The 243,793-nt window shown below is 46.5% G+C and overlaps 1 protein-coding gene across 3 annotated transcripts; it reads left to right on the top strand.

Annotated features, from left to right (window-relative positions):
* Nucleotides 1–17,034: 17,034 nt before the first annotated feature.
* LOC146863775 (CMRF35-like molecule 9) lies at nt 17,035–213,389 on the top strand. Of its 3 annotated transcripts, none has more exons than XM_085627993.1 (8): nt 17,035–17,991; nt 90,353–90,673; nt 107,381–107,486; nt 162,885–163,000; nt 192,132–192,175; nt 200,483–200,614; nt 206,868–206,987; nt 209,840–213,389. In XM_085627993.1, exons 1-8 carry the CDS (start codon nt 17,880–17,882, stop codon nt 210,026–210,028), a joined length of 1,140 nt encoding a protein of 379 aa, XP_085484119.1. In that variant the 5' UTR covers nt 17,035–17,879; the 3' UTR covers nt 210,029–213,389. The 3 variants fall into 3 exon arrangements, with proteins under 3 accessions (XP_085484119.1, XP_085484117.1, XP_085484123.1); XM_085627991.1 differs by lacking the exon at nt 17,035–17,991 and adding an exon at nt 88,378–88,634; XM_085627997.1 differs by lacking the exons at nt 17,035–17,991; nt 90,353–90,673 and adding an exon at nt 88,378–88,634.
* Nucleotides 213,390–243,793: the final 30,404 nt, after the last annotated feature.

Genomic DNA, 243,793 nt, shown 5'->3' with positions numbered 1-243,793 from the left:
TGCTCAAGACTATGCTAAGTCCACAGCCAACAGACGTAAGGCCTTTCTTGATATGAGACCTACTCTTCGTACCATGGGAGCACGTTATGGTCTTTTTCACCCCTGCCTCTTTAAGGTCACGTTTAATAACAAGACAACATCCTATGAAGATCCGCAGCAGCTACAGAGTTTCATAAATTCTCACAGGACGGACATCATGGAAGCTTCGGGACCCTCGTCGTCAAATATTACTTGATGTTCTGATGATTCTTCTTATGGTTCTTTCACTTATTGTTTCTCTTTATCACTGTCCCTCATGTATTCTTTGATGTTCTTTGTAGTCTGGATAGTCTTCTTAGTCTAATTGGAGTTGGTACCTAATCGTTTTGCTCTTTTTGAATCCCCTATCCCTCATCGCTTACTGTGCTAAATGGTTCTGAACGTTTTTGTTTTTTGTTCCCTCTCGCATCCGTAGATATCCCATTTTTATTGGCGTTTTCCCCCTCGTCCTCCGTCTGGTCAGCCTGGATGGGCTGTCTGTCTCGTGTGGCTTCTTCCCCTCCCCCTTGTTCTCTTGGATCTTCTTCATGTAAGTATGCCTTTTGTTCACATTTTACTTCTATGCTTTCTGTGCTGTTCTCTATCACTGTTTCTCTTCTCCTCTTTTTCTTTTTCTCTTCTCCTTTTCTTTTCCTCCCGCTTCCACCTCCCTCATTCCACCCCCTTCTCCCCTTCTTTGGTCATTTGCAATTCCATATTCCTTGCTTCTGTTCCTTATCCCTCATTGAATTTCTTAATGCCATTGTTTTCGATCTCTCCCCCTCTTATCTCCTTCTTTCTACACTTCTGAGCTCTCACTTCTCTACTTTTTTCAATTTCAACCCTATTTATCGCATTGTATGTTCATGGTTTCTGAATTCAATCTCATCCAGCCAAGTTCAGAGTTGTCACATGGAATGTTAAAGGACTGAACAATCCCATTAAAAGACAACGAGTTCTTTCCCACTTGGCAAAGTTAAAAACTGATGTTGCTTTCCTTCAGGAAACTCACCTTCCTGAGGCTGAGGCGGCTAAATTAAAAAGATGTTGGGTAGGTAATGTGTTTTCTTCTCCAGCTTTAGGTAAGAAAAATGGTGTTCTTATTCTCACTCATAAAAAGTTTAATGTATTGGTGATTTCTCAGGAAACTGATTCTGAAGGTCGTTGGTTAATTGTTAAATTACTTATTGACAAAATACCAGTGGTTTTCTTCAACGTTTATGCTCCAGTTTCAGTTGACAATGTTTTTTGGTTGCATATTTCTGATAAGTTGCTCTCCCTTACAGATGATTATATTGTTTTTGGGGGTGATTGTAATCAAGTTTCTGACCCCGTTTTCGATAGGAATTCCCCAGTCAGATTTGTAAACAACAAAATGCACTCACAATTTGCTTCCACCATCCGTCAAAAGTCTTTAGTTGACATCTGGAGACTATGTCACCCTGAACTCCGTGAATATAGCTTTTTCTCCCCCCCACACAAATCACAATCCCGCATTGACTACCTCTTTTTAAGTAAACCTCTAACGCAATACGTACTTCATTCAGAAATAGGGTCCATTTTAATTTCAGACCACGCACCGGTTTCTGTTGATTTTGACCTTCTTCCTCACACCCCAGGCGCTGGACGTTGGCGTTTTAATAATTCATTACTTACAGATCCTAATTTTTCCAGCCAGTTCAGTTCTTTTGCGTCGGAATTCTTTATCATAAACACTACCCATGATTCCTCCCCTGCTATGATTTGGGATTCTTTTAAAGCAGCTGCCAGGGGCTTTATTATTAATTTTGTTTCTCGGAAGAAAAAAGTTTTTGAGAAACAAGCGGCTCAATTGCTTGCCAAAATTAAAAAATTAGAATACGCATACTACCACTCGTACTCTGAAGCTTCTTTGAAAGATCTTATCACTGCCAAAATTACCTTCAACAAAGCATCCACGGAAGCGGCTTCGTCTTATCTCCTGAAATGTAGTACTCGTTATTATGGTGGTCAGAATAAAATGGGGAAATTACTGGCCAACTATCTAAAATCTCGGCGAGATAGAACCAGGATAGAGTCTCTGAAAAGTTCCAATGGTGACACGCTTCTCAAGGATGACGATATCTTAAATGAGTTTGTCTCCTTTTATAAAACTCTCTACACCCCGGAGACCCAACCTCTTCAATCTGACCTTTCCTCCTACTTTCAATCTATCCCTTCTCCTCCCTCGCAACATGTTGATTTTGACTCTCTGCAGTCAGATATCTCGCTAGCAGAAATTTCTCATGCAGTATCGGTTTTGAGACGAGGGAAGACCCCTGGTCCGGACGGTTTCACCATTGAATTCTACGAACACTTTTCGAAACTCCTCCTTCCACAACTTCTTCTTTTGTTTACTTCTTTTATCGCAGGCGGATCATCTCAAGGTACCTTCCAAGATGCTATGATTTGCCTAATCCCCAAAGAGGGCAAGGATTCCTCTTTCTGTAAAAACTATCGCCCGATATCTTTAGTGAACACGGATTATAAAATTTTTGCTAAAATTCTTGCCTTACGTATTGACCCAATCTTACCTGAGCTTCTTGGCCCAGAACAATCGGGCTTTGTAAAAGGGCGCTTATCCTCTGATAACTCCAGAGTCTTTTTTAACATCCTTGGCGAGGCCTCCACCTTGGATTATCCGCTTGCTGCCATAGCTTTAGACGCCGAAAAGGCTTTCGATAGGATTGGCTGGGACTTTATGTTCCGCGCTCTTCAATGGATAGGGTTTCCCCCTAAGTTAATTTCCTTTATTTCTCTCTTATACTCTGGTCCTAAAGCGTCTATTTTTGCTAATGGCAAAGTCTCCGATTATTTTTCTCTTTCAAGAGGTGTACGGCAGGGTTGCCCCCTATCCCCTCTCCTATTTGTAGTGGCACTAGAGCCTTTCCTTACCAAAATTAGGCAGGACCCCCTAATTACAGGATTCCATCTAGGCTCCCAACAAGTCAAAATGTCTGTTTATGCAGACGATATTCTGTTATACTGCTCTAATCCCGATACTTCCCTTCCTCCCTTCCTTTCCCAAGTAGATGCGTTCTCTAAACTCTCAGGATACCGCCTAAATCGTGATAAATGTGAAGTCTTACCCCTCAATGTTCTGTGTCTTAAACACTTTTTTGATCATACCGGTTTTTCCTGGCAATCCTCTAAATTAAAATATTTAGGATTATGGTTTTCCCCGTCTATCTCCGAAACCCTCAAACACAATTTTGACTACATCGCTAAGAAGCTAAAGGACTCTATTACTAAGTGGCACCCTCTTTTCCTCTCCTGGTGGGGTAGGTTAGACTCCATTAAGATGATGCTTGCTCCCGTCATTTTATATTCTCTCTCAATGATCCCTGTACACATCCCAGATTATTACTTTAAGACATTAGACCGCACTTTATTAAAATTCCTCTGGAAAGGTAAACCCCCTCGGATAGCCTTATCTACTCTCAAAAAAGATAAATTAAATGGTGGGCTTAAGTTTCCTGACTTTAAATCTTATCACCACGCATTTTCCCTAAAACAAGCCTCTTCGTGGCTTTCTTCGGACCTTCCTACCTATCCTCCAATTTGGCTTCGCATCGAGGAGTTTTTTACTTCCCCTTTCGCCTTCTTGGAATCCCTTGCCTTCTCTGCGCACACTTCTTCTTTGCGTCATCCTGTTATCTCTCACACGCGAAAACTTCTATCTCCTCTCTTACCACCCTCTTATCCCTCACGCGATTCGCTCTCTCAACAACCTATTTGGCATAACAAGTTACTACGTATTAAAAATCGTGCTTTTTACTGGAAGATATGGCACTCCAAGGGCTTGGAATGGATTTCCCAACTCTTAATGGATGGTACACCTCTTCCTTTCTCAGCTCTCAAATCTGACTTTGCCCTTCCTAATTCATGTAAAAAGCAATATGACCTTCTGCTTCCCTCTCTTCACCAATACCTCTCATCGCTCCCACCTTCTCCAAATCTTCCTACGACCTGCTCTACTTTGTTCCCTTTAATAAACGCCTCCCCCTCTGCATCTTCCCTCTACAATGGTCTCTTATCTCTGGCAACGCGGTCCAAAACAAAGACTGAACTGGCATGGGAAAAAGATTTATTACATTCCTGGCCTGTCCCCTTGTGGGACAGACTGTGGTTAAAGATTCATAAAACTTCACGGGCGGCCAACACCACTCAGACTCTTTATTTTGTATATCACCGAGCGTTGTACTCACCCGCACAGTTGGCTTCCTTTTCTTCCACCACTTCATCACACTGCTGGTCCTGCCCTTGTTTAACGGCTGACTTAAAACACATGCTATTTGATTGCCCTAACATTGCTAAATTCTGGCTTTTAGTTTGGTCTCAAATTAACAAATTATTTAACACTAAAGTTCCTTTTTCCCTTTCAAATATATTTCTCGGTTCCCTATCCCCCTCATGGCCTCATCCTTCACCACATTGTCAATTAATAGATTTGCTAATCGCTATAGCCTTACATCTAATCACCTTGAATTGGAAACACGCGGATAAAGTCACTTACAGAGCCTGGTGGAACGCCATCTGTTTTAACCACAGACTTGATACCAACTATGTTACCCCTATATCACTAGCAATTAAAAGGGATTTATTATGGCTCCCTCTCACTACATATTTATCTGCTTCCTCCCCTCCGAGTACTGCCGCTATTGTCATTGTGAGAACATCGGACGATGTCCGCAAACCGCCTTGATTTAATTTCGTTGTCTTTTGTTTGAATAATTTATAATTGTTCTTGCATACTGTACTTATTCCATTATATCATTATATGCGTTTTAGAGTTTCACAATACATGCAATGTAATGCTTCATTTTACCTCTTTTGCTACCCTTGATTGCTCTGTACTCTCCCCAATGAAATTCTTTTTACCTCCTCCCTTCTTCCCCCTCTTCTCTTTTTCCCTCCCCCTTTCTCTTTTCTAGGTCACCATGTTTATTGTACCCTTTATGCTTAATATCCTTTATTGTTTATATCATAAGTACTTATGTTCTCTGATCGGATTTTCATTGTGTATTGTATTTTCTTATTGGGCTCAATAAACTTAAACTTAAAAAAAAAAAAAAAAAGAGTATATGGTATGACGATATCTGGAAACAGTAGAAGGAAGTTGTTCCGACCACTGCCGACAGGCACAGCTCATGCCAGAGCACCATCTCACATGGAACCAAGCACTCTGCCTTCAGGATTGTTAAGGCCTGCCATAGGAGTGACTTATAGGTTACCAGGTGTCCCATTTAAGGTTAGGTATAGGTATACTACACCTAAGTAAGAGGTGGTTACACCAACTTACCCCAGCTGAGTGATCAGCCAGTTGTGTAAAATTTGTTAGGCCAAGCCAGGGGTGGCACAATACATGCTTCAGCCCCTGGTAGGCCTTGGGTACACCTATGCCCTGGGTACCTATGGTACACTGTACAGGGGCTGATAAGGTGATCCCTCCCAATTGGGTATGTACCTAGGGTACATGGAGTCCATTTTACAGAGAGAGCAGATAGCCTGAGAGCCTGAATGGCAGGATCTCAGGCCAACTAAGTCGAAAAACCAGCTAGACACTAGGCAAAAATTTGGGGGTAACCATAGTCAGATATCCACCTTCCTACACAACCCCCCCCAAACGAAGGGAGATAAGGCTGACCTTGACCAGGTAAGCCTATATTGCCCAAGTGGCCGTATAAGGAGGAACCAGCACTGGCATGGTTACCCCCTGTCTCATGGTCCACTAAGCAATCCCTCACCCTAAGGGTATCAGAGGGTCTCCCCCATAGGGAATCTCTACCTTTGGTGTGTCTTGGCAAAGTAAAAGGCTGGTGTTGAGATGGAGTACTGAAGTGAGTGTCCTCAAAGTGAGGCCTCAGCTTCCTCCAATCATCCTCCACCATGGATGCCTTTCTTTCCTTAACTGAGTTGCACTGTGCTCTCTGGGTCAGCCTCTGGCTACCTAAAGCTGGAGGCTGGGTCCCTTTTGTGGGCTTACTGGAGGGACAGGTCAGGTCTGGGGCCCTAAGGTCCCATGTTTGCCTGTGCCCAACAGAATCCCTCTGGGGGAGGTCCCTAACTACCTGTAAAGGAGATCCCTCAGGAATGTTTTTAACCATCACCTGACTAGGGCTACTAGCCAGGCAATCCTCATTCTTTTGATGGGGGGGTTCTTGTGAACAGGGGCCCTCTTGGGGTCCACTGGCCTCCCTGACCTCTGCAACCCTGGGCTGACTGAGGCAGGGTAGAGAGAGGCAGGCTACCTGCACCAGACTGGGTCCCACCTTGGAAGGGGCCACTGACATCAGAGGCTCTGCCAGGCCAGGTCTGGCTACCTCTGGGGCAGTTCCTTCACAAGGGGTGAGGTCAGCTCCCTGAGGAGGCTGACTTTTTCCTAATGTCTGGGGAGAGGGAGACTTTTCCTCCTCCCCACTACTCTCTGTTTGTGTGGAGTGATCCATAGTTTCAGGCTTCACTACACCTATGTCAGTCTGAGTATAGGCTGAGACCATTACAGCCTTGCCAACCTTTTCAGGGGGGCACTCAGTTTGTGTTTGAGCTGTGACTGTCACAGCTCTGCCAGTCTCTACAGGGAAGTCTGTCTGTGCCTGGGCTGTGGCTACCACTGCCCTTCCAACCTTTCCAGGGAGGAAATCTATTTGGACAGGGGTTGTGAATGGCACAACCCCACTACCCTTTTGTGAAAGGCCTACCATTTTAGAATGGGTGTCTTGTTCAACTCTAGCCCAAGCTGAGAGTTCTAAGTCATTCCCCAGTAAGCAAGCAGTCTACAGGCAAGGTTGGGGACACTGCCACCCTTTTAGGGCAGGTGACCCCTCCCCAGCTGAGACACACCTCTGCCATGGGATGACTGTTCTGGTTGCCATCAATGTTAGTTACCTGGTAGGAGAAACCAGGCAAAAGCTGCTCAGAGGGAACTAGCCAATGGGCCACCATAGTGATGCTAGCTCCAGTGTCTCTGTAGGCCTCAGCTTTTGTACCATTGATGTAGGGCTCCTGTCTATACCTACCCAAAGTGTTGGGACAGGCAGTGAAGTTGGCAAACCCCATTCCACCATCACAGACAAGAGTAGTTGCTGTAGGGGAATTGGCTAAGCCAGGGTCCCCCTGTGTTCCCCAAGTAAACCCACCCAGATTTCTGGGGGCACTCCCACCACCTGTGGGATTACTGCTGACAGTAATAGGTGGTGTGACAGGAGTAATTGGAGGAACAGTTTTGTTTTAAGCCCTTGGGCAACTGCTGTCAGTTTTCCAATGCCCAGGAGTTTGACACTCATGGCAGTAGGGCTTTTTAGCTGTGGTAGAGGAGGGAGCTTGGGACCCACCACCCTGTGTGGAGTTTTGGGGCCCTGAGGAAGAGTTCTCTTTTGCTTTATCCCCACCCTTCTCTTGAGGCTTGGTGGTATCTTTCTTTTGGTCACCACCCTGGTTTTTAGGCCTGATCCTGGTCCTGACCCATTTATCTGCCCTCTTTCCCAATTCTTGGGGAGAGGTCAAATCTGAGTCTACCAGGTGTTGATGGAGAAGCTGGTTTTGACAATTACTTAAAATCTGCTCTCTCATCATCAAATTGTACAATCCTGTATAATCAGACACCTTACTTCCCAGCAACCAACCCTCCAAAGCCTTAGTTGCACATTCCACATATTCAGACCAGTCCTGAGTCTGTGTCTTCTGGGTGTCTCTGAACATTAACCTGTACTGTTCAGTGGTTAAGCCTAACCCATCAACTAGGACACTCTTCAGGACTCTGTAATTTCTGACATCCTCTTCTCTAACAGTGAGGAGTCTGTCTCTGCCTCTTCCTTCAAAGGAGAGCCAGAGGATTGCTGCCCACTGGTCTTCAGGAACCTGCTGCACTTTGCAGGCTCTCTCAAGAGCAGTCATCCATTTGTGGATGTCATCCCCACTTTTGTAGGGGGGCACAACCTTAGACAGGTTCCTATTATCAAAGACCCTATCTTTGTCCCTAGGGACAATGCTGCCACCAGTGGGTATAGACCCACTCTCTTTATGCTGCCTAGCCTTGCTCAGTTTCTCTTCCATCAGGGCTCCTTCTAGCTCCTGCTTCCTGATCCTCAGCTAGCTGGGCTTCCTGCATTCTGGCCTCATGTTCCCTCCTCTGAGGGGTGGTCATCCTTTTCCTGGAGTGACCTTGAGAGCCTCTAGAGCCATGGGAAGCATTGGATTCACCTGAGCGATTCCTTTGCCTCCCAAGCCCTGTGTTAAGTCCACTGGGGAGATCCAATGGGGTAAACCCACTGTCAGTCCCCAATAGCCTTAGTTTAGCTGGGCCAAGTATAACACTTGGCACTGGGCTAGTTCTCCCTTCATCCTCACTCACATCTGTATCCCCCTCACTTTCCTCCTCTGTAGTATGGTGTTCATCTAAGGGATGGCTATTGGAAAGGGGTACCTCAGTGGCATCTTCAGAAGGGGGGGCTCCTGTTCCTGTCCCTAAGGGGGCTAACTGGGAAGCTTTCTTGAGCTCTCTTTGATTTTCATCATTTTGCAAGAGTTCTCTGAGCTCAGCAGAGGTAGGGTTCTTGGGCTGTTTAAGGCCTCTAAGAGTTGCCAAATGCCTGAGCTCATTCTGATTTAGGGTAGCAAAGATGGATGGTGCCCTCTTGGGGTCACTCTCAACAGAGATGGACCCCTCTGCCCCAGCCATTGCTCTTAAGTGTGGGTGGATGTGTTGCAATCTACCTACACTTGGGTTTACCTACTAAACCTATCTAGTAGTTGTAGTCAGGGTGTGCTACTCCCTTTGCTCTACAACAACTAAGTTCAGTAGAACTTATGTATATCTAATCTTGTTTGATATGTACCTACAGGTACCTATGTGATCTTTCAATTGGTAACCAAGAGATTACAATGGTAAAACACAGCAAGCTCAAATCCAACCGCTGCTCACCAATGTGAGAAGTTGGCCTGGTATATGATGTTCACTAGTTAAAGTGACCACCTTGTACCATGCCAAGCAACCCTTATGGTGTGGTTGTAAGTCAACCTTTTCGGACTAGCTGCCCTAGTGGTAGCGTAGGCTAAGCAGTCTTTGAGGCTAAACTCGTGAAGCGTGTTAAGCAGGCTGTTTTACCAAATGTAACCCCCTTTTATACCAATGAAAGGACACCACACAGATATATATTCAAAATATATATGTATTTATTTCTCAAAGTAACCCCTAGTCTCTTTATGAGCACAGGAGCACAAATCGTCAAACAAGATTATAACAGAATACACAGAAGTTGCACTTTATATGGATAGGCCCTGGTGGCCGCTCAAACCATATACTAAAATAGTGGTATAAGTACCACGAACAGAAAAGGGAAAAGGCCTAGGGCCTCTAGTATCGCTGGGCCTACAAGGAGCTAACTTCAGTTAGTGACCAGGAGGTCCACGGGTTGCGTGTGCAGAGCAAATAGTCACACGCGAGCTCCCATAGGTTTCAATGGGTGCGTAAAAAGTACAAAGTTACTGCAAAAGGAATCTTCCGGATGGGCTAGGAACTTAAGATTGGAAACACAGACACTAGAGATGATTCTCTACACTTGGGCACCGGAGTGCCAGCTTTACCTCACCCACAGGAAGCGGGTGCATAGGCGTCGAAGTGCGTCGGGTTTCTTCTATCTGTTCAATGGAGCCTGTAGATAAAGATGCTGCAGGCGGTCGCCCCGGAAGAGATGCGGTGGATCCAAGAGTGGATCGGTGATGTTGAAGACCTGTAAGCAGAGGGGACAGTGTTCACAGTCACTAGCCAGTGACCAGCGTGGCACCAGGTGGGTACCAGGCGATGTCGGGTGCAAATAGGAAGAAAGGTGTAGCTTGTCTCTGCAGCCACGTGGTCCTTGAAGGTCGACGACGTCCAGGAGTCGAGTCACGAGCTGTCCCACGCAGGCTCTCGCTGTCGGCGGTGTCGGCGACTTGATCGAATCAAACAAGCCTTGGCAAAAGCAATTGTTGTAGGAGATGAAATAAGCTGATGGTTCTGACCAGCAAGGTCAGAGGAACTGCTCCTTTGGAGGGGAGCAAGGGCCAGTCTGGAGCAACCAGACCAGCAGTGTATTTTGTAAAGTTCGTCGCCAAGATGGCCACTAGCCAGCGGGCCAGCAACCGGTTAGGCGCGTCGAGTGGCAAAATGCAGAAGGGCCCCACGCAGATCGTGGAGATGCTGGAGGGCTCACCTTTGGTGCAGATGCTGCTCGGGTGTTGGGCTTCTCAGATCCCAAAGCACAACTCGGAGGGAGCCTCGGTTGTCGCGCTTGCAGCTTGTCGTGGTCTTTTCAAGATGGCTGGCTCCACGTGTCTCGGTGCCTCCACGGGTCTCCTCTTTTCAGGGACTGTGGATCGGGCGGTGAGAGGTCTGGAGGTCCAGGTCTTGTCAGTCTCTGGGCTCGGGCTCCGGCGGGAGGCGGCGGCAAAGCAGACGTTGATTCGCTGGATGGTGCTTGCGTTAGCAAGGTGGTCACTCCCTGACCACAGGGGAGATTGGCTTCAGTCCTCTGTGCGGCAGAGCGTCGAAGTTCCCGTCTTCTTCTTAGTTTCAAGTTGATTCCAGGATGTCTGAAGTCTTGGGACACAGCTCCTACCTTTAAGCGGATTCTAGGGGCCGGACTACCTGCTAGGTCCCTCCCTAAGGGTGGGACCAGGAAGGGGGGTGGTTACACCCCCAATCCTTTGTCCAGCTCGCCCCAGGCCCGGGACTGGTGTGCCCCAGGACCGGTTTGGACTGGCATATGCACCGAGGCTCCTTGTGAGCCTCAGGCATGTCTGGTTTCTTTCAAGCCCTACCTGACCAATACACAAAATCCTGTCTGGGGTGGTGCACGCACCTCCCCTGGCAGGAAACCCTTTGTCCACACCTCCCAAGCTGGAAGGACTCCCAGCAGCAGGAGGGCAGACTTGTGTCTGTGGTGGCAGCATCCATTTTGTGGAGCTGAGGCTATGTCTGATTTTACCCGGGTTTCAGGTACTGTACATGTCGTGTCCCTCTAGAAGGGTGGAATGCTAACCCCGTCGCCAGAATTGGCGAGGGGTTAGTATTCCAATTCGTATGACACCTTACTCGACATGTTTTGATAAAGCCAAACCAAAGTTAGCATTTAACCGCGAGGTTCATAATGCACTTAAGAGTATATGGTATGACGATATCTGGAAACAGTAGAAGGAAGTTGTTCCGACCAATGCCGACAGGCTCAGCTCATGCCAGAGCACCATCTCACATGGAACGAAGCACTCTGCCTTCAGGATTGTTAAGGGCTGCCATAGGAGTGACTTATAGGTTACCAGGTGTCCCATTTAAGGTTAGGTATAGGTATACTACACCTAAGTAAGAGGTGGTTACACCAACTTACCCCAGCTGAGTGATCAGCCAGTTGTGTCAAATTTGTTAGGCCAAGCCAGGGGTGGCACAATACATGCTTCAGCCCCTGGTAGGCCTTGGGTACACCTATGCCCTGGGTACCTATGGTACACTGTACAGGGGCTGATAAGGTGATCCCTCCCAATTGGGTATGTACCTAGTGTACATGGAGTCCATTTTACAGAGAGAGCAGATAGCCTGAGAGCCTGAATGGCAGGATCTCAGGCCAACTAAGTCGAAAAACCAGCTAGACACTAGGCAAAAATTTGGGGGTAACCATAGTCAGATATCCACCTTCCTACACAGGGCTTCTATGGGAATTCACAAGGGCATATTATCAAGCCCTTTAGCGCCGCTTTAGCGGCAGTTTCCTGCCGCTAAAGCGGCGATAATGTTATAGCCGTTCCTTGATAATATGGCCCTTAGCTCTCAGTCCCTCACTGCCATGACCCATGTCCCACTTCACCAGTGGTCACCATCTATTGCGGAGCAGGGCCGTCTCAGTAAAGTTCTTTCGATGTCCATCCTGATAAGGTGGTCACCGAACGTTTAAAGAAACGTCACTATTGTTGTTAGTAGAGGATCCTTGCGATGTGGGTGTAAAGTATAAGGGGAAATAGAGAGATGTGCGAGGGCACAGGAACTGGCAAATACACAAAGGCATTTGTGAGAGGAGACAGACGTCCGATTACAGTGGAAATGTCTACGTTTAGATCGACCAGGATTCCGCAAAGGGTCTACTTGCTGATGTGAATCATTTTACTAGTGAGGATTTTTTTAGCCAGGATTGTACTAATAAATACCAAACAAGAGAAGAGGAAAAATGACTCCAAGATTTGATGGGAGTGCAACAGAAATGCTTTCTCCGAGTCTACATGAAAAAAATGTTCTTCTACAGAGAAAAAAAGATGAAAAGTGCATTTGCACGACCGACATATGGGAGTATGTCATATGACATGCAGTGATACGTCAGAAAGCTTGTCTGGCTCAGTTTTATTTATCTGAGAGCTTTATATAGCGCTTGCTAGACCTGAAGGTGTCAGAGCGCTTTACAACAGAGCAAGTCTACATCTGCGTCAGAGCGCCCACAACAGCAAACCAGGGCCTGCGCTAGGCATGGGCAGCGTGGGCAGCTGCCCAGTGCCCCGTGCCTGCTTTCAGTCATGGGGCCTCACACTTTTAAAGACTCCAGACTATTAAGGCGCAGGGGGCCCCCTAGGAGTTTATGGGGCAGATTTACAAGCCCCTTGCGCCACTTCTGCGTCACATTTCCTATGTTAAAAGTGACGCAAAAGTGGCGCAAGGGGCTTGTAAATCTGTCCCTATATGTTTTCTTTGTTTCAACAATTTCCCCTGCAGGCCTGTCTCTGTGGGCCTAATGGCTGCATCTCCATGTCGATGACAGTTTATTGAAGTGTCCTTGCTGTGAGGTGGCCCTGCCCTGTATCAATGAAAAGCAGAATATCCTGCTGGGCGAAGAGCAAAAGATAGAACGGGGCATCACAATGGAAACTGCTCACCTAGGACAAGTGGGAAGGGAGCAGAGAGGGGGATTAAAGAGGTAAGACACACTGAATAGAGTGAGGGGGAGCAGATAGGTGTGTGTACCGCAGTGAGACAAGAGGTGCAGGCAGAGGAGGAGAATCAGAGTGTAAAAGGGGGCGGAGCAGGTTTAAAGTGTGCTGGGTCACTCAAGTCTCAGACCCGGTAGTGAATTAAAATCGACATTCAACAGGGGCCCTAGATTCATGTCCTTAGGTTTACCTGCAAAAACATTGATCCAGTGTCTGCAGGATGAATGAAAGTTCTGAAAAGCAGGTGATGAGACGGGCCCGCTCTCCATTTTTGCCCTCACCCTCAGAGTGAAAAAACAAATCTTAACTCTGCAGCAGTGCCCCCTCCCTTCGCTACCTTCAATGAAACTTGAAAGAGACTCTTTATAATTCTTTCCCAGTCTCATCATGTCAGAACTGGAGCATTCAATATTCTATACAAGGAGGCTGTAGACGTTGCTTATTCATCTTAGGCAACTAATAACCACTGACAAAGCCAATAGTCCTAGCTTGTTGTAGGTGTAATTTCACTTGTTGCAATATTTTTCTGGAGGCAATGACAGAGGCAGCAAAATACCAGTCAGGCGGCAGACTATGCTAAGCACAGATTTATAGCCACACCCTTAATTACATCAGCAGCTCCCCTTTGAAAGACACCCCCAGTTTTGTTTCATCCCACTTAAAGGCCTGCTGTGGGGTAAGTATGTAGGCTGTTTTTTTGGCTAGTTGTTCACCTGCTTTATGGTCAGGTGAGCCGGATTTTACTATTGATTTTTATGATATTAAAGCAAACATTGCCTGCACCAAACTCAAATCGGTGCAGTCTTCCATACCTCACAAAAAATGTACACAGCATATCTTTACAAGTTTAAAACTGCCCTAGTTTGCAAACATTGGACACCTTTCTAGCTAATTAACTCACTAATGGGGGCCCCTTTTATTTTGGTACTGGGCCTATTTTCTGTCCCAGTCTGATGCTGCATGTTAGGCAGGGCCACTGGAATTATGCGATTGTGCGGTGGCGGCGATTTCTGCAGAATTTTGCATTTGATGTATTTGCCACATAATCGCTCATCTGCTGCATAATCTACAGATTTTAACAACAAAATTGCTTTTTATCTCAAACGGTTCAAAAGTTACTAAAAATGCCGTGACACATCTTGCCGCATGTGGGAAGGCCCTTTGAAAAGCTGGAATAGTCAACTCTCTGTTTCCCGCTGCTAAATTTGGGTGTTAAATTGGTACTAATGGGGTGCAACCAGTGCCCAAACACTGTTACCAAGTTTAATAATGGCAAAAAAAATGAAGTAATACTAGTTCAAAATGTGCAGGATTATGCCGCATAATTTGCCTGTTTCTGTATTTCATCTCACAGCATATTACTCTTGGGTGATGCTCCCTTTGTACTGAGTCGCCTCCAGGTGTTTATAACAGGCTACAGTTGAGCACCTTGGAGTTGAGGCTGCAGGCAGTAGAAATTTCACACTGTGCCTGTCTGTGGGTCAAAAAGGTGTTCAGATCACATGATCATTCAAAATATGGCCTCTCTGCAGAGCACAAAGAGCAATGGTCATGCATTCCAGTTGTGATTCTATGCAAATGTGTATGAAGGAGCTACTTGTTGGTCAAAACAACAAGGGGAAAGGAAAATAATTTATTGTTGTTACTCATTTAGCTTAAACAGCTAACAACTATTGACAAAACCCAGTCGCGGCAAGCATGAGTCGCGGGTGTGCAGGGTCGCGGGGGGGTTGGTTTAATTTTAATTCTAAAAAAAACTTTCCTTAGCAGGCCCGATGCGATTCCACGTCGTCTCTGCTTAGGGGCCTCACATGCTCCTATTCTGCCCGGGGCCCCACTTATCCTAGGACCGGCCCTGCAGCAAACACTCACAGCAGAGAAAGACTCGAGGTTCTCTTTCTTACAAGGGCAGAGTTACTATTTCATTTGTGACTTGGCCCCTTCGGTTCACACCCGTTTAGGGGCTGCTTTAAGATCTCGTGAGTTAAGGGAAGTATGTCTTAATGTGATGAATATCAATTATCTTGCAAGATGATCCCCTCGATGCTGACAGCGGGGGGGGGGGGGGGGAGGGGGGTCATCTTGAGTTCCGATCCTTCCTGTCTGTGCTCCTTGGTGTACTTCTGAGCAGTGGGCGTGGCCTCACACCCAGCACTGCACAGGAAAAAGGCCTGGATGACGTCTCTGGTGTGAGTCACAACGCCATATTTGTGTTTGCAAACATCAAAATTATTTAAACTATTTGCGCTGAAATGTCCTTGTGTTATGCAATTCTCTGCATATTAATTACAGCCGGCTCTGAATACAGGGCGTGTGCGGGTTTCACCACTGGAGACATTCCCTTTAAGATGCTGCTAACTGAGCGGAAACTGCTGCTCTTGTGAAATGTTAGCAGGATGCTGTCATCTGCTGGGTGGAACCTTACATTGCATAATTAAAGCACAAATTGCAGGGCCTCATGCATGAGGGATTGACTGGTTGTCCTGCTGTGCTGCCCTACGCCAGGATGAAAGGGTAGGAATGCACCGTATTTTTGAAATACGGTGCCTTCCCGTACTTTCCACCTGCGCTGGTGCACAATTTTTCTGCCTAGTGCCAGTGTAGGCACCCTTGCACCATGATGCAAGGGTGCGTCGGTGCAGGGGTGCATGGCGCAGAAGGCAGCCCACATGGAAAAAGATAAAAAACGAGGAGAAATTAAAAATATTTCTCAGAGTTCATAGAGTACAATTTGCTTTTACTTGCTCAGCGGGTAGTTATTGGCGTTAGCTTCTTCATTCCAGGTACAGGTTCACGGCACAGGACACATGCTATCACTGAAAATGTAGGTGTCAGGCTTACGTCACTGCTGATAAAGAAAGTATTGATAACACTCATCAAATAATAACACTAGAGGAGGTTCAGATTTTTAGGTATTTCAGACGAAGATGTAGAATTGCGGGCCCCAGCATTGGGGGGGCTGGTTGCCAATCGGTCTGACTTTAGTGCACAAATGCATGTCCGCACAGCCAGTGGGGCGCGTTCGCGCGCACAGCCAGTGGGGCGCGTTTTAGCACGCACAGCCGGTGGGGCGCGTGAGCACGCACAGCCGGTGGGGCGCCGGAGGACCCACAGCCGGTGGGGCGCGTGAGGACGCACAGCCGGTGGAGCGCGTTGGCACGCACAGCCGGTGGGGCGCATTGGAACGCACAGCCGGTGGGGCGCGTTAGCACGCACAGCCGGTGGGGCGCGTTAGGACGCACAGCCGGTGGGGCGCGTTAGGAAGCACAGCCGGTGGGGCGCGTGAGCACGCACAGCCGGTGGGGCGCGTGAGGACCCACAGCCGGTGGGGCGCGTGAGGACGCACAGCCGGTGGAGCGCGTTGGCACGCACAGCCGGTCGGGCGCATTGGAACGCACAGCCGGTGGGGCGCGTTAGGACGCACAGCCGGTGGGGCGCGTTAGGAAGCACAGCCGGTGAAGCGCGTTGGCACGCACAGCCGGTGGGGCGCGTTAGGACGCACAGCCGGTGGGGCGCGTTGGCACGCACAGCCGGTGGGGCGCGTTGGAACGCACAGCTGGTGGGGCACGCGTTATCACGCACAGCCGGTGAAGCGCGTTGGCACGCACAGCCGGTGGGGCACGCGTTGGAACGCACAGCCAGTGGGGCGCGCGTTAGCACGCACAGCCGGTGGGGCACGCGTTAGCAGGCACAGTCAGCGCTACACCCATGCTCTGCGCGTGAGGTGATCCTAATGAGGTTTTCTGTAGGGAATGTGAATGTTTGAGCTCATGTTTCAATAGGTGAACATTTACATTACCCGAAAAACCCACCACTGGGTCACCCCGATTAGTTTATTTATTTATTCCTAATACAATGACTTCCAGAACATTGTTGGTTTTTTTAGCCAGAGGTAATTATGTTTGGGATTTTCCCTGCTTACACACCAGCACTGATGTCTTAGGCGAACCGATACAGCGGCAGTAGACACGATTTCACAACTGCTGACAGCGCCAAGACGCTGCTGACACGGACTCTGGTCATACTGAGACTGTGAAGAAGGAAGTGGAGAAAAGATTCACCACAGACAGAAAGGAGAATAAGGAACTTGGAAGAACAGAAAGCACGTGGGTAAGGTATCGGATTCAGCCCTATCGCAGCTCCTAACTCATCGCTGGCTCTGCAGCAAACCAGTCTCTCTAAGAAAGGAGCCAGCGCCGAGGGACTGGCTCTGGGCAGTGGACGAGAGGAACCCCCCGTGTATGCTCCCCACAGCCGGCTCCTGGAGGACGAGGAGAAGCACACACCTGTAACTGGAAAGGGAGAAGCAGTGGTTACAAAACACAGCTGGTCTGCGGTGGGGGCAGTGTATCCAGTGCGGGCAGTGCAACCAGTGCGGGCACTGTGCACAGTGGGGGCAGTGTGTCCAGAGGAGGAAGTGTACCCAGTGGGGGCAGTGTAGACAGTGGGGGCAGTGTACACAGTGGGGGCAGTGTACACAGTAGAGGCAGTGTATTTAGTGGGGGCAGTGTGCATAGTGGGGGCAGGGTATCCAGTGAAGGCAGTGTAACCAGTGGGGGAAGGTTATCTCGTGGGGGCAGTGCATCCAGTGAGGGCAGTTCATCCAGCAGTTGCAGTGTATCCAGTGGGGGCAGTGTATCCAGACGTGGTATCTCAGCTACAGTCCCGCACTTGGTCAAGCTGTGGACACACAGAGTGATTTGTGACACATGTAGAGGCTCTCCCTCCTGAGCACTCTGAGGGCAGCGTCTTCTCGGATCCTTTCCATGAAGCGGGATTGAATAGTGTTTACTGAGCCCGCGCCAGGGCAGCATGATTACTCAGGACTAGATACTTTCAGTCAGACACAGAAACTGACCTGCTGAACGGTGGATCCCACATAGGTCCTTTAATGACCTATGGACAAGATGAGCCCCTCTACCCCACCCGAGGAGTCCAGGCAACCCGTGAGCCCACCCGGGATCCACCGAATGCACCTTTTGGGGGTTTGGCTGCTTCTTGTTTCACCAGGTGAGAGTCGGATCAGATTTGATTTCATATATGTTTGTAGTTAACATGTTTGTGTTGGATATCTGTCACGGGAGACTTTCAGGGTAGATCCCAGATCTAACTTTCATAAGCAAGATTTATGTCTGCTGATCTTTAATGCTCTGGAAGGACCTCTCTTAACTTGACTTGATTTGAATTCTTGTATAGCACAATCAAATGCCCTGAGGCGTCTTGACACTGAGCCACAGGGAAGGGAAAACACAGCCAATAATTCCTATAGAGCCAAGTCTTTAAGGCCTCATGAAACCTCATAAGAGAGGGACCGGTTTTTCTTTCAAGGGGGAGCATATTCCAATTTTGTGTGGTACCAACCACAAAGCTCCTGCCTCCCCGAGCGGAACGTTTATAAGATGCCACCACCAGATGTCTGGCTCAGTGTCTTCTCTGGGACATACCTTCTGAGTTTCCCTCTCAGATAAGCCAGACTTAATCTCTGAAGTGCTTTGTATGTAATACATAGAGCTTTGAGCACTATCCCCTTTTGAATAGGGAGCCAATGTAGCTCAATAGGGCCTCAGAGGCAGACTGAAATCTCTGAATCTTCATCTGAATTCTGGAGAATCTGAAGTTTGTTCGGGGCAACGTTTGTCAAATTTTGATACAGGCCATTACAATAGTCCATTCTGGACACTACAAAGGCCAGAACAACTGTCTGCAGCAAATTAGGTGGAAGAAACTGTGCATTATTCCTGATAACACCGAGCGAATAAAAAGCGGTGGAAATCACCTTAATTACTTGATCCTTGTAAGTGAGTCTGTCGTCAATCAATATTCCCAGATTTGTTACTGATGCTGGAAGCGAAGCCAATTTATCTGGCCACAAAGATGGGTTCCGGAAAGAGATATTATTTATGAAAAGGATAACTACTTCTGTTTTTGAGGAGTTCAGATCCTTACTCCCCCTCACACAGCTATTGAAGGTATCGGTCAAGTTTGGGCCTTTGCTGGAAAGTGAAACCATGATCTGGGTGTTGCCGGCATATGAGACTAGTGACAGCCAGAAAGATTTTACAAGAGCCACCAGAGGAGTGACATAGATGTTAAAGAGGGTTGGACTTAACACTGAGCCCTGGGGAACACCACACGGTAAAGACAAGGCTTGAGATGGAAATTCCTCCAGGGTCACCGTTTGCATTCGATCTGTCAATAAAGATCTAAATAAGGACGGAGTCATAGAATCAATCCAAATACATTCTAACCGGTCACTCAGAAGGTCATGGTTGACCGTGTCAAATGCTGCAGTCAAGTCGAATAGGATAAGCGCTGCATTGCCCCCATTATCTACTATAGACCTAAACAGCTCAGTGGCCACAATACGAGCTGATTCCATAGAATGTCCTTTGAGGATGATGGAAAAGCCAGCCCGACCAATAGAAAACCCAGAGACCCCACTGCTCAGGTGTATTCCATTTTTCATGAAGGTTTTTTTTTTCTTAGTGTACATTGATCGCGTGGATCTGTGTGGACTGTGGTGTGCGGGTGATACATAAATAATGTTTGTAGTGCATTTTCGAGATACGTGACCGACTGTCACTGGTAAGTCATTTTTAAACTGTGGTCAGATTTTTTAGGTGTTCTGTTATATTTTCTCAAAATTGCGGCGATGATTCAAAGTGTCAGAAAAAAGTTATTAATTCCTTAGCATGCTCATAAATTATAAACCTTTAAATAAAATCAGAGGAATATGCAGGGAATACAAGTATATAATGTAGAACTTGCACAAGTGCCACATCCTCATTTACTGTGGGACTTGTGTTGTTCTCGTTTCCTGAATAGACGGCACTCCTTCCTAGAAGTAACCTGGTGCTGTGGTGAGCAGGTGTAGTACATGAACAAATGTGTGTAAGTGTGTGTAATGTCAATAATGTTAATGATGTCACAGAAAACAGAAAAAAAATGCTTTACCCATCGCGCTCCTCTGACAACACCAGAAAGGATTTTTCATGCAGCGAATGTTGATTTACATATGTGCTTCATACATGCTTTACATACATGTATATAGCAACGTTTTGATGCAAATTTTTGAGTTACATCTGGGAAATTCTTTGTCATTGGCATTACCAATACAACTTTCTGAAAAACAAAGAATCTAAGGGGCTTATTTACAAGCCCCTTGAACCGCCGGTACGTCACCTGCTGGCCAATATTTACAAGGACACATAAATCCACCCCGCTTGGCTGTAAGCGTGCTTGTAAACATCGCCCCTTCTCATGCAATACTTTGCGTGTAAGGAGCGTGACATGGGTGTTGCTATGGGTGTTCCCACGCAACATCCATGTATTCTGATGCATTTCCAGATTTACGAGAAATTGTAAACCTGGAAATGCGTCAGAATGCCACACCACCCGCAAGGCGCAACAAAGAGAAATGTTTACATTTCTCCTAGTTTTTTCCTCTTTCAATGTGTGCTGCATTATACAGCACACATGGAAAGAGGGAATCACCTCAATTGATTGTTTTTGTACATGAAGGTCTCCCTTTCTGCACAAAAACAATCTCCCCTAAAACACAGACACCCTTGCACCATGGCGCAAGGGTGCCTGAGCCAGCACATGGCTGTTGGTTGGGCACCAGCACAGGGGAAAGCACAGGGATGCGACATATTGTTGTAAATAGGTCACATCCGTGTGCTTTGAAAGTGACTCAGTGAGGAGCAGCCAAATGGCTTGCGGCACACTCTGAGTCACTTTCATTGTAAATATGGCTCTATGATTTTTGCACTATGAAGTCCCCAAACTGACAAGAAATCTCTGCCAGCACTTTCCACTATTTTGGTCTGACCAACAAATGTAAATCTGCTGTGCACAACATTAGTTCCAAGGTCCACTACAGTGGATTTAAGGGTAGCTACACTGGATCCTAGGTCATCTACACTGGATCCAAGGTCAGCCACACTGGATCCAAAGGTCACCTACACAGTATCCAAGGTCAGCTACACTGGATCCAAGTACAGCTACACTGGATCCAAGGTCAGCTACACTGCATCCAAGGCCAGCTACACAAGATCCAAGGTCAGCTACACTGCCCCCAAGGTCAGCCACACTGGATCCAAAGGTCACCTACACTGGATCCAAGGTCATCTATACTGGATCCAAGGTCATCTACAGTGGATCCAAGCTCATATATACTGGATCCAAGGTCAGCTACACTGGATCCAAGGTCAGCTACACTGCATCCAAGGTCAGCTACACTGGATCCAAGGTCAGCTACACAGCATCCAAGGTCAGCTACACTGCATCCAAGGTCAGCCACACTGGATCCAAAGGTCATCTATACTGGATCCAAGGTCATCTATACTGGATCCAAGGCCAGCCACACTGGATCCAAAGGTCACCTACACTGGATCCAAGGTCATATATACTGGATCCAAGGTCAGTTACCCTAGGTCCAAGGTCAGCTGCAATTGGTCCAAGATCAGCCACACAGTATCCAAGGTCAGCTACACTGGATCCAAGGTCAGCTACACTGGATCCAAGGTCAGTCACACTGGATCCAAGGTCAGTCACACTGGATCCAAGGTTAGCTACACTGGATCCAAGGTCAGTCACACTGGATCCAAGGTTAGCTATACTGGATCCAAGGTCAGTCACACTAGATCCAAGGTCAGTCAAACTGGATCCAAGGTTAGCTACCTTCCTGTGCCTGAAATTCCAGATGTGTTTAATGAAACTATATGTATATTGTGTTTACTACACACCCTACTATATGTAACCTCTCATTCCTTGGCTTCCTGGTTTGTGTAGTCTGATGTAATACTGGTATGAAGATGAGGTCCATGTAAACATATTAAGACAAACCACAAACTACTCGCTGCAGAGTAGGGGTCATGGAGAGTATGATGACTGTTCTTGCATAGGCAATCATTTTTAGGTCGAAATCTACCAGACAGCATAGCTGTCTAATATGCTAATGACATCTTAGGGACTTTCGGAAAGCTTCCCTGGGAATGCATTCCACCCATTGCTTACCATTGGCTTTGTGGCTTGTAACTCACAATTTCTTGCTTTCTATTTGCTGGCTTTAGTTGTTTCAGGCTGTGCTACTTGAATATACACTTCCCTTGCCCAAACCCTATTCACTGTATTTCTCCACCAGTACTGAATTTCTGTGAAAAGGCCTTTAAATCTTGTTCTTATCTTGCCACATTTTCTGTGCATTCAAAGGCAGAGGTCAGATGTCAGGCTCTGTCTTCCAGGATACTTAGGGGCTCCTTAGGATGGCAAGCGGATTTGATCCGTCCGCCACTGTAGCGGTGATTCGGTCCGACTGCCATACGTTCGGCGGTCCCGCCCATTCAATTACGATGGGACCGCCACCGCTGCGGTCGTATTCCGCACCCTTAACATTGTGACGGTGGCTGCTGACAGCAGCATTGCTGCTATGTTAAAAAGAGCATGTTGTGCATTTCACTGCACTAGGTGGCAGGCACTACACTGTTCCTGCCACTTGGTGCAGTGAAATGTAGGGGTGTACCATGGGTACCCCCCCAGTGCACCCACACATCCCCTCAACACAGGGGGGCCCGCAACAGGCCCTGGAAGACATTCTCCGCCAGCCTTTCAATGGCAGTTCAACCGCCACAGAAAGGCTTGCTTCCGCTGGCATCATAAATGTGCCGGCAGAGCCTGCTTGGCTCAGCTGCCATTGTGAGCATGCTGACCGCTCCGCCGGGCAATCGTGACGATTGCTACCAGCAGAAAAGCGGCGGCCGGACTTTGCGTCCGCCGCGATACCCACCGCCATCCTAATATGGCGGTGGGTAATTCCCATTTCAATGGCGGAACGATCCGGCGGTGGCGATCGTAACACCATCTTAAAGTTCAAAAGGTTTTTATTGGATAAGTAAAGGTGTCAATACATGAGAAAAAAGAAAATACAAACATATCTTCAATTAGAGGAGAAAGTAAAACATGGTAATGAAAATATACAATTAATCAGAGGATAACAGAAGTTTTAAGGCTGAGTAACAAAAATCAGCACTGGTACTAATGAGCAATAAAGTAGCTTATATAAATAGAATAGTACAAATGAAAATCAATGTCAATCAGGGGGGCTTAGGGACCTCTTGCTGAATAGGTGAGAGATGAGAGGAACGTTTAGCACAGGTATCTAGATACAAGGTTACAGGAAGCCATAAATCATGTCGTTTAGCAGCTAGACTAAGGGGGTGTACAAAAGCAGTATCTAGCCTGTGATTATAGCAAACATTGTACCACCATGCTTTAAAAGAAATATTCGTAAAGTCTTTCCAGTTGACGGTGATTTGCTGGAAAGCAACAGCTAATAGCAAGTCAACAATTTGCGTGTTAAGGTCAATATTATCCCAACAAGGTGAGAGGCTTCCTAAAAAAATATTGACAAGAGAGAAGGGGAATGTGGTGTGGAATATGGCATTGATTTGGGTCCAAACTAGTGTCCAGAAATTTTGCGTGAAAGTGCAAGAGAAAAGCATGTGGAAAAGAGTGGCCTTAGGAGCAGAACAGGACCAACAAAGATCTGGTGTAGAAGAGAATCTCTTGTTCAACACCTGGGGAGAAAAGAGAAGCCTGTTATATATGAAAAAGAGGGTTTGTGTAAGAGAAGCAGCTCTAGATGTCTTGCGAAGTTTGGTCCATAGTTTATCCCAAAGGGAGGTGGGCCAAGAGATGGCAAGGTCAGACTCCCATTGTTCCTCAACTTTGGACTTTGGCCTAGGTGTGGGAGTCGTGTGAAATGAGTGGTATATTGAGGAGGCTGTAGGGTGAGTGCGCAAGAAGGAGTGAAGCTGTGAGGTATGATTTGGGGGATGGGCATGCGTGAGGGGGTTAGAAAGGAGAGCATAAGTGGACATAACTGCATTTTTAAGCACAAGGTACTTGCAGGCAAAAGAACGAGGGAGATGGAAGTGCTGGCTGAGAGCGGAGAAGGATAAGAAATCAGAATTAGAGAAGAGTTGAGAAACCCAGAGTAGACCCCTCTGTCTCCAGGTTTTCCAATAAAAGGGCTTGCGATTAATGGTAATACTATTATTGTGCCAGATAGTGGAATTGAGGAACTCTGCTGTGGAGGAAGGGGGGTCTGGAGAGGTGGAAAGAAGCAACTTGGCTGTGAACTTGTGGATAGGAATGGAGGAAAAGTGAGGTTTACGAGAGAATGAGAGATATTCAGCAAAAGTGAAAGGGGCTAATGAAAGCCGCTCAGTGGTAACCCATAAGGGGGACGGCTCAGCAGGGTCTTGCAGCCAATGGGAAGCTTGCCGCAAAAGGAATGCTTTGTGGTAAGCAGGGAAATTCGGGAAATTAACTCCACCCTCGGATTTGGGGAGTTGCAATCTAAGCAGGGACATGCGTGCTTTTTTGCCGGACCAGAGAAAGGAGGAGAGAATGGTGTTAATTTTCTTAAAGAACTTAGCAGGGATAGGAATTGGGATGTTGGAGATGGTGTAGAGGACTAACGGGGAAAGCATCATTTTAATCGTATCAAGACGACCCCACCAGGAAAGGTATAATGGGTGCCATCTGGAAGTGAGGTCGGATAATTTCTGGGTGCATTTGGTGAGACACAGCGAGACAGTGTCGGAGAGGGAGGGAGTTATGTGTAGACCTAGGTATTTGATGTGTGAGGGGCTCCAAGTAAAGTTGGATGCCATAAAGTCCGGTTTAAAAGTGAACTTAGTGAGGGGTAGAATCTCACACTTGTCATTGTTTAGCTTATAACCTGAAATCTGGGAGTATTCGTGGACTTCAGCTAAGAATGCGGGGATGGAAGTTGCGGGATTAGACACGAATAATAGAATATCGTCTGCGTAGGCAGCAAGTTTAATGTTAGTGTGGGAGATTTGGAAACCGTGTAAGTTGGGGTTTTGACGAAGTTTTGAAAGAAAAGGTTCCAGGGCCAAATTAAAAAGAAAAGGGGAGAGAGGACATCCCTGACGAACACCCCTACCAAGGTTAAAAAAAGAGGAGACTAGACCATTGGCGCAAACCGCCGCTCTAGGACTGGAATAAAGGAAGGAGATAAAAGAAATAAAACGTGGACCAAATCCAAACCATTTGAGGGCGGAGAAAAGGAAAGTCCACTCCACCCTATCAAACGCTTTTTCTGCGTCTAGGGCAATGGCTGTTAATGAGTCTTGGAACTGTGGAGATTTGGAAAGGACATTAAACAACAGTCTGGTGTTATCAGTGATGAAGCGACCCTTAACGAAGCCAGACTGTTCAGGACCTAGCAGTTCGGGAAGGTAAGGGTCTAATCGAATGGCGAGAGATTTGGCATACAATTTATAATCAATGTTGACTAAAGAAATTGGTCTGTAATTCTTACAATACTGGGTGTCTTTGCCTTCTTTGGGTATAATGCAAATGTGGGCGTCTGAGAATGTACCTGAGGAAGAACCGTTTAATATGAAGGAATCAATAAGGGAGTGGAGTCTGGGCAGCAACAATTTGGAGAAATGTAAATAAAATTCTACTGTGAATCCGTCTGGCCCAGGGGCCTTATCCTTCTTGAGTGACTGAAGCGCTGTGAGTAATTCATCACCAAAAATTGGTGATTCAAGGGCAGATAAATCAACAGGGAAATTAGGAGGCGGTTGGATGGTGGCAAAAAAAGCAGCAAGAGATTGAGCAGTGGGGTGCGTCTCAGAAGAATAGAGTTTGGAATAAAACTGGGAAAATTGTTCTAAAATGTCAACATCTGTATGCTTTAAAACAGAATTAGCATCGTAAACAGATTCAATATTCAGTTTGTTCTGTTTGACTTTTAAATAGTTGGCTAAAACCTTCCCCGCCTTATTCTTACCACCATAAAATTTTGAACTGGATTTCAACAAGTACAATGAAGCATCCTCAGTGGATTGTTTATTAAATTGCATCTTAGCAGCAATGAGGGCGGTCAGACTTTCTTGCGAATGGGATGTATAGAAAGAGTGCTCTAGCTTTTTAATCGTACAGAGGAGATCATTGATGCGTTTGCGAGCATTCTTGCGTTTGGTGGCCACAAAACTGATAATGAAACCTCTAGCTGCTGCTTTATAGGCATCCCAAACAACGTGGTTAGGCACAGTGGGTGTATCATTAATGGTGAAAAATTCTGTGGTGAAATCTACAAAGGAGGCGGAGAATTTGGGGTCAAGGAGTAAAGTGTTATTGAAACGCCATCTCTTTGGTCCGGTGGACTTGGGTAAAATGTCAATGTTTACAAAAACGGGGGCATGATCAGAAAATAAGATGGGGCCTATATCAGCGTGGGTTAGGGATTGGGACAAATGGTGGGAGAGGAAGATATAGTCAATACGTGACTGAGAGTGGTGAGTTGGGGAGTAGAAGGTGAATTCTTTAGAGGTGGGATTGCAGAGACGCCAAGCATCAATGAGTTTGTGTTGGGATATCGCTTGGGCGAAAAGCTTGTGGGATTTATTAGGGACAAAAGGTACCTTGGAGTTCCTGTCTAAAAAAGGGTCGAAGGGAAGGTTACAATCACCTGCTAAGATAAAATTATCGTCGATATATTCGGTGATACGGGAGGCCATTGCACGCCAAAAAAACTGATCGCCACCAGTAGGGGCGTAAATATTAAGGAGGGAAAGAGGGGCGCCCTTTGAGGAGAGTTTAACGTATAACCATCTGCCATCAGGGTCTGATTCAGAGCTCAAGAGCAAGTGAGCAAAAGATTTACGAACTAATACAACCACTCCGTTCCTCTTACCATCACCCGGAGATGAGAACACAGAACCCACCCAACCTCTCTTAAGTTTGGCAGCCTCATCATCAGACAGGTGTGTTTCTTGTAAAAAGGCAACGTCTACATTCAGTTTGGCTAAGTGAGAGAGGATTTTTTGTCTCTTAATAGGAGAATGCAGACCTTTAACATTCCAGGAAACAATTCGGACTGACATTAAGGATTAATCAGAAAGTGGATCAGTTGAAAGGTAGGACAGTAAGGAAATACCTCGCAACGAGCAAGGGCACAAGAGAAAAAGAGAGTGAGGCGAGAATTAACGTGAATGAACAGGAGTAGAAGAAAAAGAGAGAGAGGAACCAGTGAGGCCATAGAGGTAGGAAAGAGCCAAGAAAGTAAGAAGAATGATAGGAAGACACAATAATTCTTAAAGATAATGATGAGAGAGATGAGAGGGAGAATCAAATAGGTAAAGAGAGATGAATACAAGCAAGAGAGCCAACAAACAATGAGGAAAATAAAGAGTGACGAAAGAGAAGTGTAGAAGAACCATGGAAAAGATAGTGACACCAATAAATCTGAAGGCAACAAGGGAAAAGGGGAGGTAAGGAAACATCGAACGTAAAAAAACATGATAAATAAGGAATGAAGAGTACTTACGAGGGGAAGCGTGGGAGAAATACAATCAGGAGCTGGGAACAAACGGAAACACATGTGGAGATGAGGGAAGGGAGGTAGGGCCAACTGGGAGAGGCAAGGCAGTCGGGATGAGGGGAACGTCCAACCAGAGATAACACAACGGAACGCAAAACAATGATCTGTGAAGGGAGAAAAATAACAAGGTTAGAAACTCGAACGCAACAAAGATAAAAAAGAAAACATATGACCAACTGAGGAACTAGAACAACACTATCAAACTATAAAATGAGAAATATAATCTTAACTAGAAGTCATAAAATCAGAGGAACCTGCAGAAATGAAGGCAAAAAAAGTAAACAGATTAGAGGGTCAAATTACAACTACAAAAACAAGTCATGGTGGGTGGGAAGAGGAACCAGCTATCTCCATGTCATGTTGACCACAGGAGTTCAAGAAGCTTCGAAGTCGCGCTGGATCCTCATATGTCGTTGTCTTGTTGTTGTGAGTGACCTTAAATAAACAAGGATGAAAAAGCCCATATCTGGCACCAATGGAGCGAAGGTCTGGTCTCATATCAAGGAAGGCTTTACGACGGTTTGCAGTGGCCCTGGCATAGTCCTGTGCAAAGAACAAAGTGGAGCCTGACCATGTGAGACGAGGAGATGCTTTGGCAGCTAAGAGAACTTTCAGTAAGTCTGTGTACTCTAGAAAGTACATTATTACACCTCTAGGCTTTGTTGGCGTGGAAGGAGAAGAGGGAGCTCGACCAAGCCTGTGGGCACGTTGGATGTTTAGTGAGGTATCTTCAGGGAGATGAAGAAGCTTCGGAAGAAAGGATTTGAAGAAACTAATGGGATCATTTCCCTCACAACCCTCCACCAGGCCGTAAATACGGAGATTGTTGCGTCTGTTGCGATTTTCAAGATCCTCCACCTGCTTCTGAAGGGAGGAAATCTGCGTGTGCACGTGGGAGACCTTGGTGACAGAGTCCTGAAGAGAGGACACGTCACGCTCCACCGACGAAACTCTTTCATCCATCGAAGCCCAGTTGTCAGTGAGAATCTGCAGCTTAGCATTGGTCTCTTCCATGTAAGGGCGCAAGGCCCGTATCTCTTCGAGAAGTAGCTCCATAGAAATGGGCGAAGAAGGCTTAGGAGGCGAAGGAGGGTCCTTTTTTAACCTCTTAGAGTTCGCTTTTGCTGAGGGTTGTGAGGGGGTGTCCACAGTCGACGCCATCTCAGTTGAAGCTTCCAAATGGGCTAGTGCAGTGAATAACTTGGAATTTTTAATGAAATTACGCTTTTGAACTCTACTGGAGCAATCCGCCATCAGCACACCTGTGGAGCGTGAGGTCTTAAGATATCCTATTGCTTGACTCAGAAGGGAGCAGAAAGCAGATTAATACAGAGACATGCCAGGTCAAAAAATTGGACTCGTAGGAGTTAGAAACTGAAGTCCTAAAGGTGGTCGCCCTTCATGAGGAGAGGTGAAAATTCCAGTCAGAACATGCAAGATGGTCTCAATGTTCAACTAAAAAGAACTCCAAATGACACATTAATGTATAGATGTGCCAGACAAAAAACTGTAGACGTAGCTATCTAAGGCTAAGGTCATAAAATGGCCGCCGTGGATGAGGAGAGCCAAAAAATTCCAGTCAAGACCATGAAAAAGGTCACCCTTTCAAAAGAAAAATAAAGAAAGTCACCTTAGAATATTGGTCTGCCGCATTTGTGCCTCAGAGGCTGCTGGGGTCATATGTGTGCGAACGAGGCATCCAGGAATTTCATGCGCGCTAGAACGCGCTGTTGAAGCATTCGCGGGCAAAGATAGACAAAATGGCGGCCGCGGCCGATGATAAGCCGCGACCGGAGGTAAAAAGGGCTGTTAAGTCCGAAATAGCTGTGCCTCAGGAGCGAAAGGGGGATGAAAATGAGCCTGGCATCTTCCGGTGCAAGGGGCTTCCCTTCGTTACTGGAAACGGGTGCGCGAACCGCCGGTACTCTCCGGTTCGGACGGAGCCGTCACCCGGACGCCGCCATCTCCTTCGGGCGCCTAGCCACACCCCTCGTAACACCATCTTAATGAGCCCCTTGATGTTTACTTTTCTTTCTCTGATTCCAAAATTAGAGTATTTGGGTGACAATCTTGATGGCTAAGTGGGGTGTGATGTACTATGTTATTGTTTTTTCTAGCACAAAACCAAATTTACATGTCTGTAAATGAACTGAGCAGATATTTTAGAATAGGACAAGTAAAGCACATTTTTAGTAATTCTGAAGTATGGGGGAAATAAATATTTCAATTCATCAAAACAATCAATACACTTGGTAATGACATTTCCACACATTAGTGTTTGTGAGCTGTGTACTTTTATCAGTAAAACTATATGTCTGTGCAAATGTTATGGTCATTTCAATTGCAGATGCATTGTCTGTAATTTTAGTGTGCTACCACATCACGCATATCCACTCTAACTCACTCCACTCTACTCTGCACCACTACCCACCACTGCACTCTATTCTGCAAAACTCCACACTATGCCTTTCCACACTGCATCACTGCACTCTACTTTGCACTCTACACCATGCTATTCCACTCTGTGCTATTCCATTCTACTCCATTCCACTCTATGCCACTGCAATCTACCATGCACCACTCCACGCCACTGCACTCTATGAAATGTTACTTAAACCTAATACACTCCACGCCACTTTACTCTTTGTCAGTCTAATCTGCACCACTGCACTCTTTACCACTATACATCACTCTGCAACCTTCTACTCCACACCACTCTGCTCTACACTGCTGTACTCTACACAATTGCACTTTACATCACTTTACTCTGCACCACTCTATGCCACTGCACTCTGCAGTAATGCACTCTATGCTGCCCTATTGCATTGTACACCATTGCACTTTACATCACTATACTCTGCACCACTGCATTCTATTCTAATGCCCTCAATGCCACTCTACTTCACAGCACTGCACTCTTCAACATTCTACTCTACAACACTGTACTCTCTTACACTAAACTATATGTCACTCCATTCTGTGCCTCTGTACTGTACGTCAATGCACTCTACACCTCTACATTCTACGACACTCTAATCGACTGCGCACCACTGCCCTATGACACCGTTCTATGCCTTTTCACTCTATGCTTCTCTACTCTACTCTGCACCACCCTACTCTATGCCAGTGCACTTTATCCCACTCTACTATGCACAACTACACTCTTCACCTCTGCACCATTGTACTCCGCACTACTGTACTCTGCACCACTCTACCGTATGCCACTGCAATCTAGGCCACTGCGCTCTGACACTATACTCTGCAAAATTGCACTAACTGCACTGAACTGAGCACCACTCTACTCTGCACCACTGCACGTTATGCCGCACCACTCAATTCTATGCCACTCTACTGCACTCTAGGCCAATGCACACAATGGCACTCTAATCTATTCTGCACCAGTGCACTCCACACCACTCGACTCTACACCACTCTACTCTATGCCACTGCACTCTGTGCCACTCTGCTCAACACCTCTTCACTCTAACCTGCACCACTCCACGCCACTCTACCTCACTTGACTCTGCTATGAAACAATCTACTCTGCACAACTGCACTCTATGCTACTCTACTCCACTCTGTGTCACTCCTTGTCGTTGCACTCTACACCACTACATTCTACTCTGCAGCACTCTACTCTATGTCGCTGCACTCTACACCAATGGACAATACACCATTTTACTGAAAACCAATGTACTCTGCTCCATTCTACTCTGCACCATTGTACTTTATGCCACTTCACCCTATGCCACTCTACTCCACTTGATAACACTCCACTCCCACTCCAAGCTACTCCACTCTTTCACTCTACTCATTAAACTTTACTGCACTCTAATGCTCTATTGCACTCTCTGCCACTCTACTCCTCAACAGTCTTTGTTACTCTATGCCACTTTGACACAACTCCACTCTATGACGCTGTACCCGACTCCCTCTACGCCACTCCCTTGCACTTTACTCCACTCTATTCTATGGCACAATACTCCACTCTGCTCCACTCCTCCACTCCATGTCACTCCATTCTATACCACACCACTTTGACACACTACAGCATTTTATTCCACTCCATGACAATCCACTCTCCTACACTAGTCCACTCTATTCCACTAGCCTCTACAACAGTCTACTCCACTCTATGGCACTCTACTCTACTCTACTACCCACTACTCCTCTCTATGCAACACCCTCTACGCACTCCATTAAACTCTGGGCCCATCCACCCGACAACACTCTACTCCACTCAGACACTCTACTCCACTCTATGCTACTCAACTCTACTTCAGACCCTTCTACTCTGACACTCTATTCCCTTCACTGCGCTCCACAACACTCTACTCCACACCACCCTGTGCCACTACATGACAGTTCACTCATATAGACTCTACAATACTCTTTGCCACTTCACAACTCTCTTCTCTGCTCCATAACACTCTGCTGTACTCCCATTTACGACACTCCACTCCAATCTCCTTCACCCCACAAATATCTGGGCATGCAGAACAGCAGCAACCCTGGTGTACAACATAGCTAAAAAATGATGGCAAAGCCAATAGGTGTTGCATAGGGATATTGGCTTTGCCAATGCTTGTTCTCAATACGTATTTAAGAAATAGTTTTAAAATACAATTGTGGGAGAGTTTAAGTTGACTTTCCAATTCCATATATGTGTGCCAAGTGTGTTCTTATAATTGCATTTTGCATGTATCTGTTTCACCATCACTTTAGGCAGCACTGGAGTGTTTGAGTGGGGTATCAATCAATAAAAAGAAATTAATCACTGGTGCAAAGTTTCACATGTTGTACCTAAAATACAGGTACACTTCCCTTTGGTGTCATTCATAGCTCCTTTTATCCTGTTGTTGGCATAACAAGGATTGATTTCACTTCTTAGCCTTAGTAGTTCATTTCTAAGCCAAAGATTTGGTAGTCCATCTATGTACGGGAACTGTTGTTCAATTTGCCACGAGTTAACCATAAAACACACTGATTTTTTCCCCTCAAGATGCTGTTGGTCGTGGTCTCGAGATATTTCTTTCTGTAGGGCCCTGAGTACCCTCTTAGCAACCTCAATTTTTTTATTCTGATGTCACGACTTGACTCTCATGTTCCTGCAAGCCTTTGCTACGGTTTCCCTAACCCCCTTTGCCCACTTCAATTCACTCGGCTGTATCTCATTTTTGCACCATTGTGATACTTTATGCTCCTCCCCACAGCCCTGGCGCTGCCAGAATCTTATTAGCGTGATATGTGCCATAATACCATTCCAGTCTACATTCTTACCACCTGGATCATCGAAGACCTGGGTAGGGACAGTACGTTTAAAAAAAATGTCCCCTCTTTAACGTCCCCCTGATTTGTACCATTTACGTTTAACAATCCCGCTCCATATTGGTACTAGGGTGGTATCATGGCCATATAAGCTTTCAGTGCAAGTCAAGCTGACATTTCTCCATAATCTTTACTACATTTTTTAGCACCACTTACTGAAGCAAGGGCCCTTCCCATCAATGCATCAAGATGGGTATGCCTTTTAGGGATTTCTTGAATGACATCCCTAAATACTTCTATTTATTTACCATTTCAAACTTTGTAGAGCCCAAGAACCAGCTACATTTTGTCATCTTTTTACCAAACCTCAGAAACTTAGTTTTTTTTCCATATTTACTACAAGTTTTTAGGGGCTGCAATATTTACTTAGCACATTCAACTTTCTTTTCAGACCTATCTCAGTTTGATCTACCAATATAGATCGTCTGCGTGAAGTAAGCATGCAATGTGTTTCCCATCTAGCGTAGGGCTGGCATCCCGAGCCACGCCTAAAACAAACGGTAAATCAGCTATGAATGGAGAGAAAAGTAAGGGGGCCAATACCCCCCCTTGTCTTAACCCATTTCCAATTAAAATCTGTGACAAGGTCCCCTCTATATTCAAAATAACCTAGGCCCAACTATAGCTATGTAGCTCTTGACCACAAGACCCTTAGGGATATTCCACCTGGTCAACATCTCCCACAATCGCTTTCATTCCACCAGATTGACTGCCGACCAGAAGTCGACAAAGCAGCAGAACAACCCCTGCTCCATCAACTTCTGCACAATGGACTAGAGAGAGATAACAATGATCGACTATAGAGTAGTCCTCCTTAAAACCCCCCTATTCAGACGGCACGATCTGCTTTGCTTCTGCGCATTCCTTAAGTCTTTCTAAAACTATTTTTGCAAACACCTTTTCTCCCACATCCAGAAGGTTAATACATCTATAGTTATTCAGGGCCCTTATATCTCCCTATTTATGGATAGGTCTGACAATTTCCCCTCTCCAGTTTTCGGGCATCTGCCAGAGTCGAGTATTCCGACAAACATTTGTGAGAAGAATTCTGCCCACCAATCGGGCCTGGTCTTTATAATCACTGCCGGGAGGTTATCTGGGCCAGCTGCTCGGGTCAGAGTTAATTTTGCTATAATTCGTTTGCGATTACTTGCCATAAAGAGGAAACTGATATCCTCATCAATACCTAGCTAACATGTGATTCTCTGCCTCGCTGGTTCTACATATTCCCCATTTATTTCTCCCAGGGACCCCTCACAAGAGTCTTCTGTCACCACACAGTCCAAAGACCCCTGTGTCTTACCAGAGTCATCTTGGACCAGCTTCCAAAACCATTTTATATATTTTTATTCTATTGCTGCCAATATTTCTCCCCAGAAGCTCTCTTAATGCATTCTTTTTTTTATTCCAAATAGCCATTTTATATTTTTTCCTTAGTATCTGAAGGCAATGGAACGCTTCTAAATCATACTTTAACCTCAGTCTTCTTTCCCCTTTTTCTTATACTTGCTTTTAATTTTTGGCATTTCTTATTAAACCAGTCCTTCCCTTTACTCTGGTTTCTCTTCTTCCTTCATTCTCCAAAACTGTTGCTTTTTATTTTGACCCTTAAACATTGAATCAGTTGGCTAATTGCATTTTCCAATCATTTATAATAATAATACTAGGGCTACTTCCAAATATTTGACTCTGCTGAAAGGCAGCAGTTTTTCCATATGCTCCTCTAACATGCGGGTAGTGAGCCACCTAGGGTAGTCCATTTGTGCAGGGATTACTATATCTCTTTCCAGTTTTAAGGGGAAATGATCACTTCCTAAGCTCTTACTACCTCGAAACCACTAACTAGTTCTAAATCTCATGTGTGCAGAAAAATATTATCTATGGGACATAGTTGATGGCCTAGCTTAAATTTACAATTGGCTGGCTGATCTGCACCGTCCTTCCATTTATAGAAACTAAACCCATCGGGCCCAAAAATTGTCCTAGAGCCAAATCTTGAGCTGCCAGATCACCCTTGTGGAAGCTGACAGCATTTACCTTTTATGATGGCAAAAGCTCCTTACACCATGGATCAACTCTACAGGGGTCTAGTTTGTGATTAAAATATCCCATCACAATGAGCAAATCTCTCTGATATGAATCGATCATAGCCTGTATATCTTCTTTCAACCTTTCCAGTATTTGCTTATACGCCTTATCTCTGCCCCCCTGCATATAGACATTTACTATGACTATACCATCATGCCATGGGTCAGGATCCAGCAGAAACACTCTGCAGGCTACCACCCATTTACATTTGGCTTCCAGGGAGACCCCCTTCTTAGCGATGTTTGCGGATATCAGGGTTATTTGGCCTCCAGACGGTTGTCCAAATTGACTCCCCTTAGCAGAACTATTCAGCTGCACATACCTTTCAATAATTGGGGTTTTATCACACAGCCAAGTTTCCTGTAAGCACACAATCGCATTACTGTAGATATCCTTTAAAACTTTCCAGTAATGACATTCTGCTATGACCATTAATATTCCAAGTAAATATACTCAGGCTGTGCGACAACCCTACCTCCTAGTCAGTCTCACTTAACCAGCCATTTTTCCTATTTACGGGAGATGCACAAGCATTTAATCTATTTACTGAAGCTAGTCCTTCCCTACATCCATCTATTTCATGGCATCTTATGGAAATGTCAAGATCTTGCTTGCCATAATTCCCCTGGTCAATCAGCCTGACCTGCCTTGGTCCTAACCCCGCAAGATTCTTCAGAAAAGGTTTTTCATGATTATTCCTTTTTGACAGTTCTGTCCCTTGGACAATCTGAACCTTAAGTAGCTCATGCTCTGCATTTACAAGTGCTGATTTCACCAAACATGAGTACAGCAAAACATTTGTTACATCATTCCCTATTCTATTTCCAGTAAGTCCCACTTGTCTAAGGTCTTGGTGCCTACATCTCACAGGGTTCCACATTTAGAGAAAGAAAAAAAAACAGCTGTGACTGATTTAGTGGGTTTGATTTTCTTGTTTTCTTCCCACCTTTCCCTTGATGTGTTGGGTAAAAAAATAACCACAAATCATGCCCGTTTCTACTTTCTTTTCTTGGGGGCTCCCCCTAACCTCACCCCTCCTTCTGCCATCTGTTGGTTCCATTTCTTTCCCTCTCCCCATTTGATTTTAGAAACTCTTTTTTCCCTTTGCCCAACCACCTGGTTACACTTACCATTATCACACTCATTTGTACTCATAGGATGTGTTTTATGATTTCTTTTTTTATGATGGGTTTCTCTACACTTTTTTTTCCTTCCTCCACACCTTCTTAGAGTCTCTAATATCAGTTACGCATACCGGGATGTTCTTTTTCTGATCTTTTACCAAAACGTTTACTGGGCAGTTATACCCTCTTTCTGTGACTACCTCCTCCTTTTTCTGCTGTTTTATTTATTTATTTATAAAGTTTTATATAGCGCGAACGTGACCCACGAGGGTATCAGAGCGCTTTACAGTATAAGAACAAAATTGGTTGAGGTAGTATACATACATTCAAAAGTGTCAATTCGTACAGAAGGAATATAATTAACAAACATGTAGGACGTAGAACAATATACAGTTAAAGAACCTTAGATGAGTGTGCTAGCAAACATACATATTATAACTATGATCGGATTCCAATGGATAAGAAGTATATAGATAAACCCAAGAGAGACCCACCACTAGCTAAGCTTTACACTACATACAGCAATTGAACAGTACGGGTAGTGATATTCGTCATACATAATAAGGACTCAATCATTCCACTTGAAGTCGGCAAAAGTATTCCAATATGAAAGATGACTCAGTGACATCATAGAAATCAGACTTATGGTATAGTCCTGTGAGAAGTTGGCCTGGCATATGCTGGTCACTAGTTCTAGTGGCCACCTTGCACCAGCCCAATTCGACTCCTATGATGTTAGGTTTAAAAGACAACCTTTAAAGAAAGCTATCCTAGTGGTAGCTGTGGAGAGCAGCCTTCAGGCTAAGTCTTGAAGGAGTGTTAAGCTTATTGTTTTACCATAGATAACCTCTTGAATGACCAAATGAAAGAGTAGCCCACACAGGTATATATATAAAATATATGTGTTTATTCTAAATAGAATCCCCAAGTCTCTTTATGAGGCTAAGGCAAAGTTATACATCAAACAAGCATTGATAGTTACAAAAAAATAGCACTGTTAACATTGGGCCCCAGGGGGGGACCAAACCATATACTAAAATAGTGGTATAAGAACCACGACAATTCTACAGGCAATGCCTAGGGCATTCAGGATCGCTTGCCCCTTAAATATCCACCCCAGGTGATTAGGAAGGGTACCCACGGGAGACGCGTGCAGTGCAAGAAGCTGCTATCGGGATCACAATACATGCCTATGGAGAATGTCGCGGTTGGAAATAAAACATTTAAAAATACTTCTAGCAGGAGTACAAAGTTAAAATTTACAGTTATGCTCTTAGATAGCCCACCACCGTAGTACCACTGTTACCTGCCCCAGGGAAGCCGGGTGCATAGGTCGATTCTGGTGTCGGGTCGCGGGCTGATTTCCTATGGAAAAAGAGTCAAAAGTTCTGCTAGCCAAAAGCGTCGATGATGCCGTGAGGATCAAAGATGTGAAGATTGAAGAGAAGGACCTGAAAGCAGAGGGGACAGAGTCTGGGTCACAGCCAGTGACCAGGAGGCTCAAAGCAAAGAGCCCTTCGATGTCGGGTGCTTCAGGATGAAGATGGTGTAGCTTGGATCTGCAGCCACGGACTCCGGGAGGCTTCAAGGAAGGCCAGCTTCGGGAGGGCGACTGTCCCACGTCAGGTGAGGGTCGCTGCGGTGTTAGTGTCCGGATTGGATCCACTAAGCCTTGGCAACCGCAACCCACGCAAGATAAACAAATACTACTACGGTGCAGACCAGCAAGGTCTGAGTGAGGTCTCCTTCGAGGAGACTGGAGAGCAGGCCTGGAGCAACTAGGGGAACCCTCGTTTGTGAAGATAGTCCTCCGCTAGGGCCCACAAGTCGTGTGACAAGGGACCACGGGAGGCGGCAATTTGGAGTGCGTAAAAGGGCACCCACGGAGTGGACTAGAGCGCTGTTACTTGGCACAATTGCTGGTGGATGGTTGGCTCGAAAATGAGCCAAAGCACAACTTCCCCACTGGTCAGGGTCGTGTGCTATGCAAGAGGTGGCCGGTGTCCTCAGGTATTGGGGATCTCGGCACCCACGCGGTCCACAGTGCTCAAACTTGTTGAGCATGCTCACTGGCCTCTGGGATGATCTGGAAACCCACCTCAAGGGAGCTGAAGGTCGTCGAAGTCCGTAGGAGCAGCGAAGTTCCAACTGGGTCACTTGCAGTGTTTCAGGTGCCTGCCAAGCAGGGGGATAACTCCTTTATCCCAAGGGAGATTTCTTCCGTCAGCTGGGCAGCAGCAAGTCGAAGTTCAAGAATCCAAAATTCAAGATTAATCCTAGGCTCTGGGGCCACGTTATTCACATTTATCCCCAAGATTAGGGGAGTGTCCAGAATAGTGTCCACCAATCAATGGTGAGGCGGGAAAGGGTGGCTACACCCTCTCCCCTTTGTGTGTTTCCCACCTGGGCATGGGGCAGGATGCCCTTGAACCGGTTCCAGCCAGTGTATGCAGAATGAGGCCTCTGCAGCTGCCTACGTGCAGCTCTGAAAGGACATTTGGTGCACACACCCTGTTCCAATCCACATAATCCTGTCTGGGGAGATGCTAGCACCTCCCTGCCACAGGAGCCCTATTTTCCAGCTGGCGAGGCTGGGGTTCTCCCCAGCAACAGCCAGCCAGAGTCGTGGAGGTGGCCGGTAGCATCCATTTTGTGTTACCTGTGCACGTTGAAATTGGTGTCTAAATTCTGCTGCTTTTCCCATATCGCCCCTCTAGCAGGGGGAATCGTATCCTCATGCCCAAGGCTGGACTGGGGGTATGATTCCTACATGTTTGACACCAAACACGATATGGTTCTGTGTAGCCATTCTCAAGTTATCGCGATGACGCGATTGACTTATAATGCGGTGTAGGAAGGTGGATATCTGACTATGGTTACCCCCAAATTTTTGCCTAGTGTCTAGCTGGTTTTTCGACTTAGTTGGCCTGAGATCCTGCTATTCAGGATCTCAGCCTGGCTGTCCTCTCTTTAAAATGGACTCCATGTACCCTAGGTACATACCCAATTGGTTGGATCACCCTGTCAGCCCCTGTACCAGTGTACACTAGGTACCCAGGGCATTGGTGTACCCAAGGCCTGCCAGGGGCTGAAGCATGTATTATGCCACCCCAGGCTTGGCCTAACAATTTGACACAACTGGCTGATCACTCAGCTGGGGTAAGTTGGTGTAATCACCTCTTACTAAGGTGTAGTATACCTATACCTAACCTTAAATGGGACACCTGGTAACCTATAAGTCACTCCTATGGCAGGCCTTAACAATCCTGAAGGCAGAGTGCTTGGTTCCATGTGAGATGGTGCTCTGGCATGAGCTGAGCCTGTCTGCAGTGGTCGGAACAACTTCCTTCTACTGTTTCCAGATATCGTCATACCATATACTCTTAAGTGCATTATGAACCTCGCGGTTAAATGCTATCTTTGGTTTGGCTTTATCAAAACATGTCGAGTAAGGTGTCATACGAATTGGAATACTAACCCCTCGCCAATTCTGGCGACGGGGTTAGCATTCCACCCTTCTAGAGGGAAACGACATGTACAGTACCTGAAACCCGGGTAAAATCAGACATAGCCTCAGCTCCACAAAATGGATGCTGCCACCACAGACACAAGTCTGCCCTCCTGCTGCTGGGAGTCCTTCCAGCTTGGGAGGTGTGGACAAAGGGTTTCCTGCCAGGGGAGGTGCGTGCACCACCCCAGACAGGATTTTGTGTATTGGTCAGGTAGGGCTTGAAAGAAACCAGACATGCCTGTGGCTCACAAGGAGCCTCGGTGCATATGCCAGTTCAAACCGGTCCTGGGGCACACCAGTCCCGGGCCTGGGGCGAGCTGGACAAAGGATTGGGGGTGTAACCACCCCCCTTCCTGGTCCCACCCATAGGGAGGGACCTAGCAGGTAGTCCGGCCCCTAGAATCCGCTTAAAGGTAGGAGCTGTGTCCTAAGACTTCAGACATCCTGGAATCAACTTAACACTAAGAAGAAGACGGGAACTTCGACGCTCTGCTGCACAGAGGACTGAAGCCAATCTCCCCTGTGGTCAGGGAGTGACCACCTTGCTAACGCAAGCACCATCCAGCGAATCAACGTCTGCTTTGCCGCCGCCTCCCGCCGGAGCCCGAGCCCAGAGACTGACAAGACCTGGACCTCCAGACCTCTCACCGCCCGATCCACAGTCCCTGAAAAGAAGAGACCCGTGGAGGCACCGAGACACGTGGAGCCAGCCATCTTGGAACGACTACGACAAGCTGACAAGTGCAACAACCGAGGCTCCCTCCAAGTTGTGCTTTGGGATCTGAGAAGCCCAACACCCGAGCAGCATCTGCACCAAAGGTGAGCCCTCCAGCATCTCCACGATCTGCGTGGGGCCCTTCTGCATTTTGCAACTCGACGCGCCTAACCGGTTGCTGGCCCGCTGGCTAGTAGCCATCTTGGCGACGAACTTCAAGAAATACACCGCTGGTCTGGTTGCTCCAGATAGGCCCTTGCTCCCCTCCAAAGGAGCAGTCCTTCTGACCTTGCTGGTCAGAACCATCAGCTTATTTCATTTCCTACAACGATTGCTTTTGCCAAGGCTTGTTTGCTTCGATCAAGACGCCGACACCGCCGACAGCGAGAGCCTGCGTGGGACAGCTCGTGAACCGACTCCTGGACGTCGTCGACCTCCAGGGACCACGTGGCTGCAGAGACAAGCTACACCTTTCTTCCTGTTTGCACACGACATTGCCTGGTACCCACCTGGTGCCACGCTGGTCACTGGCTAGTGACTGTGAACACTGTCCCCTCTGCTTACAGGTCTTCAACATCTCCGATCCACTCTTGGATCCACTGCATCTCTCCCGGACCGACCGCCTGCAGCCTCTTTGTCTTCAGGCTCCACGGAACAGATAGAAGAAACCCGACGCACTTCGAGGCCTATGCACCCGCTTCCTGTGGGTGAGGTAAAGCTGGCACACCTGTGCCCAAGTGTAGTATTACATCTCTAGTGCCTGTGTTCCAAGTCTTGAGTTCCTAGTCCATCCGGAAGATCCTCTTTGCAGTAACTTTGTACTTTTTACGCACCCATTGAAACCTATGGGAGCACGCGTGTGACTATTTGTTCTGCACACGCCACCCGTGGACCTCCTGGTCACTAACTGACGTTAGCTCCTTGTAGGCCCAGCGATTCTAGAGGCCCTAGGCCTTTTCCCTTTTCTGTTCGTGGTACTTATACCACTATTTTAGTATATGGTTCGAGTGGCCACCAGGGCCTATCCATATAAAGTGCAGCTTCTGTGTATTCTGTGATAATCTTGTTTGACGATTTGTGCTCCTGTGCTCATAAAGAGACTAGGGGTTACTTTGAGAAATAAATACATATATATTCTGAGTATATATCTGTGTGGTGTCCTTTCATTGGTATAAAAGGGGGTTGCATTTGGTAAAACAGCTGGCTTAACATGTTTCACGAGTTTAGCCTCAAAGACTGCTTAGCCTACGCTACCACTAGGGCAGCTAGTCCGAAAAGGTTGACTTACAACCACACCATAAGGGTTGCTTGGCATGGTACAAGGTGATCACTTTAACTAGTGAGCATCATATACCAGGCCAACTTCTCACATTGGTGAGCAGCGGTTGGATTTGAGCTTGCTGTGTTTTGCCATTATAATCTCTTGGTTACCAATTGAAAGATCACATAGGTACCTGTAGGTACATATAAAACAAGATTAGATATACTTAAGTTCTACTGAACTTAGTTGTTGTAGAGCAAAGGGAGTAGCACACCCTGACTACAACTACTAGATAGGTTTAGTAGGTAAACCCAAGTGTAGGTAGATTGCAACACATCCACCCACACTTAAGAGCAATGGCCGGGGCAGAGGAGTCCACTGTACCCATCTCTGTTGAGAGTGACCCCAGAGGGCACCATCCAGCTTTGCTACCCTTAATCAGAATGAGCTCAGGCATTTGGCAACTCTTAGAGGCCTTAAACAGCCCAAGAACCCTACCTCTGCTGAGCTCAGAGAACTCTTACAGAATGATGAGAATCAGAGAGAACTCAAGAAAGCTTCCCAGTTAGCCCCCTTAGGGTCAGGAACAGGAGGCCCCCCTTCTGAAGATGCCACAGAGGTACCCCCTTCCAATAGCCATCCCTTAGATGAGCACCATACTACAGAGGAGGAAAGTGATGGGGATACAGAAAGTGGTGAGGATGAAGGGAGAACTAGCCCAGTGCCAAGTGTTATACTTGGCCCAGCTAAACCAAGGCTATTGGGGATTGACAGTGGGTTTACCCCATTGGATCTCCCCAGTGGACTTAACACAGGGCTTGGGAGGCAAAGGAATCGCTCAGGTGACTCCAATGCTTCTCATGGCTCTAGAGGCTCTCAAGGTCACTCCAGGAAAAGGATGACCACCCCTCAGAGGAGGGAACATGAGGCCAGAATGCAGGAAGCCCAGCTGAGGATCAGGAAGCAGGAGCTAGAAGTAGCCCTGATGGAAGAAAAACTGAGGAAGGCTAGGCAACCTAGAGAGAGTGGGTCTATACCCACTGGTGGCAGCATTGTCCCTAAGGACAAAGATAGGGTCTTTGATAATAGGAACCTGTCTAAGGTTGTGCCCCCCTACAAAAGTGGGGATGACATCCACAAATGGATAACTGCTCTTGAGAGAGCCTGCAAAGTACAGCAGGTTCCTGAAGACCAGTGGGCAGCAATCCTCTGGCTCTCCTTTGAAGGAAGAGGCAGAGACAGACTCCTCACTGTTAGAGAAGAGGATGTCAGAAACTACAGAGTCCTGAAGAGTGTTCTGGTTGATGGGTTAGGCTTAACCACTGAACAGTACAGGTTAATGTTCAGAGACACCCAAAAGACACAGACTCAGGACTGGTCTGAATATGTTGAATGTGCCACTAAGGCTTTGGAGGGTTGGTTGCTGGGAAGTAAGGTATCTGATTATACAGGATTGTACAATTTGATGATGAGAGAACAGATTTTAAGTAACTGTCAAAACCAGCTCCTCCATCAACACCTGGTAGACTCAGATTTGACCTCTCCCCAAGAATTGGGAAAGAGGGCAGATAAATGGGTCAGGACCAGGATCAGGCCTAAGAATCAGGGTGGTGACCAAAAGAAAGATACCACCAAACCTCAAGAGAAGGGAGGGGATAAGGCAAAAGAGAAATCTTCCTCAGGGCCCCAAAACTCCACACAGGGTGGTGGGTCCCAAGCTCCCTCCTCTACCACAGGTAAAAAGCCTTACTGCCATGAGTGTAAAACTCCTGGGCATTGGAAAACTGACAGCAGTTGCCCAAGGGCTACAAACAAAACTGTTCCTCCAATTACTCCTGTCACACCACCTATTACTGTCAGCAGTAATCCCCCAGGTGGTGGGAGTGCCCCCAAAAATTTGGGTGGGTTTACTTGGGGAACACAGGGGGACCCTGACTTAGCCAATTCCCCTGCAGCAGATACTCTTGTCTGTGATGGTGGCATGGGGTTTGCCAACTTCACTGCCTGTCCCAACACTTTGGGTAGGTACAGACAGGAGCCCTACATCAATGGTACAAAAGCTGAGGCCTACAGAGACACTGGAGCTAGCATCACAATGGTGGCCCATTGGCTAGTTCCCTCTGAGCAGCTTTTGCCTGGTTTCTCCTACCAGGTGACCAACATTGATGGCAAACAGAACAGTCATCCCATGGCAGAGGTATGTCTCAGCTGGGGAGGTGTCACTGGCCCTAAAAGGGTGGCAGTGTCCCCAACCTTGCCTGTAGACTGCTTACTGGGGAATGACTTAGAACTCTCAGCTTGGGCTGGAGTTGAACAAGACACCCATTCTAAAATGGTAGGCCTTTCACAAAAGGGTAGTGGGGTTGTGCCATTCACAACCCCTGTCCAAATAGATTTCCTCCCTGGAAAGGTTGGAAGGGCAGTGGTAGCCACAGCCCAGGCACAGACAGACTTCCCTGTAGAGACTGGCAGAGCTGTGACAGTCACAGCTCAAACACAAACTGAGTGCCCCCCTGAAAAGGTTGGCAAGGCTGTAATGGTCTCAGCCTATACTCAGACTGACATAGGTGTAGTGAAGCCTGAAACTATGGATCACTCCACACAAACAGAGAGTAGTGGGGAGGAAGAAAAGTCTCCCTCTCCCCAGACATTAGGAAAAAGTCAGCCTCCTCAGGGAGCTGACCTCACCCCTTGTGAAGGAACTGCCCCAGAGGTAGCCAGGCCTGGCCTGGCAGAGCCTCTGATGTCAGTGGGCCCTTCCAAGGTGGGACCCAGTCTGGTGCAGGTAGCCTGCCTCTCTCTACCCTGCCTCAGTCAGCCCAGGGCTGCAGAGGTCAGGGAGGCCAGTGGACCCCAAGAGGGCCCCTGTCCACAAGATCCCCCCCATCAAAAGAATGAGGATTGCCTGGCTAGTAGCCCTAGTCAGGTGATGGGTAAAAACATTCCTGAGGGATCTCCTTTACAGGTAGTTAGGGACCTCCCCCAGAGGGATTCTGTTGGGTACAGGCAAACATGGGACCTTAGGGCCCCAGACCTGACCTGTCCCTCCAGTAAGCCCACAAAAGGGACCCAGCCTCCAGCTTTAGGTAGCCAGAGGCTGACCCCGAGAGCACAGTGCAACTCAGCTAAGGAAAGAAAGGCATCCATGGTGGAGGGGGATTGGAGGAAGGTGAGGCCTCACTTTGAGGACACTCACTTCAGTACTCCATCTCAACACCAGCCTTTTACTTTGCCAAGACACACCAAAGGTAGAGATTCCCTATGGTGGAGACCCTCTGATACCCTTAGGGTGAGGGATTGCTTAGTGGACCATGAGACAGGGGGTAACCATGCCAGTGCTGGTTCCTCCTTATATGGCCACTTGGGCAATATAGGCTTACCTGGTCAAGGTCAGCCTTATCTCCCTTCGTTTGGGGGGGGGTTGTGTAGGAAGGTGGATATCTGACTATGGTTACCCCCAAATTTTTGCCTAGTGTCTAGCTGGTTTTTCGACTTAGTTGGCCTGAGAGATCCTGCTATTCAGGATCTCAGCCTGGCTGTCCTCTCTTTAAAATGGACTCCATGTACCCTAGGTACATACTCAATTGGTTGGATCACCCTGTCAGCCCCTGTACCAGTGTACACTAGGTACCCAGGGCATTGGTGTACCCAAGGCCTGCCAGGGGCTGAAGCATGTATTATGCCACCCCAGGCTTGGCCTAACAATTTGACACAACTGGCTGATCACTCAGCTGGGGTAAGTTGGTGTAATCACCTCTTACTAAGGTGTAGTATACCTATACCTAACCTTAAATGGGACACCTGGTAACCTATAAGTCACTCCTATGGCAGGCCTTAACAATCCTGAAGGCAGAGTGCTTGGTTCCATGTGAGATGGTGCTCTGGCATGAGCTTAGCCTGTCTGCAGTGGTCGGAACAACTTCCTTCTACTGTTTCCAGATATCGTCATACCATATACTCTTAAGTGCATTATGACGCTCGCGGTTAAATGCTATCTTTGGTTTGGCTTTATCAAAACATGTCGAGTAAGGTGTCATACGAATTGGAATACTAACCCCTCGCCAATTCTGGCGACGGGGTTAGCATTCCACCCTTCTAGAGGGACACGACATGTACAGTACCTGAAACCCGGGTAAAATCAGACATAGCCTCAGCTCCACAAAATGGATGCTGCCACCACAGACACAAGTCTGCCCTCCTGCTGCTGGGAGTCCTTCCAGCTTGGGAGGTGTGGACAAAGGGTTTCCTGCCAGGGGAGGTGCGTGCACCACCCCAGACAGGATTTTGTGTATTGGTCAGGTAGGGCTTGAAAGAAACCAGACATGCCTGTGGCTCACAAGGAGCCTCGGTGCATATGCCAGTTCAAACCGGTCCTGGGGCACACCAGTCCCGGGCCTGGGGCGAGCTGGACAAAGGATCGGGGGTGTAACCACCCCCCTTCCTGGTCCCACCCATAGGGAGGGACCTAGCAGGTAGTCCGGCCCCTAGAATCCGCTTAAAGGTAGGAGCTGTGTCCTAAGACTTCAGACATCCTGGAATCAACTTAACACTAAGAAGAAGACGGGAACTTCGACGCTCTGCTGCACAGAGGACTGAAGCCAATCTCCCCTGTGGTCAGGGAGTGACCACCTTGCTAACGCAAGCACCATCCAGCGAATCAACGTCTGCTTTGCCGCCGCCTCCCGCCGGAGCCCGAGCCCAGAGACTGACAAGACCTGGACCTCCAGACCTCTCACCGCCCGATCCACAGTCCCTGAAAAGAAGAGACCCGTGGAGGCACCGAGACACGTGGAGCCAGCCATCTTGGAACGACTACGACAAGCTGACAAGTGCAACAACCGAGGCTCCCTCCAAGTTGTGCTTTGGGATCTGAGAAGCCCAACACCCGAGCAGCATCTGCACCAAAGGTGAGCCCTCCAGCATCTCCACGATCTGCGTGGGGCCCTTCTGCATTTTGCCACTCGACGCGCCTAACCGGTTGCTGGCCCGCTGGCTAGTAGCCATCTTGGCGACGAACTTCAAGAAATACACCGCTGGTCTGGTTGCTCCAGACTGGCCCTTGCTCCCCTCCAAAGGAGCAGTCCTTCTGACCTTGCTGGTCAGAACCATCAGCTTATTTCATTTCCTACAACGATTGCTTTTGCCAAGGCTTGTTTGCTTCGATCAAGACGCCGACACCGCCGACAGCGAGAGCCTGCGTGGGACAGCTCGTGAACCGACTCCTTGACGTCGTCGACCTCCAGGGACCACGTGGCTGCAGAGACAAGCTACACCTTTCTTCCTGTTTGCACCCGACATTGCCTGGTACCCACCTGGTGCCACGCTGGTCACTGGCTAGTGACTGTGAACACTGTCCCCTCTGCTTACAGGTCTTCAACATCTCCGATCCACTCTTGGATCCACTGCATCTCTCCCGGACCGACCGCCTGCAGCCTCTTTGTCTTCAGGCTCCACGGAACAGATAGAAGAAACCCGACGCACTTCGAGGCCTATGCACCCGCTTCCTGTGGGTGAGGTAAAGCTGGCACACCTGTGCCCAAGTGTAGTATTACATCTCTAGTGCCTGTGTTCCAAGTCTTGAGTTCCTAGTCCATCAGGAAGATCCTCTTTGCAGTAACTTTGTACTTTTTACGCACCCATTGAAACCTATGGGAGCACGCGTGTGACTATTTGCTCTGCACACGCCACCCGTGGACCTCCTGGTCACTAACTGACGTTAGCTCCTTGTAGGCCCAGCGATTCTAGAGGCCCTAGGCCTTTTCTCTTTTCTGTTCGTGGTACTTATACCACTATTTTAGTATATGGTTCGAGTGGCCACCAGGGCCTATCCATATAAAGTGCAGCTTCTGTGTATTCTGTGATAATCTTGTTTGACGATTTGTGCTCCTGTGCTCATAAAGAGACTAGGGGTTACTTTGAGAAATAAATACATATATATTTTGAGTATATATCTGTGTGGTGTCCTTTCATTGGTATAAAAGGGGGTTGCATTTGGTAAAACAGCTGGCTTAACACGTTTCACGAGTTTAGCCTCAAAGACTGCTTAGCCTACGCTACCACTAGGGCAGCTAGTCCGAAAAGGTTGACTTACAACCACACCATAAGGGTTGCTTGGCATGGTACAAGGTGATCACTTTAACTAGTGAGCATCATATACCAGGCCAACTTCTCACATGCGGTTAAGAGTATATGGTGTGGCTACACTACAAACAACCCAGCAATGGTTTTACGAAGGTTGCAGAGGGGTCCTACTCAGGTAGGGGTCCCCCCTCACACATATCCCAGCACCCTGCCTTGTAGGATCACCAAGGCCTCCTATAGGGGTGACCTATGAGAGTACATGTGTTGTAATGGGGTGGGATATAGGCTACCTATATCCCTGTAAGGGGTGCTAGCACCACCTTACCCAGACTACAGTAGTGGTCTGGTGGTGTCATTTTGTATGGCTGTCCCAGGGTGGCACAATAAGTGCTGCAGCCCTGGTAGGCCTACTGAGGAACCCATGCCCTGGGTACCTAGGGTACCATCTACAAGGGACTGGCAGGGTATCCTCAGCATCCAATTGGTTTGTACCTAGTGTACACACATTAGTTTTTAGGGAGAAAGCAGATAGGCTGGGGTCCTGGATAGCAGGATCCCAGCCAGACTAGTCAAAAACCGCTCAAATACCAGGCAAAAAGTTGGGGGCAACCATTAGTCAGATTCCACCTTCCTACATAACCCCCCCCCCCCCCCAAACGAAAGGAGATAAGGCTAACCTTGTCCAGATAAGCCTTTATTTCCTGAGTGGACATATAAGGAAGAACCTGCACTAGCATGGTTGCTCCCTGTCTCATGGTCCACTTGGGAAATTCTACCCCAAGGGGTTCTAGAGTTTCTCCAAAGTCTAGGGAAATTACCTGTATTGGTTTTTGGGTCAGAGGTGGGCTGGTGGGGTGTCTGAGTCTGGAAGTGAGGCCCTATTTGGGTTGGTCTCAACCTCCTCAGATCACTGGCCACTATGGAAGCCTTTCTGCCCATGACTGTGTCATACCTGGCCCTAAGGGTCAACCTCTGGCTGCCTACAGCTGGGGGTTGGATCCCTTTGGTTGGAATAGTGGAGGGCACTGGAAGGTTTGGGGCAGCTAGGCCCCAGGTTTCCCTGTGCTCAACAACATCCATTTGAGGGGCGCCTATACCTAGGGGTAAGGGGGATCCCTCAGTTTGTAGAGGAGTATTCACCTGGCTAGAACTACTCTGCTGGGTGTCCCTAATCTGCTGATGAGGGGTTTCCTCTGGACAGGGGCCCATCAAGGGTCCACTGACCTCCCTGACCTCTGCAGCCCTGGGCTGGTTGAGGCAGGGTAGAGAGGGGCAGGATACCTGCTCCAGACTGGGTACCACCTTGGAAGGATCCCCTGCCATCAGAGAGGTGACCAGGCCAGGCCTGTCCACTTCTGGGGCAGTTACTTCACAAGGGGCAGGATCAGTTCCCTTAGAAACTTGACCCTCACCCTTGGTCTGGTGGGGGGGAGGACTGTTCCTCTCCCCCTATGCTCTCTGTTTGGGTAGAGTGATCCATAGTTTCAGGCTTCACTCGTTTTACTTGCTCCTGGGGTGGAGGTGAGGCCTGTAAGGTCTCATCCACTCTCTCAGGAATTCCTACCACTTTCAAATGGGCCTTGTGGTCAACCTCAGCCCAAGCTGAGATTTCCAGACCATTCCCCAGTAGACAATCTACAGGCAAGTTTGGGGACACTGCCACTCTCTTTGGGCCAGTGACCCCTTCCCATGAGATTTACCACTGCCATGGGAAGGTCTGTCCTGATTCCATCTATATCGGTCACCTGGTAGCTAAACCCAGGTAAAAGCTGTTCTAGGGGCACTAGTCTCTTGGTCACCATGGTGACACTGGCCCCTGTGTCCTTGTAGGCCACAGCCTTCTGATCATTGATCATGGGCTCTTGTCTGTACCTGCCCAGAATACTGGGGCTCATGGTAAAGTTGGCAAACCCCATGCCACCATCACAGACTAGAGTTGCTTGTGCAGGGGACCTGGTTAGGCCAGAGTCTACCTGAGTTCCCCAAGAAAGCCCAACTAAGTTTTTGGGTGCACTCCCACCACCTGGGGGATTACTACTAGTAGCAACAGGAGGTGTTGGAGCTGTAACTGTAGGAACATTTTCTTTATTGCCATTCTTTGGACAACTGGAGTCAGTTTTCCAGTGGCCAGGCTTCTGACACACATGGCAATATGGTTTCTTTTTTGAAGAGGAAGGATTTTGGGACCCACCCCCAGCACTGGGTTTTTGTGGCTCTTCAGGGGGCTTTTCTGTTTTATTATCCCCACCTTTCTCTTTGGGTTTGGTAGAATCTTTCTTCTGGTCACCACCTTGGTTCTTGGGCCTGATCCTGGTTCTGACCCATTTGTCTTCCTTCTTTCCCAATTCTTGGGGATAGGTCAGATCAGAGTCCACCAGGTGCTGGTGTAAGAGTTGGTTATGACAATTATTAAGAATCTGCTCCCCCATTATGAGATTATACAATCCTATATAAACATTAACTTTACTGCCATTTAACCAACCTTCCAATGCCTTGGTAGCACAATCAACAAAGTCTACCCAATCCTGATCCTGTGCTTTTTGGGTATCTCTGAACTTAAGTCTGTATTGATCAGTGGTTAAGCCAAACCCATCTATTAAAGCATCTCTCAAGATATAGTAATCTTCAGCATCCTCTTCTCTTACAGAGAGGAGCTTGTCTCTACCTTTGTCTGCAAAGGAGAGCCACAGGATTGCTGCCCACTGCTCTACTGGGACCCTCTGTGCTTTACAGGCCCTCTCAAGAGCAGTGATCCATTTGTGGATATCATCCCCTGACTTATAGGGGGGCACAATCTTGTGGAGGTTCCTATTGTCAGGGACTTTCTCTCTAACTCTAGGGTTTTCATTACTGCCACCAGGGGTCTCTAGACCCCACTTTCTTGAAGCTTTCTGAGGCTCCAGGGCTTCCCTGTCCAATGCTAACTGTTCTCTCTTAAGCTGTAGCTTAACCTGCTCAAATTTGATCAGTCTGCATTTCCTCTCATGGGAGGATTCTCTTCTCTGAAAAGAGGTAGAGGTCCCATTAGATCTCACAGAGTGGTTGGATCCCACTGAGGGGGATCTGTTCCTTCTGTTTGGATCCACCATTGTCCCTTTAGGGATGGGGAGAGTGCCTCTTGGGCCATCATCTCCATATCTAGAATGGTCTTGGTCATCCAGGTCAAGTTCATCTTCCTCTTCCTGGTCCTCATCAGATTCCACCCCATGGGTGTCCTCTTCTGGGGGATGCCCACCCAATTCATCTACCCCACCAGACCCTAAAGTCTGCTTAAAATCTGCTATGAGCAGGATTTCCCTTAGGCGTTGAGTGTTGGCACCTTTGTTTGTCTTAAGTTTCCTAGAGGTGCACATCTCCCTAAGCTCTGCAAAAGAGAGATGGTCATACTTGTCGACTGGGACCCTCTGGGGTCCTTCCAGAGCCTTATGGGCACCTGAACTTAAAGACATGACTAGTGTAGTGGTACTGCTGTATCTACCTACACTATGTGTGGCCTACTGAACCCTCTCTTGAGTTGTAGTCCAGGTGTGCTTAACCCTCTACACACAACTCTAAGTTCAGTAGAACTTATTGTATTCTAAGCTTGTAATTTATATGTACCTTTGGTACCTAGTGGCTTTCACTTTAGAAATTCAATTTGTTATCTGGTAAAACAATGGCAAGCTTGAATCCAACCGCTGCACACCAATGTGAGAAGTTGGCCTGGCATATGCTGGTCACTAGTTCTAGTGGCCACCTTGCACCAGCCCAATTCGACTCCTATGATGTTAGGTTTAAAAGACAACCTTTAAAGAAAGCTATCCTAGTGGTAGCTGTGGAGAGCAGCCTTCAGGCTAAGTCTTGAAGGAGTGTTAAGCTTATTGTTTTACCATAGATAACCTCTTGAATGACCAAATGAAAGAGTAGCCCACACGGGTATATATATATAAAATATATGTGTTTATTCTAAATAGAATCCCCAAGTCTCTTTATGAGGCTAAGGCAAAGTTATACATCAAACAAGCATTGAAAGTTACAAATAAATAGCACTGTTAACATTGGGCCCCAGGGGGGGACCAAACCATATACTAAAATAGTGGTATAAGAACCACGACAATTCTACAGGCAATGCCTAGGGCATTCAGGATCGCTTGCCCCTTAAGAGTCCACCCCAGTTGATTAGGAAGGGGACCCACGGGAGACGCGTGCAGTGCAAGAAGCTGCTATCGGGATCACAATACAAGCCTATGGAGAATGTCGCGGATGGAAATAAAACATTTAAAAATACTTCTAGCAGGAGTACAAAGTTAAAACTTTACAGTTATGCTCTTAGATAGCCCACCACCTCGGGAGTACCGTAGTACCACTGTTACCTGCCTCAGGGAAGCCGGGTGCATAGGTTGATTCTGGTGTCGAGTCGCGGGCTGATTTCCTATGGAAAAAGAGTCAAAAGTTCTGCTAGCCAAAAGCATCGATGATGCCGTGAGGATCAAAGATGTGAAGATTGAAGAGAAGGACCTGAAAGCAGAGGGGACAGAGTCTGGGTCACAGCCAGTGACCAGAAGGCTCAAAGCAAAGAGCCCTTCGATGTCGGGTGCATCAGGATGAAGATGGTGTAGCTTGGATCTGCAGCCACGGACTCCGGGAGGCTTCAAGGAAGGCCAGCTTCGGGAGGGCGACTGTCCCATGTTGGATGAGGGTCGCTGCGGTGTTAGTGTCCGGATTGGATCCACTAAGCCCTGGCAACCGCAACCCACGCAAGATAAACAAATACTGCTACGGTGCAGACCAGCAAAGTCTGAGTGAGGTCTCCTTCAAGGAGACTGGAGAGCAGGCCTGGAGCAACCAGGGGAACCCTCGTTTGTGAAGATAGTCCTCTGCTAGGGCCCAGAAGTCATGTGACAAGGGACCGCGGGAGGCGGCAATTTGGAGTGCGTAAAAGGGCACCCACGGGCCACCGGAGTAGACTAGAGCGCTGTTACTTGGCACAATTGCTGGTAGATGGTTGGCTCAAAAATGAGCCAAAGCACAACTTCCCCACTGGTCAGGGTCGTGTGCTATGCAAGAGGTGGCCGGTGTCCTCGGGTATTGGGGATCTCGGCACCCACGCGGTCCACGGTGCTCAAACTTGTTGAGCACGCTCACTGGCCTCTGGGATGCTCTGGAAACCCACCTCAAGGGAGCTGAAGGTCGTCGAAGTCCGTAGGAGCAGCGAAGTTCCAACCGGGTCACTTGCAGTGTTTCAGGTGCCTGCCAAGCAGGGGGATAACTCCTTTATCCCAAGGGAGATTTCTTCCGTCAGCTGGGCAGCAGCAAGTCGAAGTTCAAGAATCCAAAGTTCAAGATTAATCTGAGGCTCTGGGGCCACGTTATTCACATTTATCCCCAAGATTAGGGGAGTGTCCAGAATAGTGTCCACCAATCAATGGTGAGGCGGGAAAGGGTGGCTACACCCTCTCCCCTTTGTGTGTTTCCCGCCTGGGCATGGGGCAGGATGCCTTTGAACCGGTTCCAGCCGGTGTATGCAGAATGAGGCCTCTGCAGCTGCCTACGTGCAGCTCTGAAAGGACATTTGGTGCACCCACCCTGTTCCAATCCACATAATCCTGTCTGGGAAGATGCTAGCACCTCCCTGCCACAGGAGCCCTATTGTCCAGCTGGTGAGGCTCAGGTTCTCCCCAGCAACAGCCAGCCAGAGTCGTGGAGGTGGCCGGTAGCATCCATTTTGTGTTACCTGTGCACGTTTAAATTGGTGTCTAAATTCTGCCGCTTTTCCCATATCGCCCCTCTAGCAGGGGGAATCGTATCCTCATGCCCAAGGCTGGACTGGGGGTATGATTCCTACATGTTTGACACCAAACGCGATATGGTTCTTTGTAGCCATTCTCAAGTTATCGCGATGACGCGATTGACTTATAATGCGGATAAGAGTATATGGTATGGCTACACTACAAACAACCCAGCAATGGTTTTACGAAGGTTGCAGAGGGGTCCTACTCAGGTAGGGGTCCCCCCTCACACATATCCCAGCACCCTGCCTTGTAGGATCACCAAGGCCTCCTATAGGGGTGACCTATGAGAGTACATGTGTTGTAATGGGGTGGGATATAGGCTACCTATATCCCTGTAAGGGGTGCTAGCACCACCTTACCCAAACTACAGTAGTGGTCTGGTGGTGTCATTTTGTATGGCTGTCCCAGGGTGGCACAATAAGTGCTGCAGCCCTGGTAGGCCTACAGAGGGACCCATGCCCTGGGTACCTAGGGTACCATCTACAAGGGACTGGCAGGGTATCCTCAGTATCCAATTGGTTTGTACCTAGGGTACACACATTAGTTTTTAGGGAGAAAGCAGATAGGCTGGGGTCCTGGATAGCAGGATCCCAGCCAGACTAGTCAAAAACCACTCAAATACCAGGCAAAAAGTTGGGGGCAACCATTAGTCAGATTCCACCTTCCTACAAGTCCCTTCCTAAAACCTCTCCTCAGTCTCTTCATCCGTGGTATATATTGCTTGCATCTCATCGTTTCTCCCTGATTCTTTCTGAGCATACGTTATAAAGATATAAATACACTTTGGAGGATATTCACAAGGACTTATCTCCGATTTATCCCCACCTTAACGCACCAAAAGTGGAGCTAGATTTACCACCCCATTCACAAGCTGGATGACTACCTGCAGCATAAAAGGGAGCCCAGCCAAGAGCCCCACCTGAAGACCCACAGTCATGCAACTCATGACACTGCCAATGGGCACGCAGCACAACTATATTCAACATGACACACAACATGCCAACCGACCAGACACCACAACACGACTCCATTGGGAATCCGGCCTTGCCATGCCCACAACCCAGCCATGGCATGGCACCACAGACACACAATAGCAGGACGTGAGGAGAGGCATGGAGCAGGCATTTGAGTGGAAAGTGACTAAGGAATGTGAACCCACCCAATGCCAGGTTTGGCGTGGTGGTGCTGGACAGACCATGGAGTGCAAACCACGGAAATGGCCATGTGGAGATCAACTGCTGCTGCATGGAGTGTAGTGGCCAGTGGACGCTACCATGTTCCCACAGGCTGTGGGGAAGAACGGGCAAATGTCGCACCTTATGTCCCTCCCTGAATGCGCGTAAGTAGTGGGTTGGATCTGCATACGCCAGGCCTGTGTAGGGGTGTGAACAAAAAAACAGTCGCACTGGAAGTGGTTCTAATTCGGAATGGACAATGCGTCTGTCAGGGCGGCGTCTCTCAGCCCGCCACAAGTCCTGCGCCGAGCGCGGGGGGGCCTGTGTCCCTGTGTGCCTGCTGCACCCTGGGACGCGGGTGCCCGGACCCGTCATGCCTGCCGCAGCGCACCGACGAGGCTCCGCTCACCTGCCTACACTGGCGTGTGTCAAAGAGGGCCCACCACGTGCCGGTGCAAGCTCCAAGCACCAGTCGTGCGACCTCTGCAGCCTCCGCAGACCATCGCTGGCCCCCCCCCGACGCTGGTCCACATTACACCTTCCTCATTTACATACTCCACCGGCGTCCTCTTTGGCCCAGTAGGTTCCACATGTGAAACTGTGTCCTGAGTCCTGAATGGCAGTGACCCCAAAGCCGGGGCAGCGGCCACAGCACCAAACTCCCTTTGATCAGTGAGGCATAGTTCCATATGGCAGGCCTGCGACACAAGGTGCCACTAACCCTGTTCGACGCAAGCCGGAGACACGTGGTCCCACTAACCCTGTTCAACACAAACCCGGCGACACGTGGATGAGGGACCAGGACTACCCTGCGAACCAGTAGGTCACACATCCAGCACCTAGTCGCGAATCACGAATGGCAGAGTCCACACCAGTGAACACACGAAGAGGAGTATGAGGAAGATGCGGCTCAGTCCAGACGAAAGCCGGATCAGAGTCACGGAGATGACCGAACACTATCAACAACTGACCTGGTGCTATCAACCCTGTTCACTGCAAGTCCGCGTCCCGTGTTGCCACTGAACCTAAAATACGCAGGCCAGTGGGGCCATCCAACCTATGCCGGCGACACTCTGTGAATGGCCCATGCTGACCGCTGCCTCAGGCCTACAATGCAGTCCAGTAGGTCACACATGTGGAACTGTGTCTTGGGTAAGATGTGGAGGAATCCACACCATTGGACACGCCTCATCGCAGGCGGCATCGCCTAACAGCTCAGGTGCCACTTACTCTGTGCGCAATGAGTCATGGGGCCTTTATGGTTGTGTTGTTTACGCTGAACACTGTTGTCGATTTCTGACTGCACAAGGCAGCCTGTAGGAGAGTAGGATCTGCTTCACATGGTTACCCCCACTTTTTGCTGCTTTAACACTGTTTTTCGACTTTAGTCTGGCTGGGGCCCTGCTATTCAGGACGCCAGCCTAGCTGCTTCCTCTATAAATTGATTCCATGTACTTTAGGTACACTCCAGATTGGATTCTGGGGTACCCTTGTGAGTCCCTAGTATACGGTATACTATGTACCCAGGGCATAGGTACCCCAGAGGCCTACCAGGGGCTGAGGCATGTATTATGCCACCGCTGGAAAGCCCTCCAAAATGACACAACAGGTCTGCTACTGCAGCCTGGGTAAGGTGGTGCATGCACCCCTTACTGAGATATAGATAGGTTCACTATATCTCACCTATCACTGCACATACAAACCTATCAGTCACCCCTATGGCAGGCCTTATCAATCCTGAAAGCAGGGTGCTGGGTTATATGTGAGAGGGTGCATGAGCTGAGCCCTCTGCAGCATTCAGAATCTATCCTCCAGGGTTGTCAGTGGTGCAGCCGACCATATAATCTTAAGTGTATTATAACCAGTAACTGGTGTGGGAGTATGATCCCACCCTTCTAGAGGGAGAGACATGATACCCGGTACCAACTTAAAAGAGCCCTGGCATCACAAAATGGATGTTGCAGCCACAGACACAAGTTTGGCCTCCTGCTGCTGACCGAAACTCCTGCAGGGGAGGCCTGGACAATAGGTTTCCTGTCACAGGGAGGTGTCACTACCTCCCAGACAGGCTGATGTGTATTGGGGCTGGGTGGGAGCACTCTCAGAGGGCTTTGAAGTCCTGCACTGGGGGCACATTTGGTGTCCCTGTGCATAGTCCAGCTCAAACTGGTTCAGGGGCTACCAGCCCCTGCTCAGGCACAAAACTGGACAAAGGAAATGGGTGTAGCCACCCCTCTTTCCAAACCCTCCCATAGGCGGGTCCCCTGAGTTAGTCCAACCCCTTTCTTAGGTATAAGTAAGGAACCCCTGGCAACCGGACTTTAGATATCCCTGGACAAAACTCTGCAACTGAATCCTGGAACTTCGACACTCAACTAACGACTAGAGGACTCAAGAAATCTCCCTTGGGGTCAAGGAGTGACTCCCCTGCTTGGCAGGCACCAACAAAGCAATTGCCGGTCTGCATCTTTAAAGCTCCCACTGGACTCAGAAGTATCTGCAGCCCAGGAAGAGGATTTCTAGACTTCTCAGATGCCGACCCGTTTCCCCAGCAAAGCTGAGACCCGCAGCCCTCGTGAGTAACGTAGAACCTGAATTCCTGGTCAACATGCACATTTACAAGTTCATTTGACTTCCTGACGTCTCTCGAAGTTGTGCTTTCGGTTTCTTGTAGCCCACGCCCCGAGCACCATCTGCACAGAAGATTGTGGGCCTACACTCCACGAGTGTTCTGTGGGCCCGTTTCTTGCATTTCCGCTTGAGGCTCCTTCGCGATCCCTGGTCTGTTGACTGGTTGGTCCCTGTGAAGGTAACTTTGATTTTCCTTGGGCTTCCCTGGTTGCTCCAGACGTGCCCAGACTCCCCACTGCATGGTGAGTCCCTCAGACCTTGCTGGTCTGCACCGAAGCATCTCTCTCCTTTCTGTGTGGGTTGCTGTTGCCAAGGCTTGTTGTGTCCAATCCAGGCACCGATACTGCAGCACTCGACATCCTTCATGGGATAGCTCGAATCCAGCTACTGGTCATCCTCGACGCCTCCTGGTCCTTGTGGCTGAAGAGTCAAACTTCACCTTCTTCACCTGAAATCACCTGACATCGGTGGGCATTCGCCTATCGTGGCCCTGGTCACTGGCTAGTGACCCAGACTCTGTCCCCTCTGCTTTCAGGTTCTTTTTGACTTCAATCCAGGCTTGGATCTCTTTGGACACTTCGCATCTTCCTGGCAGCAGCACTTCTTTGCCAGTTCCCATTGAAAACGACGACGCAACCCGACACCATTTGACACCTATGCACCCTGCTTCCCTGGGTGAGGTAACTTGAGTGCTCCGGTGCTTCCGTGGTTGCTGACCCTAGAACTTCCTAAGTCCAAAAGGGTTTGGTCCTAGTCATTTCTAAGTGTCCCTAATCTTTAAAAATCTAACCTCGACTTTCCCCATAGAAGCTAATGGGAGCTCGCGGCTGTGTTCTCACACTGCACACGGTCCCCTGTGTCACTACTTTGGGTGGTTCCTTGCGGTCCCAGCGATTCTACAGGCTCTAGGCCTTGGGTCTAGTTAAGTCGTGGTTCTAATACCACTATTTTAGTATATGGTTTGGCTCGCCCCTAGGGCCTAACGTGTATTTTTGCTATTTTACTGTAATATTTGAAGTGTAACTTATGTGTTTGGACCTCTAGCCTCATATAGGGACTAATAGGGTGTGTTTAGAAATAAATACATATATTTTATATATATACCTGGTGTGGTTGCCTTTCATTTAGCCATTCAAGAGATTATAGACTGGTAAAACAAGCTGCTTTACATTCCTTCAAGACTTAGCCTGAAGGCTGCTCTCCATAACTACCACTAGGATAGCTTTCAATAAAGGTTGTCTTTAACCTATCATCAATAAGGGGTTGTTTGGACTGGTGCAAGGTGCCCATTATAACTAGTGGACAGCATATGCCAGGCCAACTTCTCACACATCCCTTGCCGGCTGGTGTGCACACACCCCACACACATCCAACACAGGTGTCACTCTGTATGTGTGCCTGCTAATAAATGTGGCCGTGCGCACGCGCAAGTAGCCATTCACACCATCTGAGCAAGTGTGTCTGTGTGTTCATTGTGTTAGCATGACGGGCACGGGCCCTGCAACATGACAATGAGCTGTCTTTAGCGGACGTTACCATGTCACCTCAGCGTTGGCAGTGACCCTGGTCATGTAGCTTCGCATGCATTTCCCTGCATGCACAAGCGGCGTGTGCTGGTCCGGCGTACGTCAGGTCAGCGCAGGGGTGTGCTGATTCGGCAAAGGGAGCAGGGCGTGGCTCGGACCTGGCCTTGGGCAGGAAGTGCGGTAAGTGTGTCTCAGTGTTTGGGTGTTGTCGCCACCAGGGCCACTGTAGTCGATGTTGCAATGTAGCATGCTCCAGGAGGGCAGGCCCGCACGTACAGGGACATGTAGGAGCGGAAGACCGCTCGGGCTCTAGGCACATGCATGCCAAGTGTTATGTGTGTCAGTCCTGCGGATGCATGTTTCAGTTGCCTGGCCTCATTCGCATTGCGAACATAGCCAGCCACGGGCTGTGTGGGGGCTCGTGGTAGGGATTGGCAGCTGTTTGGCAACATAACACACAGTGAGGCCGCTCAAGTGCCACGTGCTGGGCATATCATCCATGATTCCTAGGGTCGCAGACATCCCACCACACCCACGACAGGCCTCTGTACATCGCCTGTATGCATGCAGATGGTGAAGTTCCTGTTGGGATGAATTGTCCTTTGTCTGAGCTATACGGCAGTAGCACATCTGCAGCTCTGAGCAGGGACTTGCTTTGGCCAGCCCACCCTGACAGATATGATAGCATTTGCTTGTGACTCCCACACTGTGCATTGCCCGACGTGAGACCAAGGTGTACACATCCCACACGCAGAAGTCCTTGGTCGTAATTGGCGTGCGTGAAATGGCCTTCACACGTACACCCACCCCATCCCAGGTCTGCACCCTTTGCACACAGACACTGCTCATTGCACCAAGCCGTGCAATTTCATCCACAGGACTGGCACAGGGCAAGGCAGTGCCGCTTCAAGGAGAGCCACTGACGCAATGGTAAACCATCCAGGACACATGCTCGACTACAGTCACGTGGAGCTGTACTGTGCACGTCTGCTGCATGTACTGGGGGCACTGCCGTTGGCAATGCTGCGGGTCAGTTAGTGGACTGGACTCCCACCTCCGGTGTGCATTGCTGCCTTCTTGTTGTTGGCGTGTTTCTGCTTGTTTGTGCCTTTCGCCTCATTTCAGAAGTTCTGGTTTTCTTCAATTGTCCTCCTCCGCTCCCAGGCTGCATTTACATTGTCCAAGATGACCTGCCGTGTACAATGTTTTGTTGCCAATGGTGCTGGTTGGGTTGTCTGCTGGCTCGGGTTGCCTCCATTGTGGTTGGCTGTTGTTTTCTGTTTGTTTGGTCTTTCTTTTTCAGGCTTTTGTTGTGCTTATTCCCGCCTGCCATGTGTTTCGCGTGCCTGGCGGTGCTTATTCCTGCTTTCCTCATCGCAAATGGGCTCATCGTACGTTTTTTGGTGTTGTGGTTTGTGTTCTTATCTCCGTCTGGGTGATTGTATCACGGACATTGGCTGCGTTTTCGGCAGACTATCGCATCCTTCCGCCGTGTTGTGAATTCCACGGTAACACAGAGTTATTTTCCTGCGATAGGCTGCGATGTGTAAAGTTGCGTTAGCATTTTTTGGTGATGTTTAGCACACGTTCTTGTGAATATACCCCTTTGTATTTCAGTCCGTGAAATGGTGCCTTCAATCTCTCCCATTCCTGCTTGGGATGATCTTCCATTTGTTGTTTTTCCCTACCAACTGGCCTAACCATAGAGGGGAAATGGTCCTTGATTTGTTTTAATTCCCCCACCATAATTTGAAGTTTGTCTTTTTGGTCTTTTAGAATGTCATTAGTCATTACTGATACCTCCAATAGGCCTTGCACAGTTTTTTGCATGATCAAAATTACTTCCAACATTGAGGCACTTGGTATTGCTGTAACCTTGAGATTGGATATGGATGGATTCGAGGAGTCGTTTACTGTACCTGGGGGCAATTCAATTCTTTCATTTGCCTCCAGTTGTTCTTCTACAGGATTACTGGGCCGCATACTGCAGTGTTTGCTGTCTACACCACTCTCCTCCTCCCTTCTGGTCCACAGTCTTCAAAGGGGGAGAAGAGCTGGGGTGATGAGGATAATCTTGGATCCAAGAGTAGTTCAGATATATCATGGTGACTTAGGCAGGGTGACTGTAAATCCAGGGATACTAGACTGGGGGATATTAGTTGCTTTTCACCGCACAGGTGGGAATCAGATAGCTGGTTCTTTTTTAAATGTTTACCCACAAATTCTGTGATCAGCTTTGTGACTGATGTTCCCCGTTTGCCCCCCTGTCTCGCTTTGGTAGAGGTTTTATTAGGAGGCAATTTTTTCTGGTTTATGCATATTTTTGTGGGGTTACTTCCCCAAGGGGACTTTTATTTCTTCTCCTTCTCCTTCTGGTTCTCTTCTCTCTCCTCTCCCCCTCTACAATATTGTTTGGCTTTACTCGGCTGCTCTCTCCTTTGCGTAATATTGCTCCCCCTGGACCCATCTCTTTCTTCCTTCTAATTCGCAAATACTCTTAGTAGGGGCTCTACTTAGTGTTCTCTTTTTTCTTGTAACCACCACTTTCCCACAAGGCTTTTTCTGGCCACTTCTGCTCAATTGATCTTTAAATAGTGTAGAAATGGTTTCCCTTTTCACCAATAAGTTTTCTGCCAAACACACTCCAGTTACCGACCTCTGCTCACCTGCTGAAAGCTGAAGCTGTGCTGCCGGTTGCCACCGCCTTCATGGTCTTTTAATTGCCATTCATTCCCCGTTTGTTGGTCCAAATCACAAACAACTATACAATCAGAGTATTCTTCCTTAGCTGTGTTGCAGCATCGAGGCTTCCTCTGACGAACGCTGAGACCCTCGCGACTCCCTGTGAGGAGCCGACACAGTTGCACGCTCAGATGACACTGCCTTCCACCTTCCACCGGTCCAATTGGAGCACACCAGCTCCAAACAGCACTCTGAACCACGCTCACCAAGAGGGGCATTTTCCCTGTCTCCTTTAACAAATTTGGCGCCCAAACCACCAAAGCTTCCACAATGTTCCAGCAACCTTTCCGATCCTCAAGCAGGGGCGGAGGATGGCAGACAGGTACGTGCACTCGTCAGGACTCATCAGCAAGTGAGCAAGCACAGCAGTGGCAGCAGTGGCAGTATAATCATCAACAACATCTCGGAGCAGAGTCTCTAACACTAGCTACATCCCTTGGTGGGGTAGGTTTGTACGGTGTTTAGAAAGGAAGTAAAATCAACTGCTCTGCATTTTTGCGGGTGTGCACTATAGTTATCACATTTTGCGCAAAAGTAATTTCACCACTAATTTGGACTAGGGCTGGGGGGAGGTGAATTCACAAATCTTTATAAAAGTGTGATGTAAGAGTGGCTGCTTTTGGACTTATGTCACATTTGCTGTACCCCTTGTTTGCTGCCTCAGGTTAAGTAATTCACATGTACCCTTAATGCCAGGCCTCCTTGCACACACCCCACTCCACTTCCAGTCCCTGGAGTTCACTCCTTGAAGGTTGGGCCACACTCTACAAACTACTTTACAGAGGAAAACATCATTCCACACTATATGTCAACAGCAGTTTGTGGAAATAAACCACGATGAGGAGGTGTGATGTGGTCAGGTCTTTAATAGCATGATGTAATTAGCATTTTTGCTCTAAGAACTGTAATGTTCATTTTCCCTATTACATTTCAGCACCAGTTAGGGCAACTATTAGAACTTGGTGGCGAGAATCATGGTTTAACATTACTTTCTTGTTGACATGTGCTCCAAGATCAGCTGTGATGTGGAGACAAAATAAGACTCACTAACTAGAAGATCCCCAGCTCTGTGGTTCACCCATAGCAGTAGTGACAGAAGTTGTGGAATGTAAAGATTTCATGTGTGGTTGAAACAAGGAACGACAAGGCACAAGCAGCCTTAGCATCTTGACTTGGTTAAACACTTGAACATCTGACAAATTTGCTTTGGCCATAAAAAAGCTCCCTTCTCAAAATAACCTTCAACACCCCAGTCACTCCAAAGACTAGATTCTAAACCTTGTAAAGTATGATCTGCACATAGTAGATTGCCTCAGTATTGTTGAAGTGGATAGGTTTGACCGTACACTAGCTAAACCTATCATTCACTAATCATCTGTGCCAAACAGAGTAAAACCCCTTCTGTGACTAAAACAACATCATCAAATATGTCCAATCATCAATCAGTGTCTATTGTTAGCTGCACTTTGAAGAAAAGAGTGTGTTATCCCCACAATAAACATGTTATATAAAAATGCTTAGCAGGTACCTGTGTAAAATTATAGGCACATTGACCAAGTTTAAATTCCGGCATAAACCATCTGCCCTTAGGCACAACGACTCTCTAAAAGTAGCAAAGTTAGCCTGTAAGAGACTTGACCGTAAATGGCGGAGCTGTTATAAGTAAATCAATAAAAAAGGTTTAAATGCCGCTCTCTGCAATTACATAATTAAGAATGCTCAAGCCAAAGCTGGGTACAACGCTAACACCATTCTTAATGCTACACATAGTTCAAAGAGGGTCTTTGATATCCTAAGCCGTCTGTCAAACCAGTTTTGTGGCAAACAGGAAGCAACCCCTTCCCAAGAGCTTTGTAATAAAACTTTCTGACTTCTATGATAAGAAGATTGATAAAATTCTTGATGACATTGGAAATTCTCCCTCTACGTCACCTCTCGACCTAGCTACTTTGAATCTTTCAGGTGACATATTAGTAACTCACGAGAAGAAAATTTGGAAAGACCCTATAGAAACTCAGGGCAATAGTTGGGATATCTTTGAACCTATCACAGAAGACGGCTTCTGCTCCTTTGAGTGTTCGATCTCATCAGGCTCCCCACCTGATCCTCTCCCTTTGAGAGTGTGGAAAGAGCAGAAAGACGAACTCATCTCACCTACTCTACTGATCTGCAACCAATCACTGGAAAGTTGAGTGGTACCACGTTCGTAGAAAAATGCAATAGTCACCTCTATAGCAAAAAACCCTGCAGTCGGCCCTATGATATTGAGTAACTGTAGGCCGATACCTTTCATTCCCTTTCTAGTGAAGGTCCCGGAGTGATATGTGAGTGGTAAGTTGTTCCAATGCTTGGAGAATTTCTATCTCCTTGAAGTTAAAACAAATTGGGTTTGGGCCTGGTCATGGCACCGAGTCAGCCTTACTCACTGCCATGGACTAGCTACAGATGAGGGTTGACAATGGTCAGCCGACAGTCTTTGTCTTGCTTGACTTGTTGTCAGCCTTTGACATGATCAACCATAAGATTCTACTCAACAGACTAGCCACAACTGGAGAGAAGGTTATAGAGCTCAAGTGGTTGGAATCATATCTCACTGTGAGATGTCAGGCAATTGCACTTCCCCCTTACTCCTCAGAATGTAAAAGCCTGGGTCAGGAAGTCCCTCAAGGCTCTGCGCTTAGCCCTATAGTATCCATCTGGCCAACTATGCAGATGACACCCAGTTGATCTTGTCTTTCAAGGGTGAGCAAAAAAGGAGAAGTAGAGGCCTTTCAGAAGTGTATGGTAGACAATTTTAAGTAGATGGACTTGAACTCCTTTAGGTTAAATGGGGATAAATCTGAATTCTGGTGTTCAGCTACAAAAATACTCATGGAACTCACCTCACACTTACAGACTCTCCCCACAGAAGATGTGATTAGTCCAACTGATGCCGTCCACAATCTTAGGGTCATTTTTGCTAACAAGTTATTCCTGGAAAATCATGTCATAAAAGTGGGTGGCACTGACTTTGAACTTCTACGGGCCTTAGGAAAGTGCTCCCTTTACTTTCAGTCCAAGATAAATCGCTTATTGTACATAGTCTTATTCTCAGTATATTGGACTACTGTAATGCTTTATTACTGGGAGCTGTGGAGTATCTGATTAACAGACCACACAGAGTTCAAGTGGCGGCTGCTAAACTTGCTCTGAATAGACCTCGCAGATCCTCGGCATCGAGTGCTCTGAGAGAACTTAATTGGCTGCCAGTCAGGCAGAGGGTTACTTTCAAAGCCATGTGTATAGTTCATAAGGCTATACATGGTAAAGGTCCAGTGCTGCTTCAACAAATGATCAAAGCCTATATCCCAAGGAGACCCCTCCGATCTATCCCAGCAAATCTGATCTGTGTGAATAAATTTCACAAAAAACAATAGGGTGGTTGCGCTTTCACAGTTCAAGCTGCCCAGATATGGAACAAACTACCTCCTTCTCTCCTATCAGTTACAGATCTACTGAAGTTTAGAAAAGCCTCAAAGACCTGGCTCTTTCCTAAGTAATTGTCTAAGATAGTGCTTGTTTTGAAGGTCCAGCAGCAGGTGTGTTCATCTCCTGTGCTATCAGCGCCAGGATCCCAGCATGGTGACAGTTTGCACTTTAGAAATGTAAAGAAGAAGAATAATATAGAACAATATTGCCAAATTGGGGTACTGGTAATATTTACATAAGATTGACCTTTAGCCTTGTGGTTTATGATGTCACCAGAACTCCAATGATAACATTAGTCCATATTATGGAGTTACCAACATAGTATTGTCTGTATATTATACATTTGCAGGCACAGTTGTCTAGCTATTGTTCAATCAGATTTCCATTGAAATGGCATTTATTTATTTGCCTTGACCTTATTACGTAGTGAATGGATTTGTATGGAATTTGGCAAACCATTACCATTTTCAGCTAAGTTATGGCTTGGCAATTTTCATGAAGATCCATGCAAGGGAAAAAAGCAGTGAGAAAGGTGATTGGCTGGAGAAGTACTCAGGATTTCCTTGTTGGCTTTCTTGAATCCCGCAAATCACGCTGACTCGCAAGTTTCATGCTGTGGACAAAATATCTGCACAGCCTTTGGGGTCGATTCTAAGAGGTGTCTGGCCCCAGGGGAGTGTAGGGGGAACCCGGAGACATGGAAAACGTGTCTAAAATACCTTGAAATTGCAGAAAAAAGTCATGACTGTTGAATCAAAAGAAGATTGTGACCACAAGTGGCATTTTAGTTAGTAGATTTGTTATCATATCCTGAAAAATCATGAATCATAAGTTTCACAAAGGTTCAAAAACAGTTTGACAGCGTGTAAGGCAGAGAGATAGGGGTGTGGGCAGTAGGGTATGGCTGACGCCAGGGTTTTGGGCACCTGGCTGGGCCTCATGCCAGGCAATAAATGTAAATGTGTTGTACTTGTATAGCGCACTGCTACCCTAGGGTGTCCTGGCGCTGTACTCATACCGCTGTGGAACCCTTCCTGGCTTTTCCATGTGAAATGTCCACTCCTGGGCACCCCCAAGGTGAAACCAGGCATCCCAGCGCTGTTGGGACCGTTGTGGAGATTAAGCAAGCTATTGCCCAGAGTTGCAGAGTGGAACCCATGATTAGAATAGGCACCGAGGCGAGAATTAACAGGTTCAAGGCGGAATTGGACCCTGGTCCCGGGCTAGACCTCTGCATCAGGGTCTGCCGGATGCCGCTCTAACCATTGAGCCACACTTCTCCATGTGCCCAAAACCTGCTGCAGGGGAGAGGTTGAGAACAGAGGGTTGTACCTAGGGCATGATCTGTGGCCAGACCATGCTCCCAATCCCTGCTGCCAATGATCCTTTTTTGCATTTGGTCCTCTTTGTAGGGTCACCCCGAACTGTTTGCCTTTATTCTCCACTTTTTGAAGAAATTTGTTTTTGTTGGCTTTAGGACTTTGTGCACTTTCTTTACCACTGCTAATAGTGCTAAAGTATCTCTGCTTTATCTTTTAAACATGGCAAAATTGGCTTATACCTGTTTTTCTTATTTAATTTTTGCTTATGTCCCTTGTAGAGTGGTATATCATAAGCCCAGGGTATGTACACTAAATGCTAATAGTGCACTTGCAGTACGTATTGTGCCACTCACTTAAGTGACCCGTAACAAATATGCCTTATGTCTGCTTTGACAATACAGCTCCCTCACCAAGCGTTAAGCTCCCCTTTTATAGCATACAATTCACTACTAAGGTAGGCTTTAGGTGGACCATCAGGCAGGGTGCATTTTAATTTAAAGGTTGGATAAGTTAATTTAGGATTAACACGTCCTGGTAGTGAATAACTCAAAAATCTGTTTTTTACTACTGTGAGGTCCTCCACTCTCATAGCATAACATTCTCGCTCATGTTTTTCCTTCTGCTATCAAGCTAAGTGTTTACCAATCTTATTCCCCGGGGAGTAGAAAAGTTGACGTAGTTTCAGGAGTGTAAGTTTCGCCCTATTGTTGTAGATGGCTCTAAGTTTCCCCTGTAGTGCGTTAAGCGTGAGTAAGGATCCTCTAATGGGGTTGTGTTTATGTTTCGTTTCCGCTAGTGCCAACTCAGCCTCCAGGTCTACTCTCTCTTTGGTCCACTATTTATTCAGGGTGGAGTTGAGTGCTATACATTTACCTCGAACAACTGTTTGAAGGCGTCACAGTTATTCAACACTTTGGTATCTGCCGGCTCGTTCATAGCAAAGAAATCTGTGATCGTGTCCCTTAGTTCAGTACAGAGTACCCTATCCCTCGTAAGTGAGGCTGGAAAGTACCATTTGAGAGTGGTGGGCGTGATATTACTCCACGTCAGACAAATCAAGACCAGGCAGTGGTCCGACACGGAGAGTGGGAAGATCTTGGCCTTCCGGAGAGTTCCCATTAAATTCTGGCTAATGAAATGGATGCGATGTACATGAGAGTAGAAAGGATAGTCTTGTGTCTGGGGATAGAGAGTACGCCAGGCATCCCTAAGGCCCATGTCATGTATTTGTTGTTTGGTCTCTGAGGAGAAGGAGCTAGTTTCTAGTCTATTGGGGTGTGTGCTGTCTAAATCTGCCTGCCAGGTCAAATTGAAATCCCCCAGCACTTCTGCAAAATCCTGTATATTCCCCATTAGCATATGTAAAAAGGCTGCCTGTCCTGTGTTGGGTGCGTATAAACGTGCAGAGTTTACCCATCAGGATACCCTTAACCATTACCAACCTTCCGTCCCAATCTAATCGGGTGTCGGTGGGTTGAAATTTCGTAGAGGTATGGAAAAGAATTGCAACACCCCGCTGTTTAGTGAGTGCGGAGGCCCTGTATATCAGCGGATATTGTTTGTGGCTGAAACAGGTTTCCTCTGCTCTAGATGGGTGTGTCTTCTGAAGGGCCACTGTATCAAGGTGATGGTCTGTAAGATATTTCCAGACTTTTTGTCATTTTTGAGGCGAGTTGAGACCCTTCACATTCCAGGAGCCTACAGTGAGTACCATCTGTCCAGTGTTGATCCCCCCGCCGTCTCTTGAACCTGTGTGTTTATCCCATGTCTCCTGTAGCAAAGGCCTTGCTTCGTGGGCTACCTAGATATATCTGCTTTGTGGAGTTCACCCTGATCAAAACATCGCTGTGCAGGAGGTATTTAAAAAGCCGCCACTAGTCCCCCAACCCTCCCCCACCCAACAAGCTTAAAAACCCAAAACACAACATTAACATCATCATCAAGTGTCGGATCAGTGGTAGCCCTCTGACAGTGGGTTGAGTAACCCAGTTGTGATCACCGTACCAGCTTAATCAGGTGCCGAGGCCAACTCTATATGTCCAAGTTCTTAAAATGGGCAGAAGAGTTCTGACCACATGCGACTCCATAGCAGAATCTTCTGCCACGTTGCAATCGAAGTTGTAACCCCCTGGGGTTATGGGCTATAGTTGGCCTTGTGCTTGGGTGTAGTCCATTGGTGCTTTCCCTCCTCAGGCTGGTGGGCTCCGGATTCACAGTCATGTAAGCACAATTGTTCCCGAGGGCAGTGTGGCCAGTCGTTCCCTCTTCTCAGGGCTTTTTATCATATCCTAGTCTTCAATGTCCCATAGCTAGGTGGTGTCGGCCCACAGCCACCCATATCTCTGGTTGTGGTTGAGACGTAACTGTACCTCTTGCTTGCATCATTTGTGGTGTCCTCGCGGGCTTGCAGACCATTGCGACATGGGGGAGCCATTGCTCTGTGCTCCTTGTGTTTTGTTTTGTCATGGCTCAGAATCTCCTGTAGAAAGACCCAACAGTTCTAGTCCCTCCCGAAGGTCTACAATGTGCCGCTGCTTGTTGTGGTAGTTGAAGCTCAAACCAAATGGGTAGGTCCATCGATATCTAATTTTCTCGTCGTGTAATTTGGTCGGAACTGCTGTCTCCGTGCCAAAGTCGCAGGTGCCAAGTATGGATAAATAGTTCAGGAGTGCCCCTGAAAGGACATATCACCCTTTTTCCGAGCCCCCAGAAGGACCACTTCTTTTACCTTATAGGAGTGGAATTTCGCGAGGACATCCCTTGTCCGCTTCCAGTCGCCGGACGATGGGCCTCCAACTCGGTGTGCTCTGTCTAGCTTGATCTTAAGTGTCTGTGGACTGATGATCTCTGTGAACAGACCCTCAGGAATGTTTCAAGGTCCGGCCCTTCTGCTCCTTCTTCCAGGTCCCGAATTCGTAGGTTCTCCCATCGTGCTCTATTTTCCAAGTCTTCTGCTTTTAACTGAGTTTGGCGTAGCTGGTCTTGGAAGGTAAGCACGCTTTCCTGCAGCTCGGTGGTGCATCTGTCAACTTACTGAGTTTGCGCTTCCAGATCTACCACTCTGGTGCACACTGAGTCCACATCGTGTTGGAGGTTAGCCATTCGGGTGTTGATGTCAGACTTCAGTTGATCGATGGAGGTCGTAATATCTTGGCTCAGTTCCCTACGCAGCTCTAGTTTAAAATCGCGCAGGGAGGCCATAAGGTCATCCTTGGTAAAAGCCATGGTGTCTGTTCCCTCGTCGCGAACTGCTGGTAGGCGTTTATTCCCCGGGGGGAAAAAATTGGAGACTTTATTCGATACTCTGGTCAACGTCTTCTTCGGCGGCATAGAGGCGGGCCCAACCTGACCCCCACCGTTATAGCAAGGGAGACCCTTTACTGCAATGTCTTTTTGTACTGTGTTCCCTGCTTGTATGTAGTTGGGGAGTATCGATGGAAACCACTGTCTGGGATACCCGCGGGTGCCGGTTACCCAGGGCAGTGCCCTCAGATTTATTGGTTATGAGTCACAACGTGGGCCTCTGCACAGCGACTGCCACCCGTGGGCCATGGGCCCCAAGAGCCTGAGGGTGTTGGGCCCCACTTGGCTCCCAAGGCTGATCCAGGTTTACTGCTGTTAAGTAGGTAGGAGGGAGATCTGCGGATCGCGTTCTGTTGCCAGTCAGGTGGCTTGCCTAGCCGCAGCAGAGGGCATGATGTTTAAGCAATCCTCTGAAGCAGTTGATGCCCCGCGTGTTTGCGCAGGCCCGCACTGCTACGCAGCGGTGTCTCCCGTCTATCATCAATCTCACCCCAGGCAACAATGTCAGTCATTTAAGATGGTTCTTCCTTCATCGGTGCGCTGGGCAATGTGAACATGGAACAGTCGGTGATAAATTCGGTTCACCTGTCGATGCCCAGTCTGGGCATGGCCGCCATCTTAGGGTCAGGCATTCCGTTCACGCATCGCATTGAAAGGTGCAAACAACACTAAAGCTCAAAATCAGGATACAGTCTGATGTTGCCACCTTGCCTCACTTGTGTGGTGCTCCATGGGTCCCCCAGCCTGTCTCTCCCTTGTGTCTGCCAGTGGCACGGGTAGCGACAGGATGATCCGCTGGCCGTCTTCCTCCATGTCCGGTCCCTCACCAAAGGTGACGAGCATACCCGCCAGTCTCCGTGGCTCGCATTTGGCTAAATTCGGTGAGGCCTCAGCTCTGTCCCAGCCCTGGGCCCACCGCTCCGGTGTTCGGCAGCCCCCCTGGCTCAGGAAACCATTTTGGCAGGCTCCGGGGCCGATGCGGGAGAGTCTCAATGTGGCTTTCAAGGGCTAGCACACACGGAAAACTCATGTTTCCCACATTCGTTGATCTTGGGGCTCTCAGGGTATAGTCTCAGCAGCTGTTGCGGTGATTGTAGGTTGCATTTAGGCATCTGGAACTCAAGCGGAGACCGGGAGCAGAGATGGATTACGTCCGCTCGGCCATCTTGTCCGGCAACGCCCCCCCTAAAATATTGCTTTTACACATTTTTTCAAAACGCAATCTAAAAATACTTTTTTTCATCACAAAGAAATAGTTTTCTCTCACAATTCTGTTTTTACTCCATCTATTCTTTGATAGTTGAGATAGTTAAAATACCATCACACGTGGTCTACCACAGTTGCTTCCATATTTTGCACACTTTATTTAGGGCTGACATAAGCATATAATGATTCTTGATAATACAACTGGTGTGCAAACCATACATAAAAATGTGTTCCCAAACACTGTTTTGTAAGTATACATTAAACTTTCTTGACATAGTTTTGTTTGCAGTGTATTGTATGCTTAATGTTTAAATTATTATTGTTTGTTTGTGATTGAGTTCATTGTGCCTTGCTAATAGCACCCTCTCTATTACCTCAGGTCAGGAGTTTGAAGATCTGTAATCTGACACTATTTGAATTGATATTCAACCTCCCTTGGAACGTGTGTGATTTGTCATCTTTACAGCCAGATTCATACCTCAGGAACATTTCCGTTTCTTTGTATCGTACGTGATTTGTAATGTTATATGTTACTTCGATAATTAGTTCATTGTTTGCCTTTTTTAATCAGTCAGATTTTATTGGCACGTATATGATTCTTTGTAACATATAACATACCTAGTTTGCTATATGTACCGTCTTATATTTCACTCCCATAGTCAATGAAATGTCTGTTTTTAATTGGTCAGTTGATCTTTACCCTCATGTTTAATATGTCATGCGTGTTGCATATGTTGTGCCATGCTAGCCTCAATATTTCTTGTATACCGTCCAGGCAGGCCAAGTCATTCCAATATGGCTGATACGCGGTCAAGCCTCGGACACAGACTCAGGCTCCTGCTTTGAACAGAGTACTTGATGGTTACACCGCTCGACTGCACGTGTGTAAATCCCCATTTAGCAGTCTCACGCTGCATGCCCGATTCACTCAGAAACTGTAGCTGGATTTAGCTGCATGAAGCGCAACACATCCACTCTTTCACAATCTGTTCAAGCAGTCCAATACACACTCATGTATGTTGTGTAAAGCAAGAGCTGTTCTTTAGTCCACTCGGTGGCAGAGTATTTCTGACCAGTATTTCTGAAGCACGCCAAGCTCAACACCTTACTCAAGAAACCCAAGGCGGATCCGAGGGTCCTCAAGAACTTCCAGCCCATCTCCCTGCTCCCGTTCCCGGTGAAGGTCATCGAGAAGACTGTCAACAGACAGCTGACCCGCTACCTTGAGGAGAACAACATTCTGGACCCGTCCCAGTCCGGGTTCCGCAGCAACCACAGTACCGAGACTGCCCTCATCGCCGCCACCGATGACATCAGGGCCCTGCTGGACAACGGTGAAACCACGGCCCTCATCCTCCTGGATCTATCAGCCGCCATCTACACTGTCTGCCTTAGCACCCTACACACATGCCTCCCCAATGCAGGGGTCCGAGACAAGGCTCTGAAATGGACCACCTCCTTCTTCTCTGGCAGAACCCAGAGCGTCCGCCTCCCCCACTTCTGTTACGAAGCTTCCGAGATCATCTGCGGCGTACTCCAAGGATCATCCCTCAGCCCGACATTGTTCAAAGTCTACATGGCACCGCTCGCCCACGTCGCCAGACTGCATGTCCTCAACATCATATCCTACGCCGACGACACCCAACTGATCCTCTCCCTCACCAAGGACCCCCTCACCGCCAAAACCAACCTCCACAAAGGAATGAAAGCTGTCGCCGAGTGGATGAAGAACAGATGTCTGAAGCTGAACTCGGACAAGACAGAGGTCCACATCCTCGGTTCCACCCCCTCAGCCTCGGACGACTCCTGGTGGCCTTCTGCACTGGGAGCAGCACCAACACCCACCGACCACGCACGCAACCTGGGGTTTATCCTCGACTCAACACTCTCCATGACCAAGCAAGACATCGCCATCACGTCCTCCTGCTTCAACACCCTTGGCATGCTCCGCAAGATCTACAGGTGGATCCCCACCGAAACAAGAAGAACGGTCACCCAGGACCTTGTCAGCAGCATGCTGGACTAAGGAAACGCCCTCTACGCAGGAGCCTCGGCCAAACTCCTGAAACAACTACAATGCATAAATAGCGCCTCTGCACGCCTGATCCTTGACATCCCTTGCCAAAGGCACATCACACCACACCTGAGAGACCTGCACTGACTTCCCGTCAACTAGAGATCACCTTCAAGCTCCTCACCCACGCACACAAGGTGCTCCACAACACCGGACCGGCATACCTCAACAGACGACTGACAGCTGACAGCTCCGCTCCGCCGACCTCGCCACCGTCCCCTGCATCCAAAGAGCAACCACCGGTGGCAGATCGTTCTCCCACCTCGCCGCCAAGACCTGGAACACCCTCCCCATCCTCTTACGGCAGACCCAGGAACTACTAACCTTCAGGAGGCTTCTCAAGATCTGGCTATTTGAGCAGTAGCAGCACCCCTCCCCCGCCCAGCGCCTTGAGACCCTCACGGGTGAGTAGTGCGCTCTACAAATGTTTGATTGATTGATCGATTGACCACACTGGGCCATTGGTGCATGGCACCAATTGCATTCTGCTGAAACATAACAGACTAACCTTTGCCCTTCAGGCAGTGCAAATGATGAGTAATGCCCAGGGGATTCCTGGGGATCTCTTTTACAGATTCCTCTTTTAGCCACTTGCCAGAAGATCAGACAAAAGGGTGGTGGTCCTCCCTTTCAGTCACATAACCTTGCCTTATGTCAGCCATTTACATTTTTAATTGGTCTGCTTTTCCAATCCATATAGTCCATAACCATAGTTTTCTTTGACATTTTAACCTATCCTTTGATTAGTTATTGTATGAAATTGTACCACAGGTTGGTTGAGGGGTATGCTGGTAAACAATAATGCACTTTAGTAGGATGAACATTGGTGTTTCTGCTATGTCTTTTTGTTTTAAATACCAAAAAACATACAAATATTTTTTATATGCCTGTCCTTGAGATTGCCCTTTTTAGTAACTTTATGGACAAATTGTCCTTTTTAGGTCTCGCATGAGCCAGCGCTTTAGCGCTGCTCTTGCGAGAGCTTTTGTAAAAGGGGGATCTGGAAGTGCAAACTAGTGCTTTTCAGGCCTCCAAATACAGTGCATGTGCGCCGGACACGAGCACCATTTGGCAGCCTGAAAAGCACTGCCTGATCACTTTTGCGGCGGCTTTGATGTCCTCAGTGAGCCGCGCGGCCACTGAGGACATCAAAGCGGCCGCGAATGTGCACACCATTTGCCACCCCCTTCCTGCTTGTTGCCCTAGTAGCCCAAATCGCTGCCTTCCACGGTCACTTAATTTATGTGTCAATCCTTACATTCTGGCCGACGCACTCAGCTTGGAAGTCTCTCACCTGGGGCTGGACATGGCTGAGTCGTTCGGCGGCTGCCAAGGAGGAGACGTAGAGGGCAGGCTGGCAGTAAACGGTCCTATCCAGCTGTTTCTGGGGTCCGTGCTGGCAGAGGTGTAGCAGATCGTAGCCCAACACCCGCTCTGCAAACACCTCACGTACTGTAGGGTACCGCAAAGCGCTCCCTCCCACCATGCCCGGGTGCTGGCTACCCTGGCCAGGGAACAGCAGCACGCAGCGGTCAGCCGGTGACTGCCTTTGCCTCTCTTGCGTCGTGGCATCCTCAGCGCCCTGCAACAACTCTCGTAACCTCTCTGGCCTCAGTCCGCGGGGGATGTTATCAGGAGCTGACCCAGAGAGACCCCTGCTCCCTGTTCTACCTGCCGTGAGCAAAGTGTGGGGCCAAACACGAACTGTAGCAGCGACAGCCATGACACCAAGCACCACACGTGCGCATGGGTGAGACTGCCTGTGAGGCAACCATACGAAGGTCAGGCATAGTCCCTTGATTTTTCGCTAAATACGACATAAATCGTCAGCCTGATCTTAAAATGGCCGCTAATGTGACTTAGGCGCTGCCTTGTCTAGTTGTTTTAGATATTTGCAGGTCTGTTCACAGCGGAGAATTGCAGTAAAAGACTAGACCGCGAATGGATCATTCGGAGTGTAAAACTGCAAGACGTCCTGCTGCTGAACAACAGCAGGTTATAATATATCACTTTCCTATGCAAAAAGTTTAATTCGTATTTCCGTATGTGCTGCTACCAATTGTCGCAAACATTTAAATCGTTTTGTATCAGTAAAACTTACTTTAAACGGTGCAATTAGTCAAAGTTTTTAGTGTGTTTAAAATAATTGCGACATCGTTGAAATTTGCGTGATTCATTCTTTACAAAAGGACGTGTAGTAGATGTTGCCAATATAGAATGCCTTCTCACCTATGTAAGTGGGGCTTTAGTTTCTATTAAAGTATATTAGTAAATGTTGGAGCCGGCCTCGTGGCGTGGTCCTGTTCCCCCTCGCTAAGCCGCACGAGGTTCCATGCACCTCGGGGCTCCTCCATTTTGGATTGTACGTGACTCTACGTAACCACCTACGTGACCCCGCTCCACCCGGCCTCGGTCCCAGCGAGGCCCGACATCGGGGCGCCAACCCCTGGCCAGGGGAATACCACGTGAACACCTCCCCACTCCCGGCGGAGGGCAGTATCGATGGGACCCCCAACCGTCCTTCCACACCTAGGTGCGATCGCCCCACAGCTCTCTGGGGCCTGGCGCCTCTCCTGCTGGGTGTCTGGCCGCTCCCGACCCGGCCTCTCCGCCCCCCCCGGGCGCAAGGGTCCGGACATCAAAGGGCTCCAGACCTATATCTGGGGTGACCCGGCAACAAGACGGCAGTTGTATCCCGGAGTCAAGAGCCCTGCTGATCGGATCGCGGCTGACTCTACGGAGAAAGACTCATCCTGAAACCACACTCTGAGCCCTGCTGACGACGTCGCCACCGTGGCCGCAACCGTCCAGCTGGAAAGGCTGGAAGAATACACCCACAAAGAACTGAAACAATTCTGCAAGGACAAAGGGATCCCAACCACAGGATTGGGCACCAAGGAAGAAATGCAGAAAGCCCTGAAAGCCTGGGCAGAATCCGAGACCACTCCACCCCGAGCCGAAGGGACCTCGGCCCGGGACGGAAACCTGTCACCGACCATAACCCCGACAGATGGGGGGCGAAGCATCCCGGAAGCCGGCCTATCCCACGAAGAGATGCAAGAACGGGAGAGGGTCCGGACACACGAAATGGACCTCGCACGACTCCGGCTGGACGGTGAACTCCTGCTGGCGGAGAAGAAACTAGCCTTGGAGCAACTACGGCTGCAGGAGGAAATCGAAGAAAAGAAACGGCATCGAGAACTAGAAGAGAAACGGCTAACCCTCGAGCACGAGAGGGGCCTCAAGGAACTCGAACTGAAATCCAAAACAGGGGAGACCAGCACCCCCGGGGCCCGGGACGCTCTGCCACTAACCGAGCCGAAGGTTCATATCCCCAAGGATGTCGTCAAGGAATACTACAAAAACGACGACATCCAGCAGTGGTTCCGAGCCTACTAGGTAGCCATGACCTCCCATCGGGTACCCCGGAAGGATTGGGGTGCCGGCCAATGGGGGAGGTTCCTCAGCGAGGGCCGGGATACCCTGCTGCAACTCCCCGACGCGGTGATGACATCATACGACCACATGAAAGAAGCCCTACTCACACGCTACGGACTATCAGCCGAGATGTACCGGCAGCGCTTCCGGGACTGCAGGAAGCTCCCCGGTACCACATGGGTCGAATACGTGGACTTCTTCAGCCGGGCCTTTGAAGGGTGGATAAAAGGGAGCAAGGTCACCTCGTACAACGAACTGTTCGACCTCATTGTCTGGGAGCACCTCGCCAACAACTGCTTTGTGGAACTAAGGCAACACCTCCTGGACAGTAAGCTGACCGAGCCCCGGAAGCTCGCCGCCGAAGCCGACCGATGGGTCAACACCCGGGTCCCCCGGAACCCCGTGGGGGACTACCAACGGAGTACCACGGGACCACCTCGCCAGCGGGGCGGAGGAGGGGGGTCCCACCGCAGTCGAGAATTCCCGGCCGGGCCGCCCAGAAGCCCGCCACGAGGCCAAGCCGCCAACCACACGTCCCCGACCCTGGTCCGAAGGGGGACCCCCATCGCCAGGCCTGGACCTCGACCAACAGTGACCTGCTTCGGCTGCCAACAGACAGGCCACTATGCGAGCGACCCTGCCTGCCCCGTGAACCGACAAATAGCCGCCGCAGCCCTGGGGGAAGGAGAGGAAGAGGAGGAAAACCGCGAGGACGGGTCCCCCGAGTGGGAACCAGCTGCCATGTCACTCGTATGCCTGGGCTACCGAGAAATGGTGCCCCGAGCTGCCATCCCAAGCAACACCCAGAAGTACCAGCAGTGGGTCACCATCAATGGACAACGGGCCGAAGCCCTCCGGGACACTGGGGCCAGTGTGAGCGCTGTCCGCTGCCACCTGGTGACCCCCGAACAAATCCTGCCGCATGTCCTATGCCCTGTCTGGACCGCGGACAACACCGAAAGCATGTGCCGGATGGCCAGGATCCCCTTCGAGTGGGGAGGAGTGTCAGGCACTCTAAAAGTAACTGTCCGCGACGACGCCTCAGTGGACTGCCTCCTGGGGAACGACCTAGAGAGCTTCCCCTGGGCCCAGGTGGAGCGCCGAGAGCATCTGGGGATGCTAGGGCTGCCCGAGTGGGCCTGCGCCACCACCCGGTCCATGACCGCCCAACCAGCCGCTGCCGCGGCCCCCGACGAGCCTACGGGTCAAGAACTGCCACCCTCCTCCGGCACGGAGGAACCTGACGATGAGGCCGGGCCATCCGAACTTTCCCCCGATGAGGCCGCCTCCCTCAGCGAGATCCCCGAGCAGGCCCAGTGGTGCCACGACGGGGGCCCCACCCGCGAACAATTCCAGCAAGAGCAGAAGGCCTGCCCGTTCCTCGAGGGGGCCCGACAGCAAGCGGCCGCCCAGGCCTCGGGGGACCCCACGGGAACACACTGGATCTATTGGGACAATGACTTATTGTATAGCGAGCAGAAAGTCGCCGAACTGGGAGCCGGCCGGGTGTTGGTGGTTCCCCTCCGATTCCGAGAGTTCCTCCTGAACCTGGCGCATGACGTGCCCCTCGCCGGACACCTCGGGCGAGACAAAACTTACAGCCGCCTAGTGACCCATTTCTATTGGCCCCGAATGCGGAGAGATGTGGACCACCACTGCCGGTCCTGCCAGACCTGCCAGGCTAGCGGAAAGACTGGGGGTCGAGTTAAGGCCCCCCTCCAACCGTTTCCAGCCGTCCACACCCCGTTCGAACGAGTAGAAATCGACATCGTGGGGCCCCTCGACCCCCGAACCGCCCTGGGACACCGCTTCATCCTGGTACTGGTCGACCACGCCACCCGATACCCCGAGGCCATCCCACTCCGCACTGTGACAGCTCCAGTGGTGGGCCGGGCCCTGATGGGCATCTTCTCCAGGGTGGGGTTCCCCCGAGAAGTGGTGAGCGACAGGGGTACGAACTTTATTTCGAAGTACATGAGATCCCTCTGGCAACAATGTGGGGTCACCTACAAATTCACCACCCCTTACCACCCCCAGGGGAACGGACTGGTCGAGCGGTTCAACAGAACCCTGAAGGGGATGATCAAGGGCCTGGAAGAGCCCCTGAGGAGGAGATGGGACGTCTTGCTGCCCTGCCTCCTGTTCGCCTATCGAGAGGTACCACAGAAATCCCTGGGCTTCAGCCCCTTCGAACTGTTGTATGGGCACCCCGTCCGAGGGCCCCTCAGCCTGGTCAAGGAGGGCTGGGAGGCGAACGTCCAAGATGCCCCCCCCGACGTCTACCGGTACCTCCTGACCCTGCGGAACCAGACTCGGAAGTTCCGGGCCCTGACAGAAGCCAACCTCGAAGCCAGCCAAGAAGACATGAAACGCTGGTATGACGAAAATGCCTCGACCATCGAGTTCGAGCCGGGCCAGCAAGTCTGGGTCATGTCGCCCGTGGACCCCTGCGCCCTGCAGGACAAGTGGACCGGGCCCTTCAAGGTGGTTGAGAGGAAGAGCCCCGTCACCTACCTGGTCGACATGGAGCCCCCGAGGAACTCCCTCCGGGTCCTACACGCCAACCGGCTCAAGCCCCACTTTGCCCGAACTGAACTAAACCTGCTGCTGGCTACCGACGAATGGGGCGAAAGCGACTTCGAGCCCCTACCAGACCTCCTGGGGTCCTCGGGCCAAGACGGCTCCTTGGAGGGCGTCCACCTCTCCGCCACCCTGACCCCAGAACAGCGCCATGACTGCCGCCCTTCGCTGCCCTCTTCTCTTTCACGCCCGGGGTGACCCCCTGGTGCGTCCACGACGTGGACACCGGGGACAACCCCCTTGTGCGACACCGCGCCTACAGAGTACCCGACCGAGTCCGAGCCTGCATACAGACCGAGGTCTCCAAGATGCTCGCCCTCGGAGTCATCGAGCCATCAGACAGCCCGTGGGCCAGCCCTGTGGTCTTGGTGCCGAAGGCCGCCGGCCCCCGGCACCCTCCCGGAACTCAGATTTTGTGTAGACTACCGGGGCCTGAACGCAGTCACCAAGACCGATGCCCACCCCCTGCCACGGGCAGACGAGCTGATCGATCGCTTAGGGGCCGCCCGCTACCTGAGCACCTTTGATCTCACCGCTGGGTACTGGCAGATCAAGCTCACCCCCGGCGCCCAGGAACGATCCGCCTTTTCCACCCCCGATGGGCACTACCACTTTCGGGTGATGCCCTTCGGTATGAAGAACGCCCCAGCGACCTTCCAGAGGCTGGTGAACAAGGTCCTAGCCGGGCTAGAAGCTTTCAGCGCGGCCTACCTCGACGACATTGCCGTCTTCAGCAACCACTGGGCCGCGCACCTAGGACACCTCGGAGAAGTCCTGGCCGCTCTCCAAAGGGCCGGGCTCACGATTAAGGCCAGCAAGTGCCAGATCGGTCAAGGATCTGTGACCTATCTGGGCCACCAGGTGGGGAGTGGCCAGGTGGCGCCCCTCCAGTTAAAGGTCGATGCCATCCAGGCGTGGGAGCCCCCGCAACCCAAACCGCTGTCTGGGCCTTCTTAGGCCTCACAGGCTACTACCGGCGATTTATTAAGGATTATGGCAGTATTGTGGGGCCCCTCACGGAGCTCACTTCCAAGAAACAGCCCAAGGCGGTCCACTTGTCGCCCCGCTGTCAGACCGCTTTTGAAGCCCTCAAGGCGGCCAAGTGTGCTGCCCCTGTGCTACTGACCCCTGACTACAGCAAGGAATTTGTGGTTCAGACCGATGCCTCGGAGTACGGGGTCGGGGCGGTCCTCTCCCAGATGGACACTGAGGGCCTCGACCGACCTGTGGCCTTCATCAGCCGCCGACTGCTGCCACGAGAACAGAGGTGGAGCACCATCGAGCGGGAAGCCTTCGCTGTGGTATGGGCTCTCAAGAAGCTCCGGCCCTACCTTTTCGGCACCCACTTCAGAGTCCAAACTGACCACCGGCCCTTGCGGTGGCTAATGCAAATGCGGGGCGAGAACCCCAAATTGTTGCGATGGTCCATCTCGCTGCAAGGGATGGACTTCACCGTGGAGCACCGGCCCGGCAACGACCACGCCAATGCCGACGGCCTGTCCAGATTCTTCCGCCTCGGCGAGGAGAACCCCGAGCAGATGGGTGACTTTCCCTGCCTTCAGCTGGGGGGGACGCGTGTTGGAGCCGGCCTCGTGGCGTGGTCCTGTTCCTCCTCGCTAAGCCGCACGAGGTCCCATGCACCTCGGGGCTCCTCCATTTTGGATTGTACGTGACTCTACGTAACCACCTACGTGACCCCGCTCCACCCGGCCTCGGTCCCAGCGAGGCCCGACATCGGGGCGCCAACCCCTGGCCAGGGGAATACCACGTGAACACCTCCCCACTCCCGGCGGAGGGCAGTATCGATGGGACCCCCAACCGTCCTTCCACACCTAGGTGCGATCGCCCCACAGCTCTCTGGGGCCTGGCGCCTCTCCTGCTGGGTGTCTGGCCGCTCCCGACCCGGCCTCTCCGCCCCCCCCGGGCGCAAGGGTCCGGACATCAAAGGGCTCCAGACCTATATCTGGGGTGACCCGGCAACAAGACGGCAGTTGTATCCCGGAGTCAAGAGCCCTGCTGATCGGATCGCGGCTGACCCTACGGAGAAAGACTCATCCTGAAACCACACTCTGAGCCCTGCTGACGACGTCGCGGCTCCATCGTGCTTAAAAGACCTTCACGAACCTTTGGGGCCCTGCTGACACTGTCGCGGCCCGACCTTGTTGAACTTACCATCAGAGCCCAGCTGACCTCGTCGCGGCTCGACCGAAGCGGACCTACCACCGGAGCCCTGCTGACTGTGTCGCGGCTCGACCCAAGCGGAACCACCACCCGAGCCCTGCAGACACCGTCACGGCTCCCCACGTCCGAGCTGCTTTGAGACCAGCACGCAAGGTCTGGCGCAGAACCTCCCCGTACCAGGCAGGTACTAAGACTGTCCCGCTACCCTACCCCCACAAAGACATTGAGACTCTTCTGGATCACTCGATCCCCCTGTAGATATATTGAATGTGCTACCATTGATAAAGTACCAAGATAAGCAACTGATACGGAGACCTGTGTAGTGGTGTTACTGGGCCTAGTACGATCACAGGAGAAGGACCTCTCCTAGGAGGCTTCTCGGCGGCGCTCGGCTGTAACTTTGCGGTAGGAAGGTGCCCCGGAGTAGTCTCCCCGACTCCCCGGTGGTCCTCCCTCCAACAGTAAATAGTATCCTTAAATCCACCGCAAAGGAAACAAGCATTTGCAATGCATTAGGTCTCGCATTTACGCGTGTTTGAGCTATTGACATTGCAAATAACAATGCCTATTGGCATTGGCATTTACAATGCCAATAGCTTTAACTCGTGTAACTGCGAGACCTATTGCATTGCAAATGCTTGTTAGTAACTTTGTGGACAAAATGTGTTGTGATTTGTAGGAATCCCTGTCATCACTGACACAAAATTCTGGACTCATACTTTGATGTGATGGACTTTGAGATAGATTAAAAATTATTGGCATAGTTTAGTTTGAACTATATGGTATGTTCAACTAACAAATGGATATATTTGTGTTATTGATTTCACAGAGCATTGCTAATAAAAATCAATTTGCCCTAAATATTTTTCACAAATGTTTCCATTGAGCGTACATTCTTATTTTAGTTTCTTAGTTTCTTGTTCCTTATGACATAACATATACAAGTTTATTAAATGTTGTTTCTTTGCAATTCTAAAAAGCAATCTAAAAATATTTGTTTTATCTATCAAAAATAGTTTTCCAGGACAATTTTTACTGCATCCACCCTGTTGGGGTGACTTTAAATGCTTTACACATGGTATACCACAGTTATTCCACCATTTTGCACACTTAGGGGCTCATTACAATGGCGGACAGACTTCAGTTTGTCCGCCATCTTCCCTGGGATGGGGACCACCCGCCGATAAGGCAACTGTCCCACACATGTAATTACGATGCGACTGCTGCCACTGCGGTCGCGTCTGCAATTTTTAACATTGCGGCGGCTGCTGCTAGCTGCAGAACCCCCCCAAGGTTAATAATGCACCTTGAATATCTCCTTGCACTACGTGCAGGCACCATGCGGTGCCTGCCACATGGTGCAGGAAAATGTAGGAGGGCACCATAGGTGCCACCCAAGTGGAAGTTCAAGGGTGCAATGGGGGCCCGCTACAGGCCCCAAAGTACATCTCTGTCTGCCTTTCCATAGCGGGGGATGGCTAGGCAGCGGGGATCCAGCATCCAAATCTGGCAGGCAGTGCCTGCTAGGCACCGCCACCATTCTGTGGATGTGGGGGGGTGGGCCCGACAGGCAATCGTAACAATTGTCTATGTCTGACCCGTGGCTTACCGGCCACCAGCACACCTCCTGCCATCACAATCTGACGGGTGATGAATGGCCTTACAATGGAGATGAACCAACCACCGGCAGCCTGCCCACCTAATTGCTCCACCACATATTATATGAGTTGCACCCTCCTGTAGCTGACTTAAGCATAAGGGAAAGATTTTAAAATGTTTCTTAATTTTTACTTTACCATGCAGAGATCTCTCCCTTTGGAAAAGTTTAGGGAACATTTTTTTTAAAGTGTTTCTCTTAAAAATAAATATAAAAAATATGTATCTTGCAGTACCAGTGGTTGGCCATGTGTAGTGCTGGACTTAATGCAAAAGTGTCAGCTACTAAAAAAGTGTCAGCTACATGTGTAAGTTACTACAAAAGTGAACTTTACCATCAAAGTGTAAGTAAATACAAAAGTGCAGTTGTGACCGAAAAGCAGCAAACTTGCTCAAAAGTGTGCGTTACATTTGTGAACCACGGCCCACTTAGTTAACTACTTCGCTGCTGGTGAGTCTTTGACTGCACTGTAAAGAGACTGCTGGGAAAAAGTGACACTGGTGGAGTCCTCTACAAATGGGACTAAATTGGCAAATTTCATAAAGCGTGCAGTGAAGCAACCAAAGTCGTTGTGCTGTGTTGCGTGAATGGGAGAATATCAGACAGTGTAATATCTATTAAGGTTCTATTACTCTGTCCCCCAGCGCGAGCACACTTTAGGCTGCATTGCACCAGGCACACATTCGTGCACCTTTCTATCTTTCAATGTGTGCTGTAAACTATAACACATGTGCAAAGTTAGAAATGTTTTGAGAAAAGAAAAATATTCCCATCCATTGTACTTGCCTCAAGTAGGCACAATTTTTTTGATCAAAGTCCTTTCCACATTTTTAGTAGCACTAGGTTATGTTTCTCCTTCATTACAAGTGCCAGCCCATACAGTAGCAGCAGCCTATAATGTATGACCATTCACTTTTGTAGGTTGCAAATTGCGTCAAATTGCGACTCGCAATTCGCAACTCGCAAAAGTGAATGTACAACATTGTCATGAGGCAAGCACAATTTGCGACCTCATAGGGAATGGCTAGCACTCGCAGGGATGGTGGCCTGTTGGGGCCAGCAGACCACCATGTCTGTGACTGATTTTTAAGTAACCATTAGAATTAATGGGGTAACCCAGTAACCCTCAGAACCTGGGTAAGTATATGAAAAAGAAAAATTGGTTCTGTTGGGAGTGAACTTGATTTGAGGGACACTGAATGTGTTCAAAAGATTATTACAAAAAGGTGTACCTAATCACAAGAAAACACACACACATACCAAACATTACTCTAACCAACGCAAAGTGATTTTCATTCTCAATATATTTAAATGTGCATAATTGTTATTGCAATATAGAACTGACCCAAAAGACAATACATAAAATCACAACACATTTAGTGATCAATAGTGTACAATAACATAAGCAATCAACATAAAATTGACATCATGAACATATACTTGGACAAAAAACACTTTAAAAGAATGATGATCCGAGGTTAGTAGCATATAGCATATGATTTTTAAGTAAAGCAGTTTTTTTTTTAATGCAGCCCGATTTCCTTAAAGGAAAACAGGATGGATTTAAAAAAGAAAAATGAAACATTTCTGTTTCATTTTTTAAGGGCTGGCAGGGGTCCCTAGGACCACTGCCTGCTCTTAAAAAATACACAAAGGAAGGGATCCCCTCTGGACCCCTTCCCGTTTGTGAGTGGTTTACCACCTACTTCAAGTAGGTGGTAAACTGTGAGTATTTTTGGTCCATGGCATTGAGAATCGCTATTAGGAAGGGACGCCCTTACCCAGCCGCGGCCCGTGGAGGGAGTTCCGTGGGGCGGTAAGGCGGGGCGGGGGAGGGGCATGGTGGGGTGTTCTAAAAACCGGAATATGGATATTTGCAGGTAAGTAAACAATTAAATAAATAAAACGAATTTCGTAGCGCGCGCTGCATCGCAAAATGCAGGTCAATGGGGCACAGAGCAGGGCACAACACAGCGAGGGGAGCTAAAAACGGGATACAGATACCCCTCCCTCCCACAGAGTGCCAGCACCGATGGAGTCCTCCTGCATTGAACGTTGGCTCTGGGCAGTGGAAGAGAGGAACCCTCAGTGGACGTTCACCGCAGCCTGCTCCTCCATCCGTGACTCTCTGGTGCCGACCGCTCCCACAGAGTGCCAGCACCGATGGAGACCTTCTGCATTGAACGTTGGCTCTGGGCAGTGGAAGAGAGGAACCCTCAGTGGATGTTCACCGCAGCCTGCTCCTCCATCGGTGACTCTCTGGTGCCGACCCCTCCCACAGAGTGCCAGCACCGATGGAGACCTTCTGCATTGAACGTTGGCTCTGGGCAGTGGAAGAGCGGAACCCACAGTGGACGTTCACCGCAGCCTGCTCCTCCATCGGTGACTCACTGGTACCGACCCCTCCCACAGAGTGCCAGCGCCGATGGAGACCTCCTGCATTGCACGTTGGCTCTGGGCAGTGGAAGAGAGGAACCCTCAGTGGACGTTCACTGCAGCCTGCTCCTCCATCGGTGACTCTCTGGTGCCGACCCTCCCACAGTGCCAGCACCGATGGAGTCCTCCTGCATTGAACATTGGCTCTGGGCAGTGGAAGAGAGGAACCCTCCGTGGACATTCTCTGCAGCCTGCTCCTCCATCGGTGACTCTCTGGTGCCGACCCCTCCCTCCCACAGAGTGCCAGCACCGATGGAGTCCTCCTGCATTGACGTTGGCTCTGGGCAGTGGAGAGAGGAACCCTCAGTGGAAGTTCACCGCAGCCTGCTCCTCCATCCGTGACTCTCTGGTTCCGACCTCTCCCACAGAGTGCCAGCACCGATGGAGTCCTCCTGCATTGAACGTTGGCTCTGGACAGTGGAAGAGAGGAACCCTCCGTGGAGGTTCACCGCAGCCTGCTCCTCCATCCGTGACTCTCTGGTGCCGACCCCTCCCACAGAGTGCCAGCACCGATGGAGACCTCCTGCATTGAACGTTGGCTCTGGGCAGTGGAAGAGAGGAACCCTCCGTGGAGGTTCACCGCAGCCTGCTCCTCCATCCGTGACTCTCTGGTTCCGACCTCTCCCACAGAGTGCCAGCACCGATGGAGTCCTCCTGCATTGACGTTGGCTCTGGGCAGTGGAGAGAGGAACCCTCAGTGGATGTTCACCGCAGCCTGCTCCTCCATCCGTGACTCTCTGGTTCCGACCTCTCCCACAGAGTGCCAGCACCGATGGAGTCCTCCTGCATTGAACGTTGGCTCTGGACAGTGGAAGAGAGGAACCCTTCGTGGAGGTTCACCGCAGCCTGCTCCTCCATCCGTGACTCTCTGGTGCCGACCCCTCCCACAGAGTGCCAGCACCGATGGAGTCCTCCTGCATTGACGTTGGCTCTGGGCAGTGGAGAGAGGAACCCTCAGTGGATGTTCACCGCAGCCTGCTCCTCCATCCGTGACTCTCTGGTTCCGACCTCTCCCACAGAGTGCCAGCACCGATGGAGTCCTCCTGCATTGACGTTGGCTCTGGGCAGTGGAGAGAGGAACCCTCAGTGGATGTTCACCACAGCCTGCTCCTCCATCGGTGACTCTCTGGTGCCGACCCTTCCCACAGAGTGCCAGCACTGATGGAGACCTCCTGCATTGAACGTTGGCTCTGGACAGTGGAAGAGAGGAACCCTCAGTGGATGTTCACCGCAGCCTGCTCCTCCATCCGTGACTCTCTGGTGCCGACCCCTCCCACAGAGTGCCAGCACCGATGGAGACCTCCTGCATTGACGTTGGCTCTGGGCAGTGGAGAGAGGAACCCTCAGTGGATGTTCACCGCAGCCTGCTCCTCCATCCGTGACTCTCTGGTGCCGACCCCTCCCACAGAGTGCCAGCACCGATGGAGACCTCCTGCATTGACGTTGGCTCTGGACAGTGGAAGAGAGGAACCCTCAGTGGATGTTCACCGCAGCCTGCTCCTCCATCCGTGACTCTCTGGTGCCGACCCCTCCCACAGAGTGCCAGCACCGATGGAGTCCTCCTGCATTGACGTTGGCTCTGGGCAGTGGAGAGAGGAACCCTCAGTGGATGTTCACCGCAGCCTGCTCCTCCATCGGTGACTCTCTGGTGCCGACCCTTCCCACAGAGTGCCAGCACCGATGGAGTCCTCCTGCATTGAACGTTGGCTCTGGACAGTGGAAGAGAGGAACCCTCAGTGGATGTTCACCGCAGCCTGCTCCTCCATGGGTGACTCTCTGGTACCGACCCCTCCCACAGACTGCCAGCACCGATGGAGTCCTCCTGCATTGAACGTTGGCTCTGGACAGTGGAAGAGAGGAACCCTCAGTGGATGTTCACCGCAGCCTGCTCCTCCATCCGTGACTCTCTGGTGCCGACCCCTCCCACAGAGTGCCAGCACCGATGGAGACCTCCTGCATTGACGTTGGCTCTGGGCAGTGGAGAGAGGAACCCTCAGTGGATGTTCACCGCAGCCTGCTCCTCCATCCGTGACTCTCTGGTGCCGACCCCTCCCACAGAGTGCCAGCACCGATGGAGACCTCCTGCATTGACGTTGGCTCTGGGCAGTGGAGAGAGGAACCCTCTGTGGAGGTTCACCGCAGCCTGCTCCTCCATGGGTGACTCTCTGGTACCGACCCCTCCCACAGACTGCCAGCACCGATGGAGACCTCCTGCATTGAACGTTGGCTCTGGGCAGTGGAGAGAGGAACCCTCAGTGGATGTTCACCGCAGCCTGCTCCTCCATCCGTGACTCTCTGGTGCCGACCCCTCCCACAGAGTGCCAGCACCGATGGAGACCTCCTGCATTGACGTTGGCTCTGGGCAGTGGAGAGAGGAACCCTCAGTGGATGTTCACCGCAGCCTGCTCCTCCATCCGTGACTCTCTGGTGCCGACCCCTCCCACAGAGTGCCAGCACCGATGGAGTCCTCCTGCATTGAACGTTGGCTCTGGGCAGTGGAAGAGAGGAACCCTCAGTGGACGTTCACCGCAACCGGCTCCTCCATCGGTGACTCACTGGTACCGACCCCTCCCACAGAGTGCCAGCGCCGATGGAGTCCTCCTGCATTGCACGTTGGCTCTGGGCAGTGGAGAGAGGAACCCTCAGTGGATGTTCACCGCAGCCTGCTCCTCCATCGGTGACTCTCTGGTGCCGACCCCTCCCACAGAGTGCCAGCACCGATGGAGTCCTCCTGCATTGAACGTTGGCTCTGGGCAGTGGAGAGAGGAACCCTCCGTGGAGGTTCACCGCAGCCTGCTCCTCCATCCGTGACTCTCTGGTGCCGACCCCTCCCACAGAGTGCCAGCACCGATGGAGACCTCCTGCATTGAACGTTGGCTCTGGGCAGTGGAAGAGAGGAACCCTCCGTGGATGTTCACCACAGCCGGCTCCTGGAGGACGAAGAGAACCACACATCAGTAACTGAAAATCTAAAACACACCTGGTCTGCAGTGGGAGCAGTGTGTCCAGAAGTGGTGGGGTGGTGTATGCAGAGGGTACAGTGTATGCAGTGGGGGCAGAGAATACTGTGGGGGCAGTGTATCCAGTGGGGCCGGATAATTCAGTGGGGCAGTGTATCCAGTGGGGGAAGTGTATCCAGTGGGGACAGTGTGCATGGTGGGGCAGTATATCCAGTAGGGGCAGTGTATCTAGTGGGGGTAGTGTGCATTGTGAGGACAGTGTACACAAGGGGGGCAGTGCATCCAGACGTGGAATCTCAGCTACAGTCCCGCACTTGGTCAAGCTGTGGACACACAGAGTGATTTGTGACACATTTAGAGGCTCTCCCTCCCGAGCACTCTGAGGGCAGCGTCTTCTCGGATCCTTTCCATGAAGCGGGATTGAATAGTGTTTACTGAGCCCGCGCCAGGGCAGCATGATTACTCAGGACTAGATACTTTCAGTCAGACACAGAAACTGACCTGCTGAACGGTGGATCCCACATAGGTCCTTTAATGACCTATGGACAAGATGAGCCCCTCTACCCCACCCGAGGAGTCCAGGCAACCCGTGAGCCCACCCGGGATCCACCGACTGCACCTTTTGGGGGTTTGGCTGCTTCTTGTTTCACCAGGTGAGAGTCGGATCAGATTTTATTTCATATATGTTTGTAGTTAAGATGTTTGTGTTGGATATCTGTCAAGGGTGCCCTGTAGAAAGACCGTTTCTTAGTAGTGACAGGGGGGCCAGCGGCCAATACGACCCCTGAGGAGACCCTACTGCTCAGGGCGGTTCATTTTTAAGGGGTATTTGTCCGTTAGTGCAGACTGATCGTGTGAATTTGTGAGGATTGTGGGGTGCTTGTGATACAGACATCATTTTTTGTAGGGCATCTTGGTGATTTGTGACCCACTGTCACTGCTATGTCATTCTTACAGTGAGATCGGATTCTTACGCTGTTTTGTGATATGTGATATCAATCACCGCGGTGTATACTAGACACAAAGGGAAAAAATAAAAGCGAAATGACAAGTGCGAAGGCTGCATTTACTGTGGAGACTTGTGCTTGTTTTTCTTTGCTAAATGGACTGAACGCCTTCCTAGGCATAGCCCAAAATCTAAGGTGGATTCCAGTTTTTTAACAGGTTGATGGCTGCTCACAGGAGTCATCCGGCTGTGAGCGCGGTGCCGCGGTCAGCAGGTGTGGTACACAGCTAGATGTGTGTACATGTCAATCACGTTAATGTTGTGTGGGAGAAAACATTCTTTGAATTGGCTCCCTCGGCGCTCCTCTTGTAATGTCGTGGGGCCCAAGGCCCCCCTGCATGAATAATGATTACACAGACACCATTCGTTACAGAGTACACCTGACCCAGGGCCCTTGCAGCCGCCCCCCTTTTATTATCAGAGTCACATGTCCTGTGACGCCTGTACTAGATGGGTCTGGGGTGGGGTGTGGGCCAGCCCTGGGGGAGTGGCTGGTATATCAAACAACACGAACAGTGACCAGCAGGTCACTACACCTCTGACAACTCCCAGGGGACGCCCACTTTTGAAAATACATGAGCATGTCAACCTGCATATGTGATTCATGCATACTTTACATACATGTGCATCGCAACTTTTATCATGAGCAAGTGTGACTAACCTCTGGGAAAATATTTGTGAATTTGCGCTACTAATACAACATTCTCGAGTAAGGCTTATCTAAGATTTTTGGACTATGAAGTCCCGGGACTGACAAGATATTAGCCCTCGTGCTCCAATTATAAATGACTTTAACCCCGCAACACATGTAAACCTGTTCAAGGCGGTCATTGGCTGCGGGCCTGGGTCACCCACCGACCAATACGTGCTCTACATCCCAGAGACTGGGGTCTTGTGCACTGGGCCCAAGGTCAACTAACATTGCAGATGTGCAAGGAAAATATGTGTATATCGTTGTGTTTACTACTGGCGGGGTTCCTGCTGCAATGAACATGTTTTCTGTGAAGCACAATGCGGCTGATTTATCAAAATGTCACGCAACGCAGCACAGCAAGACACCCTCCTGAGCGGAGACGCGCGGCAGGGAGAGGGCTGGAATGCGCCATATTTAACATTGTAGTGTGCACACCGCTCTTTGCGTTGGTGTACTATGTGCTGCCTAGCGCCCACGCAGGCGCCCCTGTGCCCTGGTGCAACGCTGCCTGCATCGCAGGTAGGATTGTTATTCGAAAGGAAGGGACAACGGCAAGTGGCACTAAGGGGACTGGAAGAAGTACCTCTTAATTGTCCCCATGCATGTGTACTATACTAATGGTGAATTCAGGACGCCGAGGAGTTTGGCTAATTTTCTCTTTTCTGTTGAAGGCAGGTCCGAGGCTCTGACTGGACCCCCAGAGGTCACCGGCCACCAGGGAGGCTCACTCACGGTCCAGTGCCAATATGAAGAAGAGTATGAGGACAACAACAAATACTGGTGTGAGGGAGGCACTCGCTTTTGCACGGTCGTGGTGTCTACACAGCAATGGCACAGGCATGGCAGATTCTCAATCCGCGACAACCCTGCCTCCCGTACGTTCACAGTGACCATGCAGAGGCTCAGCGAGGAAGATGCTGGGATGTACCAGTGTGGAATCAGCACCCCGGGATTGGACCCACTGTTCCACGTCCGAGTGAGCGTGCTCCAAGGTAAGAATCCAATGTCATCGCTCTACGAGTGAGCCTCTATTGGGCGCTCAAGAACCTGCTGAAGATTCTTCTCTGATGTCATAGCAGAGGGGATCCAAGTGGCTCTGTACTGCTCTGAAACACCGAGCAGAAGGGCCTTGCTTCCCTCCCTTCTCCCAGCCCCACTTCCCTCACGTGGTGTCCACAGTCCCACGGATCAAGGAGGCGGGATATATGGGCACCTTCTCCATAGCTCCAGATCTCTGCGATTGTCCACTCCCAAGTCTCTTTTCTGTCAATGATGTCCTTGTAGTGAGCAAGACTAATATTATTCTTATTTATTGTTTTATATACCGGGAACTTGACCCCGTAGGCGTAGGGTATCGGGGCGCTTCACAGTAAGGCCGCCAATATTCAATTTCTATGGTACATTTCGCTAGAAAGCATTTAACAACTTATAACCAATTAAAAACAGGAACAGTAACTTCACTCAGGAACATAGACCTATGCATAGACACAGAATGTAAGTCTAGCATAGCTTATTGCATACCAGTTCGTTAGCACCAAGGAATGCGAAAACCTATAAATAACAGACGAAATGGGACCTTGGCAGGAGATGTTCGCGAGTAGATCAAGCAAGAGTTTTTAGGTGAGTCTTACAAGAATGAACGGTAAAGGTTCCGGTAGAAATTTGCTCATATGTAGGTTTATAACATTTGTTTAACCCTCTCGATAGCTACTTTCTCTTAAGTGAGCTAAGAGTAAACCTCAATAAGACTAAAGTCATGATTCTGGGGAATAAAATAAAGGAGCCTGGAACCTGGGACCTGGACTGAGGTTGGGTGCTAAGGGAAGCCAGATACTAAGGAGCCTATTTACAAGATTTCCACCCAGTGCAGTGCAACACGTCACCTTGCTGTGCTGCACTGCATGACAGGGCAAGGGCAGGAATGTGCTGTATTTAAGGCAATACAACGCATTCCTGCCCCCCCGCATAGTGCCCTTTAAGCAGCTTGGAGCCAAAGAAAGCACCCTTGCACGATGGAGCACGGGTGCCTGCATTGCATGCAGGATTGTTTTTCTGCAGGAAGGGACATCTTCTAGCACACAAACAACCCTGAGAGGCATATTCCTCGTTCTCTGTGCGCTGCGGAATGCACACAAACGCAGTGCCCATGGAACGCCTTCCCAGGGCAGAGTAAGACAATGAAGCGATTTGCGCTGCGTTGCCTTACTCCAGAGTTATGGAGCCACTCAGGGCCTTTCAAAGTAGACATGCGTGGCTTCATAAATCACATGTAAGGTTTAAGTCTCTCTTGCACCAAGTTGCTAGGTGCAAGAGTGATGCAAGCCAGCTCATGCGTGGGCCTGGTCACCCATAACTGAGGCTCTCTCTTACCCCACAAATGATACATGAAAAATACAGCCTTGTCCCTGTGTTTTTCAATCATTACGCCCTACAAACAATTATCAGGCCCCACATTGGCTGCAATGCTAAAGTAATCCTGGGGATATAGCTACCTACGCTTGCCTACAGTACGGATGCCCAGTGGGGAGCGAGGCAACATTGCTTGACCATAAACTACAATGACTTACAGAAGGGAATGTTCACCCTCCGCAACATGGCTCACGGACAATACTTCGATTAGAATTTGGCTTAAATACGCAATCTATCACTAGCAAAGCAGCGTTCTTGAAGTTGTGCATTGAACTCCACCAGGCTCAGATGGCTTCACTCAATCATTTGATCTGGTGCAAAAATCAGATCTCAAGAGACGAAATGCCTATAAATCAATCACTACCTCCAGCATCCACAAGCAGATTGGTTTCCGCAGGATTATACGTTCAGTGTCACTGCTGAAGACGAGCAGGAAATATCAAAAAGCATGCGTGACCTGTTATTAACAGCTATTCCATCCTCACCAGTCAACTTTATTTGGAACCACCTCTAGGAAAACTACAAAGCATAAGCGTTTGTTATACAGTCTGAGAGGACTTCCAACTCTAGTCCCAGCACCAAAATGGGGTAACCTAAATGCTTCAGTTATTTCAGGGAAACTATAGAGCACATTCTGCGTGCCTGTCCCGCACTGGCTCCAGTGAGGAGAGCATGGCTAAAACAACAGTTCAGTTAGATGAGGCTCTGCTAATGCAGGCATACAGTGGTGGCCTCAATTCAAGTTGTGAAGTATAAAAATAAGAACGTCAGACCCACTCGTAGTTTCACTCCTGGACCTGCAGAGGGCACTCAGAAGGCCAGTCCTGCACTTAAATGGACTGCCCTGCTGCTTGAGCCCTGCTTTGTACTTCAAAGAACATAACTTCTGCTTCCAGAGGATTGCCCTGCTACTTGAGGCCTCCCTTGTTCTTCAGAGGAATTCCCTGCAGCTTAAGGTCTGCCTTGTCTTTCAGAGGACTTCCTGCTGCTTGAGGCCTTCCTTGCTGCTTGAAGTTTAGTGCATCATCTCTTTGAGCTCAAGGCTACTAGGGCACTCCAAGGGTCAGTTGGCTGACCTCCTGTCCTGAGGTACATGGCAAGAAAAAGCTGCAGAGGCCTTCCTGCAACTGCCCAGTAACCTGCAAATGGCCCTGCCTGGACCTGCCAAAGCTCTGCTAGCCTCTGTTGGTGTGAGATCAACAGGGGCCTCTCTAGGTTCTAGATGCTTGGCTGGCATCATTTGAGTTCCTCCTTGAAATCCTTAAGTTTCAAACTCTGTGTGCAGGACAGTGAGAAGGTAACATTTTCAGCTGGACTAACCTTGTCCCAGTATCTGGCCCGTACTCCATCGCAGTTGCCCTCAACTTGTGAGATTGTCCTGGTCTAGCGTGACCAGATACCCGCATATAGTGCTTTCTGCTTCATGGCACACGTTTTACTTTAAATTGCATATCTACAGTTTTACTGATTGGATTTTTGTCTGATTTTATATATTACATTTTGTTCTATGTTTCTAAATTGGTTTTGGATTTTTCTTGTGTTGTGTTCTCAGTTTAGTACTGTTTATGTGCTGCATAAATTCTTCACACAGTGCCTCTAAGTTACGCCTGACTGCTTTTGTGCCAAGCAAGTAGAGGGCTACACACAGGTTACTTTGGTGAAATTTTATGCTTCACACTGACAGGATTCTGGTTGTTTCTTGAGAAGGGCAGGGGCGTAAAAAACGCCCCCGCAGCCCCCGCGGTGCGGGGGGGCCCCCAGTCTTCGGTAGGTGAAGGGGGCCCCCTCAGCTCTTCGGTAAAGAGCTGGGAGAGAAATGCTTGCTCTAGAAAGCAGGTGCAGCCTGCAGCCTGCTCTGCGCTCCTCCCGCTGACCCAGGGCAGGACTGAAGAGAAACAAAGTAACAAGTTACATTGTTTCTCTTCAGTCAGAGCCCGGCCGGAAAAAGGATGGGGCCCCGCACTCTTCAGAAACACCGGGGCTTTCAGGGAGAGAGGTCAGACTTGTAAAGAGCAGGACAGATCACATTCTGCAGCGTTGTCGGTAAGTCTAGCAGTTTTTAATTGTGAGTTTTCATTGTGTGCTCCTTCAAAAAACATGCTATGTTGTGGGTTGATAACAAATGCCTAATATGTTTTAAAATGCTGCATTTACATTTCTACAGATAGGTTATCTGGGACTTTAATTAGTCCCAGCTGTAAATATCCTCCTGTCGCTGACCCTTTTCTTTGTCTCACACCACTAACAAGTGCAGGATATGTTACCTCCTGCCAGGCCCGGTTCTAGAGGGTGGGTGGGCCGGGTGGGCCAGGCCCACCCAAACATGAGCCTGGCCCACCCAAACATGAGCCATGGCCCTCCCAGTGAATCTGCCACCATGTACAACTACAATTAAAACTGTGCAGATTACTGGTGATTTACGATCCTGCTGCAGAGTAACCATTTGTCTGTTGGTAGTTTTTAAATGCTGATAAACTGAATTTTATGGGAATAGCTCAGTGGGTTACTACCTCTGTCACAGATATCCTTGTGTTACTTGCAGTTCAGAAGTTACTATCCTAACATAGGACAGTGACCTATGAACTGTCTTTAAAGAGCTGCATACAAACTTCGCTTTTTTGCATTGTGATATAGTTAGAACTTCTCCATTCCTTCATTATTCTAATGTTGCCAAAAAGAGTTTGTTTGGGCAGTTATACATTTTTATCAGTAAAGCCAACCCCCAACCACTGGAGTACTCTTTAAATCCTGAGTTTGTGCTTCTCCAGTCCAAACCCCCGTAAAATATATTGCCCACCAGTATGGATGACGTGATTTCTACACCTTGTAATCCTCATTGGCTTATGTGACATTCCCCATAGACTGATTTATTGTCTCTGTATAATGCGTGCTAATATGTAAAGTACTGTGACACCCTACACTCATCTGAGTAGCGCTGTACAACAAATGGAATGGATATGAGAGAGGGGCAACGGAGAACTGAGGGGCACAAGTGGAGGGTGGCAGTGAGGGAATCCGAGGAACAGGTCATGGGGTGGGGAGCTACGGAGAGATGAGGGGCGCTGGTGGAGGGTGGCAGTGAGGGAGTCAGAGGAGGAGGTCACAGGGTGGGGGGAACTACAGAGAGATGAGGGGCGCTAGTGGAGAGTGGCAGTGAGGGAAGCCGAGGAGGAGGTCCTGGAGTGGGGGTGGAGCTGCGGAAATATGAGGGGCACTAGTGGAGGGTAGCAGTGAGGGAAAATGAGGAAGAGGTAATGGGGTGGGGAGCTACAGTGAGATGAGGAGCACTGGTGGAGGGTGGCAGTGAGGGAGTCAGAGGAGGTGGTCACGGGGTGGGGGGAACAGCAGAGTGATGAGGGGCACTAGTGGAGGGTGGCAGTGAGGGAATCCGAGGAGGAGGTCACAGGGTGGAGGGGAACTACAGAGAGATGAGGGGTACTGGTGGAGGGCGGCAGTGAAGAAATCTGAGGAGGAGGTCATGGGGTGGGGGGAACTACAGAGAGATGAGGGGCGCTGGTGGAGGGAGCAGTGAGGGAATCTGAGGAGGAGGTCATGGGGTGGGGGGGCTATGTAGAAATGAGGGGCACTAGTGGAGGTTGGCAGTGAGGGAAGCGGAGGAGGTGGTCATGAGGTGGGGGAACTACAGAGAGCTGAGGGGCACTAGTGGGGGTTGGCAGTGAGGGAATCCAAAGAGGAGGTCACGGGTGGGGGGGATCTACGGAGAGATGAGGGGTGCTGGTGGAGGGTGGCAGTGAAGGAATCTGAGGAGGAGGTTATGGGGTGGGGGGAATTATGGAGAAATGAGGGGCACTGGTGGAGGGTGGCAGTGAGGGAATCTGAGGAGGAGGTCAGGGGTGGGGGGGAACTACAGAGAGATGAGGGGCACTGGTGGAGGGTGGCAGTGAGGTAAATCGAGGAGGAGGTCATGGGGCTCGGGGGGAATTACAGAGAGATGAGGGGCGCTGGTTGAGGGAGCAGTGAGGGAATCTGAGGAGGAGGTCATGGGGTGCGGGGGGCTACAGAGAAATGAGAATCACTAGTGAATCATGGCAGCGAGGGACGCCGAGGAGGAGGTCATGGGGTGGGGGGAACTATAGAGAGCTGAGGGGCACTAGTGGGGGTTGGCAGTGAGGGAATCCAAAGAGGAGGTCACGGGTGGGGGTATCTACGGAAAGATGAGGGGTGCTGGTGGAGGGTGGCAGTGAAGGAATCTGAGGAGGAGGTTATGGGGTGGGGGGAATTATGGAGAAATGAGGGGCACTGGTGGAGGGTGGCAGTGAGGGAATCTGAGGAGGAGGTCAGGGGTGGGGGGAACTACAGAGAGATGAGGGGCACTGGTGGAGGGTGGCAGTGAGGTAAATCGAGGAGGAGGTCATGGGGCTCGGGGGGAATTACAGAGAGATGAGGGGCGCTGGTTGAGGGAGCAGTAAGGGAATCTGAGGAGGAGGTCATGGGGTGCGGGGGGCTACAGAGAAATGAGAATCACTAGTGAATCATGGCAGCGAGGGACGCCGAGGAGGAGGTCATGGGGTGGGGGGAACTATAGAGAGATGAGGGGCACTAGTGGAGGGTGGCAGTGAAGGAATCTGATGAGGGGGTCATGGGGGGGAACTACAGAGAGATGAGGGGCACTGGTGGAGGGTGGCAGGGAATCCGAGGAGGAGGTCATGGGGTGGGGGGAAATACGAAGCTATGAGGGGCGCTGGTGGAGGGTGGCAGTGAGGGAATCTGAGGAGGAGGTCATGGGGTGTGGGGGAGCTACAGAAAGATGGGGGACACTGGTGGAGGGTGGTAGTTAGGGAGTCTGAGGAGGAGGCCATGAGGGGGAGTGGCTATGGCGAGATGAAGGGTACTGTTGGAGGGTGGTAGTTAAGCTATCTACAGAGAAAGAGGTCAAAAAAGAGGTCAAAAAGACGTTTGCACCAGCAATAAAGCCGGCCCTGTCATGGCCTTTCTGTTTTCATTTATTTAATTAACAGTCAGGTGATTAGGACAACTGTGGAGCATACTTTATCATGCATGCTAATTATTTTTACTGCTATATTCAATGTTTCAGGTTTGAAGGTGATTTTACTATTTTTTTTTACGGGGAATAGTGAAAGTGGAACTGAATGGTGGCTGATATGGGGCTAGGGCCCAAGGTCAGGTGTGAGATAAGGTGTGATGGAGAAGGGTGGTAGAAAAGTGGATAATCAAGCCTGTAAGGGAGTGCGCTGCAGAGTCAGAGGTCAGGTGGAGGTAGTAATGAAGAGGGTTTCTCCCTGAAGGCTCGCACAGAGGAAGCCCGGGTAGTGTCACTTGCTTGATACTCCCACCTTAGAAACTTCCTCTTCCCAAAAAAGGGACATTGCATGGAAGAAAAGCACTTTTTGAGAGTGATAACATTTAGAAAGAGACTTTGAAAAGAGTGCGTTTTACTGTGCCTTGTAAGAGTAAGGAGAGATAAAGGAGGGCCCAGAAGCAGGCCTGGCTAGATATATAAGCGATAAATCGGGCCAGCAGTGGCCCACCCGAATGTACCCTTGGCCCACCCAAATAAAAATTCCTGGAGCCGGGCCTGCCTCCTGCTCCCAATTTTACCATTCCCCGTCCCACCCTTCGTGTTAGTTGGCACTAGCTTGGTTTTATTTTACCTTTGCCAATGCTTGATTACTTGCTTCACAAGCATTGGCTGCCGCTGCATGGCTCCCACGTGCTGGCCTCACACTTCGGAGCTGAGGAGACCCGTCCCCTGTTGCTGTAGACGCCTCGGTGCTGTTGCTCCACCCTGGTGTAAGCTGCCAGCTCCTCACCCTGCTCCTAAACCTCTTACTCATCAGCTCACAGCCTCACATCTACCGGGGCACATGAGCTGAGCTACCGGAAGCCGTTTGTGTTGGCCTTGGCGCTGTTCTGTGGTATTGCTTGCTGTGCTGGAAGGAGAGAAGGCTCCTTCCTGTCCACCTCTAAACAGGTGCCGGGGACTACAGAGAAAGGGGGCCGGGATTGACAACCCTTGTTGCATGTGACAATATATGACCTAGTATTACATTCTCTCTATAATGGTGAGTTCAAATCAGAACATGCCAAATGTGGCCCTCGGGGTAAACGCACTGCTACTGGGCGCCAGAGACACACAAAAATCACTATTCGGCTCCCGGGCATCGGCTAAGCTTTATCCAAACAGTTCTGAAGTGCTGCTCACGTGGTATTAAGAAGTCTTTTCTTGCACTTTTTCATCGAACAGCACGTCACAGAGACTGGTCTGTGTGCAACCCATTAATAAAACAAATTGCACCTCTGCCAGTGGCATAGCGTTAACTTTTGTTGAAATAGTGCCAAGAAACACGCTTATGCTGTTTGTGAGCGCTATAAAACACATAAATTGTACCTATTTCAGCTGCACGCAAGTTACCAACTGAAGCGTGTTCCAATAGCGCTTAATGGAAGGTCCTTGCTCTTCATCTGATGTGTACATAAAATGAAAAGCATGTCATGCTTTGTTAGCACTGGAGTCGTAGAAGAATATGGAAGGATTTGCTGTCTTCGTCTTTCTTTTCTCATCTTGGTCTCACTGAATCTTATTTCCTTTAATCTTGCACTTAATTTACTAACTTTTCCTACTTATGCCTACTGCTGATTTTTGTTTCTACTCATATGTTGCATACTTCCTCTTACTGTGCTACGTAACCTCTTAATTTTACCTTTCTCTTACACCTCATATTTGTTCCCACTCTTACGTTTTATTATTCCAACATACTCTTGCTTCCACTTACAATTTATTACGCCTATTTCCTCCTGCTCTTACTCATTTCTCCTCTTACTCCTATTACGTCTTCTGCTATTCTTACTTTTGCTACCGTATTTACCAATGCCCTAGTTACCATTAACTTAGTCCTACCTACTCCTACTTGCACTCTTACTCCTGCATACTCCTACTTGAACCTACCTTCCACTACTTTTACATCTAAATACTTCAGCTCTTCTGCTTAGCCCTTCTTATGCCTATTCTTACTCATACTTGGGAGAGGAGTTGGCCTAACGGCCAGGGCGGTTGACCTCGAATCTGGGGAACTGGATTTGAGTTTCAACAATGACGCTGAACATCCTGTGATTCTGGGCAAATCACTTAATCTCCCTGTGCCTAACAAATATGAATGTGTCCTCATGTAATGCAACTGGTGCTCATGTAAAGCGCTATGATACCCGATACGGGTCAAGTTCGAGCTATATAAAACTCCATAAAATAAAAAAAATGAACAGGATCTGCTCGGTCGCATTGGAAGGTAAACAAGCATTTGCAATGCAATTGGTCTTGCATTTGTGAGAGTTAGAGCTATTGACATTGTAAAGGACAGTGTATTTTACCTATGTGTTTTCTGCTTGGAGTGGAGTGAATGTGTGTGGTGTCAAGTGGACATATGTGGTTTGGATTGGAATTGTTAGTTGTGGAATTGTGTTGTGTGGATTGGATCTGTGTAGCGTAATAATGTAATTATGCGGATAGTAATTGTGTGGTATTGAGTGTACTGGAATTATGTGGAGTGGGATTGTGTGTCATGGAGTGGGATTGTGTGTCTTGGAGTGAGATTATCTGGAATGGTATTTTGCGTTGTGGAGTGGTATGTAGTGGAGTTTACTTATGTGGTGTGCTGTTAAATATTATAGCATGATGTGGAATTTTGTGGTGTAGATTGGATGTATGTGGTGTGTTATGTAAATCTGTTGTTGGTTTGAATTATGTAGTTTGTTGTTGAATTATGTGGTGTGGAATGGAAATGTGTAGAGTTGAAATGTGTGACGTGGAAGTGTTCGCTGCTGGGTGAAAATTATGTTGAGTGGTATCATGAGGCATGGTGTGAAGTGTAGTTATGTGGAATGTTGCTACGTGACAGACTGGATTTATGTGGAGTGTATTTATGCAATATGGATGAGAGCATAATTATGTGGAGGTTAATTATGTGGTGCTGAGTGGTATTATGTGGTGTAATTGTGTGATGAATTGTGTGGGGATGAATTGTGGAATTGTGACGTGTGGAATTATGTGGCATGGTGTGGTGTATAATTGTGCGGAGTGGAATTATGTAGCATTTTGCAGAGTTGTATTTTGTGGAGGGTAATTCTGTGTTTTGGATTTGCGTGTAAATATGTTGTGTGACGTATAATTATATAGGTTGCAGTGGAATTATGTGTACTTGAATTGTGTAGTGTGGAGTGTAATTATGTGGTTTGGAGTGCTATTAAGTTGTGTGGAATGTTATTATGTGATGTGGAATTATGAGGTATGGAGTGAAGTAGAAATATATGTTTTTTCATATTTAGGATTGTAATTATGTGGTATGGAATGTAGGGTTAAATTATTTATAGTTGAATAGTGTGGCATGGAATTATGAGAGGTTCAAATGTGCTGAGTTTGGTAGAATTAGGTAGCGTGGATTTGAGCAAGCTGTGCACGCTAAGGCTTTTATGTCATGGGGTATAAAGTTGACGATTGTCTATTTTTCTTTGTAAAAATAATTTGGGCTGTTTCTTTACCTTCCGGTACATTTCTGAACAATTTGTTAAGCTAAATTGTAATGTTTCTTTTTGTGCGTATGCAGGAAAGAACGAGTGTATGTGGAATGTTGCTACGTGGCATAGACTAGATTTATGTGGAGTGTATTTATGCAATATGGATGAGAGCATAATTATGTGGAGGTTAATTATGTGGTGCTGAGTGGTATTATGTGGAGTAATTATGTGTGATGAATTGTGTGGGGATGAATTGTGGAATTGTGAGACGTGTGGAATTATGTGGCATGGTGTGGTGTATAATTGTGCGGAGTGGAATTATGTAGCATGTTGCAGAGTTGTATTTTGTGGAGGGTAATTCTGTGTTTTAACCCCTTGAGTGCCCCGCCCTTTCCCCCTCCTGTGCCGGCCCTTTCATTAGCGGGCGGGGTCCATGACGAGATAGTCTCGTCATGGGCACAGCGCAACCGTGCTCCATGACGAGACTATCTCGTCATGGGCACAGAAGGGGTTAAAGTTGAGTGTAAATATGTTGTGTGACGTATAATTATATAGGTTGAAGTGGAATTATGTATACTTAAATTGTGTTGTGTGGAGTGTAATTATGTGGTTTGGAGTGCTATTAAGTTGTGTGGAATGTTATTATGTGATGTGGACTTATGTGGTATGGAGTGAAGTAGAAATATATGTTTTTTCATTTTTAGGATTGTAATTATGTGGTATGGAATGTAGGGTTAAATTATTTATAGTTGAATTGTGTGGCATGGAATTCTGAGATGTTCAAATGTGCTGAGTTTGGTAGAATTAGGTAGCGTGGATTTGAGCAAGCTGTGCACGCTAAGGCTTTTATGTCATGGGGTATAAAGTTGACGATTGTCTATTTTTCTTTGTAAAAATAATTTGGGCTGTTTCTTTACCTTCCGGTACATTTCTGAACAATTTGTTTAGCTAAATTGTAATGTTGCTTTGTGTGCGCATGCAGGGAAGAACGAGTGTATGCAAAAAATCATCCTATGTCTCAGTATTAACTTCCACACCTCTAAACAATAATCCCAATCCTAGAATGAGTTATCCGTTTGCTTTACAACAGTTAGTAAAACAAGGAAGTGCTTTGCGAGTCTGTAAGTAGCAAAGGTTTTAAAGGGACTTGTTTTTGTGCAAAGTATTGCTTTTCCCAGTTCAAGGAAGGGATACAAAAATATCTTCAGATAATAATAGGGGTGACAGGATGGTGCGATAGCAGAATATTGATTTGTGTGGATCTGGTGAGGACTGCGGGCAGCAAGTGCTTGATACGCTATTTGCATAAGAAAATACTATATTTTTTTTTTGTTATCCTCCATTAGTTATTAGTAAGGAAGGGGGAAGAGAAGCGTTCACCGACAACATTCGGTTAGTCTAAGGGAGACAAAGAATGCTGTGGTCTGTGGTAGATGGCGCCCAGAAGGCGTACGAGCTGCCAAAGAAAGGAAGTGGAAATGCGCTTTAGACGTTGCTGGTATTGATGGCTACTGTGCGGTTGCAGACTTCGCTGGGCTGACAGTTGGTGGGGAAATGCTACGTTGTCATTGTAGGTTTAATTCATGAATCGCTCATTCTCTCTGGTGTTTGTCCTTGGGGTACTTGTTGACTGGTGCTACATATGGGATCTGGTTTGCCTTTGACAGCAGGTATGGTTTATTGGGGTACATAGTGTAAATTAATGTTGGCGTGAGGAAACAAACATCGGACCGTTTGTACATTTCATATTATTGTGTGCATCATGCAGAGGATGAAAAGTAGCAGGAACGGCTTTGATGCCGTATAGGCTAGCAGGAAGAAATGTTTTGAGGTGGTCAGTTGCAGAGATTGTTCAACATTTTTAAAACTTCCATAGTGGCATTGGGGAGGCCAGCAGCTGAAAGGCTCTGTCTTTACTGGTAGGCAGTGGTTAGATGGTGACTGGTCATCAGTCTTTCTGTGGGTGATGGACAGGGGAGCAGTAGGCGGCGGTCACAGGTTTGCAGTGACATCCGAGGGGTGGTTTTAAAGGCGGGCAGAAAAGCATAATTGCGGGTTTCATAGGGGTGAGGGTAGAGTGTAATGGATGAGTTAGTAGCAGGCACGACGGAAGTGATCTGCATTTGGAGGTGGTTAACTGAGAGGGCTTCGCTTGAAGGTGGCTCATCAAGTAGGAGGATGTGTTTGGTGGGCCGGCTGGAGGCAGTGTTATGTAACTTTGCTGGAGGGCGCAGCAGCATTTACTGATGTATGTAAATCGCTCGATGAGAGGGCGGATGTGACCAATAGAGGAACCAGAATCCTTTTTTGATGGCTGGGGTGAGCCCCTGCAGTATGGCGGGTCGCTTGCCTGAGGGCTCTTGACTGGCGAGGAGAATGGGGGGCCCCCTCCATGTACTTTGCAGGGGGGCCCCCTCAAGTTTCGTTACGCCACCGGAGAAGGGTTTTCACCTTCGTGAATCAAAAACCCAGTTTCTCACAACAATGTCTCAGTGAGGGTCAGCCTGAGTGCTTGAAGTCTGTCAGGGATAGGTGGATTTCAAGGAATATGGAAAGTCAGGTGCCAGGGATTCCTTTCATTGCCCTTTTATGAGCTGAGCAGTGCTGCCAAAGGACTGCCCCCTTAGCCTGATTTTGCTCTTTGCTTTAAACATAGAAATACCTTGAGATTCAGATCTAACTCTACAAGACAGTTCTCTTCAAACCCTAAGGTTGCAGTGCATCTCAGAAGGAAGTCATGAAGGATAGCAAGACTCAAGAGTGCACTGAGAAGGTGGAAGGCTAACACAACTGCTTTACATTGCAGGAATATGTGCCTCCAAAATGCACTTTGCCCCCTCGTTGTGGATGCACAACAGTAAAACATGCAATAACATTTACTCTGATTTGCTCATTGTACGTGTCACACAGAATGCGCTCAGAATTTAGTATAGCTGTAGCTATTGGAATCACTTGTCACAGAATCTGCTGCCTCGCAAGCTACCCACAAGCCCTCATGTCCCGCGGTGCACTCTACATCACTCTGAATAAAGGTTACATCCAGAATTTACCCCAATGCATGGATCACACACACACACCCATATAGTGAGGGGATATCTCACCTGTAGCAGATCTCATGGGGCAGTATCTCACAGAGCACTTTTTTATTGGACAGAGGTTAAACTCTTCAGGTCTCATATAGGACATCCTGTTCTTTTATCATAAAACATTGTCAGAGCATCATCACAGCTGTACCATCGCCATCAAAGGCATTAACTCCAGGTTGTACAGAGTCATAGATACAAGTGGACCACCGCTTACCATATCCAGTCATTACCAGATGCCAAAGAAGGTCAACCCTCACAATATGTATGAGAAACAAATCCTCGTAAAATGCAACTTGTGAAAATTGATGCGGAACACACCAACATTGAAATGTCATCTCTGATTGTTGAGGGCTGAACTTCTAAAATGCAATATTTATCACCCCCATTAACGACTGGATTTTATTTTGTGAGACAAACATATATTCTGACTCTGGGTCTTAGAGTGATTGATGGTGAGCCAGGAATAGACTTAACACTCCATCAAAGAGAGGGGTTCCCACTTCACATGGGAATACTCCTATCCCATGGAAATTACAACAAATATCCTTTAAAGAAGCAGTGGTTCACCAAAAACTCTTCTAGCATAAAGTTACTGCACATTTAATTACAAATAGATCACTATAGGCAGTTAAGGTTAAACATGGATAAAGTAATAGTTTAGCCTCACAATATAGGAAAACAATTCTTCTATTTATGCAAATAAAAAACAGAAAAAGCATAAAGAGCAAACCAAATGGCACAAGAAAAGCACTCTGTGTCCCAGTGATCACACTAAAAAAAGAAAAACATCCTTGTGACCAAGAGTAGGAGAGTGTATGTACAGAGGAAAAACAGCTTAGGCCTTATCTACGCACAAAATGAAGGCGGTTGTTCCAATGTGTCAACCATTCCTTGCTGTGGATATAGGGAGACTAAGGGCCTGTTTACGTGTTTGGTGGCTGGGATCCCGTTCTCCATATTGCAAGCTCCATAGGATGTATTGGAATTGTAACACGGCGGACCAGATATCCATCATGTTTGTGACACAGTAACCCTGTCTGCCAAACTCATGGTAAGGCCCCTCGCCTATGTATTTTAGTGTCCATGGCGTCTCATGAGAGGATTCATCAGGACTATAACATTGAATGACTTCAATTACGATTACTTCTACTTACTCTTACTCCAAGGGTTGTATAACTATACAAAGCATGCCCTTACCACGCTTGCGTTAATCATGCAATGCGTTTACCAGGCAAAACCTTTACCACTCATATGTAATGATACAATAATTGTTGTTTTTTTGGTGGAGATCCCCAACCCCCATTTATTTTACTATTATAATTTTACATTTTTTTATATTGAGTAGAACACACGCCTAAACCCTCATTTACCTTTAGCAACCTTTACCCTGACCCAACCCTAAACCTTAGAAATCCCTTGCCATCCTGTACTCTTAACCAACCTTAATCCCTAAAACTGACCTCCCCACAATATAACCCTACTCACCCCCTAAACTCTAAATATACCTTTATCACCCATTACCTATCCCTAAATCCTAAAAATACCCTTGCCACTCATTATCCATACCCCATCCCTAAACCCTATAATGACCCTTGGCCACCTTTATCCGTACCCACCCTTAAATCCTAAAAAGACCCTTACCACCGAATACCCTTAACTACTCCCTTACTAAAAAAACCCTTACCAACTCGTACCCTTACCCACCGCTAAACATAAAAATGCTTTTTCCACCTTATACCCCGACCCACCCCTAAACCTTAAAATAATCTTTTAGCTCTATACCCCTTACCATTGCTAAACTATAAAAATACCCTAGCCACCCTATAGGCTTACACACCCAACATGCATTGTAAAGACATTGAGTAGTGAAGGCATTGCATGGTAAAGGCGCTGTGTGGCAATGTCTGTGTTGTAAAGGCTGTTTCCTATGCCTAGTCTTACTTCTGAAATTGTATATAGTTACTCCTACAATTTGTTTTATGTGCTCCTGCTTTCGCTCCTTGTTATTCCTATTATTACTCCCACTCTTACTTGTACACTAACAAGATCGTATTTCTACATACCTTGTGTTTACCTACTCTTCTACTTAAGCCTACTCATGCTCCAAAATGTACTGTTATACTTACTCCCTTGCCTTGTCCTATTGTTACACCTACTTTTACTTGTACTTTCCTCCAATTCGTTGCCAGACTCTTACTCCTGCTACAACATTTTATTACACTCATACTACTACTCTTTCTTTCTTGCCCACTGCAGCTCATGTTACTTTGTATTTTCTTGTGGGATGTATAATATTCCTTCTCACTAGCCCTGCTTCATGCACTTTACTACACATCTGCTCCTCCTCTCTCATCATCTGGTTCAGTTCTCTCCTCTGTTGATCCACTCACTCTCTGTTACTAGTGCCAATGGATTCTTCATCATTCTGAACTCACCCTCCAGAACTGGAAGCAAAACTTTCTCCAATGACTTGGTCTAAGATTTACCACTGCTTTTTGTGTAGGTCTCCCACACATGACATAAACCTTTTAAGTCTGGTCATGTGAATGGATGTTCCTAAACACCATCTAACATTTTCTACCGTCACACCCTCTACTATTTGCCAAAATCAATAAACAATTTCACTTTCTAGATATCAGATATTCCTGCATTACTCCATCGTTTATACTATTATTCCTACCACACCAATGCACTTTGTGCCCTGATTATGAGTTGCATGGTACCTGGGGCCTAGGAAGAACACATGTGATTTTGTCATTACTATGAAGTGAGGTCCACTCCATGGAGAGGGAAATTACTGTGGGTCACTGATTTTTCCAATTCTGGGCTTTTAACATAAATTTACCACCTACTCTGAGTGAGTAGTAAATGTATGGAGTGACTTCTGTCTGCATAGGTGGGTATAACGGAAAGGGAGAGGGAGTGGTTGAGGAAAGGTAAAGCTGTTTTCTATCAAAGGGTGAACATTGTATACCAGTTTCAGTTGATTAATAGGACCACTTTCCCATTTTCCTTCGGTATTCTTGCCTCGACTGGATGAACAATACACAACTCACCACAGTTGGATGCATCCAGTCAGAAACACCAAGGCACCACCACTCCTGAAATACAGCAATTGGATCCTTTGACTAACATAAATCTTGAATCACTGTCTAATGTAAGAAGATTGATTAAAAAACAAGGCAATACATGGAAAATATTTAAATCCACTAGTTTTCACATCGATATAATATAGATGAGAAAAGATAAATCCACACGTGGTGCAAGCATCAAAGCAGTCCCATTAAACAATCCTTCCTAATATGTACTGCATACCGGATAAAGGGGCTGCCTTTTCACTTCCAGGCTTGTCAGTAGCGTACATCACATTTGACCTTGTCATGTTGTCATGTTGTTTGAACTTTTGTCATTGTCTCCAAATGTCAGCTGAAAAATCATTTGTTTACCAATACCGATCTTGGATAGAGATGTTCACCACTGGATTCCCTGTGAATCTGAATGGCACACAGGCAACGACGAAGGATGTTGCGACCTAGAATCATTCAGTTGCAATCAAGCTTTGTTACAAAATATATTGGTGTGTCACACTTAAAGGGAGAGTACAAGTGCTAAATCTAATGTTTTTAAGAAAGAAGCATTCCAGATGGTTTCTCATGAGCCAGATGGCAATAGGTATCTTCAAATGGTAATGATTTTCTTCTCAATCTTTTTCAGCTTCTCCCACCATGAAACCAACAGTGAACACTGGAGTTTATCATTCTTCGAGTGAAGGGCAGTTCATATTAACTACTCCACACGAGGTTGAACCAACTACGATAGAGTAAGTTCCAGAATCTTTTCCAATGTTGTTTTTCCAATATTGTTTTTATAGTGTGAAGACTCTAACAACTAGAGTAGCACCAACATCACTAACACCACCTTTGCAATCAAGATTTTACGCATTCACTAAGAGATTTTGCGTAAACAATTTCAAAGAGGAATAAAGTTCTGATTTTGGGAGAAGCCTGCTGAAGTGTAAAAAGTATGGGAATATGAAGAGAGTGCCCTTTATTCTTTATAGAATGAAAAACAAAGTGACTGTGTACTGAGATGTGGCGAGGCAATAGATGTATCCCAGAAAGAATTGGTTTATTGCAAGGTGTGTATTAGACCACTAAGACAAGAATGATGGGAGCAAGAATTCTAGCATAAGTCCTGAGAAGGGATCAGTGACTAAATATCGAGGGACATAATATAGAATGCCCAAAATATCGACTCCAAAATATAGAAGGACAGAATATCGACTCCCTATCTACAAACAGGTAAGTACTAAAATATCGATTCCAAAATATAGAATGTTAAAATATAGTTAGCTAAAATATCGAATTTTTAAAATGTATCAAAAATAATATAAAAGTAATTAAATATTAAAAACAATTAAATAAAAGATACATAATATAATATAAAAAAGCTTAAAATGTAAACATAATAAAAGTAATGTGAAAAAAGTAGAGATTTTGTTGGATAGTGAGAGCGTTAAAATGACTATTCCCACTCCAGTGAGTGCAACAGTAGGGAAAATGTTGGATAGCGTAGGGATAAAAATTACTATTCCCACTCCAAAGAGTTCAACAGTACAGAAAGCATTGGATAGCAGGAAGAGACAAATTACTATTCCCACTCCAATGAGTGCAACAGTAGGGAAAGCGTTGGATAGCGTAGGGGTAAAAATTACTATTCCCACTCCAAAGAGTGCAACAGTAGGGAAAGCGTTGGATAGCGGGAGGATAACATTTACTATTTCCACTCCAGAGAGTGCAACAGTAGGGAAAGCGTTGGATAGCAGGAAGGGAAAAATTACTATTCCCACTCCAGTGAGTGCAACAGTAGGGAAAGCGTTGGATAGCGTAGGGGTAAAAATTATTATTCCCACTCGAGTGAATGCAACAGTTGGGAAAACGCTGGATAGTGTAGGGGTAAAAATTACTATTCCCACTCCAAAGAGTGTAACAGTAGGGAAAGCGTTGGATAGCAGGAGGGTAAAAATTACTATTCCCACTCCAGTGAGGGCAACAGTAGAGAAAGAGTTGGATAGCGGGAGGGTAAAAAATACTATTCCCACTCCTGAGAGTGCAAAAGTAGGGAAAGTAATGATTTAGGTGCCGATTCCGATCCTGTAAAACCCGGGTACGAATGGTCGTACGGAGCGTTTTCTCCGTACTACTCGTACCCGGGAAATCCTCCTTACAAACCAGCAAGTACGAATCGTACAGAAATACCATTTCCGTACGATTCGTACAAAAGTACGTGCGTTGAAAAAAAATCCACAATTCCGATCCGGGACATCACGTACGTGACGTCCGGAGGGAGTCAGGCAGCGTTTTACGGACCAGCAAGTACGATTCGTGCCTACGTCACTCCGCACGGACCATTTTTTACGGCAGCCAAAAACTGCACGCAGATGCCGCAGAAGGTCAGAACAACACCCAGGGGCAAAGGGAGGGGGGGCATGGGCAGGAAACATAACCCCCACCCATGTTAAATTGTAAATATGTCCTGTACATACATGACCTCCTGGCTCTGGTCACTTCGGGGGGGGGCGTGTCCACCACTCCCTACGTACCGTCACAACGGAAGTGGACGTGGACGTGTACCCGTCACCACGACAATGGTGGTACGGACCGTACCCACGCTGTGGGTGCGTGGGTACGGCCCATACCACCATTGGAGTGGTGATGGAGGTGTACTCTGTGGGGGCGTGGGTACGGCTCGTAGCACCATTGTTGTGGTGATGGAGGGGTACGTGCCGTACCCACGCCCTCAGAGCGTGGGTACGGCCCGTACCACCATTGGAGTGGTGATGGAGCGGTACGCGCCGTACCCACGCCCTCAGAGCGTGGGTACAGCCCGTACACCCTATGAATGCGGGGTTAGGGTCCGTCCCACCCGTACCCCTACGGCACGAGTACAGAATGGATACAAGACGTACACACGCCACAAATGTTGGCATAGGGCCTGGTGCAGCATATAAGCAGTATATTGGTGTGTGTGTATGCACAGGACAGCAGTGTACTGCACCAAGGGGGCGGGTGGGTGGGTGGGTGGGTGGCTGCAGAGGACTCCCAGCAGTGGACAGAGACATGGGGGAGGGTGCAGAGGCCTCCCAGCAGTGCCCAGACATATGAGGGGTGGGTGCATATCACTCTCAGCAGTGCCCAGACATATGAGGAGTGGGTGCAGAGGCCTCCCAGCAGTGCCCAGACATATGAGGGGTGGGTGTATATCACTCCCAGCAGTGCCCAGACATATGAGGGGTGGGTGCAGAGGACTCCCAGCAGTGCCCAGACATATGAGGGGTGGGTGCTGAGGACTCCCAGCAGTGCCCAGACATATGAGGGGTGGGTGCAGAGGCCTCCCAGCAGTACCCAGACATATGAGGGGTGGGTGCAGAGGCCTCCCAGAAGTGCCCAGACATATGAGGGATGGGTGCAGAGGCCTCCCAGCAGTGCCCAGACATATGATGGGTGGGTGCATATCACTCCCAGCAGTGCCCAGACATATGAGGGGTGGGTGCAGAGGCCTCCCAGCAGTGCCCAGACATATGAGGGGTGGGTGCATATCACTCCCAGCAGTGCCCAGACATATGAGGGGTGGGTGCAGAGGCCTCCCAGCAGTGCCCAGACATATGAGGGGTGGGTGCAGAGGCCTCCCAGCAGTGCCCAGACATATGAGGGGTGGGTGCATATCACTCCCAGCAGTGCCCAGACATATGAGGGGTGGGTGCAGAGGCCTCCCAGCAGTGCCCAGACATATAGGGGGTGGGTGCAGAGGCCTCCCAGCAGTGCCCAGACATATGAGGGGTGGGTGCATATCACTCCCAGCAGTGCCCAGACATATGAGGGGTGGGTGCATATCACTCCCAGCAGTGCCCAGACATATGAGGGGTGGGTGCAGAGGCCTCCCAGCAGTGCCCAGACATGTGGGGGGTGGGTGCAGAGGCCTCCCAGCAGTGCCCAGACATATGAGGGGTGGGTGCATATCACTCCCAGCAGTGCCCAGACATATGAGGGGTGGGTGCAGAGGCCTCCCAGCAGTGCCCAGACATATGAGGGGTGGGTGCAGAGGCCTCCCAGCAGTGCCCAGACATATGAGGGGTGGGTGCAGAGGCCTCCAAGCAGTGCCCAGACATATGAGGAGTGGGTGCAGAGGCCTCCCAGCAGTGCCCAGACATATGAGGGGTGGGTGCATATCACTCCCAGCAGTGCCCAGACATATGAGGGTTGGGTGCAGAGGCCTTCCAGCAGTACCCAGACATATGAGGGGTAGGTGCATATCACTCCCAGCACTGCCCAGACATATGAGGGGTGGGTGCAAAGGCCTCCCAGCAGTTCCCAGACATATGAGGGGTGGGTGCAGAGGCCTCCCAGCAGTGCCCAGACATATGAGGGGTGGGTGCAGAGGCCTCCCAGCAGTGCCCAGACATATGACGGGTGGGTGCAGAGGACTCCCAGCAGTGCCCAGACATATGAGGGGTGGGTGCAGAGACCTCCAAGCAGTGCCCAGACATATGAGGGGTGGGTGCAGAGGCCTCTCAGCAGTGCCCAGACATATGAGGGGTGGGTGCATATCACTCCCAGCAGTGCCCAGACATATGAGGGTTGGGTGCAGAGGCCTCCCAGCAGTACCCAGGCATATGAGGGGTGGGTGCATATCACTCCCAGCAGTGCCCAGCCATATGAGGGGTGGGTGCAAAGGCCTCCCAGCAGTGCCCTGACATATGAGGGGTGGGTGCAGAGGCCTCCCAGCAGTGCCCAGACATATGAGGGGTGGGTGCAGAGGCCTCCCAGCAGTGCCCAGACATATGAGGGGTGGGTGCATATCACTCCCAGCAGTGCCCAGACATATGAGGGGTGGGTGCAGAGGCCTCCCAGCAGTGCCCAGACATATGAGGGGTGGGTGCAGAGGACTCCCAGCAGTGCCCAGACATATGAGGGGTGGGTCGGGAGGCCTCCCAGCAGTGCCCAGACATATGAGGGGTGGGTGCAGAGGCCTCCCAGCAGTGCCCAGACATATGAGGGATGGGTGCAGAGGCCTCCAAGCAGTGCCCAGACATATGAGGGGTGGGTGCAGAGGCCTCCCAGCAGTGCCCAGACATGTGAGGGGTGGGTGCATATCACTCCCAGCAGTGCCCAGACATATGAGGGTTGGGTGCAGAGGCCTCCCAGCAGTAACCAGACATATGAGGGGTGGGTGCATATCACTCCCAGTAGTGCCCAGACATATGAGGGGTGGGTGCAAAGGCCTCCCAGCAGTGCCCAGACATATGAGGGGTGGGTGCAGAGGCCTCCCAGCAGTGCCCAGACATATGAGGGGTGGGTGCAGAGGCCTCCCAGCAGTGCCCAGACATATGATGGGTGGGTGCAGAGGCCTCCCAGCAGAGCCCAGACATATGAGGGGTGGGTGCAGAGGACTCCCAGCAGTGCCCAGACGTATGAGGGGTGGGTGCAGAGGCTTCCCAGCAGTGCCCAGACATATGAGGGGTGGGTGCAGAGGCCTCACAGCAGTGCCCAGACATATGAGGGGTGGGTGCAGAGGCCTCCCAGCGGTGCCCAGACATATGAGGGGTGGGTGCATATTACTCCCAGCAGTGCCCAGACATATGAGGGGTGGGTGCAGAGGCCTCCCAGCAGTGCCCAGACATATGAGGGGTGGGTGCATATCACTCCCAGCAGTGCCCAGACATATGAGGGGTGATTGCAGAGGCCTCCCAGCAGTGACCAGACATATGAGGGGTGGGTGCAGAGGCCTCCCAGCAGTGCCCAGACATATGAGGGGTGGGTGCATATCACTCCCAGCAGTGCCCAGACATATGAGGGGTGGGTGCAGAGGCCTCCCAGTAGTGCCCAGACATATGAGGGGTGGGTGCAGAGGCCTCCCAGCAGTGCCCAGACTTATGAGGGGTGGGTGCATATCACTCCCAGCAGTGCCCAGACATATGAGGGGTGGGTGCAGAGGCCTCCCAGCAGTGCCCAGACATATGAGGGGTGGGTGCAGAGGACTACCAGCAGTGCCCAGACATATGAGGGGTGCGTGCAGAGGCCTCCCAGCAGTGCCCAAACATATGAGGGGTGGGTGCATATCACTCCCAGCAGTGCCCAGACATATGAGGGGTGGGTGCAGAGGCCTCCCAGCAGTTCCCAGACATATGAGGGGTGGGTGCATCATCCTCAGATGACCACAACTCCATGGGTCCATGAACGCATCCCCAATGTGCGACTGTTGAGAGTGCCATATCAACACATCACTGAAAGCAGTGTCCCACTCCCATGAGGATGGATGTCATTCCCCCACTGCATGACACACCACATGTGGGTGCGATGACAAATGACACATGCATACCCACCCCTGGCGGATGCAGCACAATACACACACTGAGATCATGTCACAAGACTGTATAGTTATGTGAAACCCACTAAACTAAGAGAACCAAAGGGAACACACACTGTCACGCACATTCCAGGACTGATAGGAATGTACAGGTGCTGGCACAGCCACCAAGTTGTTGTCTCCCATGGGAGGAATAGGGTGGACTTCCCACAGATACAATGCCGACAATTGTCATTCAGGTGACCAAATACCCTGCAGAACAAGCACCATATGTGTGCTAGGCTGGGAGTACACGCATGCATAGTGCGGAAAAGGGACCATTTCCCCATGGAGGCATGGCAACATACTCTATACACAAGTACAGTGACTACCAAGGATGGCACAGACGATGCAGCCAGACACATTGCTGAGCAGGCATGGACATAGTTGAAGGGATCCATCAGCCACCAAGGGAATGTAGACACAGGTCAGCACAGCAATGGTGCAACTCCCTGCAGGGAAGATGTCAGGTGCCACAGAGGAAGGAACACTCCTTGGGACAATGTCTCAAAACACAAAGAGCATACACGACCAAAGAATCATTGCAGAGACCTTGTGATGCCACGCAGATACCAGGGTCCACCCCATGAGCAGCAGACTACTACATTTCCCAGATACCCAACACATGATCACCACCCCAACTCATGGAGCATCAGCACCAACATCAATACCTGAAAAGCAATCGTGTGCAAAGTAAAAACAAAATGCTTTATTCAGCATGAAAACAAAAAGTAGAAAAGGACACTATTTACAAAGGCCATAGGCCAGTCCAGACACGAAGTCCTGGGGGGGACACATGGCCACGCGTCTCCCTTAGCTTGCCTGCACATTAGATACCTCTGGTTGATCGACTGGGGTGGGGGCATCATGTGGGGAAGGACCAGGCACCGCAGGGACAGGAGGGGGTAGGGCAGGTGTTGGGGGTGCAGGGACTGACGACTCCACCACAGGGGGTGGGGCAGCGCCAAAGGTGGAGGTCAGTATTGCGCTGCACACGTCCGCAAGCTCTTGCAGGAGGGATGGGTTGCAGCGCTACTGGGGGAGGTGGTGGACAGGGGGGGGACTCAACTCCCCTACCCGTGGAGTGCCTTCCCGTTTGCGCGCAGGTGTAACAGTGGGGCTGAGGCCCAGCACAGCCAAGTAGGTCTCCTTCTCAGACTGTGGGGCAGGGGAGCCAAGGTGAGTGACATTGGGGGGACTGGGGAGTGAGGCATGCGGACTCCGAATGTGGCTGCATGTCTGCCTGTGTGCCCTAGACCCAGTGGGTGTGCCTTCTTCCCCCTGAGTGTGCGTGACAGGAGGTGTGCGCTTGCCCTTCCCTGTTGGTGTGCTGCCTGTGTCTCGTGTGTGCCTGCCTGGGAAGGTGTGTGTGTGCTTGGGAAAGGAATGGGAGTGGGAAGTGTGGATGGCGCAGGGGTAGGTGGGGGGAGCAAGTGCTGCAGGACACTCACTGCTGCCGTCAGTGACGAGTCCATGGACCTCAGCAATATCCTTTGGTCAGACATCACTGATGGCATGCCCTCCATGTACAACATCATCTGTGTCAGCAGTCTGGTGTGGCCATGGAGGACAGTCAGGATCGATGTCTGCCCAACCTGCAACTGCCGCTGAATGTCCACAGACTCGGCAGTGAGAGCAGCAGGGGAGACAGGGGCAGGGGGTGCAGTGCCTGGCACGAAGGAGACACGTTGTTGCCCTACATGGACAGAAGGGACCCGAGCAACTAGGAGGGCGGTGATGGGAATGAAGGGGGCGGTGACAGTTGTAGTGCTGCTGCCAGCTGTTGGAGCAGCCTCCGCCCCCTCAGGGAGTTCAGCCTCGGACCCGTCTGCATTGTAGTCAGTGGTGTTACTACCCAGGTCCTCCGCTGCACTCCCCACGCCCTCCGTGCCACTTGATGCTGCCGACTCGCCAGGAGTGGTGGCACTGGTGCTGGATCCCTCCTTCACGTCCGTGCAGGTGTCTCCCTCGGTGTCCCCCGATGATGCTGTGGGCAAGGTGAAGAGACAGGAAATAATCAGTCACCTGTGTACATCTGACACATGAGTCCAAACTAAATAGGTCACAGTGCATATCATGAAAAGCATCATGAGGAACATCTAGAATACCCAGCACATATGTAAGCCCTGCACTCCCCAGTTGGTTCACCCAACATGCCCCCTGAAAAAATGAAAATCAGGACACCACAGCAAATAACTGGATATCCAATTATACAGAGAAGCTAGTGTCTGTGAACAGTGGAGCACAGGCAGACCATGACGGCATGCCACCTCCTGGTCACTGCGAACGAAATAGTATTAGTATGCCAAATAACAGACGCCAATGCTGAAGGGGTCCCCACACTCATAGACCTGTGAGTACTGTCGAAAAGCAAAAGTAATACTATCTGATCCATTGGGAAGCACAAAACTTTACACAATTGACATATTTGGAATGTGTGAATGTCCCACCGGTGGAACAGAACACACATGTGCATGAATATCAGAAGTCACACAAGGAGGTGCACATAAAACTACATTTACACAGTCATTGTATGAGCTGCCCGCCTAATGCCAAGAAGCCAATGTTAAGAAGAAATGTGGTATCAGGAAGTACATATACATGGCACCACGGTGGTCGGGATGACTTGACACCGGTAAGTTGGCATCAGCAACAACCAAGGACTAACCCAAATGCTAACACACTGTGGGAACATGGATATGTAAAATTCCTAAACAAATTTTGGACAGAAATGTGCCCATGTTCTAATTGTGCCAGCGTGTTCCACAAAAGTGTAAAAGTGGTACTTGTGCAATCCCTTGGGAGACATCTGTCATGCAGGCACATCATTGTCCTTCACAAAAATCAAAGTGAAGCATATAAACTATTGGGACATGTTGACAAGTGTAGTGAGTGCCAGGGCACATGACTTCTTGAATAACAACTTAAAACATGCCACCTGTCACATGGCCATCCGTATCATGATGACAAAGTTGGCAACACATCTGACACACTACCTGTCATGTGGAGTGGCACACATGTCCAGACACAGGACAATGCATTAGCAAATGGCCCTGAAATTGTGTTGGAATAAGGAGCACCTGCACTGAGGAGACACCCTGATGTGAACGAAGAATGTCCACACAGATGTCAGCACACACAGACCAAACCACATAGCATCTGGAGCACACACCCGTGCCAATAATGGATGAGCAGGAAACATGTTTTTTTAACTTGTGACACATGCTGCAAAGCACAAACATGACACCCTGCACAACATGCCTGGGTCACTGCACGCTGAGTGCCTGTCCAGACAATCATCACACACTGGTCAGACCTGGCAAGGAGACATAAGGTTTGGACATGTAGTCCTTGCCCGCAAAAACACCCCATACCTGAGACATTGTGATTGAGACAGTTCAAGAAGTGACACCTCTCAATCTGGGTTTACTAAAAAGTGCATCAGGAAATCCTAAATGTACTCCACATCACCTAGTGAGGCTGCCAACACATATTTGTGACAAAAGACCTCAACAGATTGTCGTACATAGACATACCGGCACTGGCCAGTGTGAGGATGCAAAAGCAAAATTGGGTCAGCCTGTACAATGGGCACATGTAGCACACTTTAGATAAATACAAATGAGGCCAGGGAACAATGCCACAGAGGCAAAACTATGCTGAACACATTGAGAATGGGCACAGTGTTGGATGACACACATTATACAGAGGCAAGGGTGTCTTAGGGTACTGTAGTGGGCAGACTGCTCCATGGTCCTGGAATTATCTGACTGTAACATGAGCTACCGTCCCAGCACTATGCATATCTCCCACTCATGCACATCATGTCTGAGGCCACAACATCAGTCATGCATGCTGCAAGTCTGTTCATTTGAACACTCACACTCCTATATTGAGACTCAGCATCAGTGCCAACTGATATGGACCCCCAAATGACTGAACAGGACAAGGCACAGGCAAGGTAACAACACATGTCTTCGACCCCACCCCCACATGATGCAGACAGCAATGTGCACTTGGATTAACTGCCAGCCTAGATGACCATGTGCAATAGTGATTACACACAGACCAGCGAACACATGTCAAGGAGGGGAAAGGAGGAAGAACAGCAGCGGATGACTTTGGGGAACAGAAAATGCAATGCACATATTAACCCTGGCAGTGTATCCATGCGACTGAGCACTTCCCAAAGCTGGTGACACACAACAAACACACATGTACCTACCCCCTTGCTGCTGCTGCTTCGCCTGTAACCGCCTATCCATGTCAGGGAAGACCACCGCCAGGACATGCTTCATTTGGTGGGTCAGGTGCCGGCGCCCGCGGTTCTTGCCTTCTGGTGAGTCCCCCAGCAGGACCCGGGCGATCCTCCTGGTCCAGCACCGGATGTCCTGCCAGCGTTTCCTCACCTGTGCCAGGCGCCGACTGCGACCCTCCACGGAGATCACGGCCCTGACGGCCCGCTTCCATATCTTCCCCTTCTCGTAGGCGGTTACCTGTGAGGATGCCAAAGTGAGAATAGATCACTACACCTGCTCCATGTCACAGAGACACACATTAGAACATCTTTGATTTGTTGAACAGGGCATAGTATGCTGCAAAATAATAGCACCTTTGTCATAGGGCCATTGGCCTCTGTGTAAGGCCCAATGCACTACATGGCATTGGAAGTACACAGGTGACATGAGGGGTGCGACACACTCCCTGATCATGGCACACACTGTACATCACAAGCAACACAAAGCTGATGGCCAGCGCCTCCAAGCAGTCACATGCCCCAGGCCACTGACCCAACATCAGCAGACTACACAGACACACACAGGCACAGATCATTCACCTGCCAGTGGCAACAGCCGATACAAACCTCACTCTGCACATGTGCCACTTGCCTGGGGGTGTCACAGGCATGGGGCTAGCCCAGCAAGTCAGATACACAGCACGGATCACTTCTCACATCAGATGGGTAGAGCTGTTGCCTCCTCCATGCAGCTGTGGTGCAACACTCAACATAGACACTCACCCACATGACAAGGAACATTCACACACATCAATGTCCAGATCATTTGGACACTCTCACCACAGCTCCACTCAACTCACACACATCTGTGGGTACAGTCACCTGTCACACGGGGGGAACACTGAATCACCTCAGGACTATAGAACAAGAAGGGCCAAGAGGATTAGCTATGCTGAATGTGCCATGCAGCATGCAGTGAATGTCACAGTAAGTACAATGCACGTGAGGAGTGCACACATGAACCACATCATCCTCTGCATGACAGAAATGAGCCATTCCCCCCCCCCGGGACCCACTCTAAACAACATTTCATGTCTGTCACACCTGGACACAATGCCAGAAGTGCCAGTCACAAAAAGAAGGGGCACAGTCAAAGGTAGCGGAGTCAGCACTCACCTGCACCCCTGGTCTACCATACAGGCTGGGGAACTGTGGGAGGATGACGTCCAGCAACGCCTCATTCTCTTCCTGTGTGAATGGCTGGGCCCTCTCCACAGTCCGCGACATGGTGCCAGAGGAATCACAAGCAGCAGCAGTGGTGTCGAATCAAAGGTTGTGCAGGCAAGTGCCCTCTCATGGGTTCTGGCTGACTTATATCTTGCCTTGCTGGGCTATTTCAGTAACAGGAGTACAGAGTGATTGGTCAGATTCATTTGCATCCTACGTTTCCTCCAATCCCTTTAAACATACACCAGTGACAGCATTAGCATTTTTTCAAATTTGCAGCATCATGTCAAGTCAAAAACCACTTTGCAACAATGTATAATGTGGCCAATTGCTTTTTCCAGGCCACATGATGGAAAAATGTGATCTTTAAACTGGGTATCCATGACAACCAGCATGCATGTAGGCCCTAATACTTGTCCCTTATGTGACCCCATTGTAATTTTCAAATCCCCACACAGGTACGGTGCGTTTCACACGTACACCTAGGGCACCACTACTCTAGTGATACGGCCCGTACCCGCGTGTGTACGGCCCGTAGCACTATGGCGTACGCCTACGCCAACACTACCATAGTGCTACGGGCCGTAGACACGCGGGTACGGCCCGTAGCACTATGGCGCACGCCTACGGCAACACTACCATAGTGCTACGGGCCGTACCCGCGTGTGTAGGGCCCGTAGCACTATGGTAGTGTTGGCGTAGGCGTACGCCATAGTGCTACGGGCCATACCTGCGTGAGTACGGCCCGTAGCACTATGGTAGTGTTGGCGTAGGCGTACGCCATAGTGCTATGGGCCGTACCCGCGTGTGTAGGGCCCGTAGCACTATGGTAGTGTTGGCGTAGGCGTACGCCATAGTGCTACGGGCCATACCTGCGTGAGTACGGCCCGTAGCACTATGGTAGTGTTGGCGTAGGCGTACGCCATAGTGCTACGGGCCGTACACACGCGGGTACGGCCCGTAGCACTATGGCGTACGCCTACGCCAACACTACCATAGTGCTACGGGCCCTACACATGCGTGTACGGGCCGTATCTCTATGGCGTACACCTACGGCGACACTCCCATAGGGATAGGACCAGTGTGTACACGTACGTGTGTACGGTCCGTACACACATGCGTACTCCTACCCAAACCCCATATAGTGATACGACCGTACACACGCCCTCAGAGCGTGTGTACGGTGCGTTTCACAGCTTACACTGGTGATAGGAGGCGCACAGGAAAGGAATGGAGGTGTCTGACTCGCACAAGGATGGACATCAAGTCATTGTCAGTGCAGTCCTTCATGTGTAGGGCCTAGGTGTGTCAGGCAGTGAAGTGGCACATGTCTCCTCATGTTTTAACCCAATAGTTGTGTGACGACCTGTGTACACATGTCATGTGTGATGGGGCACTATGTGGCGCACTTCCCCTTCACACCTTTTACATGTGTGCATGTAGTTCAGACTTGTCAAGCACTGCATCACTGGCATGGCACAGTCACCAACACCCGCAACTGTCCCCTGATGCCAGGTACACGGATGATGACACCTGACATCTCACTACCAGCGTGCCACGATGTGACTATGTCATGTGTGTGTCATGTGTTCCCATGATCTTGCTGTTGGTGTTCCGTCAACGGCATCTGCTGTAGCTGCATCCAACATGTGTCTGTGTGTAGATGCCCATGTCACACTATTACGCACACCAGGACACATGTGGAATAATACGTAACATGTGTCTATATGCATCGAACAGGAACTTTCGAGCTTAGGACATATCTGCGTAGTCTCAATGTCTGTGTGATCATTTTTGACATGTACCCCTTCATGGCAAGGTGTGTGGTCTGTCCTTTTTCCATGACATGTGACCTGTGCGTCTAGCTTGCCGGCAGCTGTCTGTATGAGATAACATCCTTCAAATGCACATATGTAGATGTATGTCACTCCTGTAATGTGTCTGACTGTTCACTCACACTGGCCCACAGCTACTTTCATGGCATGTCATGTAGACCTTGACAATCCACGTTTGTAGCTGGCTCTTGGTAGGGGTATCACCTGGCTGGCATACGTGTGCAGGATGTATTGCACAGGCCAGACTCTGTATGTAGCATATGTGTATTAGCTGTTGAACAGGTGCTCAGTTCATTGACATTGGTGTAGTAATGTACTCAGTCTTGGTTATTCCTTCCAAATTTCTGCAGGGCACCGCCTCTTCCCCCGACCAATGCCAGACTTGGCTGCCATGAGGGAACGTGACTGCATACGCCGCTACAGATTCCCCCAACAGTTAATTGAGGACCTGATAAACAGGCTGGCACCACACCTCTAACCGCGACACAGTTATCCGACTGCGCTGACCCCGAAGATGAAGGTGATGTCAGGCCTACATTTCTTTGCCGCCGGTACGTTTCAATTCACCATAGCTGATGTGGGTGGCATGTCCCAGACCATGTTCAGCCGTGTCCTGCATGATGTTTTAGAAGCCATGTTGGAGCACCTGGATGAATTCATCCATTTTCCAACTCGTGAGCAGTTGACAGGTATCAAGGGTGAGTTCTATGCCCTGGGAGGGAAGCCCCATGTAATTTGGTCCATTGATGGGACACATGTGGCTTTGGTAGCACCACAGGCACAGGGGGTAGCCTATAGAAACCGTAAACATTATCACTCCATTAATGCTCTTGTGGTGTGTCTTGCTAACATGCTGATTTCCCATGTCTGTGCACGTTTTCCAGGGTCAGCACACAAGGCCTACATCATGAGGCATAGCAGGGTGCCAGAAATGATGCTGCAGCTGCACAACGAACGAGCATGTCTTGGTGGTGGGTAGACTCTGTTTGTCCAGTATTCAGCGGTATCTTAGTATGTGACGGCATCTCCTCACCCACTTCTTTACATGATACTTCCATGTAGGGGACTCTGGCTATCCCAACATGCCATGGCTGGTGACGCCTCTCCGCAACCCGAGAACAGCTGCAGATCACCGTAACAACAATGCCCATGGGCAGACCAGGCGAGTGATTGAGAGGACGTTTGGCCTCCTGAAGAGCCGATTCCGTTGCCTCCACAAGACCGGCGGGTCCCTCCCATATGCACCGGTGAAGGTCTGCAAAATCTTCCTCGTGTGCTGCATGCTGCACAACATGGCAGTGGAGAAAGCTGTGCCACTCACCCTGGATCCCGATGAGCAGGAACATCCACCCGTGGAGGATGACGGCCTTGGTCACGAGGCAAGTGAGGAGGAGGAGGAGGAGGACATCCGGAGTCAGCTCATACGCAACTTCTTCTCATAATGGTGAGTCCCTGGGTCTGAGTGTGCATGCTTGGAGCCTTGTGTGGCATGTGTTGCAATGTGTGTGTCCAGCTGACTCTATGCTAAGTGACTTTGAGGTGTGTGCTGATGTGTCACTCGAGTGCTGATGTAATTCCACACATTTTAGCTGACACACTCAATTGACAACTAGCATGGTGTCAACCTTATTCATGTAGAGCACATGACCATGCATGCGGATTACTATGTTTTTCCTGACTTCTTGTGTGTCTCTCATCCCCAGGTAGTTGCGCATGCTGTCTGCTCGTGGCATCGTTGTGCTCCTGCTGTTCCTCATGAGTAATGCAACGTGTGCTGAATCAGCGTTACATGCACGGACATGGTGAAAAGTCTCCTTTGGGTAAGGATTGCAGCAAGGCTTTTTGGGTGTGGTAGTTGTTTGTAATGTGTGGGCACTGCTCCTGTGCAGGTTTTGCTACTATGGCTACATGTCGACTCACCATGGGGCACATGACATGTAGCATGACTCACATGAATTGATAGTCACACTTCGTGACAGTCATCTGTTATGGGATTGTGGTTTTTGATGAAGGCATCAATGTGTGTACAACTTCCCTCGGAAACATACGGGAGGCTAGGGGTGGACATATTGCGGGACATCCCCATAAGAGGCTCAATGGGGAATTGCAGCCTCTCCGTGTGCAGCAGGGGATGTTTGGCTCACCCCCTTCACTTGTGTGCCACTCTCATGGATTTACAGCATCTGTGGTGCGAAGGGGGTGTCCAGTGTAGGTCCCACATGTTAATCCAAAAGACCTGTGAGTCTGTTAATATTGATGCATTTCCATAGGTGTGAGCCTGAGTAATAAAGGTGTTCCTCAGCCTCCAAGGTGCCTCATCTCTGTCAATGCAGGTCTCTTGCCACTGTGCATGCGCCATCTCTGGCATGGTTGTCAAGGATTGTGCATATGAGTCTATGTGTAGATTAGCAACCTGCATGCTGTTCTACATGTATTTGATTCTCTATTGTGCATGAAGTCCATGGCTGTGTATGTGTTTTGGTATGTTGGTCCCCACAACGGGCCGTCAACACCTTCTGGGGTGTGTTTCCTGTGCGCAGCTTGGCCTTCAGTTTCATGATCCGGTGTCAGTCATCTTTGGGGATTGTGCATCCTTTGTCTCTGGGTGTGCCATTGAAAACCGGTCACTCCTTCCTTGACATACACCTGTTGCAGTAGTCCTTTCTGACATCCTAGTCTTTGTGTGGAAATTGTGGCATAGTTCCCAGGACATGCCGCCTGCTGTTGCAGCCACTGCAGCAAGGGCACACGAAGTTTCCTGATTTGGCAACACACACACATCAAAGATGCTCCTCCCTTCCTCCTTCAACCCATTCATTTGGCTGTCATCAGCTTGTCTGTGCCACAGTTGCGGCCACGCGGTGCCAAAGGCTGGACCGTCTGCACATGCAACGTGCACATTGCACGAGCCTCATGTCCTTGCATGACCCACATCACACTACAGTCTGATGTTGCAGCCACCCTCCAAGCAATGTCCATCCACACATCTGCCGCCAGCTCTCAGGCATACACTAAGCGCACACACAACACCTTTGCATGATGAGTGTGCAACTCCGACTGCCTACACAGCGCTGCCACGCCTTCCAGGCCCTGTCACACCCACCAGGTCATGTCTCTCCTACTCCCCACCGGCTCTGTACCCTGGCAAGGCCATAGGAGTGGGACTCAAGGCTTCTGCATGTAGTATGCTGTTGTTGTGAGGCACATGGCACAGGTATCATCTCTCAGCGTGTCAATCTACAATGTGTCCAGGACCCCCCTCTCCACCATCACATGCGCACACAACCTCATCATCAACTCGTATGCCATTGACAGCCAGGTGCTCCTCACCCTCACCAAGGACGCAGACATTGCCAGTTCCAATATTCTAGATTGCATGAGATCCATTGATGAATGGCAGAACAGCAGCCACCTGAGGCTGGACTTGTACAGGACTGAGGTCAACATCTGAGGATTGTCCCCTTACAGCTGGGTCAACTGCTTGTGTCCCACCCGCAGAAGCCCCGCACAAGCACCCAGTGTCCATGCACTCAAGATGGTGTGCATCATGGATTGCTTGCTCACATTTGCCATGGTAATCACCAGCATCTGTCCCTCAGACTGCAACACCCTCTGCAGTATGCACATGATCTCCAGATAGATCCACTCCAAGGAAAGACGGACCATCCCCCAGGTCCACGACAACATCCGTATCAAATACTGCCCTGCCCTCTACGGGGCAGCCACATCCAAACTCCCAGGACACTTGTTCACATCCGGGCTGCATCTGCACACCTCAGCTGCAACATCCCGCGCCCCAGCCACATCACCGTCCAGCAGAGATAGCTGCAATGGATCACTGTGTGCTGCAGGATGACCTTCAGACTCCCCACCCACACTCAGGAGGCAGGCCACAACCCCGACCCAACACCAACCTTGTACCACTGTCATCCGAGAACCCGTAGTGCCATCTCCGTGCATCCAACCTTGACCTGGCCACCATTCTTCAGATCCACCGTACTCCAGCATGCAGGACATGGTTCTCCCACCTGGGAACACATACCTGGGACTCCCTCCCCGGGAACCTCCGAATGAGGCATAACCTCTACACTTTAATGATACTCTTCCAAATAGGTCTGTTGGCACAGTATTGCATGCACCCCCTCAGCAGCTTGAGGCCATCACAGGTGAGTATTGTGCTCCATGTCTGCATTAAATGATACATTGCGACCCATGTGTGTCCTGTACCAGGCTCCGATCCCAGGCTATGGATGTGTGGAGTTAGTTCAACACTCAGGCATAGTTTGACATTTATACACACATATGTTGGGGAATAATGCCAAATGTCAGCAACATCTCATGACAAAATAAAGTATTTATTTTTGGTGGGGTAAGTCTTTTGGTAGATGAAGTAAGGTGCTCCACTGGGTGCATAGAATCCAAAGTTCACAGGGGGAGATGGCATCCTTGTCAGTTGGAGTCATCAGAGTCCAGACCACAGTGTTGGTCATCATTGGTCAGACTGTGACCAGCAAGTCCATGTGGCAGAGAATGTCATTGGGTGAGGTGGTGCTGTTGCGCCAGAGGGCCAGGTGTCAGGCCAGGTGACCTGGGAGATGTGGATGGTCCGCTGACTCTCACGGTCTTTTCCGTGGACGACCCACCTTCCTGGGGGGACCCTCAGATGCAGGCCTTGACGATGTCTGTGATGCTCCGTCGAACGAATCCTCCTCCTCCTCCCTCCCTGTGGCTGGTGGTGGTCTTCGCCTGGTGGCACAGGGAGGGTTGCCCATGTTGTCGGCGATCCGACGGAGTGAACGGCTCATGTCCGTTTGCACCGCCAGGAGCTCAGCCAGTCTTGCCTCCATCCGTCCTTGGTGTTGTTGTTGACTTGCATGTTGCTCGGCCTGCAGGTTCTTCATCTCGTTGAGGGTCCCCTTCATCTCTGTGAGGCTCGACACTACCTGGCTGATGCCCCTGATGTCACGCCGGTATGTGTCCAGGATGTGGCGTATGTGTGACATACCGGTTCCCTCAGCTGCCTGGTCAGGTTCTCGCCTCCGCCTGCCTCCACTCCCACCACCCCTGCCCACACGAGCCTGGCCTGCCGTTGTGGGAACATCGGGTCTACGGGACCCCTGAGGGATGGCATTAGCTGGGTTGTCTGCCTCCTCCTGGGTGCCCGGAGAACCTTGTCCCTCCTGGTCAGACTGGCTGTGTTGTTCAGTGCGAGCAGGGCTCCTGGGTGTCTCCTGGGGTGTGGCAGGAATGGGGGTGGGGGTTGGCACAGATTTACCTGACGCAGGTGCTGCAGGGGCTTGGACACCTTCACGCTGAGCCTGGGACTGTGATTGTTCCCCCCCATTGTTGGGGGGAGGTCGATGACGTTGCCCTGTGTGTGAGAGAGAGGCAATGTTAATGCTGTTTCATGCCACATCCATGTTTCATACATATTCAAGTTGTCACAGTTCCCCCAGGTAGTTTGATGTGCCTAGCATTCGTCTCAATGTACACTTGGGGATGGGTATGTTGCGGGGGACAGATTGATATGTTCTCCTGAGTGTTTGACCAGTAGATTTTGGGCTAGGATGATTATTTGGCTATGGATTGGTCTTGTAGTGTCACATGTCCATTGTGGGAATGGGTAGATCCGTTGCCTGCCCCGGGGGTGTGTGCTTGTGTGAGTGGGTGTGTGTGACTGGGCCTGCTGTTGTGTGTAGTGTGATTTGTCATTGGGTCTCCCAGGTGATGTGTCTATCCCCTCATGGTGCATGCTGGCATGACAGTGAGTGTGAGTTCCTGTGCTAGATATGTGAGCTTGTGGAGTTGGTGTTTGAGTGTTTAGTGGTCACAGGAGGGCCTTGTGCTGCATACAGCAGGGCCAAGTGTCAGCTACCTTGTCAGTACTTTGCCAGTCCCTGTGTATTGGGCATGGTGCATGGGTATGCACCTAGGCCATATGGGCTGAGGGCATTTGTGTCTGCTTCTGAGTTGCACAATGTGTTGTGTGAGCCCCACCCTCCCAGCATCCCGGACATCCAGTCTTGGGTTTGTGGTTGGGGTGGCCTGGGACATGGCATTGCCTTTATTTGTGAATGGGGCATGGAGACGTTAGTGGCATGAGCGTGGTTTTTGAGTGTGGTTGTGTGCGGTGAGGGCTTGGGAGAAGTTGCGTGCATTTGGTGTGTTTGTGGTGTTGATGGCATTCCCCCCATGTTACGTGAGTTGTTTGTGTACTCACCAGGCTCTGCGACTCCTTTGACTCTGTGTACTCCCACCGGCGGAAGCATGGCCATCACCTTCTCCTCCCAGGGATGGTAATGTACGGGTCTGCGGGGCAGCCCACCTCCAGTGATGTTACTCTGGGCGTATTCCTCGTTCATTTTCCTCTTGACTGCCCTGCGCAGATCGTACCACCTGGCTTGGCATTCATGCCTGGTCCTTCGGATGGGCGCAACAGCATTCACCTTATCAACAATCCTCTGCCACAGGCTTGTTTTTGGGCTATGCTGGTCTGTCTGACCAATGTTCCAAACAGCTGTGGCTCGACTCTGAAGACTTCATTGACGAGGAGGTCCAGCTCCGCCCTTGTGAACTTTGGATTCTTGTCTGTGGGCATGGTGTGGGGTGTGGGTGTGGATGGTTGTGGGTGTGTGGGTGTGAATGTGACAGTGTGTGTGTGAATGTGAAGAGGGGGTGTTTGTGAATGAGTTTGTGTGAAGGTGTGTAAGTTAAGGTGTAGTTAAGGTGTAAGTAAGGGGCTGTTGTTTGTCTGTGGGGTCTGTCAGCAGTGGGTCTGTTGCAAAGGCTCATGGGTTGTGTGTGTGGGCCCTTTTTATTGGTCCATTTGTGGGTGTGGCTGGGTTTGAATTTGTGGTGGGTGTGTTATAAGAGGTGGTTGTGATTTAGGGCCTCTGTTTGCCTGTTTGGATGTGCCAGGTCAGTCATAGAGATGTATTTTGTCATGTTGACGTGTTTTGTGGTGTTGTGCGAGTCGAATTGACCCTCCTTGTGCTGTTTTTCAGTGTCCTGGTTCTGTACGAGTCTTTTTCGCGTAGGTAAGGTCCGTACATACGCGATGCTGGTTGAAGGTGCTGGGGTACGGTGTTGGGGTACGGTGCGTACAGGTATGGGGCTGTGGTACGAGCCTGGGGTGCGTCGCGTACAGGTGGGGGGCTGTGCTACGGTGTTGGGGTAAAGTGTGTACAGGTGCGGGGCTGTGCTATGGTGTTGGGGTACGGTGCGTACAGGTGCGGGGCTGTGCTACGTGTTGGGGTACGGTGCGTACTGGTGCAGGGATGTGCTACGGTGTTGGGGTACGGTGCATACAGGTGCGGGGATGTGCTAGGGTGTTGGGGTACGGTGCGTACAGGTGCGGGGCTGTGTGCTACGGTGTTGGGGTACGGTGCGTACAGGTGCGGGGCTGTGCTACGGTGTTGGGGTATGGTGTGTAGAGGTACGGGGCTGGGAGTCGTTCCTGGGGTGTGGCGCGTACAGGTGGGGGGCTGGGGTACGGTCCTGGGGTACGGTGCGGAGGGGGGGTACGGTGCTGACATGTGCGGGGTGAGGGGGGGCTGTACGACTCCTATCCGGGCACAAGTTTACCCGTGTACATGTGTGCTACAGCGTTCGCTCTGTACGGGGCCTTTTACATGCGGTTGTGTATTCGGACGGGCGGTACGGATCGTACTTGCGCGCTCGGACTTCTGTTTTACGATTTGCACGTAAAAATGTCCGGCTCCCTATCGGACACTTTTCCCGATGTTATTCGGACGCAATTCGTATGTATTTTTCACGTACGAATCGTACTTCGCAGTTTGTACAGTACTTGTATGATTCGTACATGAAAATATACGGATACGAGTCGTACGCAAATTTTTTTAACCGGATCGGAATCGGCACCTTAATGTTAAAATAAGATTACTTTAATTATCAATACCAATAAAAAGTTAATTAAAAATAATTACCAATTAATAAAAATTAATTACCATTGGAAAAAATTAATTACCAATTAATATAAATTAATTACCAATTAATAATTAATTATCAATAGATATAAATAAAAATTAATATTTACTTTATTACAATTAATTTACTTCTCACCCAATTCCCCTATAAACCCACAACCCACTCCCAATAATAAAAAAATACAATTAACATTATTATCCATTAATCAATTAATAAAAATTATTTAGCACTTAATAAAAATTAATTATCAATTCATACAAATTAATTACCCATTAATACAAATTAATTACCAATTAATAATTAATTATCAATTAATTATCAATACACATAAATAAAAATAAAAATAGTTACTTTATTACAATTAAATTACTTCCCACCCATTTCCCCTATAAACCCACAACCCGCTCCTAATAATAAAAAATACAATTAACATAATTAGCAATTAATATAAATTACCAATTAATAATTAATTATCAATCAATTAATTATCAAAACATATAAATATAATTAATATTTAATTAACCATAATTAAATTACTTCCCACCCTATTCTCCTATAAACCCACAACCCGCTACGGAATTAAATTACGCAAAAATTAAATTACATAACATTCATTAGTTTAAAAAAATTAAACATACATTACAAAACTAATACGTAATTTTAACACATATACTACCATACATAACACTAATTTTTTTTCGATATTATGGTAATCTATATTTTGAAATTCAATATTATGGAAATCGATATTTCATACCCCAATTTCGATATTCTGACCTATCTATATTTTGATAATTCGATATTCTGTCCACTCTATATTTTAAATTCGATATTCTGGGCAGTCGATATTTCTGAATCGATATTTAGGGTGTTCGCCCTGAGAAGTGAAGACTTTGTAAATATAGAACTACTTAACTTCACAAGACTGTTCTATGAGAAATCAACATCAGAAAAAATGAGTGCAACAGAGATAAAGTTATCATTCCAATCGAGCAATAGGATACAGCAGGACGTAAAACCTTTTATAAATGGCTTTTTTTCTAAAAGTAGAAGCTGCTATCATAACTTGAGTGCAACTGTTGATAAACCAGGTCATGTAGCATGGTTGATCTTTTTATGAATGTCCTTATTCTAGGATCTTAAACACCACTGGGGATTTTCTGAATGTATTGAGCAGCTTTGCCTTGAATTAAGTAAACTTTTGCATTTGACATTTTCTTTACATTTTGAATGCATATTTAATCTCTCAATTGAGATGGGATCACTTCTACCCATGCATGGTATAAACCTTACTTTAACAAAGTGCTGCTGAAGACTAACTCCATTATAGGATGAACAATTCCATAGTTCCTTAATTTCAGGACCCTCCCACGACAGCAGAAATAACAGGTTGATACAACATTACAAAAATATATTTTCTTCCTGCCATTAAAAGTATATAATGGTAGGCAATAACCACAAGCTCCATGCCCTGCCCACATCTGATAGCTTTGTCAAAGTCACAGGCTTACCCAACTAACACCATTAAACACATTATGAGCAAATTAAGACTCAATATGTATGTTGTGGTGTTAGTCTTCCACCCAGAATAGTCTTTATAGGAAACTGGGTTTTTGTTGCAGTTGTCCTCCCACTTTTTGCCCCCTTTTTAAATACTGTATGCTGGTTTTGAACTCTGAGAGTGTGCTTAGGCCTGCTAACCAGACCTCAGTGGTGCCAGTGTTCTTTACTTGATACAAGGTAATGTCTAATTGTACACAATTGGCAAATGACTTTGGTACCCCTAGTAAATGTCAAATGTCAAATATTTTTATAACGCGCACAAATCACCAAAAGGTCTCCCCTGATAACTAGGGAATGAGTACTAATGAGGTTCCCTAAGGGCCTTAGCATATCTTATGCTACCCTAAGTGACCCACTCCCAAATTCCACATGGACTGCCATTGCAGACTGTGTTACATGGTGCAAACCATGCTTGAAAACATGACATGACATACTACTGTGTGCCATGTCAAAGACACTGCAGGGGCTACATGTAAGTCACCCCTACATTAAGCTCTGGAGCCCTAACCCAGGGTGTATTATAGCACATGTGAGGACATATCAGCCGGAGCAGATATGCCCGTGTAATGTCTAGTTCCATTGACGGGTATTACAAGTGAACAGGGAAGCCATCTTAAGGTATGCACTGGTCAAAACGAGATTCCCAGCTACACAATGCTTCATGAAACCTATAGTGTTTGTTATAAAAAAAAATCATAATAATCAACCCACACTGACGCCAGTGATGGATTTAATAATACATGCACTCAGAGGGTACCTTAAAAGTACCCTCTGATTCCTACTAGTCCTCTAGTGTGCTGGATGTTTGTTGAGTTAATGTGTAAGGTAGTGAAGCTTTAGTATAATTGTATCCCTTTGTTTGTTTGTGTTGCGATGAGTGCTTGACTGATTAGCACATTTTTTACTGTCTTTGTTTTATTCATTGATTAGAAAAAAGAGAGGTGTGTTCTGATGTGCATGTTCCCTTTCCCTGCACGAGTGAGCTGGTGGTGGTAAGGGTGAGTGTGGCTGAGAGAATGTGGGCATGTAAACCAAAGGTTTGCAATACTGTGAGTGGTCAGAGCTAGCCTGAAATAATGGACTGTGTTATTTTTTCGTTTATTTACTGTATGTATTTATTTATTTATTTATTGCAGGTATTTCTGCAGCATAGAATTAGTTGCCTTGGGCAAAAAACAGGGTCTTTCACAAGAAATAAATATCAAATGCAGTAAAATGTTACTATAGACAGCGAGGATCACGTAGAGTAACAATATTTACAAGGCATGGCAGTATCTGGATTTCATGGTGAGATTTGTAAAAGTGGGTTTTTAGCCCTTAAAAATGATAGAAGATTATGGATCATTCTTAAGCACGTTTTGCATTGATTCTAAAATCTTGGGGGCACTGCCCCAGTGTTTCTGTCTTTTTGTTTTTTATTCCTCCTGAAGGAAGCTAGACTTCCGCCTAGTGTTTATCTTCACCTTCTGAGTGGTTTCTCTTGCATCCTTTGGTTCTCTGGGAGTTGAGTCCCAATTCTTTAACCGTAGAGAAGTTGTTTTATTGTCTTTATGTAATATCAATCCCATATACAAGGCAGGGCTCTGTTCAAAGAGCAGTATACATGCCTCAAAGCTGGACTGATCACTCATTAATTCACTTCAGGATTACTATGCCCAATGTAGCGAATAACAACAATTGCTCAGTGACCCATCGCATGGGAAGAGATTAGACTTAATTACTAAAAAACAGACCAGGTTCAATATTTTCGAACCAGACTTTCTTAGTTCCGGATGACCCAGTGGACAAGAACTATCAAACTTACTGTAACCACATTACCAATACCTTGGACCTATGCGCCCCTATAATACGAATGAAGAATAAAAGGAAGCCATTAGGCCCCTGGTACAGTGAGAAGCTGAAACTTCTGCAAATCACATGTAGACAGGCCGAGAGGAAGTGGCGAAGGTTCTACTCAGAAGTAGATAGGAAAGCGCTGAAAGTAGCACAGGCCCAATATAAAGAGACTATTGCCAAGTCCAAAGCACTCTTCTTTGCTAAATCCATCTTACATGCGCCGAACAGTACAAAAGCCCTCTTCAATATCATAAGGGATCTTTCCAGTCCTGCCTGCATGGGCAAAAAAGTGGTTGCATCGCAGGAATTATGCAATGAGATTGCCACTCACTTTGAAGAAAAGATCACCAAAATTGTCGGAGGCTTCGATCCAGGCAATGTTAGTTGCCGGGATGAACTGCCTCAAACCTTAATTGAGGAACCATGGGCAGAAACATCCTTGGAGTATTTCCAACCCCTTACTAAGGAGCTGTTTAACAGCTGTGCTGTGCTGAAAGTGTTTCATCCAGGTCCCCCTTAGACCCCCTCCCTCATAAGATCTGGAAGGAATGTGGGCAAGAATTACTCCTCTGGATGCGACAGATCTGCTGTCAATCCCTAGAAGATGGCGTGGTACCAGAGGCCTGGAAGCAGGCAGTGGTAACCGCCCTGCTTAAGAAACCCTCCCTTGATCCAACAAATCATGAAAACTTCAGGCCTATATCCCTTCTGCCCTATCCTATAAAAATATTGGAAAAGGTGGTCAACAAGTCTTTATCAGGCTACCTTGAAGAGAATAACCTGTTGGACAGGGATCAGTTTGGTTTTCGCCCAGGACATGGGACGGAAACAGCCTTTGCAACCATTTTGGATAATTTGCGAATGCGAGCCGACAATGGCAACTCATCTGTATTAGTGTTGCTAGATATGTCAGTCGCGTTCGACACAGTGAGCAATGCAGTACTGATGAGAAGGGTGGAGCGAATGGGTGTGAAAGGCGGAGCCCTGAAGTGGTTGCAATCGTACCTTTCAGAGAGACAGCAGGTGGTAACCATGACTCCGTTTGCCTCCTCTAAGTCTCCGGTACGCCATGGGGTGCCACAGGGTTCGGCAATAAGCCCCATTCTTTTTAATATATATCTGCGCCCGCTGATCCCCATTATAAAATCATTCGGGATTGACTTGGTAAATTATGCTGACGAAACTCAATTGGTGTTTTCTTTGGAAGGGAAACAGGCAGTGACCATGGATACCTTCAAGGAATGCATGACCCAGACTGCCGGTTGGCTTAAAGAAAACAAAAAAAAAAAAACAAAAAAAAAAACAATTGATGGACAGAATGCAGAACAATGTCATACATTCACCCCAGTACAGAGATCTGGGCCTAAATCCATGGTTTTTTTGCTCACCATGCCATTCCAGTTTGAACCCAGCCATATGCAAATCAGTCTTGACCCTGTGCCCCATGGGAACAGTCCAGCCCGAACTGCCAAGCCAGGTCCTCCCTGGACTAGAAACAAGCATCCTAGGACCGGTTTCGGGCTTTCAGCCCTCGTCAGCCAGGATAGCTTGATTCCAGTGGCATGGAGAGCACGGGACTCACGTCTGAGCATACCCTTCCCACTCGGGGTGACAATTGCAAAAAAAAACAAAAAAACAATTGATGGACAGAATGCAGAACAATGTCATACATTCACCCCAGTACAGAGATCTGGGCCTAAATCCATCGTTTTTTTGCTCACCATGCCATTCCAGTTTGAACCCAGCCATATGCAAATCAGTCTTGACCCTGTGCCCCATGGGAACAGTCCAGCCCGAACTGCCAAGCCAGGTCCTCCCTGGACTAGAAACAAGCATCCTAGGACCGGTTTCGGGCTTTCAGCCCTCGTCAGCCAGGATAGCTTGATTCCAGTGGCATGGAGAGCACGGGACTCACGTCTGAGCATACCCTTCCCACTCGGGGTGACAATTGCAAAAAAAAAAAAACAATTGATGGACAGAATGCAGAACAATGTCATACATTCACCCCAGTACAGAGATCTGGGCCTAAATCCATCGTTTTTTTGCTCACCATGCCATTCCAGTTTGAACCCAGCCATATGCAAATCAGTCTTGACCCTGTGCCCCATGGGAACAGTCCAGCCCGAACTGCCAAGCCAGGTCCTCCCTGGACTAGAAACAAGCATCCTAGGACCGGTTTCGGGCTTTCAGCCCTCGTCAGCCAGGATAGCTTGATTCCAGTGGCATGGAGAGCACGGGACTCACGTCTGAGCATACCCTTCCCACTCGGGGTGACAATTGCAAAAAAAAAAAAACAATTGATGGACAGAATGCAGAACAATGTCATACATTCACCCCAGTACAGAGATCTGGGCCTAAATCCATCGTTTTTTTGCTCACCATGCCATTCCAGTTTGAACCCAGCCATATGCAAATCAGTCTTGACCCTGTGCCCCATGGGAACAGTCCAGCCCGATCTGCCAAGCCAGGTCCTCCCTGGACTAGAAACAAGCATCCTAGGACCGGTTTCGGGCTTTCAGCCCTCGTCAGCCAGGCTAGCTTGATTCCAGTGGCATGGAGAGCACGGGACTCACGTCTGAGCATACCCTTCCCACTCGGGGTGACAATTGCAAAAAAAAAAAACAATTGATGGACAGAATGCAGAACAATGTCATACATTCACCCCAGTACAGAGATCTGGGCCTAAATCCATCGTTTTTTTGCTCACCATGCCATTCCAGTTTGAACCCAGAACGATGGATTTAACCCAGATCTCTTGACTGGGGGAGAATGTCTGCATTGTCAGCATTCCGTCCATCATTTGTTTGTTGTAACGCTTAAAGAAAACTCACTGCAGTTCAACAGGGGTAAAACAGAGGTGGTATGCTCCACTACCAAAACGAGACAGCATTTGCCGCTAGAATTTAAACTCACTCCTGGGGATGACCCTCTGGTCCCAGTTAAGATCGTACGCAACCTGGGCGTCCTGATTGATGTCAACCTTCAAATGGCGTCACAGGCTTATAAAATGGTCAGTGTCTGCTTTGCATTATTAAAAGCATTGCGGAAGATTTTTCCACTGCTGCCCGAGGAGACTAGACCCCTGGTAGTGAGGAGTATAATTCTGTGTAGACTGGGCTACTGTAATACCTTGTACCTGGGAGCCCCTCAATACATTGTGCGGGGGCTGCAGAGAGTCCAGTCTATAGCGGCAAAGTTGGCATTAAAAAGGCAATGCAGATCTTCCACCTCATTGGCTTTGAGAGACCTCCATTAGCTGCCCATCAAGGAGAGAGTTAGTTTCAAATCATTGTGCATTGTGTTCAGAGCGGTACATGGTATGGGCCCGCTCCCTATGCAGGAGAGATTTACATGGTATAAGCCCATAAGACATCTTCGCTCTTCGAGCGCCTACCTGGTAACAACTACTAAATTTAAGAAATCCAGGATGGGAGGAAGGGCCTTTGGTACAGCGCCCTCACGCCTCTGGAATGACTTACCCCTGAGTATTAGACAGGTGACCTCCATGCCATGCTTCAGAAAGAGTCTGAAAACGTGGCTATTCCCTAGGAATGAGAGCATTGTCTCCCACTGATAGTCAGGCCCGTTGCTTGCTGATGTCATCTGCTAAGTTGCAGCGCCAGGATACCCGTGGGGAGACAGTCTGCACTATATAAGCGTCACATACAATACAATACAATACATATCCTAAACCATGTGTAGTGTTTGAGGAACTTCTAACAGTTTTAGCCAACACCATATGGGGTATTGCTAGACCTCACCAAGTTGAACATTGCTGTGGTTGGATACAAGAGCTAATTATATTTGCAATATTTATTTTAAATGTGGAGCCAAAGATAAATTGCGACAGCACTAATCACTACATTTTGAATACAAAATTAATGTGCATATTTATCAATGGTTTGCATCACATTTGCACCACCAAACATGGTGCACACGTGAGGCAAACCCTAACATGCAATTTATCAAGCCATGCAAGGTCACTTTGTGCGGCCCTGAGTGGCTTGATAAATTAGGAATAAAGCAACACAGACCAAATCACTGTTTTGCATTACTCTGCCCCAGGGAGAAATTTCATAGGTGTTGCATGGGTGTTCCCACACAACTCCCATGGATTCTGACGGATTGCCACTTTTCCCATTACTGGTAGACCTGGGAATGCGCCAAATGCTGCGCCTTCCCTGGGAAGATGTAACAAGGAGAAATATTTGTATTTCTCCCTATTACTTCCTCTTTCTAAAAGAAATCTGCCTCAGGGGATTATTTTTGTACAGGAATGTGCCCCTTCCTGCAAAGAAACAATTCTGTATGCAACTCAGGAACTCCGGCACTATTCCTGTGTTGAAGCTAGGCAGCCCATTGTTCAACAGCAAAGGGGAAAAGGCAGAAATGTGCTCTAGTGTGTTAAATACAGTGCATTCCTGCCCTTTCCCTGCAATGCAGCACAGCACATCAAGGTGAATTGCTGTGCTGTGTTGCATTACATTTTAATAAATAATCCCTAAATCCTTTAAAAGATAATACTTTACAAGAAAAATATGTTTTCATGTTTAAACAAAATAACGAGTTCCCATCTAAAGTACCTAATTTTTCTATTATGTAATATTCATTATTTAAAGTGATTACAGAAGAAAATCGAAGTAATTTAATTATATCTAATACACATTTTCATATTAATGTTTTAAATGCAAAAAAAGGCTATTAAAATATGTTTTAATTAAATTTCAAATGTGCACTGTTTTTTTTAAAATCAGTTATATTAATTTATATTGTTAACCATTTAAATACATTTCATTTAATCTAACAGTATTTCCTAAGAGGTTTACATTTAAGTCCTTTCCTACATTATTTTCTCTGGCAGTGTTTTGCATTATCGATGATCCTTATAAGAATTTTAATATTGCCAAAGATTACTCACGTTTCTGCTATTTTATTCCAAGTGGACCTTTGGTAAGTCAAAAGCAAGGACTGATGCCCATTAGGGTTTTTAGAACTCCAACATCTGTTTTTAGGTATATATGTTTCAGCCAGCATTTACCTGCCCAGGGAGTTACCCAACTTTCTTCAGAATCTACTAGATCCCTGGTGATCTCTTCTTTTTTTTTCTTTTTTCTCCTCATTCGTCTCCAACCCCAGCTAACTTGAGATCAGAAGCTCGCCACTGTTCCTCAATTAAGAGAAGTAGGCCTTAGGGTAATCTTTCTCGCCCTTCATCCCCCACCTACCAGTGGCATACCATCTTCCTTCCAGTTGCTGACCTCTCGTTGTTAGTGAGAGGGTGGTCATACTCTCTTCAAGTTTCTTAGAACCGACGACTGATGCTGGTGGCCTGCCTTTGATCGAAAACTCGGGCCCCTAAGGTAATCGCACTATCCAGTACAGTCTGAGAGGTCCCCTGTGGCTTAATCATAGGACAAAAAACAAAATGATTATGTATTGTACGCAAAAACCAAAAACAAAACAAAAAGAAGGCTAATTAAACTGAAGTCCAATGTAACAAACAGTCCCAGATGACTCTCTTCTTAGAGTACTTCAGTCTGGCCAGGTCTGTCTTTGAAGTTTTATATAGGACGGATAACCAGTCCGAGTGTGGGGGGTGTAATCTCGACCCATCTCTTACATATTTCCTGTCTGGCTAATAGTATTGCAAAGAATAAAAAGCCTCTATTACAGGCAGTGATGTCACTTAATATGCCAAAAGCTTAAGGAAAATTTGTATTGGGTGACCCAAAATAGATGGTGAGTCTCCAACTCCCTCCCAAAATACAGAGAGAGATGGGCAAGCCCAAAACAGATGTACATCTGGGACACTTTCCAAATTACATTTTTTCATCTAGCAGGTGGGCCTTTAGACATTTTGGAGAGCCTCGCCAGGGAAAGATAAGCCCTGTGTAGTGGTTCCTCCTCAACCAAGCTGGCTTAACAACCGAGAAGAGAGTGTTATAAGAAGTTTGCCACAAATCCACCCAGTCTGTCTCTGGGATGGATTCCTCCCACAGCTCTCCGGCTAGCCTGAAATCTCCATCAATGGCTTCTTCAATTGCCCAATAAAAGAATGAAATCTCTTTCTTCCCTGCTGGTTTATTAACCAGATGTTCTTCCGGGGGTTCCCCAGCCCTAACGGACTTTTCAGATTCTGGGACCAGCTTTTTAGCTGCAAGTATTTAAATCTAGACATACCGTCCTCCAGCTTATCATTTAGTTCCGCCCAAGGTAAAAGCGATCCATCTGCTGCTAGATCTCCCCATACTAATAAGCCGGCTGTTTTTAAAGGGACAGCCAACAAATCTTTAAGACAATTAGGGGTTCCTGGGCTATCCCACTGAGGAGCTAGCCTTGAGTAATATTCGAGACCCATTAGTTTTTTAATTCTGGCCTAAATCTGAGCTGCACCACTTAGGACTTTCAGTCTTACCTTCTTAAGGAATTTTTTGTCCCCATATTTAAAAAGCAAACCTTCTTATGGAAGCCCCGATTGTTGTAACCTTCGCAAAAAACATTTTACCTCTCCCTGAGGAATCTGGGGATTTTAACAGCATTCTGGAGTGTATTAGCTGGAAGGCCCAAGCATAATACTGAATATCGGGGAGTGCAAGACCACCTTTCTCCCTTCTCCGTATTAGCTTTTTCCACGATATTCTGGAAGATTTATAGGCCCACACAAACAAATTGATAGCTTGCTGGAACTTATCTATTAATGGTTTCTCAAAATTTAGTGGGATAGTGTTAAATAAGAACGTTACTTTTGGTAAAATTGTCATTTTTATCAGATTCACTCTTCCCAGAATAGACAGCGGAAGATGAATCCAGCATTTCATAAGTTTTTGACTCTCTTTTAAGATATTCCAGAGGTTTACTTTAGCTATCTTGTCTATCTCTGGGACAATTTTAACTCCTAAGTACCGCATCTCATTTTTGGTTTGGTATCGGCACACTGGCAAGTTCCAAGTCATAATCTCCATTTTATCTGCGTTGGCCTCATAGCCGGAGATATGGCTGAAATCTCTCACTAAATTAATGACCTGAGGAAAAGAAGATTCTAAATCCGACGAGAGAATAAGAATATCGTCAGCGTACAGGGCTACCTTCCTCTCCCATGAACTGCTCTTAAATGGTGAAATAGCTGCCTCATCCCTAAGACGCTGAGCAAACGGCACTATATATAGGTCAAAAAGGAGGGGGGAGAGGGGGCAGCCCTGACTAGTTCCTCTTTTGATTTTAAACAATCTGGTCACTCTGCATTTACCACCAGCCTGGCCGAAGGCTCACTGTAAATGAGGCCAATGGTTCGACAAAATCTTGGCCCGAGCTTCAACTTCTCAAGAACTGCCGTGAGATACTTCCAGTTAACTCTATCAAATGCTTTGGTTGCATCTAGCATCTTTGCTGCCAAAGGGAGAGAAAAATTAGAAGCAAAGTCTATCGCACCAATAAAATCATGTGTAAGGTCAAAAAAGTTCCTGCCTTTTACAAAACCCTTTTGGTCAGTATGCAGCTACTGCCCCTAATCTATCCGCCAATATCTTAGAAAATACCTTGTAGTCTGAATTTAACAAGGGAATAGGTCTGTATGACCCGCATTTTGTAGGGGGTTTGTCTGGTTTTAGAATTAGAATGATATTTGCTTCCCCCCATGTGGTGGGTGGTTGAACTCCGTCAATTAGAATTTTATTAAATACCTCAGACATGACAGGAATTATTGCTTCCACAATTTTGTTTATAAAGTTCAGTGGCCCTGCAGCTTTACCTTTTTTACATTCTAAAAGTGCCTTCCTGACTTCTTGGTGTGTTATTTCAGCTTCTAAGTTCTCGTTGGGTTGCTCCTAATGTAGTTAACTGAATCGGTTTTAACCAATCTTGAATAGATGTTCTATCTGAATCGATATCCTCATCATACAGCTCCTTAAAGTAAGCATGGAGGGCTTCTCCTATTTCCTCTTCCTTGCTTGTTGATGAGTTGGTATGTGCATTATCTATTTGTTTGATATGATTTCGAACTCTGTCTGATTTGGCCTTCAAGGCCAATAGTCTTCCAGCCCCCTCTCCATATTCAAAATGGATGAGCTTACTCACCTCCCACCTGTTGGAAATTCTGGTCTAAATTATATTATCCAATAGGGCTTTTGAGGATTCTAGTTCTACCACTAGTGTCTGACGGAGTTCTTGCTCCTGATCAGTTACATTATTAATCCTCTCCTCCGGCACCTTCATTTGACGCTCAATGGATGCAATTTCCTCCCCATACTGTCTATTCTTGTAAGCAGTTTTATTTATAATCAAAAAAGACTTCAGGGCATCCCATACAACCATAATATCTGTCGATCCTATATTGATATCCAAAAAAGATGTTGTCTCCTGGATAAGATATCCAGTTATGGCATTGTCTAAGAGAAGAGTACGGTCGAAGGTCCATACCTTCTGTTGTTCTATCCCTACTAGGTCTAAATCTATCCAGACCGCCGCATGGTCCGATAAATGGGGAGTCAGATAGCCAATATTTTTTAAGTTACCTCTTAGATCATTGCTAATTAAAACATAATCGATTCTTGATTTATGTCTGTATTTTTTGTTATAAAACGGTACTCCCAACTGAGAGCCGGATCTTTCTCTCCATATCTCACATATAGCATATTGCTTCATAATTTTTAAATATGTCCTGGAGTTGGAAGGGCTGATGGCCTTACTTTTTGGGAATTTATCCAATTTTGGATTCAATACTATGTTAAAATCTCCTGCAAAGATGATCGTATCAGGATACTCCAAAAGATTTAAGAAGATAGTTTTTAATGTTGATGGGTCATCCTGGTTAGTGCCATAATAGCCTACTACTGTAATAAGTGTATTTTCCACAGAGATCTTGACTATGACCCACCTACCACTTGTGTCTGTTCTGGCTTCCTGGAGGCTAGCGTTTGCTTGTTTTTTTACTAAGATCGCCACGCCTCTGACGTTAGCCGTCTGACAGGAGCAGGCACAGTGCTCCACCCACCTAAGCTTCTCACAAATCTCACTGATCTCTTTTTTTAGAAGGTGAGTTTCTTGTAAAATGATTATCTGTGCAGGTGAATCTCTCAGATACTGGAAAATGTTCTCCCTCCTACTTTTGACTTGCAGCCCATTTACATTCCAAGACAGACATTGTAATGTTCTCATGGGGGATTGAAACACTGGGTTTTGACTTTACCCCATCCTACAAAGTTCGACACCAAACCAAAAACAGTACCGAATAAACATCAGCTAAGTTGCAAGGCGAATTTGTTATTCCTTTGTTAAACCTCTGCCTCCACACCCGTGCTCCCCCTACCCCTCCCCTAACACCCACCCACTCCACCCTGGAGAACCCTACCCCCATTTACCTGGACAAGTCAAGATTCTGCCGGGCGGTATGCTCTAATCTGCTCCAGAGTAACTTTTAACTATTTCCGAAGCTGTATATATAAATTCATATCATTCATTAAATACAGAGAAGGGCCTGGTCAGCTTTGGTAAAAAAACATAAATATATATTTTTTTTCTTCCTTTTTATACTAAGAAAAAATGACATACACAGGGATGCTGAAATTATTGTTTTAGAGTTTCTAGGAGCTCGTCAACTTCCTGCACTGATTTTACAAAATACATTTTGTTGCTAAACATGATTTTTAGTTGTGCTAGGTATTTTAATTGGACAGTTGTCCCCAGTCTCTTAAAATCTTCCATTCTTTATCCCAACTCCCACTGTCTATCTAGAGTGGTGCGTGAGAGGTCTGACCTTATTTCAAAAGAAAAAGAAGAGTCTCTCGATTTCAAAGACTTCAGTTTAAGGGCTGCTGTTAATATTTTCTCTTTCAGAGAAAAGGTCAAAAAATTAATTAAGATTTTCCTGGGTTTTATCCGATTGGGGTGCCTTCTGAAAGGATCCCTATGAATTCTTTGAATGTCCCTCTTCAGTTCATCTTCCGATTCTTCAGTCTGTATTGTATCTTTAATGAGGGTCGCAATGAAAGATTTAAGATCCTCGCCTTCTTTCCCTTCTGGAATATTTAAAATCCGCAAGTTATTGCGTCTTGAGTTGTTCTCCAACGATTCAACTCTATCTCGAAGGGCAGCTTCCTCTTTTTTAAGTGTGGAAATATCCGCTTTAAAAATTCCCAGGTCATCTTTAAAGACTTCCATGGCACTCTCTAAGTACACTGTCCTTGAACTTAAGTTATCCTGTTTTTTCTCTAGCGATTCGCAAAAATGACGGATCTCTCCCTGGTTTGATTCCGAGACAGCGAACCCTTTTTTAATGTCTGAAGCCATTTTGAAAAAGAGATTTTCCAAAGAACCTTCCAAAGTTCCCAAAGTACCACTACAAACTTCCACTGCTCCCACTACCACTGTGTCGGACTCGCCACTGTCTTTTGCTGGATCCCCCATGCATACTGCTATTGGCATGTTGTTCTCTGGAGTAACCAAGTTTTCACACTCCTTTAGTGGATTAAGTTGCTTGGCTTGTGACTTAGTTTGCTGCACTACTAATCCAGAGAGATTCAAAGAGGGGTCAGAAGAGGAGCAAGAATTAAACGAGGGTTCAAGCATGGGAACAGAGGTCAAGGTCAAAGAGAGACCTGAATCCATGCCAAAGAGAGAAGGCAGCTTTACTGACCCTGCCAACTCGGAAGCCTCCCGAAGAGCCTCTCCCTGTTTTACTACATCTAACACTTGAGGGAGAATATGAAAATATGATAAAATATGATCTCAATGAGGGAGTTATTCTGATTTTAGCATCTGCAGGTGTACCTCTCTTCCTTGAGTTTTTGGCGCCCTTCCCTTTATATTCCCGGTAGGGCGGGGAGTTTTTCCCACTGCCCCCCTCTGAACCTTTAGTTGGAATGTCTTTTTTAAGTGCTTTGTTTGTATCTTTTTTCCCCTCAGTACTCTCCTGAGCCTTAAGTTCTTGAGCACCAGTATCTTGGACTACCCCACGCTTCCTGCCCTCTTTAGCCAATCTATTTTTTATAATTTTGGGAGTCTTTATGACTTTCCCTACTACTTTGTCTTTAATCTCCTGTATATCTCTATTGGGCAGGGTAGGCAATGTAGGCAGTGTAGTCAGAGAGGACGGCGTCGGCGGCGTAGGCACACTGTACTTGGCTGTTCCAGAGCCCCCCTCCGGCTCACATGCCTTAAACATTACGGTGGAGAGGACTTACCAGGCTTACTAGGCTTAGAGATACCCCGGGCCCCAATACCTCACAGACTTGGTCCTCCTCTTCAATAACAGCCAGGCTTTGTCCACTTTCCTCTGCAGCGGCTTCTTCTCCTACTGTCTCCTCTTTCTCCAGCGCGCACTGACTCTGCCCACTACTCTCCCGGAAGCACTACGAGAGAGACCGCCGCAGAATAGACCACGCCCTGCAAACCCCCTGCCTCTCATAAGCTCCAGAGCGGTCCAGAAGCAGCGTGGGAGATCCGACGGAAATTCCAAACGCATCCCAGGTAGAAGGATTATTCACCGTAATATTTAGCGAAAAAGCAAACTGACCATCCCCCACACTTTAGCTACAGCTACAGCGTGCTATATATTGATTGAGCAGAAGAGCTGCCGGTGCCGGCATGCGACCGCTCAGCTCACGGCAGCCATGTTCTCCCACAACCTTGGCATCCTGGTGATCTCTTCTTAACCAACTCTTTTTTGAGCACCCTCTTATTTCTAGTTTGACTCACACATCCATTCATGCATATACTCCATGTAAAATGTAAACACCCACACAAGCACTTACTGACTTCCTCCAAGAGAATCGCCAACTTGAAACGTTTGAGGGGTTTGCGCACTTCAGTGACCTTGAGAACTAAGGCAGCTGGAGCTTAGTCTCTTGGCAGGTCACCCAAGCTGGACAGGTCAAAGGGTAGAGACCCGACGAAGTGCAATTTATTGGTCCTCCATGTTGGAGGCTGGACACAAGGCTAACAACCTTGTGCTACAAAAAAACATCAGTTTTGGAAAGAGCAGCAGGAGATGCTATATCTTCTGGGCATGGAGGAATTACAGAGTGTCTGCATGAGACAAGCATGATTGACAATTGTCAAATCTGTAAGGAAACAACTGGCAGGATGGCAGAAGTTCTGTGTGCCAAGTGCAGACCTGACAGAATAAAAACCACTGTACTCAGTAAGGGATGATGACCATAACAAAGGAGTAGCCATCACCCTGAGTAAGGGGACAGAAAAATGCCTTATTGTGTGGAAGCCAGTAAACAGCACATCCATGACAGCCATGTTAAAAGGTAGACACATCAACACCAGAACACAAAAAATGGAGCCATTTCAAATCTATTTAATTACATCAAAAATATTTTCTCAGGGGGCATGGCCACGCCTAGATGGCCGTCAGGACACGCTCCTAGGAGGGTCCTTGCGGCCCCAGCAATATACTGCGGTATCCTGCCATCCTTCACCCCGCTTTCATCTGGCTGTTCCCCGCTCTCTTGCTCAGTGCCTTGGGAGGGCCAGAGGTGGTGGGAGAGGAGTGGTGAGTTCTCAGCCTTGTTGCCCGAGGGGCGGCAGCCTGTGTGGGAGTCTGATCCCAGCCTCCAGTACCTGTGCCAGCAGCAGTGCTGTGCTGCTTGTTCCCTTGGCGCAGCCCCTCCGGTGTGGGCTACCGGCAGTGAGTAGCACCGGAGGCGGGGTGCAGGATCCCCCCGGGCCCTTGCTTGTGATCTTGCAGGGGGTGCCTCACTGCCCGTGCCTGCAGAAGTTAGAGCAGTGTTGGCCGTGGTCTGCGACAGCAGTGATCTGCGCCAGCTGTTGGCCATAGAGACATTCTGGCTCCCGGGGTGCTGCCACGCATCAGTTGACCGTGGTGGGGACACTTAAGAGGGCCGGATCACCCTGCACTGCCGTCCTGGTTGGCTTGGGGTCACGCTTGATTGACTCAATCATGTAATTCAGCTGTATTAATGTGGTAGGCTTGATTTGATGGCTGGGCCCTGGGGACACTCGCAGGACCATTAGTGATAGCGTGCAGGGGAGCATGCAGCGATGCAGTGAGTCCACCCAGGTGGAACCCAGCTTTGGGGGCTGAACTGGCTTTCATTTTGTGCCTTCAGGGGAGGGATGACCATACAGAGGGCTCATATTTATCTTGGAATTGGCATGACCTGGGGTTCCCCATCTGAGCCTGTTGTGAAGTGGGTCTGGCTCCTGTGCTGGGGGGTGGCCCTTGGGATTGTGGTTCCTCTTTGCCTGCCTCTGGGTCAGTGTACATTGAAGGGACCTTGACTGAGGACTGTCTTGTGGCAGTGTGAGCAGCCCTGGGGTGGCTTGTGTTTCTTTGCCCTCCCCTCACTGTGCCTTCTGGAGTTGTGGGCGAGTGATGTCTGGGTGGCGTACCTCTGTCAGGGACTTCTGAACTACCAGGGAGGTGTCTTGCCACCACTTTTGACATGGAGCAGTGGGCATCCGCAGTCCCATCTGAAGAGAAATAAGAATCCAGCCTCTCTCAGGCGAACACCATGGAGAAGTACAGGGTAGTCCCAGGAGGACTCGATAGCTGGTTCATCTTCTGAGGAGCCCTCGATGGCAGGGCTGCTGGTGGAGATTCATCCAGGGCAGCCCTAGAGGGGAAGATTGAGACAGGGCGATTGAGGTCAACCTCCTCCAAGCTGATCCCCACAAGGTCTCCAATAAGGTGCAGAATATGGAGGGCTCCACCTTGGAGCTCCAGTCCGGGGTAGCTGAGCTGCGGAGGCAGATGGCCGAGGTCACCTCCCGAACTGGGATACTTGAGACATGAGTGGAGGATTTTGAGTGTAAATCCCGCCACAATAATGTCTGCTTTCGTGGTTTCCTGGAGTGGGCTGAGGGAAGCATGATGGAAGCGTTTTTTGTATGCTGGATCCGCAAGGGTCTGCTGCTGGATGGCTTGTTCCCACTCTTCATGACTGAACGGTATATAGGGCACTGGTGGCCCCCCAAGGCCAGGGACGCCGCTGTGTGGCTATCATTGCCCTGATCATGAATTATAAAGATAGAGACTGTTTCCTATGTGCTGCTGGGAGATGGATACTGCCCATTTTGATAATCACATGATTGCTATCTACCTGGATTACACTAATAACATTCAGGGGTCTCAGAAGGGGTTCCTGGAGGTCAAGGCCAAACGTCTCACCATGGGCCTCCGCTATATGCTCTTGTACCTGGCCTGTCTATAGGTCCTGTCTGGGTGTAAGTCCCACTTCTTTGATACTCCTGAAAATGTATGGAAATGGCTGGAAGTCTGGGATCAGGTGTCCTGGGAGAGAGCATGATCCTGGCAGGCAGGCTCTAGGGATGCCCATGGAGCCCACAGCCCGAATTAGAATTTGAGGTCCAGGGGAAAGGCAGTGCGGGCAGACCGGTCACCTCGGAGGACAGGGAGCCCGTCAAGAATTGAGATCCAGGTGGATAGTACCATGGCGCTGGTACCCCAGGTTGTTGAGGCTGGCTTAGTGAGACCTGTGACCACTGCAGGGCCAGGCCCAGACTTTCCATGCATTGGTTTCTTCCACTACTCTGCCTGTTTGCCCTACAATTATATTAATTGTTTCCTGAGAGGAGGAGCAATCAGACTGAGAGTGTCTCTTTTTCCCACACTAAGTGGTAGGCCATGTTTGTGGGTGGTGGGGTTAGGCTGTGGGACCTGAAAGCAGGGTACTTTATGGATGTGCAGTAGACGTTGTTGTTGTTATACTGTCTGTCTGGGGGGCATTGGGTCTGTTGCCTTGCTTGGTACTCCTAATCATTTTGAAGTGCATGTTGGTATTTGCAGTGCAATTGAGCCCCTAAGATCACAGTGAGTATGAATGACCAAATCAACATTGTCACGTGGAATGTCCAGGGGCTCCGGGGTTATGCCAAGCGTTGCAGGTCGCATTCCTTCCTCAGACGCCATAATATTCAGATTGCTTGTCTGCAAGTGACGCATCTTGGGACAGCTAAGGTGCAAAAATTGCTAATAAAGTGGAGGGGTCAGTCGTTCTCTGCTTCTGACTCCTCTTACGCCAGGGGAGTGGCCATCTGGGTGGCGCCAGGGATCCCCTTTTAACTCACCTATAGTGAGATGGGTGTAGAGAGGAGGTATGTTTTGAATCAAGGTTGTCTGGAAGGGAAAGAGATGTCATTACTCAATTCATATGCACCCAACAGAGATGCTGGATATCTTATCAGATAGTACCTCATCATAGGGGCAGTTTATTTTAATTGTGTTCTGACTGGTGGAGGACATCGCTACCCTCTGTGGGATGGTACCAAACCATTGATGATGAGCACGCTGGCACAGGCAATGCACAACGTATGGTTGTTGGACAGGTGGTTCCTCTTTCACTCGGACGGCCTAGAGTATACATGTCACTCCCTGACCCATTACACCTACAGTAGGTTGGACCGTTTCTTGGTGGGTGGAATAGATTACTCCCAGATCCGGAGCATGTGTATCACAGCACTGTTCCTGTCTGATCTTGCCTGACTCCGTTAACACTGTACTAGTAGAGGAGGCTGGATGGGTGCAGAACATGGTGCATGCCCTCTGTACTGTTAGAGAATCCCATGTACAGGAAGGGCCTGTGAGCTGTCATATATGTTTACACTAGTAATAACTAGGGGGTTGATGAACACCAGCGCCATTGAGTGAGAGGCTTTAAAGGCTGTTGTAAGGGGGAAATATATTAGCACTGTTTGTGGAGTGCACAGAAAACCTATAGTAAATTTAAAGATCCAAGAGGACGAATTAGCAAACTTTTAGAAACAAGTGATATTTATGGCCGAGGGATGCAGGGCTACACTGGCGGCACATTGGGAGGTGTGATCCCTCTGGTACACTTTGGACAAAACAGGTCTAAAGACCTACCAGCAGTTGCTGCATAGAGAGGGCCACAAATCGGGTAAATTCCTGGCATGGATTCTTGAGAGAGTTACTGAGATACCACCATTGTGTCCATATGCGATGCACATCGTCATTTATACTCCCGGCGAAGTGATATACTAATGACGCTTCTGGACCATTTTAAATCCGTTTATAGTGCTGGCTCACTGGATACTGGGGGCAAAATGGAGTACGTTTTGACCTGCGCGGGACTCCCAAAGTTACAAAGGACAGCCATTTTAGACTTGGAAGAGGTACACTCTGTGGAGGAGGTGGGTGCAACCATCAAGGCTTTTAGCATGTCTAAGACACGGATGGGTTTGGATGGGTTCCCGGCTGAATTCTATTAGGCCTATTTCCCAAACCTGCAGGAGAAATTGTTGAAGGTCTATTGGGAAGAAAGAGATAAAGGCAGATTCCCACCAATGATGAGAGAGTTGGTGGAGTGTTTAATGTAGATCCTGTGGATCCCGTGGCATACAGGCCCCTAACTGTGCTCAATACCAATCTAAAAATTATGTACAAGATATTGGCAACATAATTGGGTGAGGTCATCCAGAATCAGGTCCACGAGGAGCAATGCAGCTTCATGCAGGCATGCAGTACTATGCACAAACTTCATAGATTGAAACATGCTCCGTGATGCTCTGGACTGAGAGGGGGAGATGTTCCTGATCTCACTGGATCTTGAAAAGGAATTTGACACAGTGTAGTGGGCCTTTCTCACGGCAGTGCTGAGGGGCATGGGGTTTAGTCCTAACATTTGTGCTTGGAGTACGCTGTTGTACAAGGAAACCTAAATCCGCATAAAATTGGTGGGAGAATTCTCTGAGCCATGGCCGCATGAGCTGTTGCTGCATGCGGAGATGGCTTCCTGGGGGATCCTGGTAGGGAACATCAACCATGTAGTCTTGCTGTATACAGATGATGTGCTGGTGTACGTACGTTTGCCAGGCAAAATTCTACACCTGTATTTATGAGACACCTGGATGATTTTGGTAATGTCTCAGGCCTAAAACACAACAGCTGCAAATCCTTGGCGTTCCCCTTGGGAGGACAGATTGGGAGACAACTACACCAGCTACCAGATGTGGGACTCAGGTGGGAATCGGAAGGGTTCCGGTATTTGGGGATCTGGGTTACCCACATGGATGCCCAACACCAGCGTCAGAATGTGCACGGGTGTTGGCAGGTCTGGAGAGCTCCATTGCCTTTTGGAACTGGCTCCCTCTGTCTGTAATGGACAAGGCAGTGATAGCCAAGTCAAGTCAAAGTATGCTTTATTCGAATATCATTCATAAAAGCAGAGTACAGTTTACAATAATACATTTCATAAAATGAGTTAAAAAACGATTAAATTCACTATAGTTCGATACATGCATACATAAACAAATTCTGACTTGATTATGTCCGTGAGGGAAACATTATAGTCGATTAGCGACAGGTGTTGTTTGTTAACTTCAACCAATTAGACTTGTTTGAGACCCTGGGTAAAACATTCCGCATTAATAACAGTGGATGTTAATTATTAAAAACAGAAAGAATTGATTAACAATAATTTTAAAAACAGAGTACAAGTAATAAAATGCCAAAAAATAGCAAGGGGGAGAATAGTCGAAAGACTAGCAGTCTCTCCCTATTCAAGAGAATAGTCAAGTGACTAGCAGTCTCAGTCTAATCATCCACGCCCATCCTAGATATTTTGCAGTGGCAACCGAAATCCAGGTCAATGTACTGGTGCATATAATACGTAGAGCTACAGTGCTACTAGTAGTTCCTATATTTTTGCACATCGGGGACAGCCATACACGCCTTGGTAAAGCATAAGCTTTACAGGAGAATAAAAAATGACCGATGGTTTCTTTGTTAGTACCGCAGACAGGGCAGACATCGCTAGATCCCACTTCCCACTTTGATGTCAAAGATCTGAGGGGGAGTGCACCTACTCTCAATTGGAAGAGAAGCTTCCTGTCTCTGGGCTTTGTTATAATGTCCCAGTAAGGTTCAAGATGAGGATACATCTTGGCCTCTAGGAACTCTCTAGTCATATTACCAGTGCTGGAGCTACTCCAGTGCCGCTGGGCGACCATCTCCCAATAGATAGTCTTAAGTGTACTTTTAGAAGGGAAGGTAGAACCTGCAGGATAGCAAAAACAGTCTTCCTTCTGAGATGCCTTTATCTTGTGCAGAATTTGATGTTCCTACTGACGGATAGTTTCTTCTGTCAGCTGGATAGCCTGTTAGTGGCCCTCCTGTGGGTGGGTAAAAGCAGCAGAGTGGCACTTGCGACAATGAAACGAGACATGGAGGAAGGTGGCTTGGCTGTCCCAAATGTACAATTGTATTATTATGCTGCTCTCCTACAGTACAAGACCCATTGGCTTACAGAGCCGGAAAATTGGGAGAAGCAACTCCCGGGGACTGGGTTTGGGGGGACACCCTGCCCCAGCTGGTAATGCGAGGGGGAGGTCGGAGCTTCCGATGCCATACCTGGTTACCCACACCACGAGGATCTGGGAAAAAGTGGCTCCCTTCAGTAAGGAACTGAAGCTGTGAGATCTGGTGCTGTTCTGATGTATTTACTCCACCATGTCCATGGAACAGTGGCAGGACGGGGGTGTCTGGATGTGGGCAACCTTTACCCAGGGGACCCCTTTATATAATTTCAAGAGACTAAGGACTCATTTGGGGTGGGACCAGCTCAGTTTCTTCATTATGCCAAGCTGGAGAGTGTGTTGCAAGCGACCCGTGGGTGGATTTCCCAGTGGCCCCTTGGTCATCAGGGGTCCTTGATGACCTCATTGGAAGGGTAGAGGGACGCCATCTCATTACCTATTTCTACAAAGCCTTTAGAAGTGATATGGAACCCTGACAGTACCCTGCTTGGAGGGCCTGGGAAGGGGACCTAGGAGCGCCTATCTCTGATACGGACTGGGAGACAGAGTGTAACCTTGTTCATACTGTATCCTGTAAGAAGCGGTTTAAATTCTTGCATTTCCATTTTCTACACTGTACATATGTCACCCGTATAACCTCAATCAAATGAATCCCGGGAGGAATGCTGCCTGTGCTTGTTGTGGGGTGGTTGAGGTTACCTTTCTACACTTAGCCTGGAAGAGTGGTCCTATTCAGTCCTACTGGACAGTCGTGATACCCAGCATCGAAGCGGCCACAGGGAGAAGTGTTCTATTGACCCCACTTGCTTGTCTCCTGGGAGTAGCGGTGCATACTAGGGGTCGCAGGATCACCTATAGGCTAACTCAGCTGGCCTTACAGTTGGCAAAAAGGTGGGTGGCCATTAGATGGATGGGGTGCAGGCCCGGGTGATGACTCATTGGCTGAGGGACCTGCTGGAGTAGGCGGCTGCAGAAGAATAACACATGCGCCTATCACACACCGATAAGGGGGTGTCTGAGGCTAAGATTCAATGGGCCCAATTGTTGAGTATGTTTCACCATGATGTGGACTAACCTGCTGAGGACAAGTCAGAAATAGGGGACTGAAGGTTACTTGAAATATTTTCTTTGTTATTTTTTGGCGACCAAGTGAGCATTACTATGTTATTGTGTGATATATGGCTCTATGTCTTGGTTGTAGTTCTCGATGTTTTGGAATATCTTCGGACCTACAAATATTTTCACATGTGCATTTCTTATCTCCCTGGAACATTTATCTCTTTACTGTTAGTCAGATCATGAATCCATTGCAGAATTGCCATTATATGCACTGCATGTTCGTTATTAACCCCTTCGGTGCTCATGACGGAACGGTTCCGTCATGAGCCACGGTTGAGCTGTGCTCATGACGGAACCGTTCCGTCATGACCACGCCCGCGCAGGAAAAGATCAGCACAGCAGGGGAATCCGTCCAGCATGGAAGGGGTTAACAAAAAATGAATTAAAATACAGTTTAAAACTAAATATATATTTTCTCTAGTTTAAATAAAAAATGAATTCCCACCTAAAATAAAGTGGTTTTTAATATGTAATATTAATCATTAAAAAGTGATGTACGAAAATAATTCAAAGTAATTTCATTATATGTAATAGAAGCTTTTTTATAAATGTTTAAATGCTATGCTCCGACAAATGATGCAGAGGAAACATGCAAACTGAGCTTGAAGCCATGCTTTACCACTACCTAAAGATTGTGATGGGAAAGTTGAAAGCTAAAGTGGTATATTATAAAATGAGCCATGAGAGAGCAATGGGAAAGGAAGATTACCAAATAATGAACAACAATGGAGAAGAGTGCTGGAATTTTGTGCCACAAATGATCTGGTCATAGGATGGAATCTTTCCCCCAACATGATATTCATAAACTTACTTGGTACTCACCGAGTGGCGGACACAGAAACCAGACTGACCGCCTTACGATGAGTGGTACATGGAGACTCTCACTGTAAGACATCAGAGTGAGGAGCGGAGAGGACATCGTCAATGATCAACATTTAGTGACTGCCCTTGTTAAAGTGAAGCTCAGAAAAGCAGAAAACATTCATACTACAGATCAAAAGCAGGTTCCAACTCCTGGAAGACACAGACGATCAGTCTGAGCCAGCTGCATAAGCACAGTCCGGTCCAGTATGAGCCAGCTGCATAAGCACAGTCCGGTCCAGTCTGATAAGTACAGTCCAGTCCAGTCTGAGCCAGCTGCATAAGCACAGTCCGGTCCAGTCTGAGCCAGCTGCATAAGCACAGTCGGGTCCAGTCTGAGCCAGCTGCATAAGCACAGTCGGGTCCAGTCTGATAAGTACAGTCCAGTCCAGTCTGAGCCAGCTGCATAAGCACAGTCCGGTCCAGTCTGAGCCAGCTGCATAAGCACAGTCGGGTCCAGTCTGAGCCAGCTGCATAAGCACAGTCCGGTCCAGTCTGAGCCAGCTGCATAAGTACAGTCCGGTCCAGTCTGAGCCAGCTGCATAAGCACAGTCTGGTCCAGTCTGAGCCAGCTGCATAAGCACAGTCCGGTCCAGTCTAAGCCAGCTGCATAAGCACAGTCCGGTCCAGTCTGAGCCAGCTGCATAAGTACAGTCCGGTCCAGTCTGAGCCAGCTGCATAAGCACAGTCTGGTCCAGTCTGAGCCAGCTGAAGACACAGTCAATAAGAATTGGGAGTGAAACATGCCTGGGGACCAAGCCAAAGAAAAGAACGGATGGATGGATAAGATGACAAACATGGCAAATATTGAAGACAGGAGGGCAAGAAAAAAAGAAACTCATGGAGGCCAAATCTGAGCCGCTTTAGGACAGGGGTCTCCAACCTTTTTTGTAATAAGAGCTACTTAAGTTCAATAAAAGTTAACCTGTCCTGCTAACAAATATCATCATTGTAATAGTGACCAACAACACAAAAATATCTTCGTAATGGGAGCCCCCAACCTTGCATGGCGGCTGCAGCTAATGGGAACGAAGCATCCCGTTACAGTCCTGTTAGACACCAAAGAAATGCTGAGCCCAATTCCATGAACCAGCTTTTCGTTTTATTTAATTTCCTTTCAGAGAGATTGCAGCATAGTCAGTTCCTTTCCTGATGCATTTCAGCTTGTGGCCTTGTTTACAGGTGGTTACACGTAATCACTTGCTTTTAAATCCCACCGGCGCGCGACCATAGCAGCATACGATTCACATAATCCACCCGAACTGTCTTGGAGTATTGCTTGATAGTATTAATATGTTTGGATAGAAAATTTGCTGCAATACGATATTGCCACGTGCATTCTCATTTGGTATACTTTTTGGAAAAACACTTATGGTTTGTACTGCTGCAATGTCTTTATAACGTGAAAGAATTCAGGAATTGCAAAAGAGAGGAATGAACATCGCTCTCTCGTCCCTTTCTCTCCTCTGGCTGGTAATTCCAAGGAAAATCCTTATATATTCTTAGTTAAACCAAGCACAAGCTTCTATTTTCATAGGCTGGGCTGTACAGAGGGTAGCTACTTATTGGTAGCTGGGGAGCTACCAGTACCTCACGAGCTACTGGATGGAGAAATCTGCTTTAGGAGACGTACAGTACAAGCGACACTACATAAAAGCACAAAAGAATGGCAAGAGCAGACAAGCCGGCATATATGCATAACTTTGTCAGCTAAGCAGAGGAAGCAGCCAATAGAGGAGAACAGGAGAAGATCTTTAAGATTATGAGGTTAGTCGTTGGTAAATCTTGTTCCAAATAAGACAATCCTATTATGAATAACCAAGGCAGACTTCTTACCACAGTCAAAGAGCTCTCTAGAACAGAAAAGCTCCTGAGCGAGACATCCTGAATGCAAAAACATTCTAGGCAGACCCTGAATCTTCTGCTAGGATCTTCCAACCTCTGTTTACATCAATTTGGGAGGGAAGGAAAGTACCAGACAAATCGAACCCAGGTATCATTGTCAAGAACTCAAAGAATGGAGCATTAACCAGCTGTAACCACTGGTGTGGGATCCCCCTTCTGTTAATCGCTAGTAAAATTCTGCTGAAAATCAATATACCATGCATATCTGATGCCATGGACAAGCAGTTAAGAAAATAACAGGCTGGGTTTCCCAAGGGCAGAGCATGTGTTGATTAGAACCTTATTCTACACAACAACAAAGAGCAGCGCGGAGAGTGGCAGAGGGAAAAATACATCAAATTCCTTTTTTTACTGAAGCCTTTAACAGTATCCACCTTGGCGTATATTGATAGACCATGGCAAACCGCAGCAGATAGTTCTCTTCGTCAAGTGCTTCAATGATAGTTTTATATAAAAGGTGAGAGAGAGTGAGTATAGCTTCAAAGTGAGAACCAGGGGGGGGGACAGGGATGTGTCGTTGACTGGGTAATGTGACCTACAACAGTAGATCAAGCCAGAGGCATCAGATGGACCTTATTCTATACTCTAGAGGATGTTGACTATGAGGATGACCTAGTCTTGCTCTCACACACACACAGCATATGCGGGAAAATATATCTCACCTCAACATTTATGAACAGCAAGTGGGATTGAAGATCAACAAAAAGAAATCAGAAGTCATGCCACTCAACATCCCAAGCCCATCATGAATCACTGTGGATGGAGAGGCCCTAGGCATGACTGAAGAGTTCATCTACCTAGGCAATACCATCAGACATGACGGAGGGGCAGGCAGTTACAACAAAGCAGACCAGACAAGTCCAGGAATGACTTTGGGATGCTAAACAGTGTGTAGGGATCATCTTAGAACAGTACCAACACCAAGCTGAGGCTTTACCAGAGCTGCATTCTACCCACACTCTATGGATCTATGTGTGACAAATAGTGACATCAACAAACGGTAATCCTTCTACACCAGTGACCTGAAAGAAATCTTGCTCCTGGAACTGGTTACTAGATGCAGACAAGTGTGCTGTGCAGAATCATATTTAGAAAAAGACGGAGATAGATACAACACACCATCATACGTGAACAAGACTCCTTCACAAGAAGAGTTCTCTACTGCACCTCTGAAGGCAAATGGAAGAGAGGCAGGCCAAAAGAACACTTACGGGTAAACTGTGGAAAACGGAAACAGAAATGAAGGACCTGAACCACAGCTAGGTCTGCTGCAGTGGAAATAACATTTTGGGCCTTCACATTGTAGGGACATGGTCATGTTAATCTTTGATTTGTCACACTCTTAAATGCCAAAGGGTGATTTACTAATATTGAAAAGGGAGGTCTTTACCTGTCAAAAGTTTTATTTTGACAGGTTGCAGAGCAAGTTTTATTCTGCAGCATTAGTCACACAGGGTAGACGTGTTTGCACTACCACTGTAGTGGATTTCGCTGTAGGTGCTGCAGTCCCTAGCAGTATTTAACCTCCATGCCTGTCGCGTCGCGTCTCAGCAATCACCACCACGCAGCCAGGTCAGTTTCTATTCTTTATTACATGCATATGTATCTGCAGCCAGCATGCTGCACGTCCTGCCTCGTCCCCCGCTTCCTGTGTGTGTCGCCCCTCACCCCTTGACCGGAACTGGTGTCCGGTGACCTCTCCTGCCCTCTGCCCTCCTCGGGGTCCTAGTGCCTCATTTCTCAGGACACTACATCTCCCCCCTTTGTCACAACGGCATTACGACAGTAGCATTCGTTGGTAGTAAAATGGGACAGTCTCTTTTGTAGTCAGTTGCAGGATGTGAACTGTCGACTGATGTGACGCGCGAGATGCTGCCTAGAGCGGCATTTCACATTTCCTCTATTAGTCTCTTCGGTCTCACAATGTCTCTTCTTGGCCTCTCCACCTGTCCTTGGCCCTCCTTTGGCCTTGTTGCTTCTGCGACACCTGCTCCATTGCATTCCTTCGTTGTTGTTATCCCTTCGGTGCCTGTCACGTGTTCTTCCTCTTTTTCTTCTTTCAAGCCTTTGAAGTGTGAGCTGTTCCTTGTGATTCGCCTGCTGTCTGATTCTGCTGTTATCATTGTTCCTTTCACTTGTGTTATCGTCAATGGGTCGTGGGCAAATGCACTGTCCGACTTCCGTTGTTGTCTCTGTCGTACAATGACAGTGTCTCCTTCATGGAGGTGTGATTTGGTGGCATGTCGTCTTCCATCGGCATATTCCTTCATTCTCTTCTTGGCTGCCTCATCTTTTGCTGCCACGCCTTCGTGCCCCGGCGCGGCCAGTCCTTCTATCTGCGGCAGCCTTGTTCTGCTTGTCCTCCCTAGTACTAGCTCCGCCGGGCATTTCCCTGTAGATCCATGAGGCGTGTTTCTGTAATCCCTCAGCATTTGGCATAGTGCTTGTCCTAGGGAAATCTGCGACAGTTTCGCCCTCTGAACTGCCTTCTTGATGTTTCCCATAAATCTTTCGACCATGCCGTTTGCTTGCGGCCATAGTGGTGTTACCTTTCTGTGCTGTATTCCGAGGTAAGCCATGAACCTTCGGAACTCCTCTCCTGAGAACGGAGGGCCATTATCCATTTTCAGCGTCTCCGGGGAGCCCCATGCTGCGAATATGTCGTCCAGAACAGGTAGCGTTGCGGCTGCTGACGTTGAGGAGACTGATCGCACAATCGGGAATCTGGAGTATTCATCTATTATGACCAGTAGGTAAGTTCCCGCGTCTAGAGGTCCAAAGAAATCAGCGGCCATTGTTGTCCATACTGCTCTTGGTAGTTCCGACATTTGCAGTGGTTCTTGTCTTGCAGGCGGACCCGTCGTTTGACAGAGGTGACAGGCCGCTATCGTATCTTCGACTAGACGATCTAACCCCGGGAACCAAACCTTTTCTCTCAGCAGTTTTTTTGTCGCCACAATGCCCCTGTGTGACTCGTGTGCAATGCTGACCACTTGGCGTCGTAGTGAACGTGGAATGACTATCCTGGTGCCCCTCATTACGATTCCGCTGTTTGTCTCCGAGAGTTCCCCACTTATTTTCTGTAGAGCCAGCATCTCCTCCTTTTGTACTCCTCCCTTCCATGTGCAGTTGTTGTTTATATGTCTCCATCTTTGCTGTCTCGTCGTTTCTCTGGCCGCTCGCAGTGTATCATCTTTTTCCGTTTCTCTCTCTATCTCTGTTAGAGTTACTGGTGCCGGCGTGCTTTGCTTTAGCACGAAGTTTAAGTATTCTTCGGCCATTGAGGCCTTTTTTTCTGCATGTGGCAGCGGATGCCGTGACATGTAGTCGGCTGGATTATGCTCTTTCCCAGGTTTGTGGACAATTTTGAAGTCGTAGTCCATTAGTCTGATGCCCCAGCGCTCAATGCGGGGCGGCATCTTTGCTGCTGGGTTGCCGTAAATTGTTACTAGTGCTTGGTGGTCCGTGATGATGGTGAACGGCTTTCCGTACACAAACATGTGGTAATGCTCGCATGCCCAAACCACCGCCAAGCTTTCTTTCTCCGGCTGGGAGTACGCCTTCTCAATGTCTGTCAAGCTTTTGCTGGCATATGAGACAATCTTCCTTGGTGACTCCTTTCCCGGCAGGTGTTGTGCTAATATTGCACCCAACCCCACTGGGCTGGCGTCAACCGTCAGCTCGGTGCAGAGCCGAGGGTCGAAGTATGCGAGGTGCTCCGCCGTCATCACAGCCTTCCTGATCTCTTCGAACGACTCATTGCACTCTTGAGACCAGACAAATTTCTGGCCCTGTTTTGTTAGCTCTCTCAGCGGCGTGCTCACTGTGGCAAAGTCTTGTATGTATCGGGCACAGTAGCTTGCCAGGCCTAGGAATGACCTTATTTCTGCCACATCTGACGGTGGCTTTGTCTTCTTTAGCGTTTCCACTTTGCTGGGATCAGGCCTCATCCCTTTTTCCGAGAATATGTGTCCGAAGAAAATCAGTTCTGTTCTCCCTAGCTCGCACTTCTCTCCATTTAGTGTTAGTCCAGCCTGCTTTAGATGTTTGCACACTTGCCTTAAGGCGCTGTCATGTTCTCCGTCTGATTTCCCAAACACTAGGATGTCGTCACTGTAATTGAAACTGTTGTGTACTGGTCGTATCACCTGTCTTATTGTCTCCTGAAATATTTCGGCCGCTGACGAGATACCAAAACTGAGCCGTTTGTATCTGAATAGTCCTAGGTGCGTGGAAAATGTTGTTATGTACCTCGACTGTGGGTCCAGCTCTAGTTGGTGATACCCTTTGTATAGATCTAGCTTTGAGAATCGGCACGCCCCTGTCAGCCTGCTGATCATGTCGTTCAGATGAGGTCCTGGATGACGTTCCCTCGATATTGCAGTGTTCGGTAGTCTCATGTCCACACAGATCCTTATTTTGGACGTATTTTTCTTCGGGACTGCCACAATCGGTGATACCCACGGTGTTGGCCCGTCTGCAGGCTCAATTATGTCTTGCTGCAGTAGGTTATTTATTTCTTCCTCCACTTGCGGTTGTAGGTGGATCGGCACTCTCCTGTGATGCTGTGCCACTGGTCTCACCGCTTCATTTATGTGTAGGGTGACCTGTTTGTCTTTTAGCTTCCCCAGTCCCTGCAGTATTTCTTGATATTCTTGCAGTATGTTTTCTTTTTCTGTCATGTGGTACGTCATCGCCAACAGCCCCATGACTTGTGCCGTGACGTTACTCAGCAGGCAGGGCGCTGGGATGTCCCCTTTCAGCACATGTATTTCTTCCTGACGCGTCACGTCCTGATATGTTAGCGTCTCAGTGAACTTGCCCATGTTTTCTACTGGTGTCTTTGATCCCCACGTGAACACATCTACTGTTGATGGCGATAGCGTTGGCCTTGTTCTCATTTTCATGTACTCGGACATGCACATTATGTTGCATGTGGCACCACTGTCTAGCACAAATGTTGTTCTGTGGCGCCCGACGTCGATGTCTACTGTGGCCGTCTTTTTTATTTGCTGTTTCTCCACCAGCTGGATGTGTTCCTGCTGTCTTCCTTCTTTGGGGGTGTCGGACATGAGGTATAGCCGTGCTTCTCTCCCAGCCGTCGTCTGTTCATCCGACTCTTCCGACGAGCCTCTCTCTGCTGTCTCCATATGTCTGGCGTGTCTGGTGTCTGTTGTCCCTTGTCTTGCTGTTCGTCCCCTCTCGTTCCTAAATTGCCTGCTCATGCAGGTGCTTGCGAAGTGATTGTCCCTATTGCATTTTCTGCATTTCTGGCCCATTGCTGGGCAGGTGCCAACGTGTGGGAAGTCAAAACCGCATCTGTAGCATGGGACCGCTTGTTTCCTGTGATGTTGTTGCTCCCTGTTGTCGTTCTTTTTGAAATGTTCCGTCATCCGATGTGCCATCGCTTCTCCTTTTTCTTTTCCAATTTGTATTTGTTTGGCATGCTGCGTGGCCCGTGCTTCTGTGCGGGCCATCGTCAGTATTTTCTCAAGTGTTGTTGGTTCTTTTAGGATGCGTGCTCTGAACTCTACTGATAAACACCCTACGATGAGGCGCGTTCGTATTGCTTCTTCGTTGTCAAATTTATCGAATTCGCAGTATGTCACCAACTTCCGCAACCTTGTCGCGAAGTCATCCATGCTTTCTTCTGGTTGCTGGCATGCTGTGTGGAACGTGTACCTTTCAAAATCGATGTTGCGTTGGGGGTCGAACTTCTCTGTGAGGCACGCTTTCGCGCCTTTGTAATCCGCCGTCTTTTCACTTGGTAGTGTCATCATTAAGTCTTCTATTTCGTCTCCGGCAAGGTTGACCAGCAGATCTAATTGTTTGCTCTCTGCGACGTCCGTCGCACGCATGTATCGTTCAAATTGTCGTAGCCATCTCTCCCATCTGATGCCTGCTTGCGGTTCCGACATGTTGAATGGCAGCGGCCTGCGGAACACAGCTTGTGTGCTCCTTATTTCTTCGTCACCCATATTCTTCCTTTCTTTGTTTTATTTATGTACTTCTTTCCTTCTTTCTTCTTCCTTCTTGTTCCTCTGGTGCTATTTCCTTTCTTTGGCACCTTTTTCTTGTCGTTTTCTCCTTATTTGGACCTTTTTCGTCTATTTTCCTTTTTTGCCTGACTCTAAAATGTCCTCCCGGCCTTCCTGTGCTCCTATTGGCCCAAATTGCCTGACTCCAAGATGGCCGCCGCACTCTCGCGCGATTTCGCGCTGTTCGGGACTTTGCCTGACCTTTTAAAATGGCCGCCGTCTATCTTGGGCGCTGATTGGCTCAATTCGCCTGACTTTAAGATGGCCGCCTCCTCTCGCGAGAGTTCGTTGAAGCTCACGCACGGGAGGGATCTTAATCTTTCCTTCAGTTTCACTATCGCGCTGCTCTTACTTCTGTTAGCAGCGCCGGGGTGGGCTCCCGCAACGATGTTTTCTTCTGCTGGCGCTTCGGACCAGGGTGGGCTCCTGGCTCCGAATTTTGTTCCGCGACCGGGTGGGCTCCGACAGTCGCCGCGACGCGTGGATTTCGATCCCGCCTCGTCGCCAGTTGTCGCGTCGCGTCTCAGCAATCACCACCACGCAGCCAGGTCAGTTTCTATTCTTTATTACATGCATATGTATCTGCAGCCAGCATGCTGCACGTCCTGCCTCGTCCCCCGCTTCCTGTGTGTGTCGCCCCTCACCCCTTGACTGGTATTGACTGGTGTCCGGTGACCTCTCCTGCCCTCTGCCCTCCTCGGGGTCCTAGTGCCTCATTTCTCAGGACACTACATCGCCCTGGGTGCATTTTCTACATGTATACTAGGGACTTACAGTCCAGTTAAATGCCCTCTTTAGGATAGGTAAAGTTCTACAGCCAACAAAAATATGGTCCAGAAAAAAAAAAACATTTGGGGTGACCACACAGAAAGGTAGATTTCCAGGAACATTCTAATAGGGATTTCTTCAAAGAAAATATGTTCCCATAAGTAGCATTTGCTTTTGTAAGCAAGAAGTGAATATTGGCGTTAAGGTACAGTGCCCAAAGTCAATGCATCTGATTCAGTTCTAAGTTTGTATATAATGGTTGATCAAAAGTGATTAGGTAAGTTGTAACTTCTGTAAATAACAATACCTGTTGAAGAATGCTTATACCGAACCCATTTTAACAATATAATGTGATCGTCCATACAAATATTGGCATTCACATGCATGGTTTAATTTCTAGGTTCAAATATCAATCATTCAGCTTAAGAGGTACTGAGATAACCTGCATCTAATTGTAAATGACAATAGCTGTTGATGAATGATGACATTGGCAGGGACAAGTGCACGATGACAGCATTATTGCCCATACCAACATTAGCATTCATCAGCATGCATCAGGTTCTAGGTTTGTTTATGAATGTCACACACATAGATAAAGTGCTCCTTATGCAAAGACCAATGACCGTTGATGAAAGCCAGTGCTGATATGGATGACTGTATCATAGCGGAGTAATAGTGATACTAGTGGGTTAGAAGAAACTAAAAGAAGCAGCTTTATCTTAGCCCAATTCAGGCTAACTCTATTCTTCTAACATCATGGAGAATACAATATGGCCATGCACTGAGAAGTTCGAAGCTGACGCCATGTCCAATGGTGTTTTATGGCCCATGGTTTGTAGTGAAGCCAACAGGATGGGGGCTGAAGTGCTGGTTGTTATAGGATAGGTTTAGCTTCTTAGTTCAGGTCAGATCTGATGCACTTGGTGGGAGAGGATTTACATCCTTCCCATTGAAAGACAACATTTAGGCCAGGTAACGATGGGAGTCCACAAGAGTTATTACACTGAGTTACCAAGGCTGACATTTTTTCTCTTGATCCCCTAGAATGCGGATCAAGCAATGAACAAACAAGCTTAATTCATATTTTCTTCCTTTCCCATCCTCTGTGGCACTAGAGCTACAATCAAAGAATTGAGCATGATTACTGAATTATCCTTTTGAGAAGCTGGGGACAATTGGTTCTCAACCAGAAAGAAGAGTTTTCAAGCTTAGACCCCTATGTAGAAAGTCAAGAGCACCCATTCCCAAACTTCTTTCTGTCACTCATGATTCCACTTGATAGGGATGTAGAGGCTTGGATCGATGAGATGACAAAACTATCTGAAGCAGAGAGGCAAAAACGGTGTCGGTGGGAATTGAATCTGGCATGTTGAATTTCATATTAAAAAAACTAATTTGTTGTCTGTGGGTAGTTGTAGCCTGGCAGTTTTACAAAGTTGTGTGTTTTGCATTTTAAAAGTCCATGTAAGTCAAAAGCTCTATCAAGCACACAAAATGTGATGGTAGGAATGTTTGTAATAAGTTTAACTGCTGATAATGGCATGAGGAAGCATTCCAACCAACTGTTCTTTTTCCCAACATGCCACCTCAGTGTGGACCCAGCCATGTGTGGTCTTGATCCTGCTCCTATCTCTACATGCCAGCCCAAACCGCCATTCCAGGTCCTCCCTGAACAGGAACACAAGCAACCTAAGACCATGTTCGTCCTCAGTGGGGGTCTTGAGTCTGGTGTAGCTTGGTTCCACTGGCACGATGGGCATGCGACCCATGTTTGGACATACTCTTGGCCCCTTTAAGTGTCACATTAAACACAAAAAAAGTGATGGAAGGTTGCTTGCAGCAAGTCTAACCACTGACATTTACTTGGGGCAGCATTCCAATCCATTGTTCTTTTGCTCACCATGCCACTTTAGTTTGCCCCCATAATGGTGAGGGGGTATTACTGTTAATGTGTAATGCCCATCCAAAACCATCCATATCAATCTCAGGCCTACCTATCTTCAGTCTGACTGAGATGCAGAAAATATTTTCTAGGGTTTAAGAAACCTGACCCAATTTAAAACCAAACTATTGTCAACTGTACACCGAAGTCACCTTAAATGGACTGGCTTCCATTGCATTCTTGCCCAGTCCTCATTAATTAAAACATGTATTGTTAAATGTCATTGAATTAAATAAGATATCAAGTAAGTCATATATTGTTCATTCTTTTCTAGACCTTACCTTGAAAAAACTATTCTGCAGTATCTTCTACCAACTGTTGGCGTACTGCTTCTCGTGCTTCTCGTGACAGGAATACTTCTGGTCAGAGCAAAAAGAAGGAAGAAGCAAGGTATCAACACTTCTACATGGCATGCTTGATAACTAGATTTTTTTCCCGGTAAAGGCTCATATATTGAGCAGCTACACTTCAAAAGATAAGCATGTGACTCATAAATGGTGCATTCCATGAATTAAAGTATTTCAGTTTTCTAAACTCAAGTGTCGTGCAAGACAGCAGGACAGCATCTTAGCAACTGAGTAAACTAGAACCTAGTTTTCCAAACCCCAAAGGACCTCCATGGCACTCAAAGTGCATAATTACAGCTCTTACTACTCTGTCACACAAATAAATATGTCCACAACTAAAGTAATGGTATTTTCCAGATGAATTGCTCAGGAATAAAGGCACAAGCGGTGGCTAAGTGGTGGTCAAGTAGAGGTGGTAAAAAGTATAGATACTTAGGACTTCTTTTTAGATATAATTTGAATTTTAAAGCTGCCAGACTACCAGAAAGCTTGATCTAAGTCTATTGCAGGTACCTTACGGAGGATGAACTTTGCATTGGGCATAACTCGGTAGAAGTGCTTAGAGAGACCTCCAGCACTAAAATAATAATTTAGCTTTTTTATGGTTGTGAGGTTTGGACTGTAAAGAACATAGCTCAGTTGCAGATTATAGAAATGAATAATTAGAACAGATGGCTGGCCTGCCCAGAGAATCAGCGAACAGTGCACTGTGGTTGGAGTTGGGACTCACCAATATATTATACAAATATAAGCAGAAGATTCTTAATTATTGGGTCTGCCTCATGGAGTCAGCCAACGGCTCTGACACAAACAATTACATCCAATCTACACCTGAATGATACAGGCTGATGGGATTCAAATCATCAAGGATTGCCTGGATACTCTACTAGTGTCGGCTCTGCAGAGTATGTCAGTGCTGCATAGGAAAATATCAGTAAAACGTGTTAAAAGAGAAATCTAGAAATTCTGACATAGAAGATATGGCGAAAAGAAACACTTTGCTTCATTTAATGGATACAGATTATGGTGGGGTTATGCATGACATAAAAAGTCCCAACACTAGAGAGTGGTTTCTAAAGGTCAGTCAGGACAGACTCATAAAAACTGTCATATGTCCACATGCAGTTCTCCACCTGTGGAAACCGCGAGAAATGTCTTGATGCATGGCAGGCGGTAGTCCACCATGGCTGCAAAGTTTGTTACCTATGCTCTCTTGGTGGCCAGTGGGTCATCCACCAAGGTCTCAAATAGCCCTAAGTAGCCTAGCTGCTGTACGATGACTTGTACTCCCCTCACAAGTGTATGTGGGATTCTAAATAACTATTTAATTTCCAACATTGCCAGCATAATCATTCTATGTAATCCCCCACTCTGAAAAATTCTGCAACTTGTGTATAGTCAATCACCAATTAAATGCCCTTCAATGAGCTTCTAGGAATTTAGTGCTCTAAAATTTAGCAAAAAACTTTGCACTAATCAAACAAACAATACAACACTGGATTCAAGCTAGCCTGGCTGAAGAAGGGTGATGCCCTGAAACCGGTCCCAGGATGCTTGTTTCCGGTCCAGGTAAGACCTGGCTTGTCAGTTCGGGCTGGACTGTTCCCATAAGGAACAGGGTCAAGACTGATTTGCATATGGCTGGGTCCAAACTGGGGTGGTGTGATGAGCAAAAGAATGATGGATTAAACCCAGATCCTTGTGACTGGGGGTGAATGTTTGCATTGTCCAGCATTCCGTCCATCAATTGTTTCTTTTGCATATGTCGCCCTAAGTGGGAAGGGTATGCCCAGATCTGGGTCCCGTGCTCACTACAACACTGGATTCAAGCTAGCCTGGCTGATGAAGGGTGATACCCTGAAACCGGTCCCAGGATGCGTGTTTCCGGTCCAGGGAGCACCTGGTTTGGCAGTTCGGGCTGGACTGTTCCCATAAGGGACAGGGTCAAGACTGATTTGCATATGGCTGGGTCCAAACTGGGGTGGTGTGATGAGCAAAAGAATGATGGATTAAACCCAGATCCTTTTGACTGGGGGTGAATGTTTGCATTGTCCAGCATTCCGTCCATCAATTGTTTCTTTTGCATATGTCGCCCTAAGTGGGAAGGGTATGCCCAGATCTGGGTCCCGTGCTCACTACAACACTGGATTCAAGCTAGCCTGGCTGATGAAGGGTGATGCCCTGAAACCGGTCCCAGGATGCGTGTTTCCGGTCCAGGGAGTACCTGGCTTGGCAGTTCGGGCTGGACTGTTCCCATAAGGGACAGGGTCAAGACTGATTTGCATATGGCTGGGTCCAAACTGGGGTGGTGTGATGAGCAAAAGAATGATGGATTAAACCCAGATCCTTTTGACTGGGGGTGAATGTTTGCATTGTCCAGGATTCCGTCCATCAATTGTTTCTTTTGCATATGTCACCCTAAGTGGGAAGGGTATGCCCAGACACGAGTCCCGTGCTCACTACACCACTGGATTCAAGCTAGCCTGGCTGATGAAGGTGATGCCCTGAAACTGGTCCCAGGATGCTTGCTTCTGGTCCAGGGAGGACCTGGCTTGGCAGTTCAGGCTGGACTGTTCCCATAGGGAACAGGGTCAAGATTGATTTACATATGGCTGGGTCCAAACTGAGGTGGTGTGGTGAGCAAAAGAATGATGGCTTAAACCCAGATCCTTGTGACTGGGGGTGAATGTTTGCGTTGTCCAGCCTTCTGTCCTTCAATTGTTTCTTTTGCATATGTCGCTCTAAGTGGGAAGAGGATGCCCAGACGTGGGTCCCATGCTCACTACCCCACTGGATTCAAGCTAGCCTGGCTGATGAAGGGTGATGACCTGAAACCGGTCCAGGGGAGCTTGTTGCAGGTCCAGGGAGGACCTGGCTTGGTAGTTTGGGCTGGACTGCTCCCATAAGGAACAGGGTCAAGACTGATTTACATATGGCTGGCTCCAAAATGGGGTGGTGAGCAAAAGAATGATGGATTAAACCCAGATCCTTGTGACTGGAGGTGAATGTTTGGATTGTCCAGCATTCCGTCCATCAATTGTTTCTTTTGCATATGTCGCTCTAAGTGGGAAGAGTATGCCCAGACTTGGGTCCCGTGCTCACTTCAACACTCGATTCAAGCTAGCCTGGCTGATGAAGGGTGATGTCCTGAAACTGGTCCCAGGATACTTGTTTCCGGTCCAGGGTGGACCTGGCTTAGTAGCTCGGGCTAGACAGTTCCCATAAGGAACAGGGTCAAGACTGATTTGGATATGGCTGGGTCCAAACTGGGGTGGTGTGTTGAGCAAAAGAATGATGGATTAAGCCCAGATCCTTGTGACGGGGGTGAATTTTTGCGTTGTGCAGCATTCTATCCTTCAATTGTTTCTTTTGCATATGTCGCTCTAAGTGGGAAGAGTATGCCCAGACGTGGGTCCCATGCTCACTACAACACTGGATTCAAGCTAGCCTGTCTGATGAAGGGTGATGCCCTAAAACCGGTCTCAGGATGCTTGTTTCTGGTTCAGGGAGGACCTTGCTTGACAGTTCGGGCTGGACTGTTCCCATAAGGAACAGGGTCAACACTGATTTGCATATGGCTGTGTCGAAACTGGGGTGGTGTGGTGAGCAAAAGAATGTTGGATTAAACCCAGATCCTTGTGACTGGGGGCGAATGTTTGCATTGTCCAGCATTCCGTCTATCAATTGTTTCTTTAGCATATGTCGCTCTAAGTGGGAAGGGTATGCCCAGACGTGGGTCCTGTGCTCACTACACCACTGGGTTCAGGGAAACAGCCTTTTTAACGCAACTTTTGCAACGCATGTGATTACATCGCATGCCGTTGCAATGTAAAAGGTGTGCCGCAGTGGGTAGAAGGTGTTGGATTAAATTCCAACACGTTCCCTACTGTTGCACACACTGGAGTTGGAATAGAAAATTATTCTATTCCAACTTCCAGTGCTCCCCCAATAGAAAGTCGGGGTAAAGTTTTGCATTGCAACGGTATGCAATGTAATCGCATGCGTTGTAACGTCACATATTCCTGGATTCAAGCTAGCCTGGCTGAAAAAGGGTGATGCCCTGAAACCAGTCCCAGGATGCTTGTTTCTGGTCCAAGTAAGAACTGGCTTGGCAGTTCGGGCTGGACTGTTCCCATAAGGAACAGGGTCAAGACTGATTTGCATATGGCTGGCTCCAAACCTGGGTGGTGTGGTGAGCAAAAGAATGATGGATTAAACCCAGATCCTTGTGACTGGGGGTGAATGTTTGGATTGTCCAGCATTCCATCCATCAATCGTTTTATTTTTGCATATGTCGCACAAAGTGGGGAGGTTATGCCCAGTCGTGGGTCCCATTCTCACTACAGCACTGTATTCAAGCTAGCTTGGCTGATGAAGGGTGATGCCCTGACACCGGTCCCCTGAGGCTTGTTTCCGGTCCTGGGAGGACCTGGCTTGGCAGTTCAGACTGGACTGTTCCCATAAGGAACAGGGTCAAGACTTATGCATATGGCTGGGTCTAATCTGGTATGGTGTGGTGTGCAAAAGAATTATGGATTAAACCCAGATCCTTGTGACTGGGGTCAATGTTTGCATTGTCCAGCATTCCGTGCATCAATTGTTTCTTTTGCTCTAATCATACTAGTGGCACACTGGAACTCAAAATGTTGCATGTCAACTCAAAACTTCCTAGAATGCCCCTTATTTATTCACTCTTAAATATAACCTTCAGTTTAGGTCCTTGCAGCATATAAAACACTTTTGATTTCCCTCAATCCCTCTTGGCTTGGTAAAGCTTGCTCAATTTCCAATTTACTGTACATGGTGAAGGTTGGATTCAAGAGTGATACTTAGCAAGCTTTGGGGTCCCATGCACAAAATACTTTGGGCCTAATTACAGTGGAGGAGCAGGGACAACCGAGGACCGCCACACCAGCAGTCCGACTGCCGTATTACAAGGACTGCAGTCAGACATCCCTAATGTTATTGAGATGAACCGGTAGCATCTGTTTGAGAAAAGGACTTTTGTGCAGTGAGCGACATGAGAATTTGGAATCCCTCAGATCGCGAATGAAAACTATTGTCCTGCAATCAGTCTCATTGTGCATGAGGACTAGCATTTTTTAACCTCTTTCCTATCTGGCTTTGCCCACATAGGTAGAACAACACAATGAGTTCTGCTGGCCCTTACCAATAAACTGCACCTGATAGCTTATGGGTATGGCATCCCTGCAGTCACTTATTGGACCTCACTGAGCCTTCAGCATCATGGATCTCTGCATCTTGTTACAAAGTCCAACTGAAATTGAATTAGATCTATTTGACTTTTCTATGACCATTCCCAGGATGTGGGACCAGGTCCTGTTTTGTTCAACTCAATGCATGTCTTTCGTCAGCCCTCTCATCTATGTCAGCATTTTAGTAAAGCTTAAATGCCTCGTTATAGGACAATCAATCTTTTCATGCTTAATACGTGCACTTGCACAGAGCCCAGCGACTACCTCTTTTTAAGATCTGAACTGTCCACACTTAACTTTAAACATGACGGGCCCGATTCACAGAACTAACTTAAGACAAAATCCTAAACTTACTACCATTTTGGTATTCACAGAAGGCACTTACTCATTTTGGTATTCACAGAAGGCACTTACTCATTTCGGTATTCACAGAAGTTAGGAGTCCTAACTTTAGGACTCCTAAATGCCTTCTGTGAATACCGAAAGTCTTAAAATTAGTATTTTTCTCAGTTTAGTAGTAGTATAGTTAGGACTCCTAACTTTAGGACTCCTAAATGCCTTCTGTGAATACCGTAATTCTTAAAATTAGGATTTTTCTCAATTTAGTAGTCCTAAGTTTAGGACTCCCAACTTTAGGACTCCTAAATGCCTTCTGTGACTACCGAAAGCCTTAAAATTAGGATTTTTCTCAGTTTAGTAGTAGTATAGTTAGGACTCCTAACTTTAGGACTCCTAAATGCCTTCTGCGAATACCGAAAGTCTTAAAATTAGGATTTTTTCTCAATTTAGTAGTCCTAAATCTAAATTTAGGACTACTAAATTGAGAAAAATCCTAATTTTAAGACTTTCGGTATTCACAGAAGGCATTTAGGAGTCCTAAAGTTAGGAGTCCTAACTATACTACTACTAAACTGCGAAAAATCCTAATTTTAAGACTTTCGGTATTCACAGAAGGCATTTAGGAGTCCGAAAGTTAGGACTCCTAACTTCTGTGAATACCGAAATGAGTAAGTGCCTTCTGTGAATACCAAAATGAGTAAGTGCCTTCTGTGAATACCAAAATGGTAGTAAGTTTAGGATTTTGTCTTAAGTTAGTTCCGTGAATCGGGCCCGACAATCATACTCCTCCCACCCTCCAAACAGCATGGCAGGATGACTGAAATTTAAAAAGTAATTTACCAACTCAAAATCTGTCCTCTGCAGGCTTCAGCTTGCTCTGGGTACACACTTTCCTCGAATTCAGACAGGAGATTTGAGCCATATGGGAGAGCTAGTTGTTTGTCTCTTGAATCTTAAAGTAATTGTTGAAATAAGCATCCTTTGCTTGGTATTCTCCCCAAGGTTGTGCTTTCTATTGCTGAACCTGGTTTTGTTGGCTGCAGGACTCTGAGCAGAACTCCCTGCCAACCAGTGGTAAAGTGCTTGTGGTCTCCTTTTGAAGCATGGTAAAATTGACATAGCCCTCGTTGGCACAATTAATTTACTCCTAGTTTCTAGTATATGGTATAACCTCTACCCAGGGCCTGAAATTAAATCTCCTAGTTACTTTTCTGCCACTGTCCAGATCCCTCTTTTGACAGGATAGTATGGCCTTGGACTATGCCCATCTCTTTCCTGAGCTTCAAAGGATGACTACCATGTCACTGACAGATGAATCTGAAACGTAAGCCTACCTCCATTTTGTCACTTTGGTCGGACGGGTACTAGTTCAAATGGGAGGAGAGGAACTGACCAGAAGTGGTCGAGGGGATGGATAAATGCTTTCCCCTCGCCAGGCTGGCATTGAACATAGAAATGGATCCCATAGCCCTCTTCTCAAAACACTCCTGGGTCTGTGAAGAATCAGAAGGAGTGCCCTGCTGTCTGAAGACCCTGATGAAAGACTGGTACTGTTTGCCTTGAACCCAGGACTTCAGTAGTGATGCCTGCATCTGCCCAGTTGGGCAGTCCCAACTGGGCATTTCTTAGACTTTCCGCAGGCCTCTTCTGGAGTGAGATCTACCCCCCCTTCCCCCCCCCCAAGTGGTGTCCCCTAGGTCCTGAGCACTGGGCTGTTGCCAGAGCATACTCCTCCTGTCCCCCAAACTGCAAGAATTGGGACTTCGATATCGTTGATGACCCCTTTGTGTTTTTTTTTTTAATTCAACCTTTTTTGAAGTGCAGTGAGTTTCTAGAAATATTCTTTCCACCTCTTTCTGCTGTCACGTTTTTGTGTACTTCTTTTGTGTGTTGTTCTATTGTGTGTACTTTTTTCAATGGTACAAATGGCATTTGCATTTTCCTACTCCTGGTTGAAGACACCCCGGGTTTGTGACCACATTTCTTTTGTGTAATGTGATTCTTCTTAAGATGTTCTCTGCATATGTACTGCTAGCACCTGTACATGGGGAATCTTTAGTTATCTTGGCTTGCATAAAGCAGAAATTCTGGGCTAACCATTATGGTTGAGTGAGGCGAGACCTGGTATGCTTAGAGAAGCCTAGCGACTGGGGGATAGATTTATAATTCGGAGAAATAGATGACAGTGAAAGAAAGAGGGACTGACCTGAGGAACTGTAAATCAAAAAAATAAATACAGTAGAAACCATTATATAAAGGTAGGCAGGACAGAACTATGTCAAGCCTACTGTAAAAGTATCAAAAAATAAAGTGTAGACAGTGAAAAAGGATAAAGATGGTTTGTTTCAATTTGATCAAGAGGTACCAATGTGTAATGTTATAGTGTATTCTACAAACAGCATCTTGTTTATTGTAAGGGGTTAGAAGAAGGGAAGCATCTGGAACTATTTACTCTATTACGAAGCTTCCTTAATGACTCCTGAGACCAGGGGTAGCAAGAGCAGCTGAAAGGGGCCCAAAGGCCAAACAATCCTTGGGAGCAACTGTGCTTTAAGGTTTAGTGACATAATATTGAGAAGACAAATACTGTGATAATTAAATATTGTGTGAAACATATTAATCACAAAATATATTTTTCCTATACATATCAAGGTAAGCACAAAAATATCGCAAACAAATATCGCTCCACACTAATATTGTTAAAAAATACAAAAATATCGACTTTTTATAGAAATATATTGGTTAAAATAGTAAATATTTTAATATATATAAAATAAGTATAATATAAAATACATAAATTTAAGTAACATTTTACACTATAAATATATTCTTACATAACACGCACATATATATCTGTTTGTATATTTATATCTGCATATATATATATATGTATATATATATATATATATATCACATAACACTATATTAAAGAAATGATATCCCATTATATTAATTTTTTCAAGTTTTTTTAAATGTTCTAATATAAACTGCCTAGATATATATATGCATACATAAAATATAAAATAACTAACATTTTTAAATACATTTACCAAAAATAATTGCAAAATATATAAACAATTTGTTATATCCTGCTAATGTTAATCCAATGCTATTCTACCACAAGTGGAATGTTAATGTGATGATGCTGTCAGAATGTTGGGGATGTGTCAGAGAAGGGACAGTTGACTGGGCTGAGCGGCCTGCTGGCTGCTCCTGGTGGGGTCTCCCTCTGGTGCTGAACTGATCTTGATCTGGTCTTCCTGTGATCTTGTACCATCTTCTAATAAACCTCTTTAAATCATCTGAACTGAGTGGACTTGATCACTACAGAATTTTGGCGACGATCTTCAAATGAACCTCAAGTAACTCCAAGTACGGACTCTACAGCAACTCAAGCTTAGCATCTACCTTCAACTGGCATCTTTGACCCCACCAGTGACCTCCCATCGGTCGCCCACATCAGCCTGCCAGTTGTTCCTGTGCATCTGGGGAAGTGCCACTACAGGAGCTGCACATTCAAGCTTGGGCTTCTACTCCCCACTATCTCTACGCATCTTGTGCTGTGCCTACGCTCTGTGCTGTGCCTTCAGTGAGGGTAAGCCTGCTTGCCAACGTCTACGCTTTGTGCTGTGCCTTCAGTGAGGGTAAGCCTGCCTTTCAACAACGTCTGTCTTCAGTGCCACACATTGTTGTCTACACTCATTGATGTTTCTTGTGCTTCAACCTTTGACAACTTCTTGTAATGTGGCTAACAACCTGCAGCCGCTGCCATTCAACAGATATTTGGATTTATCGCACTAAGGCAAGCTGTATTTGTTTCACGCTGAAGCCTTAATCCTTTTTCACAGGTATCTGGAGAGATCTGTTATTTTATATTTTTAAGCTGAGTTTTATGGTGACTGACAGCGTATGGGAGCAAGCGCAATCTACTGAGGCTGCCTGTGTACTCTAACTGGCTCTACACAAAAGGTTTCTCTCCCATTGCTGCGAGCACTTTGGTGATCTGTGCGTTGCCGCTACTAACACGGTCGGCGACAGTGGGTTTTGGAAAGTCACTGCCATCTAATTGCAGGTCAGACTGTTTCTTTTATGCCTGCTCGTGTTTTCGTTTAAAAATTTTTTTTTTTTAAAATGGGCATTTTCCCAGCACTTTGGCAGTACATTTCAGTTATTGTTCTTGTCCTTGCAACATTTAAACACAACACGAGGCATTTCTCACCTCGAGCCTTGGTCGCGTGGTCTCCCATCAGCTGGTCTTCCAGTTTCCAAGGAACTTCCACTATGACGATTCCTCTTCGTGTCATTACTGCTGCTTGGCAATTTTTAAAGCACGTTGGTGCCGTAAGCCACCCTGCACGGCATGACACGGCGTGCCGCCATTTTGGGTTTGTCCCAACACCAGTGTGCATCATTGAAGATCTAAACCATGTTTTTTGTGCCAACCACGTTGTCCGTGTTTATAAAGTTCCATTCATATTCAATGGTGTCTGTTTGCTTTCCATTTCAAACATTGTTGCAGCTCTTGCAGTTCCTTCGCTACAGGTACTGTTTCTGCTTTAACATTTGGTGACTCCTACGTGTTACCATCTTTCGGTTGCTGCATGATTACACAAAATCTATCTGCTTTGCTCTGCCAACCACGTTTTAGATCCTGATCGAAACAGCACTACAACATTAACAGTGACTCATTTTATCCTTGTTTATTCAAGTGGAACGTGCTAATGTTCAAAACTGTGGACTGAGATTTAGTTTTTGCGCAGCTATGATTCTTCAGTATTCTTTGCCAGAGTTTCGCTGCCATCTAGTGGCTAAATTAGTTTGGAGACTTTTCATTTTATTTACAGGATGACTTTGACCACGCATGGCATCAGTTATGTTTCTCGTTGTGAAAGACTGCATTTTTTTTCAAAATGGCTTTGACCACGTTTGTCATGAGTAAGGCATGTTTAACATCAGTGACATTGGTCCACGAGATTCAAGTATTATCACTATTATCACGCATGTCTTTACGTCCTAACTTTGCATATACATTAGTCAACTTCGTTTTGCCGCCCTTACATTTTTGCGGTAGGTCTGAAGTTTCAAATCAAATTCATGTATACTGTCACCTCACTCAGGTGGCATGCTTTTCTAGTACACTTTACCCTATACGGGGTGTACGAAATGGGTTCCTGTCCCATTATGTTAATTTTCTAGTTTGTTCACAGACACACACACAGGATGTACAGTTTTGGTTGGTGTCCCGTTTCTACGCTGTACAGTTTGGGTATCAGTCCCATCTCTACCGTGCACAACATTTTTGCATCCACACAAGGTGTGTCACATGGGTTACAGTCCCATTTAGTGCACAACAAATGACCTCCATTCGAGGTGTGTAGTATGGGTCACAGTCCCATCACTGCAGTGTACGACATTTGACCTCTATACGAGGTGTGTCGTTCTGGGTATTCCCTTCACAACAGTGCACAACAATTTTATGTTTTACCCTACTTAGGGTGTGTTGTATGGGTTTTAGTCCCTTCACAACAGTGCACAATATTTTTACGTGGTGTGTTTAATGGGTTTGGTCTCATCAGTTCAGTGCACATTGTGCACCCGTTCACCAAATGTTTATTGCCCAATGTCTGTACCTACTGTCCTGCTTTACTGACAGTTCCTGTTCTTCTGTGAGGGTAAGCCTGCCAACGTATGCATCTGGTGTGGTCATCTTTGCCTACTGTTCCTACAGTTCGTGAAAAGTACTATTTTTCTTACGCATGCAGCACCTCAAGCGTCCCAAAAATTAGTTTGTGTGTCTCCACAGCGTGTCAACATAAAGGAACTAGGATGCTGTTGTTGTCTCTACATCATCTGTTTCTTATGCAGCACAAACCATCTCTTTCTATGTTTACAGCAGTAATTATAGACTGACTGTGTTATTGTTTCAGCATGAAGTGAGGTGTTGCTATTTTGCCTCTTCGATCTACTGTGTCTCCAGCAGCTTTTAAAATTGCACCTTTTGGGACTGTTTTCACCTTCACACATGGACCCCTCGTTCATCTTTATGCTCCTAAGTTGTGAGTCTACTTTTACTTTCTACATGGGGCACAGTTGATGATCACGCTATCTGTGCCATACATATTTAAAAATAACTCATTTTTCTACAGGCTCTCACCAGCGCGAGCCATACCTTTTGAATGTGGCCTCATGAGCGTTTTCTCTTCGTCTTCTCCTCCTCTCCGTAGAGACTCTGTGACGTGATGCCTTCTTCGAATCAACACTGCTGCCACTATAATTCACTGCACGGTTATGCCGGGAGCCATCCAGCGCGGCGTCACCGTGCGTGCCTCCATCTTTTAGTTAGTAGGAGACAAGTGTTTCAAAACGTCGTGCGCATTTGCAACACAAATGCGTGTGAGGTTGAAGAAGCGTCATGTTCAGCTATGAGGTATTTTCAAGATTATTCTACATCGGCACATGGATTTCTCACGCTTTGTCTACCAATTACTGAGAGTGTGGTTGTGACGGTCTTTCCATGAACTCTGAAGGTTTGTCTGAGCGACGATGTTTTCACGTCATATACAGCGTTTTTTTGTTTTTTTTTCTTGATGACTCAGTGTGACTCGAGTGCAGTTTTGGTTTGCCCAATATTGTGGGTTGATATCTTCAATTGAATCCTAATACTACCATGCCATCTAGTGGCCATCTATCTCCTTTGCAGGAGCATATTCTAATTTCCAGTTTGAACACTCGTTGGTCTGTTGTTTTGTTTTCAGCAGCACAAATGGAGTCTATGACTTTGTGAGTACACAGGTGGATTTCATTCAAGTTTTCAAGTACTTTCATCTACTGATAGTTTCTTCGTTTCACTGCCAAGTTTATTGATTTGCTGCCTATTATGGCATGTCCTCATAAAGTGTCACGATCTGTCCCACGCTTTGTCTGTTATTTCGGTGATAGGCACACCTTTGTCAGTTTTCTATTCGGCTTGCTGTTTTGTTTTGCAGTACATTTATAATGCTTGACTTTCAGCACATTCAGAAAATGCTTTATAATGTTTAAGTCATGTTATGTTTATGTACTGTTTTATAATGCTGATATATTCACTCTCACGACTGTAATTCTGTGATGTTTTTGGGATTGCAATGTGTTTCTAGTTCAATTTGCCCGCAGTGGGTTTATGTCCCATTTGCTCATTTTACAACTCCTGTTTTACGTCTTGAGGCTTTTCACTCAGGGCAACTATGAACGGTTTTAGTCCGTTTTGCATCTTTTATGCATCTCTTTCCTAAGAGATAAGTCTTGGGTCTCTACTCATTTATTTTGGGTTCCTACCCGAAATGATAACATTCACGTTGTTTCTGTGCACAGTGTGAAAGCTCCATACTAGTTGTCCATACACGGACACCTCTTGTTCTATCTGTTTACCCTACATAGGGTGTGTATTTCTTTTGTGCACAACTCTATTCTCCCTCCTGGGAGCTATGCAAGGGTGTAGCCCCTTTGCATTAAGTATATGGGTTCCCACCCATACACTGTCAATTCTCATGCAAAGGTCATAGTCCTTTTGCATTAACACGGGTTCTTACCCAAATATTCCGTTTATTCATTGGAATATGTCATGAGAACCTACTCATATGTGTTGTTTAACACAGTTACATTACTACTGTGCACGGTGTGGTTTTTCCACACAAAGTTTGTCCTTACACTCATTATGTATGGGGAGTTTTCACAGTTTTGTGCACAACGCATCTCTATCCCAAGAGATTAGTCATGGGTTCTCACCCATGCATTCTAGTTCACATATTTAGCTTATGTTTATACCCTATTTGAGTGCTTTTCATGCTTTCATTGCTAAGTATGTTCTGTTGATATTCTATTTTTATTGCTATTTTTGCACTGTTATCTTTGCATTACATTTTTGTCATTGCGTTACAATAATGGTGTTTAGATGGGGAATCACTCTTATTTTTCCTCATCTTCCTTGTTTTTTTCTTCTTTTCTGTTTTCCTTCTGAGGTCTTCTTTTCGTGTCTCTGGTGGACTCTGGACTTACCTTTGCTTTTCTGTCGTGTTTTCTTCCTCTGCGTTTGTCGCAGCCTGTAGCCCTGTGTTCTGTTAGTTTTCCATTTTCAGCCCCCATTTCATTCCTGTTCTGGGCAGTGGGTGCGTTTTGGGGGAGTCTTTTGTGCTTTCTTTTATCCTTTTCTCTTACGTTGTTGTTTTTTTTCTTCTTCGCTGTTGTGTAAGAAGGAAGGATGGTTTCTATGTTTGATTTCCCTTCTTCTCTGTTCCTTGATTTCCCTCTTGCTTGCTCTTCTTTCTATGGTTGTTCTCACACTGCTTTTCTTTTGATGGATGTTCTTTTATTGTTGTTCTTTTTGCTTTTGTATAATCATTTTGCTTTCACTTTCTCAGGTTCTTCTCTTCTGTTTCTAGCTTTTTGTTTCCCCGTATAAGAAAGGGGGATATGTTATATCCTGCTAATTTTAATCCAATGCTATTCTACCACAAGTGGAATGTTAATGTGATGATGCTGTCAGAATGTTGGGGATCTGTCAGAGAAGGGACAGTTGACTGGGCTGAGCTGCCTGCTGGCTGCTCCTGGTGGGGTCTCCCTCTGGTCCTGAACTGATCTTGATCTGGTCTTGTTCTAATCTTCCTGTGATCTTGTACCATCTTCTAATAAACCTCTTTAAATCATCTGAACTGAGTGGACTTGATCACTACACAATTATATATATGTATATATTCAAGTAATATACCAAAATAATATACAATTATACAGATAAACAAATAATATTACATATATTTAAACAATATTTAAAAAAATAGAAACATCTGTGCGTAGATATAACATTTCTACTGCAATGTATAAAACACTAGGGAAAGCGTTGGACTCTAGGATGGGTAAAATTGACTATTCCCAATGTAGTCCATGCAACAGTAGGGAAAGAATTTAGGCACAAGATGGATAAAATGTACTATTCCCACTCCAATCTGTGCAACAGTAGGAAAGTAGTGGGCACTGGAGAAGTATAATTTACTATTCCCACTGCAGTCTGTGCAACAGTAAGGAAAGCGTTGGACAATGGAGCAGTAACATTTACCACTCCCACTCTAGTCTGTCGTGTAGTTCCTATATTACTCATACAGGATCTGCGCGTTTGGATAACAAACTGTAGGATTGGTGGCAGACTGACTCTGAGCACCCCCACCGAGAATGTAAGCCTTTCTGTTTTAGCTAGCTCACAGTGGCACTAGTCTCTCCTCTTATCAGGGAGAGAAGAGTTCTTGACAACCTCATAACAACCCTGATCCCACAGAATCGTGGAAACAATGTACTACCTTTCGCTCAGTGACTCGTACTCACTTATTCGGTCTCAGAGAGTTACACAGAAGAAACAGTCGGTCGTGTTACAATAAGAATATATTGCAGTTGTTCTTCTAGTGTAAAATAGATGTGCTGCGACCACCGTTAGACAGTAGCAGATATATATGATTAGCAGTACAGTGAAAATAAAAGGATAGTACAGTTCTACCATCTTGCAATAATCATGAATACATATATGAATATAAAATGCATGATAAAAAGGGCGAAGCCTATCTAGATGTACCTAAGTGTACCTACCATGCGAGTAGGTGAAAATCCAAGAATCCCTCTAGTATTTAGTCTAACCCCATTACCTGAAGTGAGAGTGTGGAACCCCGTCCTAGCCTTGAGTGGGACACCACGCGAGGGCTGTGTTAGACCACTGGCAGCTAGAGATCTGCATGCAGGAGCCTCAGCGTCTCTGGTCAGTGTGTTGGCCTGCAAGTCTCGGTCTCCTCTCTCAACCCTAGCAAGATGTGCTGTATTTATACAAAAAGTATCTAGGGTTTCTTTGTCCCTTGTTGCTTGTATTAGCCATTGTTGGATTTGGGGATGACGTATGGGATGAACCTTGTACGTGGATATGGTGGGGCAGGTGGTGTAGCCTCTGCCTGGTTTTCAAGAACCCTTATGAATATTCATTCACACTGTTTGAGTCCATTGATTAAGTTATAGGACGCTATTGTTCAGGGAAAAACCCTCCTTCTGCACCCAGGACTAGAACTAGGTAAAGGTTAAATCCTAAAGGCTTGTTACTGTGTAGTATAATGATGATAATGTAGGTGAAGGTGTATGATATTACCTGGGCCTATATTAGGGTACCTATGTAAAACATAACACCCACTCCTCTTCCGAACAGTCTGCAATGATAAAAATGCTAGTGAACTACTCTTTTTACTAGGTAGCAGAGCATAAAACTATCAGTGAGCTTCATAAAATATTGTCTTTAAATCAATTTTAAAAATAGTCTAATAGGGGCTGGGAGGAAAAAATTATTTTCAAAAGTTGTTATTGGAAATGTCATTTTAAGCCAAAGTCCTAGTTGAGTTTGTTTATATAAGTCGAACCACTACAAGCGTCAGAAGGCCATGCTTTCCCAGTAAAAGTGTCAATTTAAAAGCAATGTTCCAAATTTAGTTGATTTTTGAAACAAAAAAAAAAAAACGAATTCTTTCCCAGCACACGATGAGCCAATTATAGATTAAGTGTATTGGCTGGGAGACGAACATTGCCGTTGCTCGCTGTTGCAGAGGGCGATCCCTGTAACACCTTGCAGAGCACGTAAATTGAGCACAGATGATACTCAGAACTGCCAATAGCTGGTGCAGACGCAGTTGGTGGTGTAGTCAATACCTGAGTGCTGGTTGAAGGGCTGATGCTCAACCCAGTTGTAGCAAAAGGCACCTGCAGGTTCTCGAGAAATGCAGCCATCAAGATTGGAATACGCTGGGGACATTGCCAAGCATGGACCCTCACTGGTTCCAGCATGGTATTCATGTCCGGTGGCGTTGCCGATGGACGTGTCAGACAGAGATCTAACACGCATTCTTCTCCGCAAAACAGGCATCTAAGAACAGGTAAGATGCAGTCAATCCAGACTGGTCTAAATGATAGGAACCAAGAGGCGCTCTGTTCCCGAACGCGAGGTGTGCCCAGATGTTGTATCATGCGTTCATGGTCATTTACGCTCCATGATTGCTTCTGCCATCTCGTTGGTGATTGGGCCGGCCATTGCATAGCAGGAAAATAACAATCAGAATACCTGCTATAAAGAGCAGGATCAGCGTAAGACCACCACAAATACTTCCCAATAAGGAGTGTATAAAGTTTGGATTAACTTTGAGGACTGTCTGAAAGGTGCCCATTATCTACTACCGCTAATGCCTTCTCTAAGTTGATAGGGTCTATTTCCCGTATTCTCTCTTTTTGGGATATTTTCCAAATTTCATTGTAGGCAGCACAAATGCCAGCTTATATGAAACATTTCTGGTATGGTTTCCTAGGACCTAGTAAAAAATCCCTAAGATCCATGTCTTGTGAGAGTAAGGATAAGTGTTTCACTTCTGTGAGTATTGAGGTTTCTAGCCAATCAAGGCACAACTTTCCAACACTGTTGGATGTCACTATCCCTGGATGTTCTCTTTGTACATAGCTTGGGTCTGGCCTATGGATAATGCAACCTCAGGTGGTACCCCAGAATCTTTGTTGACATCTGTTTGTGTCTATGGGCCAGATCAACCATCCTTTCCAATTAGGGTCTGATCAGTTGTACCGTAATATGTCATCTGCTTCTGCCCCTTCTTGTGAAGTTGAATATTGCCACCCCTCCATCTGTGATGGTGTTGGAAACCGAGGTGTGTTCAGGTCCTTATTCTTGGCTAGTCCAAGACAGGATGTCTGTTGCACAGTGTTATTTAGAAATATAATCTGCTGTGGAATGAGGCATGCTCTAAATAGCGCTTCTGTTCCCTGGACTTGCCAGTCTCTAAAACCCCTGACTGATTTTAAGTCTATTGTGTCCTTCCATAGGTCAACACCCTGTTCAGATAATTGAGCAATAAAGGAAGCAGAGTAAATCTGTTTGGTGTTCGTTCGTGCAACTTTATAATAGAATGACGCCAGGTCAGGAGTGTTAAACCCTGAAAAATGTGAAAATTTCTGTGCAAATATTTGTGAACTACTTTTTGGTGGTGTAGGTCAATGTTCCCACTGGTGGTACTCAAAAACATTTCTAGGTGTGATAGATTTGACCATAATGTTGGTAACAGTACAAAGTCTCAAAGTCTGAAGTACTTTCAAGCATTTCAGTGTTTGGAAATGCAGCAGTTTTCTCTAAATCAGACATGTTATTAACAGTTTCAGAGTCCCAATCATCAGAAAGTGTACTGGAGGTAATGATACCACTCAATTAAATTTTAAATAGTTCAGTTGGACCAAATATATCGAAATCAACCTTGTCCCAAACTATACCGCCCGGTATAGGAACTGCTGTAATGTTCACTGATGACAAGTCTCTTTGTTCATGATGAGAAGCTTGATGTGGCTTCAGAATCAAATTGACTTTTTCAGCTGCAGGTCTTTGTTGAAGGAATCGTCCATTAATAATCATGCTAAAAGCAATAACTAAGCCTAGCCAGAAAAGGAGGAACAGTATCCCAGTAATTACCCAGAGTTCTACCCAAGGCTATACCAGCTAAGTCTTTTTGAGAAAGTTCAGAAAGTCCGTAATATGCTGCATGCATGTTTGTTGGGCTGGTTCGCTTGGATCCAAATAAAACTTATCAATGTCAATGAAGTAGCCAGATGTAGTTCGATCAAACTTTGGTATTTCCGCAGGATTTGTGGAAACAGTAGCTTGCTCTTCTCGGGGCATGTTGATGTAGACATCAGTGTTTGGTCAAATTGATATTTGAGTTTCATTTTCATTTTGAATTATAATTTCTTGTTCATGTGGAACGAGTTTCATAGCATTTTTGCTTAGTCCTTCATTCCTCTGAGAGGACTGTTAAAACGTGATGAGTCTTTCTGTTTGAACTTCTTGGATTGTAGCTAGAGGATGGCATCTGCTACAGCGGAGTCCACTAGGCCTACTGTTCAGTATCGGCCACATAGTGTGGTTTGAGACAAATAGTTTCTCCTTTTTTCCGGCAAGAGGCAGTAAATGTACAGTTCTTGTCCCTTGAATTGCTAGGACAGGTACAAGCTTTCTGTATGATGGTCCAAATTCTTTTTTTATCTACTATTTTCTCTCAGATCAGACCCTCCGACTTTTGGGATCCAGAAATGTCTTGCAGTGACTGCCTTGACTTCCCCAGTGACTGTTCCTTTCACCTGCACATTGCTGTGCAAGGCTCTTGCTTCATTTAATTCCTGTAAGATAGCCAAACGGTAATGGATGTCAAAAGGTTTTTCATCCGCCACTGTGCATTCACAATCAAGATCAGGTACCCACATTCTTGTCCCAAATAGGACCTTGTAAGGAGTGACACCCCTAGAGACCTTTTTGGCTGGTTATTGAGAGCTCACTGTACCCCATATATATGATTAACCCAAGTACTACCCTTGCATAATACCCTAGTTGTTAAAGATTGCTTTAGGTCCCGGTTCTTCCTTTCCACAACCGAATTCCCCTCAGGATGGTACGGAGAGGAGTACCGCAATGCTACACCCATACTTTCCATGGCCTCTTTGTAAGCCCGAGAGCTAAATGCCGGGCCACGGTCAGAATGTAACGTGCCAACTGCGTATGTCCCTATAAAGACTCGCAATGCTTTGATAACAATTCGAGCCTCAGCCGAGCGCTGAAGCCAAACCCATAGGAATCTTGAGCATGAATCCACTGCAACCATGATATACCTGTATGCCCCATCTGATTTTAAGGGGCCGCAGTGGTCCAGATACACACAAGCAGGAGGTTTGTCTGATTTTAATAACAGTGTCTGTGCATGTTATGGTGGAGCCTGTTATCTGCTGGCAGATGTCACATTTCAAGACATAGGGGTCTATTAGCATAGCGGTTGGAAAATCACTCCGACTGCCATGGTAGCGGGAAAACACTGCCCGCCAGGACCGCGGGAAAACCGCCGGTCCAATTATGCTCCACAGTGGAAATCCGTTCGCGGCGGTCAGATAGCGGCGGTTTACATTGTGGCGGGGGTGCTGCCAGCAGCACCGTCACAATGTCCAAACAAGCCCAGTGCACACACCCCCCCAACACATTGGACCCCCTGAGACATTCCCCGCATGCCTTTCCATGGCGGTTCCACCACCGCGGAAATCTGGCTACCACCGGCATCATAATTGTGCCAGCGGTGCTTGGCCCTTATCCGCCACAATTGTAGCGGTCCAGCTCCACACGCCAGGCAAGCGGGCGGACTGCAACCGGCGAAAAAGTGATGGGCCGAAAATCACACCGCTGGGGTCTCGACCGCAATGCTATTCAGACCGGCGATGTTCAGGGCTTCGATGGCGGGCGGATGTCCGCTGCCGGTCTGGCGGTTGCTACCGCCTGCCCGAGGACATCCGCCCTCTATCTTAATGGACCCCTAAGTCTTTAGTTTGCTTTGTTAGACCTGCCCGCCAGTAGTGCTGTTTCAACAATAAAATTGTAGCTGTAACACCTGTATGCGCAGAGCCCACACCCTCGTGTACTGCAATAATCAAACCTTGCCTACGATCCATATTTGGTACTACTCTGTCCCCCACTCCAGGAATCTGAGCATATGGAATGTTGTTTGCATCTAACTTGTAGGAGTACTTGAGGGGAAATTTCTTCGGTACTGCTGAGATGCCTTTGCATGAAGCAATGACAGCAACCATAATCTCACCGTCTACCCTCATTTTTAAATGAGTGATTGCAGCTACGAAAGCTGTGCGTACAGCCGCCTTCGCAGCTTCATCAGCCCATGAAGTCCCTTCAACGCGAAAGCCATCACGTTAATGACTCAATGTATGAATCACGTGAGCCTGTGGTAGTTCGTTTCTCAACTCAACTACCTGTTCCCATAGCATTTTATGCTTAATAGTGCCAACTTTTGCGTCTTTGAACCCGTTTTGCTCCCAATTATGTAAATATTCATTGTATGATTGCACACAATAAAAAGAATCACACACTATCAGTGTGGGGAATTCGTGATCCGTGTTTACCAGTGCCAGTATTAACGCTTTGAAATCTGCCAACTGAGCCGTGCAGTCTCCTAGAGATTGCGTTTTGGTGCAACTTGGATGGAACTTTCCATCCTGCATGCGACCTATAGCACATGCTGGGCTGTATTGTTGCCTACTCCCTATGGCCGGTTGAGCAGATCCGTCAGTGTAAATTATAAATTCATACTGATCTAGAGGCAAGATTTAATTCAGTAGAGGGTATTCTTGTTCGTATTGCAGAAATGCATGTGTTTTTAGACTTGGAACGAATATCTATTCAACATCCATTGCATTAAGCATATTAGCCCATTGTATCCATCTCAGATGTAAAGCTTTTGCTTCTAAAGCTGGTAACGGGGATATGACAATTATGCGTTTTCCCCGAGCCATGCTCTTTCTCTTGCTACAGGGGTCTGAACTGCTGTCAAGATTTTTTTCTGTAGAAGTGAAACGCATTTCTGCATTTGTGTAACGGTGTGATTGGTACTGTTTCGCCTTCACTGAAGGTTAAGTGTACCCGCATTGACCCGCTAAAACACGGATCACTAAGTTGCGTACGTTTACCCGCGTCTGTGTTTTGAAGCAATCATGTCTTCTTGTAGTGAACGTAGGATGTTTGTGTGTTCCTGTGTCCATTGTCTAACTGAAAAAGTCAGGTTTTATTAAGTGGCAGAAAGGTTTTACTCTTTCCGTGTAATCCAAAATGTATGTTCTGCCAAAATTTAGGAATCTCAGTGATGATTGTACATTTTTTTTAATGATTTTGGAGATTGGAGCAGCGCACACTTTTCTAAAAAGTTTGCTGCCAGACTTTTCCCTTCATGTGAAAGCTCACGTTCTAAAAACAGGACACTGAGGTGGGCTATTTGTGATTTTTTTAAAATTAAATTTGTAGTCCTCGGAGGCGAATCCCATAATTATGGTGCTCACCCTGGATAAGTGCCTTTTTAAGTCATCATCCATCAGATAAATATAATCCACATAGGACAATGCTTCCTCATCAAAATTTTGGAGTAATTTTGTTACTCTTGCTGAAAATAATCCCGGGCTGTTCTTATACCGTTGCGGGGGGACAACAAAATGATCGCTGGGACCCCAACGCTGAGAATGCAGTCATATACCTGCTTTCAGGCGCTATATTTTGGCAGAAAATCCATTTGAGATAAAAAGTGTCGTTTTGTATTTTTTCTGCATAATGTTATTCATTAATGCAGCACTGTGTGCTTTTTGGACAGCGGATGTCTTTGTGCATGTGTTTAAATGTCTGTAATCTAAAACTAGATGATATGAGTGGGTCCGGTTTCATTACGGGAAACAAAGGATTGTTCATCGATCAACCCTTGGTATTCAAGTTGATCTAAGATCTCCCTGACCTGTTTTTAAGCTTCTTGCTTTCTTGGATATTGTCTCTGTGCATTTGGTGAAACTTTTAACGGGATCACGTGGTGGGTTGAATTCTCTTCCCATCCGGCAATGCTGGAGCTAGGGCAACTGCCCACTCCCGTGCATAGGTGTGTTTAAAAAGAATGGGAACGAGGTTGAAGAAGGCTAGAAAAATTACTGTTTCTCCCCTAAGACACTCCATAACGAATGCTGGCGGCTAATCTTCTTCAGCAAATAGGATGTCATAACCAGATGACAGGTTCTCCCGAAAGAGACCTTTAACTTTCCTGTGCTTGTCCCCCTCCATTTGGAGTGTTATTTCATATAACATATGTGGGATGCTTACCCTCGTATCTGGTATTTCCACTGTGATGTAATCTTCCAAGTCCGCTGTCACCAGAAATTCCATCAGGTTTTGGCAAGCGATGGTTACCTCTGCCGCACTGTCTAGCATCGTCTGAGTCCCTTTCAGAAGTTGTGTCCTCAGAATTCTGGGCATGTCTGATCTTCAGGCCTGCAACTTTCTTCTTCTTAAACTGAGGTTTTGATTTTGACTTTTCTTCTTTTTTGGAAGCATAGTCTTGAGTGTGCTGTTTGTCCCTGGACTTTGTACGCTCTTTCTTGTGTTCGGACCATCCTTCTCTCTCTGTGTTTTTCGTCGAGCCCTGAAAGGAACGAGAGGAACGTGTATCAGTATCCTGATACCTGTCAGGTTTCCTAATATTATCCCTATACCTGAGGTTGTACCTCCTTTTGGAGGGCTCCAATGGAGGAGATCCACCTCTGGATTGAGTTCCCTTTTCTCTGTTGTTTTGTTTTTTATTATTATTATCCCACTTCTTTTTAGGAGAAGCAGGTGTCTGCTTGGAATTGTCCTCTTCAGGACTGCCAATTAATTGTGGTTTTAAAGCTTTTCCACCCAAACTGTCTCTGCCTAATTCTGCATATGCAGCTTCTATAATTTTGGGTAATTCACGTCCCTGATGTAAATTACCGAACTCCCGCAGGCGTTGGTGGATTGCCAATGATGCTACCCCCCTTTAATATTTCCTAATAAAATTGCTGATACTCATTTTTTATTTGTCTTCATACATCTGGTACTACAGCTAAGGTTGGTATACCATGAGTTCTGGTATAGATGGCTGTGAAGACTGTACCCTAAGAGGTAAAATCCTCTATTTGTGGTGTAATCCCCATGGGCAAGTAGATTGCCAGCATTCTGTGTTTTTCATAAGGGCTAGTATTTGGGAATACTGCTTCTAACTGTATTATTTTCTGAGCTACCCAGAATTGTATCTGCTCACGTTTTGTGGGCATTTTGCCCATTAGTGTGTGTAATGTTTGTTGAGTAATTTTAGTTGCTGTAATTTGTGTAGGAGTTGAATTTGTTGTAACTTCTGCTGGTTGGACTGTGTGTCTTCATGACAAAAAACGTCATGTTTCTGTAAAGTTTTTATCAACTCTTTTGTTGTTTGAGTAATTCATCTTTTGGCATTGTGCCAATGTCAGGATGTGGTGTGTAGGCTGTAAATTTTGGCCATGTTGTTCCTGGTCTTCCCAGCGGACCAAGCCTTACTTTTCTTGTATGAGGGAGGGCGCCTTTAAACCAGTATTCATGTTCCTGGTACGTTAGTGGAATTTCAATGTCCTCATACGGAATGTATTCCACTGGTATGTCATCTTGTGTGTAATAATGAAACATTTTTGTTCTTGCATTTGCTGCTGGGAATGTAACCCATCTATAAAATACCTCTGTTTGGAAATCTTTGTGTGCCTCTATCACGAACACTACTATACCACCTCTGGCTATTAAACCATGTTTAAGTTGTTTAAGGGTGAAAGTGTGTCTAACATTCGGATGAAACCGTATTCCATTCGGATCTTTCTCCTCGTCTGAGTGAGGCCCTTGTTGTGTTAATGCATTTAATGTGTTTTTAGAACAATGAACAGTTTTTCAACGGAACGAATATAAGGTTTTTGCACAATTTAGGAACAAAATGTCCTTCAAGCTTGATAAACCAGCAGCCAACAAATAGGATATTTCACCTACTCAGCTGTGGCGGTGTTTTGTGCCCACCCACTCCAGACGTCTCTGGCATTTTTGTGAATAGGTGTCTCTGAGAATTAGCACAACTGAACTAGTCAGATTTTATTGTTAAATAAGTACCCAACCAACGTTGGAGGCGCCATGTCATGTAGTTCCTATATTACCCATACATGATCTGCACGTTTGGATGACATACACTGTAGGATTAATGGCAGACTGACTCGGAGCAAAACAGAAAATTTCCCGAAGCACACCCGTATTATTCTTAATTATGTTTCATGTTATCTTCCTTTTTTATCGTTTGGCGTGCAGCACCCGTGTAAGTGCACTGTTCCTTTCGCACTTGAGCGTAATTCATTCAGGAATAATGGCCCGCAAGTTAGCAGGTTGCACAGCCGTATGCATATTGGTATCTCAAAGTAATACACATACACCTGAGTAATCTATTTTTATCCATTTTATTTTCTTCATTTTTCATCATTATTTCTCCACTTATTTATCCATCACGTCAAAAGCTGTGAAATTCGTTGAAAAACTTTAAGCATGTAACTTGTTCTATGTATTGCCCATCCAGGCCTATGCGTCAATGTGTTCCAAATTTCCTCCATAACATTCAATTCACATCCTACACAATGCATTTTGGTTGGAAAACCTTCTTCAGGAGTTTCTCCAAATTGTAAAAATATGTATGTCAGTCACATTACATTTCTGTCCCACAAAATATAAAATAATTATCTCCAAAATTTCCCATACCTCTTTGATACCGACCAATTTTTACAGAGGTACCCATATCCCAATTCCATGCCACCGTAACATAACTCCCACCTCCCTCACCACCTACAAAGCATTCCATGTGACCCACAAATTAAACCCCTAACGTAAACATTCATCCTAATTTTTAATCTGTGCACCCTGATCATTTCCTACCATCAAACCCCTTTAAACCGTAAGCTGCCTCTTCTCAACTTAAACAATCCTCCAAAACTACTACATTATTGCCTTGTGTTAGGTTTTTCACTTTATTGAACCCCCCATGAATACCTGATGTGAAATTCGCAGTGCTTCAAACGCCTCTTACGCGCTCGTTGTATCTTAATGACGGCCATGCTAATCATCCTCAATTTAAATGAATATCACCCGCCAACCTCTACGATCATTGGTGCAAAACGTCACATGATCCCCACCATCTCCCACATTTTAAACCCTATCAACGTTTTGTGTACTCACTACATTAACCACAATCCTTTGAAAATCAAACCTCAAACCCGCACTGAGAATGTTATCCTTTCTGTTTTAGCTAGCTCACAGTGCCACTAGACTCTCCTCTTATTGGGGAGAGAATAGTTCTTGGAAACCTCAGAACATGACAACCCTTATCCCTCAGAATCGTGGAAACAATGTACTACCTTTCACTCAGTCACTCGTACTCTCTTATTCGGTCTCAGAGAGTTACACTGAAGAAACAGTCGGTCATATTACAATAAGAATTTATTGCAAAGTTGTTCTTCTAGTATAAAATAGATGTGCTGCAACAACAGTTAGACAGTAGCAGATAGATATGATTTGCAGTACAGTGAAAATAAAAGGATAGTACAGTTCTACCATCTTGCAATAATCATGAATATATACTTGAATATAAAATGCATGATAAAAAGAGCGATGCCTATCTAGATGTACCTAAGCGTACCTAGCATGTGAGTAGGTGTGAAACCAAGGATCCCTCTAGGATTTAGTCTAAACCCATTACCTGAAGTGAGGGTGTGTGGGACCCTATCCTGGTCTCGAGTTGGACACCCCCGAGGGATGTGTTAGACCACTGTAAGCTGGAGCGTCTGCATGCAGGAGACTCAGCGTCTCTGGTCAGTGTATCAACCTGGAAGTCTCGGTCTCCTCTCTCAACCCTAGCAAGATGTGCTGTATTTATACAAAAAATATCTAGGGTTTCTTTGTCCCTTGTTTCTTGTATATGCCATTGTTGGATTTGAGGATGACGTATGGGATGAACCTTGTACATAAATATTATGCAAGTGGTGTAGCCTCTGTCTGGTTTCCAAGAACCCTTATGAATAGTCATTCATACTGTGTGAGTCAATTGATGAAGTTATAGGATGCTATTGTTCAGGGAAAAACACTCCTTCTGCCCCAGGGCTAGAACTAGGTAAAGGTTCAATCCTAAAGGCTTGTTACTGTGTAGTATAAGGGAGATAATGTAGGTGAAGGTGTACGATATTACCCGGGCCTATATTACGTTACCTATATAAAACATATCAAGTCTGTGCACCAGTAGGGAAAGTGCTGGACACTGGAGGAGTAAAATTTACTATTTCCACTCCAGTCTGTGCAACAGTAGGGAAAGTGTGTGATTCTGAAGGGGTAAAATGTACTATTTCCACTCCAATATGTGCAACTGTAGGGAAAGCGCTGGGCACCAGAGGGGTAAAATGTACTATTCCCACTCCAGTCTGTGCAACAATAGGGAAAGCATTGGAAACTGGAGGAGTACAATGTACTACTCCCACTTCAGTCTCTGCAACATTAAGAAACAAATTGGGCATTGAAGGGGTAACATTTAGTATTCCTACTCCAATCTGTGCAACAGTAGGGAAAGTGTTGGACTCCGGAGGGATAACATTTACTATTCTTACTCCAGTCTCTGACACAGTAGGAAAAGCGTTGAACACTCGAGGGGCAAAATGTACTACTACCACTCTAGCCTGTGCCATAGTGGGGACAGCAAACTAAACAACCCACTCCTGAAATATAACTTAAAAATATGATAATTACACAATTTACATAATTAATTATCAATTAAATAATTCATATTAAATTGATAATTAATTATAAATTAATAATGCTTAATTATCTTCTCGCCCTTTTTGCCTATAAACCAAGAACTTGCACCTAAAATATAACTTACAAAATACATTACACAATTTGCATTATTATCAAATAAATTAATATTAATTCAAATTAAATAACTTCCCACCCTGTACCCTGACAAACCCAACGATCCCCACCGTCGCTTCCCTGCCCGCCCAAGGTTATCCACACAGTAGTGGAGCCAGTCGCCCGTCTACTCACGGAGCTACTTAATCTTGCCATCAAAACAGGGATATTCCCGGAAAAGTGGAAAAAAACTCCATCGTGCCACTCTTAAAAAATGTAAACTTAGACAAAACTGACTCGGGCAACTATCGCCAGATCTCTTGTCTGCCTTTTCCGGCAAAAATCCTTGAGAAACACATGAATCAAGAACTGGCCACCTTTATTTATAATAACATTCTGGACTCAACTCAGTATGGCTTCAGGAGCAAGCATAGTACTGAATTGGCTTTGATTACAGCAACAGAAGAAATCAGGTGTGCATTTGATAAAGGAGGCTAGGCTGCCCTGATTTTGTTGGATCTGTCAGCCGCATTCGACCCAGTAGATCACAGCCTTTTGATTAATCGCCTTCAGGAAATAGGGATTGCAGGCACAGCCCTTGCACTGCTCGGGTCCTTCTTGTCCAACAGGGAACAATTTGTGGAAGTAGAAGGTCTCAAGAGTCACACTGCTTCAGGCTTCCATTGAGGGGTGCCACAGTTCATCCGTAAACCCAACCCTATTTAAAGTATATGTCACACCTTTGGCCGGATTAATTAAATCCCACGGCTTTGAGTTGGTATCATACGCAGATGATACTCAGATCATTGTCTCCATCTAGAGTAAACATCACAACACGGCCCACAACTTCAGTGAGCGTATGAGACATGTTAGCAGCTGGATGGTGGAGAACTGCCTCAAGTTGAACTAAAATAAAAAAGGTTTTACTTTTTGGCAGAGACACATCCTTCTGGTCCACAGGCTGGCTGGCGGAGCTGGATCCTCTGCCGATTCCAGCCACCAAGGCCAGAAATTTCGGGGTCATCTTAGAAACTACTCTGTCCTTCTCACATCATGCGAAGGCGCTTACCTCATCTACCTTTTCCACTCTGAAAATTCTGAGGAAAATCTTTCAATTTTTGCCACCAGAATTACAGAAAACAGTGGTGGCAGCACTGGTCTTGTCTAAACTGGATTACTGTAACGGGTTTCTGGTTGGTGTAAACAAGGAATTAATGATGAAACTGCAGGTTCTTCAGAACTCGGCAGCCCGGTTGCTGTTTAGCATATCCAAATATTTATCAGCCAAACATGCCCTTAACGCTCTTCACTGGCTACCTATGGAAAAATGAATCAATTTTAAGGCATTGTGCATCGCCTTTAAAGCGCTACATAATCTCGGCCTGCTTATCTGATTGATCATTTTCAATGGTACAGCCCATCTTGTACTCTTCGGTCGGCCTCTCTGAAAATAGTGAAGGTACCATATTTCCGACTGTAGTAGCTTTATAGGCAGCACAACTAGATTGTGGAACAACCTGATCTGTTCTCCTTTAGAAAAGGCCTAAAGACCTGGCTCTATACATTATAGTATTAAACCCAATCCTAGAGCTTCAATCCAACATTTGGTATGCTCTTGTGTTCAGTTGCCAGGCGCCTAGACGCCTCAGGGTATTAGTTGCGCTATATAAATACATAAGTAAATAAATGGTAACTTAAAAATATATTAATTATACAATCTACATAATTAATTTTCAATTAAATAATACTATTTAAAAAGTAATAATAATGAATTAACTTCCCACTCTGTACGCTTACAAACCTTCAACACTATGCATTACAATCAACAATTACATTAAATTTAAAAATAAAAAATATTGCAAACTATATTTAAAAACATCAGCAACAATTATGCAAACAATTTATAAAATATACAAATAAAATATAAACTAAGATACATAAAGGTAATTAAAAGTGATATTTTTTACAACTATATTTTTATTAATGATATTACCAACACAGATATTTTTGACAACGATATTACTTCCCATAAAAATCCATATTATTGTAAATGATATTTCTGCATCACGATATTCATGTATCATACTAATAAAAATTCTCTATTTGTATGACGCAACATTTTTGAATCGATATTGTGTCCAAATACTGTGCTTGACTGGTAATGAAAGTAGTTAATCAATTTGGGTAATGTCCCCGCTAGTCACAGGCCAGCACCATTGACTCATCGTGAGTAATTGATTTTCTGTTAAGGATGTTTGGTGTTTTAGTTGAATGTTTTGACAAAAATGTCTGTTTCATTATTTCAGCCATAAGAGAGACAGTAACTAACAACAGTCAATTACCTGACATGGTAAGTGAATGTTTATTACTCAAACCTCCTTTCCCATAATTCCTTATGGTGAAACAAAAATCGTTCTATCACTTGAATGTGTGTGTGTTTGCAAACTAACTCATAAGTAGATCTAAATAGTACATTGGAATCAATTGATAAATAGTGGGGAGAGTGTGTTGATGAACTGTGCTTGATGTCCCATTAACAATTTATGTTTAACTAATAAAAGCAGGTTTCTTTGAAAGATGCTATGTTCACTACTGGTAGCTTGATGGACAAAGACATGCAAATCAACAGAATTTGTAGGGATTGAACAGCAATACAAGCACAACATTAATAAGAAAAACTCAATACAGCAACATTCCTAATCTTATTTGAAAGTGAACACATATACCTGCACACGGTACATTATAAATACAAATGAACAAAATCAGAAGAAGGATGCTGTTATTATTTGTGACGAACTTTGTCAAAGAAGACTGCTACATACTTGAAAAAAACTATAAGAACGTTTGATGGTTTGGGGGTATATTTGTTCAACTTTACTCTTAAATAGATTATTCAATGTTTTGGATATTGAGAAATCCAATATCCCTCCCTATTCCAGCATCCAAGGAAATAGTACTGTGTGGTTGAAATATTAATGAAGCATTGATATTGTATTCCCTGTGAAGTGTGGCGCAGGTAATCTCCTGGGTTGCATTCATTGTGATTATTTAAAAGTGAAAAACTTTAATTATTAGGATGAAATGCAAATGAAGAAAATGTAATGCAATAATGAATAGCATTTAAAAAAATGCGGATGATTTTTACATTTAAAGAAATTTACCACCACAGAGATTTAAATGTGTTTTTCAAAAATGACCACAAGTGTCTATTCATTTATACACCTAAAAGAAGTAATAGCCTGACAGAGGGGATTTAAAGCAGTTCAGTTATGTGAAAAAACTTTGACAATTTCCAGACACAGTTTTAAATACTCATAACTAGTATCAATGTCTCTAAACTCATTGTTAGAAATAAATGCCATGATTTTCAGAACTTGTAATGCATGTGTCTCTGTCTCCTGATATCCTGACCAAATTTCTGCACCTTTCAAAGTCTGTTCCTTGGATTGCAAGCAAAATGTTTTAGTTTGACAAGGCTTCCCGAACACTCTTTTGGACCTCAGCCAAATATCCAATTCCTCTGGACCTGCTGGGTTTTTTCATGGTAGCCCAACCCACTTTCACCCAACAGCTTTTAGTGGAGTAGATGGAAAGCAGCTTTCCTTTTGATCAGTCCTGGATCTCTCTTCCTCTTAGAAAATCAAAAAGAGGTATGAATCTGGTCCTCATCCCTTGCAGCCATCAGTTTATTTTGCTAGCAGGGTAGAGGTGATTATTGGGGACACTTAAACCTTTCCTTATAAAATGGTCAAGTTCACTCCAAAGAATCCATGCCCCAGTCTTGCTCCCACTTAGCAGGATTTATGTCCCCATCTTGTTCCCGCTTCCCAGCAGCAGCAATGCCCCCTTGACCGACCGCTTCCAATCAACATCAGTGAACTTAGAATCCATTTAAATAGAACAAAGTTTATGGACTTCAGTATTAGAAAACACACCTCGGAAATATTTTTTTTCAGTTGGCCTTGATTAGAAATAATCCTATAACTCTTAGCAGTTGCAAGTATGGTAGGTGGATCTTGACAGTTCGGATGAAATCTATCAAAATGTAATAGATTGTGTTGATCCGTTTCTTTTCTGTGTGTTATGGTTTCCAATTGTTGGTTACTAAGGATAAACTTTTTGGATGTATCACTAAACCTTAGGTGGTGGTTTAATTCCACACCAAGGCAGTTATTTTATTTTGCATTATCTGTTGTTTTTAGGAATTTACCCCCTGATGAAGGGCTGAGGTATGTCCGAAATGCATATAACAGTAAATGACGAACAGCCTGTGTTAATGGCATGCATGAATGAAGTATTCACAAGAAATATGTTGCGTTTTGAACACATATTAAAGTTATGTTGGAATAATTAATTCCAAATAAGAGAATTCATAGAATTTAAAATCTGAATAAAATTGGAATCCATAACATGTGTAAGTTTGAACATTGATTTTCATTTGGAATCTTGGCCTTAGCCCTTTTGTGTCTGCAGCCTGCTTGGGTCACATGACTGAGTGTAACTGTAACTGTAACTGTAGACTTTGTGAGTTCCTCCCAGACAGTGGTACAATAGAGAGATTAGGTGTCATCTGCTGACAGGATGAGGGGCAGAGCTGAGAACAGCACTACTTACAACTGAATAGGAATTTTCTGCCTTCGCACAAAGGACTTAACACCACATCATTTTCACTGCAACCAGCTTGGAGCCAGGGCAGGGGACTCAGGAAATTCCATGCACGTCAAAGCTACTTTATAGAAGCTTCTCCCACCTTTCAGACGGAGTGCACCAGGATATAAAAACAGGACCTCAGACAGTAACACTTCAGTACAGTTCTGCCAGGAAAAAGGACTGCTGCCCTTCTTTGCTGACCTGCTGTCTGCTGCCTCTTTCCTTGGTAATGACTAGACCTGCATCTCTTGATTCCAGGACCCCAGAGTGACTTCAAGAACTAGTTGAATGGCCTCCAGACTTGAGCCTCAGGGACAGAATGCTCTAACAACCATGAACCTAGCACTTGGACGACTCTGCCTTCTGTGAGTCCATTCTGCCAAGTGGTGCCACCCAAGTCCTGAACCCTTGAAAGTGGGCCTGAAGGTGCTCTGCTAGCTCATCTGTGGACCCAGCAGAACCAACACATCTCCTCTATTGTGTGATGAAAACCTGAGCAGAACAGACTCATCCCCTCTGCTGCAAGGGTTCACCCAGTGCAAAAGACTCTGCATCAACCCCTCAGCTCTAAAGGAAGCTCCGCCTCAGTGAAGCTTTCCTGACACAGGCCCTTACTCGCTCATCGATGGCAGCCTTGACGAAGAAGCAGGTTCTCGCATCATAACCTCACAACTCCTTGGAACTGACGCATCACCTCAACTGCACAATGCATCCTCAACGCTAGACTTTGCATCGCCAGCCCTCATCAGCGAGATCCTCAACGACTATTCAGGGCCTCACATCACAGCTTCGCAGATCTTTGGAATCAACACATCACCTCGCTGCACGACGCATCCTCGTCACAGGACCTCACAATGTACCACAACCAGGATTTAAGGTACTTTTGTTCAGCAGCAGGCCCAACAGTGTACATGTAGTCAGCCCACTATCAATCACAGTCGGCTTGAACTTGTGACTTTGATTGGTCTGGTACGACCAGATATGCACAATTGTCTCTCTGGGTTTAGTACCACTATTTTCAATAGAATCTTTGAAAATTCATAAATCTGGTCCTAAGGATTGGATCATTTTCATTTTGGTGTCAAATCAATTATGAACATTTACTCTGTTTTTCTAGATTGGTGTGGGATTCTTCTTATTATTGTTTGTGTGCTGCATAAATACTTTACACATCACCTCTAAATTAAGCCTGGCTGCTTCTTGTGCCAAGCAACCAAGGGTTAAGCACAGGTTACTTTGATGATTTTTTGTGGTCCATTCTGCAAGGGATTGTAACTGTTGCTTGACCTGGGCTCATATCCTAATCAACCAGCAACCCAATTTCTCACACACACATTAAGCCTACACAATATTTATACCAATAAATAATAACTTTAGAAAACAGCATCTTTACATGCAGCACATATTAAAACAAAGTAACAATACTGGATGCTTAGTGATATCTAGAACAATATCAGTATTAGGCTGATATATTATGACACCAATACTATCAGCAATATCATTTGGGATGTCATCTGTAAGAACATGGGCGAAGTCATGAACCTTGCTTTTGGGGTACAAGTTGTGTACTCTGTGTTGTCTTCTCCAGTATAGCCTCTATCCTTTTTGATTCCCCCATTGAGCTTGACAATCTTGTATGCTCACTCTGAAGTTTACCTGACGTGCTCTAAGGTGCAGGTCGGCAACCAAAGTGCCCCTTCTTTGACAACATGGCTACTGCTCTCTCTACCCATCCTTTTTGTCTGGTTGTGGAACTACAGAAATATAAACAAAATTAACTAACTTTCTTACCTGTCTTCTCCAGAAACAGAGTTAGCAGCTTCCCCTGCATATGTCTCACCCTGAATACAAGGTTCTTTCATTCACCATTAGCATAGTTACTTTACTATGCTTAGTGTAGGTTAGTTCATAGTTAGAAGGTATATGTTCAGCATGTAAGTGGTGCAGAGTGACTGTGCGGTTTGTGTGCTTGTTTGGTTAGGTGCAGCATGGATTTAATTAAGGCTTCCTTGTGCATGTATGGCAAGACAAAATGTAGCTGGATTTTATGCAAGGTAGACACATCTCTGCTGCTCTGGTAGTCTGCACTTTAGCATTCCTTCCTGAAATTAATTTCTGTAGAGGAATACATTCTGCAGCACACATAGAAAGAGGAAATCACCTCTAATGATTGTTTTTGTTCAGGAAGGGTTCCCTTCCTGCACATAAACAATCTTTGAAACAATGCTATTTTTTTACTTTTATGTGTACTAATGCAGCACACATTGAAGTTGAAAAACGGCATTTCAAATAGTTTTTGTGCAAGAAGGGAACACTTCCTAATCAAAAACAATCTCCCCACGACGCATGCATCCTTGCCCCATGGTGCAAGGGTGCCTGCATCAGCACATGGCAGCAGTTTGTGCGCCGGGGGAAGCACAGTGATGCGACATGTAAATATGTTGCATCACTATGCTTTCCAAACTAACGCAGCACGGCGCACCAAAATTACTTGCTGCACCGTGCTGCGTTAGTTTATTGGAAATCTACCCCTGCGTGTTTTTGTTTAATGTGTTGTAGGTTTTATTATGAGCCCAGGAAAGTTTTCATTATTCCCTTCTTGAAGGCAATGAAATTTACTCAAGTCAGACACTCCCTCATGTTTTTACATTTGTTGTCCAATTCATTCATCATTTTTAATGCTGCCTTTTTTTAAAAACAACAATGAGTTTGAGGGATATTCAGGAAGAATGATCGTGGTATGCATTTTTAACTGTATTTTAATGGTTACGGTTTGTAGTATTTATTGTTATGCTTTAATGTTTACCAAATAAAGCTTGATTGGATTTGACCTTGTGAGGTTGGAAGAATAAGCGTACTACCTACAGGGACAAATGGCTCAATGAAATGTTCAGTCGTTCAGCTGTTAAAAAAACATTATTTATGAAAGCCCAAGTTATTTGATTTCGTGCATTAATTTACTTCTGAAAAGGGAAAGACACTTTTATGTTTATTTAGCATTTATTAGGACTAGTCAATGTGAAATCCGTTTCAAATATCACATATATTCATCGTTGCCTTCCAGGTATATTAAAAATTTCCAGATCACCTTATACAGTTGTAATTCTCCCTGAGTAGTCGGCAAACGGTCATCTCGCATTGTGATCTAGAATCAGTAGAATGGGGACAGTACATGTCATGCCGGCGGAGAACCATCAGTCAGTAAATCCGGCAGCAACTATCAGGTTGTGCCAGTTACACTCATCAGCTATCATTCAGGAAGTGGAAGGCCAGTGACGACTGTGGTGGTCCCTCCAATGGTGGAGGTGCACAGCCAAAGACACACTCCAGCTCACACTGTGTCGGACATGTGCTAGTCCAAGATGCCAGCATCGAAGTAGAATGAGATTTTCAAGTGACCATCCTCTTCTGGCCTGTGGCAGATGAAGTCGGATAATGCAATTCACCCTTCTCCTGACCACTTTCCAAATTATCTTCACTTTCATGGCTCTTATAGTTCACACATGACATTTGCTTCCTTATTTCCTTTAGTTCTGATTTCTGGGAATATTTTATTCTCAGAGATTCTGTATTTGCTCTTCCTCCATATTTAGATGATATTCCCCATTACAGAGGATCAATTCCAGGTTCTTTGTCGCAGTAGGCGATAGGTAACAGTTTACATTCATAGTAATTTTTCAGTCAAACTTTCTGGGCCTGACTATAAGTCAAGAGAAATTAGATTCAGAGATAGCAGATGGGGAACATTCCCTTTTCCGAGCATGCCTAACTACACCTACCATGGAATAGGGAGTAGCTACCTGGACCTAAGTTTTCTAAGCAGAACATATATATTTGGCACCTGCTCTCAGCACACAGTAAATGTTTGTGGAGGGCCAGTGCACGTCAGGTGATGGTAAGAACTTCAGAGGGAAAGGACATATGGCCAGGTGTGGTGGATCATTACATTGTCACCACCATGTCTCAGGCAGGGAATGAGACCTGGCTTCAGCTCACACCCAAAGTGATTTTAATGTCTGGATTATTCAGCTGATAAAATCAGGTCCGGTGCTCCTGTACCCAGGAAATGCTAGAAATGGTACACCTGGCAAATTATTAAAAACAGCCAAGTGCCACTTGGGGCTTCTGCTCAACTTGTAATTTGGTCCTTTGTCCCACTGATATTAACTGTTCCACCAGGCCTGACTTTATTCTTACAGTATTTCTTATAATAAGAAATAGGTTCAGGGCAGTTCAAGCATAAAAGTATATATTCCTGGATATTAACCAATTTCTCATGCACTCTACCGCAGCGGGTCAATTGAAAGGCCAAAGACCACTGCCAGCACTAAAGAAATGGCAATGCAGGCCACCTCTGATCACCTTCTTACCAGGCTAGAAATATATCAGGGCATACAAACATACAAACATGTTTCAAGCAATTCTGGCTCCAGGGAGATGCACTCAAATGGATCACCACATACCTCACAGGAAGAACCCAGAGAATCTGTATCCCACCATTCACCTTGGAACCTAAGTAGATCCTCTCCAGCGCCCCCCAGGGATCATACCTCATCTCCACCCTCTTCAACATGCACATGACCCCCCTGGCCAACACCTTCAGATCGCATAGAATCCACATTTTCTCCTACACTGACAGCGCCCAGTTCATCCTCTCTCTGTGAGAAGATCCCTTCACCTTCAAATCCAACTTCCACAGAAGTATGATAATTGTTGCTGGCTGGGTGAAAGACAACCGTCTCAAGCTCAACACGGACAAGATGGAAGTCATCATCTTTGGGAACAAAACAAAACCTCCCCATGGAATGACGCATGGTGGCCTGCTGAACTCGGCCTCCACAACCCAACCCAACCCACACCTACAACCTCACATCATCTTGGAAAGCGAGCTATCCATGAAGAAACAGGTAAACACAGTCTCTTCCATCTGCTTCCACACCTTATGTACACTCCACAAGATATTCAGGTGGCTCTCAGTCAACACCAGAAGGACCGTCATGCAGGATTTTGTCACCAGCATGCTCGACTATGGGAACACACTCTACGTAGGAATCACTGTACGCCTCCTGAAGAGACTACAGACAATACAAAACTCAGCAGCAAGACTCATCCTCAACCTCCTCAGACAAACCCACATCACACCCTGCCTCAAGAAGCTATACTGACTGTCCATCCAGAAGAAATGCTAATTTAAGATGTTGACCCATGCTTAGAAAGCCCTGCACAACAAAGGACCAGCATGCATAACCAAATGCATAAACTACCACCAACTGATCAGACATCTATGATACGCTTCCCTGTTTCTGGCTGATACCCCGCAGATCCACCGAAGCAGCAGCGGAGGGCACTCCTTCTCACACCTGGCGGCCAAAGCTTGGAACAACCTTCCCCTGCATCTCAGGACCACCTCATTGATCCACAAATTCAGTAAAACACCCAAGACCTGGCTGCTTGAGTGAACAAACCACCACGAAGCAGCTAGCAAACCTCAGCACATTGAGACTCTCATGGGTGACTTACAGCACTCTATAAATCCTTGATTGGCTCAATATGAACTCCTAAAACATGTTTTAATAACCAAAGTATTCATTATAAATCCTTTCATAAGTGTGTTATTGAACCAGTCGCGTGAATTGTAGTGGTGTCAATATAATGCAAATTATTGTATACCAGTTGCATATGTACTAGTGATGTTAATGCATTCTTTCCCATATTTTTGTATTTTTATAGCTGGCACGTGGCATTTTTGTGAAAACCCTAATTTTTCTGTTCTGTTTTGTTAATCCCCCATTGGTGGGAGTGATATAGTTCTGGGAAAAGAGAAAAGTACACCGATATGAAGTCAAGCATAAGGACTTAATGTATGTATTCAGTTTCTGGTGCGGAGAGCGGCCAGATCAAAATGTGGCTGTTACAGTCAATTCTTTGTGAAGTGACAACTCAAGGTTTAAAACTAGCTGACAATGCATTGTATTTATCTCTGATCACATGTGTTTTTGTGTTGCAGTTTCCGGATACTATCCCTGTGTACGCAGAAGTGATGAAGAATGGTGGATCCCAGAAATTTGGAGTTCAAAATATTACTGTGGATGAAGAAGTCCTCGAGAATGAATATGAAGAAATCCAGGTTTTGCCAAGGGTAGGAATCAGTATTCTCTGTACCACACAGCAACAAGTCTCTGTAGTCTTTGTAGGCCTTGTATTCCCAAGAAAAAGACCTGTGTACTAAGGCACTCTGCTAACAATGATTCCTCTTTACCAGAAGAAGAAACCCTACATGGTAGTCATTGATTGGGGTGTGGTGTTAAAGTGCCCAAGATGAAGCCAATGGCATTACTGCACCTGGCAGTTGCTAACCCCCTGGCAGTTGCTTTGGCTTTGATAGCACTGCTGTTATAAACCAGGTCCTAGAAATATTGGGTATAGTTAGCAATTCTTTCAATGAGATTTGGTGTTTCTTTTTGGTACTATTTAGGAAGAAGGTAAAAAAGAAGTTTAACTGCAGCACATGCTTTAGTCGTTAATTAGACCATCATTTATTTCTTTGACTTGTGTCAAATTTCTGTGGAAAGCATTAGAGTGCATGCACATTTTGATTCTCATAACTGTAAGAGTGCATGTTACAAAAGATGCTAATACAGTGTTCCTTCATTTTCAATTATGCCTTGCTAGTTTCACCCTAATGTTAGGAATAGTGGTGAAATTCAGGGCACTTTCACCATGCCATCAATTGCGATCCTTCTCTAGGATAACATTGATGGTTTCATATTAGGTTTGTATATGCTTCATTTCAACAACTAGTGTCATAAAAGCTGAAATTTTTTTTTTATGAAGTAATGGAAAAAATATAAAATAACATATAGTACAGCAGCATAATCAAAATAGTTTGACCGAGCAGTCCATAAAAGTACACTATTGCGCCCTCAATAGATGATGTAGTTCTCAGAGGCTACATAATAAGAACTATTATACAATTCAACGATAAAAACATAAATAGTTTGCACTAAAAATTGTTAAAAAGTAACAGCATGACAATCCTTCATGGTATGGGCCTCATGGTAAACACGTGGAACCCCCAATGCACCCATGATAGAAGTGGATTGAGCCCTCTTTGGGGTGACAGCAGGGAGAGTCAGATATAAAGTGCGGGTGCATAAGGTGTAATCTCAATGGAGGCTGAACAGCCATCAAATGCTGCCACAATTTCATCGCAACTTCAGAGAGTACAGTGTTAGGCTACTCCTGACATGGCTTTTCACCTGATTAGCCATGCATGGCTGAGAAACTTGGTCACACTACACACAAAAAGGGGTGTGTGATCAGACCTAAGAATGCGCAGGGCAGCCCGATGATCCTGTGTGCCCAGTTGTCGGCAAATTGGTTTTAGCCATATAGACCTTGTTGCGTTATATGCCAGACAAGCAAACATAACATGTGCAACGCTTTCCATCGGGGATCTGCAGCAAGGACAATCCTTTGGTGTCTGTTTGGGTGGGTGCCATTTTGCAGTTGTTGCGCAGACAGGGAGCGCGCCGAACATAAAATGAATGTACAGCATCCTTTCCCTCGGGACCTGGATTATATCTAAATAGGGCTCAAGGCATCAAATCTGTTTATGTAGATAACATTCTGCCGTCAGTCTGCCCACATTGGGTTTGCAGATTTCCTGGCTATCTGCCCATTCCCAATACGACTGTTTGAGCTCCTCTTTGCTTGGTGGTTCCTGCTTGTCCCAATGTCCTTGAAAACCCAGGACTGACAATGTTTTCCTAATGTTTGAAATCCATCCAATTCTGTGGCCAGCATCTATTTGTATGACCTCAGTAAGGGTTTTAGCATACTTAGAGAGTTTGGGGGTCCGCCTTATGCGTGCCCAAAAGAGCAGTGGGCGCAGCCTTGCTGTGTCTCCAATCGACTGCCTGCTCATATCGAGCATTAAAGGTGTAAGTGGAGTGTTGCGAGGCAACATCACCAGGTCCCTAAGGAACTCATGTTCAGATCTACGGATGTCATCAACATGTCAAACCCCATAGCTCGGCTCTGTAAAGAGCTGTGCTGGCTGCTTTGGCATCATAAACCATGAGGGTGTGATGTAATTCCTAGGCAGGCCTACCCCTCATATAGATTAACAACGGGAATTCTTTATTATACGTATGAGCTGTAATTCCTGATTGAGTATATCTGTTAGGTTTCATATCACTGGTATGCTGATGATAAATCCTTTTTACTGGTAAAGTTGAATGTATCATTACCCTTGTAAAAATGCCATCTTTAGAAGCATCGTTTGTTTTACCCATTCGCCCTGTGTGCTTGCTGCCTGCCTCCAACACTCAACTAGAGTGGGTGCCAGCTAGACTTTGTGCATTCCCTCTAGACAGCCAAACACATAGGGAGCTTTGGTGTGACTGAGTGGCATCCACATCCTGATGGGTCATCCTGGGCAGGATAGGAGGGAGGAGCTGACACACCTGAATAGGCAGTGACCTGTACCCACACAAAGGGCTGCATACCCTGCTGAAGAGAGCTAGAGCTGGGAGGGAGGAACTGTGCACTTCAAAGCTCCTCTTTTAGGTCACCCTCACTTGAAAGGCACAACTGGGTATAAGTACTGGATCTCTGACCCCAACAAATTAGTACACTATTAGGCCTGTGAAGAACTCTGCCACGAGGAAGGTCTGCGGTGCTGCTACAGGGACTGCTGATCTGCTGGACTGTTTATCTTGGAGAACTGCTTTGCTGCTGTATTGTGCTGCCCTGCTGCCTGCTACCCTCTGCCTTGCTTGGGAATAACTGGACCCATCTCACTTGAACCCAGAGTAACTCCAAGGCATGCTGGCTTGCCCCCTGTTCTAAGTCTCAGGGACATCAAATACTTTTCACCAACCTGCAACAGCAACTGGACTTTGCTTGCTGCAATTCTTGCCCTGTCAAGGGGTGCCAATCCAGGCCAGGGCCCTTGGAAATGTGTATACATTTCTGCAACTGCTAAAATCAACGTCTCAACGACGTTGCATTGATCGGAACAGGAGCATCTCCCTCGACGCTGACACATTACTGCTGCTGCACGGACCATGCACTGCCGACTGTGCAAGATGACATCTCTATTTTCCAATACATCTCCAACTTAGCACAGTTCACTCTATTACCTTTAACCCAGTGGTTTGACTATGATACATAGCTTTATTTATTTCTTATCTCCATTCCTGACGCATGGTCGATATTATGCAGCTTGGTACCAATGGATCACCTCTAGTGTAAGGATCGATAATGACACATCACCTCCTCTTCGACGTTGAGGCATCCAAGGGACTGTTTCACTAGGTGAAGGCCTTGTAATGGACCTGCACTCGAACACAGTCGGCCTGAACATTTGCATTCGACCCAGTCTAGCATGACCAGATAGCCCTGGTTAGCGGTATTTACTATTAATCACTACAAAACAGTTTATTCTTTAAAAATGCATATCTCGACTTCTACTTATTGGATTTGCGTTGTTTTGGTCTTGTTTTGTTCCTAAAATATGATCTAGTTTTCTAACTTGGCATTTTATATTTTTGTGGTGTTTGCAATGTGTAATTGTTTGAAGTGTTGCTCAAATACTTTACACATTGCCTCTTAGATTAAGCCTGACTGCTCAGTGCCATGCTACCGAAGGGTGAGCACAGGTTAATTTAAAAAATATGATCTAGTTTTCTAACTTGCCGTGTTGTCTTTTTGTGGTGTTTTCTCTGTGTTATTGCTTGAAGTGTAGCCCAAATACTTCACACATTGCCTCTTAGGTTAAGCCTAACTGCTCTGTGCCAAGGTACCGAAGGGGGAGCACAGGTTAATTTATGCTGTGTATCTGACTTTCCTTGATTAGGATTGTGGTTCCTGCTTGGACAACAATGCAAATCTCGGTCAACCAGAGACCCAGTTTCTAACAGTTAGCACTCTAGCATTTTATAAGATTTGGACCATATGAAAGAATTTCCTGGTGTTTCAATCACTAAGGAGATAGTTCATCAGAAATCATACACAGGGTTGTCCCACATAAAGTGCCAGTCAGGGGATGGGGTTGGCATCGCTCATGGCGGTGAAATACCCTTGGTGGCTGTCCATGATCAAAGGGGTGTAATGCCCTCAGGAGGGGGCACTGATCCAGTAGAGTGAGTGTGTGTGAAGAGGGCTCCTCCACGTAGCACGTACGTTTTCCACCTCAGGCTGTAATATACCCCCAGGTTTGCTGAATTTACTCCTAAAAAAAGCAGAATATTGCTGTGTGAATTCCTCTGCCCCACCTTTAGTCAGAAGACAGACTTGTTACCCCTCTCTAGTGGTGTGAAAATGTACTTTCAGAGATTGTAGTCTTCTTAGAAGTGGAAAGAGGGGTGCTAGCCCTTCACGGAGCAGAAGATGAGATGCATGTTGTGTATATATTTTTTTGTTATTACCCCTTTCCTCTTGTCTCACTTTGTCTTTTGAGACCCAGTTACATTTAGAATGTTAGGTATCAACTTTGAAGTTAAATATACAATACCACTTTATTCTATAGTTCTCTCTAGTGCAGAGGTTTTATGCATGTATTTCGGTAGCTATATGCCCGTCGGGGACATGTTTATTTGTTTGTTGGACATCTTGACCTATTCTCATATTTTGGCCAAATATTTGTGCATTGGCTCTGTTTTACTAGATGGTAACATTGGTAAGGATTTACTGACAAAGCGCCTCTCTAAACCAAGGTGTAGAGCTCAAGGTTAGAACACAGGGATGTCGAAGTGTCTTACTGGGTGGTGGGATCCTTAACACATATAACAAGCCTGCAGAGAGAAAGAGATGCATCCAGCTGTGGAGGGGTGGGAGAGCCATGTGCACTAGGAAAGGCATTACTTTCCTTTATTAAACAATGGCACATAAGAGCTCCAGTATGCCATCTATGCCAATCCTTTCAATGCTGATGAATGGAACTGTGAAGGCCACATTGAATGACAAATCAATGTCTTCTGCAGGAAGGTGGTTCACAGGATGTTGGCTTCAACTTCAACCATTACTGATAATGGTGTGGAGCAGCAGAGAAGAGATGAGTGGTGGCTGTGGAGTTGTCAGAGCTGACAAGCAGTCAATGGGATTACCACTAACCTGTATCTTTATCCAGCAGGTGCGATGTGAAGCTATCTCTCCAATTTCCCTTTTTAATACCTCTAAAGAGCATTCAATACAAGCTATCCTGAAAAGGCACCACTCAGGGGAAATGGGGAATGGGATGAAATAAGAAAAAGACTGCTGAAGCGAATCAAGAAGTTTCATCCGCAGGGTCCTCCATAGCGTGGCAACTCGCTCTGGGGAGTGTCCCCCTTCATGTGTGATAACTGCAGAAGGATAGAAAAGAGACATCACTCATAAAGAACAGACAGTTGCACCACGCTATCATTAGGCTAGGGTTCTGAGTCAGCTTCTCACTTCACACATAAGCAGGAGACATCCGAATAGAAAGTCATTGACTCAATTACAAATCCTGACTGGATTCTAGCATGAAGTAAACAGTGTTGTTCATACAAGTTGTATCGTAGCAATAGGTCAGTGGAAATTCCAGACAAACTGGATAACAAAATGCTCTGAAATACAAGCTCAATAAAGAACAAACGAAAACAAAAAATGAGAAATGTTACTTGACTACTGTCCTCGGCGTAACCCACTCCAAATCCTCACCCTCTGGAAGTGGTGAAATCATCCAAGCTAATCCCGCCGGTCCCTGGGAGACCAGCTGTCAGCGGTCGGGTGAATGCGAATGAAGACGGTGAACAAGCGACTCCGATGTTTGTAAACGAGGAAATGTTAAAATGCCCTCATACGGCCACACGAGCGAACGGCTCCTGCCACTTGCTGCGTGTCGCCTCAATGCCTTGGGGAGGGGGCTGCGGCTCCTCAAAAACCGCTGACAGCCACATACAGGAATCTGTGCAGGGAGCCCCAGCCTCCTCTGTGGTACCCGGAGTGAAGCCACCTGAGGGCCTCCAGCCACGGTAATAACCGGTCACTGGGGAGAAGCAATACAAAGGGAGAAGAGCCTCTGTCCAGCGCACGAACGCTGAACCTCAAAGGTGATCTGAATACCATGAAAATACAAGCCGGCTGCTCGTTCTGGGAGGCAGATTCCAGGTAAAGATTGTCAAGCACCTTCCTCTTCCTGGGCAGGGCTTGTAAAGCCGACACACAGGTGTATCCTATCTCACTCATGACTCATGTTCCTAGAGTTTCTGGGAGTTGTAGTTTTTTGCATGTATTCGCATTCTTCCTCCAGTCACATTATTATATAGAAAAGAGGGGGATGACAAGGAGGAAGTCTGGCTCTTGCGCATGTGACCATGACAGGAGTAGAGTTTCTTATAATCATAGTCACATGTGTGTTTCAGGTTCCAGATCCAGTGCCTGTCTACGCTGTTGTGCGGAAGCCCAGAGCCTCTCAGAGGCACGGAGTCCAGAACAACTCCATGAATGAAGACTGCTATGAGGACAGGCAAGAGATGCCAAAGGTACTGCCATCTTATTGACTTGACCTTTACCTTGCTGTGCATTCCATGTACCAAAGTGCGTTTGTAACACAAATTGTAGAGGGACAATTCCTCATAAACATTACGACATTTATTTTTGGGTTCACCTAAGACATCGACATGAGATTATCATTTTAAGCGGGCAGATTGTCTTCTGTCTTAGAGAGCTCTGTGACTTACTTCATCATTTTACCACAGACCCAGTGATTCTGTATAAATTAGTGTATCACCCTTTGCCTCAAGTGCTGCCAGTAGATATGTGAAATACAGAATATTAAGGTGCTTTATCTAATAGATATGATTGCCCATGGAATGCCTCTATGATGCAGTGTAACGAAAGGTAGCAACTTGCTCTGCCTTGCATCACACCAGATTCACCAAGCTGCACAGGGCCACGCAGGTAAATCTAATACTAGGTTTTTGCACCACACTAGGTCACCTTGCGTGACTCAAGGGTGACGCAACAAAATGATAGATCTGTCCTCAAATTTTAGGACAGGAAAATTCCAACTTTCTAAAAGTGGCATTTTCAGAATTGTGACATAAAATCTGACTACTATTAAACAGGGGTTTAAATTACAATTCTTTAGACACCAAACTCGACCTCCATCCACATTCCGCATTAAAAGTCAGCACTTATTAAAAATAATAAGGTAACCCAATGTTATCCAATGAAAGACGCAGGCCTTGCAGCAGTGAAAAGCTAACTTAATGGTTGTTCACTACATGGACATGTACTTAAAATTACATGGCCTAATTTTTAAATACACTGCAACCTGCTCTATCCATTGGTTACTTCCTACCTTAGGGGTGACTTATATGTATTAAAAAGGAAGGTTTAGGCCTGGAAAAAGGTTTATTCAGATTAACATGACACTTTAATACTGTATTATGCAGGCTGCAATGGCTGAAGTGTGTGGCACAATATGTACTTCAGGCCCACCAGTAGCATTGAAACTACAGGTCCTGGGTACATGTAGTGTGACTTGACTATAGGCTTACAAGTAAATTAAATGTGCCGATGGGTAAAAGCCAATTTTACTATGTATATGTATAGCACTGGTTAGCTATGTTAAAGTGCACAGAATCCTAAAAGCCAACACAAATGGGTTCAGAAAACAGGAGAGTGTAGGAAAAATGGTTGGGGATGAACCTGCAGAAAATGCCAAGTCTAACAGTAACATTCTCCTTAATTTACTAGGGCAGGTTAAAGATTATATCAGTGCATTCAATGCACTGAAAGGGCTTAGAATTAGAAAAGTAGTCAAGAAAATAGGAAATGTGGGCACTGGAAGTGAAGAAGGAAAAAATACAAGGCAAAACTAAGAAGAAAACTGCTAAAAGAAGGACTTCCATGGTCTCCTAAAGACCGAAGTATAAGGCACAAGGATAAGGCAAACTGTTTACAACAATACGTATTACAGATTTCTAAGAAACTACTGAAAAAAGAAACACCCCAAATTGCTTAGTGTATAGAAACCCAGCACTAAGCAAAAACAATGATACATTTTTATCACTTTCTGCAAACACAATTCCACTACTGTTGCTCCAACACTGCCATGTACCCAGCCACCCTTGTCCCCAGCCCTGTGAGGACTAACGCTTACCCAAGGTGAATGGGGAACGAGTGAAGCATGATAGTCTTCTTCTAGAAGGGAAAAAATGCACTCTTGTGTGCCAGGAAGAGAACAAAGGGCCCTCACCATCCACCTGAGACCAGCCACCCACAAGAAGTGTACTAATCAACGGTTGCACTAATTCTGTCTATGAGAGTGCTTTTGCTGCTTCACTGGCATGAGCTGCAGATCTTGACATGACTGTGCACTCCAGGCTAATAGAGGAGACAACTCACACTTTAGGGGAGGAAGGTGCAGCCCAGGAACCTGCCCCAGTTTCCTCATGTCCGAATATCCCTGCACCAGCATGGGCCACAGAAGACACCAGTTCATAGAGGTACCACCTGTTCCTGCATGGAAGGTGCTTCCACTACTGCATCAATGCCTCAGCACAGGAAATGAAACTGCTCCCTCCACACTGACCACATCCACCTCGTATTGCAGAATGGGCTAAAGAAAAAGGAGAGACGCGAGGAACTCTTACACCTCTATCTATTTTTAACACTCACCTGCTACTGTAGGGATTCTGCCATGCCTGCTGGTTTGAGGCTGAGGGAGGAGGTGAGTCTGCCACTGGAGCTGTGGCACCAAGAAATCAGCTCTCACCCTCCGCATAAGGAGACGAGGCACAACTCAATAATCTTTATGTTCCAAACATTACAACAAACTAAAAGATCCCCCTGCCACTAGCCAACCCTCAAGCTCAATTGGTAGATGCAAGCAATTTGCAGATCATATGATCATGTATGTGCTCTGCTGCCGTTTGTGATGTAAAAAATGCAAACATTCATGTCCATTTTCAGGGTAAAATTGGGACCATTAAGTCTCCCTTGGAAGGACACATTCTCAATCCCTTTGTTCTATTGTAACCTCCAGGCGTCCTCACCTGGGTAAACCCTCAGGGACAATGGCTGATGTTCTTCCTGTTAAGTTCCATAAAGACCACTTATTGGTCGACCAGGTAATTTAGGAAATCCCATGCGCTACTAAGACTAGACCTTGGACTTGTAGTTAATTCTCACTTGGAAGGAAATGTATATGATTTAGTGGAGTCGGACATCTTAATTGAGGGTGACTGTTGAACATATGTTGGGGGAATTAAAACTTTATAAAATAATGGTTACAATTATTAATGCTATGCCTGTGGATCCACAATGTCTTGTATCTCAATCTTTGTGAGCTGTATCTCTGACCTGATTGTTCTGTGCTGCGTTTCAGATCCCACATACAATCCCCATTTATGCGGTGGTGAAGAAGAAGCCCAGACCCACTGGGACAATGGAACTAGAGAATGATGCCATGGATGCAGTCAGGCAAGAGCAGGACTATGAAGAAATACAGAGGTCTCCATCCATAGGACCTGTCAAAAGCTTTCATCAACAGTTTTCATACAATAACTTTAAATAGTGAAGTGTGTACAACAACGCATTGTCATGGAGACACTCATTTATTTACATGGTATATTGTACTACAGTGGATTGAGTGCTATAAAGTTACATGATTAATAATGTAAATAGTAAACAAGAAGATTGACTTGCTTTATCACTCTTGGATATATGGACAAATTGCATCCAATCACAAGGCATTTCATTTATGAATGTCACGTTACGATGGGTGGTAACTAGTTCTTCACCATTTGCACAATGTGGAAAGGTGCATCACTAAGTTCAGCTAGCTTGTTAAACCCTACAATGATAAATACTGACCTCGACCAACTCTTTTGAAATTGTCAACCAATTAAGTTTTGAAGACATCCCTGGGTACCTGAATCCTTGACCATTTGTTTCACATCTTACACCCCTGAAAGATAACCTCTGTATCTACATATTCATAGCTTCATCACTTTACCCTATTGCAGGTAATGGTGCGCATTTGGAGATTTTGATGTTCAGAAAAACAGAAGGGACTTATATGCACAAAGGATCAGGTTTACTTAGAACTCACACAATGCAGTGCAGCCAGGTAAGTTGCTGCACTTGTGTGAATGGAAGAGAGCTGAATCGAACCATGCCCATTAAAATACGATGCCCTTCAGCTCTCTCCCTGCGCTGGCACATTTGAGGCTACCTAGCGCCAATGCTGCCAATGATAGTAACAACACAACTACTAACCATCACACTTCTAAAAGTGAGACAATTCAGACTGTTTCAGGCCTGCAAAGCTATAAGAATGGCGTGGGTGACAGGTAATAGTAATTTTTAGTGTATATTGAACTGATAATTACGTTTTGTTGAGTTCATCTCCACATTAGCCAGACAGCGCAACCTTGAGGCAGACATAAGCTCTGGTGTTGACAATTTAAGTGCTGGTCCTGAGTGGCCTCAAATTAAGCACTGCCACTAGGGGTCACATTACAGACAGAGTGGTCTGTCCCACTCTGCCACACAGCACTTTTACTAGGTGCGCTGCATGCAGACCAAGACGGTGCCCGTCATTACAATGAACATGCTGTTCAGAGTGCTGGCAGGAGCTGTTGTCTGCACTCTGATCAGCACACTTGTAAATGGTGGACCTGTTGCTTGAAACTTCTTGTGCGCATGTCACTGCTGTCAGCGAGGCGGCCTCATTTCTAAAGGGGTGCAAGATCCCCCTAGAAGCAGGTGCATTGAGTAACTTCACCCTCTTGCAGGATACAACCCTGGGTTGTCCATGAGGGCCCTTACCCTACTCTCATTGGGTGTTATTGGGAGGGGGCACTGATGGTGAAGCATCTCTTTGTGGTGCACAGTCAGTGTGCCTGCTCAGCACCTCTTTGCCACTCTGCCCTGTAATATGACACGGGTGCAGAGTCAAAGGATCATGACCCCAAGAAAATGAGTTTACACCCCATAATTAATGCACCACCAGGAATCATGACATAGAGGATACAAGTGCCCTGTGGGTACAAAAAGCAGGCAGAGGTGCTCCTGGGATTGTATCATGATCTCAGTCTCAGCTTTGTTTGGACTTAGAATAGCGCCAGTGTCCTGCCTGCAGCCCACACAGTGACTCTGAAAACAACTGTGTTCTTAAAATACCTTCAGACAGTACAATTTGGAAATTTGGAGCCGTAATCCTGCTCTGTGTTTTCCAGCTGCCATGTCTGCAATCTATGCACTAACTCAGAAATGCTGTGAATTAATGTCTGTGTTTTACGGTACCATGATAGGGACCAAGTGGTAGCTGGTGGTGAAAAGGAGCACACGAAACACAAAGAAAAAAAAATAAAATAGGATATCAGGTGCTACATAAGCACACCAGTGTTTGATCCTGTAATTATCGTAATCAGTTGGTAACAATCCTGAGATCCCGGCACAAATTTATACAGAGGAATTTTAACACCGATTTGGCACCAGACAATGTTTACTGCAATAGTTTGATGCAGAGTGCACGAGCCAAGGCCAGTGGTTGAGAAGTCAATAGCATTTACTGTCCCTGCATGACGACCGAAGACATAGTCCTCTTCTGCCCCTGATTGGAAGAGTTGGTTTTGACATGTTTTTCTACACTTAAGATTCATGCCTGTGGGTACCACGAATACTCCCTGTTAATCCACATCTCTGGAATCATCCTGTTAATGTGGACTGCTGCCCTAATTGTATCATGACATCTGTGCTGATAAATGTAGAGGAATGCAAATGGATTGCAATGTCAATGTAAAGAGTGTTTTGAGATGTAGCAGTATCTGATAAAAGCCATTAGTGAAAAAATGCATTATTGCACATTCCACAAAAATGTGTTTGTTTCTTTTAGTTTCTTTATGTCCCCCACTTACGCACTTCTTGCCATTCAGCACTGTGCTGTTTTTCACACAGTGGTGTTTACATTTGTGTGTGGTTATTGATGTGATTGTATCTCTAGTTAGGATGTCTCCTGTGAAGATGTCTCTCATTCTACTGTTATTCTCCATTTTCTGTGCCTCGTGGTAGTCTCATTAATAGACCCAAGAAAGGTTCTGATTCTTTTTGTGTGTAAATTATTCCGAAGGAGCCATTGTGCTTGTAAACATCATTGCATTATCCTGGTTCCTAGGGATGACACGGGTCCCACTAGTAAATTCCCTGGTGTGTAAGCAGCATCTCTCTATCTGCACGTCCCAGACCTGGGATGTGGAGCTGTCAGTTGAGGGACCAGTAAGGGCTGGCCCTGTCCCACAGGCTTAACTGCATTAGATTTGCGCTGCTGGCCTCGCGTGCAAGAGCAATGGGAGGAGGGCATAAGACTGAAAGGATGGCAAAGGAAGCAGCACCTTAGTGGGCAGAGGAAACAGAATAAAGTCCAAGCTGAGCTACTTGTAATGTTTCTAAATAATGTTATGTTATGGTATGGCATGTTATTTATTGTTATGTTATGTTAACCCCTTCGCTGCTTGGCCTCCCCTCCCCCCCCAACACTAATCCTTTTTTGGGCAATTTGGGGCAGTTCACACTTAGCCCTCTGAAACATTTTGTTCACATAAGGTATCCACGCCAAAATTATGCCCTTTTCTTCCAACATCATGGGAATTTTAGTTACCCAGTGTTTTTACACAGTTTTGGTATTTTACTGGGACATAGCCTATTTATTCTTATATTATTTTGTGCTTTCAACTTCCTTCCAGTTGGTGGTAGAAATGGATGTGAAAGCAATAATGGATCCTGGAAATCTATACATTTCTGAAAAGGAGCCAACATTTTGAATTCAGCAAAGCAAGAGATCATTTGTGTACATCCTTCATGGTTTTCTTAATATAAATTAACAATTGCAATTAAGAAAAATTGGAAATGAGTCAATAAAAACTGCAATTTGTGCCAACGTTTTCACCTGTTTTTCTTCTATGTATGACAGATTTTTTAAAGAAATATACCATTACATCTGCTGGACCCTTCTGGTTGTGGGGATATATAACACTTGTAGGTTCACCGAGTACCCGAGGAACCCAGAGCCAATAACTGAGCAGCGTCAGCCAAAGTTTTTTCATTGTGTACCGGGTATATAGCAATTAATTTGGTAAGAAATAAAAAGTGAAAAATAGGTATCAAAGACACCTAAATATTTCTGAAATGGGAACAAAATATAGAGTTTAGAAACAGTAGCTATTCGCACATCTCTGAAATTTTGGGTACCCATACTAGCATGTGAATTATAGGACATTTCTCAAAGTGACTTCTTGTTTACACTTTTATACATTTGGAAGGCAGAAATGCATCGAAAGTCAGTAGGTATTAACAGGCGCCCTACAATTCTGTGTTCCCCTGAGTCTCCCGATAAAAATGGTACCTCAGTAGTGTGGGTCGGCCTAGTGTCCGCAAGACCAAACGGCCAAAAAGCAACACAGACACACCACATTTTTACAGTGAAAACTGACCATTTTTTTGCAAAGTGCCTAGCTGTGGAGTTTGAACCCTAGCTCTGGTGGCACTTCGGGAAACCTAGCAAACGTATACATTTTTTAAATCTAGACACCCAGGAGAATCTAGGATGGGGTGATTTGTGTGGCTCTCACCAGGTTCTGTTACCCAGAATCCCTTGCATACATCAAACTTTGTAAAAAAAAAAACAATTTTCCTCACATTTCTGTGATGGAAAGTTTTCCAATCTGCGTGGATCCACAGAATTCCACCCATTCCGCATTCCCCAAAGTCTTCCAATAAAAATGGTACCTCACCTGTGTGGGTAGGCCTAGTGCCTGCGACCGGAAACGGCCCAAAACGCAAAGTGGACACACCACATTTTTACTGTGAAACCTGACCCTTTTTTGCGAAGTGCCTAGCTGTGGATTTTGAACCCTAGCTCTGCTGGCACCTAGGAAAACCTAGCAAACCTATACATTTGTGAAAAGTAGACACCAAGGGGAATCCAGGAGGGGTGCCTTGTCTGGCTCTCACTAGGTTCTGTTATCCAGAATCCCTTGCATACCTCAAATTTTGTAAAAACAAACAAACACGTTTTCCCCTCATGCGTGGATCCACAAACTTCCACCCACCCAGCATTCTACAAACACTCCCGATAAAAATAGTAATGTGCTTGTGTGGGTGGGGCAAGTACCTGTGACAAGCAGGGACCTAAAACATATTATGGAGACATCAAAATTACCTAGCGCAAAAAACTTGGTTTTGCAAAGGGGGTCACATGGATTTTTGGCCCCTGGCTCAGCAGCCATCAACGAAAACCTACCAAACCCACACATTTATGAAAACTAAAGACCCATTGGAGTCCAGGAAGGTATGGCTTGCAGGGATCCCCCAACGTTTTCCTACCCAGAATCCCCTGCAAACCTCAAATTTAGCATAAATAATTATGTTTTTCTCAAAACTCTGTGTGGGAAAGTTGTGGGATCAACAGGCTGACACAAATTTTCTTCCACCGACATTCCCCCAGATTTCCTGATAAAAATGGCACCTGACTCGTATGGGTGGGCCAAGTACCCATAACAGGCAAGTGCCCAAAACGTATTGTGGAGATATCAAAATAACCTATGTTAATATGACCTTGTTTTGCAAGAGGGGTCACTTGGGTTTATGGCCCCAGGCTTGGCGGCCAGCTTGGGAAACCTACCAAACCTACACATTTTTGCAAACTAGAGACCCAGGAATGTCCAGGGAGGTATGGCTTGAATGGATTCCCCAATGTTTCCCTATCCAGAATCTCCAGCAAACCTCAAATTTAGCTAAACAAATCAATTTTTCCACACATTTTTGCATGGGATCACCGTGCCAGCACAGATGTACTACCACCCAGCATTTCCCTTGTTCTCCTGAGTAAAATGATACCTCACCTGTGTGGGAAGACCAAGGACCTGTGACTGGGAAGGGCCAAAAACTTAGAGATTAAGGGTATAGCACAGCGAATTCTAAGTGCTAAATTTTTTTTAAAATACGTTTTTAGCCGATTCTGCATTGGACAGCCACACAAGTGAGGTATTGTGCATTTCAACAGTATTACCTACTGGCAGTCGCCAGTAGGTAGTTATAGTTAGGACCTATTTTCCATAGGAAATCCGAAACATTCTATTTGGAATAACGTTGGCGCCGATTGACGAATCTTCGCGAAATATTCCAAACTTTTGGCCAGCTCCGGTCCGCTCCTATCCTGAAAATTTCACGGTGATTCATCAGGCGGGAGCCGAGAAAAAAGGGGGGTCCCAAAATGCGTTTTCCCCATGCATTTTCCAATAGGACCTGTTGACGCAGCTACAGCCCGAACTGCTGAACAGAATTACACCAAATTTGGCAAAGAGGTAGTCCTCAGTTCAGACTCGTGCCTTTTGCTTAAATGGTGTAAATCCGTTCAGTATTTCCTGAGAAAATTGGAGTTAAAAGGATAGATATATCTGGGCGGAGCCTAACCACACATCTCATCGTGAGATCTGATTGGCTGTCAGTACTTCATCCAAGAAGTGTTGGCAGCCATCTTGGGACCAATATACATGATAGCACCTCATTAAAAAGCATTGCAGTTAATAGAAGGTTTTAAGACGTTAGTTACATTATAGTTACATTATAAATCATTTGTTGATGGTACCATACTCATTTTAGGATTTGTAGTATGTTCTAAGGTGATTTTAGCATGTGAAAAAGCCTTCTGCTGTGATATCATGAATCATGTTTGAGAGAAAACTATTTTCTCATGCTTTTCCCACAGAGGTTTGGAAGGTGATCTATAAGCTAAACATTATCTTTCTCAGTAAAACATGTACATCCAACAAGGACAGAGACTGTCAGTTGATTCCTTTGTGTTCTACTGCAGCTTCCCAGAGTGTTCTAAAGAACAACTAGAGCGCTAACAGTCCTACTTATGACAAACATATTGCACACCTGAAGCCATCTTGATTGGAATAAAGTGGTAACTCTTAAAACATTTAATTTAAAAAGGAACAAAATGAGGGGGTTCATTTTGCCATAGAAAGTATGATTAGTGCTGCAGAAATAAAAATTAGGGCCCATTTTGACTTCTCAAATCCTCTTCTATTTCATTAAAGAATTCTGACATGCAGACTGAAATATGCACTTTCAATACCAGCAGCAGACTTCCCTGGTGAGCTGTAGCTTTTACTACAGTGATCTAATAAGCAACTAGAGTGCTAACATTCTGAATTAATGGCAAATGTGTGACATATCTGAATACCTTCTTGATGGAATCAAAGTAAAAAACTGAAAGCATTTCCTACTGAGGAGACTGTAGTATATGAGGAAATTAGGAAACTTCATAACAAATAAGTCTCCCAAAATGGCCATCAGAGACAAAAGAGCCCAAATGTAGCACAAATATCACCCAGATGTAGCCCAAGTATTGCCCAACTACAGAATGTCCCAGAGTGTTCTAACGAACAACTAGAGCGCTAACAGTCTTACTTATGACAAAAGTATGGCACACCTGAAGCCATCTTGATTGGAATAAACTGGTAACACTTTATAACATTTCGTTTACAAAGGAACAAAATGAGGGGGTTCATTTTGCCATAGAAATTATGATTAGTGCTGCAGAAAGAAAAATTAGGGCACATTTTGACTTCTAAAATCCTCTTCTATTTCATAAACAAATTCTGACATGCAGACTGAAACATGCACTTTGAATACCAGCAGCAGACGTCCCTGGTGAGCAGTAGCTTTACTACAGTGATCTAATGAGCAACTAGAGTGCTAACATTCAGAATTTATGGCAAATGTGTGACACATCTGAATGCCTTCTTGATGGAACCAAAGTAAAAAACTGAAAGTATTTCCTACTGAGGAGACTGCAGTAAATGAAGAAATGAGGAAACTTCATAACAAATAAATCTCCCAACATGGCCACCAGAGACAAAAGAGCCCAAATGTAGCCCAAATATCACCCAGATGTAGCCCAAGTATAGCCCAATGGCAGAATGTCCCAGAGTGCTCTAACGAACAACTAGAGCGCTAACAGTCTTACTTATGACAAAAGAATGGCACACCTGAAGCCATCTTGATTGGAATAAAGTGGTAACACTTAAAACATTTAATTTACAAAGGAACAAAATGAGGGGGTTCATTTTGCCATAGAAATTATGATTAGTGCTGCAGAAAGAAAAATTAGGGCACATTTTGACTTCTCAAATCCTCTTCTATTTCCTAAAAAAATTCTGACATGCAGACTGAAACATGCACTTTGAATACCAGCAGCAGACTTCCCTGGTGAGCAGTAGCTTTACTACAGTGAGCTAATGAGCAACTAGAGTGCTAACATTCAGAATTTATGGCAAATGTGTGACACATCTGAATGCCTTCTTGATGGAACCAAAGTAAAAAACTGAAAGTATTTCCTACTGAGGAGACTGCAGTAAATGAAGAAATTAGGAAACTTCATAACAAATAAATCTCCCAAGATGGCCACCAGAGACAAAAGAGCCCAAATGTAGCCCAAATATTACCCAGATGTAGCCCAAGTATAGCCCAATGGCAGAATGTCCCAGAGTGTTCTAACGAACAAGTAGAGCACTAACAGTCTTACTTATGACAAAAGTATGGCACACCTGAAGCTATCTTGATTGGAATAAACTGGTAACACTTAAAACATTTAATTTACAAAGGAACAAAATGAGGGGGTTCATTTTGCCATAGAAATTATGATTAGTGCTGCAGAAAGAAAAATTAGGGCACATTTTGACTTCTCAAATCCTCTTCTATTTCATAAAAAAATTCTGACATGCAGACTGAAACATGCACTTTGAATACCAGCAGCAGACGTCCCCGGTGAGCAGTAGCTTTACTACAGTGATCTAATGAGCAACTAGAGTGCTAACATTCAGAATTTATGGCAAATGTGTGACACATCTGAATGCCTTCTTGATGGAACCAAAGTAAAAAACAGAAAGTATTTCCTACTGTAGAGACTGCAGTAAATGAAGAAATGAGGAAACTTCATAACAAATAAATCTCCCAACATGGCCACCAGAGACAAAAGAGCCCAAATGTAGCCCAAATATCACCCAGATGTAGCCCAAGTATAACCCAATGGCAGAATGTCCCAGAGGGTTCTAACGAACAACTAGAGCGCTAACAGTCTTACTTATGACAAAAGTATGGCACACCTGAAGCCATCTTGATTGGAATAAAGTGGTAACACTTAAAACATTTAATTTACAAAGGAACAAAATGAGGGGGCTCATTTTGCCATAGAAATTATGATTAGTGCTGCAGAAAGAAAAATTAGGGCACATTTTGACTTCTCAAATCCTCTTCTATTTCCTAAAAAAATTCTGACATGCAGACTGAAACATGCACTTTGAATACCAGCAGCAGACTTCCCTGGTGAGCAGTAGCTTTACTACAGTGATCTAATGAGCAACTAGAGTGCTAACATTCAGAATTTATGGCAAATGTGTGACACATCTGAATGCCTTCTTGATGGAACCAAAGTAAAAAACAGAAAGTATTTCCTACTGAGGAGACTGCAGTAAATGAAGAAATTAGGAAACTTCATAACAAATAAATCTCCCAACATGGCCACCAGAGGCAAAAGTGCCCAAATGTAGTCCAAATATCACCCAGATGTAGCCCAAGTATAGCCCAATGGCAGAATGTCCCAGAGTGTTCTAACGAACAACTAGAGCGCTAACAGTCTTACTTATGACAAAAGTATGGCACACCTGAAACCATCTTGATTGGAATAAACTGGTAACACTTAAAACAATTAATTTAAAAAGGAACACAATGAGGGGGTTCATTTTGCCATAGAAATTATGATTAGTGCTGAAGAAAGAAAAATTAGGGCACATTTTGAGTGACTTCTCAAATCCTCTTCTACTTCATTAAAATATTCTGACATGCAGACTGAAACATGCACTTTTAATACCAGCAGAAGACTTCCATGGTGAGCAGTAGCTTTACTACAGTGATCTAATGAGCAACTAGAGTGCTAACATTCAGAATTTTTGGCAAATGTGTGACATATCTGAATACCTTCTTGATGGAAACAAAGTAAAAAACTGAAAGCATTTCCTACTGAGGAGACTGCAGGTAACTTCATAACAAATAAATCTCCCAAGATGGCCGCCAGAGACAAAAGAGCCCAAATGCAGCACAGATATCACCCAGATGTAGCCCACATGTAGCCCAATGACAGAAGTGTGCAAAACACTTATTTTTTGTGTATTTGCAGTTTTATTTAGTGCAGACTTGTCAGGTATTGGAATGCTTTACATGAGCATTGGTTACACCACACAAGATCAAAATCATTTTGGTTGTAGACATGGGGAGATTAAGTGATTTGACCAGAATCACAGAATGTTGAGCTGAAGCAGAAACTCCAACCTGGTTCCCCAGTTGCAAAGTCTGCAGCTCTGGAAGTAACACCACATCCTCTCCCCTAGGTGCAACATTTAATCAAGTGGTCAACTGGATAAAAAAACATAAAGATTACAAATACTTTAAAAGTTCTTTGTCGCTATTTGAAAACTCAGAAAATATGTCCTCATTTTAGTTTTTTAGAGCACTAACCATAATTTTGATGCAAATAAGACCCTCTCATATATGTAATTTCTAATGGAAATACTCTAGGTATTACAGTTTTGATTACATCAAGATGACGTCAGGCGTTCCACACTTTTGTAATAAATATAGAATGTTAGCAATCTAGTTGTTCATTGGGATACTGTTGAGAGGCAGAGACCAGGGGCACGGACTCTGAAAATTGAAAGCAGGTATGAGAGTGCAGAGGCAACAATTTGACCACACTGGGCAGGCAGGAAGGGCAGGGGCAGCACAACAGACTATGGAGGGCAGTGGAAAGGGGGGCAGGGGCAACAAACCAACAATACAGGACTGGCAAGAGAGGCTGTGGCAATATAATAGACCCGTTTCAGCCAGGAAACGTCCAATGTTTTTAAGCTCAAATGGGCTTTATTTGATCTGTCTCCTGTCTACAATCTCCTCTTTTTCAATGTAACTCAAAGGGGAAAATCAATACCCCAGTTTTTTTTCAAAATCTCCCTCTTACCAAGTTCAAAATGTTCGCAAGTATGGTACATTGAATCATGGTAGGCAGGAGGAATTGGGGTAGGGACATGGACTCGGATAACAGAGGACAGGAGGGACATGGAGAGGTGCACCAAACTGACCCTACAGGGCAGGCATCAGGGTTTGCAGCAGCACAATACACCACACAGCGCATAGGGGACGGGAGTGCAGCACAACAATCCATAGAAAGCAATAGGGAGGGGACAGGACCATGCACATGGACAACAGAGAACAGATGGGAAAGAGGCAATGGTAGCTAGCTGACCATAATGGACAGACAGGAGAGAAAGCTGCAGCATAACAGACCATAAAGGGCAGGAGGGACGGATCAGGGGCATTACAATGGAACAGACAAGCCAGGAGGGAGGGAATAGGGGGTCTGCACATGGAAACAGAGGGCTGGGGGCAAGGTGGCAGGGCAGGAGCAGCAATATGACCATGGAGGTCAGGCAGGATGGGCACTAGAAACAAGACACACCATGGAGAGCAACAATGAGACTATGGTGGCATACACACAGACCATGGAGGGAAGGTGGGAGGGGGTCAGGGGCAGCTAGCTGACCACACAGGGAAGGTGGGAGGGGCCATGGCTGCAGAGAAGACCATGCATGGCAACCGGGAGGGTTAGTGGCAGCACAATGGCTATGATGGGCAAGAAGGAGGGTGCAGGGGCATGCACAAAGGACCATGGAGGATAGAAGGGAGGGTCAGGACCTGGGCACAGACAAGAGAGTTCAGGGGAAGGGGCCTCACAACAGACCGCGCGGGGCAGGCAGGAGGAGCAATTGCAGCACAACAGACCAGGGAGGGCAGAAGGGTGTGGCAGTAAAATGGACCATGGAGGACAGGAGGAAGGGGATAGGGGCATGGCATGTGGACAGGCAGGGTGGAGGTGGCAGGGACAGGTTACAGTCATCTGACAATGCTAGGCAGGTGGGAGGGGAGTGGCAGCTCAACAGAACACTCAGAGTAGATAGGAGTGGCAGGTCCATGGAACATAGTGGGCAAAAAGGATGGAGCAGGGGCATGCACAAAGACATCGGAGGGCAGGGGGGAGGAGAATAGGGGCAGCAAGCTAAGCACGGAGGCTAAGCAGGAGGTCAATGATGGGCCATAGAATTGGGCAATGGAGGGCAGGAGGAGTGCACTGGTACATCATGCTAAATGGAGGGCAGTGGCAGCACATCAGACCATGCATGGCAGGAGGGAGGAGGCTAGTCCATGGATTCAGACAACAGAGGATAGGGAGGAGGTGGATGGGGCAGCAAGCTAACTGTTCAGAGAAAGTGGGTATTAGGAACTTTATTGTTTTTAAAATGTGTGTCTGTGCGAACTACTTAAAATATGAACAAGTATGCAGCATAATCTCACTTTTATTCATGACGTTTGTGACTGTGACTCCGGGCTCACTTGGCAGAAACACCCCCTGACCCTCCACCCCCATCGCAAAATGTAATGCCTGTGAAAAGGGTAGGTGGACGCAGTGTTATATAGAACATAGTCCTGAGAGCACGATTGAAAATGAAAACTAGATGTAGTATATGTTATAAACTTTGCACCAAAAAGTGTGATATAAGATGAACCGGGGCGTGAAATATAATATGCAATACATTGTGCACAATGACAGATTCATTGGAGAGCGCGAGATAGCACATGCACTAGCGCGTGCTATGCGATATGCGCCTTGGAGTGTAATATGCACAGGGCAGTGTTGTGTAACATAACTAGTCTCTAAAGTTGTAATATAAAATATGTGCTGGCGAGTGTAACGTTGCATATGCACTGTGACAAAGATATGGATCCCAGATTGTAATATGTATGGCATAGCGCTGTGCGTTATAACATACACATCGAGGAAGGCACGTTAGATGGGGCAATATAACCCGTGCGAAGGCAAGTGTGGCATGACATATTCATGGGGTGTTGTTACAGTGCACATGGGCTAGAGAGTGTCATAGCATACGCACTAGCTGGTGGAATACAACACAGAGGTCTGAGGCAATCGGCGGCCACTGGTGGGTGTAACACAGCATTGGGCTCAGCCAGGAGCACGCTGTGACTCTCAAGTGAGGTTCGTCTCCTTTCCAGAGAGTAAAATAAAAAGTATTACACATCAGTCGGTGGATGTGTTTTTTATTAACCGTGAGGGGGGTTTCTTGCATAGTTTGGTCGAATTTTTGTCAAATCCCCTTTGAATGGCTTGGTGTGCGTGTATATTAAATGTGCCTGTCAATAGCTACCCGTGTTTGTATAAATAAACGACAAGGTTGTCTACTTGGAGAGTACCCACCAGCGGGGGCGCCGGGATTAGGCACGGTAGGGTGTCAGACACGTCAGAGCTTCACTAGCGGTGTAAATACATTCATTGTGGGTTCATTCCATGCATAGTCGCCTTTTAATGAATATCACGCAAATCGTCATGGTGATAAGTACATACGGTTTGTCCAGCATGTCCTAGGTGTTTCTATAAATATATATATTTTTAAAATAATAAAAAACAAAGGCCGGCCCCGGTGGATGGGGTCCCCGGAGCCATAAGTGGCCTGAGGAGGGGGGCAACGCAGCCCCCTCCTAAAGAATTTAAATAAAAAAAAGGCCATGACCCGGGGGGTGGGATCCCCGGGGCCGATTAAGGCCTTGGGAGGGCCAAATTTTATTTTTTGAACAAAAATCATTAGGGTGCAGGCCCTGGGGGATGGGGTCCCAAGGGCCAGTAAATTAGAAAAAGAAGGGGGGCCACACAGCCCTCCTTCTTAAAAAAATAAAAAAAATAAAAGACCGGCATCACGCTGGAGGCCACGCCCCCTCCTTGCAGCACTCTGCAAACGCGCCCCCTGGCCAGTTGTAAGTTGGGAAATTAATTCCCCTTCAATACTGAGGGTCCCTGAGGGCCAACTAGCCCAACAGGTATCTCCAGTGTGCGCCAGGGAGCTGCGTTGCAGACAGGTGTTCTGAGGCCACGCCCCTTTTTACACCTCTATGCAACGCAGCTCTGTGGCACTTACTGGAAGTATCTAGTGGGCTAGTTTGACCATAGGGACCCTTAGGATTCAAGGGGACTTAATCTCTCAACTTAGAACGGCCACAGGGCGCATTTACACAGTGGTGAAGGGAGGGGACGGGGCCTGAGGTGACGTGTGCAAACACGCCCTGTGGCACGTTTTAAGTTGGGGAAATAATTCCCTTTCAATCCTGAGGGACCCTGGGGGCCAACTAGCCCACCAGGTGCTTCCAGTAAGTGCCACTGCTCTGCGTTGCAGAGAGGTGGTGCAGGCCGTGCCCCTTTTTACACCTCTCTGCAATGCCACTTACTGGACGTACCTAGTGGGCTATTTTGCCCCTAGGGATTCTCAGGATTCAAGGGGACTTAATCTCCCAACTTAAAAAACGGCCACAGGGCATGTTTACACAGTGGGGAAGGAAGGGGACGGGGCCTGAGGTGACGTGTGCAAACACGCCCTATGGCGCGTTTTAAGTTGGGGAAATAATTCCCCTTCAATCCTGAGGGCCCCTGGGGGCTAACTAGCCCCCCAGGTGCTTCCAGTAAGCGCCACTGAGCTGCGTTGCAGAGAGGTGGTCCAGGCCGTGCCACATTTTACACCTCTCTGCAACGCAGCTCTGTGGCGCATACTGGAGGTACCTAGTGGGCTAGTTGGACCCTAGGGACCCTCAGGATTCAAATTAACTTAATCTCCCAACTAAAAACGGCCACAGGGCTTTTTTACACAGTGGTGAAGGGAGGGGACGGGGCCTGAGTTAACGTGTGCAAACAAGCCCTGTGGCGCGTTTTAAGTTGGGGAAATAATTCCCCTTCAATCCTGAGGGCCCCTGGGGGCTAACTAGGCCCCAGGTGCTTCCAGTAAGCGCCACTGAGCTGCGTTGCAGAGAGGTGGTCCAGGCCGTGCCACTTTTTACACCTCTCTGCAATGCAGCTCTGTGGTGCATACTGGAGGTACCTAGTGGGCTAGTTGGACCCTAGGGACCCTCAGGATTCAAATGAACGTAACCTTCCAACTAAAAATGGCCACAGGGCGTGTTTACGCAGTGGTGAAGGGAGGGGACGGGGCCTGAGTTAACATGTGCAAACAAGCCCTGTGGCGCGTTTTAAGTTGGGGAAATAATTCCCCTTCAATCCTGAGGGACCCTGGGGGCCAACTAGCCGACCAGGTGCTTCCAGTAAGCACCACTCCGCTGCGTTGCAGAGAGGTGGTCTAGGCAGTGCCCCTTTTTACATCTCTCTGCAACGCAGCTCTGTGGCGCTTACTGGAGGTACCTAGTGGTCTAGTTGGACCCTAGGGACCCTCAGGATTCAAGGGGACTTAATCTCCCAACTAAAAAACGGCCACAGGGCGTGTTTACACAGTGGGGAAGTGAGGAGACGGGGCCTGAGGTGACATGTGCAAACATGCCCTGTGGCGCGTTTTAAAAGGTAGTTTTAATCCCCTGCCCTATTATATACTACGGGCTTACAGAGGAGGTCATGCTGATCACAGGGGGACCCCAACGCATAGTGTTCCCTAGTGTATGTAGGTGTTTTCACTGTATTCTGAGTGTCTTTTAACATAGCACTGGCTCTAGGACTGGTTAGTCAGACTCAGTTACCACCAGTATCCGTCTGAAAAAGTTGAGGGTACAGGATGATTTTGCAACAAGGCTTCTTTCTGCTCTTCTGTTTGTTCTTTCTGCACGTTATCCTTCTTCCTGCACTTTTCTTCGTCTTTGAGGACTTCTGTTGCTTCTTTCTGCATTTCTTTTTTTTCTTTCTGTGCGTTTTTTCTTCTTTCTTCACAGGTCCTATCTCTGTAGGCATAGATAGAAATTAGCATTTAAAAAACCTTTGAAATTCACTGAAAAAACCATAGGTTTCAGGCACGTTATAGTTAGGAATTAGCATTTAAAAAACCTTAGAAATTCACTGAAAAAACCATAGGTTTCAGGGGCGTTATAGTTAGCTGGACTTTTCACTCGTACAAAACCATTGAAATTCCCCCATTATAGTTAGTTCAGCTAACTATAACTCGCGCGCCCGCAATGCACTGCTGATGACGTCACATATTACATCACTCATGACATAATAAATATTAGTCTCCAATTTGGAAACAAGCATTTGCAATGCAATAGGGCTCGCATTATAAAAGTTTGAGCTGTTGGCATTGCTAATAATAATGCAACACTAGAAGCTCCAAGATTCAGTAATGTGAGACCTATAGCATTCCATTTTTTTTGGGTTGTTTTATTTTTATATAGCATGAACTTGAGTGAAAGGTGTGTATTTAAGTTGCATCGAGTACAGTGTAATTATGTGGAACAGATTGGTATTGTGTGGAGTGTATTTATGATGCATTAAGTAGAGAGTAATTACGTGGCGTGCAATTATGTAGTACTGAGTGGTGTGTGGAGTGTATTTATGTTGTACTGAATACAGTGTAATTATTTGATGTGTAATTATGTAGTACTGAGTGGTATTATGTTGAGTGTAGTTATGTACTCTACTCAATGCCACTCAGTACCATACAATTACAAACCACATATTTACACACTAATCAATGCAACATAAATACTCTCCACATCATAACACTCAATACCACATAATTACACAACACATATTTACAACACATATTTACACTCTACTCAATACAACATAACTACGCTCAACATAATACCACTCAGTACCACATATGCTTGTTTCAAGGGTTGTGGTCAGTTTCAGATATCGTACTGCAGTTAGTTTCACGTACTGTGATCAGTTTCAGGTATTGTGGATGATTTGAAGAACTGTGGTCTGTTTTAAGTTGTGTAGTTAGTTTGAGGCAGTCAGGTGCTCCCTGCAAACTTTCGGTTACTGAATTCAAATCAATCGCACAACAAAGAACATAACCTGAAAGAGACTAGACGTATTGGCATTGTCAATGACTGTTGGCCGTATTAGGTAAATGAGTCAGAAAAATGATGATCTTTTCAATTATAATTTATTGCAAGGTTTACATTCTGACAATAAGAAACGATGAATTCAATGGTACTGAGATCTGTGGAAGGGATATTTTTCTTCGTAGAGCTTCAGTCACTCCCGTGCTGTCATTAACAATAATGTACTCTGAAGTTTATCACTCGGTTAGACATGTACACCCTTTCCTCCCCTCATCTTTCTGAAATCCTCCCACTGACCAGCCAAGCAGGATGAAAACAATAGATGGTCTCCAAAAGGGGTGCGGCCTAAGATGCGTAAATAGGAATCCCTTGCAAGCAGTGTGCCCTGTGTAAGTAACAGTGTGGCTTAACATAGGTAAAGTAAAATCCTGTGCTTTCCATAGTACCACCCCACCAGTATTTTGGTGCCTCACTTTAAGCTTCCGTCAAATACAGATCACACAGTAATGGATATGCACCTAAACCAAGCCAAACCTCTTGCCTTTGCCAGTGCTTGTTACCAGTAACAGATAAATGTGTGACAACAATAATTTTGTTGTAATATTTTAACAGCTGTATACACCTCCTTAAGACACTTTCACATAAAACAGTAAATAGTTAGCACATGCGTGACCATCGCTCTGTGCACGCTGTAGAGAGGCCAGTGACCGGATGGGCTTGTAGCCAGACCCACCATCAGGCACTGTGAGAACCTCTCACTATCTTCAGCCCCAGCTCTTTCTTAGAAGCTCTCAGTAACTCCTGCCATGAAGCCCCACTCACTGCTGAAAATCACTGAGCCACATACCGGTGCCTAAAGTAACACAACATATGGAAACAAGTTGAATTTGCAGCATCAACGGTTTAAATCTGGAAACACATCTATTATACCTGCTGTAACTGATCAGGCAAAACACTGCTACTTTGCCCACTTCCCCAAGGTCTTGAACCTGCATGACCCTCCCCCCTAGTCTCGCAGTTTCAACCCCTTGTGGGCCGCTCAGCTCCAAGCACTTTAAAGTCCCAATAATAGAATGCAGCACTCCACAAAAACCATCAAGACACAAATAATAGAAAATAAAAAAGCGTTCCCACTGGCAGGCTTAGTTTTGCTCTATTCACCCTGGTGCCAACCAAGAAAAGTTTGGGATGGCACTAGAAAGGTCAAAGCTTGGCCATACAACCTATTTGTTTTTTAAAGTGCCTCATACCTAGACTGTCCGGTTTTAGGTTGAAACCTATAATAACTGATAAAACCCCACTGAAAAAGAAAGAGCCCTCACCAGTGAAAACATATATACACTGAAAAAACACCCGCACAACCACAAGCTAAATGACATTCAAAGAAAGGAAAAAGAGAGGGAAAGAATCATTTTATTTCTTCCTGAAGGGGCCAATACAATCTATATTTGTTATACAAGCTAGCAGTAAGAAAGTCTGCGCTAACATTATTTTGCTTGAGTTTTGTTGTTTAGGGATGCCACTAAAATATTGTTTCATCTTCCTTTTGTTTTTTTCAGTTTTATGGTCTTTTGTCTAAAGATGCTGGGTTTAGAAGCATGTTTTAGGTCTTGTTTAATTATTTTATAAACTGTAGAGAATCAGGAAATATCAAAATCATATTTGATATATTGACTGTGTTTGATTCTTTCACTGATAGGTAAAATGGCTGGTTTCATAAGAATCTTTCCTAAATGTGTCATCCCATTTACCCACAGAGATTGGGTAAAAACCCTTAATACACCAGCCCCCAGTTTCTAGTGTTACAAGAAAACAATGGTTCTGTCGGGTTTAAGTAAAACAATTGCTTTGTTATGCAAGCGAATCAAGAAAAAAATACAGAATCAATCCAGAATTAACCACACAATCTAAAAGTACAAATCACGGTGACGCTAGATTTGGAGGGTGTGATGTCATTCTTTATATATAAATTTCATCATTTATATGAAAACACCCATATCACTTGTAACGCAAGGTTACCAACGTAATAAACTGTAAAGTGAGTCAGTGAGTCAGTGACAAGGTGACAAAAGTGACAGAATTGTGCATAGTATATACAGTGATCAAATACAGAAAAAACTTTTCATGTACACAATATACAAGAGGAGGGCCAGTATCAAGGAAAATCACAATGACACCGTTTCACGAATAAATCAAAATATATATGGAAAACAGGTCTTGAACTGGTCCTAGCAGTTATCGTCGACGTTTCAACCCAGTGTAAGCGACATTAAATCGTCATGCAGGGTCTTCATCAGGACTTTAAAATAAACGATGGCAACCTGCAAGGGCAAGTAAAGTACGTATCAATATAGTAATATGCTAATATTTTAATGTGTGGTCCCTAATAAAATGGCCATAACTCACCTAGCCAGTGGTCTAGGATGGCCTGGCAATCAACTGGTCGCGTGTAGAAAGACAGAGCGCCTCATCAAATGTGGTCTCTGTAAGTCAAAGGGGAGCGTGTGATGCCGTCATTAGTCAAAAATGAGAATGCGCCTCTTATGATATTACAGTAAAGGGGAGTATGAAAGGGGGAGTGAGGGTTAGTAAGTACACTGATTAACCCCCATAGTAAATGGTTTGGCAATCGACTGTTCGCATGTAGCGAAACAGAGCGCCTCATCAAATGTGGTTTCTGTAAGTCGAGCGTGTGATGCCGTCATTAAACAAAAATGAGAATGCGCCTCTACGATGTTAGGGTAAAGAAGAGTACGAAAAGGGGAGAATGAGTGTTAGTGAATACACTAATTAACCCCCATTATGACAGGTTTTGGAAATTAGGCACGGCAATCACGGGTTATGAAAACCTACAACGGTCATTTTATTTCTTCCTGAAGGGGCCAATACAATCTATATTTGTTATACAAGCTAGCAGTAAGAAAGTCTGCGCTAACATTATTTTGCTTGAGTTTTATTGTTTAGGGATGCCACTAAAATATTGTTTCATCTTCCTTTTGTTTTTTTCAGTTTTATGGTCTTTTGTCTAAAGATGCTGGGTTTAGAAGCATGTTTTAGGTCTTGTTTAATTATTTTATAAACTGTAGAGAATCAGGAAATATCAAAATCATATTTGATATATTGACTGTGTTTGATTCTTTCACTGATAGGTAAAATGGCTGGTTTCATAAGAATCTTTCCTAAATGTGTCATCCCATTTACCCACAGAGATTGGGTAAAAACCCTTAATACACCAGCCCCCAGTTTCTAGTGAGTCAGTATTGATAGTAGGCGAATTGCCAACACCTCAGGCTTTAAAAAATGAAATGCAAGGTATAGTGACAAGTATATGTGAAAAGAGCGCTATCACCAAGCATCTGGGATAGTGGTTAAAACATGACACCAGACCTTTGGAAAACATGGAACGCAGTGTCACTTTGAACGCTCTGCAAAAAAGGTTCTTTCTAAGTTTAACAAAGATTGAAGTGATACTGTTTGTATTTGCAGTGATTCAGCTACGTATATGAAAAAGTTGTGTGATGACGTGTCAAAATTGAAACCTGAGCTGAAGTGCTTCCCTGTAAGAGATTCTTACCACTTGTTAGAATGTATGCTGAAAGCATCTTTACAGTCTTCAGAGTTAATGAGGAATGCTATTGACTTTTCAGTCGATTCTGGTGCACTGTTTTCTTATGCACAGGAACTAAAACGCAAATATTTATCATTTTGTGTTATGAGTGGCATTAAAGAAAAAGTCATCCCAACTGTGCCACTTGATAAGCAAAGCAATGGCGAAGAGCAATTCAGGAACTTTTATTTTACAATGCATCAGAAATGGCTTGCAATGATGCATATAAATGTCCCTTCACCACCAATGGCATTTGAAGTCAATGAAACCTCACGATGGTACACTATACAAGTTCTAGATCCCTTCTGTAAGGGGAAATTTCCTCCATAGTTTAAAAAGTGCTGCTTCATTTTTGACCGCTTCAATAACTCTGAGGGCATAAGCGCCCAGTTCAATGCCAATGTTGCAGAACCTGCCCTGAGAATCGCAATCTTCAAGTTAACTAGTATTGGCACGGAAAGCTATGTCATAGGCCAGAGTTAACAAATTGAGTACCTGCTGTTTTGGCGTTACCATTCTCAAGTGCCAATGTTGAGAGGGCCTTTTCACAGAAGTTTACATGGGAAGGAAAGAGCGAGAGCACATGACCAAAGACTCACTGAAGAAGTATTGTATGGTGTACTACAATAAGTTAGGTTTGCAGAAATCTATTTGGACCTCATACACACTATACTTACACTTTCTATATACCATGCGCTATCAGTGCAAAAAGCAAGCAATAATAAAAGCAAAACGTTCCATAAACACCGGAAAAACACTGTTTCAGTGGTTTTTAATGGTGCACAAATATGTAACCACTGATAACCACTGTTTTTTTAAAGTATTGAAATCACTTGAAAACACTGAAAAAACCCCACCAGAATTTACCAAAAATAGAAACTGAAAACAGAAAAGCCTACTCATACCACACATCTGTGGTTCCAAGACCTATACATGCATGATTATGTCGTGTGTATTTGTGTGCCAATTACCAACATTTCTATGGCCACGGAGTACAGATATTACGCATTTAATGGTACATAATACACAGCACCACACTGCAGGAACCCGTGGAGGTGCGCAGGGAGTGGTGGGTGAAGGGCTGCAGCACTTATGGGCAGGTAAGGACACATAAGATTCACAAGCCATGGGCACAGCAGCAATCTTAATTTCACAATCCCGAACTAAGGAGACGTAATACATAACGTACTTAATTATGTGTTTTTCTCAAGCCAGTCACTACTTTGAAAAACTTGCAACAGCAAGGGCAGTTGGCAGGGCGAAAAGAAATTGTCTTTGAATGCTATTAAACGTCACATTTGGCAGACAGGAGTGTTTGAGGCGGGACCAGGACACACTACAACGCAGCTATATTTGTGATCTGCCTTTTGTCTTCTTTGGGAGCCACAGACAGCACATCTTGTCTTTGTTCTTGAAGTGCACAGCTTTTTCAAACACGTTTTTATATGCCAGGGTTAACTCCTTGCTGGTCGGCTGAACTTTTGTCTCAGAGCTGCTTCATATAACTTGATTTAGAGACCCACCCTCGCTCTCACCTCAAGCTCGGGGTTATGTTATGTCACATGCTTTTTGTGAAGACTGGTCACAATTCCACATTACCCTGTACAGTGCGTACCACCTTAAGCCAGCCTTGCTCATTGGTCAGTACACACTCTATAAGGAGGGCAGACTCCGATGTTGTGTGTGTTAATTTGGTGTAATCCGGGCGCCGATTCTGGAGCAGGAATATGTGCCCCTAGGCCCCAGCTGTTAACACCTTCCTCCAACACATCCGGCATGTAAATGAGCTGCAGAACCCGGAGATTAGGTGTCAGCCCAGCAGCCCCTTTAATAATGTAAAATCAAACTAGAAGCCGCAGAATAAAATGACCTTTTAAAAATGAAGAGAAAAAAAATGAGAACAGCACTGGAATGTGAATTGACCGCACAGCTTACATTCCTGCATGCTGACCAAGGGACTGTGTAGTGGCTTGGGTTGCCGCCTGCTCTGGATGGCTTTGTGCTGTGCTGTTTAAATCCTGCTCTGACACCAAAGTCTGTCTAGAGCACACCATGCTGACAGATAAGGTGGCCGTAAAGCGTGCGCCATAGACAAACACACGAGCAGGAACCAAATAAAACAAAGATATCGTAGTTTTTTTAATTAAGTTTTTTGTAATACACCTGTATACATACCCATTAGGATTTAGTAGTACGGGGTTTCTAATTCCAAATCCATAATTTATACAAAATACTACAGTCTGATGGATGCAGGGATGTCATAAAAACAACACACACAAACAAATCAAATATAAAGAATTTAATGCAACTCACACACACACAGCTGGAACTGGCTTGTGTTTGGGGGAAGATCAGCGTAATGGTGTTGTTATCAAAGGCAATGTGAAACAAGCCCAATCATGAAACAAATAAAGAGCAGCCTTCCTTATCACTGGCCTCACAGGCTGACAGTGTCGGATTTCACAGCGCTCACGCTCTCTTCTTGACCTGCGAATGGTTTGTGCAAAGCAGCCTTGAGAAGCTGCTGGCAACCCCGCCGCTTTCTGGCCACACATGTTAACAGAGGTCGGAAACGCGGGAGTCTCGAGCCTGAGGCGCTTCCTTAACAGCCCGGGCCTTGCTCTTAATTAAAGAGTCTGTGTCTTCTTTTAGCATCACGGCGCCCGCTTCTTGCTAGCTGGGTTTCATGAAACATGAAGCGTGGTGGCGGTCGTGAAGCCTGAATTCGTTTGGTGAGAGCTGAGACCAGTGCTTCAGATGGTGCAGGAAGCATTGTCGGTCCTGGGTACAAAGCAGTCTTCAGTTACCAGGCTACAGCTGAAAAACCAGATGGCACACTGCACTTCAATTAAAAGAGGTGCAAGCAGAGCGAACTAACACTGTAGTTAGGCACTGCTGTATCGGGACTACAAGCAAGTTAGCAAATGACCAACAGCCAACAGAAAGGGAGATAACAACAATACAATCACAACTAAGCCAATGGCAAGCGGAAAGACAGATTACATTATTTTACCCCAACCTACAGATTACTTTAGGTCTCGCTGAGACAGTGCATGCAGAGCATGCACTGCCAAGGCGAGACCTAAAAATTAGAATGGTTTGGGGAGGCAAGATGGCGAAGGTGTAGGGTCTCTGTGGGCCGGCTCTCTCCCGGCTCACAGTAGTTGTGGTTCTAGGGTGGGGAGGTGGGGCTTTCGGCAACAGTGTGGCATACGGAGGGGCTCTGCGCTAATCCCCGGGTCCAGGGTCAGTCATAGGGTGCCCCTGGTGGTAGAGGTCCGAGCGTGACTGCTCTAGGCCTCTGATGCGTCTTCCCTGAAGGGAGGAGGCGGGCCCGTATCTGGAAGCCTGCCTGCTTTGGGTTAGCGGCCGGGTGCGTTGTAATGTCAGCTGTGGTGCGGAAGAATGATAGAGCCACCGGTGACTGGGCAGATGTACTGGCCACAGGGTATCATCACGTGCATCAAAGCGCAGAGCACGATCACACCAGCGGTGGGACTACAGGTAGGAGAGACGATTCTGGCCACAGCAAGAGCGCAAGTCACATACCTGGATTAACGGGGAAGAGGGCTGCTGACCTGGACACTGCCATCCATTCACAGCAGGAGGGTCCCTGGACGCCATTACTGAGTTTTTTTCTTGCAAGCATTTCCTCTAATATATCACCCCCCTCCACCAACCCCAGCAGGAGCTGAAGGATCAGGCGCTGCACCAACGGGGAAAGGGGGGGAGTCCATGTCTCTCTCTCTGTGGATAGTTCTGGAGTTACTGAATATGATTTGTTCTCGCTCGGTAACACTTTGACGATGGCCCAGTTGTAGCTTACAGGCTCTAATAACTCAGAACCCGCTGTAGAGCACAGATCTCTGGATGCAAAATCAGGGGCAAACCTTGTGCCTAGAGAGAGGGCATTCCAGGAGCTTTGGGGTAATCTTTTTAGGGTGGCTAACTGGCATGGGGGCAAATTCAGGACAGCGAGTGTAAAAACTCAGGACAAAGGGTCAAAATTCAGGACAAAAATACAGGACAGGAGGTCAAAATTCAGGACAAAAATTGGGGACAAAAGGTATGCTTTACAGACACATCAGTGGATGTCATTCAACAGTATATAAATAAGGAACATAAGTACAAGTCACTTCTCCTGCCCGGTCACTTTCTCCTGCCCTGGCCCTTCTCCTGCCCACTCACCACTCCTCCCTGTCATTTCCCCTCCCCCATCACTGGTCCTGCCCAGTCACTGCTCTTGCCCAGTCACTGCTCTTGCCCGTTCACTGCTCCTGCCCGTTCACTGCTCCTGCCCGGTTAATGCTCCTGCCGGGTCACCACTCCTGCTCATGCCTAATCACAGCACCTGCCACATCTCTTCTCTTGCCCCATCACTTCTCCTGCCCCATCACTTCTCCTGCCCCGTCACTGCTCCTGCTCGTTCACTGCTCCTGCCCGTTTACTGCTCCTGTTCGGTCAGCACTCCTGCTCATGCCCGATCACCGCTCCTCGACGATCACCGCTCCTGCCCTTTCACTTCTCCTGCCCTGTCACTTCACCTTCCCCGTCACATCTCCCTCCCCGTCACTTCTCCCTCCCTGTCACTTCTCCTTCCCCGTCACTTCTCCTTCCCCGTCACTTCTCCTTACCCGTCACTTCTCCTTCCCCGTCACTTCTCCTTCCCCGTCACTTCTCCTTCCCCGTCATTTCTCCTTCCCCGTTCACTGCTCCTGTCCGTTCACTGCTCCTGTCCATTCACCGCTCCTGCCCAGTCACCGCTCCTGCTCATGCCTAACCACCGCTCCTGCCCCATCACTTCTCCTGCCCAGTCACTTCTCCTGCCCCACCACCACTCCTGACCGTCACTTCTACTGCACAGTCACTTCTCCTGCCCAACACTACTCCTGCCCGTCATTTCTCCTGCCCGTCACTTCTCCTGCCCATCACTTCTCCTGTCCTGTCGCCTCTCTTGTCCTGTCACCTCTCCTGTCCTGCCACCACTCCTGGCCCGTCACTGCTCCTGCCCTGTCACTGCTCCTGCCCCGTCACGCTCAGCGAACAAGATTGGCAAATTGCACAAGGCGGCTAGTTCCCCACAATACTCTGTGAGGGAAAAGCTCCTCTTTAATCACTATCTAAGATCTACTGGCTCCAAATGAGTCACTGGCCTCCAAGACACTGACTGGCACATGATATGCTAAAGGCAGACAAGCACATCGTCCTTCGAAAGGGGATAATCAGCCTCAGTCAGAATGACAATGGGCCTGTCCACAGTCTGTGCGAGTTCAGTGAGGGGCTGCCGCAGCCTCTGGAGTTCAACAGACAAGTGCGAGCCGCCCCTAATAACGTTTAATCTCCTGGGGCTTCTCGCAGGGGAACAGCACAGCTCGCTGTAATTAATCTCCAAAATGACGGACAAAAGGCGTCCGTAAATGAAATGATTACAGACAACGGATATGACACCAAAATGATGGACGGTCCGTGAGATTTACGGACGGTTGGTCACCCTAAATCTTTCTGATCTGGGAGACTCGACCTCTTTGGGTCCTAAATGCCACTGACATAAAGGGGGCAAACCACAGGAGTATGAAATCAACACAGGGCCCTACGTCAATCTCAAGGACATCATCATGGAAGAAAGTACAGTGGTGACGCGTGCATTCCAAGACGGTACATTCAATGGCATCAGCGCTAAGGACTCCATTAAGGGCATTTCTAGTGCTAACGGTTCTGGTCTGAAGAAAAGGCTAGATAATTCTCGAGATGGTGTGGGGGGTAAGTTCTATTTCCTCACAGAGGGCTCAGAATACACGCGTCTTAGCCCCAGCTCCAAGGAGGAGGAATCCATCTCCTCTTTTTCTGGGCGCAGCAAAAGCAGTTCTCTAACGTGCCTGGGTCGAAGGTAAAGTGGTAAAGAAGCCCCAAAAAATCAAAAACAAAACGGCTGCATCTGCAGGTGCCGCAGGCAGTCGCTGCTCTGAAGTGGGACTATTTGGCCATGCAGCAAATGTACCCAGTTGGTGATCCAGTGGCAGTGTCGCCAGATACTGAAAAGAGTCAACCAGCTACTCCAATGATGATGAAGAACCCACAATTAATTTATCAATAGCTCTTTAAAGCAACATCAGGCAGAAACCTTTTCTGACAGCCTTAGGGCCAGGCTGGCAACTAAACACCTGCAAGGAGCCTTAAAGAAAGTCGCTTAAACGTGCGTTGGGATTGGGGAAAAGCTCTAGATAGTTGAAGAGTGAATGGCTGCAGTGTAATCCGATGTAGGGGCCCTCAACAGCTATGTGGAATCCCAGGAGGCGTAGATCTCCAATATAATGTGGATAATCAAGGATTCAGGAAAATGTCAGAGATGGAATAACTTGAGGTTCCTTGGAATAGCGAAGGGGGCTGAAGGCAATCACATTAGGATTTACAGATCTTTTTAAGGGTGCCTTTCCTGAGCTCTCTTCATGGAATTGGGAGGCGGAGGTATGAAGAGTCCACCGATTCCAACTGATACTCAAGAACGAGGCCGCCTGGTTGGAAAAAGGGAGATTTGACCTAGAGCTATCCTGGTCTATTTTAATAACTTCCTCTTAAGACAAGCTATATTTGAGAAAGCCCATCCAGATTCTCAGCAGTAATTTAGTGGTCAATCATTTTTCAACCGCCCCGACTTCTGCCATATGACGGTTGAGCACAGATGGCGACTAAGACAGTTCATTAAGCCATATCAAGATGCTGGTGCAGAAGCATTCTCACTCGCTCCGCCTGCTTGAAAATCATCTTTAAAGGCAGAACCTGCATATTCGCATCTGAAGTCCAGGCCAGGAAGTATCTGAATGAACTTGTACCAGGTGTCAAGAAAGCCTCTCTAGAGCTGAGAACTGAAAGCAGACTAGGTTTGGACCGGTGTTGGGTTGTGGAGTGGAAGGGGCCATGATGCTTTTTTGCTTAGAGTCAATGGCTCTGGAGCAGAGCGTCATTGCACGCCCTCGTTTCCGACCCTAGGTTTTCTTTGCATATCTCTTAGCCTTGTCGGGTGGAGGGGGGGGGGGGTGTTCTTTCTATGTTTTGATACTTGTGGTGGGAATAATTTTTCTACTGGGTTAGTTTGGATTTTTTGGAGATCAGATCCCAGGTCGAGCCTCAGCACTGCTTGAATGTACATGTTCACTAGGGACCTCTGAGACAATGTAAGGGCATCAGACCCCAGGTCGAACCTCACCACTGCTTGTATGTACATGTTCACTAGGGACCTCTGAGACAATGTAAGGGCATCAGACCCCAGGTCGAACCTCACCACTGCTTGTATGTACATGTTCACTAGGGACCTCTGAGACAATGTAAGGGCATCAGACCCCAGGTCGAACCTCACCACTGCTTGTATGTACATGTTCACTAGGGACCTCTGAGACAATGTAAGGGCATCAGACCCCAGGTCGAGACTCACCACTGCTTGTATATACATGTTCACTACGGACCTCTGAGACAATGTAAGGGCATCAGACCCCAGGTCGAACCTCACCACTGCTTGTATGTACATGTTCACTAGGGACCTCTGAGACAATGTAAGGGCATCAGACCCCAGGTCGAACCTCACCACTGCTTGTATGTACATGTTCACTAGGGACCTCTGAGACAATGTAAGGGCATCAGACCCCAGGTCGAGACTCACCACTGCTTGTATATACATGTTCACTACGGACCTCTGAGACAATGTAAGGGCATCAGACCCCAGGTCGAACCTCACCACGCTTGTATGTACATGTTCACTACGGACCTCTGAGACAATGTAAGGGCATCAGACCCCAGGTCGAGACTCACCACTGCTTGTATATACATGTTCACTACGGACCTCTGAGACAATGTAAGGGCATCAGACCCCAGGTCGAGACTCACCACTGCTTGTATGTACATGTTCACTAGGGACCTCTGAGACAATGTAAGGGCATCAGACCCCAGGTCGAACCTCACCACTGCTTGTATGTACATGTTCACTACGGACCTCTGAGACAATGTAAGGGCATCAGACCCCAGGTCGAGACTCACCACTGCTTGTATGTACATGTTCACTAGGGACCTCTGAGACAATGTAAGGGCATCAGACCCCAGGTCGAACCTCACCACTGCTTGAATGTACATGTTCACTAGGGACCTCTGAGACAATGTAAGGGCATCAGACCCCGGGTCGAACCTCACCACTGCTTGTATGTACATGTTCACTAGGGACCTCTGAGACAATGTAAGGGCATCAGACCCCAGGTCGAGACTCACCACTGCTTGTATGTACATGTTCACTAGGGACCTCTGAGACAATGTAAGGGCATCAGACCCCGGGTCGAACCTCACCACTGCTTGTATGTACATGTTCACTAGGGACCTCTGGGACAATGTAAGGGCATCAGACCCCAGGTCGAGACTCAGCACTGCTTGTATGTACATGTTCACTAGGGACCTCTGAGACAATGTAAGGGCATCAGACCCCAGGTCGAGACTCACCACTGCTTGTATGTACATGTTCACTAGGGACCTCTGGGACAATGTAAGGGCATCAGACCCCAGGTCGAGACTCACCACTGCTTGTATGTACATGTTCACTAGGGACCTCTGGGACAATGTAAGGGCATCAGACCCCAGGTCGAGACTCACCACTGCTTGGATGTACATGTTCACTAGGGACCTCTGGGACAATGTAAGGGCATCAGACCCCAGGTCGAGATTCACCACTGCTTGTATGTACATGTTCACTAGGGACCTCTGGGACAATGTAAGGGCATCAGACCCCAGGTCGAGACTTACCACTGCTTGTATGTACACGTGCTTTAGAGATCATGGGTGCCTGGACTGCTCTGTGCCTACACAGTCTCTTAAGCTAAAGGTTGTCCTCTCGTAGGTAGAGCCGCTACATTGGCCTCACTGGTTTACGTGTGTTGACATGTTTTAGTGTTGAAATATATTAAATAATGGTTTTGTGTGTTCCTGTATATTGATTACGTTCCAAAGTGCTTGCTCCCAACAGAACTGCTTTTAAGAGCATTTTCTATTTTGTTTGCTTCTCCTCTTGGTTCACTGCTCTACTTTGAGGCTGCCCCCTACTGGAGGGTAGGGAGCCATATATGAGAGCCCCCTCCCTCCATACAGGGTTCAACACCCACCTGAGCCCCAAGAAACCATTCTGCAAGGTGTGCTCTGTGGCTGTACGAATGTTGTCAGCCTGTAAGTCTCTTTCTGAGATGTCCTTCGAGTACTGTCAAGAAAGAAAGTACATTTTTTTATTTAGTTTATTTTTTGGAACAAAAATCGAAGGAGCCTCCCATGACATTTATTATTTTTAAATTGTCCAGCGAGCCCAGCATTACACGAGAAGGGTGTCGTTGTAATGGAGCAGTGCAGATCCTGTTGAGATAAAGGCAATGGTGTAAAGCATTAGGAAGTGCTTTAAACACAGGAGCAAAATTGTGCTCGTAAGCGGTAAGTGGCTGGTGAGGGTCAGGAGGACCCCTACCTGCTGCGGCTACCTTTGTCAGACCTCCTTTTCCTTAGACGCCGCATACGATTACAAAACCTTCATTTTGCGGATTTGCCAAACTCTTCCATTTGTTTTCCTACTTGGCTATGTTTTAGTGTCTTGTTGATTAACTATGTAAAGTTTTTTTTTTTTAAACTTCAGAAGGCTGTCAAATCACAGAATCGTAAATTTCGTTATGTGTCTTTACAACGTGTGCTTTGACTTTTAAATTTAACTAGCAGTTATCCTGCTGCCGTTCTAATTTTTCTTCCAAAGATTTTATGTTTGTTCCTTAACCTCCTAAATTTACAAACCTGCCCTGCGTTGTTCTTCTGTAATCCATACTCATCCTGTGTAAATTATTTTCAGAAGAAGGTCACTTCAGTATTTCAGGGCTACCCTGGCTGTGTCATGCTAAGCCTCCAGGAATCTTTTTTGGTAACCTCGACTCCCCTCTGTATTTTAATGTAATTATTGCCTTCTGCATGTCCATCGTATTCTTAGAGTTTTTCTGGATTTTGGAATTATATTGGTTGTGTGATACGCATGAATGACCTTGGTTATTCTTAAATGGTAAGCAAAATGTATTTTACCTTTTAGAAAACATCTTTTAAGATCCGCTCACAATTTAGTACTAACATCATACACTAGGCAATGTGCTGTTGCCAAATTCAAACTTCACTGACAAACATGATTATTTATGTTAGAAAGCATTAGTGTCTCAATGTGCCCACAAAATGATATGCTTATTGCCCCCATGATTAGTGTGAGAATGTAGTTTATTGATTTAGGGGGGTGTAATCCTTCTCAAGCAACAACATTATTCCTTGCCGGGGTCACAGAATGATCCTGTGCTCAACCCTCTGGTGGCTTGCCACTAAATCAGTCAGGCTTAAGTTGCAGGCGATGTGTAAACTGTTTATGAAGCACTTAAACAGTAATACAATGAAAATATAGCACAAGAAAAGTAGCACACCAGTTTAGAAACAATAGTGGAAATAATAAATGAAAATATACTTAAAATTACACCTAAATGAATTAAATCAATCAGTAGAACTGGAGTTATGAATCTTTAAAAGTTTTAGTAACGTCTAGTGCCTGAATGATCAAAGCACCAATCATAGGCATCTGGTCGCACAAGACCAGGGCAAAGTCAAAAGTTAAGGCAGAACGCGATGGACGAGGTAGTGGTCAAGATTTCTGCGATCAGACTTTGTCACTTTTTTGGAAGTTGAAAAATTTCAGAGAGGCTGCAGGCTATACATAATTAGAGCTCCACAAGGCCCAATAACCTTCCACAGCAGAGCCGCTGAACAGGATTAGCTGCCATGGAGCAGAATGTAGCGTGAGCTACAGCAAAGTCAGGTGGACTGATAATGCACCTCAGGTGAATCAGCAGCTACTTAGGTCCCAGTGTGCTGTCTGCTCTCAGTTCACTTTCTAGGTAGAAACTTGACCACATTTTGTTTTTTGGCCACTTGGGCATCTTAAGCACCCCTTCCAAGGGTCCAGGACTAAGTGGGCACCACTTGGAGGGTAGGACTCACTTCAGGTTGAATCTAGGTGCATGGTTTATGTGGTTGGAGCTTTTGTATCCCTAGCCCTTTGAGTCACTCTGGTAGTCTTGGGATCAAGCTGCAAGGTAGGGAATTAAGCAGAGGGGCAGACCTCTCAGGGTTCAAGGCAGGCTTTACGGGCAGTTTACTGATAGCAGAAGGCCAGTCTTCTAAGGTACAAAGCAGACCTCAAGCAGCTGGGCAGTCCTGTAAAGTACAAGGCAGTCTTTCAGGGGGCCTTCCACCGGCCCAGGAATAAACTGAAGTGTTCAATATTTATACCTGGTGCTTGCTTTTGAAGAGGGGGATGGCATCCTCCTTACCCCCACCTGTTCTGGAAAGCTCCCCTTTCATCCTGCCAAGACTAAAAGATATCTGGGGTGGAAAAACACTGGTGTTATGTTTGTTGGTGAGTGTTCTGGGGGCAGCCTTTTGACATGTAAGTGGGGCAGGGAACAGCTCCACTCCCATCCATACTGTCAGGATGACCCATCCTGCCCACGCCTCAGCTCTATTGTCTCACTGTCTGGAGGTAATGTACAATGGTCAACTGCCAACTGCACCTAGTCATATGGCCCAGGAGAAAGGCTGCAGGCACCAAATGGTTAAGAAAATGAAATGCCACATTTCTAAAAGAGCATATTCAGAACTGTGACTTAAAATCTGACTTTACCAATAAATATGATTTTAAACGGCAATTGATTTGAAACTAAACAATATATTTCTACCTGTTCCCAAGGCAAAGTTATTGAAGGTAATAAGGTAACCCATTGTTTTCCTATGGCAGAAGTAGGCCTTGCAGTAGTAAAAAACACATGTAAGAGTTTTATCCTACCGGGACATGTAAAATATGAAAATACATCTCCTACTTTATAAACACAATTTACCCTACCCTGTGGACTATTTAGGGCCTAGTTTATGAGGTACTTATATGTTTTAAAAAGGAAGGTTTGCACAAGCAGACTTTAAACATGTTTTGAAGTGCTACTATATGGGGTGGCAGGATGTCTCCTGCAGGCCCACTAGTAGCATTTAATTTACAGGCCATGGGTACATGTAGAAATATATATATATAGTTATTACAGTTTGTAATAGACTTTAAAAACAAACGCTGGAATAATGGAATAATCTGGGCAGCATGACAATATTGAGCCAGTGTTGTGCACATGTGGAATAATGAAAAAAGAAAAAAGATCGTGCAGCCTGCAATTCCACTGAAACTATTTTCATTTGTGAAAATGAATTGCTGACTGGATCCGAAATACATTATGAACTTCCCAGTGCATTATGGACATTTTAGTACACTAGGACTGCAAAGTGACGTCGCAGTCTTAGTTAAAGGGGGCACGAGGAAGGTCACGCCATCAATTATCCAGAAGGCTCACCTGTGACCAAGACTCTACATGAGTTGAAACGCGTAAGGATACCATGCAGCTATGACGAAGTTTTGTGAAATAAAAGCGCATGTTTGCAGAGTCTGGTCTCGGCGCTCTTCTTTTGGGCACAAAGGAGGTATTTGTGGATATATATATATATATATATATGTATATATATATATATTAACACCCTGATCGTCTTTCCACAAACAGGCACCAACACCGTGAAGAATTATGGCACAGACGGCGATTTATTTCAAATTCAGATCAGACGCGTTTCGGCGGTGAAACCGCCTTGCTCACTGCATGAAATGTTCTGTCAGTGTCAACCAAACAAATACCTCCACCATTTACCTGTGGTTGCCAAGACAACCAGTACATGTCATAGACATAGAAGTTTTTACACCGTGACTATATGAAATAACATACATTGGTAATATAAACAGTATATATTCTCATCTGTAGGCAAATTTATTTCCTAAAATAAAGATCGAGTTCAAAAGTCACTCAAAATGGAAAAACACAAAAGTGATTAGGAGTGCCGCTCGAATAGGAGCGGAACAGCCCGTCTCAGTGTATCCCGTGTAATATGTTCTAAACCAATGTGGCGGTAATGGCATACAGAGGAGGGAATATGGCATATGAATATCATATAGCCATAAGGGCGAATTTAACCGGCCTGCTTAGTCTACGTTAGTATATGCAGTATCAGAATACGAGAGCACAAATACATCGTAATGCAAAGTAAAGCAAGTGGGGACAACCACTAACAGAAATTCCTAACATCTATGGATGGAACAAAGTAGATGACAAGTGCCACTACTTGTAAGAGATTAAAGGAAAAAAAAGGGGGGGGGGGTTTAAATATGTATATATATATATATATATTACCTACTGGCGGTAGTTATAGTTAGGACCACGTTTCCATAGGAAATCCGCAACATTCTATTTTGAATAACTTTGGCGCCGGTCGACGAATCCTCGCGAATTTTTCAAAATAGGTGGGGCGCTACGCTCCGCTCCTTCCCTGAAAGTCTCGGGGGAATTCGTCAAGCGGGGGCTGAGATAAAAGGGGGGTCCCAAAACGCGTTTTCCCCATGCATTTTTCCATAGGACCTTTAGACACAGCTACAGCCCGAACGGCTGAACAGAATTACTAGAAATTTGGCAGAGAGGTAGTCCTCAGGTCAAGGAAGTGCCTTTTGTAGGTTTGGTGTAAATCTGTTCAGTAGATTCTGAGAAAATAGCATTTAAATCAATATATATATCTGTGACAGCTTACGGTGCGCTTACCGTAAGCTTTCCGTACGCGTACGGTGGCGTGCGCGAGCGCGATTCTGAT

This window comes from Triturus cristatus, chromosome 2_1 (assembly GCF_964204655.1).
Source record: "Triturus cristatus chromosome 2_1, aTriCri1.1, whole genome shotgun sequence".
Taxonomy (NCBI): Eukaryota; Metazoa; Chordata; class Amphibia; order Caudata; family Salamandridae; genus Triturus; species Triturus cristatus.
The sequence above is the reverse complement of the archived record's forward strand: the minus strand, read 5'-3'. Positions and strand labels throughout refer to the sequence as shown.

Bases quoted from the DNA above. Each gene is read 5' to 3' on its own strand.
- LOC146863775 (XM_085627993.1), top strand. From the start codon at position 17,880: ATGGACAAGATGAGCCCCTCTACCCCACCCGAGGAGTCCAGGCAACCC. The intron at 200,615-206,867 runs GTAGGAATCAGT...TGTGTGTTTCAG, and splicing joins AAATCCAGGTTTTGCCAAGG to GTTCCAGATCCAGTGCCTGT. The intron at 206,988-209,839 runs GTACTGCCATCT...GCTGCGTTTCAG, and splicing joins ACAGGCAAGAGATGCCAAAG to ATCCCACATACAATCCCCAT.